Source organism: Carica papaya, chromosome 9 (genome assembly GCF_054855325.1).
Source record: "Carica papaya isolate Zhongbai chromosome 9, ASM5485532v1, whole genome shotgun sequence".
NCBI lineage: Eukaryota > Viridiplantae > Streptophyta > Magnoliopsida > Brassicales > Caricaceae > Carica > Carica papaya.
In genome coordinates this window covers 2,197,479-2,450,656 of record NC_142317.1, presented here as the reverse complement: position 1 = coordinate 2,450,656, position 253,178 = coordinate 2,197,479, and the positions used below count along the sequence as shown (strand labels likewise).

At 34.7% G+C, this 253,178-nt stretch overlaps 20 protein-coding genes, 2 long non-coding RNA genes, 1 other non-coding gene and 6 pseudogenes across 53 annotated transcripts; 16 read left to right on the top strand and 13 right to left on the bottom strand.

The window, feature by feature from the left end:
* Positions 1–3,768: 3,768 nt before the first annotated feature.
* On the bottom strand, positions 3,769–7,157 carry LOC110823260 (transcription factor MYB34-like). Its single transcript, XM_022053624.2, has 3 exons — positions 5,982–7,157; positions 5,605–5,734; positions 3,769–4,878 (listed from the first exon to the last, which is right to left on the bottom strand). Exons 1-3 carry the CDS (start codon positions 6,112–6,114, stop codon positions 3,990–3,992), a joined length of 1,152 nt encoding a protein of 383 aa, XP_021909316.1. The 5' UTR covers positions 6,115–7,157; the 3' UTR covers positions 3,769–3,989.
* A 32,808-nt stretch (positions 7,158–39,965) lies between these two features.
* LOC110823079 (UBQ, helicase-c and DEAD-like helicase domain-containing protein) lies at positions 39,966–57,148 on the bottom strand. Its single transcript, XM_088211309.1, has 31 exons — positions 56,821–57,148; positions 55,812–56,519; positions 55,018–55,129; positions 54,835–54,932; positions 53,432–53,587; positions 52,339–52,407; positions 51,989–52,111; positions 51,761–51,910; positions 51,444–51,575; positions 51,258–51,337; positions 51,045–51,139; positions 50,885–50,952; positions 50,142–50,243; positions 49,985–50,046; positions 49,772–49,879; positions 49,620–49,695; positions 47,957–48,093; positions 47,704–47,863; positions 47,442–47,621; positions 47,226–47,342; positions 46,888–47,043; positions 46,454–46,621; positions 46,221–46,330; positions 45,861–45,984; positions 45,470–45,565; positions 45,326–45,388; positions 44,777–44,787; positions 43,370–43,538; positions 41,943–42,176; positions 41,111–41,197; positions 39,966–40,695 (listed from the first exon to the last, which is right to left on the bottom strand). Exons 1-31 carry the CDS (start codon positions 56,998–57,000, stop codon positions 40,207–40,209), a joined length of 4,620 nt encoding a protein of 1,539 aa, XP_088067435.1. The 5' UTR covers positions 57,001–57,148; the 3' UTR covers positions 39,966–40,206.
* Positions 57,149–57,232: 84 nt separating this feature from the next.
* LOC110823080 (D-aminoacyl-tRNA deacylase-like) lies at positions 57,233–64,497 on the top strand. Of its 4 annotated transcripts, none has more exons than XM_022053369.2 (9): positions 57,233–57,489; positions 57,578–57,758; positions 57,851–57,993; positions 58,483–58,546; positions 58,733–58,785; positions 61,665–61,720; positions 62,442–62,516; positions 63,657–63,845; positions 64,154–64,497. In XM_022053369.2, exons 1-9 carry the CDS (start codon positions 57,388–57,390, stop codon positions 64,245–64,247), a joined length of 957 nt encoding a protein of 318 aa, XP_021909061.1. In that variant the 5' UTR covers positions 57,233–57,387; the 3' UTR covers positions 64,248–64,497. The 4 variants fall into 4 exon arrangements, with proteins under 4 accessions (XP_021909061.1, XP_021909059.1, XP_021909062.1 ...); XM_022053367.2 differs by having other exon boundaries at positions 63,624–63,845; XM_022053370.2 differs by having other exon boundaries at positions 63,624–63,845; positions 64,105–64,497.
* Positions 64,498–64,752: 255 nt separating this feature from the next.
* On the top strand, positions 64,753–66,129 carry LOC110823321 (small heat shock protein, chloroplastic-like). The gene is made up of 2 exons (XM_088211308.1): positions 64,753–65,383; positions 65,469–66,129. Exons 1-2 carry the CDS (start codon positions 65,110–65,112, stop codon positions 65,978–65,980), a joined length of 786 nt encoding a protein of 261 aa, XP_088067434.1. The 5' UTR covers positions 64,753–65,109; the 3' UTR covers positions 65,981–66,129.
* A 130-nt stretch (positions 66,130–66,259) lies between these two features.
* Positions 66,260–67,133, top strand: LOC110823484 (dirigent protein 23 pseudogene; annotated as a pseudogene).
* A 371-nt stretch (positions 67,134–67,504) lies between these two features.
* Positions 67,505–68,951, top strand: BASL (breaking of asymmetry in the stomatal lineage). The gene is made up of 5 exons (XM_088211307.1): positions 67,505–67,678; positions 67,880–68,214; positions 68,298–68,393; positions 68,516–68,676; positions 68,764–68,951. Exons 1-5 carry the CDS (start codon positions 67,591–67,593, stop codon positions 68,870–68,872), a joined length of 789 nt encoding a protein of 262 aa, XP_088067433.1. The 5' UTR covers positions 67,505–67,590; the 3' UTR covers positions 68,873–68,951.
* A 400-nt stretch (positions 68,952–69,351) lies between these two features.
* MPB2C (movement protein binding protein 2C) lies at positions 69,352–74,047 on the bottom strand. Its single transcript, XM_022053861.2, has 5 exons — positions 73,688–74,047; positions 73,228–73,311; positions 71,402–71,749; positions 70,438–70,656; positions 69,352–70,148 (listed from the first exon to the last, which is right to left on the bottom strand). The coding sequence occupies exons 1-5, from the start codon at positions 73,904–73,906 to the stop codon at positions 69,993–69,995; spliced, it is 1,026 nt and encodes a 341-aa protein (XP_021909553.2). The 5' UTR covers positions 73,907–74,047; the 3' UTR covers positions 69,352–69,992.
* A 908-nt stretch (positions 74,048–74,955) lies between these two features.
* Positions 74,956–78,338, top strand: LOC110823457 (uncharacterized). Of its 10 annotated transcripts, none has more exons than XM_088211065.1 (5): positions 74,956–75,285; positions 75,478–75,507; positions 76,646–77,304; positions 77,595–77,928; positions 78,137–78,338. In XM_088211065.1, exons 1-5 carry the CDS (start codon positions 75,282–75,284, stop codon positions 78,139–78,141), a joined length of 1,032 nt encoding a protein of 343 aa, XP_088067191.1. In that variant the 5' UTR covers positions 74,956–75,281; the 3' UTR covers positions 78,142–78,338. The 10 variants fall into 10 exon arrangements, with proteins under 10 accessions (XP_088067191.1, XP_088067182.1, XP_088067189.1 ...); XM_088211056.1 differs by having other exon boundaries at positions 74,959–75,285; positions 77,595–77,983; XM_088211063.1 differs by having other exon boundaries at positions 74,960–75,239; positions 75,479–75,507; positions 77,595–77,983.
* A 1,717-nt stretch (positions 78,339–80,055) lies between these two features.
* Positions 80,056–81,618, bottom strand: OBP4 (OBF binding protein 4). Its single transcript, XM_022053908.2, has one exon. The coding sequence runs from the start codon at positions 81,329–81,331 to the stop codon at positions 80,309–80,311; it is 1,023 nt and encodes a 340-aa protein (XP_021909600.1). The 5' UTR covers positions 81,332–81,618; the 3' UTR covers positions 80,056–80,308.
* An 8,981-nt stretch (positions 81,619–90,599) lies between these two features.
* On the bottom strand, positions 90,600–92,315 carry LOC110823085 (uncharacterized). The gene is made up of 2 exons (XM_022053375.2): positions 91,988–92,315; positions 90,600–91,718 (listed from the first exon to the last, which is right to left on the bottom strand). Exon 2 carries the CDS (start codon positions 91,679–91,681, stop codon positions 90,758–90,760), a length of 924 nt encoding a protein of 307 aa, XP_021909067.1. The 5' UTR covers positions 91,682–91,718; positions 91,988–92,315; the 3' UTR covers positions 90,600–90,757.
* Positions 92,316–93,082: 767 nt separating this feature from the next.
* Positions 93,083–98,163, top strand: LOC110823463 (uncharacterized). 2 transcript variants are annotated; one of them, XM_022053850.2, is made up of 6 exons: positions 93,085–93,621; positions 93,884–93,984; positions 95,123–95,220; positions 96,346–96,551; positions 96,994–97,049; positions 97,758–98,163. In XM_022053850.2, exons 1-6 carry the CDS (start codon positions 93,252–93,254, stop codon positions 97,779–97,781), a joined length of 855 nt encoding a protein of 284 aa, XP_021909542.1. In that variant the 5' UTR covers positions 93,085–93,251; the 3' UTR covers positions 97,782–98,163. The 2 variants fall into 2 exon arrangements, with proteins under 2 accessions (XP_021909541.1, XP_021909542.1); XM_022053849.2 differs by having other exon boundaries at positions 93,083–93,621; positions 96,994–98,163.
* Positions 98,164–104,422: 6,259 nt separating this feature from the next.
* Positions 104,423–108,869, top strand: LOC110823490 (rhamnogalacturonan I rhamnosyltransferase 1-like). The gene is made up of 8 exons (XM_088211233.1): positions 104,423–105,447; positions 106,114–106,181; positions 106,284–106,372; positions 106,498–106,663; positions 106,885–107,174; positions 107,265–107,469; positions 107,563–107,720; positions 108,114–108,869. Exons 1-8 carry the CDS (start codon positions 105,138–105,140, stop codon positions 108,370–108,372), a joined length of 1,545 nt encoding a protein of 514 aa, XP_088067359.1. The 5' UTR covers positions 104,423–105,137; the 3' UTR covers positions 108,373–108,869.
* A 6,514-nt stretch (positions 108,870–115,383) lies between these two features.
* On the bottom strand, positions 115,384–122,933 carry BIM1 (basic helix-loop-helix (bHLH) DNA-binding superfamily protein). The gene is made up of 12 exons (XM_088211232.1): positions 122,564–122,933; positions 121,959–122,387; positions 121,725–121,802; positions 119,960–120,337; positions 119,031–119,130; positions 118,814–118,941; positions 118,401–118,512; positions 118,143–118,212; positions 117,952–118,047; positions 117,392–117,846; positions 116,599–116,728; positions 115,384–116,048 (listed from the first exon to the last, which is right to left on the bottom strand). The coding sequence occupies exons 2-12, from the start codon at positions 121,993–121,995 to the stop codon at positions 115,944–115,946; spliced, it is 1,689 nt and encodes a 562-aa protein (XP_088067358.1). The 5' UTR covers positions 121,996–122,387; positions 122,564–122,933; the 3' UTR covers positions 115,384–115,943.
* Positions 122,934–131,197: 8,264 nt separating this feature from the next.
* On the top strand, positions 131,198–135,061 carry LOC110823319 (phosphatidylinositol 4-kinase gamma 7 pseudogene; annotated as a pseudogene). Of its 3 annotated transcripts, none has more exons than XR_015816339.1 (3): positions 131,198–131,416; positions 132,482–132,725; positions 132,851–135,061. The product of XR_015816339.1 is annotated as a phosphatidylinositol 4-kinase gamma 7 pseudogene, transcript variant X3 (transcript). The 3 variants fall into 3 exon arrangements; XR_015816338.1 differs by having other exon boundaries at positions 132,482–134,711; positions 134,870–135,061; XR_015816337.1 differs by having other exon boundaries at positions 132,482–135,061.
* Positions 135,062–136,023: 962 nt separating this feature from the next.
* Positions 136,024–141,808, bottom strand: LOC110823171 (uncharacterized; annotated as a pseudogene). Its single transcript, XR_015816295.1, has 5 exons — positions 141,624–141,808; positions 141,142–141,443; positions 139,210–140,155; positions 137,264–138,674; positions 136,024–136,517 (listed from the first exon to the last, which is right to left on the bottom strand). The product of XR_015816295.1 is annotated as an uncharacterized LOC110823171 (transcript).
* A 2,236-nt stretch (positions 141,809–144,044) lies between these two features.
* UGT89B1 (UDP-glucosyl transferase 89B1) lies at positions 144,045–146,243 on the top strand. Its single transcript, XM_022053948.2, has one exon. The coding sequence runs from the start codon at positions 144,204–144,206 to the stop codon at positions 145,641–145,643; it is 1,440 nt and encodes a 479-aa protein (XP_021909640.1). The 5' UTR covers positions 144,045–144,203; the 3' UTR covers positions 145,644–146,243.
* Positions 146,244–146,913: 670 nt separating this feature from the next.
* LOC148239720 (flavonol 3-O-glucosyltransferase UGT89B1 pseudogene) lies at positions 146,914–148,229 on the bottom strand (annotated as a pseudogene).
* A 1,935-nt stretch (positions 148,230–150,164) lies between these two features.
* LOC110823094 (flavonol 3-O-glucosyltransferase UGT89B1 pseudogene) lies at positions 150,165–151,653 on the bottom strand (annotated as a pseudogene).
* Positions 151,654–155,347: 3,694 nt separating this feature from the next.
* LOC110823317 (transducin family protein / WD-40 repeat family protein) lies at positions 155,348–161,216 on the top strand. Its single transcript, XM_088211720.1, has 12 exons — positions 155,348–155,766; positions 156,755–157,863; positions 158,018–158,194; positions 158,296–158,409; positions 158,836–158,940; positions 159,188–159,322; positions 159,404–159,459; positions 159,574–159,676; positions 159,760–159,876; positions 159,999–160,125; positions 160,216–160,346; positions 160,512–161,216. Exons 1-12 carry the CDS (start codon positions 155,487–155,489, stop codon positions 160,959–160,961), a joined length of 2,904 nt encoding a protein of 967 aa, XP_088067846.1. The 5' UTR covers positions 155,348–155,486; the 3' UTR covers positions 160,962–161,216.
* A 383-nt stretch (positions 161,217–161,599) lies between these two features.
* Positions 161,600–163,366, top strand: LOC110823438 (uncharacterized). The gene has a single exon (XM_022053814.2). It carries the CDS (start codon positions 161,646–161,648, stop codon positions 163,032–163,034), a length of 1,389 nt encoding a protein of 462 aa, XP_021909506.2. The 5' UTR covers positions 161,600–161,645; the 3' UTR covers positions 163,035–163,366.
* Positions 163,367–167,119: 3,753 nt separating this feature from the next.
* On the top strand, positions 167,120–168,167 carry LOC110823313 (basic leucine zipper 43-like). Its single transcript, XM_022053674.2, has one exon. The coding sequence runs from the start codon at positions 167,231–167,233 to the stop codon at positions 167,861–167,863; it is 633 nt and encodes a 210-aa protein (XP_021909366.2). The 5' UTR covers positions 167,120–167,230; the 3' UTR covers positions 167,864–168,167.
* Positions 168,168–168,740: 573 nt separating this feature from the next.
* Positions 168,741–171,257, bottom strand: LOC148239719 (uncharacterized). Its single transcript, XM_088211500.1, has 6 exons — positions 171,140–171,257; positions 170,858–171,053; positions 170,679–170,749; positions 169,383–169,486; positions 169,225–169,279; positions 168,741–169,138 (listed from the first exon to the last, which is right to left on the bottom strand). The coding sequence occupies exons 2-6, from the start codon at positions 170,951–170,953 to the stop codon at positions 169,006–169,008; spliced, it is 459 nt and encodes a 152-aa protein (XP_088067626.1). The 5' UTR covers positions 170,954–171,053; positions 171,140–171,257; the 3' UTR covers positions 168,741–169,005.
* Positions 171,258–171,407: 150 nt separating this feature from the next.
* Positions 171,408–174,560, bottom strand: LOC110823273 (Pentatricopeptide repeat (PPR) superfamily protein). Its single transcript, XM_022053637.2, has one exon. The coding sequence runs from the start codon at positions 174,516–174,518 to the stop codon at positions 171,573–171,575; it is 2,946 nt and encodes a 981-aa protein (XP_021909329.2). The 5' UTR covers positions 174,519–174,560; the 3' UTR covers positions 171,408–171,572.
* Positions 174,561–191,931: 17,371 nt separating this feature from the next.
* Positions 191,932–192,834, top strand: LOC148239718 (secreted RxLR effector protein 161 pseudogene; annotated as a pseudogene).
* A 9,198-nt stretch (positions 192,835–202,032) lies between these two features.
* SPPA (signal peptide peptidase) lies at positions 202,033–211,853 on the bottom strand. 6 transcript variants are annotated; one of them, XM_022053502.2, is made up of 13 exons: positions 211,317–211,852; positions 210,844–211,027; positions 210,029–210,166; positions 209,145–209,315; positions 208,969–209,072; positions 208,604–208,671; positions 206,823–206,989; positions 206,189–206,258; positions 205,339–205,493; positions 203,783–203,888; positions 203,432–203,519; positions 203,186–203,329; positions 202,033–202,473 (listed from the first exon to the last, which is right to left on the bottom strand). In XM_022053502.2, the coding sequence occupies exons 1-13, from the start codon at positions 211,800–211,802 to the stop codon at positions 202,243–202,245; spliced, it is 2,112 nt and encodes a 703-aa protein (XP_021909194.1). In that variant the 5' UTR covers positions 211,803–211,852; the 3' UTR covers positions 202,033–202,242. The 6 variants fall into 6 exon arrangements, with proteins under 6 accessions (XP_021909194.1, XP_021909193.1, XP_021909195.1 ...); XM_022053503.2 differs by lacking the exon at positions 202,033–202,473 and adding an exon at positions 202,761–203,091 and having other exon boundaries at positions 211,317–211,853; XM_022053501.2 differs by having other exon boundaries at positions 208,969–209,315; positions 211,317–211,853.
* A 1,502-nt stretch (positions 211,854–213,355) lies between these two features.
* Positions 213,356–214,572, bottom strand: SOB5 (suppressor of phytochrome b 5). Its single transcript, XM_022053658.2, has one exon. It carries the CDS (start codon positions 214,150–214,152, stop codon positions 213,640–213,642), a length of 513 nt encoding a protein of 170 aa, XP_021909350.2. The 5' UTR covers positions 214,153–214,572; the 3' UTR covers positions 213,356–213,639.
* A 16,709-nt stretch (positions 214,573–231,281) lies between these two features.
* Positions 231,282–234,570, top strand: LOC110814162 (uncharacterized). 2 transcript variants are annotated; one of them, XR_002539630.2, is made up of 2 exons: positions 231,282–231,570; positions 234,142–234,570. It is a non-coding gene; the product is annotated as an uncharacterized LOC110814162 (long non-coding RNA). The 2 variants fall into 2 exon arrangements; XR_015816472.1 differs by having other exon boundaries at positions 231,282–231,661.
* LOC148239717 (small nucleolar RNA U3) lies at positions 234,124–234,342 on the top strand. The gene has a single exon (XR_015816623.1). It is a non-coding gene; the product is annotated as a small nucleolar RNA U3 (small nucleolar RNA).
* Positions 234,571–241,438: 6,868 nt separating the features above from the next.
* On the top strand, positions 241,439–253,112 carry LOC110823496 (uncharacterized). Of its 8 annotated transcripts, none has more exons than XR_015816205.1 (5): positions 241,440–242,435; positions 250,111–250,852; positions 252,091–252,219; positions 252,541–252,641; positions 252,709–253,112. It is a non-coding gene; the product is annotated as an uncharacterized LOC110823496 (long non-coding RNA). The 8 variants fall into 8 exon arrangements; XR_015816208.1 differs by lacking the exon at positions 252,091–252,219 and having other exon boundaries at positions 241,443–241,681; positions 241,793–242,435; XR_015816204.1 differs by lacking the exon at positions 252,091–252,219 and having other exon boundaries at positions 241,439–242,435; positions 250,111–251,096.
* The last annotated feature ends 66 nt before the right edge of the window (positions 253,113–253,178 follow it).

Below are 253,178 nucleotides of genomic sequence, written 5' to 3'. Positions count from 1 at the left end.
AGCTTGAAGCATGTGTCTTTTATGTGCCCTGTGTTTCTACAATAAGTGTATGTCCTGTTGTCTTTTTCTCTTTTTTGGTTTGGAAATTTTAGATTGTCTTTTAGGTTGGTGTAAAATGCAGCGGGTGTCCCTTCAGGTGAGTTGATATTATGTATTTCTCTTTGTTTTTCAACACTAATCACCATGGAATAAGCTATATTCACACCGGGTAAGAGCTCCATGATCAATATTTAGTTTCTGATATGGTCTTATGAGTCATTAAGACCCATTAGAAATTGGATCAGGTTGTCGGTATTGTCTATTTCACTGTGTTGTGTTGCAGCATGGCAAGTGCAAGCAGGTGAGGGCCTTAGGTGAGTTAACTCATCCCATAGTTTTTTGAGTTTTGTATAATAGGTTATGACAAAAAGCTTAGATTGCGTGATGGAACTTATTTAACGTTTTAATTGATACAACAGAGGCCCGTTGCTTTCATCATACCTCTCTTTTATTTCATCCCACAGGTTTTTTGCTGATATGGTGAACAGCAAGGCGCTAGTGAGCTCTTTGTTCATCGAGTTTAAGATCCAGGATGCCACCATACTGCCTGTTTTATGCCATTGTTCATATTCTGCTGCATCATGTTTGGGCTTTTTGAATTTGCTATCAACAAGAGCAAGCTTGTCCTTGGCTCTCAACACAATCACCATGGCTCGACTCCAAGACAAGTAGTTGGAGCCATCAAGGGTGGTTGTGACAAGTTGCATTCCAGGCTGATCCGAGTTTAGGAGTGTCAACACATATGTATTAGGGTTTTTCATTGAATAGTAGAGTAATAGTGTCGTGTAGAAATTAGAGAAATCAGTACTTATCACAGGCACTGCTATGATACCATGTAAAAAAAACCCAACCGGGTGAATATGGAGTATTTTAATGCTCTTTAACATCTCAACAACCACTAATGTCGTGTACATGCCACCCCTACACACGAGGAACCGTACAACACAACTTGCTCTTACACAACTCTCGGCCAGCCCCTGGCTATTGAACACCCAACCTGCCACCACAGCCATTGGGTCACACACACTCACACACGCTCCATATCACTTAAACTCACCTACTCCGTCCTTACCATGCTCGGGCAATGTCTGTCACCCACGCACATACCAGATGCCACACTGAAATGCTCATATACACCGTCACACTCGGCCTGTAATGGTCACACATGCACGCCGACCACGTTACAGCTCTTCCGAAGCCACACACACACCAAACCACCTACACTCAATAACTTAATACTTACAATCCTCGGTCAGGGTCTGCCACACACGCACACACCAAACCGCGTTACGATTTTTTCCTCCCTCTAGAGCACCCACTCCGCTTCTTCTACTCGGATCCTAGGACCTGGCCTTGGCCTACACCACTTCCGCCCAACCTATACTCTCACCCGATAGCTTCTACTCTATCTACACTAAACCTCCTCCCAATAGAGGTTTCTACATCCACACTCGTCTTAATCACCTCATCCGCACCACTCCTCCCTCACTCCCGATCACCTCATTCGACCAATTTCTAAAAAATGAGAAAATACATATATAATTGATCTTGTTTTAACCTACCGAATCAGAAATCCTAAATTCCCTTACCTCTTGCCTTCGTTTCCTCTCCCTCAGCCACAACTCACTCAACTCCTCCAGTCCTCTAAATTCTCCCTGTGATTTCCCTCTCCCTTGTCATCTCCTTTACTTCTCCACTGTATCTCCTTCGGATGTTCTCCTCTCATCTTCCTCTCTTTTTCTTTCCTTTTTCTCCCTCTTTTTTTCTATTTTCTCAATCTACTTATGCTTACCTTGAGGCTCATCCCAGTCATCCCTTTCTTTTCTCCTAATCTAATCTACACTCTCCATTTCACTACTCTCTCTCTCTTTTATTTTATTTATTTATTTGTTTCTTTATATATTTATATATCTTTCTCTCTTTCTCAATTATTACATGTCCCCAACAGTAACCAATTTTAAAATAGAAAAAATATTGACCATTCATTTTAGGGTTTTGATCTGTGTGGTCTACCTGTCCATTTTCTTTTAGCCTTTTTCCCTTTTTTTACACTTAATTCTTTTCAAACGTGGTGAAATTTGACATGACCATGCACATATATATATATATATTATACTTTTGGGAAAAAAAGATCTAAATGTGAGGTAGGTAATCACCTTGTTGTCGTAAGCTAGCTGCAAAGAACTCTCTCTATCACCTATTCTTGTCAATATATACGTACTACTTTGAGATATAATTATAATTATATTCCTTCAGCCTTATTAATTGCACATACTTGAAATGTAACATTCATTTCATAGTGCTTAAATTGATTAACAATAATAACTCATATCATAATAATTAAATATACATACATGCACATATTGAATATTAAATTAACTAATTGTAAACTCAATAATAATAATAATAATATCACATGGAATTTATTGGGATCATTACTCGTTAAGATACTACAAATCCGTTATAGAAATATTTAAAAATATTATGTTTTTTACATACGAAAATACAATGAGGGACATTTGTTCTTATGTTAAGAACTTGGCCGAATTTTTGGGGTATTTTTTTTCTCCTTAAGAAACTGAAAAAGGTGTGTTACAAAAGATTGTTAAAATGTATAGTTTAAAGAATATCAGTAATCTTGAAATCAACAAAAAAAATATATATATATATTCAGACATATTAATGGTTATTTTAACGATGCATATTCTAGAAAAGCTAGAAGGTGAAATTAAGAAAGTAATTGATATTGATACGGTTAAACATCTTAATTCCATTATTTAGGACAAATTTAAAGGTTTGAGCTTTATAATCATATACATTTTTCAGTACCATACCTCATTGTAAGCAATAATCATGTACATTAGTTTAAAACTTATACATATACAAATCTTTCTCATCTTCTAACCATTTAAATGATTGAAATAAATGAAGACTTTATGTATGCTAATTAAGTTATAAATATGCTGATTAGATAAATATAATATTAATTGATATATTATGTGCATGCCATGTTCTTGTGGATCCAAAGCTCCGAGTTAATTCAAATGAGAGTTACTTGGTAAAGGTTTATTATTTTTTGAATCTTCGTAAACTCAAAAGATTTTAATGATGATTGAGTTACTTGTCCTGATTCAAAATTCTCTGTCACGCGAACCTGACCTTATGAATAATGAATGAAATTATGTATATATATATATATATATAAATCTGTATATATATTTTTCTGGAGGTTTTTCATCTCGTACATACACGTGAATCTCACCTGGTAAATGATGGATGAAATTATGCATATATATATAGTTGTATAGTATCTTCTCAGTACTCTGATTAGTCTCGTTCTTTCTCATGACTTGTTATCCAGTACTAGAGGGAAACAAACGGTTAGGGCAATACATTTTAATCTTGCTAATTACTTTTCATTGCAGTGTTGAAGGTGACAATGGAAGTGTGTAGTTCTGGTATTTGGAAGAGAGAAAATAAATTTATGGATCATAATTCCTGGTCTGAATTTTTTCACTTCTATCATCAGTTGATGGATTGTCAGCTTTAATCATGCTTATCTATTTACTTCAATATAAAACTAATAAACATACTATTTAAAAATATTACTAATCTTGCATATAACACATAGCTTATCTTATAAGTATATATATATATATATATATATATATATATGACATAAGATAATCTACATGGTACAATTAGTTTTATTTTTTTTTCCCAAGAAAGTAAACAAACCAAGTCCGATTATTTAGCAAGAGAATGTTCTGAGACCTGCAAATCAACCTTAATTGATTCGCTTTATTGCTCTTCCTGGTTCTCAACAAGAGAAGCCATTTTCATAAAACTCCAGCTTTCCCATGAACCTAAACGAAGTCGTACTCAATCAAGTACTTGACTCCTTTAACCTTATCTACCTAGCTACTTGAAGATGATGATGATCCAGATGATCAGAACACCTGTGCATTCGGAGATCCATAATTAAAATCCAGGAACCCATCATAAATTTCTTCCAATTCCAAATCCTCGTTCCAATAATTTGCAGTTGTAATCTCTTCAACTCCCCCACCTTCGTTACTACTTTCTGATCCTCCATTAACGAAAGTCTGATCTGATCCAGTACTACCGCTAATGTCGGAATCATCAAGAAGAAAGTCTCTCAAAGAGTCAATATCAAAGCTAGACTCATCAACGTTGTTAACGGTAGCTCCATGGTCGTCTTCTGCAAGAACCATGTTGACGAAATCTTCTTCTTCGTTCATCACCTTAGCTGTATCATGATCAACGCAGTACGTTAATGGCGAAAACGGGACGCTACCTCCGACTAATCCATTACTAACCGAAGGACTTGATGCAGGTGTTGAAGACGACAAGATTGATTGTAACATGTTAGGCCTGGTGGCCACTTTGTTGAGCAGCCGAGAAGTAATGGAATTACTCCTGGAAAATCTGGATTCAGTGGGAGACTCCATTAATGATCGTTCACGAACATCGTTAACATTGTTAATCGTGTTACCGCCATTTTTTATTATTTCTGAGAGAGCGTTGTGGTTGTCTGAGATGACGAGCTTGGTGGCAACTCTGTTGAGGAGCTTGGCGGAGAGAGAGACAGGGCGAGATGGGCGTGAGGGTAGATCGTCATCAGGGTTAGATGAGGTTGTCTGGTTTTGGGTAGGGTTTATTTGATCATGTTGAGGAGAGGGAGCTCCGCCATTGATGAGCTTGTGAGTTGCAGGGTCAATTCCTTTCTGGACTAAGCGTTTCTTAAGATGTGTATTCCAATGGTTCTTAATATCATTATCTGTTCGTCCTGGTAAACGCCTCGCTATGGCTGACCACCTACACCAAATATATATTATATAATTATTATAAACTAATTTTTCTAAAAAAATATTTTTGGTTATATATATATATATGTATATGTATATATTCTTTCATACTTCTTCGACATAATATTCAAAAAAATTTTGGCCAAATATAGCTATATTTTCGTTGACTATCAAACTTTCCTAAAATGTAAAATAACATGTTTACTATACTTTACTATTTAAATATATTAATCATATTTATAGACTAGAGAAATTCATATACGTTTTCTTAGCAATATTAAACAATTTTTTTAATATTTTTATTTTTAAAATTCATAAATTTTAATAATCATTCAATAATTATACGACATTAATTTTGTAAAAAAAAATAATATAACTAAGAAAATAATATATTGTAATAATAAATGTACTATAACTTTCTGCACCAATACATTATAATAATATATGTACAACAATCCTGCCAAATAATATGGGGAAACGTGTACATACATGTGCATGAATATGTACTATATGTATATTAGATAAATTAAAATTTTAGTTTATATTTGTCATACACTCCTTTGTATACAAATATACTTATTATATTCATTTTGATTTATATAATATATTTTTCTAAAAGGCAAAAAGAAAGAAGATGATGAAGAAGGAATATTTATGTTAATTATATATTGCTTTTATGCATTTTGATTTCGATAGTATATATTTTTTTCACAGAAAAAAGAAGATGAAGACATACTTGTTGCCCCGAATAGCATGAAGGCGAATGATATTATCTTCTTCCTCTGCACTGAACTCTCCTCTTTTAATATCAGGTCTCAGATAATTAGCCCATCTCAGTCTGCAACTCTTTCCACATCTCTGTAAACCTATATATAATTTAATCACCAACACTATTGTTAATTATAAGCTTTATATACATACATGTATGCACACACATATGCATTTATGAATATATGTGTATATATATATGTCAGTACACAAGAAAACCATTCTATTGAAATAATAATAATTAGATTGCCATTAAAACTCTTTCAGACGAAATTAATTTCATATGCGATACATACGACGCCATAAGATATATATATATATATGTGTGTGTGTGAAAAAAGATACCGGCTTTCTGGGGCAAAGTACGCCAGCCACCTTCGCCGTGTTCTTGAATATAAGCAATGAGCTTCTGATCTTCTTCGGCCGTCCACGCGCCTTTCTTCAACCCTTCGGCACTGCAGCACGGAGTCCTTCCCATCTCGATCTGATCACTTACAGTCTCAGTACTCTTTCCTAAATCTAAACGAATCAAAAACTAAGAATAATCCGACGGCGGAGAGGTCGATGGAGTTCACATCCATGGGGTCACACCCATGGATTGCGTACGTTAAAGGAAGTAAAAGATGAAGACGGGTTCGATCAGACCCATCTCAACTAAGGAAAAAAAAAAGTTAGGAATGATCTCGAGACGACAAAAAAATGTGGAAATATGTTAATCAATTTCAGTACTGAAGGAAATAAATGGATCTCCTGATCAAGACCCGTATGCACTGAAAAACAAGCCTAATAGATATTCGATTTGCACGGTTAATGCAACCAGCTTTTCTCATTTCCTACTTTATCTCTCACTCTCTCTCTGTATTTTCTTGCTTATATTCTTTGAATAATTAGAAGTATTGCTGGACGAGAATCAGCGGCAGAAAGAGATAGTGAAGTAAAGAGAAGAACAAGAAGAAGACATAACCCAGAGCATGAACAGAGAACGAGACTGCCGGCTCCCGCACGCACAAACAGCGAGAGGCATCGCATGAAAAGAGATCACAACCTGCAAATGATTTAACTTTATTATATCTGAATATGAGATCGACCAGGTATCCTTGGAGAGGCCACGTGTAGATTTGGGCTTGTAATTATGCGAAGTGGGATTAAGTGAATAATGGAAAAGGGAGAGAGGAGTGGAGACGGTAAGTCGAAAAAGGAAATGATTACATCAAATTCTCAAAATCATGGGGATATGATCAAAGAGACATGATTGAGGGAGGAAGAGGTAAGAATGATACTTGAAGTTTTTGGAATAGTAACTTCAGTAGACATTTATAAGAGGGAAAAAGGGAAAGGAGAGATGGGTGAGAATATCGGGTGAAGGATAAACATAAAATGAAGAGAGATGAAGAAATAAGGAAATGAAAGATGAATGGAATTGGCAAGTCAACATCCATAAATAGAGAGAGAGAGAGAGAGAGAGAGAGGGAGCAAACTCCAAAATCTTATGCTGGAGGTGTCAATGACATATTAGGGCGAAGGAGTGATTCAATTAAGAAAAATCTAGCCTCTCAAAGTTCATTCATGGATCTTTTCACAGACCAGATCCACTCCGTTTTAAAACAAATTCATTTGAGGATAACTTAATATTCTTTGACTCTATAGTCCATTAAACAATTATTTTTTAGCATGAGTCGATTTGAGTAATTTTAATGAGATTATATTTAATAATTTAAAAAAAAAAAAACACGAGCAACAACCATTTTGCAATAGTATAAGAGTGTAGTTTAGGTGAGCTTGGTTATATTGGGCATAATTTTACATGGAAATATTTAAGAGAGATTTGATCATTTTATTGCCACGACGAATTGGTAAGAACCATTTCCTGATTATAACGTGCATCGCTTGTTGAATCATGAGTAAGATCATGTGCCAATAATTTTAAATTTGGTCGAATATCAAGTTAACGTAAGATAAAAAATCTTTAAATTTGAAATTATGTGGCTAAAAGAGCCAACTTGTTATGATATCATTTTAGATGTTTGTTGTCATAATGAAAGGGATTTAGTAATGAAAAATAAAGGGTATGTTGATAATTTTAAAAAAGTTATGAATGTGGTTCAAAATATCAAAATTAAAATCTAATTGGTGAAATTAGAAATATATGACCTTTAGGTAAACGCGAAAGAAAGGGCAACATAGAGAGGATAAAAACAAAGGAAGGAGAACTTGATGAGTTATTTAAAAAAGAAGAAGTTTTATGGTTAGATACCAAGAGTGGATTGGCTAAAATGTGGGCATCAAAATACAAATTCTTTTCATCCTAAGGATTCTGAAAGAAAAAGAAATTAATAAAATAGCTTAAAATGAAAATAAAAAAGGTGAATAGGTCATTAATCCTAACAAATTTGAATAATCCTCGTGTTATTACTTTATAAAAATATTTGATGACAGTCAAGCCACAAAAAATAAATATTGTTTTAGTATGGGCAAAACTAAGGGTCACGTAATACATAAATATTCAGTACTTAATGTTATTTATTGAAATAGAAGTTTATGATGTTATAAAATAGATGTAACTCACAAAAGCCCCGGAACTTGATAGTATGCCTCACTTATTCTTTCAAAAATTATGGTCTCTTGTAAAAAATAGGTTATTTCTTATGTTGAATGTGCTAAAGAATATAATATTTTTAAATCAAATGAATCATACTTATTTGATACTAATTCTAAAATTGAGATAACAAATTTCGTCTTACTATCATCTTAAGTGTTTATGCAATGTAGTGGTAAAAATGATCGCGAAGTGTATTCTAAATTGTTTGAAAGTGTTTTTGATTATATTAGTTACCTGCCTTATTTAGTGTTTCTTCTAAATCGCGAAATGGAATGTGACCCTCATAAAATCTTTTCCTTATTAAATAGGTTGTGTTTTATTTAAACCTATCTTAAGTTATTTTTTATCAAATATTCATGCGAACACTTAAATAAGTAGTGTTTGATCTCGTATCACATGACAACGAATTTTTAACTTGTATATAAATAGTCATAAATGTATCAAACTTATTTAATACATATGTGCTTGCATATAAATAGTGTGTGTGTGTGTGTGTGTGTGTGTGTATGTTCTTACATAGTTGATACAAAATTACATTATCTAAAGAAAGACTTTTCAAATCAAATTATACAATTATCAAATAATCTTTTAAGGAGTTATAAAGTGTAGTAATTTGAACTACTTGAATCAATTTCTTGTAAAGTAAAGTTGTACAGTATCATGCCCTAATTTCCACAAGCAAATAATGTCTTATTATCTGTTTGTATGGTAAACTTTGAATATATATACGCATATAAATATGTATACACTGACACAGACACAAACTGTGTGTATACTTGTGGGCGTGTATTTAGATTTTTTATAACACTTATTTTTTTAAGTGGAAGTTGATGTTTCCAAGTTATTTTCTTATTAATTATTAAGCATTACGTATGTGTGTATGTATATATATATATATATATATAGTTTATCCCTCCAACAGGAATCTTTTTTTCCCCAGGAAATACTACAAATGTGTTAATTTTGTAAATTTAACTTCTTTTAAAAAATAATAATAAATAAAAGTGACAAGATACCACCAACCAATAAAATAATTCATAATATTAATTCTTTATGCGAAGTGGATCCCAATTGCGCGTGGAGTGCACGATCTGTCAGTATTCAACAATCGCCGGAAATGCGAGTGGGTATTGACGACCGACTGCACTTGTAGGACCAAAATCATTCTCACATTTGGTCAAATGCCAATTTTATTGGAGGAAATCATGTTGTTCGTAGACATTATGATTATACTGAGTAAATTTCAATAACAGAATTAATGATTTTTTCCATAATTATCCAAATAATAATTTCAAAGATAATTTTTAATTTCAATTCTTACCAGTAATATCAATATATACTACGATATACATGAAAGTAAATGTATTAGAGATATATATATATATATATATATATCAATTTTAAAAGTCGATATATTCTCTAAATAAAATTTTATAATATTTATATATACTTAATTTTATATGCTCTTACATATATATATATATATATATACACACACATATATATGTTATAATAATAAAATGGAATATTAATTTTATATGCTCTTACAATTATTAATCATGAATTAATTGTAACACTCGAATCCAAAATTTAATTTCGGAATAATTAAATTATAATAATAAGATAAATTTAAAAAAAATTAGTTTTAATTTTTAATTGAATTTTTAAAGAAAATTGTGTTTTGGATGTATTTAAAAATATTTTCAAAAATCATAAATAAAATAGAAATAAGGGAGGACTTATTTGAAAGAAATATGAAAAATTAGGATAAAAGTGAAAATAACAAAAATTTGGCCACGTGGACCGCCACATCAGCAGCACGGACGGTCGCCGTGCGTCGTGTGGTAGACATACATCCATGCCGGAAGCCACACAAGCAATCTGCGTGTAGTGGATCCAACGACCCAAATCCCCTCCTGCACATATGGACAGTCTAGATCCGTTTTCTCTTCATGCGCAATCGAACGGCTATATTTAATTCAATCGTGCGACCTAGATTAATTTCTCAAATAACAACAATATGACGATTAGAGGTGGGCCACGTGTCCCTGCACAGAAGGCTCAGATCGACGCGAAGATGGTATATAAGTATCGCTCCCAGAAATTCTAACCCCTAGCCGCACCTGACCCCGCCATAGAAGAAGAAGAATGATGACCAGAAGGAAACCAACCGCCGTCATCGCTGCACTGGAGCCGCCGCCGACACCGGGGAGATGAGTTTTTTTTTTCCTTTCGCTTCAAAATTTAATTTTAAACCTCCTCACACCCATATCGAAGCCAAAAAACCAAAAGGGAAGCCGAAAATTGAGAGCAGAACTCGGTTAAGCCATCACGGCCGCAACGAAAAATTGTTTTGATGAGCCTGATTCACTTCCCGTTCCCTTCAATCTTTTGACTATTGAATTTCTAACACATTTCTGGTGTAGGTCGACCGAAGGAAATCTTCGGCCGCGAGAGAGGAATTGCGGAGCCGCCGCACCAAAAAATTTCTCCTTCGATAAGTTTCGGTTTTTCCTTTTTTTCTGCCAACAGAGACCACCTATGTAACACCCCGTTTTTTTTTTCCTTCTAATGGTATAAGATAAAGCACTCATACGACTCAACACACAAATCCCATATCATTCCAACTATGCATAAGAGAAACTTGTTCACATTCATTACTCCAAATCAATTGTACATACATCTCCACCTCTACATCACATAGTAACACATTATCAAACATTTCCAGAAGTTCAATACCCAAACAAAGACACCTTTTTCAAACTACTTTAACTCACAAACAAAACTTATGCCCTATGGCACTACCGACGGGGCTCCGTTACCAGCCGCTCGGATCCCGACTCCGTTCTTACTCCACCTGTGAATGATGAGAAGTGAGTTCACATACTCAATACAATAAAAATCAAGTTGTAGGTGCAGTATACAGTGACAAGAATTTTCAGAAATGTCTACATGCAGTTATCCTACCCAACCCAAAACAACTCATAACCCCCTCCCTACACTAATCATCAAGGTCCTACCCCAAGGAAACAGTACGACCAAGCAACCGCACACACACAACAACCATCCATTAGCTCACGTCACCAACATCGGCGACTCATACTCTCTCCCCCATCACCCGACCTCATGAGGCCACACACACACACAAGCACCTTCATTCCACGTCACCAATATCGGCGACTCACATCCACTCCTCCACCTCTCGACCTAAAGAGGCCACGCACACACACCAGCACCTTCATTCCACGTCACCAATATCGGCGACTCATATCCACTCCTCCACCTCTCGACCTAAATAGGCCACGCACACACACAAGTACCATCATCTCGCGTCACCAACATCGGCAACTCATACTCACTCCTCCAACTCTCGACCTCGTTGGGCCACGCACACACACAGGTACCATCATCTCTCGTCACCAACATCGGCGACTCATACTCACTCCTCCAACTCTCGACCTCGTTGGACCACACACACACACAAGCATTATCACCTCCCGTCACCAACACCGGTGACTCATACACTCTCCTCCACCTCTCGACCTTGTTAGGCCACACACACACACGTATCACCTCCTCACGCCACCAACATCGGCGGCTCACACTACACCCCACCAACGTGCTCCAAATCTCCCATCCTAAACCGCACGCTACCATCTACCCTTACGCCATGCTAATCCCAAGTGCTCTACACTCTTCGCCCCCCCTCTCTAACTTACTAACCCCTACTGTTATATTACCCCTCTTCCCTCATCCGAACCCCATCAATTCCTGGTTCCTATACCTAGTCCCCTCTATCGTACCATCCAGTCCTCTTCCCTCTCCTACCGCCCCTTACGCACCACTTCCCCTATCCTTCTGCCTCCTCCCGTTTCCTCTACACTTTTGCCTACCTAGGATGGTTAAACCTCTCGGCTTGCACCGTCTCACTCCATACACACGCCCTTACCACCGTGCACTCGGGGAATACGTCGTCTTCTATTCGCGACTCCCTCCGCGCCTCCACCCACGCACACAACTCTTTCTGTCATCTCGGGTTTTTCTCCCACTCGCACTCCCTATATTGCCCTCTCACTCTTCCTCCCTCTGTTCTACCCTCACAACCTCTATTTTTCCCCCACGGCTCCCCGTACGCCCCCAAACATCGCCATACTTTCGTTCCCCCCCCCCCCCCCGTTCTCCTCTGCGAACGTGCGGAATAACCCCAGACTTTCCTGCCTTCCTCCACCGCTCAACTCTGTCGCGCCACTACAGACTCCGCAACCTGCAAACAAAATTCACAACACACACCACACCAAAACAACTCAAATTTCCACCGTACCTCCCGTTTCCATCTTCCTTCTTTCTGCCGGTAGCGTCGTCCGTCCACGGCCTCCTTCCCTCTCCCTTCTCGCTCCCCTCCGCTCCGACCCTCTCCTCTCTCCTTCTGGAACTTTCCTTCCCTTCTTCTTCTCTGATCTCTTCTTTCCCTCCTTTTCTCTCTTTTTTTTCCTTTCCCTTCTCCCTTTCCCGACCTCCCTTTATACCCTACTAGCCTACCCAAAACGACGTCGTTTTCCTTCATCCCAAAACGACGTCGTTTTCCTTCATCCCAAAACGACGTCGTTTTTCTCCTTTCAAAACGACGTCGTTTTTCCCCTCTTTAAAACGGCGTCGTTTCCTACCTATTATAAATATATTTTTTTTCTTTTCTTTTTGTTTCTAGTCATTACAACCTAACCTTGAATTTTGTAGGTTTTCGTACAAAACTGGTCGAAATCGACCAGACCGAGAAGAGACGCCACTGTGCTGGAACCCTAAACCGGTCGAAAAATTTTAAAAATCTTATTTTGGCATTTTGGGGTATTTCGAAATATGTGATGTGTATTTTTGGTTCTCACAGAAAAAACCTAAGAAATTCAGAAACATCCAGGAAGTGCAATGGAAAAGACAGTATTTCAAACACCGACCGGGGATAAAAATCTCTCACCTTTGTCTCTCATTGTGGTTAATTAAAGTTTAATAAATAATAACAATGTAGTTTGTAAATATTAAAAATTCCTGATTAATTAAATACAGGTAACCAGTAGAGCCGGTAACTCGTCAGTGTATAATTATCTTAACTTATCTATGTGGCCTATTTATTGTTATACTACTTTATTTGCTTACCGTTACTTTGTGTACTTTAATTTATTAGTTTTAATTATTTTCTTGTTCATTAGTTTACTTAACCATTTTTATCCCTATATGTTGATTGATTTGCAATAAATGCCTTGATTATGTCTCCCTTAGTTGTTAATCTATTTATTTATACTGTCTGTGTAATTATCGCTCTATTATTTTATAAATATGGAATGAGATGGTTGTGTGTAAGTTGTGGCTGATTGATGATGTGAACATGTGTATAAAAAGCTTACCGGATATCATGAGAAAGGGTGTACGGACCCAGTACATAGAGCGTACCTTATCGTGGACATTACCTCAATTGAACAGGGCTGAAATGTTCTATACCGAAAGAGATTAGAAAGTATTTATTTACTCTCATACCAGACGAGGTATTGAGATGGTGATACGTTTGGTGCTTATTATCGGACGGGGTATGGGGATGACCCATTAATTAATAAATTGGATAATGAGTCCACGTGTAGGGAAAACTCCTATGGACCTCCAGAGGTACCGGTAGGTAGGTAAAAAGATAAAGTTGGTTATTATTGTTATTTGAAATATATTATAAATTGTTATCTTGATTATTATCTTCACAAGTTGAATTTGAGAACTTAAAAGATGAGTATGAAACTTACATTTTTTTATTTAAATGAATTTACTTAAAAATAAAAGATGGTTCTATTAGTTATTTTATGATTTTTACCAACCTTTGATTTTTTGTATTGGTGTTAAATATTGACATTCTTAGTAGGGTAGTGTATAACGACTCGTTTTCTCTGGAGAGAAATGAGTTTTGCCTCACACATAAACCTGATAAATTTTGTGTAATATTACGCTAATCTCTATAAATCAACAATACATCGCTTGTACAGAGTTATAATTCATGAGACTCACAATAATATTTCAAAATTACATCATAATAATACATTCTGATCTACTTTACAATAACGTTTTAAAGTAGCTAAAGATTCTTTGAAATCTGGTCAGTGTATAATTGTCTTAACTTATCTATGTGGCCTATTTATTGTTATACTACTTTATTTGCTTACCGTTACTTCGTGTACTTTAATTTATTAGTTTTAATTATTTTCTTATTCATTAGTTTACTTAACCGTTTTTATCCCTATATGTTGATTGATTTGCAGTAAATGCCTTGATTATGTCTCCCTTAGTTGTTAATCTATTTATTTATACTGTCTGTGTAATTATCACTCTATTGTTCTATAAATATGGAATGAGATGGTTGTGTATAATTTGTGGCTGATTGATGATGTGAACATGTGTATAAAAAGCTTACCGGATATCATGAGAAATGGTGTACGGACCCGGTACATAGAGCGTACCTTATCGTGGACATTACCTCAATTGAACAGGGTTGAAATGTTCTATACCGAAAGGGGTTAGAAAGTATTTGTTTACTCTCATACCAGATGAGGTATTGAGATGGTGGTACGTTTGGTGCCTATTATCGGACGGGGTATGGGGATGACCCATTAATTAATAAATTGGATATTGAGTCCACGTGTAGGGGAAACTCCTATGGACCTCTAGAGGTACCGGTAGGTAGGTAAAAAGAAAAAGTTGGTTATTATTGTTATTTGAAATATATTATGAATTGTTATCTTGATTATTATCTTCACAAGTTGAATTTGAGAACTTAAAAGATGAGTATGAAACTTACATTTTTTTATTTAAATGAATTTACTTAAAAATAAAAGACGGTTCTATTAGTTGTTTTATGATTTATACCAACATTTGATTTTTCGTATTGGTGTTAAGTATTGACATTCTTAGTAGGGCAGTGTATAACGACTCATTTTCTCTGGAGAGAAATGAGTTTTGCCTCACACATAAATCTGATAAATTTTGTGTAACATTACACTAATCTCTATAAATCGACAATACATCGCTTGTACAAAGTTATAATTCATGAGACTCACAAAAATATTTCAAAATTACATCATAATAATACATTCTGATCTATTTTACAATAACGTTTTAAAGTAGCTAAAGATTCTTTGAAATCTTATTTTGATCTTGAACTCATTCATGACCTAAACTAATTTGCGCTGGGGTTGTGAATTGGGGTGAACTTTATGGACTCAGTAAGAATCGAGTAAGTTCAAAACAGAGATGTGCAAATGCACATTCATACAAGTTTAATAAAATAAATGAAAATTTTATATTTATAGAAATCCAATTTGCACGACAACCATACTCATCATCACTTTCACAAAGCATAACAAAAGAAACAATCAAGAACCACATACCTTTTCATTACTCATTCTAACATATTCATATCTAGGTATCGTAAATATCATTCTCATTCATAAATATCATCATATCATATTAAATTCATATTCATATAATTTTGTTTCATTCACAAATACCATCAACCACCTCAGATACGTCTCCAGATCACTTCCATTTTCATTACATATTTTCATTTCCATCACCGGTATTACTGGGGGCTCATAGGGATTCCCGCTATATGTGGATGTACAAAATATTTTTTTTACAATTCATCGCTCGTCCTCATACCCCATCTGGTAATGGGGGCCATAATTATAAACTGTCTCAATACCCCGCCCAGTAATGAACACTACAATTATAAATCGTCTCAATACCCCATATGGTATGAGCATAATTAAACTAATTCCCAACCTCGTCCAATATGGGACTTCCCAGCCCTATAGATTGAAAACACATCCACGGTGAGGTTCACTCTATGTATCAAGTCTGTACACTATTTTTCATGATATACGGTAAGCTTTTTCCTCTTCATTTTAAAATTCCGGAGCCGTTACATAGGTGCTCAAAAAAGATGGAGGTCATTATCCGATGCTGGCCTTCATTGGTACTCCAATTACTGTCTCCATCCTTATACATACTAATTTTATCCTTTTTTTCTTTCAGATATGCTATGTCTTTATATTCAAATGGTTTATCATATTTATAATTATTAAATATATATTAAATTATTTGAGTTTAACACGGTAATTAAGGACGTCATGTTAACACAACTTTTTTATTTTTTTGTCTAAATCTTTATTTTAATAATTTAAATAAAAGTATTATTAGACCTACATTTATTTAATATAGGTGACCAGACCACTATAAAATTAATCTATGTACTAAAAGAATCAACAGATAATTATAATGGATTAAAGATTTGAGTATATATATGTGTTATATTATATGAATGGTTAGTAATTAGTAATATGTACAGACAATTTCTTATTGTCTTATTAAATTAAATAATTTTTTTTATATACGCCTAGAACACCATAGTTGATCCTCCACAAACATTTTGTGATTATATATGTGTATATATATATATATATATATATTTTTTTTAATTAACTGTAGGGCATAAGATGGGTGGTAGCTAATGCTAATAGAATCAAAATGGTATAACCCAGCATCGAGATTAATTAATTATATTAGGTAGACCTAGGCACTGTCCCAAATGGTCATGGCTCTCAGATGAGTAATTACATTAAGAAAATATTAATTAATTGATTAATTATTTAATTATATTATACTTTCTTGTATTATGATAGCATTAATCATATTTTATTAGCTAATAATTAATCAGCTACGCCTAGCCTTAGGCCTTAATTAGGCTCTAGCACACACGTTTGGTCGATTAATGTCATCAGATTTGTCTTTAATTAAATTAATTACTGACCCGTTGCTTACATGTAGGGCTAAAGTAAATCAAATCAAATAAAATAATCAAATGCATAATAAAGTTTAAAATAAATTATCAATTTATTACCTCAATCATGAATTACATTATAATTAAATTTTATTTTTACGATAATTTAATTTCAAAAAATATAAATACACTTACGTTAGAATATTTTATATATTTAAATAAAATAATTAAATTTTATGTTAATTTTATTAAAAGTAATTTAAATCATTAGAAATCGATATAAGAAAATAGAAAAAAAAAATTTAATTATTATTTTGGTGGGATGGTTTAGTTCGCCAACATGTGCGCTGTGGGTTTCTTTTTGAAGCTGCATGTGCCATGATTGATATATATATATATATATATATATATATAAGCAGTTAATATATGTTAATTAATTAATTAAGTTGGGTAATTAAGACAGAATTGAAGTAATTAATTGAGTGGTCGTGGTCATCATGTGCATCGGACATATATTCAACTGTGAATCTCTTTTCGATCCAATAATGATAAATTAATTAAATAATTATAATATTTATTTCCAAATCACACTTTAATAAACATTTTTTAAATAAATTTATACACACTAATCATAATTTAACACAAATAATTAAAAAAAAAACATATAATAAAGTATAATGCAACTTAAATTCATAATATTATATATATATATAAACTATTAAATTAAATTAAGTATTTTGAAATTACAATATTGAATCAAGGAAGAATATTTTGGTCAATAAATTATATGGGCATTAAATTGATTGAACTAATTTAGTGTGGGTCAGTGTATGAATGTGTGGGTATGTATACATACACATATATTAATTAGGGAACATTTGAAAAACACTGTTTTTATTTTTTTATTTAATAAAGAATGTAACCATGTTAGCAATTATATATATATATATATATATATTCCTGCTTGTTTGGTTGTACAGGCATCTGAAAATTTTAAAGAAGAATAATTAACATAAAAAATAAAGTATATGTAAATTTATAATATATTATTATATGGAATCCTTTGTGGCTAGTAAGATTTTATAATCTTAGTGTTAGGAGAGGTCTGAGGAATCAAAAGCCTTATGGAATTTACAGATACACTGGATGTAACTCTCTCTCTCTCTCTCTATATATATATATATACACACACACACACACACATACATACATTTATATGTATATATAATATACACACACACACACACAAAAAAATTTCAAGAGTTCTTTGAAAATATGTTTTATATTTTGATCTTTATAAGATATTAGATTAGTTATTTAAAAAAAAAACATATATTGTATTTTTAAAAGTTTTAAATAATTAATTTTTTTAAAAAATTTAGTATTTATTACAATTTATTTTTTTTAATATTTTTTCATTACAATTAGTATTTGCAATTAAAAAATATAATATTTTAAGTGGGTAATCAAGTTTAAAATAATTGCAATTGAAATTTCCAAATTAATAAATAAATAAATAATAGTTAAATCCCCTCCAAATGTCTACAGCAGAGATAATTAGTCAAGTAATGATGATGGGTTTTTATTAATTAAATAAATATAATTTCCATTTAATTTGTTAGTAATATTTTGTTTTATACCACAACCCAAAAGATTCCACAGTTCAAAAATCTACCTCCTTCGATCTCCTTCCACAAATATGTCAATTCATGCTTCCATCAAATTATTAATCCCGTGACCAAAAAATTATTGTAAGTACCATTAAAATCCACTTCAGATTTTGAGGGTACAATTTATAAGATGAAATAACACAGTATTGTACTTTATATTTTAAGGAATAGTATATTTTATTTTTTTTAAAAATTAATGTTGTACTTTTATTTTTTAAAAATTTATTAAATTAATATTTTTATATAAAATTAAAATCATTAACAATACTTTTTATAAAAAAAAATACAATTATTAATGAGTGTATAAAAATATGTTACTATTATTTCTGTTAAGTTGAGTTAAATTATAAATAAATTTTAATTTTTAAATGTAAAAATAATTTAAAACTTTAATAATATATAATAGAAAAAAATAAAAATTGCAGACTGAAAACAAACATATTGTCTTATTATTTTTGCATTTAAATTAATTATAATTTTTTAACAAATATAAAATTATTTTTTATTGATGGATTGAAAGTGACCGTCAACGAATTCAAAAGTTTATAGACCGAAATGTAGAAAAGAAAATATTCGTGTGAACACCCAAAAAAAGGCAAAAAGCAGTTTTCATTTTATTTAATTAGAAAATCAAATAAAATATTAATTATTAAGATATTTAAGCACGTTTTCTCTCCCTATAGTGAACGACTAGCTCCACCTTCTTCCTTTCTCTCGCCATTAACTAAAGTAGCCAATACATTTTTGACAATATATAAATGGATGTATATGTATGTATACACCATTGATATCAATATATATACATATATATATATATATGTATGTATTATATATAAACATGCTATGGGAATAGTAGTTCTTTTTTTTCTCTGTGTACTGTTTTTTTAACCTTAATGATTAGTAAAGAAATTTTATTTTATTAATATATTAATGAATTTAGGATTAATTTTATTAAATTATATTAATATTTTATAATATATTTAAAAAATAATTTAATGATAATTAATATCTGACAAAATTATATTATTTGTTATAAATCACAAAAACTTGATTGAGATCTCATTATAAAAATGTCCAAAATCTATAAATTTTTTTTTTTGTAATTTATCCTAAAAATGTATTAATCAATTAGTCAATTATAAAGGGTACTCAGCTTGACTTAATTAATTTCCTGATAATATATTTTATTATATTATATAAATTTTTTACTACTTAATTTAACCTCTCTTGTACCACCCAACATTTCATTATTTTTATTTTTATTAATTATTATTATTATTATTTATATAAATATAATTATTATTTATATGATTTCAATCTAATTCATTTAATTTAATAAAAATAATAATAAAAAAGAGTAAAAAAATTAGTTAGGAATTTAATTTAAAACAATTTTGAGAAAAAAATGGTGAAATTTTGGGTTCTGTAGGTATTTTTGAAAGAAAAATGCGAAATCGAATGTCAAAACGTAATTTTAAAAAGTTACGCTACATCAGCTGCCCCGACCAATCAGGACGCGCCAAGTAACAGAGACGCTGACGCGGGAGGCCACGCGAGAGGAGCCACGTGCGCGCGATCGAACGGCTGAGATCCGTTCCCGCGCGCATAGACGGCCCAAATTGCATCGCACATGGACGGCCCAGATTGAATCACGCACAGATGGCCCAGATTGAATCGCGATAAACGATCCAGATTCACTCCCTATTTAATCGCGATCGGACGGTCCAGATTAAAAGTGATTGACGACCTAGATAAAAAATAGATGGGTATAAATAACCCCATCCGCACCCAAACCCTAACCCTAGCCGTTAGAGCCCCTTGCTGGAGAAGACAGCCCAGCCGCTGGGGAGCCGACCGCCGTCACACGCCGCCGTACTGGAGCAATTTCTGACCGCCAAACGAGGTAAAAAATTTTCCTTTTGCACGAAATTCAATTTTAAACCCACCCACGACCAAATCAGAGTGAAAGAACCGGTCGATTGGCCGAAAAATACTGCCGAAACTCGGCAGCGCCGCCGCAGGGTGTTTCAAAAAATGCCTCCGATGAGGCCATTCCCAATTTCCGTTCGATGTGATTTTTTTACCGTTGTGACTACCGTTTCCTTCTCTACAGGTTGACCGAAGCAAAATATCTAACTGCAACGTTAGCCGGAGGAGCTGTCGCACCGGAAAGTCCCACCGCTGGTGAGTTTTGGTTTTCTGCTTTTTTTCGACCCACCGAGGGCCCTAAGTGTGTTTTCTCGCAGGAACCGGTGCAAGTTCAGCCGAAAACAGCCAACCCGAGGCGGATCGCTGTCGTGCCAGAATTCTGAAATTGGCCGAGTAAGCATTAGATCTTATTTTTTTGGGTAATTTGGGATACTTGTAGGTACCGTAAGCGCATTTTAGTTCTCGAATAAAAATTCGACGTCGAATCAAGTAAGGACCCCTCACCATATTTCCTATCATGGAATTGAAGTTTGAATAAATGATAATACTGTATTTTGTACAAATTAAATAGATATACATAATTAATTACGATTGCTAATGGAGCCCGAACCAGACATTATTCTCTGTCGATTCCTGTTTGATTTATTTTACAGTTTAGATGCATTATGGTATTTGGTTTATCTATTCTATGGTTTTAAACATATGTATCACTGCTTACTTCACTACTGTTTGATTTTGGGAATCTAATATATAATTGCATTGTTGGATGCACGTTACTTATTTATGTATTTATGTTTAATTTGGTGAGGGAGGCTAAGGACAAATATGAATGGGATGTGATATAATAAATAGATAAGATAACAGTCTCACTAGATATCCTGGAAGATGGTGGACGGACCGGGTTCATAGGGAATCCTACCCTGAACGTTGTCTTATATCGGACGGAGTATGGAGACTTGGTCATTTAGCGTTCATACCGGACGGGATATGGGGACGGCCCTGGAATTAAGATTGTTAATGAAAAGGGTTCACGTGTAGTGGGGACACCCCTATGAATCTCCATGGAAACTAGTAGGCCAGTGAAATGATAAACTGTGATGATTATTATTGTTAATGAATATGAATTTATGATACGTTCTATGTTACTGATTGTGCATGAAGTTGTGATTTTTATGATGTTATTGTCTTTATAAGTTATTTTTACAGGTTCTCCAAGGGTATAAAAAATGAAAAATGATTTTAATTTTAATGAATGTATTGGTTTAAAATTTGTGCTTTATTGGTTGTTTTTGGTTTTCTACCAACCTTTACTTATGTGACGGCGATATATTGTGATGTACTTAATAGAGTAGTATAGCTCATCCCTTATTTAACCATTTCAGATCAGGATGACCCGGTTTCCGAGTTCAATCCGCAAGAAGGTTACGAGTAGATGCTAGATATTTTATAGTTTTCTTTATTTTTTTATTTTTCGTATTTTTTTTAGAGAATTTGTTCCGTGATGTTTGTTAGTACTTTTGAGTTATTGTGTAAGGGATGTTAACTTTAACCTTTATTTTATTTCCACACTCAAATTATTATATGCATTTCTTTTTAAATTTCCGGGGTTGTTATATATCTAATAATAAAAATTTAATTATTATATTTTAATACATATATATCAATCATAATATAATAAAAATATATTTAAAACTAAGACACAACGAAAAAAATCATAATATAATGTATAATAGGTAATCACTAACGAAGTGCTTTTGGTGATTAATTATTAGTTAATCACAATGGTTAATGACTAATCACAATGGTTAGTGACCTATAGAAGGCTTTTGCGTCAAAGCATAAATGTAAATATGTGTTTTTAATTTTTTTACATATTACAAAATTTTTAAGCCTTTTTGAACCTAAAAATATTAAAAAAATATATTTAAAAAGGTGGCGGAGTGAAGAACATTATCATGGTGGGCGCTTTACTTTTCTATTTATTTTTATACCCCCATGCACACTGGCATAACAATATATATATATATATACAAAAATACTTTCTATTTATTAGGGTATGTTTCACTTATAAAAATACTTGTACTTTTTATTTTTTAAAAATTTATGAGTATTTTATCTTTTTTAAAAAAGAAAAATTAGTAATAACTACTTTAAAAATAACAAAAAAAAGGTAGGTTTTGAAAGTTTAAAAGCTTTTTGTAAAATACATATTAATTTATGATTTCATATTCCAAAAGGAGGTTTAATTTTAGTATGGTACGAAAAATATATATGTGATTGATCATAATTAGAAATTATTTTCGAACATAAATTGTTATTAAGGAGGTAATTATGATAATTACTCATATAAATATATTTATATATATATATAATATGGTTTAGACAAACCCTGATTAATAATTTTTGGAGATGCCAAATTGATCATGAACCACGAGATTAGCATCTTAATCAACCCTTAATATAAAATTAAGTCCCTAACATTCTTAATGTTTCACATAATTTTCCCACTAACCACATATATTTTTCTGCATTTAGAAAAATTTCTACTGCACTTTTTGGTCAGAGGATTACTCCACTATCGGCAAATTTTTTTTTAAAAAATGTTTGAAAAAGTAAATTGTAGTTCTGATTAAAAGAAATAAAAATGGATATTCACCATTAACATTTTAATTATTTAAATAATTTTTTAAAAAAAAATTAAATCCAGTTCATTATCCCAAATTAGAAAATGAATTTAAGGAAATAATTTTAGAATCTTAATGATAAATTAATTTCGCATTAATCATGTGCAATAACATATTTTGTTATTTTAATTAAAACTTTAATTACTTTAATTGAGCTTGTGTGTTTCATTTGATTTATTATTTTATAAAAACTACCAATCTATGGATTTTTTTTTAAAAAAAAATCTCAAAATCATATATATATATTCTTTGTGATTGTATATTTATTTATTATTTTAGGTGCCAAAATAATAGCAACAAATATAATACCGAGTCCGAAATTTGATTCATAATCAATTTTGACATATTAAAAAAAAAATTATTTTCAAATTAATTTAATTTTATTAAATTATTAAAGAAAATAGGTTGGGGATGTGATCGAAAACAATTTTAAGAAAAAAAGACAAAAATTTGAAATTAAAGGCTGTTTTTTTTAAAAAAATTAAAAACATGGATCAAAGTGAAAAAAGAAAAAATTCAACCACGTAGAACGGCGCAGTCAGCAGCCTCAACAAACTAGAGCATGCCGCATGGTAAGACACATTTACGTCAACCCCACGCGGGAGGCCACACAAGCGATCTGCGTGCCCAGCGATCGGACGGACTAAGATCGATCCTGCACGCGTGGATGGCTCAGATTTGTTTTGTCCTTAAGCGCGATCGAACGGATGAGATCAATTGCGTTGAATGGTTCAGATTCGTTTTCTCCTTAAACATTATCAAACGGACAGATCAATCCCGATGAACGGTCTAGATCGACACAATATGGATATAAATACTTCGTGTTGCATGAAAACCCAAACTCTAGCCGCCAGCCCTTACTGGAGAAGAAGGTCGACTGCCACCACCAGCTGGCAAAAAAAGTAAAAATTCCTCTTACCCGCTCAGAATTTGATTCAGAGCATCTCTATGGCCAAATCGGAGCAAGAGGGACGGCGGGTGAGCTGGAAACTGCGGGTAAAGCCCCGCAGAGCCACCGCGGCCAATATCTAAAAATCCCTCTGATAAGCCCTTTCCCGCTTCCTGTTTCACCCAATTTTTTGGTCATTGTGTTCACCGTTCTTTTATGTACAGGTTAGCCGAAGAAAGAATCCCAGTCGCGAAGGAGGACCGGCGGAGCCGCTGTACCCGGAGGGCCCTCCCACCCTGCCCCTCGATAGGTTTGGTTTTTATAATTTTCTGGCCAACTGAGACCCCTAACGTATTTTTTTATAGGGATACGTGTAAAACTGGCCAAAATCGGCCAAAACAGACCAAACCAAGGTGAACCATCGCCGTGTCGGAACTCCAAAATTGGTTCGAAAGAGTTTTGGACACTGATTTTGGGATATAATTTTTTATATTTTTGAATTTTAAATTAATGTAAAAAAAAAGAAAAATAGGTGAAGGATGAAATTGAAAATAATTTTGAAAAAAATGGGTGAAATTTTGGGTTCTAAGATTATTTTTAAAAGAAAAATAGAAAATCGAGAGTCAAAACATAATTTAGAAAAGTTGTGCCACGTAGGATGCCCAGTCAGTAGTCCCGACGAACCAGAACATGCCGCGTGGCAACGGACGCTAACGCAGCGTCATGTAGGAGGCCACGCGGGCGATCCGCATGCCCGCGATTGGATGGCCCGGATCCGCTCCCGTGCGCATGGACGGCCCGGATGCATCCCCTCTCGAGATGCGATCAGTTGGTCAGATTTAAACGTGATCAACGATCCAGATCCATTTCTTATTTAACCGCGATCGGACGATTTAGATCAAACGCGATGGACGGTCCAGATTAAAAGGGGATATATATAAATAATCCTCTTCAAATCAAATCCTAACCCTAGCCGCCAGACACCCTCGCCGGAGAAAAAGACCCAACCGCCGGGATGGGAAGCCGCAGTCACTCGCTGCTGCGCCGGAGCCACTTCCGATCGCTAAAAGATGTAAAAAAAATTTCATTTCATTGGAATTCAATTTTAAACACCCCCATGCCCAAATCGAAACCAAAAGACTGGTGAATTTGTCGAAAATCGCGGGTAAAGCTCTGTGGCACCGCCGCAGAAAATTTTAAAAATTGCATCCGATGAGCTCATTCCTGATTCTTGTGCTACGTAATGCTTTCACCATTGTAACTAACGTTTCCTCTTCTACAAGTTGACCGAAGTAAAACAATTAACCGCAAGGGTGAATCGAGAGAGTCGTCGCACTGGAGAACCCCGCCGGCGGTGAGTTTTAATTTTTATAAAAATCGATGCCCCTTAACGTGTTTTTTTCACAAAGATTGATGCAAAACCGGTTGGATTCGGCCAAAAATGGTCAAAAACAGCCAACTCGAGGTAAACCGCTGCTGTGGGCAGCGGCACCATCGCTGGAGCACGGCAGAGCCACTGTGCTAGAATTTTAGAATTGGCCAAAAAAAAAGGTCCTGACACCGATTTTGAGTTTTTGGATATTTTTAGGTACTTATAGTGCGTTTTAATCACCGAAAAAAATTTCAAGAAACTTGGGCACCGCCGGTAGGCGCAGTCAATAAGTTTAGCTTTTCGGACATCAATTTAAGTAAGAATTCCTTACCCTATTCTCTGTTATGGATTGAAGTTAAATTAACAATAAATACAGTGTTCTGTGTAATTTAAAAAATATCCATAATTAATTACGGGTTACTAATGGAGGTAGAACTGTAAATTATTTACTGTTGATTTATTTTACAGTTTAAATGCATGATAGTATCTGATTGATCGATTTTATAGTTTTGAATGCATGTATTATTTATTTTATGTGATTACGGTTGAATTAGAAAATTGAAAATTAAAGGTAAATGGAGAACTATGTGATTAAGTGAATGGATGAAACGACAATCTTACTGGATATCCTAAAAGATTGTGGACGGACCAGGTACATAGGGAACCTTACCGTGAACGTTACCTCATACCAGACGGGGTATCGAGACTTAGTAATTTGGCACTCATACCGGACGGGGTATGAGGACGGTCCGTTTCACCCTCATACCGGACGGGGTATTGAGATTTTGTAATTTGGCACTCATACCAGACAAGGTATGGGGACGGCCCGTTAATTGAAAATATTAAATGAAATTGTTCACGCGTTGTGGGGACATCCCTATGGATCCCCGTGGATACCAGTAGGCTGATAAAAGAGAAAAATTATCTTTCCAACCGATTGCATATGAAATCATGATATGTATTATGTTATTGACTCTACAGGTTGTTTTTGTAAATCTCGCTATGGTAAGTAGACGACAAACGATTTTGTTATGATAAATGAATTTACTTAATTAAGAGTACCATTAGTTGTTTTATGATTTCTACCAACATTCATTTCTGTGTCGGTGAGTAGCGTGATATTTTTACTAGACTAGTGTAGCTCATTCTTTTATTAATCATTTCAGATTAAGAGAATCAAGATCCATAACCCGATCTACAAGAGGGTTGTGAGTAGGATGTCAGTTTTATTTATTTTCTGTTTATTTCCTTAATTTTTTGTATTTTCTTCAAAGGGGTAATTCACATAACACTATTTGGTACTTTAAGTTATTATGTAAGAAATATAAACCCTAACTAATTATTTCACTTATGCACTTAATTTATGATTTATTTCTTTTAGAATTTCTGAAGTCGTTACAGTTGTTAAAATTAAAACTTTATTTACTTTAATTAAGCTCGCGTGTTTCATTTGATTTATTATTTGATAAAACAACCAATCTATCGATTTTTTTTTAAATCTCAAAATCATATATATATATATATATATTCCCTTTGTAAATGTATATTTATTTATTATTTTAGGTGCCAAAATAATAGTAACAAATGTAATATTCAGACCAGAAATTTGGTCCAGTATCAATTTTGACATTTTAAAAATAAAAAAAAAACTATTTCCAAATTAATTTAATTTAATTTTGTTAAATTATTAAAAAAAATAGGTTAGAGATGTAATCGAAAATAATTTTGAGAAAAAAAGGGGTGAAAATTTAAATTTGAATGCTATTTTTGAAAGAAAAATTAGAAATATGGGTCAAAGTTCAAAAAAAAAGAAATTCGGCCGCGTAGCACGATCCAGTCAACAGTCCCGACGAAGCAGAGCATGTCGAATGGCAAGACACACTTATGTTAGTGCCACGCGGGAGGCCACGTAGACGATTTGCGTGCTTAGCGATCAGACGGACCAGGATTGATCCCACGCACGTAGGCGGCTCAGATTCGTTCCCTCCTTAGGCTCGATCGGGCGGACGAGATCAATTGTGATGAACGGTCCAGATCGACGTAATATGGGTATAAATACTTCATGTCACATGGAAACCCAAAATCTAGCCACCAACCCCTGTCGGAGAAGAAGAATAAGATGTCGGAGAAGAAAGTCGACTGCCGTCGTACTAGAGCCACCACCGGCCGAAAAAAAAAAGTAAAAATTCCTCTTACCCGCTCAGAATTTGATTCCGAGCATCCTTGTGGCCAAATTGGAGCAAGAGGGATGACGGGTGAGCCAGAAAATATGGGTAAACCCCAGCAGAGCTGCCGCGACCCAAACCCAAAAATTCCTCCGATGAGCCCCTTTCTGCTTCCCGTTTTACATAATTTTTCGATCATTGTATTCACTATCATTTTTTATGCAGGTTAGCCGAAGAAGGAATCCCAGCCACGAAGGAGGACCGGTGGAGCTACTGCACCCAGAGGGCCCCCCGCCGGTAGGTTTGGTTTTTATGATTTTTTGGCTAATCGAGCCCCCTAACGTGTTTTTCTGCAGGGATACGTGTAAAACTAGCTATAATCGGATAAAATCGGCCAAGACTGACCAAACCAAGGAGAATTGACACCGTGGGCGGTGGAGCCGGTGTCAGAGCACAGCGGCGCCACTGTGTCATAACCCAAAAATTGGCCAAAAAGAGTTTTGGACACCGATTTTAGATTTTTAGGGTATTTTTAGGTATGTGACGAGTATTTTAGATTCTACAAGCCCGGAACCTTAAAGAAAATGAAGTTATAATTTAAATGCAGAAGTGATTAATAGAGTTTAGATTTATGTTCCTTATATAATAATTTAGAATACGCAATAGGATTACGAGAATACCTCTATTAAAAGATAAATTGTAATTAAAGAAATAAAAAGAAGAAAAATAGATAAGCCTCCTATGACAATTTTCACTAGTACTTAAAGGGAGTTCGGGTGGTGACCTACTCACAACCCTCTTGTTGATCAGGATCTGGATCTTAGTCTTCTTGATTTAAAATGGTTAATGAAAGGGTGAACTACACTATCTCAGTAAGAATATCATACTAGTTACAGATATAGAAAACTGAATATTGTTAAAAATCATAAAACAACTAATGGAGCCCTTAATTTGAGTAAATTTATTTAATATAAAGAAAATTGTTTATTCTGTACTTACCGTAAAGAGTTTTCTAAAAATAATTTTTGAAGACCCATATTCATACCACTTTTTATTTTCATGCATAAGAGAACAAAAGACAATAACTTTCCTTTCTTATCTGTTTATTGGTACCCTTGGGGGTCCATAGGGATATCCTCCTACTCGTGAACCCAATATCTAATTTAAATAATTAACTGGTCGTCCCCATACCTTATTCCGTAATGGGCACCAAATATTTCATCGCCTTGATATCCCATTCGGCATGAAGGTGAACCATATCTCTTAAACTTTTATGATAAGAGATTTCTCAACCGTTCAACTGAGGTAACATTCACGGTAGGGTTCCCTATGTACCGGGCTCATTCACTCTTTTTCTGGGTACTCGGTAAATCTTTTATATAGAGATACCCATCAACAAAATAACCAACCACACAAACCACTATATCATATCACATTTATAGATCAATTAAACTACATTTATGCTGACAATATATAACCGAATAAACCAGATAAACCGATAAGCCTATAAAAAATATAAATTTAGAATATGCACCATATAATAACAAATAAATATAGCGGTACAAGAAAATAAACATGAAATTGAGACATCGTGAACTAATCGATTCCTGCTCCACTAGTGACCTGTAATTATTTTTAGGGTTCTCTAATTTTTCATAAAAATACGAAATTATATAATGTTAAACCTTAATTTACCGTAACAGAGAATTAGGTGAGAGATCCTTACCCGGATCGGTGTTTTGAGATGTCGAGCTGTCTACTACGGCTCTTGACAAGTACTAGGTTTTCTGAATTTTTCTGTAAAATGCAAAACACTCGTCACATACCTAAAAATATCACAAAAATTTAAAATCAGTGTCCAAAACTCTTTATGGCCAATTTTGGGATTCTGGCATGGCAATGCTGTCGTGGTCCAATGTCGACTCATGGGCAGTTGTTCGCCTCTATTGATCCTCCTACGTGGTTGGGATTCTTTCTTCAGCTAATTTGTACAAAAAAAGATGGTGAACACAATGACCAAAAAATTGCGTGAAACGAGAAGCGGGAAGGAGCTCATCAGAAGAATTTTTGGGTTTTGGCTGCGGCGGCTCTTCTAGGCTTTGCCCGCGGTTTCTGATTCACCCACCATACCTCTTGCTCCGATTAGGCTACAGGGATGCTCAAAATTAAATTCTGAGCGGGTAGAAAGAATTTTTACCTTTTTTTTGCGTCTGGTGATGGCTCCGATGCAGCGACGGTTGGCGGTCAGCCTCCTTCTCCAGCACTAGGTTCTTCTCTGGCAGGGGCTGACGGTTAGGGTATGGGTTCTCATGCGATGCAAAGTATTTATATCCATCTTATGTCGATATGGGTTGTTCATCACGATTGATCTCGTCTGTCCGATCGCACCTAAAGAGGGAACGAACATAAGTCGTCCACGCATGCGGGATTGATCCTGGACCATCCAATCATTGGACATGTGAATTGCCCACGTGGCCTCCCTTGTGGCGCTGACGTCAGTGTGTCTTGCCACACAACATGCTCCGGTTCATCGGAGCTGTTGACTGGGTCGTCCTACATTGATGATTTTTTCTTTTTTGTATTTTAACTCATGTTTTTAATTTTTCTTTCAAAAACACACTCTGAACCGCTCCCCCTCCCCAAAATTTTTACACAATTAAGGATACTGGGCTTTGAAGTATGATTCTACCTCCCATGTGGCTTCTTTTTATATGTGATTATGTCATAGGAGTAAAGTACTCTGCTTTTTCGGTCTACAATGCCCAATGGTACCTCCTCATAGAATAGATCCTTCGGAAGTGAAGGGGGTTCGTGGGGCAGGATGTGTGAGAGGTTTGGGTTGTACTTGCGCAGCATGGATACGTGGAACGCATTATGAACCCTATATAGCTTTAGAGGTAGTGTCAGTCTGTAGGCGGTCGTACCAATCTGGTCTAAGATCTCAAATGACCCGATGAACCGGGGATTTAATTTTTTACTATTGCCAAACTTACTGATCCTTTTGAAGGGGGTGACCTTAAGAATTACTCGATCACCTTTCTCAAATTCAAATCCCTCCTCCAGGTGTCTGCATAACTTTTATGTCTGCTTTGAGCTGTTTGGATGCTCTTTCTGATCTTAACTATCTTGACTGTAGTCTCCTCCACAAGATCTGGGCCGAATAATTTTCTAGCACTTATCTCTTCCTAACAAATCGACATCTGCATGGGCGACTATATAATGCCTCATACGGAGCTATGTTGATACTTGCTTGGTAGCTGTTATTGTAGGTGAAATCTATCAAAAGTATGTGATCATCCCAATGGCCCCTGAAATCTAGAACACAAGCTCGAAATCTATCCTCCAGTGTGCAAATTGCCATGTCTAATTGTTCATCGATTTGAGGGTAGAATGTGGTACTAAGGGACAGTTTTATTCCCATAACTTACTGAAAATTAGACCAAAACTAAGAAGTGAACCTAGGGCTTCTGTCGGATTCTATTGACACTGTAATTCCATATAACCTGACTATCTCTCATATATACATTCTTGCTAACTTGTTCAAGGGGTTGGTCATTTTGATAGCCAAGAAGTGAGAAGACTTGGTGAGTCAGTCGACAATTATCCAAATGACATCATGTCCTAAGCGTGCCTTAGACAACCCTGTCATGAAATTCATTGTGATATGTTCTCACTTTTACTCCAGGATCAATAATGGCTGAAGTAGCCTCTCTAGGCATTGATACTTTATCTTAACCTGTTGACATACTAGACACTTAGAAGCAAAGTCGACTACCTCTCTTTTCATCCCGCTCTACTAAAATTGGGGTCGCATACTTTGATACATTTTAGTACTTTCGGGATGCATAGCGAACCTTGAGCTATAAACCTCTGTCATGATTTCCCTTTTCAGTTTACTATCACCCGGAATACACACCCTATCTTGAAATCTGCACAACCCGTTGACAGAGATTCAAAATTTTGAATTTACTCTCTGTTCTGCATCCTTCCTGAGAGCTACTAGGATGGAATTAGTGGATTGGACTTCTTTTATTCTCTAGATCAATTCGGGTTGGACAGTCAAGTGGGACAAGCATGCAACTCTCTTCAAGTCCTAAAGTTGTATATGTTATGTGGCCCCTATTACCCTATATTCGGAAACCATTATGTTAGCTAACATACATGTACTTTTTTTGCTAATGCATTAACTACCACATTGCTCTTACCCAGGTGATACAAAATATTACAATCATAGTTTTTGAAAAGCTCTATCCAACGCCTCTTACGCATGTTGAGATCATTCTGAATGAATTTGTACTTCAAGCTCTTATGGTCAGTATAAATCTCAAAAATCTCCCTACATAGGTAGTGGCATCAGGTCTTCAAAATGTGGATAATGGTGGCAAGTTCTAAATCGTGGGTAGGGTAATTTTTTTCATGACTCTTCAAATGCATGGACCCATAAGTTATAACTTTGTCATGCTGCATCAGAACACAACCCAACCCCAGTTCATGCCTATCCTAAACTATCAAAATCTCAAAGGCCTTGTTGATGGCAGTGAATTGGCACCGCCGAAATTGTTAGTCACTGGTGAACCTCCCACCACCACTGTCAATCCTGTGTATCTTGCATGATTTCGGAAAGATCAAATGCTCCTTTCGTGGCTTCTATCCTCCTTATCAGAGGAAATTTTTTCATACATTATTGGTCTCACTTCTTCGTTCTCTATCTAGAATGCCTTAGCAACTGTATTCGGCTCTGTATCTCAAAACCGTCAACTTCAATGACATATTGAGCTGCAGGACCTAAAGTGAAATGATGTATCGCTATGAACTGTATATCCACCTGTTCCACTTAGTGAAGCCAACACAGGTGCAGTAGTCAAGCGCTTCTTGAGTTCTGTAAAACTTATTTCGTAATTCTCATTCCAATCAAACCTAACGTTCTTCTTTGTGAGTTAGGTTAAAGGAGCAGTTAGGCTAAAAAATCATTCCACAAACTTGCAATAATAACTTATCATTCTTAGAAAGCTACGAATCTCCTTGACCGATATCAATTTCTTCCAACCAAGCACTGCCTCAATTTTTTCGGAGTTCACTGATACTGTATCACTTGATATGATGTGCCATAGGAAAGTAGTTTGCTTGAAACAAAACCCACACTCAATTTGGCATACAATTTTTCTCCCTAAGAACCTGTAAAACCTAAGTCAGGTGGTGAGCGTGTTTCTCTTTACTCTTTGAAAAGACTAGGATATTAATCATACACACAATGATGAACTGATGTAGGAATTGTCTAAAAACCCTGTTTAACAAGTTTATAAAAATGACTAGTGCATTGGTTAGTTTAAATGGCATGGCCAGGAATTTATAATGTCCATACCTGGTTCTGAAGGCTTTCTTGAGAATGTCCTCTGTCTTGATCTTTACCTAATGGTAACCCGAATGCAAGTCGATTTTGGAGAAAACCAAAAGCACAAAGCAACTAGTAAAAAAGATCATCAATTATGGGGAGGGAGTACTTGCTCGCGATCATGATCCTATTCAATCCCCTGTAGTCAATACATAATCTTAACGTCTCATCTCATTTCCTTGCAAATGTGACTCCGGTATCCCAAGAAGACACATTATGTCAGACGAATCCACTGTTCTGCAACTCATTGATATATTTTCTCAGTTCTTCCATATCAACATAGCTCATGTAGTAAGGGGCAACCGGGATAGGCTGGGTGTCAGGATAAAAGTTTATGGTGAATTCAACTTTCTTATCCACTGGCAGTCCAGGTAGTTTATCAGGAAACACATTTGGGAAGTCCTGGACTACCAGGATCTCTTGAATACAAAATTCTTTCTTAGATTTGCCTAATATAGAAAAAATAACCGAGTTAAAGCACTATATAATAAGAAAATTGCTATGAGGAAATAACATTTAGAATTTTTATTAACTTGTAAATGGCTCTTTGTTATGAGAGTTGAATATAAGTTTCTTATGAAAATAATCTACGGTGCCGTGATAGCGGCTAACCAGTTCATTCATAGGATTACATCAAAGTTCCTTGTGTTAATCTCTATCAGATCCACACTCAAATTTCTATCTACTATGTTTATGATACAAGTTTTGTATATAACCTCCCCTAGTAGTGTCCTACTTCTAGGAGTAGACACAAATAATATAGAATCAAGTCTTTTCAATAATGCATTTAAGTTTTGTGTAAAAGCATGTGAGACAAATGAATGTGAAGCACCAGTATCAATTAAAAAATGTGCAAGATGATTACAAATAGTATATGTACCATGTATCACATCTGAGTTGGTTTTAGTATCCTAATGAGTGTAGTTGTAAACTCTGCCTTGAATAGGAGGTCTGACATGGTTCTGATTTTGCAGGCACACTCTTGCATAGTGTTGGACACTCCCACATATGCGACATGTATTATTGAGATGATAGCATGGTCGGTCCTTATGATTCTTGCCACAGTGCTCACAAATCCTAGTGTGTCTTGTTATTGGAGCCTAAGGAGGAACCTGAGTCACTGGTCTAACCCTATACCGGCCCAACTCTAGGAATTTTCGGGTATATTCTGACATAATCATATCATCCTATATTAGGTGTGCAAACTCTATTTTCTTCAAATGTCGGAGGTGCTCTGAAAGGTACTTTGCATTAAAAGCCAACAGGAACTGTTCCTAAATGACTGAAACGGCAGGATGGCCTACTTGAGCTATCACCAGTGACCTGCCTCTCCCACAAGTATATAAGTGGCAAGTACAACTTTCTGTTCGGGAACCATCCCAAGAGTCGCGAAGGCCTTCTCTGTCTCAGTTAACCAATACTCGACCTTTTCAAAAGAAGATGCCCCTACAAAGGTAGATAGGTTTAGTCTTTTGTACCTTTCAATGTAACTTGGCTCTGATACCAATTGTAGAGGCCTGGAACCTTAAAGGAAATGAAGTTATAATTTAAATGCGGAAGCGATTAATAGAGTTAAGGTTTACATTTCTTACACAATAATTTAGAATGCCAATAAGACTACAGAAATATTCCGACTAAAAGAAAAATGGTAATTAAAGAAATAAAAAGAAGAACGAATAAATAAGCCTCCTATGACAACTTTTATTAGCACTTAAAGGGAGTTCGGGTAGTGAACTATTCACAACCTTCTTGTTGATCGAGATTTGGATTTGAATTTTGATTTTCTTGATTTGAAATAGTTAATGAAAGGGTGAGTTATAATAACCTAGTAAGAATATCATATTAATCACATATGTGAAAAACTGAAGATTTGTAAAAATCATAAAACAATTAATGAAACTCTTAATTTGAGTAAATTTATTTAATGTAAAGAAAACTGTTTATTTTGTACTAATCGTAACGAGTTTTTCAAAAAAAAAAAACTTATGAAAACCCATATTCATACTACTTTTTATTTTAATGCATAAGAGAATAAGAGACGATAACTTTCCTTTCTTACCTACTTACTGGTACCCTTGGAGGTTCCTAGGAATGTCCCCTACTCATGAACTAAATATCCAATTTAAACAATTAACCAGCAATCCTCATACCCCGTCCGATAATAGACGCCAAACATTTTATCGTCTCGATACCCCGTCCAGTATGAGAGTGAAGTATATCTCCTAAACCTTCTCGGTAAGGGACTTTTCAATCCCGTTTAACTGAGGTATAGGGACAACTAACAAACATATACCAATATCTCATATTATATTTACAGATTAATTAGAGTATATTTATGCAGATGATATATTTATCATAACAAGGGATTGACTAACTAGATAACTAAATAAAACAGATAAATCGATAAGACCACTTAAACTATAAATTAAAAACATGTACAATATGATAACAAGTAGGACAGTTAAAGAAAATAAACTAAAAAACAAGATAATTGTGAACTAGCCGGTTCCGACTCCACTTGTGACCTGTAATTATTTTTAGAATTTTTAAAAATTTTACAAAATACAAAATTATACATTGTTAAGTCTCAATTTATTGTAACGGAGAATAGCGTGAGGGATCCTTACCCAAATCGGTGTTTCGAGACGTCGGCTGGCTACTACGCCTCTTAACAGGTATCGAGTTTGCTGAATTTTTCCTATGGAATCTATGTAATAAAAATTTGGTACGTGATCAATTTTGACAATTTAAAAATAAATAAAAAGTTATTTATAAATTAATTTAATTTTATTTTATTAAATTATAAAAAAAATAGGTTAGGGATGTAATCGAAAATAATTTTGGGAAAAAAGGTAAAAATTTGGGTTCATGAGGGTGTTTTTGAAAAAAAAAATTAGAAACAAGGGATTGAAATGCAAAAAGAAAAAATTCAACTACGTAGGACGACCCAGTCAGCAACCTCGACAAATTGGTGCCGCATGGCAAGACACGCTGATGTTGATGCCACGCGAGCGATCTGCGTGCCCAGTGATCGGATGACCCAGGATCAATCCTGCGCGCGTGGACCACTCAAATTCATTCCCTCCTTAGGCACGATCAGACGAACGAGATCAATTGCGATGAACGGTCCAGATTTGTTTCTTCCTTAAGGGTGATCAGACGGACGAGATCAATCACGATGAAAGGTCTAGATCGATGGGAGATGAGTATAAATATTTTGCGTTGCATGAGAACCCAAACCCTAGTCGGCAAACTGCCAACCCCCGCCGCACTAGAGTCACTGTCAGCCGCAAAAAAATGTAAAAATTCATTTTACCTGCTCAAAATTTGATTTCGAGCTCCTGTGGCCAAATTAGAGCAAGAGGGACGACGGGTGAGCCAGAAATCGTGGCAAAGTTCGGTGGAGCCGTTGCGGCCAAAACCCAAAAATCTCTCTGATGAGTCCCTTTTCGCTTCCCATTTCACGGGATTTTCTGGTCATCGTGTTCACGTCCTTTTATGTGCAGGTTAGCCGAAGAAAGAACCCGAGCAACGAAGGAGAACTGGCAGACCCGCCGCACCTAGAGGTCTCCCTCCCGCCGATTGGTTTGGTTTTCGTGATTTTTCAGTCAACCGGCCCACCCAACATATTTTTTAGCAAGGATACGTGCAAAACTGGCTAGGCCAAAGCGAACTACCACCGTGGGTGGCGGAGTTGGCACTATACCGGAACTCTAAAATTAGCTGGAAAGAGTTTTGGACACCGATTTTAGATTTTTAGGGTATTTTTAGGTATATGACGAATGTTTTGGATTCCATAAAAAAATTCAAAAAATTTAGTACCCGTTAGTAGATGTAGTAGACAACTCGATATCTCGAAATACTAATCCGGGTAAGGATCCCTCATCCTATTCTTCATTATAATAAATTGAGGCTTAACGTTGTATAATTTCGTATTTTTATGAAAAATTAGAAAATCTTAAAAATAATTACAAATCATTAGTGGAGCTGAAATCGGTTAGTTCAGGATTGTCCCGATTTCCTATTTATTTTCTTATACTGCTTTATTTGCTTATTATTATATGGTGCATGTTCTAAATTTTTATTTTCTATAGCCTTATCGGTTTATCTAGTTTATTCAGTTATATACTATCAGCATGAATGTAGTTTAATTGATCTATAAATATGATATGAGATAATGGTTTGCATGGTTGATTGTTTTGTTGATGAAAAACTCTATGTGAAAGACTTATTGGGTATCTCGGGAAAGGGTGGACAAGTCCGGTACATAGAAAACCCCACCATGAACGTCACCTCAATCAGACGGGGCTAGGAAGTTACATACCGAAAATGTTTGGGAGATATGGTTCACCCTCATAGGATATGGGGTATTGAGGCGATGAAATATTTGGTGTCCATTACCGAACAGGATATGGGAACGACTGGTTAATTGTTAAAATTGGATATTGGGTTCACAAATAGAGAAACATCTCTATGGACCCCTAGAGGGTACCAGTAAGCAAGTAAGAAAGAAAATTGTCGTCTCTTGTTCACTTGTGTGTGAAAATAAAAAGTGGTATGGATGAGTTTTCATAGGTTGTTTTTAAAAAAATTTGTAACGGTATGTATCAAACAAACGTCTTTAATTAAATGTGTTTAATTAAAGTAATGGCTTCATCCGTTGTTTTTCTGATTTTTAGCAATATTCAGTTTTACGTATTTGTGATTAGTGTAATATTTTTACTGAGATAGTGTAGTTCATATTTTTATTAACCATTTCAGATCAAGAAGACCAAGATCTAAATCCCGATTAGTAAGAGGGTTGTGAGTAGTTCACTACCCGAACTCCTTTCAAGTACTAGTGACAGTTGTTTTAGTATGTTTATTTATTTATTTTTTTAATATTTTTTAATTAGTGTTTGTATTTTAAAAGAGAGATTCTCGTAATTTTATTGGACATTTTAAATTATTGTGTAAGGAATGTAAATCATAACTCTTATGCATTTAAATTATAAATTTATTTTCTTTAAGATTACGTGTCTTTACAATAAAAATAAAAATATATATAATTTCTTATATTTTGAAAATTTATTTACTATGTATTATATCTTATTTTATTATTTATGGACACGGAATTAAATACAAAAAAACCAAAAAAATAAAAGAATCTAATAGTGCGGATACCCAATTGATTTTATTTATTAATAATTTATCATGTTGAAGAAATGACAAATTAATAATTTAATTTAATATTTAAAATATTATTTATTAAATAGTTGAAAAGTCATTTTCAAATTAAATAATTAATTATAAAAAAAAGCAGCTCTAAAAAATATTATCATGACGTTGCCCATAATTTATTTTTTAATCATATCCCTTCAGGATCCACCACAAAAAGATCTCAATCATTAATCTGCATATGAGGTCAGGGTTGTACACCACGAGTCACCGCTTATAAACAGATATATATATATGTATATCTATCTGTTTACAAGCCATATATCTATACATATATATATATTTAAAAAAAATTAAAAATCAAGAAACATACTTGTTTTTATTTCTATTTGGGGCAAGGAAAAGGAAGAAACATGGGAAAATGTTTCTTAAAAAAATTAAAAGTACCATAAATAAAAGGGTTTATAAATTAAAGCATATATGTATGTATGTATGTATGTGTGTGTGAGTGTGTGTATATATATATATGTATGTATTGGGTAAAGAAAAAATAAAGTTGATGAGAAAGGCAGACAACAAGACCGTGTTTGTCAGCTTCGGATTTGGCAGAGCACACTGCTTATCTCTCATCTATCTCATTATTCTCCCAACCAATGTTATAATTTATTATAATTTTTGTCAGAGAATTTCCTCATTTCCATGTTTGTGTTTATTTATTTATAAAATTATCAAATTTATTGTCGAAAAGTATTAAATTTAATTAAAAAATTCAAAAAATATATATAATTTTAAAGAGTATTTGGTACATGATATATTCTATTATAAATTATGAATGTACAACGTTAACAAATATTTATTAATAAAAATTTTATTAATTTAAATATATTTAAAAATAAATTGATAAAAACGATATCACTATTTTAAATTTATACCTTTTTATTTACGCCTATTATATATTGGGTTAATTATACACTTTTACATCTCATCTATTAATTTTTTTTTAATACCAAATTTTTAATCTTGATCTAAAAATATAAGTTATTTGAATTATTAATAGTTTACAAAATAAACTTATAAGTCTAGGTTTCAGCTCTCTAAGTGAAATTAATAACTTTTTTAGTCACAATCAGATAAAGTTAAAATTTATCCGTAAATAGTATATTGAATTTAAATCAAATTTTGGATTTATCTATGTCGATTTATCGATTGATGTTGCTAAGCAAATGAAAAGGAGAAATTCAAAGTTGTAATAGTGCAAAAAGGAGAAATTTTATGTGAAATTTAAACATTAAATTCAGTGGGATGAACCTGAAATTTAACCCTTTTTCTTCCATAAAAAATATTTTTATAAACTAGTAAAATACACATATTATATAGATATTTAAAATATAAAATCATGAATCAATTTAAATATTTAAAAAATGTACTTTTATATATTGAATAAAACCCAGATCCACTTTTCCATTTTCCTATTTTTTTTTTTAAGGGTGAGTGAGCCCAACTTTGGGGGGGGGGGGAGAATTCCTCAAAGCCCAATTTCGCAAAAACCCAAGTTCTAAGCACTGGAATTTCTTCAACCTCCAAAGCTTTCAGCATTCCAGAAAGCCTTCAGATTAATCTTAAAAAGTGAACATATACCAGGGATAATTAATCTTTACCTAAGAAATAAAAAACGTGGACTTACCCATATACGTATATGTACATAAAAACATATGAATATTTGAAATGTGTAAACCTCATCCACAAGTTCCCTAGAAACAAACAAGCTAGATGTAAGTCTCATCTTCAACCACCATAATAGAAGGCATGAATAGAAATACACAAGATACGCCAAAAATTTTAATGCAAATACTATTGAGTCTAAGATTAAAATACATTATGGTAATGTATAATGCTTACTCGGATCATTAATTTTTCACAGAAGGCCATATTGCTATTTCTGAATATCCATCTTCTGTAGCACAGGCTCGAAACATACCTGTTGTATTGAAAGGCATGGTGACTTCTCCAGTCGCAGACACAGCAACCAACCCACAGGTGCCTTTGGGAACACGGTCATCCACAACATAGGATGCTGCTTCCTTGAGAGAAAGGCCTCTGAACTCCATAAGAGCAGCTACATCTCTTGCAACAGTGCCACGGATTATTGATTCTCCTTTGCCGGTAGCAGAGACTGCACAGAGATGGTTGGCATAAGTTCCAGCACCTATGATAGGTGTGTCTCCAATCCTACCCACCATTTTGTTGACTAATCCACCAGTAGAAGTTGCAGAGGCTAAATTTCCGCAACTGTCAACAGCCACACAGCCAACTGTTCCAATTTGGCTATCACCGTTAGCGTCAGCAGCTGTAGTTTCCTTATTTGAATTAGCAGTAATAGGTTGGGTATAATCAATCTGTGGATTCATTACAAAGTTCAAGTCAGGTGACAGATCTTGTCCCATCTCTTTAAGTTAAAAGCTCTTCCCATACCAGTGAAATAGAATTCAATCTCAGGTCCTAGCTAACATTTCCACAAGATTTGTACAAGCTAAGATATCGAGATAATCAAAATCTTGAAGAAGTAACAAACTTGTAACGAGAATCTTATGTTAAAGTTCCTGTTAATATGAGATTCTTCACAGCAAATCTAAAGAAATAAGCAGTAAAAAAGACTTTGTCAAACAATGTTCTCTCAGCATATTTGGCAGCTGAGCTTTCTTGATGGTGGCTGGAGTTGCCATACAGAGCTGATGATTGAGATGATGCAATGCTGGAAGCAATCTACTGACATATTCAAAGCATTAAAATGATAGTAGATAAGAAGGGTACCTGGACCCTATTGGCTTCTTTTGCCTGATGTAGCCTCTCGATATTTTCAGAAGTAATAAAATGACTCGAATCTATAGTCTCAACACCCTGAAATTTTTAAGATAGTCAGGTGAATAAAGAGCTGATAAAGACAGTCAACATCCAACTATAGGAGTTTTTCCAGGAAGAGTGAGTCTAAGTAAGGGAATGAAAAGGGATAATTTGATCCCCATGACAAAATATTAGTTTTCTTCATGAAATCACTCGCGTTCTGTCCATCCTTCATTATATTTTATTGTAAGGACAAAATAATCTCTTTCCTTTCCTTCCTTCCCTCCTCTTCCCTCTTCCCAACAGAGGTTGATGAAATTCATCCACACTAAAAGTAAAGTGCAATGAACAATGAAATTAGAAAATAGTAGTTCATGAAACAAGGAGTTAAATGGGATTAGTCAAGACAGCATCTCTCCAATTCTCAAGCAAAGAATAAAGAAAGAGCTAAATCATGATTTTGGTATCATGCCATGCTCGTAATTACACTGACTTGGAGTAAAACCTTAAAAGTGATACCTATATTTAAGAGCCAGCATTTAGATTCCAAACCAACAAAAAGAAAATTCTTAAGAAGGAAACTAATGTAACCTGTAACAGGAACCAAAAACGTAAGCCAAAGAGCCAGTGAGCTCAACAAATGAAGGTTCATACTAAAAATGATTAAATTAATTAAATCACTATGCAAAGATTTCAGAGATGACAGGAAGTGCCAATGGAGAACATGCACTTCTGAGACGACCTTTAATATTCAATAGGGGGAATATAAGGGTAGTAAAGCATGATTTGATATATAACTGACTTGTTCTCTTGCAAAAGCCTCTGCTCCATCAAATGCAAGATATATATGAGGAGTCTTCTCCATAACCAATCGTGCCAAAGATATGGCATTGACAACAGTTGTGAGGCCAGAAACAGCTCCGCACTTCATTGTATTACCATCCATGATACAGGCTTCCATTTCAATTGTGCCTGCAGTTGTTAAGACAGATCCTTTACCCGCATTAAAGTTTGGGTGATTTTCTAGTTCGCGAACCTGTAGAGGTGAAAAGCAGCTTTAGCAAGTTAAAAGGGAATACTCATCAAATCTACATTCACAATCATTCACCCATAAGCGAATTACTAATGCCCACAATTGATCCAGACTACTAATGTTTCAGTTTGCTTGCAACAAATAATTTCTTAACCAAGTTTCCATGCAATTTTTAACTGACTCATATAGATTACAGCATGCTTCCCCATTATTGCACTCAACTATAAGTCATCATAATACTAACTGATCATGATTTCTCAACAAGCAAAATAACGCACACTGCAATCTATTGTCTTTGCATGCTCTAACACGACTCCTCATACACCAACCCACTAGATATGAATGCGAGATCTTCGGTAAAAATGAAATAATAAGTTGAGATGATTATCTCAAAATTTTAAACTAATCGGGAAGGTTATAATCAATTATTTATAGTTTAACAAACATTTTTCTAGAAATTTTGTAGTACTAACAAGATTTCTACAATTATTTAGTAACTCTGAGGAGCAATAAGTAATTATCCCACAATATTATCCGATTACTACCGTGTTACTATCAAATGCTAACAACTGAGCAGGTGACTTCAAGGCATAATGTCTCTGGAGGCACCAAGGAGTTTTCCCACTTCAGGCCATCGTTGCAACCACTCCGAGATTTCAAAATGCAGGAACACCAAATCTCACCATTAAGAGCCCCTTTGGCCAACTTTTAGTTGTAGGTTTTGCGAGTTCAAAATTTCTTTTACAATGTTTGACTTTTATTAAAAATTTACACTTAAAATTTGAAAATTCAATTTCTCCAAGCAGGAAACCTCTTTTTTTGAAAAAAAAAAAAAAATTTATAGCACTTTCTATACTTATTTCCACTAATAACTATTGAGTTTTAACAAAAATGCAGACTCACAGCACAAGCTCCCATGCACCCAAAGGCCTGTTAAAAATGAAGTTGATGGCTTATTGAATCAGGAGAATGAGACAATTAAACTAATAACTATGCGCTTGCGGCTCATTAATAAGCAAAAGGCAGGATTATCGGCTCTAATAATTTCTTGAAGACCATGTCCATTTCAACACAAATCAAACCTACGTAAACCTTTCAATGGCTCCCAAGTCTCAATTTACAGGGGAAAAAGGAAGTTGAACAACTAATCAAAGCAACAAAGAAAAGCTTAGAGAGAGAGAGAGAGAGAGGCATACGACGAGCTCGACAACGTCAAGGGCATTTTTGTTGGCTTTGAGAGCGGCGACACCGACGTTAAGGCAGTGTTTCAGAGCAGCTTCGCGTGGCAGGCGGCGTTCCGCCGGCAAATTCAACGGGATGTCTCCGGCGCCGCCGTGCAAAGCTATTGCCCACCCCATTAATTGTCTCTCTCTCCTCTCTCGGGAGTGCACCAATACGTTTAATATAGCAGAGAGAGAGAGAGAGAGAGAGAGAGTGCATCTGCCGGACTGCCCCGAGATCGCTGCTGACTTCCATTGTCAACTTGTCAATTGTTAATGCAAAATACAAAAACTGCCACGTGCGGGATTTCTTTTTATCTTTTGTTTTGTTTTATTATTTTTAATGTAATTAGTATTTTTAAAAAGTTTAATGTTGTAAATAAAATTCATATTTATTAAAGAATTTATTGAATTTAATTGAATAACCGCAATTAAAAGAAACTTAGAATAAATTTTAATTTCCTTTTATTTGTTCACAAAAAAAATTATTATATGAAATTTATTTTTAAATAAATTCATGTACTTTGAAGATGCTAATTAAAATAATTCAATTTGTTATAAATTTTATTTTTTTAAAATATAATGTACAAATGGTAATGATGAATGCCATTTTATTTATATATTAATTATTTTGTACATTTAATATAGACTTATATAATATTGTACTTTATCAATGAATTAAAAAATAATTCACTAATAAAATTAATAAAAAATATTTTTATTAAATTATACAATAATTTATTTACTATGCTCGTGTTACAATAAAATCAAAACTCAATAAAATTTAAGCATCAATAGAAAATTTACAAATTGGCACGTTTTTTTATATTAATTTCTTAATTCTAAGATAAACTTGTTTTAAACTATATTAATCAAATAAAAATTATAAATTATTTTATTTATATTATAAAATAAATCGAAGAAAAATAAATTTACGATAAAATAACATATAATTTGAGACTGCTTGTTAGTAAAAAATAACGAATTTTAGGGTATGGATTCAGAAAATTTCAAGTGTGGAAACAAGTTTGTGAAGGATCCAAAATATTAGGATTTCAAAAATTATATATTTGTTCATACGTTTCATCAGTTGATTATATAATATTATGCCTTGTAAAAATAAAATATGTAAAGATGTATATATAATTTCTGATATTCATCGAAGACAACAGTCTCCATGAAGGTTGCATGGGAAAAGCTGCGTGTCCCTGGAGATCTCCCCCATCATCAATACACCAAACTTGCGTGTACAGATCCAATTCCAATGCCATTCTTTATATTTGATATAAATATACTTGTCCAAAAAATTGCTAAAATACCAAATAATTACCATTCTAAAACTTAAATTCCTGCACTTTTTCATGAGATTGAAGACTGAAGAACAGAAAATAAAACTGTATTTTATGTCTGATATAATTATACAGTTATATACGGAAACAAAGTGCTTTCATCTACTAAGAAGAACCTCTAATTATATTTATCAGGGGCCAATCCAAACTAATATCTCTGTACATATGTAATGGAGAAATACAAGATGCATGAGAAGGGATATTTCGAGGGAGGACAGACTTTCTACCCAGTAAGGAGGAGGAAGAAAAAGGGAGATGGGTGAGTCACCAAAATTCTCCATCTCCAGTGTCTTAACACTAGTAATTGCATAGCATATTTTAATAATATTAACCATTACTGTACAATGTAATTTGATTATCAGAGCTATTCCACAATGTTAGTAAATTAAGTCAACATTCACCCACCTTGTAGAAGTTTCAAACTCGAATCGTTTGGCCGTTCAATTGTTTGGGAGCTCACGGAAGTATGATCTCTCTGACTCCAAAACACCCTAAATCAACAATATCGATTCCCTGCTGAGACTTTTTGTTTTAAAATGAAAACACAGTCAACTATTTAAATGTATGATTTTGAAAGCAAAACCTGTATAATCACAATGGCTGCATCCTTGTCTATGAGCTCATTATACTCGTGACAAGCCAGACTCTGCGACATATGAAATCCACAAAATTAGTTGTTACTGTGAGCAAGACAAATAGAGAAAATGATTTAAGATTCGAGAAAAACCTGAACACAATTTGGGCAACCTGTTTCCCCCGAGCAATGGCAAGATGTGAGAAGTTCCAGTGCAGCCTCTAAAAGCTCCGTAAAATAAGGTTGAATCTACAAGTCATCCACGCATTTCAAGTTAGTAGTAAGCAAACATTAAAATTCCGTAAGTCAATCTTAAGCTTTCACTATCAAAATGATTATCTAATGTCCAATAGCTACTATACAGGTGATCAATTTCCCTAGAAAAGAGATCATCACATTCTCCAAGTTGGAGTCATTTCAGAAGGTGGATGTGTAGAAAGTGAAAAAACTAAATCCCATTCAACATAAGATCTTACTTTTTACCTAAAATATAAAACTCCATAAATAAATAAAACTAATGTGCTATAATTTCTTGTCATATCACCTGTATTGAGACGCCAGTTCCTCCAGGATGCTGATCATACAATAGAATTCTTGCAGGAAAAAACCGCGTTTCGTGAGGGTTCGGGCACTCTGGAGACAAGTCAGAATAATTGCATCTTATATATCTACATTTAGAGGATATAGAGGAGTCAGAGGGACAACCAATTATGAACATACAGGAAACAAAAGATGACAACTTCATGGACAAGAACACACTGAACAGAAACTAAAACATTGGAACAGTCATTAGTTAAATGTTGTAAATGTAATAAATATATCTCTAAAACAGGCAGGCTCCAGTTGATTTATATTCCAACGGCTGAAGGCAAAAGATCAGATAGGCAGCAGCTTAAAAACTTACAATGGTACTACATGGAGAAGAGCATGAGATGCTGCATGCAATCCGGAGCGGAATGAAAAGTTTTTCTCCACTGCAGTTTTGATTGATTGTGAAACTTGAATCCAAACTGCCTATGCATGTGCAGAACAAATATATTTAAACAAGGTCAATGCATATCACAAGATCAGGGACAAAAACAGCCATTAAAGAACAATGAAAACTAACAGGTGTGTTAACAATGTGCACATGAGCACCTGTGATTCATATGAATATTTAGGCAGTGACAGTTCAATGGTATCAAAGATCTCATTGCTTCCTTTCCGTATACGGTGAAAGCCAAACCAAGTCGTGGTTACGTTGCATGTCTGTGCTTGGGCTGTTGTTCTTGAGAGTGGGTTTTTTGAAAGCTTTAATGGATAAGCCTAACCATAAACATGAAAAACATGCATGAATTAAAAGCATCAATGCACTTAAAGAAACCATAACACTGTCTCTCTTGTCCATTCAACACTGCTTTTTAACTCTTTCGTTACTCAAACTCAAGAAAAGCTGGACTTGAACTCGTTAACAATTTATCAAAACCCTCAGATGAACCTCAATGCAGAGTAAAAATATGCATAACACTTGTTTATGTAAGCCATAAAAAGGACAACCAGACATAATTTAGGTATAAAAGAGCCTGACATACAATATTACCACCAACGACATGAATATCTGTGTAATCACGAGTCTTAGTGTAATATTCCATGTTAGCTCTTTGGCACAAAGCAATCTTTCCTTTTGTGTCCAAGTCCTTGACCAGGTAAGTCTTCCCTTGATGCATGTAAACAGCACCTTCATAAACCTGAATCAAACGATTATTGATGATGAGAAGATGAAAATGAATCAAATGGTTTTTAATATGTTCAATATGTAAAAGATAATCATGGAACGAGCAAATTTGTGGACAAACTGGTACTACAATGTCCACCGTACTAGTTTCAAGTGAAAAATCATAATGCATATGAGAATTTGTAACTTTACTACCTGGAAAAAAGCTTTGCTTTCCTCAATCTCTTCAAGGACGTCATCCTTATGGATATCTATTACCTTATATCTCACAGCTTCTATTGCTCGAATGCTAACTGCGTGTGAAGGCATTTTCTTCGAAAAAGGAAAAGGGAAAATGCGATTCAGGGAGGAACATATACTGCATTAGCATAAGTTTTTTGAATGAAAACAGAGATCTGGGAATAGTAGTACCTCTTGTCCAATGTAACTCCATATTCTAGCAGAAGAATCACGTGATGGATCGCAATTCACATATCCCCTTTTTGTAAGATTCATAATGGCACTGTTTAAACCAGGCCCAAAATATTTCTCATCGTACTGCAAACTCAGCGGATGCTCAAGAGCAGCACAGACCAAATGCTGTTCAACCACCTAGAAAGAATGCAGCATCTAAATAGGTAAGTGTAAGTGTGACGAATTCAAAATTAATGAGTCTATCACAGAAAAGTCCAACCTGTTGGTTTTGAGCATCAATATGACAACATTCAATTGGGCTGCTAAAAAGTTTTCTAGGACATCTCATAAAATATTGATCGAGTGGCCCTCCGAATGCAACATACACAGCAAGAGATGGCTTTTCTCGCCTACCGGACCTCCCAGCTTGTTGCCAAAAGCTAAATACAGAACAAAATTACCCATTCATTTCTACAACTAGTTTCTTTATGTACATATATAAAAGAAAGAAAAGAATTGATCAAGTATTTTACCTGGCAATACTACCAGGAAAGCCTAAATGCAAGGTCACATCAATATGACCAACATCAATACCCAATTCAAGGGCATTTGTTGCAGCAATACCACAAAGCTTTCCTCCAAATAAATCACTCTCTATTCTCCTCCGGTCCTGCTCTAACAGTTGGCTAAAATCAGCTGATATTTGCAAATAAAACAAAAAACAACCACAAAGATCAAAGCACATTTAAATTTTAACATGTTTGTTTAAATCATGTAACATCTTCAGAAATCAAATGTCCCACAGATACAGAGCAGCAGAAGTTTGTGTGGTGAAAAGTACAAATACATGGCATTTAATTTAAAACACTATTAAAACAAGATATGTACAAGTTAATATTCTAGGAATAAAGGAAAATTCAAATTTAGGCTAACAAATGCCACAAACTTTGGATTAAAAAGCTTCAGACTCTAAGTTACCAAATGAGGCTCATGATTTCCAGCCATCATACAGACTTTGTTTTTCAGCCCAAACAAGATCTCAAGACTAAAATGTAGGGGGAGACAAAAGTTAAGCTAAGAAATATTTTGTTCAAAGAATATTCTCTAATGTGGTATCCGCTTCTACTACTACTGGAAATAAAAATTTGAGTGACCACTTACAAGTCCACTAATAATAATGAAAGGATATGCCACATAAACATATAGCTATTACACAAAATCAGCCATTGGTAACTAAGTCGATAGGATGAGATATGCTCCAGCAAATTGAAAGGAACAAAGTAAAGACAATGCCATCAAGACAAGATAGATCCCAATCTTTTTGCAATGTGAACAAAGACTTCCCTACAGAACTCATGGGCCTAAGAGAAGCAATGAACACCACTCCATCACAAAGTACTAACTGACAGAGACCATTCTTGAAAACTTAGCATTCATCACTTTTGAAGGATCCATTATGTGGGGGTAGTATCTTTTAAGCAAATAGTTCTTCATGTCACCATTAACCTAACACTACAAAAGTTAGCATGGAGATTAGGCAAAGGTAAAATATCATCTAGAAATTAAGTGATTATGCTTTCATGCACTAAACCATACCATCCATGAAATGATAACTTGACTGTAGGCATCTGTCTATTAAAGAATTTGATCTAGGCGTTTATTTGATTGTTTCCTAATAGTATCCGACCACCACTGGGATTTGAAACTATAGTCAATGCTTTTGCCAACTTTTAGATAGATCAGCAAAATGAAAGTAAAAAAACAAGCAGAGACTTTAAGTACTGCTAAAGGTTGATTAGAAAAGAAGGACAAGTAACAAAAATACGCAAGAGTATTCAATAATGCACCAGGTCTACGCAATAATTGGAACCTATTATGAAATGCCTTCGACGCTAAGTAGCAAGGCATTCATTTAGGTGCTCCAGGTTCAACCACTACATGGATTAGAGTTGAGTTTAGGGATTTGTTTTGAAGGTGGAAAACGAGCCTAGAGAATCAACTTTTAACATCTTTAATAAAAGTAATTAGTACAAAGTGCCAAAGAGAAAAGTGTTCTTTAACATTTTGAAGGTGCTCCAGGTTCATGTAGCGGTAGAGTTTACAATTTATTTTGAAGGTGAAAAATGGGCCTAGAGACTCAACCTTAACATCTATACTAAAAGTAATTAGTAAAATGTGCCCAACAGAAAAGCAGACCTCAGCAACATAGCCACCACGGTATGCACTTATAGAGTCCACGAGGTGAGGAGCTGTCTTCTCAAGAATCTCACGCCTATCAAAAAAATGTACTTTAGACTAGATCCCGTTACTATGCAAAAAGTTGACAAAAGTTATCGAACATGACATACGCATAACATAACACCAGCTCACAGAGTTTACGCGATCTACAAAAAGCAATGCAGCGAAGACCATGCTGAACCATTTCTGCAAAGAGGTATGAAACTTCTGAAATAGGACTGAAAAGAGATAAACATAGTAAGGCATTATCTCCAGTTGATGAACAAGATAAACTTAATTAAATAAAACTGAAAAATTTATAACTAGAATTCCACTAATAATACCTTGAATTTCTACATGCAGCAGTATCACTAGCATCCATGTCATTCTGAGTTCCGTCCCACACCTGTAATCTAGTAGGTTTAGCAAAAAGGGGGACATACAATATCTGCTCATATAATTGTAACTTACAGAAAACCATGAAATCTGCCAAACACCTACACTTTTCAAACATGAAAAAGGGTTCCAAAGAACAAAAAGCTTTTGTGAAGAAGGACTTCCATCATTTTCAATCAGTTCAAGCTCTGATAGATTTGCAAGTTCCTGAAGAATCACAAAATAAAGTCTCAATCCATAAAGACAATGATTTTATCATCAAGTGCCACCACGCATACATGATTACCATACATGATTAGAAAAATTACTATGTAACACCTTTGCAAGTGTCAAATTCTGTTTCCTGCTTAGTGCTTTACAAGGCTGTTTCACCAAAGAGCCAGGAGATATAGGTGAACCAACCCACAAAACAAAGAAAAAGCAAAGACCCTAACTAAGGAACTCTACCAGTAAAAATTAACCCTAAGTTTCTCAGGTTAGAGACAATGGAAGTGACACGAGAAAGGATGAAATCTAATTTAGAACATGCACCAAGCAGGTGCCATTATTTAAGGTAAAATAACACCTGCAGCAAGCCCAGTTTTATGTTTTGTTAGGCACTTGTTTGGAAATTTGTAGTTACCAGGTGCACAACCTCTCTCTTTTCATTCAGCATAAGGAACCACAGCTTATATATAACAAAGAGACATGGATCCAAAGATAACTATACAATCTGTTATTCTATGAAAATGAAAGAAGAGGAACAAAAGTGCAGAAAAGCAGCATCATAAGATGTTTGAGGATAAGACATCTCCATTATGCTAGTACGAACAATATTATTAATGTCAATCGGCCTCTTGAAAGCTTACCATGCAATGTTCACGGGGATTAGCAGAAGTTGCAGTGCAAAAGATGAAAGAAGGATCACTACCATAAACTGCAGAGTTCAGCTTTATCCATGTCAAGGTTACACCAAAAAGAATAATTAATAAAGAGCCTAATCTTCTGCGACCATGTAATAAATTATACCATGAGAGCAGAGTCGGCGAAATCTTCTTAGGATTAGAGCAGTATGGCACCCAAATGCTCCCTTATAAGCATGAGCTTCGTCAATCACTAAGTACCTAGATATAATAATGAAGATAACCTTTAATTGCACAGTAAAGCAGACTTTGAATCCAAAACAAACAAATAAGAAATTTTCCTTAGGTAAAAAGATTACACTAGTCCAAGTGATAGTACCTAATATTTGATAAAATTCGGCTAAATTGTCCATGAAAAGGCAAGATTGACATGTGCAGCATATCTGGATTTGTGATCAACTGCACATAGGATGAAAAAATTTTAAAAATAAAATTGAATAAGGAGTCCAACTGAATTTTGAGAAATATAGGATATTTATTCAAGACAATTAAATTGCAAAAGTACCACTCTAGCATTATCACGTAGCCACATCCTGTCTCTATAAGAAGTATCGCCATCATATACTCCAATATTTATGCTTGAATCAAATTGTTTCGTCATAGCTAGCAAAGCTCTTAGTTGGTCTTGAGCTAAGGCCTACATTCAATTCATGAGTAATTGGTACTACATGATGATAGTCAAGAATTGTAAAAGGAAAAATCTACATGTAGAGATGCCAAACTCCAAGAAGGCATTTGCACAAAAGAAAAAAGACGAAAGAATTGACACCAAAGATAATGAAATTTAAACAAACGGAAGCCTAACCCCTGCCAAAGCATAACCTTTGTTGGAAACAAGTAAAGAGCACATGATGACAAGTTCTGCGACAATTCTTCCAGGACTGGCACATTGTAGCAAAGAGATTTCCCACTAGACGTCATAGTTGCAACGACAACATTCTTCCCAGCAAGGGATGCCATTATTGACTCTGTCTGGAACATAACAATAGTTCCAACCAATTAAAAATATTCTTGGCTTCAAATGGATATGGCATAACAAGACACCCTTACCTGGTGGATATAGAATTTATCAATTCCAACATTTTTCAGTACGGATTTTGTCTTATCTGAGAGTCTCTCTGGCATCTCTTTGTAAATAGCTTTTCTGGCATCAATATCTTCAACATGCACCATCTGCATCAAACAAACTTCCATGACTCAGGACATTTATTTAAGTAATGATAAAAGAAAATTCAATACTAGAGACATCTATACAACTATGGTGCCGAATGTCATTATATTGTATACAGAAATATGTAGGTGTTTATAAAACATTTTAGTATAGTCACCACCTCCAGAGAAATCTATTTCATAGTAATAATATATTCTATTGAAACCAATGTGGAAAACAAAGAAGTAACCTGTCCTTTGGATCCAGTGCCATTCCTGAGATGCTCTATCATCTCCAGTGGTTGCAGTTCATCTGTCCGCTGCAAAATTGAAGAAATATTATAATGATACAGTCTAAAGTTTCATATAGCCTGATAAATATCTTAGACTTTAAAGTGGTATATTACAGAGAAAAGGTTTCAATCAGAATGAAAATAAAGAAAGAAAATATTCAATTGATCCTTTTGCTTGGAGAGTATTTCAAAGTGCCTTTGCACAAACCACTCGAAAGAGCAGTACTAGAATTATCAGAATTACAGCAAAAGGGGGACAAATTTCTTGCAGATCACTACTCTATAGGAGAGCCAATGAGATGGACACCTTTATTCTAGGGCTTTCAATTCTAAATGTAATCCCTAGTCAGAACATAATAAGCATGTACAAGCATACGCATAGCCATATTCCCAAAGACATCATAATAGCAGAAAAAGTTTGATATTGACATTTAAATCATGTGGAATATGACAAGCAATGCAATGGAACCTTACAAGGCACCAAAACCACATAACTAGTAGAGTTACAATCTGCACCATATTATAAATGTCGGAGAAAGAACTTTGGTCAACCGGTGTTTCCTCTGCAAATGCAACACTGAAAGCTGCAACGATATTCTGTTATGGTGCCCTTCTCTACAGATTTATGGAATATGATCTATAGATTGATGCGTATTAACTCGATAATGACAGGCTCTATTCATAAAGAACTTTTGGCTTGGGAAAGTCTACTTTCTTACAACAAACCTGCTTGCCTTATCCCCCTCTCTATTTTTTGGATTTTGTGGAAAGAGAGGAACAACTGTGCTTTTGAGGGCATTTAAAATACTCTTGTAAATATTAGAGATAGATAGTTACACTATTTTGGCTCTTTACTCTTGGGTCACAATTTACTATCTTTAGAAGATATTGGAGCAGTTGTTGATCTGCTATTTGACATATAACATCCTTTTATATATTGGGCGGTACTCCCTTGGTACCTTTTAATTCGAATCTTCTTTTATTTTAAAAAATAAATAAATAAATAAATGTTAAAGTCACTGAACAAGAGAATATGAAAGCAAATGCCTACATGACATCGGTATTGAACTGAACGAGAACTCGATCTAGAAAACTTGCTACCCCTTGCTCGTTTAGCTTCATTTCCTCTGATGACTGTACCACCTTCCTTCACAAAATTGAGCAGATCCTCCAAGCAAAATATTATGGTCCTCCCATTTTTGCTTTTCTGCATCAGACACATTCCACGTATCCATCAATCATCTATACACATCTGAGATTTGTCAGATGTGGAACCATCATTTCTTTTTTCTTTCAGTTTTTTAATTTTCTCTTTAAAATTACTCTTTTTGTAATTTCAGTATGCCTCACAAATAAAAGAAAATGAGACGTTGCAATGGAGATAACTAAGTGCGTCAAGATATCAAAACACTTTTTTTTTTCAGTTTCATACTCCATGTAATATGCAAACTTCTTGAAGATGTAAATATTAAGACATCCAAAAGTTCATGATAACAAATTTTAGTATAAACCTATTCTTTGATATAAGAATCCACTTTACAAGTTGTCATTTACTGTAATGACTTGTATCCTTGAATGACAGAAAGTGACTAGATTCTCTCTTGCGTTACTTGGATATAAAGTTGAATACCATGCACAAAATTGTCAGGATCAGGAACTTATATTGGATACTTTAACCTCCCTAGGAGAAATGGAAGGATCACAAAGTACATGATGAAGATAAGATATCTTTATGCCAGAGAACAGAAAAAAAAAGAAGGAACAAAGAGGACATAGAAGAAGCATTAATAGACAGTAGTGTCCAATCCTTTTGCTAAGTGGATAATAAGGACACTTCTCTGAAGAAACCATTGGCTTGGTGCAAAAAGAAGAACTCCAAAGGAACCTGAATTGACTAGCATTGTCCTAAGATAGCCCACCCATAGTACAATATGCTCCTTAAATCTCCCAAAGCCATGCAACGATACAAAAACATCTCCGACTCAGGACACCTTCATATCCCAAATATGGAAAACAACCTCATATAAATCCTTCAAATCATCAGAAATTACAAAACAGGGGATTATTAAATTTGGAATAATTCTAACCGCACAAAGTGGTATCTAGAGACAACTTTGTGAGGCTTGCAAGCTTGAAGCAAATCGTCGTTGTTAATCTTGTTCGGGTGTATGATCCAAACAAAAGTTTTAACCTTATAGAGAGCTTTCACTTTCCATGAAGAGGGAAATAAGACAAAATAATGACTAAGAGGACAATGTGTAAGAAAGGATTTAGAAGAAAGAACCAAGGTAAACCAGATATTGTTCCTTGTGCAAAAACTAAAAGAAAGAAACCTACAACTAAGAAAAATATGCGAGTTTGAAACTTGCAGTATTGCCAGAGGTGAGAAAAGAACTAAAGAAAACCTACACGAATTCCATCCAAGAAAAAGAAGCCTGAAAAGATTAAACATACCGTTAATAATTTAACGGCCTCCCATAAATTAGTCTTGAATGAACTTTCTCGTTTCTTCATTGCACTAAATATCTTTGTTAATGACATGCCTTTTTGACCTATGAATCAGAGGGGAAAACCAGTAAGGATCTTAGCCTTGAAGCTAGGACACTGTTAAGAAAGCATACACAGCATTGAAGATACCCTTTCTAGAATGCTCTTCAACTTCATCTTTCTCTTTTTCTGAAGAATCAATTATAACAATGGCCTCAGAAAAGCCCATATTTGCTGTATCGTTGTTAGCAAAGCGTACAACCTGCAGAAGATGAAAAAAATATATAATTAGGTCAAGAAAATAAAATAATGAATCTAAACATAGTCATCATAATAGAACATTTTGAGAAATAAGGGGAAAGAAAAGCTGAAATATTATATATCTATATATATTAGATCTCAGAAAGTACAATTTTGTCATGTGAGATCAAAATATTGAAAGAGAAAAGGCGGTTCTTTTCTGGATATGCACTAACTAATAGTAATTATAACATTTTATGGCTATATAGTATAAGCAAGTGGAGTCAAATGTGCATGAGACTTTCAAAATGACAAAACAATATTCCTCAGTCCTAACTTGAGCTCCTTAAACAACACCAGCTGAGATATCTAAATAACAAAATCCACGTATACGATGTCCTCAATCATGGTTGGGTTTGCATGAGTTATCTCAAATGCATTTCCAAATCTCATGAAACAGAAATTTGGCCTACCCAGATTCTACAAAAAATAAAAACAGCCATGAATAAAAATGTAAAACTATATAGTGCAGAATAATGGCAACTCCTAGAATAATGACCTAAGTGAAAAATGTAAATTTTTCGCCACTATACTCTATAATATTTACCATGTCAAAAGTTGGAAATAGCATCTCAATATATGAAATACTCTAAAACTTCAGTAGGAAGTTACTGAATAGCAACTTCAAAAAGCCAACCATCTACCTTAGGACAAATAAGCGCAAGATGCTCTACGTCCTTAATGCCAACTTGAACTCCAAATTCTCCTAGTTGGTTCAGGACTCCATTCAAACGAGACAAGGTGATTTTTTTGCTCCCCAGTTGAAGAAACCCATTAAAAAGGCTTAGGAAAGTGAATGCTTCCATAATTTTTTTCAACCATACTGGACATGAGCATGGATTGCCAGTGTCTCTCTGCAGTGCCCCATCACCACAATGCATATTTGCTTCTCTTAACAGGCATCGCCCAGATTGCGGAGATGACAAACAACTAACAGATTCTAAAACCTCAACAATCTTTTGAGAGTTTTGGCCCCCAAATGCATCCTTCTCAGGAGATATGAATACACTCCACAAAAACTCATATGGGCCTCCCACTTGATTGCCACAATCATCAACCCGTTTGCGCTTCTTCTCTACAGAATGAGAAAATGATCTCTCCTTATCAACCCCCTTATCACTATCCTTACCGCCATCCTCGGTTAAAGATTGAAATTCTTGCATCATATCAGAATATGCTGAATCAGCAAAGCTTGAGATTGAGGTTTGTTTGCGTAAGTTCTGGGGTCTCTCTGTGAAATTAGGTTTCTGGGTCTCAGGACGTTCTTTCTTAGTGAATGGAACCATAACAAAGAATTCACCATCCTCAATTGAGAGACAACTTATCGTACTCCGCAAGTCCAATTTAGCACCCTAATGCAGCAATTTCACCATAACAATTATCATAATGTCAGTACCTTAAAAAATCTGACAATGCATGTACATACATATATGTGTCTCTGTGTGCGTGTATGTGTGTGTGTGTGTGTATATATGCATGCATGTGTATGTTTATATACGGATATAAACGTGGGGGGAATATAATAGAAGCACAAGAGCACAGAAGAACCAGAATAAGACCTTAGACTGTGAAATAAAACACAGGGAATGAAATTCTTTCAGACAAAACAAAGCAGAGGAAGTGAAATTAAAGTTGGAAATTCGAAAACTGTACCTTGAAAAAGAGGTGGAAACTGGGGGAGGAGGAGGCGGGAGGGAAAGAGAGCTTCAAGAGAAGCTTAAGTTCGTGAATAGTTTTGTTGGGGGAAATGCGAATGGCGGTGGATTCACCCGTAAGTGTACGGACGTGAATCTCCATGTCTGTGTTGCTACTGCTACTACTCGCACTTTCCATTTCATTTCCTTCTCTCTCTACCCTCTGCTGGCTCTGCTACAGCAACCGGACAGACAGGAAGCAGGGGATCGTTTCGGTGTTCCTTGGCTTTGGCACCGAACTGGAACTGAAACGCGGGCAATAAAACTAGTGAATACATTTCAATTAGGCCGGCTTGAACAGGGCAGTTTGAACCGGGTTGGATACGAACAGATTGAAGTCCCGGCCCGTTGCAGGCCGAGCTGATCCAGCCAAGTCAAATCGGGACGGTCGGTTTGATTGAAGCCAAGCCAGCCCGTGAAGCGTCCTAGTACTCGTAGCTTTTTCACCATTTGAATCGATGCAATTTATCAGCCAAGCCAAATAACTGAATCGTGGTGTTTGAGGCAGAGAGTAGAGACCGCAGACATGGTGACGTTGGTGGTAGCAACCACTACAGACCCTGCCTCCATAGGTCCAGCCTCTGCTCTATTAGCCATGCCTGGTTGGCATCCAGGTCCGCCTCTCCAGGTCGGTCTCCCTCTCCCCTTACCTTCACAAACAATTCAAAATTTTCAAATTTTATCTCACTTATTCTGCAACCATGGTTGTTGATTAGGATGCAACGAGCTTCGTGAACGGGGAGGTGAGGTTATTGAAGCTCGAAAGCCGCCTCGTCAACCAGAACCACCTGGACAAGCGTTGGGAGGAGGAAACCGGCGAGTCCGTTTACGACGTCGTATTCCTCAGCAGGCACGTTGCGTCCTCTGAACGCCCTGCTCTCACCATTCACCCTATTGGTGATAGAAATAAACTCTATTCTTGTTGTGGAGTTCATTCAAATGATGAATGCAGTAAAAATGCGTGATACATTTTGCAATTTGATGGGCAGGAACGCCGCATTTGAGTGAAGGTGAGGCTCTTCCTGCCGGCGGGAAGCCTGGGTGGGCGGCACCTCCGAACCCGAGGATAGGGCCGTGGTTGAGGCTTTTGAGAACCATCACTCAGTCGCATAACTTAACGCCTGAATTTGAGGTATCGCTGAGTTTTTGATTGTTAGAAAAGGGGCTTCACTGATTGCTGCTATTTGGCTTTATAATTATAGTGATACTTGTGAATGCTGTTATCCATTTGTATGCTACCAGTAAATTCTGTGAAGCACATTAACAAGCATTAGATGTAATGTAAGTATAGGCAATCTCCTATACTAACCTTGGAGAATCTAAGCTATCCAGTTGACCTATATATGTTGCCATTATTTATTTCCTTTGGATTATCTTTAAACCACTTATTCTCCGTTGTATACATCTCACAGCTCTTTTTCGCCGATATTTATTTGTTCCCCATGCACATATGATAACCCTTTTTGGATACTGGAATATCCAAAACATCTATCCATAATCTGAAGTTTGCTTCAGAAATGTGTTTTCTTGTGACATTTGATCTTTATTTTTGCTTTCTGATGTGCAATGTCTATAAAATGCTTGTAAACAATCCCTGCTCCTCGGTTTTCTCATGTTTTAGGTCACACTGGAAGCAACTCATCATGGACCTGAAATAAATTCACCAACCATGTTTGTTGAAATTGGTAATTTTCTAACGACTACTTATTTCATCTCATCATTCCAGGATGACATTTTTGTTTACTATTGGCTGATCTCACTACAACATAATATGTTGCTATTGAGTAGCAGTATATTCTGTTGAATTGATGTTTCATTTCACCCGTCATATAACTTGCTTAATATTTTACAAACTGTCTTATTTTCTCAAGGTAGCACTGAGGAGTACTGGAAGAGGCAGGATGCTGCCCAAGCTATTGCTTTAGTGGGTATTATTTGTGAACTTGGACTCATTTGTCTTCACCTCTCTGTTTAAACACCTACTCTTTGTTTGTGGTCTGTGGTTTTCTCCTTAATCTCTCAGTATGTGTAGTTTGACACAAATCATTTCTTATGGTCGTTGAGTAAGGCAACAATGAAATTTTTATTGTTTGTCCAGAAGGGTGAATATACATTTACTGATGCAGCCTTGGCTACTCCCGAGTAATTTCTCAATACTGCCTGTGCCCTTTTTTTGGGGTATTAGTAAAATTTTTAAAGTATAACTGATTGAAATACTTGTAATAGCGAATTTCAGAGACTTCTCGATAAATATTCGTATTGTGGGTCATTGATTCCTAACCACATAATATGTAACACCCAAATTTAATTTTAATGTAATTTAAAATTAATTTATAAATATAATTTTTTATTTTTTATTTTTAATTTAGTGTAAAAATGAAGAAAATTTGATAGAGGATGAAATTGAAAACAATTTTGAAAAAAATAGGTGAAAATTTAGGTTTTGGGGATATTTTTGAAAGAAAAATTGAAAAGTAGAGGTGAAAATGTAATTTAAGGAAGTTGTGCTACATGGGATGCCCGGTCAGCAACCCCGACAAATCAGGACGCGTTGCGTGGCAACAGACGTTGACGCGGTGCCACGCGGACGATGCACGTGCCCGCGATCGAACAGTCCAGATTCACCCCCGCGCGCACGAACGACTCGAATGTGTTCTCTCCCCAAACACGATCAAACGGTCAGATTTAAACGCGATGGACAACTCAGATTCGTTCCCTATTTAAACGCGATCGAACGATCTAGATTAGATTGCGATGGACGGTACAGATTCACTCTCTATAACCCTAGCCGCCAGACCCCCCTCGCCGGAAAAGAAGACCCAGCTGCCAGGAAGGAGGTTGCCGCCACCCCCTGCCGCGCCGGAGCCCTTTCCGACTGCCAAAAGAGGTAAAAAAAAATTTTTACTCAGAATTCAATTTTAAACATTCCCATGGACAAATCGAAACAAAAGGACCGACGGATTGGTCAGAAACCGCGGATAAAGCTCAGCGGCACCGCCATGGGGAATTGCAAAAACAGCCTCCGATTTTTCTACCATTATGATCACCGTTTCCTTCTCTATAGGTTGACCGGAGCAAAACACTCAACTGCAAAGTGAGCCGACGGAGCCACCACACCGGAGAGCCCTGTCGATGGCGAGTTTCGGTTTTCCATTTTTTTGGCCAATTGAGCCTCCTTAACGTGTGTTTTCTCGCAGGGATTGATACAAAATCGGTCAAAAACAGCCGATCTGAGGCGGATCGCCGGTGCACGGCAGAGCCACCGTGCCGGAATTGGCCAAAAATGGGTCCTGAGACTGATTTTGGATTTTTTGGAACATTTATAGGTACTTATAGCGCGTTTTAATTTCCGAAGAAAAATTTAGAGAACCGAGAACCGCCAGTAAGCGCAATCAACAGTTTAGCTTTTCGAGTATCAAATTGAGTAAGAATCACTTACTTTATTCTCTGTTATAGAATTGAAATCAAATTAAAATCAATACAGTGTTTTGTGCAATATAGAAAATATTCATAATTAATTACGGGTTACTAATGAAGTCAGAACTGGAAATTATCTACTGTTGTTTTTGTTAATTGTTTTTAGGGTTTGAATGCATGATAGTATTTGATTGATTGATTTTATAGTTTTGCATGCATGTATTGTTTGTTTTATATGATTACGGTTGAATTGGGGAATTGGAGGCGAAGGGTAGACGGAAAATTTTGTGATTAAGTGAATAGATGAAAACGACAGCCTTACTGGATATTTTGGGAGCTGGTGAACGGATTGAATACATAGGAAACTCTACCGTGAACATTGTCTCATACCGGACGGGGTATTGAGACTTGATAATTTGACGCTCATACCGGATGGGGTATGAGGACGGCTCATTTCATCCTTATACCGGACGGAATATTGAGGTTTAGTAATTTAGCGCTCATATCGGACGGGATATGGAGACGGTCCGCTAATTGAGAATATTAAAGAAAATGGTTCACGCATAGTGGGGACATCTCTATGAACCCGCATGGATGCCAGCAGGTTGATGAAAATGAGCAGTTGTTGTTTTGATTAATTGAATATAAAATTATAATATATGCATGTTACCGATTGCATATGAATCATGATAAATGTTATATTATTATTTTTATAGGTTGTTTTCGTAAATTTCACTACGGTAAGTGGATGGTAAATGATTTTATTATTAGTAAATGAATTTGTTTAATTAAGTGCTCCATTAGTTGTTTTAATTTTTCTACCAACCTTCATTTTTTTGTCGGTAAATAACGTGATATTCTTAATAGGTTAGTATAACTCATTTTTTATTTAACAATTTCATATCAAAAGAATCAAGATGCAGAGTCTGATCTACAAAAGAGTTGCGAGTAGAATGTTAGTTTTATTTATTTTGCGCTTATTTTCTTATTTTTTATATTTTTTTTAAAATGGTAATTCTTATAACACTATTCGGTACTTTAAATTATTGTGTAAAAAATGTAAATCTTAACTATTTATTTCGCTTCTCCGAGATCGTTACATACTAGTTAACTACCATATATACTTGTTGACTCAAATAGGGACACCTACAATATATTTGCATCAATAGCTAGGGTTCACCACGTTACAATTCTTAATTCTTCGAAGTTGTGAGGAGCACATTATTGTGGAGTTGCATGTTGTTAAGTCCTTGCTTAAGTCATTTTTAATTTACCTTGAGTTCAAATTAGCATTGACATTTATGGTTAGGGTGTTGGTCCTTATTGCTTTTCACTGTTTTAAGTAATTTATGGTCATACATTAAAAGGATGTTTTTGGTGATGCAGCTTGTATGGGAAGGGCTGGGTATTGGAGGACGGGTTCCAATAGGGACTTGGACCAGGTATTATCAGCTATAATTTGTATTTCAAATTCCATTGTTATGCTTTTCGATACCACTTCTACAAGGAGTGAATTAAGGCTGATGACTCATAAGGTTCTTGCTTGTTAAGTATGGTCCATGTGGTTTGTGTTTCTTACATCTATGAAAATGCAACAATTTCCAATACCTTCTTAATATAGCAATTACCTAGTAATATGGATTGCCAATCTCCCTGATTTTGCTTTTATGGTTCTGATTATTTTCCCAGCCCGTAAGTTTATCACTGGCACTCCATTCATTTTGAAGCAGTTTATGTTGCTTTAGACTATATTCAATGGAAATCACTTTGGTTGTGGAATTCATTTTAAAATCTATTCGTACTTTAATTATGTGGGTGAGAAAAATGATAAAAATTGTCTAGGAGCTCAAAGTTTATCATCTTGGGAGCATAAGCATTTGGTTTAATAAATTAGATTTTCAATTAAATTTCTATCAAGTTATTTATTATGCTAAACATAGCCCCATTTTTTTTTTCATTTAGGACAAATATGCTGTTAGACAAGAAACTATTGTGCTATTGTTAAAGACAGTTGAACTGGATGCTACATGCTAAAATAATCGTTGCTCTCAGTTATCATAAATGTAACATCTGGACCACCTTAATATTAATAAGCTTAAGGTACTTGGTCCAAATTTGTTTTCCTTGCCTTCCCTCTAATCCTCCTAATTCTTGGTGATGCAGTGAAAATAGTAGATCCAGAATCCTTCTTGGTATAGGTGGCGGTCATTATGTACCCCGACATATGGATGTTGTACTGTAAGTTAACTGTCTTTAAAGCTTCTCGCTACCTGGCTTGTCATAACTATTTATAAGCTTGCACCTTGCCTGTTTCGATCAGTTTGGAAATGGTTTCACAGACTCAATTTTTTTTTATAGTTGATGAAATAGTTTCCATGTGCGTGTTAACACTGGAAACGGTTCTGTTTATGTATTCTCTTGCTATGATAACATGTGAAGTAGAGACTTGAGAAAAGACTTAGAGAAACAATGTTTAAAAAAGCTATAGCTATAGCTGTCTTCTGCCAGGAGTAAGAAGGCCTCTTCTTTCTTTTAAGAAAAATGATATTTCTAATTATGTATGATGATACAAGGAAGAAGCAAGAGTATGAAGGAGCTAAATAACTTTTGTTAGTTAGAACAACTGAAATTTGTTGTAGCAACAGTTGAAAGTGATTGGATCTTGAATATCTAACAGAACTAGAAGGGCAAAGCTGTTGATAGCTGCTAGCTGAGTAAAGATGCAAGCTTGATGGAATAACAAATCAGCTTCTTTGTTCTGAATATTCTTTTTCTCTGTTTGAGATCACCTGCACTGTCAAGATTACAACTCAGTTTTATCATATGATTATGATGCTCAGCAAATAGGGCAGTATATACTTACAGAGCCCCAAGATTAATCCTAAAATGGAAGAAACTAAAAGATTTCTAGTTTAATAAGCTGTGCTTGTATTCTGTCACAAGTTTTATTTCATAAGTCAAATGGAAAGTCCAAACTTAAAATATATAACAACAATAATATGTGAAAGTAGCATAAAAATCCTAGTCTAAGTTGATAAACTGCGTTTGGTTCCGTTCTCATTTAATTTCTAGACAATCTCTAGTTATAATTTTTACGCAAGTGTTATGGATAATTAGAAGATTTTTTATCAGTCTCATATTGAATTCTCACTATCAAAGAATTCAAGGTGGGATTTTGACAATTTAAGTACAACAAATTATGCATGAGAAGACTAATATGAAAATTTAAATGAGGAATTGACTTGGAACTGAATAGGAATTGACCGAAAGCACAATCTTAAATAAATTTAAGGGTAAGAAAACCTTGATACTTTTGGAAGTCCTCAAACTTTGCTCTTGCTTCAGTTTGATACCAAACGTTCATTCAAATATCACCAGGAGAGACGGCGTTTGGGTTGGCCATATGCTTTCAGGATATTCATTGATTATGGAAGGTTCTGGCAAATCAAATGCGAAAGTGAATGGAGAGGATGTGGGTGGAAATTGGAGAGAAGCGATTAAAGTTGCATTTGTGACTACCAAAGCAGCCTTTCCGAGGGGAGAAGTTCTAGCACATATTGATAACAAGTGAGTCAAACATTAACCTTTTCTCACTCATCTAACATTTGTATCATCATGTTCAAAACATTGTTCTCATTTTTAATTTCTCCGCGTGTTTTTATGCTTGAGACAATTATAAATATAGAAAATTAAAATTAAAATTTTTTTCATATACTAAATGGAGCCTGACATTCTTGAGTATCATGTTTGGTAGCATATATTTTTGCAAGAAACTCTAGTATGTGAATTTTCTGTTGGAATTTCTTGGTACATTGGCGTTCAAAAGAGCGTAATCTTGTCAATGTTATTGCTGGTGATCTTTCTGGTAAACGTAGGAGTTTCAAGAGCTGGCAGAGAAATGCTGTAACAGAGTTCTTAGCAGAACAGAACATAAAGATAGGGAAGCCGGGTGACTTCGCGCCCTGCTAGAAGTAACTCTTGCTTGCTTCCGGTCAGTGATTTCGTTCTGCATGGCTCTACCTGCAACAATTTAGTTTTTATGATCATGGCAATATCAGCTCTTTTTAGTTTGATCTGGTTTTCTAGCTCTTTTTAACTTGTTGGTACTGTTAGCACATTGTATCTACAGATACCATCAATACTTACTTTGTTTAATGACTTTTCGTTGCAATTCACTGTAGTGTCTAATTTATGATTCGATTGATATTTACATTATACATTGATGTGGCGTGGTAATTGTTGTTGATTCAAAAAATACAAATTCAACTTTAAATTAAAATTCTTACCCTTATAAAAAAATTTAGGTTATGAAATTAAATTAATTAACCATATGGAGTTACAAAAATATTAAATTAAATTTAGAATTATGCTAACTATTAAGAAAAAATATAATATTTTTTGTATTAAAAAAGCTATATTAGTTGAAATGTTTCTTTTATTTAAAAGCAAAAGAGGGTTTAATTATTGTAATTTTATAAATCTATTAAATATATAATAAATTCTACGTTATTAATAATTTTTTAAAAAAAAATAACCTATTTAACAATTTTGTTTTTTTGTTTTTTTTATTAAGCGATCTAAATTGGTTTTTTATATAGTTTTAAGTTAATATCATATCCAATCTTATCCACTAAAAGTTGAAAACTTCTCTCCTTCCTTCTGGAGAAGTCCAGAAATGGAGTCCCAAGAACCGACACCCCTCATCTCTCTCTCTCTCTGTCCTTCCAGAAATTTCTTCTCTTTCCTTTAAATCATCAGCCTTTCTTTCGTTCATTACAGTATCCCCAGTCTTGTAACCTTACATAAACATCATCCAAGATTTATAAAGACAATGTATCATGCTATTTACCATCTGAACCTCCCTCTTCCTCCATCATCATCATCTTCAAACAACACCAGTTCTTCTGGTTTTCTGACTTCTCCAACTCCTATCCGTTCAAGAATCTTGTTCTCACCAAGCGCACAGAAGCATGGCAGAGTACTCCTCAGGGCCATGGCGGCTGGAGAGAACAGAGACAGCCTTGATCACTTGCAGAGGGCCAGCGGCAAGCACCGCCAACCTCCTCCTCAGCCCCAGAAAAGGGTAGCCCCTGTTGCGCCTATAGGTAATAGCACAACAACCTGATCAAAACCCATCCATGGAATTTTTTCTTTTTTTCTTCTTCCACTGATTATTTGAGCTTGTTGCAGGACTGTGGGACAGGTTCCCGACGGCTAGGACAGTGCAACAGATGATGGAGACAATGGAGAGAATGATGGAAGATCCATTTCTGTATTCTTCGGGAGGATGGGCATCGCCGGTGCCAAGCGAGACTGGTGGAGGGTATAGCAGAGGGAGGACGCCATGGGAGATAAAAGAAGGAGAAGGAGATTATAAGATGAGATTTGACATGCCGGGGATGACTAAGGAGGATGTGAAGGTATGGGTGGAGGAGAAGATGTTGGTTGTGAAAGCAGAAAAAGTACCCAAGAAGAAGAAGAAAGAGGGAAGTGGGGAAGTCATTAATGGACGTCAAGGAGAAGAAGAGGACGAAGAAGAAGAATGGTCAGCGAAGAGTTATGGAAGATACAAGAGCAGGATTGCTTTACCGGAGAATGTTCAGTTTGAGAAGATAACTGCAGAGGTTAGAGATGGAGTGTTGTATATAACTATTCCCAAAGTTAATTCTACTGGTAGAATTTTGGACATTAATGTTCAATGAGAGCTCATTTAGTAGTTTGTTTTTCTTTTTCTTTTTCTTTTTTTTCACTTAATGAATTTTGAAAATGTATGGGGTTTATACTTTTACTCTGTAATTTTTCATAAAATTAGAATTTTTAAATAATAGATTCTGAAAATTTGATTCCCCCATTACATATGTCCATTAAATCCGCAAGGTCGTCGTTTTAGTTGACTCATACAAACAGAACTCTGTTCTCTATACGTTTTGATTCCGTAAATGAAGCTTCTTCTCCATGTATTCATTCAAATGAAAGGGTAGACTTTTGAAACTTCCATGAAAGCTTCGTGGTCATGTCGTTTCCTTTCCTTTACCTAATCCCATCCCATGTTAGAAAATTCTTGAATGCAAACCATTGAGAGCCAGACAAGTTTCATTATATTAATTTCAACCCCCATGGAGTCAACCTAATAGAATTCTAAATGCCGTGCTTCTTGGTATAACCAAGTTTTTCTCTTTACTTCTTTGAAAGTAGAAGCCTGCAGACTACAAACATATACATATGTACGTGCATATATATATATATACGTGTGGTTAACTTTCTTCTTCTTCAACATCTATAGCCATGGCTGCTCTAACCTGCAAGTCTCTCCTTTTGCTTTTAGCATCTCTCGTTTTAGCTACCTCCACTCCCACCGCCACCGCCTTGAAACCCAAGGTGACCCAAATCCAGTTCTACATGCACGACATCGTGGGCGGTTCGAATCCGACAGCCATCCAGGTTGCCGGCAGGTCAAACTTCACGAGTCCAGACCCGATTGCAGACACTTTCGGGTCGGTTTTCGTTATAGATAATCCACTTACCGTCACACCCGACCCGAATTCAACTGTGGTCGGACGTGCTCAAGGGATATATGCAATGGCGTCGAAGGAAAACGAGTTGAGCCTCCTCATGAGTCTGACTTGTTCCTTCACCGGCGGAGCTTATAATGGAAGCTCTTTCAGTGTTTTGGGCCGGAATCCGGTGATGAACGAAGAGAGAGAAATGCCGGTGGTCGGAGGGACGGGGATTTTCCGGCTTGCACGTGGGTATTGTTTAGCAAGAACGTCTTCGATCGATCAAATTGTTGCAGTGATCGGATATAATGTCACCTTGATACACTACTAGACGACTATTAACTTCACGTTCTCTATATATATATACACACTTATATTACATGTATACACACACACACACATATATATATATATGAATAAATTTAATTGAATTTATTATATTTTTAAAGTAGGCGAAAGAAATTGTGTAACAGTTATAATTTTTTTCAACGATTACAAATTGGATTATTTTAAAGTTTATTTTGGCAATTATGATTTTAATTTAATTTAATTACCTTAATGATAATTCAAAAAGCTGTTGGCAACTATTAAACTCCACAAATTTCTCTTTTTTAAAAAAAAAAATGTATAAAATCATACTGTAACTCCCATTAGCAATCATGGGTTCACACTGTAACTCCCATTTTCTTGCATTTTATCTCCTTTCAAATTTAAATCCTATTTTCCATCTCCCTCACTCATAAACTGTCACAGAACTGTAAGAAAAAGAAAAAAAATAAGAACAAGAACTGCATTCCAAGAGTAAAAAGAGAATCATGTGTACTCCATGGACAATTCCAAGACTGGTAAGATGGCGGGTGAGAGACTGGGCTTCCTGCTTCTTGGCATGCAGGTTTCCTTTAGGTATAATTATAAAACTCTAAATAATAGATATATATATATATATATATAAATCACTAGTTAAGCTTTCACTGTAAATTTCCATGAAATGAATTACCAGACATCAAGTTAATAGCTTTCTTCTTCTTCTTCTTCTTCTTCTTCTTCTTCTTTTTCTTCTTCTTCTTCTTCTTCTTCTTCTTCTTCTTTTTCTTCTTATTGTAGATGAGGAACCTGATACTAACCGCTCTGGTTCGCCTCAGTTGCCAATCAGAAACGTGGCGTTAAACATGAAAGATAGCAAGAAGATCGCTGAGAACTTATATCGGCGCCGAACGGGGAAGTCGAGTCGGACACGAGTCAGAAACAAAAATGTGAGGGAAGAAACAGGGAGTGATAACTCGAGCAGCTGGCCGCATTTTTCAGATGATGATTACATTGTCTTTTGCTTTGGGGAAGATGGAGCTTTTGATGTTTTAAAAGACGGAAAATCAACAGAGACATCATCTGTTCGCTACCCAAGTCGTACCAGTAGGAATTCAAGGCGTACCAATCGAAAGGTTACCTGCTTATATAGAAACATACATGAATACGTAAATACATAATATGTACAAATAATATGAGCTCTGTTTTGTTCTTACAGCTTAATTTTGGTGAAGGAGAAGTGGTAATTAGCAGGAGGTCTCATGGTTTTAGCTTCAGTAATCAGCAGGCAGAAGAGATTATCCCCGTTAACGAGGTACAATCAATCAATATTAATAAGAGATTAATTTGGAGAATTATTGTATTGTTAACAATAAAAAAAGGGTACTAATGATTGTGACAAATTACTGAAAGTTCTTGATTATTTTCCTATTTAAGGTTGAAGAAGAAGAAGAAGAAGAAGAAAGAATAGTGTACTTGGATACAGGTGGGAGAAGAAGATATGAGGTTGAAGAAGATGGAAAAGGTACGAGGGTATCAGAGGAATCAAGCGACTCTAATCAATCAGATGGAAGTACAGGCTCCTTTGCCTTTCCCATGTATGTTCAATTTCTTTAACTTCAATATATATATATATATATATATATTATGAGTGTTTGAATACTTACTTGATGAAACATATACAGATTAGGATGGGAATGGATGGGCAGCCCTGCAAAAATGCCAAAAGCAGAAAGCCTGCTCTTAAGGAAGGAGAAGCTTCGCTCTTTAAGTTTTCACTGCTGTAGACCCTGAAATTTGGCTCTCCATCTTAATATTTTCCTTTTTAATTCTTCTGGTCAGGAAATTTCCCAAGAGATTATTTATTTGACAAGTTATTTGTTACAAAGTAATATTTACAAATTTCTTTTTAATAATAAATTAGGATATAAAATTTCAAAACCTTCTTTTTATTTTGATTCCCTAAAATCAAAATCAAGAAATTTATGCAAATAGTACTCTATGATTCCCTGAAAAGAATATGTAGTTGTAGCTTATGAGAGTGAATGGAAGCAAAGGTTTATTTTAAAAAACTTGTGAAACTGCAAAATCTCTGAAGCGGGTTAAGAAATCGCATGATTATGTTTTTGACTCGTAAAATGGGAATCCAACGAGGCTAAGATATACAAATCTAAAAGGACCTGATGTTTCGTCGTTGATTCAAAAGCAGAATCGATACAGCCACCAAGTTGCCGAAACGGGCACTTGGTTTAAACAAGCAGCATTAACCTCAATTTGTTAAACTACTGAACAAGATACTATTTATCATTTCTCGGCAAACACAATCTGCATGCATTTACATATCAAAGTATATCCAAAGACAAAAAATTGTAAGAAGAACAAACCCATAAACCATGGGATAAAAGGACATCGGAGTTGATTCACATACAATTACAAGAACCTTGAAGGAAGAAATATAAGAATAAGTTACAGTAGGTTTTGCAGTGTATAGATTTTGTATCAACAGATGAAGGAACTAGAGAATTAAGGCTATGTTTGAAACAAATTAACAAACTTTACAAAATTCATTTCAAAATGCACAATTAGTTCAATATGAGGGATGAAAATTCTATTAGAAGATAATATAATTGGTACTTTAGGGAATTCCTAGTGAAATTGAAATACTGCATTCAAAAATTCTTCAAATCTGATAGAATTTGAAATTTATTGCTCAAATTTCACCTGGGATTTTCAGGAAAATCAACTTTTATCATTTTAGATAGAATTTCACCCCCCTTATAATTGAACTAATAGTGAATTTCAAAAAGAATTCTTCAAAAATTTTCATTTGTTTCAAATTAGTCTAGATGCCTAATTCTACCAAAGGAGCTCATCAAATCCCAAACTGTAAAAGCCCATGCCTGGTGTTAATATACTAGGATCTGAAGACAAGTGACTGGAGATACAACCTTGCACTTGCTGCAGCAGCCAAAGATTCTTCATCTAGCCTTTCTCTTGCAGCAGCAAGAGCAGCAATATAGGCTTCTCTGGCTTCTTCCATTTTCCGCATCCCCTTTTCATCCAAATCATCCTGTTCAATCGATATGAATTGTTCAGAAATTAGGAGAACAAACAAGTAGCAGAAATTTGCAGACACAAAGCAAATGATTAACAGTTGAGAATTGTGATGTCCATTATGGCCTAAAACTAGAAGTAGTTCCACATGTACATATATCCAATGGACATCTATGCAATAGGTAAAATTGTTTGACTACTCCTCTCCTACTTGTCTAACAAGCAATGCTTCAAAAAGAAAGATAGAGTGCTAAAGAAAACACACATGTGGATATAAGTTTGGAGGTTTCAGTGTTTGAGCTTACAAGATAAGGAAGATGATCAAAACGGTAAGGCGTCACATCATAATTTTCAGAATATTTAGTTGAATTGTTCTTCATCAACCCTTCAAACAGCTGCATATACGAGGAAATGTCTCCTTGCATGGAGTTTAGCTCTTCCTGGAGCTTCTCTGCTTTCCTACGGGATGTCATTGCCTCCCACTGCATCTTCTCAAGTGCAGCTTGCTTGTCTGCAAGTTTAATCTGCAAAAAAAAAAGAAGACAAAAAAAAAGACAACAAAGGAAAACTACTTCAAATAATATCACAATATAATTGCAAAATAGAGCTCTCACTCCATAATGTATATGTTTATATACGCCTTGAAAATCGTATATAAGCTTGGATGTGAATGCATTTGCTTGTTCCTGTAGGTGCCTCGGTGTAAGGATGATTTGAGTGGGAAGGAAATACAGAGTCATGTAATCAGTGGACAGTTGTCCTTTAAGGTTGAAAGTAAGGCTAAGACATTTTATGTTTCCAAAACATGATTTTAACCATAAATGAAAACAGAGAAGAATCAAAATTCATTTCGACAAGGCAACTTAAGATTCCAAATTTGAGATTTTAACAACTTATTTTTTTGGAGGTTAGCTAGTTAATATTCTACAGAAGTATAACATAAAAATTGTGTGTACTATTTTTTTTCTTTATATTAGCCAAACAATAAAATCTCATCACAAATCTAAACAAGCAACTTTGCGCCACATTAACTTCTCTGTTTGAATTAAAATAAGTAAACCTTCTGCCACATTCTAGGAATCCACATAAATTAAGCACGTCAAAAGTATTCTATAAATAGGAATTTATATAAATTAAAGAAATGATACCGAAACAATTCCACGAATCCAAGGATATCTTCGATGTAAGAATGAACGATATGCTGCATCCATGGTATAAAAGAAAAAGTTTTAACTCACTAAAACAGCATAAAGCATACAGAAAAGGTACCTTTGCATCAGAGAGTTGACACTGTGTAGACCTAATCAAAGCGTCCTTTTCTGCCACTCGGTGTCTCAGTTCATCAAGCTTTGCATGGACACTATCCATCTGAACCTTTGAGATTTCTGCTAATCTCAGTAGTTCATCTTTCTCCACTAATTTCCTCCGCAGATCTTCCACTTGCTCCCTTAATGCAATTAACTCCTCCCTTTCAGCTGCCAAAGCCCTTGGTGAAATAGTTAACGGATCGCCATCTTGGTTGGTGCTGCCATTCTTACCTTGATCTTTATCTCCATGGTCCCTTTTCTTTTTTGCAAGAGTAGATTGAGCTGCACTCTTGCCCCTTGGATCATTAACCTTCAAGGTACAAGAGAGCATAATCAGCTGTTCTGGGATATACTCCATCAATAGAAGAACTCATGGATTAGGAAAAATGCAAAAATCAAAGAAAACCAGGATAGAATCTATGAAACAGAATAGTTATCATAATGACTTCTCTAATTCACAGGTAAGAGGAAACTACAAAAGATTAAAGAAAATACCATAACTGAATTCTTTGGTAGCCATGGGCTTTCTCCCCAATTTGAGAATCCCACTCTACAGGAACCAATTGTTTAAATAATATTAATTTGCATTAACATAGAGGTCCTCGTGCAACTTTGCAACACAGTAAACCACTATTATTTTATTGGTTACAAGAAGACTTAAACCACCCAAAAACCATATCTAAAGATACTACTAAGTGTTTACTTAAGCATTAAGAGCTTTCTATTTGGCACTTGACCATAGAACCAAAAATGCCGAATTCAATCATGCTTCTAAAGCATGAGCCGAAATTTCATCATGCTTAAACGACCAAGACTAACATGTACATCTATTTTCATATAATAATTTCTAAGTATATTAAGCATCCTAAGTTGTAAACCGAAAAGGAAGAACTCATCAGAAAAGAAAATTTGCTAAATCAGTGTCATGAAGACCTTTTAAAAGTCAAACCAAATAATAACATTGCAAGCAAATCTTCTTATCATCAACATCTATTAACACTAACTTAATGAACAGCTTAAAATTGTAAAAATATATAGAGATAATTGGTATCAAGTGTTGCTACAATGAGGATTTGCAAGCTCAATAACAATTCAGCAACTCGGAGTGATGAATTGCAGCAACTTTGCCAGGATGGATACCAAGTGAGTGATTTAAAATTTAGTTGTACCTACAGGACAATTGAGGTAGTGAAGCCTCGTGGCTATATGGTGCAAGGAAAACATAGCAACTCTAATTTCAACACACATTAATCCCCATATATTCATAGAACATGCAGAATCAGATAAATGATTGGACCAGAGGCAGGCCTATCTGCAGCCATCATTCTTTTAATAGAATAACCCTCTAATATGTAAACTATAATTTTATCATCAGAACTAGTAAAACCTATGTTCATTTTTCAAGTAAAGATTACATGTTTATATCCCATTTTCCATTGTAATTCATTTATGCTGTCTGAGAATTGGTATAAAATGCCTTGTCTGCATGCCAAAAGTCCTTGACTCCCAACATTGCCTAGAAACTTGATTGCCTAACATGAATTGACTTGGATGTTGTTTTCTTGGAGAATACTACTAATTACAGATCAACTTGTATCATGCAACACTAAAATAGAAATGGTACAAAATCCAGCCTCATCAGTACCACTTAATTGCAAATCCATAAAAGAGATATTTTCATTAAGTTACAATCATATAACGTCCATATCCAACATAATCAAACAAGTCTAACATTATCAAACTGAAAATAACATATAGATTCAGAATTTCAAGGTTAAAGTCTCTCACTTTTCGGGACAAAGATTCTCTTGAAGGAGTCTTGGTGTAAGACATGGAACCCCGCCTTGTAAATGAACTGCTTGCTTTCCGATGCTAACCAAATTAGAATCAGTTTATTAATAAAAAATTAATCAAAGAAGTTCGAAAAGATAAAGGAAATTGTCTGGTTAATTAACAAAGTCCTGCAAGAAAAAAACTTCAATCGGACAGACCTAAGTACCACCATTTCTTATGTTAAAAAAGAGTACCACCATTTCTAACTGGTTTCATTAATCAAATTGCGGATATAAAAGTAAACTTATTTCGAACCATTTTCCCAGTAACCAAATTCAAAATCAAACCACTGAGAAGGAAAATTGGAAAGAAAAAACATAAACTAAATAATTCAGCTCCTTCCTTTCTCTAATTTCCCACACCTCAAACAAGAAATGACAAGAAATTTCGCGAGAAAGAGAAAGAGAGTAAGTACGATGAGGGACTCGACGAGAGGGACTATCTCGACTAGGTCATTGAAGAGGACGCGATCCACGTTTCCGTTACCGGAAGAGTGAGAGTCAGCCGCATTAGCGAGCAAGGACTGAAGGCTACTGTGAGTCGGGGACGAGCTGTCGTCGCCGGAGAGCCAGGATTTCGGGTCCCCGAAACCCGAATTATCTTGTAAATCGACGAAATGCTGGGGATCGTACATTGCTCTTTCGAGTGAAGATCTAGCAAAATTCTTTGACTATTTCTCAAGGGATTTCAATTTTCCTTTTTTTGCAGAGAAAAAGTTGGTGTTACAGTGAAGCAGAAGACTTTTGATTTTTGAAACTGGTTCTTGGTTCTTTTCTCCGGACATGGATTATCAACGTCTGTAATTTGGAGGAATTATGTCGTAATTACCAACATACCCTTAACTTTTTCTTTTATTATTTTTTTGGGTTAAAAAATATTAATTTTTTTTTCTTAAAAAAAATAATTTTTGAACTAAAAATTAGAAGATTAAATAATTTATTTTTGACTTAATTTATGAATAAAACCAAATCAAATACGAAAATCCACTCAAACTAAATCAATAAATTAATCTAATCATGAATTGATTTAAGGATAAATTATAATCCACCATAATAATTAACACAATTGATAAAGAATTTCGTTTTAATTTTAATTAAACGATTTAATTATTTTAAATAATAAGCTAAAATATGGTTAAGAATTATTTACAACTTTATGCCAAATTTAAATTTATTTTTTATGTTTTATAAACTTACATAAAAATATAACATTAACTTATCATAATCTTTTATAAATTATTTACAACCATTTTTATTTTAGAATTAGTTATAATAATTGAAAATTTGGATAAAATAATTAAATTAAAAACAATTTAAAATATTGGAATAATTTGTATAAAATTTTATATTACTTAAATATGTGTGACAGTTAATTTTTCATTGTGTAATATTTTATTACATATATATATATACAATAATCTTTATGCTAAATAGGTAAATATTATTCCAATTGAATGACAGGCCGGGCTTAGATTAGGCCCATTGGGCTTAATGAACGCAGCTAATATTTAACTTATTAATATTTCAATTATCTTTTATTTTTTTATCGTTTTATAATTAATTTATTATTATTTTTTTATGAATATTACTATTATTTATTGCTCATCATTAAATTTTCTAATTTTATCATTAAACGGTGGTATAATAATATATATGAACTTGGTGAAATATTAATTGATGGATTCATCACTTGTATTATATTTTCTGGCTTTTGCATGACTTTGAAATGTTTTTTTTTTTTTTTTTCCCAATTTAAGTCACGATAGAGAGAAATATGGTAACCAGTCAAATCTCCATTGAAGAAGAAAATAACAACGAATGAATTCTACTTGTGGGTATTAATAGTTCTGTATTTTGGACTCGTTTTGGAAATTTCAGTATCTTTTTCCCTTTTCCCCACACTTTCTCGGAAACCAAACAATGCATTTCTCTGTAGGTTATATTTACATGGAAATAACTGAGAGAGGATAAGAACATATAACGCCTGTATCGAGGATCAGTTTTTATTTTATGGGTATTTAATATTTAGAACTGTATATTTATTAGATTACCTTTTTTTTAATTTTCAATTTAAATTAATTAAACACCTTCAAGCTGCACCGGTTTCTAGTTTCTTGTAGTAAATTCCTCCTTTCTGGGTTTGATGTTTACATCAGTTTGCGTTTAAATATTTGAATCTTTTTCTTTTTATTTCTGAAAATTTCAGAGCTTGAATCTGGACCATCACTTGCTAAAGGTAAGATTATCTGCTATTTATTTTGTTGGATTTATTTGTTGATTCGTCTATGTTTTGATTTTTGTTGTTCATTAGGGTTGAGATTGAGGTCAGGTTGTTAGCATGTCATATGGGCTTGCCCTTTCTTTCTTTTGAAGCTTAACTCTGGAATGAGGGCATGCTTCTTTTCCCTCTGAATCCTCTGTTTGGTTGCCAAGAAAATGAGATGAAGTTGTGAAGGTAAAAGAAAAAACGCATTAAAGTTTCATTACCCAATAATTGATTTGGTTCTTTTAGCCTAAAGAACCTCTAAGTGAATTCATTTCCTGAAGTATTTCAATTCCGGATTCACTGAGATCTTTGGGTAGAAAAGTTTCTTCTCAGTTGATGGCATAAAGTTCAGTTTAAACTTCATTTGGGAATTTTACCACTACATATCAGTTTGCTATTTGTTGGTTGATAGAAAGTCCTCGATATGAAATCTTACGTGAAGCTTTTAAGAAAATCGGTTTTACTCTTACCATTTAGCATGATACAAAAAAACATTTTAGTATTCAATATTCTATCTGCTGCCCCATTTCTATTAATTAAGTTTAGCAGAAGATAAGATCAGTTTGTACTTAGATTCGCACTTTCAATCTAATGAACTTTGTCTTGATTATATCGGTTTCCTTAACATTTTCAAATACCTCTATGTTATCTCACCAAACCATTTACTTATACCTTGGTACAAGTTCTAATTCTAATATGTACTTATTGTTACAAGACCAGAAAACATGACAGCACAGGTTGGTATCAAAAGTCCAATGAATCTGAATTGCACTTTCTGATTTTGGGAAAAAAAGTGATAAAGTGTGTCAATACTTATCGAAACATTTTCCGTCTGTCTCAGATGAATGTGTTGGTTTCATCGAATTGGAACTAAACCAATCAAATTTGCTTTCAATACGAAAAGTGGGCAGTTCTTTTTTAGACAGATACCAACTCAGTTTTCAATCAAACTGCAGCTTTTACTTCTTTAAATCTATTAGGGATGTTCATGTGCTTATGCATTTACATTGAGGTTTCATCACAAGCTGACAAAACCTCTTGGATGTATGCTTTTGTAAGCTTTTTCTTGCTTTTACCAATCTTGAATTGATGTATGCTCATCAGCCAGATAGTGGATCCAGTTGCAGTCATCTGTCAATGGCTGATAAGCCTGACTACAATTCTTTCAAATTCATTGACAACTCGAAGGAGATAAGCCAGCAGAAAGCATATCACGATAATAAGATCACAGAAAAAAAGCAGAAGAAAGGGATTGGAATAAGAAGGAACCGAAATTGGGCTAATACTAATTCTGTTGCCCAGAATGATCCAAGATTCGAAAGAAAACCTGCTGGTGAAGAAGATGGAGTTAAAGAAAGAACGAAGATTAGAACTGAAATCTCAGTAGTGGACTCACACAGACCTGACCTGGCAGTGTTCTTACAAGACAGCAACTATCAGTTTGTTAAGGAAATTTTCATGGACAGCCGAGTGCCTTCACAGTCCAGGATATGGGATGAAACATTTATGCTGGATCATAGAAGTTTATCACGTGTGATTTGCTCGAATGAGGAAAGTGATAGCGAATCGACAGGAGGAACTCTGGAGACAGTTTCATCCTGTTCAAGCGAGTCTGAACATGTTGAGGAATATAATGATTGTAGAAGGGAAGCAATCAAGCATTGTGTTTCTGATGAGAGATTGGTAGAAAGTGAAGAAGAATTTGATGAGAGTTCGATCAGTCAATCTGCTGGGAAAATTGTGACCGGATTGAAGCCGGTTAGAGAGGTAAGAATTTTCGTCTCCAGTATGTTATACTTCAATGGTTTGAATATGATGCCTTCATTTTAACCGCTTGACTAAGAAGGTAAAAGTTATAATTAAGATTTAATTTTACTGAATTTAACAGTTAAAAGAATGGATTTGGGTCGGATGAGCATTATTATTATTAGCTTATCTGCTACCTACGAGCTTATATTATTTCAATACATATCAGCTAATAATACCTACATGTATAAATAAGAGCTCTCGTGAGAAAAAATTTTCTTTTGTTTTTGGTTCTTGATCTTCTTTCAAAGGTTCCAATCGAGAGTGCAGAGTTGGCAAATTCCGTGCATATGGCAACATCTAAATCCAAAACAACAGACGATAATGGTTGTACAATTGTTGAAATTGAGATAGAGAGTGGAACCACTGGAAATGGCATGGAAGAACTGCAAGAAACTATTGGAGATTGTCCAAAGACTGTAGTTGAAACCAGAAGCAATCTTAAAGTTGAAGATTCGATGTCAAGAGAAAGCCCAACAGGATCAAGCCAAATCTCTGGCAAGAATCCTGAACATGGAAATGAAGAATCCGGTCCACTTGTTTTTGGTCCTTTTCTCGGTCGGATAGGGACAATGCCTTATTCCGGTAGCTCCTCTCTCCGGTCTACTAGCAGCACTTCTAGCTCCTTTGCTTTTCCTATGTAATTTTCGCTGCTCTTGTTATATTTATCATTTATCTTAGTATTAGAATCGAGGTTCTTAATCGTAGTATTACTTGTGAATTACTGTAAAAAAGAATTCTTTTTTTAAGTGAATAATATCACACGTCTCACAATTGATTTATATTTGAACAGACTAGCCTCGGAATGGAATGGCAGCCCGGTGAGAATGGTGGAAGCCGACAGAAAACAACTGAGAAGACAGCAGCAAAGTTGGAGGATATGTTGTTTCCTCTGTTGTAAATTCTGATATTCTTCCTCTGCACCATACATGCATGTATATACACATGTATTCTTTCTGCTCATATTTATTTTTACGTGTATTGGGTTTGCTGTTTCTGGGTTCTGGTATGATGCTGATGATATGGGAATTGTTTTGCTGCAGGAGGATGGGGAATTAAATACATTCATTGTTTATATATGTTTCTTTCTTCTTTTAATAATACACGGGGATATAAACACAATAATAATAAAATATATGATTAAGAAAAGACATTAGGGAAATCTGTGGTTTAATTATATTATAAGGGAGGGAGGGTTGGGTGGAAGGCCCCCTAAGTAGGGAAATATTATAATGGCGGCAATTGCGCCCGTCAAAATCATTGACACAAATTGTTAAGGCAAGACCCACGCCAAGGACCACCACCATGTGCCTAAAATTCTAAGTCTCCATCCATGCCACCCTCTCACTCCACCTTGCCAAACCCATAATACTCTTCCCATTCTTCATTTTTAAGCAACACTGCTCATAAATAGATACACACACATATATAGTTTATATACATATACACAATTTTTACATAACCCGGGAACATACCCTAAATTCCAAATTCATGGTCAGTCCAGATTACATATATAGCAGGACAAGGACCACAATTGACAACATGGAAGAACTTTCACCCAGCTTGCAAAATCTTTCAAGATTTTAAGTTTACTGCCTTGTTAGGTCACTGTCCTACAACCCAATGGACACTGTCCCTTGCCATTATTCTTTACATTTCTCACTGGGATTCAACGAACCTGATTAAGTTGGTACAATCGTGGGGTTCCCAAATAAAAATCTACTAATTATAACCTACCCAATATTGGTGGGTTCTCTCTGACACTCCCATATAATAACTAAGAATTCTATGTTGATATACCCATCATTTTTATATATGTGCCTATGTGCGTGATCATGATAGTTCAAATAGTAAAATGCAATATAAGAGCTTACCCATTTCAACTTGTATACACACACACATATATATATATATATGACACCATCCAATCCATGGATGTTATTGAACTAGACATTGCTGTATGGGGAACTCATACACATGCTTACTTACCAAGATATGGCCATACATACAATCATGGATGATAAGATGAGACGATGATCATCACCCCCACAGATGAGTGTGGTCTCATGTGGAAGACCACTTCTGCACATGTTATGGGCCCCACCTTTCCCCCTCACACCATTTCTCAAAGTAACTGCCCACCCACCTAATGTGCACTCCTCCCTTCCTTCCCGCCTCCACGTCATCATCATCCCGCACTCTTCTTCTCTCCTTTTTCACATTTCAAATCCTAATTCCTAAGGACAAAACGACCACGTTCTAGGGCTAACCCTATAATAGATGCCCACGTGTCCCCTTGCGCGTTAAAGCTATTGTCTAGCCACCGCCACGTGGAGTCATAATCACGCATGAGACTGCTCATGAGCACGTAGGCCACCACCACCCTACAGCACCTACATAATTTGTACACTATCGCGCTACAGCTCCGTACACAAAAGATCAAACCAAAACCAACTGTTTATTTATCACCGCCATTATCCTACCCTTGCTGACGTGGCACATTCTTAATAACTGATTGGATGATTTTCATCAAATAAAAAAAATAAATAAACAAACAACGGAATTTTTTTTCTAATATATTTTGATTAATTTAATTAATTCAAAATACATTAGTAAAAAAATAATAATAATTTTGAAATTAAAAAAAAAAAAAAAAAAAAAAGAGGAGAAGAAAAACCTAACATGAGAGTTAGTTGCAGATAGAAAGGAAAATATCACACTGAAACACCTTCTTCCGATTAATCACCAAAATAAATTCGATCCCCTCGGAAGAAAAAAAAAAAGAAAATTAAATATATAAAAAATTTACAGACAGGAACAACATAATTATATTTTCATATTCTTAACTCCCTTGATTTCTTTACGTTGATTTGTTTTGATTTTTTTTTCGTGAGAGTTTTTGTTTTTTTCGTCTTTTTTTTTGGTAGTCAAAAAAATAAATTAAGAAAAAAAAAGAGTAAGGAATTTAGGGGAGATAAAGGCTAGGCTGATCTTGATCAGTCCACTGACCCTGACTCCAGTAAGCCTGATCAACGGCGTTAGGAAGATCAAACAAACCTTGATCTCCGCCCGCTTGCCAATCCAACGATCCGAATCCACCATTCCCCGATCTACCCTGCAGCGCCGACAACTCCAGCTGTACCGTTTGATCGAGCAATCCTCCGCCGGTGATCTCCTGCATCTTCAATTCCTCTCCTCCACTGCCCATATTCACCATCTTCTGTTGTTCCTGATTTTGCCACTGCTCGGGGTTCTGGTCCAGGCCCTGCGCTTGGCTTAACATGTTGCCGAACCCAAACGACATCGTTTCGTTCGACGATGAAGTTATCAGGCTCGTGAAACTCCCAATCTCCGAGAATATCCCGCAGTCCGAACCTTGCTCAGGAAGCAACGTCCCTGACTCGAACCCGCAGTTGGCGTTTGCATGTCCGTAGAACTTCGTGTCATTGACGTTGAGCAAATTGGAAACAGAGCCAGAAGAATGCCCCGACACCTCAGCCGTAGCAGCAGCACTGGTGAGAGCAACGGCACCGGCTTTCGTAGAAGCTGTGGCGACAATCGCGTTGGAATTAGCAGCGGTTAAACTGGAGCTCTCGCTGCTAGAGTGAGAACTGGCTTTGCGGTCTCGGTGTTGCTGGCTCGACGTCATTGTCGTTGTAGCGGCGGTGACAGTGGCCGCGGCCGCGGCTGAAGAGTCAGGATTAGACGGCTTGGATTTGGCGCGCTTGGCCTTACGACAGCCACCGCCGACGGGGACGTTGCGGAGCACGCCGCCTTTAGTCCAGTAACGTCGGCAGCTCTTACAGAAGTGTCGTGGCTGGGAAAGGTTGTAGTTGTTGTAGTAACAGAACTTGGTGTTGAGAGAGTCGCAGCGCGGGCACTTAAGCGCCTGGTGATTCTGGTGATGGCTGTGCGGCCTCAGCCGCCTGTCTCCTCCTCCGCCACCAAACAACCGCCCTCCGCCTCCTATCGCGTGGATGTCTTGCATTTTTGACGAGCAAAACCAACTCGGTAATTCCCTAACTCGCTACAACCTCTGCGTACTTCTTTTCTATTACTTTTCCTTGCTCCTCGGGAAAAAAAAAAAAAAAAAAAAAAAAAAAAGACGAAAAACGAAAAACCTCTGCGGTTTCGCTGATCAAATTTGCAGTTGCAGAGAAAAATCAGCAGACAATAAACAGAAATGGTTTATTGTAGCAGCGTCATGTGGAGCGGCAAGTCTCTGTCCGAGACGTATAGCAGGAGAAGAAGAAGAGGTTCAGTTTTGAAGATCTGACAAATATCCTCTCACATATCTTCCTACTATAACAATACTCCTTATAAAGTTACCAAATTACCCCTACAATTCCCCGCACTTCTCCCCGACCCCACTAACAAAATTACATCCTTACCCCTCAGGTGATTTAACAAACAAAGGGTAAAAATGGACTTTTAGTGAAAAGAAATGCTTGACCGTTTGGGGGGATTTGACGAGACACGTTGGGGAAGAATCACCGTACTATGGACGGGATGAGGTGAGTAAGAGGGGGATGGATCAGGACCGTGGGAGGTGGGACACGTGGACGGTGGAGAAGGTGGGAGAGTTGATGTCCAGAAAATCAGGTTGTCGACTTGTCGGCCATCCCGATTTATCTGTTGTGCTCCATCGGTCTTCCGAACAAATGGTTCACTGCCTGCCACGTTTCCTATTCGGATTGGTCCACTCTCCTTAATTATTTTTTATTTAATTTAAACAGTTAGTCTAACAGTGGGTCTGCCTACAGTGAAATAGATTACCCCCTAATACGGCACTTGCTGCCGTGCGTTTTGAATCTTGATTGCGATTGTGTATAGGCATTATTTAATATCCGTTGGATGTATGCATACAATATCAAATTAAAAAAAAAAAAAAAAAAAAATTAAATATATATAGTGAAATAAAATACCCGTCTCTACATACATATATACAATATGGATATTTTGCTTACTATTATTATTGTACATTGATAAATATTTAAGCGTACTATATTTACTAAAGTTTAATTTAAAGATATTTATTTGGGTATGTGATATTTTATGATGAAAAATAATGGGCATGAACCAAAGGTTGGAGATAATGAAGAGGTAGGAAGAATTAATTCCTTGACAAAACCAGTGTGGGCAGTTGGGTCAAGTAGGTGCCCCAACCACAATGGGCGTGTAGCTCCACAAGGTTGAGTCAATTGGGACATGTGTCCTATAAGCTCTAACGGATTGGGACGCTTGCTTGCACAATCACCCGGTACTTATTATTAGTCAACCAAATCGGCTTTGATCTTCTCTCCATCCCATTAATTGCTCTCAAATTTTCCTCCTCTTCGAATTGTTGTTTGAATTTATAATTAAAAACAAATTAAATCGTTAATTACGGATGTAATTGTTTTTAATACCTTAAGCAACAAGCTTTTTCAAAAGTTTAGATTGATGGGTTTAATCAAACAACAAAATTAAGCCAACCAAAAAAGTTTTGGTACAAAATTGAATTGATTAATTCATGTTAGGCAGCAGCTTAGAGCCAACTAATTTGGTGCGCGGTGTGCAAAAGTTCATTATTATCGCCATTATGTTCTTGGGATTTTCATCAGACGATACTTACAACCACTACTAACCCCCTTTAGCCTAATCCTCATAATTAATCTCATTAGTTTTTTAATGTTATAATTAAATTCATCATTAATTTGCCACGTATACATGGAAATCAATTAATTATAATTGCTAATATAAATCAAAACTAAACTTACAAGTTATAATCATTACCCTTTTCTTAAATAACACATGAAATTCAAATTCGATTTTTTAACAACATATACCATGCACAAATATACTATATATCGAATCATAATACGTGTGTGTGTGTATATGAAATCTCAAATCAGAGTGAACACCTGGGATCAAATTCACATTGCAGACTAAGGGCAGGGCTAGTATATATGTACATTATCCACAATTTCACACACAAGTCGACCTCCGTAATGTCACGTACAAATAATTGTAGGGCTTATTTGTCTTTATAAGGACAAGCAATGTTCATCGTGGCCCCCCATCAACAGAGCATACTAGCCGTCCATCAACTGTTGATCAACTTCAATTATCAACAAAGTGGACCCCAACAAAAGTTCCAATCCTTGCAAATCAAACCGTCCATCAAGACTACTCTGGTCATCATCACTGTTTCGTACCATTGTATACATGTGAATGTACCACCAAATTTTTTCTGTCCGTAGTAGCAAAAATTGTGTAGTAGTAGTAGTGACAGTGATAGTAGTAGTAACGTTCACGAGATATTAAATTATGTTGAATCTTAGAGTCGCAAGTGAAGACAATTCGCGTATCAAATTTGCCCCTCTACGAAGGGCTTATGCATCTTCGCATCTTCTTTTGTATGTCCCTTGCTTATCCCTGCAAAATTTATTTATTTATTTATTTATTTATATATATATTAAAATAACATAAAATTTAATTTTTTTATATTAAAATTGGTAAGCTTTTAAATAAAATTTAATGATTTTTTTTTAAAGAAAATTATGTTAAAAATGTTGCTTGCATCCTAATATTTTTTGTGGGTATGTGGTAAAATAATTTATTTTAAATTAAGATGAAATTTTTAATTATTTTAAATTAATTAATTTGGATTTTAGTTCAAATAATAAATTTAAATTAAGATAAAAATAAATGAAGGAGAAATAAAAAGTTTGGTATGCGGGTGTGGGGGAGCGAACAGGTAAAATTGATGGGAACATGTTCACAGCGCACATGGGCCTGTGGGGACACTCCTAAATTAGGCCTTCCGGTACTTGTCTACGTCTCTTTCTCTCTCAGAAATTTCAAAGCTCTTACCTATTATACACCCATGATGATGATGATATTAATATTCATGTATGTCTATGTGTATGTACATGTGCATGTGCATGTATGTCTATGTGTATGTGTATGTGTATGTGTACATGCACATATTAATATAATGTGCATACCTTATTCCGTATTTAGACGGTCTAAATCAAAGTGGGTAGAAAACGAAAATTGACTAAGAATTGGGGGTGTGGTTGAATGAAATTCGCAAGTTGGGAAAAAAAAAATGCTTTTGTTGGTATATTAAAATAAGACCATTTCACTAGTTTCGTTGATAGGATTTTGACAGGGTCATGGACCCACCACCCCCCCCAATAGCCCGATTGATGATAAAACAATTTCAACAAAATAATATTTTACCAAAAATTGACACTTCGTTTACATACATACATATATATATATATAGATATATATATAGAGTTGTATGCAAAATTCTTTTATGCATTATTTTACTTGTGATTATATATACATTTTTTTTAATCCAATATGCATTATTATTATATATAGTAATATAAAATATAAAGGGAATTAGAAAAGTGTTTGATTATTATTTTAAATTAAGTTATGTTATTTTAATTATAACATATATAAGAAAATAAATTTATATTAGGTGGTCCTCAATTGGGTCCTTTATTTTTTTTGTGTACATGGGGGGGAGGGGGTGATCAGATTAGAAACTTTTGGAATTCAATATTTTGGACCCACCATTGTTTTGTTTGTTTACTATTAAAAATATTAATTTGGAAAGGGCAAAATAAAATATTTGACCAATTTCCTTTTTAGTATATCATATGTTGAAATTTTTTTTTTTAAGTAAAAATTAGTAAAAAAATGAATAAAATAAAAAATACCCACAACAATAAAATTGTTAGATATGATCTAATGTTATTATATATATATATATATATATGTATTTAATATACAAAATTATTACATGTACTTTTGAGATTAAGCCGACATGAAATTATACTTGTCAACTAAATTCTCATTACATCCTTAACCCATAAGTTCTCCTTTAATTTTATTTATTTTTTATAATTTATTGTTTTAAATGCTAATCATCTAGAGATTAATCATACAAACCAACAGAAAATGTGACATATAATAATGTCTCACAACTAAATTTTAATTAAATAATTAAATTGTGTATCACTTAATTTCGGGACCCAATTGTATTATCTATCAACTAAACCAATAATGCACCCTTAATCCAACGATGGATCTCTTTACACGTGCACAATCATAATTAATCCATTCATGATTTGATTCATCAAACTCTTAACTCACCATCCATAACTTCATTAATAAGCTTGCATGAATGAGTATTATGGGTAAAATTGGTTGTACAAGTTTTACATGCACCAATATACATATACATGCATATAAATTCAATAAAAAAAATTAAATAAAATCATCAATGTGGTGTTAGAAAAATTTAAAAAAAAAATTAAATCAGATCTAATAAATCTAACTTTCGAATCAACATATTGTCTTAAAAATTATTTTTCTTTAATTATAAAATTTTAAAAAATAAAATGACGCGTGTATAATTCGAAAATCATAACTACTTATTTATATTTTAAAAATCACACGTTATAAAAAAAAAAAAAAAAAAATTGCTAGTGATGTTTTGTTATTTAGCTTTTGTTGGTAATAAAGAATTGATGTTAACGGAAGATGAACTCCAAGATCTCCATGTCACATCCATTTGATCTTTTCTTCTTTTGTTTTTTTTTGGATGAATTTTATAGTCCATCCAAACGCGTCCCAACAAGAATCATTTCTCTCATGCTATGAAACGAACAAAACCAGTGTCGTTTTCGTTTGAATGTAACATGCATATGGAATGTAGGTTTAGTTTAGTTGAACAACAATACTGATCTTGATTAGTAATATAAATTCATAATTACCCACTAGAGGTAGAGGTATTATGTCAAGATTACTCATGATTACTCTCTGTTTAATCATAGTTGGCTTCATCATGGCTTCTTTGATTCTTCCTCAAGAGACCAAATAAAAGGTTTGACAAGTAAAATATCTCTACTATATATACGTACGTACGTGATGTTATTATTAGTTACACTTATCATATATATACATATATATATATATAGTGAGAGAGAGAGAGAGAGAGATTATTATTCAACTTTCTACCAACTTAGAATTAATTTTTAACATTTCGATGCATCCAATTCTCTGTTTTTATACCCATATGAAAGTTGATTCATATTTTGTAGCCATAATTAAATCAATCGAAACCCACATGTTAAAAAGAATTGATCCATCAAATGATGGTAAATTTGCATGCGCATGCATGCATGTCCATACATGTATGTAGACGTGTGTGTTTGTGTGTGTGTGTGTATGTATATATGTAACTTGCTTTTCTATTTTGGTGAATAATAAAATTGAAGAATTCATAGATCTCAAGTAGTGGGTGTTGAAAATAGAACGTAGAAAGTGAATAGATATAGACGTTGGGAGTTGACCATATTGTTTAAGCAAAGTGAAAGTCTCAAGAGGAAATCAATCAAAGTGGGCGTTGATATTATGAGTATCACAGCCTACTCATCAATTAATACTGTTGACCCAATCAAAAAATTAAACTGTACAAATATATCATCTTCTTAGAGTGTGTGTGTGTGTGTGTGTAGGTATATATGTATGTATATAGGTACATATGTATGTTGGGGAGGTGCCGGGTTAAAAAAGTCTCTAACAAGCCTTGACTATGAATTTCAATTCGTCAATTTCATGTCTCTTAATTGATTCCATTTGATTTTCGTATACTTCCAAAATGGTCTGTTCATGTATATGTTTATATATAAATATAAATATGAGGTTTCTGGATAGCTAGGTAAACCAGGAATCATCTTTTTGGTTCCATGTTTATTACACTAAGTTCTCTACGTATACATATATGTTTATATATGATTTGTTATATATATAAAATTTTCAATAATCAAATCACTAACAACTCAAACCCCAAGCTACCGTTTTCTTCTTGTAATTCATGTCTTAATGCTTTTGCCTTTTCATCAATCTCTCTTTACATGATACCCTTCTTTTATCATATATATATATATATATATATATATATTATATAGGCAGGCTATACATGGTTTAATTGATTCTTCCTTTTTTGCAGTTCAACTGTCCCTAAACTTCTTTGATTAGGTAAAGATTTTTCATAATAGTTGAAAAGAAATATCATTTGAGGTTATGGAAAAAAGGGGAGTTGTACCCTATCATACTAAATATAGATATATTTTATCACTATATATACATCTATACATTGAATGATTGTAACATTGTTCAAAGATCCTGCACTGCGTACAGAGGGAGCTTGAATATTCAATTTGAACACAAATTTTAAATTTTGATTGCATTAAATGAAATGAAATATAGAGGGACCAGATTTAGTAGATCATGAAATCAAGATCCCACATTGAATAGCAGTGAGATCCATATCTTCAAACTGTTCTTTGAGGCAGTCAGCCAAATTTTTGGACTTCGTCAACTTCCACAAATAAAATCTTGTGATGATAAGATTTCTTCCCAGCATCATACAATTACTAAATGCAATACAATCAATAGAACAAGTCAAGTATTCTTTTGGATTGTCACAGAATATCTAACGCGGGTTTACAAATGAATTCTACGAAATTCCTAAATCTGTTTCTACGAGTAAAAGTCGGAGTACTCCAGTCTCTGCACTCACAAAATTCAGCCACATCTACGCAAAATGAGCATTTAACATAAAAAAAAATCCTAGTTTCCAAAATTCAACAGACATTCAAGCAACTCTGGTTTACCCTTTCTGCGTTTGAGAATTTTTCAGACAAAACCGACGAAAAAACAAGATAATTTCAATAACCAGCGGGGTTGCAAGCAAATCAGCTGAACAAACTGTTCTCCGGAGATATTAAGAAGCACTTGTACGACTCATGCTCTTGCTTACAGAGCAGAATCCAGAATAGGATGTGATTTATAAGGGGTAAATTCTCAAGAATGCGAGATTCAAAATACATATATATATATATATATATATTGAGATAAAGATTCAAAATACATATTACAAAACCCACCTCACTCTGGCAGCTAAAGAGAGTTAAATGAAAGCTACTCCTGCCCAAGTACGAAACTAGAAATCCTGTATCCTGACTATCGGATAAAACTAAACAACTAGGTTATTGATCAAATAGAAACCCTGTACAAAGCATAGAAACTTTACAAGGCATGCAGGAAACCTGAAATCTGTATAGAATCAATAAGAATTGAGACCTCCCAGCATACGAATATTATTTTACACAAACCTGCTCAAATACCAAATTAAAACTTGATTTGGCCAGGAAGGAAATAATTAACCGACATATAAAAGATTCTAACAAATAAATAGGCTGAATCTGGAAAGGAAATAATTAATCAGACATATAAAAGATTCCAACGAATAAATAGGTTGAATTTGGAAAGGAAATAATTAATATCTTTCTTGATCTACTAATATCTTTCTTTTCCTTTTCATTTTCGTTCTGAGATTCTAGACTCCAGAAGTTTGTTTATGATTTCTTCCTCCAAGAAAAAAAAAAGTTCATGATATCAAGAAACTAAAGACCATTAGAGATGGAATTGTAGCTTGCTTCTCTAAATTCTAAATTTTATGTAGTTTGGAGTATATACTCGGAATAGAAAAAGACTCCTCTCAGACAATGCAATGACATAAACGTGGTTACCGTTACTGAGCTCAAGGGCAATGCTTTTCAATTTTCTAAACCTTTGACAGCATAAACTACATAAATAGAAGTCCAAAGAAAGAAATCTCAAAAATCAGGAAATCGTGCTCGGCCCCAGCTCAAGTAAAGCCATTTGAACTTCACAATTACTGAAATCTATTAAATATGAAATCAAAATAGGAAGACACGAGAAAAATGAGAACAGACATCCCCTAACCACCTTTGTTTCCGTGTTTGGAAGGAATTGGCATTCTGCCTTTAGTTTTTCTTGGTTATTAATGGGCAACGAGTGAATCTATTTAAAATGAGTTGCAACCATGGGATTATATCCACAACCCGAAAAAAACAAGAAGAAGCTTGTAGCCCTTATCCTTGCACCATTTTCCATCATATACAGAGACAAAGGGATAGAAGGGCGGCATTTTATCTAATATTGCAAACAATAGAGATCATTGGTTTCAAACCTTAAGTATCCCGTTTAAAGGTCATTTTATCCTTAATAGGGAATGTCATTGGGAGCTCTTTAACTTTTTGGTTGAGACCCTTATCTAACTTCTTGCTTCTTTTGTTTTCTATAGCTTTTGCAGATGGGTTGAACCCCTTTGTTGCCAGACAAAAAAAGGTCATTCTATCCTGATATAAAGCTTTTCTAAACTTTATGTTTTTTCTCTCAAAGAGAAATAAGAAAACCATGAAACACTAATTAGAATAAGTTCTAGTGGCTCATAGGTAATAAACCTTCCAATCCTATATCAGGACGGACATAAGAAAGCCACCGAGGACAGGGATTTAATCAAGATATCATCCATCTAATCAGAAAATACATACCATGATGCTGTATAACGTTCAAGACGTTCATGATGTCAATCTTAAGGTTATGTTTGGAATAAACCTAAAAGTTTTGTAGAGATTCTTTGTAAATCTATTTAATTCAACTAGCTGATTGTGAAAATCATCTCTAAAGAAAAAAAATTAAATTGATCTTGTATGGAATTCCAAATGGATTGAAACAGCGAATTCCAGGTTCCATCAATTGCACATGAAACTCCACATGAAATTAATTTTTTTGTCATCCTAATATATAATAACCAATCAATTTGGGTAAGAGTTTGGGTAACAACTAAGGTAAGGTTCCCTATTTCTAGACACTAAGCATAAACTAAATAATAAAATTTTTATGTCTACCTAAAAAATAACCTAAACATTCGTACAAAACAAGCAAGTAATATTTACTAAATAAGCTAAATATCCGTAATAATAATAGTATATGAACATTAATAATTACATAAATATCTCTTAATAGTGTAATATGTCAAATTTAAGATCTGCCAGTTCTGTATGACGTACTGTTTTCAGTATTCTAGTGAAGATGGCATATCATATTAGTGCCTTCTGCTGAAATGTATGAGAAAGTAGCTACAAAGAACCATGTTCCAATGCGCTGGAAGCGTTATCTGGTAGGTTCTAAACTTTTAAACTAAAGAAGAAAACATGACATAACGGCAGATTTAACAGAAACCGTATGAGAAAGATAAAGCATTGCTTTTATTTCCAGCAGCATTTGTCATTCAGCGGCAAAATTTGAGATATCCAAACCTTTGAGTAAGATGAAATAAAACACAAGAAAAACAAAACCGTCTGAAACGTACAAAGGGGTACGATGCAAGTATTGATCTCATTGACAAACAAGGTAAAACAAAAAAGATCATGTTAGAGAAATTCCAAAAAAGTTACATACATGTCTGTGACTTTTCCAGCACAAAACAGCTTCTAGAAGCAAGAACAAAAAGATACCAGCATTATCGATTAACTTTTCAAGCAGAGGTTTCTTCTCTTTTCAGTTGCTGTATTGCAGAGTACAACTTCCTCCGAGGTCCAACAGCATATACACCAATTTCTTTGAGATCTTCCAGTGTAAGCAGAGGCAACGCTTCCTCATCCACTTCATGCATCTCAAATATGCCAGCGTACTTGCCAAAACCTTGGTCCTTCAACCATCTCCTAACGTTATTTACATCACTACCTTCGGATCTTGTTTCCTCTGATCCTTGTCCATATTTAAGAAGCTTATTGTTTGCTTCATAACAAAATTTTTCCTTCCAACAATTACTGGCATAACCCTGTTGCCAGACATCATAACCAGTTTCATCCACATCATATTCACAAGCCTCTTTACTCGTAGCTGGTGTTTCATGATCTGATAATTCCTTAAATCCATTATCACCAAATCCGTCCAATGTGAATCCAGCAAATTCTTTATCACCACTTGCTTTCCCATCTTCACTGCTGAATCGAGGGCTAACTTTAGAACTCCATGCGCCACCAAACACACTATTGCTCACAGAACTCCGACCCTTCCGCCTCATGACCCTGCTCTTCCGGGTTATCGTCCCAAAATTCAAATTGGAGTTAGTCATATCATCTGAACCAACAAAATCAGAACCCTGTTTCAATGAATTCGGATTCTTATTCTCTCTGTTCTGTTGCAAATCAGCTGAAGCCCTTGGAGACACACCCGGATCAGAAACTAAAAACTCAGAGGATTTTTGTCTAGATGAACCTATATCAAGCTCATTTTCAATAGGGTATGTAAAATTAGGTTTCCACCTCTTATGCCCCAAATCACCCGCAGTTTTCTGAGAAACCCCACATGCAAAAGCTGCAGAAACATCTCCTATCTCTCCCAATCTAACATTTGGGCGCCTCTGTCTTTTCGAATTCATGTTTAGCACCAACATTCTACCAATAACACAGACCCTAAAAAGTAATCAAACCCTAAAAACAAACCCAAAAATAGAACTTCAGAATCAGTATCAAAACGTTCACAGACACAAATACTACTCACAAAAGATAAAAACCCAGACAATAATATCTGAAGACAACGGCTAATCTTGATGGGATGCAGAAAAATAACTCAAAATCAGGATAAAATTCATTTAACGAATATAATTCAGAGCTAAACACTTACACTCAAAAACCTAACCAATAATACCCATTACTCGTAATCAGATAAAGTGGAAAAAACTTAATAGAAAATAATTGACCTTGTGATATGCCACCAAATTTTGAAGCTTTCCATGTTTCGTAAATTTGAATTTACTGATAATTCCTGAAGACGGGTTTTTTCTTTCCTCCAAAAGAACTGACGGGATTATACGTAACGGTGAAGTATATATTGATTTTTAGTCTGGTTTCATGAGAAAAACAAGAGATTAAAAGGCAGCAAAAACCAGAGCCAAAGTCTGGACTTTGTCTGTCAGGGAACATAGATTTAGATTATATCTGGACATGGACGGAGACATTTGTTCGAATTGATAATTCTCCCTATAGTTTATATTAATAAATAATATTTAATGCATTTAATCAAATACTAATATAAGAGACTCAGAGTTGAGTGCTTTCATTCAGATAGTGAAGTCAATGAGCAAAGATCGAGTGAATCGTCACGCTAATAGAGGATCGGTGTTCTGCTCCCAGTTGGAGGACACGTGTCCATTTCCAATTATTACACCACGTGGCATGATGAGAACGGAGCAGAGTGTGCATTTGCTTTTTGGAATCCTCAACTTTAAACGGTGCGCAGAGGGTATGAGGTGCTTTTCTTCTTTGCATCTGTGGGTCCCACTTTTCTCCACCCCACCCTCCCTCTGCATAAAATTTTAAGATTTAATTATAAATTTAAAAAATTGAAAATTGGTAGTATTTGAGAGAAGATTCTTATTGCTTGAACTAAAAGAGAAGTCGGTCCAATGAATTTGATAAATTAGGAATTTGCCATATTACTATTATATTTTTTTTATATTTATTTAAAAAATATATTAATTTACCATACTAATAAATGTAATGCTAAAAAATATATTTTATATATATTATTTTAATTCTATAAAAAAAAATTTATTATAAAGAATAACAATTAAGAGAAAAAATTTAAAAAAAAAAGTCACCTTTAAATATTAAACATTTTAAATCAGGAGATTTATGAGATAGTTCGCATCTCAATTTTCTGCATGATATAAATGTTGTATCTTTTAACGGTCCAAATCTATAAATTCTTTAATTACAGTAAAGGACTCTGTTGACTTTGAAAATTCAAAATCTGATCAATCAACGGTTATAATCAAGCGCGCACAAATGGGCCGTGTGTCAGCAGTCAGTATCTAAACATTTCTCCTGTTCATCGTCAATTCGTCGTCATCGTTACAGATTCATCAACAGAATCCAACAGCAGGGAACCACTTCAAAGGAAAAAGTTTCAATCGAGAGAGAGAGTGAGAGGAATTGGAAGAAGATAGGGCGAAGTTGAATGCAATGGATTTGTGGCACAAAGCGCGAAGCTTCGCGGTAGAGGCTGCGAAGCGTTCACAGGAGCTGACCAAAGAGGCTGCCAAGCTCTCGTCCGAGTTGGCCACCGGCTCCTCCAATCTCTCCGAGATCGTTTCCGAGACGGAGAGATGGTCCAAGACGATTGCCGCCGAGGCTTCCAAGCGCGCTGACGTGATCCGAGTTGAAGCCGCCAAGCGAGCTGACCAAATCAAGTCCCTCGCCGAGGGAATTACTCCCTTTGAGCTTAAGGTGTGGCCGCAGGATAAGGATCTGGAGAGGTTTGGCATTACTCAAGAGCTGAGGGAATTCGTCATGGGGATCACTGTAATCACCTTTGAAGATTTCCCTTTGCCCGGTAAAAATGCTATTTTTCATCCTACTGAGTTGTTTTGATTGCCGAGAAATTGCGGCAAAATTAAATGCAAATTGCCGGGTTTTGAAACTTTTCAGTAGGAAAAAGAATAATTACTATATAAAAGATCACAATTCGCAGAAAGAGAAAGAAGGCCAACTTGAAAAATTGCATTAATTTAATGGAAGAAAGTATAAGCTTGAACTCTATTCAAAAGCAAAACCGCTATTGGTTTCCTGACTCGTTTGAGTTTGTTAATGCACAGATGATTCACCAATCTCTGATACTCCCAGCCTCTCAAACGTTAGCCAGGATCTTACAGAATGGCAAGAAAAACATGCCAATCTTGTTCTCTCAACAGTCAAGGTATTTCTACTCTCATTACTCGCACCACAGTGGTTAATCTAAATGGCAGTAACTATAAACAAATTTCTCAGTGCATCAATTGGGTGAATTCATGCTAACCGGTCGCTAGGTGACGGAGTAAATGATAAAAAAGTTCATTAGTGACAAGTGGGACGGGATTATGTTAGACTGTTTCTAGACATGAGCATATCTTTCTCATTGTGATGTTGAAGTGGTTATTGGAAAATTTAACCGTTCCTTAAGTAGGATGCTTCATTTGGAACAACTTAAGTAGGATGCTTCATTATTGAAGATAGAAATAGAAGTCTTTGATATTTACAGTTCTACGGTTTTCTTTCCTAAGTTTTATCCCTGAAGTTATACTGCAGCTATGTACTTAGGGTCAGCCAATATCAAGTCTGACATGCTTAGTGCTGGAGTCCTCCATCACTATGTCTGTAGATTTCTATTGATTTGCAGTATGCAGGAACCATATCATACCAGTCCTATGTTCTTTTGATACAGATTCTTTACTTTAAACTTACAGTCCAGGTAAGATAACTGTTTTAGATAAAAATTACAGTTCACTTTGAATAGATAATTTTTACAGTTCACTTTGAAGGCCCAGCATCTACCGATCAATTTTCATGTCATATTTCCTTGACATAATTGAGCCATTAGCATTGTTTCATGACATGGTTGTTATGTATATTTCAATTTTATTTCTTGCAGTTTTTTAAATCAAATTTTTAATTGCATGCTTTTATTATATGCATTGATCTACATAAGATGCAAACTTTATATTCTTATTTTATAATGGTCTGTCATTTTCCAAAGCAAAAAATCATCAAGTGGGACTGCCCTTTCAATAACATTTTATATGGTGTTAAGATGAAAGTTTAGACATTAGTCTTAGTTTCATTTCATGGCTCTTAATTCCAGTAGCTTCCTTTTATTTGTGGGAAAGTCCTTTATGACTAGTAGTTTGGTTAAAGTACTTAGTTACTATATCATGATTTTTTGGATTATCACGGCTTGCCTCATGAAATTCTCTACTTCCTATTTACTTGTGGTCCATCTATGTAAATTTTATTTTTTGCACTCTTTTTACTCACTGGTATGCTCAATGATCTTCTCTGTTTCATACTTTCTGTTACAGGAAATTTCAGAGTTACGATATCAGTTGTGTCCACGTGTTATGCGAGAGAGGAAGTTTTGGAGGATTTATTTCATGATTGTCAACAATCATGTTGCACCGTAAGCAACCAATCTTTTCGATTTAAATCCCACTGTTGACTTATAGAATTCAGATTCGTTATTGCCTTTTCTATTGAAATTCATTTTTACGGAATCTATTTCATATTTTATTATTAGGACATACATGTGATCCAATAGGTAGTGCATAATGTTGATTATTAAGAAATAGTTGAAAGAAATATTTAGATCCACAAGGAACAATGGTGTGATCAGTCGTCTCATGTGATCTCATGCACACATAACAATATTTGCATATATATTGATATATACGCATATAGAAAGCATGTGAGAAGAAATGGATAACAAAATAGGAGAGTATAAGAAAATCCAGGCATAGAAAGCTTTTCAATCCCAGATGAAAAGAGAAAAAGAAACTTGCTCTTCACACCGTTGCGACAATAAAACTGAAGTGATCAATGTGCACATAATAAATAAAACAATTATTCAGAATGCTTTGGTACTCTAACAACTAGATAAATGATGCTGTTTTTCCGCTAAATTATATCCTTGTAATGCTCTCCAGGAAGTTGAATTTAGAGCACTAGAAACATCATATATTACCAGCTGGGACTACGAGACACATCAAATAAAATTTATTTTAGTTTAATCTGTTCAAGTCAGGTTTCTTTTTTCCTGAAATTAATTATCTTAACAAACACTCCTTTCCTTACCAAAAGAATACGTCAGACTATATAGGTGCATAAACATATAGCTGAGATGTTCATGCTTGTCACGAATCTCTAGATGAATGCGAAGGTATTTCTTGAATTCCCTCATTTTAATGAAGTTTAACTGTTTTACTTTTCAGCTTTTTTCTAGGTCTTGGATATTGTTATCTTAATCCATAAAGGGGTACACTAAAGAAATAAACTATTTACATTAATAAACTATAACAATCAAGAGAAGCCAACAAAATGGATAAACTAATCATAAGATTGACGACATAACAACTTACCAAAATACAGTCAATCGGCCAGGAATAGTCAAGCCTGTAAATATCCAAGTTACCAACAAAATAGTACCACATGATTCTTCAGCCAGCTAAAATGTTTTAATATGCAACATAGAGAGATTTTCATGTGAATCCATTTACTCTATATAACTGATTTCTAACTTTGCTTCTAGATATGAAAAGCGATATATGGAGGAATTGAAGCTTAAATCTGCAGATCAGGTAAAGGATGACAGAGTGATGGAATCTCCAAAAGTTGAAACGATTTCAAAACCGGAAGTCAAGGAACAAACACAGCAGAGTAAAACTTCTAAGCTGTCACCTAGCAATCAAGACTTGGATATATTTCTTTTGGGTGGAGACAGTGATGACGATCCAGGTAAATCTAAAGCTTCTATTGAGTCACTCACGCACCTTCAGTTTTCCTTGGATAGTTAAATCACCAAAACACCTACTACTGCAGTCTTGTTTGGATGATATGGTTGCATTTGGATAAATAGATCGGTCAGTCCTACCATGCAGTCAAGGCTGTGTTCAGTCCTTAAAAACATTGTTGATTGTCTTAAACAATTCACATGGAAGCAGATAGACTAATTCTCTGAAAATAACCTTAGTTTTTGTTCAAGACTTTTAAGTTGCTCCCTCTTGATTGTGCAAAATGTAATTAAGTTGCTCCACCTCAGCCTCATTTATTTGCAACAGAATTATTATTTTTGCCCCCTAACCCCAAAAAGATAAAAAGAAAAACTAAATTTTTAGTTCTGCCACTGAGTTACTAGTCCTGTGCCTTTTAAAATGTTCTTGCCTTCTATTGATTCCAGGTGATGATGATGATGGAAACTTCGATTATGATTTGGACAAGATGGTGGATAGTTCAGTAAGTAAACATTTACTCTCTATTCTCCCTTATACGTTGTCGCTATTATATATGCACTTTCTATATTATTTCATGTTTTTGTGTGTATATCAATTCAAATCTGACAAAGTAAACTGAGACTCAGTTCACATCTCAGCCATATTGTTTCCAGAAAAGGAGGCTTGTCCTTGTGGCCATTGGGAAATCAATATTAATGCATTTTACTACTTGAAATGAAAAATGAAGAGAGCATTCTGTTTTTGGATTCCCACAATATAATCAACACGATCTTGAACTTTCTTTTTTTCAGTGTGGCCTGACTTACTATTTCGAAATAGTACATAGGTAAAGGAACCAGAGTTTCTTTTTTTTTTTTCTTTCTTTCTTTTTTCTTCTAAGGAAATAAAGGAGCTAATCAAGCATAATGCAGCACATATAAGTCCAAGTTCTGATTCTCCAAGACAAATTCAACATACAAAAGATGCAATTTCATAAATGTTACTTGTCTTGGCATGCTTAAACTTTCTATGTATGCCTTGATGCGTTGAGTTTCCATTAATAGGGATCGAAGAATTTGAATGGAGTTGAAACCCTCTTCTATTTCAATATAACTCTCGGGGATTAGCCATTGTCCTAATTTCTTATGTTCTTAGGTTGTGTTAGACTTGTTTTGATGGAATTGAATCTGCAATTATTTTCTATTTGTTGTAAACTAACTGGAATCTGCAGGATGATGAGAAAGAGGGAGTATGAGACAGTGTGTACTGAACTCGAACAGATTCTATGGCCAAGAAACTATAACAGTAATGAACAAGTAAGCTGTTTCTTCATCATCGTTATCCATCTTCATTTGCCAGCCTCCTAACCCTAATAATTCTTTCATTTTCCCTTCTTGTTTTCCCCATTTTTTTTGTTGTCATAATTTTCTGCTTGAAGATTGGATTTTTAAATGTAGTCATGACTCGGATCATTCAGTGCCTCCTCCTAGATTGTCTAGGACAAGGCACCCATTTTTCCTTGAATCTTTTTCTCTATACAAATTAGGCATATATGTGTATATAGTCTTGACGGATATTCGAAGGGAACAACATGGTGTTTGTAGTTAATTAACACGTAAAGATAGAGAGCTTGATCATCCTTGGCCTCACAAATATTGATAGCTTCAAGAATTTGAAATCCTTTTTTTTTTAGAAGCATTTAGGTGTTTTGAAAACATCAATACATTATAAATATGATATTTACTTTGAATATTTGTACCCTATTTGATCTGTAAGTATCTGCAAGAACTTCAATATAGAATTAGATATGATCATTTTAATGGTATTACAATTAATGTCTGTGTATTATTTATTATGAATATATATATATATATATATTCATACTTTACAAAAAAAGTATTCACACTTAAAATTTTCTAAATTATTTTAATTAAACTGCTCTCTAATTGGCATTAATAACCTAAGTGAAAATTTAACATGTCAATGCTACAATATGATGGCAATTCTGAAGTTCACTACATATATATATATGTGTGTTTATTATACATACATATATATATATATATATGTGTGTGTGTGTACATAACTTTTTCAAGAATAAGGTACCTCGTGTAATCAATGTTTGGAAATTCTTGACGCATATGCATGCATGTCCCAGTACGACCGCGCACCAATTGTCTTGTAATCACCTTTATTAAATATATCAAAATGAAATAGACAATATTTACATATATACATATATATATATATGAATTCATTATATATAATAAATCTCTGAAGTCTGGAATGGATCTAGGTAGCATGCAGTAGTCTTTAATCTTTAGGAAAAACACATGGATCAAGCTGCTTATAACTTGATGAATAAGCAAATCAAAATCCTCTTCAACTCATTAATTGTAGGACACTCGTCAAACTCCCGAGATAAATACGCAGTATGTATGTATGTATGTATGTATGTATATATATATTATATATATATATACGCACCCACGTTTACCTTTTCATTTTGGCGCTTTTTTTATTTTTATTAAACGTGATAACGGCATGTGAATACATAAGAGATTCGATTGCGTTTACTTTTGCTCTCTTCTACGTTTGCAGTAAGTCTGCATGATTCTTGGGTGTCATGTTTGATTATGTGTAATTACTTTTGGTATCTTCAAATCTTCTGACTTTTTTTAAAAAAAAATCTATTTTTAGTTTGGTTCTTGATCTGGGTGGCTACCAATACTTCGATATAATATATATATATATATATATATGTGTGTGTGTATGTTTGTATGCATATGACACCGGTTGATTGTGTCTTGAAATCTTCTAATTTTTTTAAAAAAACTATTTTCAGTTTGATTCTTGATCTGGATAGATAGCAATATTTGAATATATTCTGTGTGTGTGTGTTTGTGTGTGTGTGTATATTTACGTATGCATATATATATATATATATATATATATATGTATATGAAGTTTGATTATTGTCACCTCCTAGACATGTATGTAGACATTATCTTGTAGTACTTTATTTCTGAAACCATATATATATATATATATATATATATATATATTTGATTTCGTAATCCAAATATCAGTTTGGTATAGAAAGAAACATGCCAACAGAATAAAAAAAAAGAGATATACATATAATCTATACTTGATTTTCATGGCTGGAAATTATTTTCTTGAAATGAAGAAATAAAATATCCCTTAAAAAACTTATTAAAATATAATATATATATATATGGTGATGTCGTGTCTCTATATTTAATGAATTATAAGACATGATATTAATATAAAATGAACTTCATTTATTCTTTTTATAAAATGCGACCGACATCTAACAAATCAATAAACACCACCAAAATTCATCAAAAATTAAAATATTCAAAAATTAAAATCACATTGATTTTTAACTACAAAGATATTTTGATAATAATTAAATTCAAATGTTTTTTAAGAAATAATATATTTAAATATAGAGTACTACCATATATATATATATATATAGTAATTGTTATTATTAATAATAAATTTTTATGTAGTATAAACTAATGATCGTAGATTTACACACACCTTTTTATATAACTAAATGAATAAAAATATGATAATGTGGTTCAATGTGACAATATAAACCTTGAACTTTATGTGTGTGTATATATATATGTTCGTGAAACCCTTTTTGTCTCTAGTAAATTGCTGTTAATTACTAAAACGCTTATGTAGTTTATTATTGCATATATATATATATATATATTCTTATTCCATTCTAAAACATTTAAAAGGAATGTGGGAGAAATAAACGTGTGTTTATGATGGTAGGATTATCACTAATGACATGATTAAGCCATTAATAATGACATGTTACCTTATTCGAAATGACATGATTAAGTCATTAATAATGACATGTCATTTTTCTTCTTTGTATTATATGTACTGCCCTTATATAATTAATTAAAACAAAACAAAAAAATAGTTCAATATTTATAACTATCTTTTTCTCATATTTTGAAATTTTCAAAGTAGATTTTTAGTTCCCCTCCTCCTCATTCTTCCAATAAAAATTTGATATTTTATTTTACGTTTAGTTCAAATATTAAAATTATTACACAATTAAATTTATTTGTATCGGAAATCACCAATATGGTATTAGATTACTGTGTTTTATTTAAAGATTATGAATTCAAATTTTAATGAAAGCATAAAATTTTTTATTATTTCAATGTAGTACGTAGTGATTTATTTATAATACTTAATGTAATATAATAAAAAAAATTTACTTTATTAATATATTAGTAAGATTATAATTGATTTATAATATTTGATGCAGTATAATAAATAATTTAATTTATTGATATATTAGTGAGAGTGTACTTTTTTTTTATAATAGTACATACAGTATAATCAAAAGTTTAATTTATTACTATATTGATGGAGCTGATCATTATGCTTTATTTAAAAATCGTGAATTTAAAGAATAAGAAATATAATGTTAAGATTTAGGAAAGAGAAATTAAAACTTTATGTTCGTTTAAACGTTGTATTATATCTATGAAATTAAAATTCATAAATTAATTTGTTAGATATCCAAATATTATTCTAAGTTTTATTGTATTTTTATTGAGGATCTTATTGAAGACGACTAATCATCATCATTTAAAATTTGACAATTTAAAAAAAAATAGTACAAGTTATTGAATAATTTTATAATTGTCTTCTCAACTTTTTTAATTTCATATACTTAAAAAATAATGATGAACAAAAGCATTATCTTATATTTGAATTTGAAAAAAATATATATAAATTTTATTTTATTTTATATTTCGTAAACAATAAAAAAGAGTTAAAAATTTATATTCTAAAATAAAATAAAAGATATTTGATGCCATATTTATTCATTTGGTCATGGGTGTGACCAGTAGTTAGTAGGTCATATCGTTAATTAAAAATATATATATATATATATATATATAAAGACGTTACTATTTTAAAAAATAAAAAATATATTATTTAAAATCTCCAATTGGTAGCTTTTAATGCTAAAGATTGATACTCAATATTTATCACTATAAACTAAATAAAAATTCTAAAAAAGTCAAATATTGAATTAAATTAGTTTTAATTTAAACTACTAGATTTTACATAAATAATTAATTAATTAATTGTCTTCAAATCTTACTTGATAACTACGATTTAATTATTTTATTATCATAATATATATAAATATTTTATGGTCAAATTTTATATTTATAAATGCCGATTATTAATATTCAATAATTATTACATTATTTTATATATTATTTATTATGTAATTCATTAATATATTTATTTTTTAATAAAATTATTAAATCAAATAAATGCAAATTTCTCGTTGATTAGATGATTCACCAATTTTTATTTTTCGTCTAGAGCGTAGAGACCTAAGGGGGCTTAGTCCCGATTCGCCAATTCGTACTCGTGTTAAATTCACTTCCATCCATCCCAACCGCACTTCAAGGGTGCGTGGACTTCATCGGCCAATAATTTTCCAACACCAGGCGCGCATGAATATCACGTGCACGAAATCAGCAAATCAACTTTGGTCTCTCGTGGGACAAACTAATCTAGTGAACTGGACTATGCGCGTAACAGGTCGGCTAAGGGAGAAGGGACCCACCATTCTGGTGTCGAGTATTGTTGTCGTGCCATAAGATTTCGACACGTTGCATTCTTACGATCGTGCGGTGTAGATCAGTCGACCGTTCTGACAGTAACCCGAGCCGTCTTAACGGAAGAACGAATGATATGACGGAGAATCACGGCGAGTCACACAGGATGGAACCGTACAAAAGATTAAGCCAGTCGGCACAGTCTTCTCGCCAATACACCGTCGCTTTCATTTTATTTTCTCCTTTGGATTCTCAGCCCTGAAAAAGTAAAATAAAATGAATGGCTAAGAATACTATGTTAAATATTTATTTTTTTAATTTTAATAATTAATTATGATTTTTTTATTTTTAATTTTAATGTTGAAATAATTAACTATGATACTAATTAATTATTATTACAAATTATTTACAATACTATTTTTTTTATTACAAAAATATTGTTCATCTAGTAATTTCTTATAATTAGGCAAATCTTGTATCTTAGATTATCATTTATTATTGTTGAATTTCATATAATTTTAATCAAAATTATTATTTAAAAAATATAGAAATAAAAAATTAATTTATTGATATTGCAAGATTCAAAGGATTCGAATATATCATTTTTAAGTCGAATAAAAATTAACATATCTATGTTGTATTCAAAAATTCGAATTGTAATATCTATTTTTATGAAATTATAAGTAAAAAATGAGATGTAATTTTTAAAAATATAATTTCTTATTTTTTAAATATAATAAATTATGCATTTTTTGGATATTTCTTTACCAATTAAACTTTTAATTGAATTTTGATGCATATAATAATATTCATTTATGGAATTAAATCAGCATTATAGATACAAACTTTTACCGATTTTATATATTTTTACAACAAGTAAAAACTTTATACTAAAACGTGATTATTAATTAATGTGCTATATTTTTTTATTGGATACTTGTCACACGTAATTGGTTGGAGTTAGATTTGACTTAAGTATTAATTACTTCGATATAATTGAATATTAAACCCCAAATAAAGATTAATGATTGCAAAATTATTTATAGTAGCCGATTTCTAAATTCTAATACCTAAGGGACATATTAAAAAATAAAAATACAATGCTATATTAAATTACACTAATTTATATGGTTTTTTCTTTGTTAATAAATTAATTAATAATTTATTAAGTTTAATTGTTAAAATGTAACATTTTTATTTATGGTACGATCATTGAATACATAATAATTAGTAAGATCATAACATAAATATTATTAAAATTTATTTAATTTGATCTATAACACAATATATATATTTTTTAATATTTCTTTCCCTTTTTAGTATGAATTTTATTAATAAGATTATATGTGGTCTAATTATAAGATATTTTAACTTTTTATGTAAGCTTTAGATAAAGTTTTTAATATTAAATAAATTGAATTATACATTTTTTATAACAATTTGATTTAAATTAAAATCCACTAATTTTAATAATTAAATAAAGAATTAAAATCATATTTAAACGAGCACCAACCCCAAATTCAACCATATAATGTGGGAGTAATTATGAAACAACTAGCAATTTTAATTGACTGTTTCTATCACAACTGTCACACAATAATAAAAATAAAATTATTTTTTTAAAATATTTATTTTTTATTTAGTGGAAAACTCAAAAAATATTTATTAATTATGGGTATTTTTATTTTTTTAATTTACCAAAAAATTAGAGGAAAAAAAATGTTAAGGGGGGGGGGGGGGGGGGGACAAAAGTTCAATCACGAACAGTGTAAATTTGTCACTGAGTTGTGCATGTTTGTCACATACAAGACAATAAGTGCAATTAGTATTAATTATATATTTTTCACGTAATTAGAGTCAAGATTAACTTCTAATTATGTAATTATCTCGTCCGCTTAATTTAATAATAAAAAATTGTAAAATACAAAAAAAAAAAAAAAAAAAAATTATATTTTATTATTTATCGGCATGATCGGGGCTTCTCGCGAGAAATTGTCGGCGTATCAAACACGGGAATCAAAAATGGGAACGGGCCCACGTCTTAAACAGGGAGTCCACATCCGGCAGGCAATCAGATGGAAGCACGTATAAAGAATCTACGGTTGTGATGTACGCCACGTGTAATCACATAATACTTCCAGTGGGGCTGACCGGATCTCAACCTAGCTGGCCGTCATTTATTGGCTGGTTCGGCCTAACCACCTCAAGCCAAAAACAGAGAGACCTTACCCATGGTTAACAAGCAGTGACGGATCTGTGTACGGGCCGCGATCATCTTTTTATTTCTCTCTCCCTCTCTCAAGAGTATTGGGTTAGTTAATACATAACCCATCACCCTTTCCTCATATCCTCTCTATATCTGTGGCACATTTTGGCTCGGCTTTATTTTTATTGGGTTTGATTTGGGTACTAGCGCTCCTGTGCTCGCTGGCGGGGTTTTCCGGCGAAGGTGGGAGCTGAACTACGGGAGAATTTAGGAGGTTTTTTTGGGTTTAAGGATTTGTTCGTCTGAATGTTAGATAGAGTGAGGAGAGGAAGGTGATTTGTTGATTTGTTTTGTTTTTTTTGTCTGGTTTTGTTTTTGTTTTGTTTTGCATTTTTTTAATACTGTGATCGGTGCGGTATAGGGTTTGGATAGAGGTGAGAAATTGGATGGGTGTAATGTGAGAGGGAGATTTGGGGTTTTTTTTTCTTTGTTTGATGCTATTTTTGGGGTGAGATTCAGTGAATTCGATCGCGTTGTTTTGTGCTGTTTGTGGAAGTTTTGGGATCTCGTTCTATTTTTGGAACTTCTGGATCTTAGGAGATTCCGCGTGGGTGAAGAAGGAAACAATAATCATAGCCAGGACTGTGAGTTTCAAGTGTCTTTTGTTCCATTATTTGGATTCTACATTGATCGAAAAGCGGAAGTAGGTGAAGCAATATTCGTTTTTGTAGCACCGGGCGAGTCTGGAATGAGCTGTGAGTAAATGTGCAGGGTAGAGAGAAGTGAGAGAAAGAGTGAGTACAGAGACAGAGATAGAGAGATGGGTTTATTGAAAGGAGGAGAGAGTAGATTGGAGAAGCTGAAGGGTTCGCGAATGAAGATGTGGATGATACGGGCAACCACGTCGGTGTTACTCTGGACTTGTATCGTTCAGTTAACGGCGATCGGAGAGATGTGGGGACCTCGTGTCTTGAAGGGCTGGCCTTCTTGTTTCTCCCACGAGTCAGGAGTCGTCATGGATGCTTTGCAGGATAATGTTCCCGCGGTTTCAGCTCGGGTTCTTCCTCCCAAAAGTGAGTCACTCTGCCTGAGGATTTTAAGATTTCTTCTTTTCTTCTTTTTTTCCTTCCTTTTTTTTTTTTGCTTGTGGGAGATGGAGATGGATAGAATGGGCACCGTATGTTGGGGAGAGGTTGCGTTTTCATCTGAAGTTTTTCCCTTTAAAGTGTGAGGTCTGGTCTGTTTGTTCAACGGGAAACCTATAAATGTTGGGAAAGTTAAAATGATTTCGACAGTTTTGGAGATTTTTCTTGCTTTTGGTTCTCTTTTTTTTTTTTTTTAATGAACTCTTTTAATTGGAGACTTGCTTGGTTTTTTTTATTTTGTCATTTCTTGTTTAAGGTAGCTATACTAATAAATTTACATAACATTTCCGTGAATCAGCATATAATCATTATAGTATTTTAGTCCAGCCTGAAAGATGATCATAAAAGAGTAATTCAATTTCTTTTAGGTAGATAGAATTCAGGCTATAAGTTTTCTAACACATGATGAGCAATATTTGGGGTAAGACATGGTTGGAACCCTTCCTGAAGCTTTATTGCATCTCATAAATTCCTTTAAGTTCTTTTCATGAGATTGCATTGTGTGTATACTTTTATTTTGATGCCCCTTTATGTGTCTAGGTTGGTGGATTAATATTGACATTTTCTATTTGATGCTTTTCTTGTTGTCATTAGGAATTTATAGAAACAACGGTTACTTGATGGTCTCATGCAATGGAGGTCTCAATCAAATGAGGGCAGCGGTGAGTGGTTACAATGCGCTCGTGGCTTCTCTGACCTAAGTATTTTCCAGAATGTTTATATTTCTTCAGTTACTAATTTTGAGTTTCTGGAATGTCTTACAGATTTGTGATATGGTTGCTATTGCAAGATACCTAAATGTTACACTTATTGTCCCTGAGCTGGATAAAACATCCTTCTGGGCTGATCCTAGGTGTGTAGACTTCTATAATTTGCGCTGCTACCGAACCCTGAAAGTTACATTATGTTCTTTTCTTTAAAATCAAATAATGAACTTGAATTGACTTTGTACATTTTTGGTGCTTCTATAAATGGCAGTAATTTTGAGGACATATTTGATGTTGATCATTTCATTACATCATTGAGAGATGAGGTCCGGATACTGAAACAGTTGCCGCCTAGGCTTAAGAAGAGAGTGGAAGCAGGAATGTTTTATACGATGCCACCAATCAGTTGGTCTGATATATCTTACTATCGTAATCAGGTCAGTTCCTTTCATGTTCTATTTCTTGTTAGTTTAGGGTATACAAATCTCGTAAATTAAAATAAGCACATGCTAAAAATCTCAATCAGTTTGAAGAATCAACTATATATCAGAAGTTAGGCTTTTTAGATAGTAACAAAGCACAATTCTTCATTCTATAATTTTCTCCTCTTCCTTTCACTTTTTCATACTAGCTTTTGCTTTCATTTGCCTTATGCCAGATCCTTCCTTTGATACGAAAGTACAAAGTTCTACACCTCAACAGAACTGATACTAGACTTGCCAATAATGGGCAACCATTAGAAATTCAGAAGCTGCGCTGCCGTGTAAATTTTAGTGCTCTGAGATTTACACCTCAAATAGAGGAGTTGGGTAGAACAGTTATCAAGCTTCTAAGGGAAAATGGGCGTTTCCTTGTTCTCCATCTTAGATATGAAATGGACATGTTGGCATTTTCTGGCTGCACTCAAGGTTGTAATGATGAAGAGGTGGAGGAATTGACAAGAATGAGGTTAGTATATATTTTTGCATGATGGTTAAGTTGAACTAAGGCACATTAACTATTTAATTATTCGATTCTACAATTATCATGCTTTGTCAGATATGCTTATCCATGGTGGAAAGAGAAAATAATAAATTCAGATTTGAAGAGGAAAGATGGATTGTGTCCTTTGACACCTGAGGAAACTGCCCTCACATTGAGGGCGCTCGATATTGATCCTGACATCCAAATTTATATTGCTGCTGGTGAAATATATGGTGGAGAAAAGAGAATGGCAGGCCTAGCAGCATCTTATCCAAAATTGGTTGGTGAAAGCTGAAAGACTTTCTTGAATTCAAGGCAATGGTTACTGTCTGAATTCCTGTCATAATGGTTGATTATTGTTTTCTTGTAACAGGTCAGGAAAGAGACACTCTTAGAACCATCAGATCTTAGATTTTTTCAGAATCACTCTTCCCAGATGGCAGCTTTAGATTACCTTGTTTCACTGGAGAGTGATATTTTTGTTCCTACATATGATGGAAACATGGCCAAAGTTGTCGAAGGCCATCGCAGGTACCTGCTATTGCTGATGCTAGTTTGTTTATCATAAAAGGTTCTTCCATTCTCAACTGATCTATTAGTTGCAAGGGTGTAAATGGTTCTTTAGTATAAAAGAATTCAGCGGTTCTTTCCACCCAAGGAAAAGATTAAGATTTTTAGAAGTTAAGTTCCCAAGCTACATCTGATCTTTTTAGATGTCCCCTAAAACCCGATATAGGTTGGTAATCTGTCTTGTGTGTAACAACTTGTTAATTATATAGTAATTCTTGTATGTTTTAGAACCTTTTTGGCTAGCAGTTTAGTGCAGTCTTTCTAGAAGCTTTTCTTAGTGTAGGTAATGATTGTAGTGCACTATTTAGAGCCTTTTCTGAGAATACAAAATTTCTTAACTGTTGTTTCCTTCAGATTTCTTGGATTCAAGGAGACAATTTTATTGAATAGAGGGATTCTGGTTGATCTAATAGACCGGTACAACAACAAGTCTCTCAGTTGGAAAGAGTTTTCAAATGCTGTAAAGGAGGCTCATGCAGATCGAATGGGAAACCCAATTAGAAGATTGGTAATCCCAGACAGACCTAAGGAAGAAGATTACTTCTATGCCAACCCAGAAGAGTGTTTGCCACCATTAGATCATCTATCGAGTCATCTATTGAGTAGTACGTGATCTCTGTTTTAGACGAGATTGCTGACGTTAATAGAGTTCTCCTAGGTTGCTTCCTATACTACCACAGATCCACTACGCGGATGTGCAGCAATAACGACAATTTCCTGATGCAGTAATATAAAGTTTTTTTGTGGTTGGTAGACTTAAAAATGAAGCTCGAGACAAGACTCTGCTACTGAAACTGGAGGACTCAAAAGATCTCAAAAATATGCCTACTAATAATCATGTATAGAAAGCTGCCCTGTCATTACAGGGTCGTATCAGACCGAAGCGCTGGATTTGTACACAGAGGTACGCCAATATAATTTTTTTTTTTTTTCCTTTTAGGTGAACAGGAGGGTTCCAAGGGTAATCACCCTTGTCCTTCCATTCTATATTTTTTGAATTTTCTCTTCTCTTATGGATCGTTGAGTGAACTGGTATTTTGCAACTTCCTAGCATATATATAACAGTTATCTTCTCAAAATAACAAAATCTAGATTGATGACTTCGTCTTACTTGCTCCTTTTTAAAGCTCATTACTTTCCATTGATGGAGCTCTTAAGGGTCAGTTTTCAAGTTGTTTATTTGTCCATTTCCTATTTCTCTGCAAATTTTTTGGTTCTAACCAAAAACACAAAAATTCGACCCTGCACTTTTTATACTTTTTGCAATTTGGGTATGCATTAAATTATCCATGATAGACATATATAAAATAATATTTGGTAGATAAGACTTTAAATTTGGTTGGTGCCTGGTGGTCCATTAATTTCAATGGAGATTCCTTGCCAAATGCAAATGGATGACAAAATTTTAACCTTTTTCGTTTTAGATGTATCGAATTTTATGTGTCATGTTATATATCATACATAAAAAAAAAAAAAAAACTGGTGTGAATTTTAGCAGTGGCAAAATGAGCTTTTCTCATTTTCTTCTTGAGGACAGAAAATTGAAGTATTGATAGCAGAAAAATACAGAAGCTGTATACAGTTGCAGATAAAAAAGCTGTATACAGAACCTTTTAATGTTACAGCATGAACAAAAAATGAAAATATAACTAGCTTTACAAAGATTATTGTTATTTTCAACAACAGACTTAAAAGACTTTTATGATTATACTGTATCTCATTGTGGGTAATTAATTATACACTAAACATATAATTATTGCATTATCATATCCATAAAGTATTCATTATCTTAAACATGTAGTAATGGGTAATTATAGTTTTCAATGAGGGAAAAAGGAAAAGAAAAAACGTATGTATCCTTTTTACTCAAATTTATTTATCCTCAAAAATTCAAATCTTTAAAATCACTACACTGTTTGTTTCTTCATAGTTCATAATTTCCCTTTTTCTTTTTTCTTTTTTCTTTTTCAAGTCATGAAATAAAACGATGATGATTCAGGACTTGAAGTAGAAGGAAGAGAGGATTACAGCGAATCACCGCTTTGGTTATATCTTAACCAGCAGCATCTCCGCAATTGATTCCAATCTAAACAAAGTAATTATTGGCAGCTAAAAAGAGTCAGATCTGAGAGGGAAATCTTGAAAAATAAAAAATATATATATATATATATATAAATTTTAATTGACTGTGATTTCAAAGTTTTAAGATTTTGACGGATCAACTCTGGTACGATTGGATAAGTAATTAAGAAATTTTTAGGTTTAATTAGTAAGAAATTTGATTAAAAACTTTTAATTTAATTTGAAATTTTCAATACACGTAAGCTACTTGTGTTGTATTAGAAGTCACGCATATCTCGAAAAAATCACAAAATTATACCATCTAAATTTGTTTTAAAAACGTATTTAGCTCCTTTTAAGTCTTAAGAACAAGTAAATATTATTTGAAATACAACATACGTAAGATTTGAATTCGAAAATTTAATTCGGAATAAAAATATATTTTTAAATAATTTTTTCGTATTTTATTTTAATTTTTTAAAATTTTTGAGAAAAATAGAATCAATAATAAAATTGAAAAATTTTTTGGAGAAAATAAATAAAATTTTGAATAAGGGGGTATTTTTGAAAAGAAATTTGAAAATATGAGGCAAAATCGTAAAAAGAGAAAGTTCGATTATGTGGGACGACCCAGTCAGCAGCCACGACGAGTGTGCCGCATGGCGGACACGCTGACATCCGACGGCCCAGATAGCATCTCGCGCGCATGAACGACCCAAATGCATTCCCTCTTCAGACGTGATCGGACGGGTAGGATTGATCGCGATAGACAACCCCCTTAAATTCGTCCACACAATCGACCTAAACCGAAAATCATTGCACGAATCTCCTCACTCCATGTCGACTCGAATGGGCGGCTGAGATCGGATGGAGAGGGGTATTTAAACTCTCTTCGCAGGGAATCGTAACCCTAGCCAATAGAAGAGCGACCGAAGAAGAATAAGAAAGGTGGTCGGGGAAAGAACCAGACGCTGGAGAAGGAAAATGGTCACCGTCATCGCCGCACCGGAGCCACTGCTGATACTAAAATATGTATTTTTTTTCTCTTCCCGCTCGGAATTCAATCCCGAACCTCCTTATACCCCCCATATTGGAGCTAAAGGACCAACGAATGAGCTGAAAACAACGGGTAAAGCTCAACTGAGCTGCTGCGGTCAAAACCCATATCCTTCTCGGATGATCCCCTTTCCATTTCTGTTTCGTGATTTTTTTACTATTGTGTTCACCATTTTTTTCTGGTGCAGGTTAGCCAAAAGGGAGCTTCGGCCGCGGAGGACTAACGGAGCCATCGCACCCGGAGATCTTTTGTAGGTAGGGTTTCAGTGTTTATGCCTTTTTCGATTAATCGAGGTCTCCTAACTTGGTCTTTCACAGGTTTACATGCAAAACTGATCAAAACTGGCCAGCCCGAGATGAACCGTCACTGCGGGCGCCGGAGCTGACGCTGGAGTACAGTAGCACCACCATGATGGAATCCTAAAATTGGCCGGAAAGGTTTTAAAACGCCTATTTTGGCCTTTTGGAGTATTTTTAGATACTTGATTGGCGTTTTAATTTTCGCATGAAAAATTCAGAAAATTCAAGGACTATTAGGAGGCGCAGTAGAAAGTATGGTGTTTCGGATACCGGTATGGGATAAGAATATCTCACTTTTTTTCCTATTACGGTAAATTGAAACTTAATAATCACTAATGCTATGTTTTGTGAAAATTAGAAAACTCTAACGTTAATTACAGATCACTAGTGGAGCTAGAATCGGTCAGTGTATATTTGTCATAGTTTACTGCTTATTTTCTCATATACTGCTTGAAATACTTACTATTATATTGTGTTGGTTAAATTACTAGTTTTAATTATTTTCTCAGTTATTTAGTTTATCTACTACATAGTCTTCATTTGTTAGTTCGTTTTGCAATAAATGTCCCAATTATGTCTTCTTGATTTATATATCATCTCTTTGCATGATTTATTGTTGATTTGTAAATATGAAATATTAGTATATAATTGGTGATTGGTTGATAATGTAAATTTATGCATGAAAAGCTTACATGATACCCTGAGAAATGGTAGATGGACCTGGTACATAGGAAAAATTCTACCGTGGACATTACCTCAGCTGGACGGGGGCTGAGGAGTCCGATACCAGAAGAGTTAGGAGATATGGTTCACCCTCATACTAGACGGGGTATCGAGACGATGGTAGATTTGGCACCCATTAACGGACAGGATATGGAGATGATCGGTTAATTGACAAATTTAGATATTGGGTTCACGCGTAGGAGGACATCTCTATAGGCCCCCAAGGGTACCAGTAAGCAGGTAAAAAAATAAGTTGTCATTCTTGCTCACTTGGATATGAGATCACAAAATTATTTGAGTTATTATCTTTGTAAGTCAATTTTGAGAACTCATAACGGTAAGTATGGAATAAACGGTTTTTATGTTAAATGAATGTATTTAAATTAATGGCTTAATTAGTTATTTTCTAATTTTTACCAACCTTCGATTTTTCGTACCAGTGATTAGTGTGATACTCTTACTAAGTTAGTATAGTTCATATCTCTATTTAATCATTTTAGATTAAAAAGACCAAAATTCAGATTTTGAACAATAGGAGGGTTGCGAGTAAAAGTTATCTCCTAGACCTCATCAGAGTTACCAGTGGAGATTAACCCTATAGGATTTTAGTTTCATTTTTGTTTTTATTATTTTAACTATTTTTAGGGATATTTCCATAACTCTATTGGACGCTTTAATTTACTGTGTAAGGAATATAAATTTTAATTATTATTTGCTTTCGCTATTTTAATATAACGACTCCGAAACTCCAAATTAGACAAATTATAAATTTAGTGCGGAAGTGAAATAAATAGTTAGAGTTTACATTCCTTACACAATAACTGAAAGTACTAAATAGGGCTTATGAGAATAACTCTTCTAAAAGAACAACTAATAACCAAATAAATAAATGAAAAGTAAACAAACTGAATGTCCTACTCACAACCTTCTTGTAGATCGAGCTCTGAATTCTGATCATCTTAATTTGAAATAGTTAATAAGAGAATAAGCTATACTAGCCTAGTAAGAATATCACGCTACTCACCGACACAGAAATAAAAGTTGATAGAAATAATAAAAACAAGTAATAGAGCTCTTAATTAAGCAAATTCGTTTATCATAAAAAAAAAAATCATTTATCGCCTACTTACTGTAGCGAGATTTACAAAAATAACCTATAAAGTCAATAACATAATACATATCATAATTTCATATGCAATCAGTTGGAATAATAATTTTCTCTTTTATCAGTCTACTGGTATCCATAGGGATCCATAGGGATGTCACCACTACACGTGAACCGCTTTTTTTTTAACATTTTCAATTAACGGATTCCCCTATAATTCGTCCGGTATGAACGTCAAATTACCAAATCTCGATATCCCGTCCGGTATATAGGTAAAACGGGTTGTCCCCACACTCCGTCTTATGAGCGAGAAATTACCAAGCCTTAATACCCCGTCCGGTATGAGACAACGTTTACGGTAAGGTTCCCTATGTACCCAGTTTGTCTACCATCTCGTAGGATATCTAGTAAGATTGCGGTTTCATCCATTCACTTAATCAAATAATTTCTCGTTTACATTTAATTTTCAGTTTTCTAATTCAACTGTAATTACATAAAACAAGCAAAACATGCATCAAAGGAATACAATCGCATATATCAATTTCAGTATATTATCATGCATTCAAAAACTGTAAAATCAGGCAATCTGTTAAACATGACAAACAATAGTAAATAACCGATTCCGACTCTATTAGTAACCCATAATTAATTATGAATATTTTTTAAATTTTACGAAATACCATATTATTTAAATTAAACTTCAATTCCATAATAGAGAATAAGGTTAGAGATTCTTACTCAAATTGATGTCTGAAATGCTAAACTTTTGATTGCGTCTATTGGCAATCTCCGGGTTCCCTGAATTTTCCTTCAGGAATTAAAACGCGCTTGAAGTACCTAGAAATATCCTAAAAAATCCAAAATCAGTGTTAGGAACCCTTTTTGGCTAATTTTAGAATTCTGACACGGTGCTCCGCCATGCCCAGCAACGGCACCACCGCCCGCGGCAGTTTTTTGCCTCGGGTTGGTTGTTTTCGGTTGGTTTTGTATCAATCCATGCAAGAAAACACGTTAAGGGGCATTAGTTGGCCGAAAAAAGTCGAAAAATCGAAACTTACCAGCGGCGGGGTTCTCTAGTGCAACAGCTCTGCTGATTCACCTTTACGGTTGTGTGTTTTGCTTCAATCAAGCTATAGAGAAAGGAATGGTGATTACAATGGTGAAAAAATTACATGAAATGGGAATCGAAAAGGGCATCATCGGATGCGATTTTTGCTTTTTCCCAGGCCGGTACCGCTGGGCTTTGCCCGCGATTTTCGGCCAACCCACTAGTCATTTTACTCCGATTTGGCCATAGGGGTATTTAAAATAGAATTTCGAGTAAAGTAAATTTTTTTTACCTGTTTTGGCAGTTGGAAGTGGCTCTGGCGCAGCGGTCGGCTCCCTTCCCGACGACTGGGTCTTCTTCTCCAGGGGGGGGGGGGGGGGATCTGGCGGGTAGGGTTAGAGTTTTGTGTGAATAGGGTTATTTATACCCAACGTGATTTGATCTGAACCGTCCATTGCGTTTGATTTGAACCGTTTAATCGCGTTTAAATAGGAAGTGAATCTGGATAGTTCATCGCGATTTGATCTACGCTGTCTGATCACGTTTAAATAGAAAGTGTAACTCAACCGTTCATCGTGTTTAAATCTGAACATCTGATTGCGTTTGAGGAAACGGATCCGGATCGTCTGTGTGCGTGGGAACAAATCTAGACCTTTCGATCGCGGACATGCAGATCGCCAGTGTGGCCTCCTGTGGCACCGCGTCAACGTCCCCTGCCACGTGGCATGCTCCTATTCGTCGTGGCTGCTGATTGTGCGTATTACGTGACACAATTTTTTAAAATTACGTTTTGATTCCCAATTTTCTAATTTTCTTTCAAAAATACCCTCAAAACCCGAATTTTTACATATTTTTTCTAAAATTATTTTCAATTTCATTTTCTATTTAATTTTCTTCATTTTTATATTAAATAAGAATTAAAAAATTAAAAAACTATATTTATACACTAATTTTAATTACATTAAAATTAATTAATCAGAATATTACATTTAATATATACATGTTTTTTTTTTAATTTCGATTCTTTACAATATATATATATATATATATATAGATAAATTTATGTTCTTCAGCTTCCAGTGGTCCAAAAATACAAGTATAAAAGTAGAGATTACACATACCAGCATGTTTACGTTTCTTTTGACTTTTAAAGAAAAAGGATTTTATAGAATTTTTGTGTCGTATATAACTATTTTTTGAGTCGGAGATTTTAAATTTAATAATTAAAAATCTTTTAACTAAAATATTTAAATATTCTCTTTTTCTTTTTTTTTTTAATCTTAATTATCATTTATTTTTATTCAAAGCCACCCCCCAACAACAAAAAAATCTCAACAAAAACATACGCAATTTATTTCATGAGAAAATGTGCTTCAAATTGATTTACAAACTATTAATATTTTTCTACTCGTCTTTTTTCCACAAACAATTGGAAACTGATCACCTCTTCAGACTCCATAAAAATAAAGTTTGTACATTCAAATGCGAATGATAAATTTGAGCCGAATAGGGTATTAGCATCGACAGATAAATTAGGTTCAATAGGAACAATTTCAGAAAGATTATGGTAACAGTTTTAAGGAAAACTTCACATGAAGGAAGGCTTGTATGAATATGCAGCTCCTCAACATTAGCAGGAAGCCTCTGTGGTGATGAATATTAGAATTCTTTAAGAAAGAAAAACAAAAAATGTAGAAGATCAAAGTTATATGGTACATAGGAATTTCGTTAGGATTTCTATGGATCCAAACGAACTGTAAGCCATCACATGTACAATATAGGATTTCTCACCTCTCTCCTTGAATAACTTATGTGAACTAGGCCAACTACCCAAAAAAATGAATCAATAAAATTTTATAAAATAATAATAATATACTGAAGTTGTTGTAACTTAGCTTTTGCTTGTTTTTGCCTTCTTTAGGGGTTGATCAGAGCCTTCACCACCTGCAACTCTAGGACGAATGGTTCCTTGATTGCCAGGGGTAATTTCATTATCCTGCAGTAAAAATGCAGAAAAACAATTATGTGAATCCGATTAATATCCGGTTTATATGAATGTCTGTGTCTATTTGCTTCAAAACTGCAGCTAGGAATACTGATGTTGTTTTCCCTAATAAATGGTATTACTCCACCATTTTTATGTATAAAAGGGACTCATTTTTTGTGGGGCAATTGCCTACTTATTCATTCAAACTCTTGTAATTGCGCAGAATCAACTAAACATGAGTAGAAATACCACAACCGAGAGAATCTAGAATTCACAAAATTTTCGATTCGATACCTTCCTAACATCTCAGCACCTCTTATGTATTACTTTGCTAATGCTACTCACTGTTTGTACGTTTTCTTGAGACAGCAAGGTTAATTATTCTTCTTCCTAGTTTTACTAACTACTTGTGTGATTCTCCGGTACTTTTGAAAGCGTATGCCAAATACACCGGATGCATAATATTATTAGATTGACCTACTATTTTGTATGAAGTGCGAGTAGAGTTTGTTACCAAAGTCAACAAGCAAGGAATTTTGGAAATGGAGGGGAAATAAACCTTAGACATGGACATTAGTGGAGTTGTTTGAATCCTCGCTCGCTTCCCAAGTTCAATCTGCACCGAGATGCTGGCCTGTGACAAATCCACTCCAGAACCTTGCAGCGCTTGTGTCAAAGTGTTTAACAACCTGTCAACGCCATTTATGCCATCAACTAAAGCACAGTGAAGCTACTACTAATTTTTTTAAACTTCAACAGAGGACACTAACATATAACATGTGCTACAGGGGCAATATTTGCCTTAAAGATGGAGCTAAAGGAAGTGTCCTCTTCTTGCATTACATTAGCATCCGGTGATTTTACTGATTTAATCGTAGGATGTGGATTGTATATATTGATACATTTACATTCTGAAACCAAGAAAATACGAACATCCAAAATATTCTAGAGTTGGTTTTTTATAAGGAAACACTTTTAATTTCTTAAATGTATATATGGATTTTGTACATAAAAACATTGGTCAACCATGAAAAGTTTATTAGTAGAACCGAGGATGTTGTTTAAAAATTATAACATGATGTTTTTAAAATTTTTTGAAAAAAACAGTTCTTGTTTATTCTTGACTAGTTCACAAACTCGCATTTGGTAGATAATTTAATAAATAAATGCATGTCTAAACACGTAAAATTATAAAATAAAATTTGTAAAATGATTTAATGTTCTAAATGGAGCCTACAGTTGGAAAAAATTATTCTGAATTTTTTGTTTTCTGTACTTGTTATTTCATTTTATACATACACACACACACACATATATAAACAGACCCTTGACAATAAGCTTAAAAAACTTACCCTCGAGAATATATAGTTGAGATACTAATTGTGCCGCCTTCAATTGTTAGGCCCTGTTCTTTAAGCTTATCACTAGCCACAGCAACCCCATTATTGCATGACCTGCTGTGACTTGAAAATGTCTGAGACTGAGATGCAGTATTCTCTGCATCCGAAGCCATTCTACTCGGGAGAGCGACCGATACACCACCTTGTACAGGAGAGAAACATGGCTGTAGGAACATTGGAGAAGGCACTGGTTTGTTTATCATTACAGGGTGGTGATCCATTGCTTTCAATGTAGTAGCTGTGCTTATATCTGTTTCAATAGGATTCTGCATACTTAGAGGAACGGTTGGAGAAACTACAACATTCTTCTCATCAAATTTGGAAGCAAACACTACTGCAGGGGCCGACCCACTTTTTATACCCCGAGACTGATCGACGTAACCTTCGGCTGCACGCTGATTATTTTTCTGTTTCAAGGAAAATTGTCACAGTCGGTTACTAGCTGGTGATTGCTAAAGAAACTATGCCCATACATATCTACATAGAAATTAATAGGGAAGAATCCGATGTACCCATGGAATTAGTTTCGCTGGTTCATGGTTCCATCCCTGATACGACCCCTCATATTTCTGAACTTTTTCCTGTAAAAACTGAATGTACTCTATGACCTACATGCAAGAGCCAGCAATTCAATCTTCCAACAATTAGAAAACAGAAAATTTATGAAGAAGGGAAAATAAATCATCACAGGACAAATATGCACCTCCAACAAGAAAGATGCCTTATCTCTCTTCTGGTCACTATGTGGGATAAGCTCCCTCAACATCTGGAATCTGCACGATAGCTATTCAACTTCAGTGAATTGCGAAAATCAATCTTGTTTTTAGGTGTCAAAATGAATAGGAGCAATCAGTTATCTACGGTATCCCACGACACCATGTTCTCTAGCTGCATATTCTAGAACAAAGGAAACAGAGTAGTTTGGATTAACAACTCGGGAACGCGGTTTCTTCGGACTTGCCTATCATTTATTTTGCTTCTTCTACGCTGCTCCGTCGCAGAATGCTTTGAACGTGGTGTGTTGGGCTTCTGATCACCAGTGTTCTTCCCGTCCACTTTCACCCTCAATTCTCCTTTAACATAAACAAAGACTCAAACTTTTTGGAAAATCCAAAATCAAGGATAAGTAAAATGAGATCCGTTTGAAAGCAAAACAAAAAATGCAGGAACTTTTTTAATTAACGGGGTAAAAGTTTTTAAATAATTGTTTATTATTCCAAAAATTTAAGCCAATGAGAAAGAACCTACTATTTATTTATATATTAACGTAAGGAAATTAAAATATCTTTTGCAAAAGAGTCTAAAAAGAGAAAGTCAGGACATTTATGCAGAGCGTACATCAACAACAAGAGCCTGTTTTTGTCTGTAATATACCTTTCTGGGTTGTGGATATTTCCTTTTTGAGAACGAACTCTTCATCATCGTCTAAATCTTCCTCCTGGGTGCTTCCTTTGGCAGATTTTATCATTTCCATGAAGCTCTGGCTCTTCTGCGCTGATGACCTGTTTGACAGAATCACCCGTCAATCCTATCATAATGAACATGAACAAAATACTAACCTTCAAAGAAGAAAAAAGAGAAAACGTCTTACCGAGACGAAGAGAGAGAGCTGAAGCTGTTTCGATGATTATTACTCGACGACTGTGACGGCCGCTCCGACGTCGTCCACTGCGCTACCTTCCCCGCCGCTTCTGTTAACCGCCAAAAAAATGAAAAAGTAAGCTATATTTTTTTCTTTTAATTGCTTTTTAACTCGTAAATATTTTTCCTTTTTGCTTTTCACATTCTTTGCGTTTCACTACCAGTGCCTATAGGAATTGGGCTTCAGGCACTGGCTCTGAAATCTATAATTGGGCTGGAATATTGAAGAACCGGCCCATGTAACGGACACACTTCCAAAAAACTGGGCCGCTGCAGAGGCCATTAATAATTGAAAGTTTAAAATTTCCTTTGTAACGCTTATAGTATATGTTGATTACACGTCGTCGTGTTAATATGGATGATTCCATAAATTAAAAAATATCACGAGAAGTTCAGAACCCAGAGTCAATTAAGTGTACGCATTAATTGAAGTACACTTCAAGGATTTTACAATTTTTTTAGCACCACCCTGTAAGCTACCACACCATAAACTACTCCAAAAATTATTGTAGGCAACCTGCTATAATATGCCCTATGTTTCCTGACTTCTTGTTTCGCCGAAATCTACAAACTAGTAAATAATCTGTCGGTGTTACTTGGCTTTTCACGCACGTTAGTACACAAGCCTCAATATATATTATCTGTACTAAAGACACGATCTTACAAATTCGTAAATGAGGTCACTCAACGCTACTTTCTTCACATGGGTGACTTTCTGGTGTGATGCTTTTGCATGCACATGCAAGAGGAATGAATGATAACCGAATCTTGGAATTTTCCAGCGGAAGTACGTATAATGCTCATGCATTAATATTTCAAGACAAATGCTAACCATGCTGCATAAAGCAAAAAAGTTAAAACAGCAAAACAAAAATTTACCTCTCAAAATGGGTCTCTCTCCCGCATTCTCCTTCCCTGTCTTTCCCTTCTTCAAAGTAGATTCTTCCCAAAGAGTGAAACCACTTCCCGTGTAAGAACTGCAATTCGAGTTCTCATCATTTCTCTCATTACTACTTGCCTGCGCTGCCGGGAATGCTGTCCCTTCGGGCTTCGGAACCCTTTGATTGAAATAAGAAATGTGGTTTATACTGTAGGTTCCAATTCCACCAGGGAGAATGTGCTCCATTGGAGGAGGTGGGGCCGGCGGCGGCGGTTTTTCAGAAGTTGATATCTCAGAGCCGGTTTCTTCCTTGGTATTTGTGTTCCCTACCTGTTCCAGTGGTTGTAGAAAATCATGTGTTTTCAGGTAGTTAGCACCTGTGTTCCAGACACGAAGAAAACAGAAAACCTTGTTCAGTGGTAGCTAGACCGTATGGTACTCTTTGAGAAGAGAAATAATATCAATTACCATGTCTTCATCCCTTGGGCTTTAGAAATCTAAGCTTAATTCTTTTTCACGATACTAAACACTCTCTAGTTGGACAAGATCTTTGAATTAATTGAGCCATGCACGTATCATATAAATTACGAAATAAATGGCATATATAATTACTATAAGAGGGTGTTATTGGATTTTATATATATATATATATACACACACACACATATATATATATATAGAGAGAGAGAGAGCGAGAGAGAGAGATTATTTAGATCTAAACGTGCTAGGTAGACTTGGTAGAAGTGAACGTGACTATGAATTAAATATGATTTTGTCTATGCCATCATGATTAATCAGAGCACCATAAAGTTGTGGAGGGCAAAGATTAATGAATATAAGTCGATATTATGATTGTAGAAACAAAGGTCAGTAGTGGATAGGGTTGGGCTATATCTGGCATTAACTTTCTCAAGCAAAAAAGAATATTGAAAAAAGCAATGAACCAAATCATGCACATCGGGAAAATTTACTTCGCGACAGTTTCCTCTCTCTTTCACTGCATCAGTTGTTTAACTTGTAATACTAAAAATGTAATTAAAAAAGCGTCTAACATTAGGGCCACAGTACAGTTTAACATAAATGGAAAGCAATTAATAAGAATTGCAGAGGATGTTATGTTTCCTTTTCAACTTTTCTGGTTTTTGCAATTCCCATAAAAAGGATGCACGGGTGAACAGTTCAATTCAATCGACTTTTATAACTACGATTGGCCCAATTTGGGCAAGTAAGCGTCCCCTACAATTCTAGCGTTCTGGGTTTATGATTATCATCATATGTTCACAAGTAGGTGACGCGCGTGCGTATTACAAGATCAACTGCCTAAAGCCTGATGTTAATCATGTGACTCGTCAAATCAATGTCTAACTCTCCTCCCGGGTCCCATCAAAACCAATCCGATGGTACCGATTGCGGAACTCTAAACCCCTTTCCTTTTCGGATTTGGCAGCCTACTTTCATTATGGCCCATCGAAATTCATGGTCCAGATCCATGATTCATATTGCTAGTCACGTGCACACACAAACAGTGATCCCTTAATTTAAGATTTTTTTTTTTTCCATTATTTACTTCTTCCCTTTCTTCTTCCTTCCGCTCATCATCGACTTATAAGATGACAGTTTACAGAATTTTAGGGGAAAATATACATCTTAACTCTTCAGATAAATTATAGCAGTAATTTTGAATAAAAAAAAATACACACACAGAAAAGAAGAAACCAGCTTTTTTGGGATCTTAAATGAGAGAAAACGAATGAGTTGATTTACCTTGAGAAGGTGGCCTTGGATCTTGCTGGACAGTTGAATGACTGTACAGTGATAGAAAGTCATGCGTCGGTTTCCTCCCTGTAGAAAAAGCTTATAATTAAAGTTTTTTTCTTGGAAACACTCACTCCCTCACAGCATTAACAGCATGTTTTTGTTGCTTTGTTTCGCCAATCAAGTTTTTGTAACACGTAAAAAAAACAAGTAAATAAATCAATTTCTCCAAAATATTATTACCTTCGACTTCAAAAGGACGGGATTGAGGAAGCTCCATCTCCAGCTGCGAATTTTTCTTTTGGACCCAAATAAAAGAATTCTGTGAAAATTCAGTGATTAACTCCCGAATTAGTGGATTCTCAGAATTTCACAGAGAAGGCAAATTGCAGAATTGGATGTCCAGTTCCTCCTCAGATCTGCTTCCTATAGAGAGAGCAAACTCCGTTATCTTTACAGATACTGCGCCTCCGGCTGAGATCGGAGGCGCATTCACTTCCTCGATAACAATTCAGCTGGAAAAAAGCCGACGGAAGAGAAAACCTCGAAAAACTGATTTCCTTGACAAACTTTCCGTAAATTGACTTTCCCGAAAAATTTCTTAAACCACTGAATTCGGCTTCCCGAGGTAAATCAACTGTCTAGACCTTGAAATCGCAGATTTGAAGCAATCTAACAACGGAATTACCAAAAAAAAATAATAAAACGTGCTGTTAATCCATAATTCACCGTTTTAAGTCAAAACAAGGTACCAAAAAGATTCAGAACAGTTAGTCCAGCTGAATTCAAATCGACTGTAAAACTAGAATAAAAAATTTAAAAACAAATGAACCTGCGATCCGAATTACCAGAATATCACGTATAGAAACAGTTCCTGAATCCTTCAACCGACAGAAAGATAATTCTGAAAAGATACAGACTAGAGAAACTCTCTGGTGAGATCAAATTCCGCAGAGGTAGACATACAGAAAGAGAGAGAGTAGAAAAATGTGTTGGAAGTCTGATTGGAAAATAGACCAAAAATATCTTTCTTCTCTCCTCCTCCTCTTTCTCCTTCCTTTCTCTGTGTTGAAGCCGCTTAGTGTCTTTTATATTATTCTTTCTCGTGAAACAAGAACCATGGTTATGGGTCTGAGAAAAACTCTTGGCTCTCTCGCTCTACCTCTCTCTAATGTGTTGCTTAGCTTAGATCTTTTAAACAGCTATTGGCTTTCTGTTTAACAAATTTCAATGCTTTGCTTCCGTTATATCATTAAACGACATTTCTCTAACGACGTTGCGGCGGGAACGGACGGAATCTGATGTCACATTAACGGCACGTTTGATGGCACCGTCCGCCAATCGCATTGCATTATCTATGACTATGATGTATGTTATCTATTGTTTTCTTTAAAAATTATGCTTAATTATTTTTTATTTTTATTAATTTTACTATGATTGGTTAATGAAAAATAATTATCATTTTTATTATTAACAATATATATTGCATGTGATAATATTATTATTACAAAAAAATTAAAATAGATAATAACTAAAACTAATAATTCTAAAATTTATTTTATTAAACAAATATGAAATATAATTTTATTTTTTATTATTAAATATTTTATTGTTAATAAAATATGGTAGATATTTCTGTTGGGATATTTTATTTATTTGTTAAACAAGGAAAATAATATATTTAAAATTTCATTAAGCAGATGTTAAATTTTATATAAAATCAAATTTTACAATTTTATGTACCACTAAATTCGATAAAATATTATATTTTTTTATAAACTTAGTCTAACAATTTCAAAGAAAATTAATTTTTAATAAACTTATCCAATATTTTGAACCCAAATTAATTGTTTGTAATTAGCTAAAAATAAAATATATAATTAATTGAATTTAGGGGGGAAGGAAAATGTTGACAGACTGGTCACGTGAGAGGCATGCAGTGCAGGTGTGAAACTGAGGGTTGACCTGACACAGTTTCCCGTTGACCAGAAAGGATAATAACTTCATTTAACACACAAAAACCATAATTACAAATAAATAATATAAAATAATAATGACTTACAGCTGATGATTAGAGCACAGATCCCGATTATTATCCAAATCAAACCTTAATTGCTTACTGTTTTTCATTTTTTATTACTTTAAAATAATACATACACACACACACACACCCTATATATATATATGTGTGTACGTTTGTGTAACAGTTGAGAGAGAGAGAGAGAGGGAGTCACTGAGCTGGTCTGTAAGATGGAGAGAGTTCAGTGCAGGGGATGTTGGGGGTAAAGGAAGAAAAGACACGTGCGAAAGCCGTGCTAGTGAAAGTGTAAGGCGCGGGTAGTTTTAGAAGTGCCGCGAAACGCGGGACTTTATTTTAGTTTTATTATAACGTATATCGTGCTCATAAACAGTATTGTGTGCCCGAGCTCTTAGTCGTTAGATTAAAAATATTTTAATCACTTTTTGATCTAATGGTTAGAAAGTGGTGTTCGCACTAGTTGTGTATGAACTCGAGTGTAGTATATTTCGTAGCTTTAATTTATTCCTTTCGATTGTGGGCCCACACCCCATGTGTCCTTTGATTCCCCCGCCGGGTTTGAGTATTTTTGCTCATGATAATAATTTATTTATATTATTAAAATGTATAAAGAAAATCGTGAGTGTTTAATTTAATTTTAGTTAATTAAGCATTATTAAAAAATAATATTTCGTGAAATATTTTTTTTTGTCGTGGGATAAAATTTAAAAAATGTATTTTCAAAACATTTTTATAATATTGTTTTAAATTTTATTTAAAACAATATTTCAAACATAATTTGGAAAATTGGGTTCCAAGTAAAAAACTTCATTCGCCATTTTACATTTTCTCTTTTATTTACCCAAAATCTTCGTATAATCCTCATAAAAATTGGTTCTGATTTAATACGTTATATTTTATAAGATAATTCTCAATTAAAAACTTAATTAACTTAATTAATCAACAAAGCATGCTAAAAAAAAGCATTATATTTCTTTAAATCCGACAATCATTGCGGCCATTCACTTACCTATGTGCATAGATACAATGAAGGAACAGCTTGGCGTGACAGTATCTTTTTGATCAATTAATTAATTAGTATTAATTATTTAATTAATTATTTGCATCTTCTTAATTATATATAAGTATATTGCGAAGAACATGGCTCTCCAATTTGTAAATCACATTTTCTCAATTTAATTTATCAATTATATCACCTTTTTCCACTCTACCTATGTAGCTATGTTATATATATATATATATGTAGGTGTGTGTAAATGGCACCGCTACTTCTTTGCCTTTAAAAACCATATAATATTAAAAGCAAATATATAGAATAAACCCTTTATGTATAAATATATTAATGTATTAATTTGAGCCACTAATTCTTGATTTAAATTGGATATTATTGATAGGAGTTAAGGGAACATACATATATGCTTTTTTGGTTATTAGATGCAAACCACCTCTCCATACTTTATGCACGTCCATTACTTATTTTTTCTCTCATTAAATATTGTTTTAGTAATAACTAACGCGTATATATATATATATATATTACGTTTTATAATTTTCATACCCTATAGAATGTTAAAAAATAAAAATAAATTATTTTTTAAAATAATTATTGTTTATGTAAAAATAAAATAGAAGTATATAATAATAATAAAAGGCCAAAATTCAAGATAATTAAATTAATTTTAGTTAAAAAATTATTAGCCAATTATAATATATATATATATGTATGACTAATGATTCGATAATTAAAATAATTTACTATTTATTTCTTTAAGGGTTAAAGTATCGTATTAATTATTCTAAAACTATGTTATTAATTGGACTTCCTTTTGCTTTTGGTACTTGCATGTGAGAGGTTCAATGAATATGCGTTTGATAAACGTAGACTTAATCACATTCTCCTCTATATGTATATATATATTATATTATGTTATATTGAATAATTAAGCTTTGAAAGTCTCAAGTTTCATTTATTTTTCTTGTGGGCATTAGGTGATATTCTTTTTCATTCTTCAACCGTCAAAAGGATTAAACCATTTAATATCAAAGTTTTCACCTTACACGTAAAGTAAAAAAAAAAAAACAATAATAATAATAATAATAATAAAATATTTTTTCCATTATATATTATTCAAAAAAATGTAATTTTTACTATTTACTTTTACAAATGTAAAAAATATATATATACATATATATTTACTTGATACCGTAAAACAGTAATAATAATAATGGTGTATAGTGGTTGTTTTGTTGTGTGTTGGTAAAGTTTGAATTGTACCGGAAGTCACGTGACTGACTGCAATAGAGGGTGAGAGAGAGAGTAACGTGAAAAGCGATGTGAGGTCATTTTCACGGTTGTCGTCACGGATGTAGCTGGTGGGCCACGTGAGTTGACCCAGCAACTCACGTGCAATTTTCACAAAAGGACGACTTACATTCACTATTTAGGATTTTGGCCCAACCTAACTCTCTCCTCGTCCCCATCCACAAACTTTAACTCATACTCCCCTTAAGTGCAAGGTAAATATATAATTAGTTAAAATTTAAATAATCTAATTATAATTCATGGGTAAGTGCTTGTTTGGGTTTAATTAAATTATCAAGTTGGGTGGGTTGTTTGACATTTGTATTTATTCATTAAATAATTATACTCCAACAACCGTAATTAGCCTATAAATAAATGTACTTATCCATAATCTCCATTATTGAGTATTAATTAAGACATTAACGAACGAAATACTAATATAACATATATAAACTTTAAAAAATATATTTTTATTTTTTTATATATTTTTTAAAAAGGTGGTAACAGAGTTTCCCGGTAACATGGACATTCTCTTGTTAAGGGGAATCCGTTTAGGGATCAGTTAACAATCTATTCTTTTTCGCGTGTCTTAGGATAATACGCTTTTATTTATTATTTAATTAAATTAAAATTACCTTTAATTATTATTCAAATTTACAGGTGTCAGTTTCCCCGCGGAATCCGCATCGCATCACGTGATTAAAAATGTCTGCCCACCACATCCTCAGCCTCCCATATCACGTGGCCAACTCACCGTTCTATAATTGCGGGTCCCACAAATATTACACGATCCCGTTTTCCTCTCCCTTTTTCTATTCTAAAAAAGATAATGAATTACCACCTTCTTTTTTGAAAAAAAAATATATCTATATTTTTTTTATTTTCTTTATAATAATTATATATTCGAAATTACGTATGTAATTGCATTTATTTAAAAAATAAGTATAATTAGTAATTATAAAAATTCATTTATAAATAAATAATTCGCCATGTGATATGCATACCAATACAACATTACGTGACGTGACCGTAGAGAGAGGTGGTGAGGGGATGACTGGTGACTTGTTCAAATACGTGGGCGTACGTAGAGCACGTGAGAGGGGAGCAGCAAGTCACGTGCGCCCATTCCCTGCCGTTGATCTGCCACACTGCCTGCCGGCTCGCGTGCGGTGGGATCCACCTTCTCCCATCACCTCGTCTGACGCCCGTCAAGTCCCTCGCTTTATCCTCGTTGACGTCGTTATTATTTCTGTCAACGGTTTTACGGTTACTTGGCGTCCGTTTTCTTCCGTTTGTTACGTGCAACAATTGCCATGTTCCCCTTGTTTTGATTTGTCATGTTAATAGCTTTTTCACAGGACAAAATAAAAAAATTATTATTGAAGAATTTTAAGCACGTGAGTCTTGTATTGTTTTTATATATATAAACAAAATAGGAAATTTTGAATATACCAATATCGATATGGGAAAGTAAATCCAAAAATCTTGAATATATCAACATCGAAATTCAAAAATGAAATTATGGTAAGGTTTTTTAACCCAATTCGTCAGTAATAATTCAATATTTATTATTAAATATGTAAAATTATGAGTTTGCAATTAAAAATATAATAATATCATTAATTATGAATAAATAAAAAATAGAGAAAATAATTATTAAAAGATTAATGCATTTATGTAAAATAACAAAAGAAACAAATCACACCGTCTGCGTTTCGATTAAACTCAAGTCTTGCCCGGCCCATCCACACCTTTTCTCCTTCCTCTCAATGAATGCTGCATAAAAAGCTTCCAAAGGAAGTACTTATATATATATGTATATACACACACACACAATATTATATTTGTATATATACCCCACCGCCTTTCTAATATATACACCTTATGTATACACATCGAAGGTACATATATATATATACACAGTTTAGGGAGGTAGTTAGATATTATATATATATATATAACATATTTACAACGTCTAAATACATATGTACTTTCAGATATACACATACAGCTTATATGTATAGTAATTAGAGGCGGCATTTTGAGTTAGTTTTTTAAATATTAATTATATAATTCTGTAATTTTAATTAAAAATTTATTTTAATCTAAATTATAACTGATAATTAATAATTTAATGTTAACGTATTAAACAAAATATAATTAAATAATGCTGATCACAAATGCACGCGCAGAATTGGAATAAAAAGGAAAAGTAGGGGCAGAATTGGAACGAAGCATGATATAAGACCAACACGAAACGGTGCGTGATAGCACGTGTTGGAAGACGAAGCGGTGCGTTTTTTTCTCTGTCTCGTGACGGTGTCACGTTGGGGAAGCAAAAGTGGACCCCACAAATTATAGCCAATTGGACAATAAATAATAATTAAAAAAAAAATTTAAGGAAAAAGTGAAAGGTTGGGCCCATAAATAAAACCCACTTAGTGGGGGCATGTGCTCTCTTCGTTACCCCCGAGTGACCTATCGTTTCTGGGTCACTTAGTGGGGCCCCTTGATGACATGGCATCGTCACGTGCTTCCGTCACGTGAACTATTGCATTGTTTTTTAAATCCCTAAATATTCTATTATTTACCGATATGCCCCTTAAATTATCGGTATTTTGCTTCTATGAATAGAGACGGGGCCTTTTATGGACAAATGGGTCCAAATGTTTTGGGGTGGATTTTGATTTTGAGATTTTGGAAATACTTTTACTATTAGGCCCATTAGATTTTATTTTTCTTGCTTTTGGCCCATAAACTAATTTAGAATTTCAAAATCATCCTCCTTGTTATATATATAATAATATTTAGTAATTAAATAAATATAATATATTTTATTTATTTATTTATTTATATAAATATATATAGCAGATATTTATAAAACCAAATCCAACCCATTTGAAACATTACCAAATATCAACAAATCGACATTAAAATAATCATAATAAATTAAAGGGTAGAAATTAATTGAGACTATGTATAGAAAAAAAAAAAATTAAAATTTATTTATTTTTAAATCTATATTAAGTTAAGATATCAAAGTTTTTAGTAGGGAAATAAATTATTTATTGTACCGATAAAATAAATGAAACTTGGAAACATTGAGAAATTAATTTATAAATTGACTTGTCACTAAATCGTGTTTGGTCAGCTGATTCAATTATCCCGGATTTGTTGCTGCTTGTCCGGTCACCGGATAGCAAGTGTTGCCTCTTGTTTGACGGTGACTTTCCTACCTACTTCTCCAATCATATTCCTCCATGTCATCACCTACATGATTCTCCGTACAATTCTCAAACATTTCCTCGCTGATCATCATGATTTCTCCTGCTCTTTTTGATCCGACGGTTGTCGTTCGAGGTTCCAGATTTTTCTGATGTGCTGTTCGCTACATTACCCATCAGCGCCTCTTTTTATTGTCTTATTACTGTTACCCCAAAATCAGGACAAGGACATATTTATTTTTCAAACTGACCTTTATGCCCTTTATATATAAATATTAATTTTTTATTCTTATAATTTTTTAGAAATTAAGTTAAAATAACTAATTAATTTCCAAATATACAAAATTAATTATCTTGTAATTATATTTTTATTTTTTATATGTGTTATGTGCTGTTGTATATATGTCATATAATACTCTTAAATGTCTTTAATTTTTTTAAAAAGTAAAAATTAAATAAATATTGTACCATAAAATACAAATAAATTTAGGCTGAAATTTTAATTTAGTGCTTATTATATTTTAAAATATTTAAATTATTTCATGTTATTTTTATTATTTTAACTAATGTACTTTCGAAAAAAATTTATTTAAGTTCTTAATCGTTAGCAATATAAGTTAAAATATCACGTGAATTTATATTACACGTTCGATATAGTTAAATTATACTGTTAATGACATTGTTTGATGATGTAATATTTAATATGACATTTTTAATTCTTACAATAAAAACCATATAGTACAAAAAGAAACCATACCATACCCCTAATTAAGATCTTTAAAACCTAAATTTTTAAATCCGCCATATGATTATTTCTTTTTGTACTCCCATACGACTCTCGTTTGTGATCTTACTCGTTAATGTTTCTCCTCCGTCAATTTCATTTTCTCCCTCATCATATTTTTATTTATTGATAACTACTTCTCTATTTTATTTAATCTAGTATTTTTATCTCGAAATAGTGACAACAAATATATTATTTATTTCAATATATTATTATATGTTAAATAGAGATTGACATAAGCAAACAAAAGTGAATTTATATAGAAAATAACAACATTTTAAGGTCGCATATCTTATTGTTTCTAACGTCAGCAAACAAACATGCATTATGATGAGATTATTACGAAAAAATCGCAGGGGATCACGTGAAAAGATAAAGAAATTCCTAAAATTAATTCATTTTGTAATCAATATATTTTTTTATAATTACTTTTTTCATGTAATGATCGTAAAATTTAATAGCAAATTTTATTTATTTAATCTATTAAAAGTTAAAATAAATAATTATTTATTAGTTAGTAAATATATACTTCTAAAAATATGTATATACAATCTAAAAACTAGATATAAATAAATAATTAAATCAATAAACATATAAGGTATGGAGAAAAAAACGATCCAGTTTGAACAATAAATGTACTTTACATTATTTAATCGATTACCAAAATAATCATTACTGGTGCTACTATAATTAATAATTTTTTTTATATTTTATAATTTATTTCTATAATGTGTTTGAGGTCAAACTTTATTAAATATTTAAATAAAAATAAGTGGTAACAAAAACTATATTTTTATATAATTATATTTAAAATGTGAACTACATCGCTGATTAAAGTAAAAAAAAAAAAATTTTATTTGTTAAATGCACTAAAATTTACTTATGATTTTCATGCAATAATTTTGTAGTTTGTCTTTTTATTATCATAATATTATATTTAAAATAAAAAATGGTTATTGTAATTTGAAGTCAAATTAAAATTTTCTTTTTATTTTGTATTTTAATTTATTTATTTATTATAAATATGTCAAACGTAAAAGAGTCAAAAGAAGTCAACCTCGGGTCATTCTGGTAATTGGTGAGCAAACCGCCCTGTTACTCTACCTTTATCCTCATTGTATAAAAGGACACTTACAGCACAAGGGTATACTCGAGAGAGAACGAGAGGTTTTAGGGTCATGGTTGACAGGATATGCTGGTCTATGCGTAGCCGTCGATCCTTTCTTCATCTCCCGGTTTCAGCCGTCGATCTTCCATACTTTTCATCTCGTCGCTGACGGCCTTGATCCTCTCTCCCCGTCTCCTCCTCCCTTTCTCTGCCTGTGATCCTTGCTCGAGATTCTCCGATAATCGGTTAGGTTTTTGTTCTTTGATTCTTTTTGTTGATCCTAGTTTAATGTCAGATTTTTGGTCCTAACGAAGGTGTTAGGGGGCTTAAGTTTGGTTGATACGTCTCGTGTATTTCGTTTGTGAAGGTTTACTGGAGTTTATAGTTTGGATGTTTATGAAAGTAATGAGAGAAATTACTTTCTTTCGTTTTCTGAATCTTGTTTGCATTTTCTTTTATCGAGTCTACTTTTCTTTGAAGTATGTGGGTTCTTTACTAGAAATGTTGTTTTAATCTTAATAAAATGTGATATTCTTTATGTATTGTTCGTCAATGTGTTGATCGGAGGATCCTGGATTGTTCTGTTTTCTGTCGATTGCTGAGAAAATGCTGGAAATGAAAAGGAAGAGAACGGCCAAGCTTGTAAAGATACCTTTGGCGGTTTCGTGTTAAATGGAACGACGCAAGTTTTTAAACTCTGCGTGCTGTGTCGGTTTATGTGGATAAAACTAAAATTTTGTTATTTTCTAGTTTATTCGTTGTTATTTCTTTTGTCATCCAAACAAGACTTGTTTATTATTTGATTTCGGTCAATCTTATCGAGAAAAATTCTGTTACCAGCGAAGACAAACTGTTGTCAAATGGTTCTACGCGAAGGGAGATCTCGTGATTAGATATTCTTTACATGTGCAACAAGAACAATTCTTTTTTTTCCTTGAATTCATATGTTTCTTTTGCTGTAGTTGTTATCTCTTTCTTTCTGGTTGTTTGATGCTTTGTTGTAGATTATTATATAAATTAATAAATCTTTATGTATGGATACTTACAGCCACTTCTAAAACGAAAGATGTTTATTTTTTTCAGAAGTCCTGATGGAAATTCCACATGGAACTTCACAAGTCATAACTGTAGTTGTATTGTACTGTTTGATGCGTATATGATCAACCCACTAATTGGATACATCTACGTCTGTGGTCTTGAAGTTGTCTATGACTTCAAACTATATCTTAGACAAAGTTTTAAACCTTGCATATCATGATACCTAACTCTCCGCCTTCTTTTGCTGATGTTGGTTCTCCGTACTAGTGCAGATCTCTCACATGGATTCACTACAGATGTAGCTATTCTTCCGTCTTTGTCCATATCTGCCTCTTTGTTTCTGATGTGAACCACCATAAGGGGCAGTAAGACAGAGTGAAGCTCGATTGATGGTTGTTTGAGTCCAAAGAATTTCCGTTGTTTGATTGGTCTCAGTTGTTGGAGTTTGGCACCTAGTTGGCTGGTCGATAGAGGAAGAATCTCTTTGCAGCCATCATTTTTGTTGCCTCTAACCTGGTATTTCCTCACAAACTTCATGTCTCATAAGTTTGATAGTCCTGTTCAAACCCAGATGGCTGTGGGAGTTTTCAGTGGTTCATGCAATGGAGAGTTTAATAAAAAATTGGTGGATAAACCTTCAGGAAGGAGGCGTGTGTTTGTTCAGACTGAGACTGGCTGTGTGTTGGGAATGGAGCTTGACCGAAATGACAATGCCCATACTGTGAAAAGGAGGATGCAACTTGCCCTTAACGTACCAACTGAAGAGAGTTCTTTGACATTTGGCGACCTTACATTAAACAATGATCTTAGTGCCGTTCCAAGTGATTCTCCACTTCTTCTGACTAGAAATGGCTTGCATAGGAGCTCATCAACTCCATGTCTCACCCCTACTGCGAAGATGCCTCAACAAGGAGATCAGAGTGGTGCCATTGAGATACTGGGGCATTCAAGTCGTTTTGCCAAAGCAAAAGAAGTAGTTGAGGACATTGTGAAAGCGATCAAGAACGGTGTTGATCCTATCCCCATTCACAGTGGCCTTGGTGGAGCCTATTTTTTTAGGAACAGCGAAGGGGAGAATGCTGCCATTGTGAAGCCGACAGATGAGGAGCCATTTGCCCCAAACAACCCCAAAGGTTTTGTAGGTAAGGCCCTTGGATATCCAGGCTTGAAACCTTCAATTCGAGTTGGTGAAACAGGATTTCGAGAAGTAGCTGCCTATCTTTTAGACTACAATCACTTTGCCAATGTGCCCCCAACTGCTCTTATAAAAGTTACTCACTCTGTCTTTAATGTGAATGATAGTGTAAATGGAAACTGGTTTGAGGATGGGATGAAGGTTAGCAAGATTGCATCTCTGCAGCAGTTTATTCCTCATAATTATGATGCTAGTGACTATGGAACTTCAAGCTTTCCAGTTGCAGCTATACATAGGATAGGAATATTGGATATTAGGATCTTTAACACTGACAGGCATGCTGGTAACCTTTTAGTTAGGAAGCTTGATGGACTAGGGCGGTTTGGCCAAGTGGAGCTCATCCCTATTGATCATGGCCTTTGCTTGCCTGAGCACCTGGAAGACCCATACTTTGAGTGGATCCATTGGCCTCAGGCTTCTATTCCTTTCTCTGAGGATGAGCTTGACTACATAAAAAAGCTAGACCCTTTTCATGATTCTGAGATGCTACGGAATGAGCTGCCCATGATCCGAGAGGCATGTCTTCGAGTATTGGTCCTTTGCACCATATTCCTGCAAGAAGCGGCTGCATTTGGGCTGTGTCTTGCTGAGATCGGTGAGATGATGAGCAGGGAGTTCCATGGGCAAGAGGAGGAACCAAGTGAACTTGAGATTATATGCCTTGAAGCAAAAAGAATCTTTGCTGAGAGAGAGATTACATTCCCTGAGATCGATGAAGGTCATGAAGAATTTCAATTTGACATTGATTGTGAGGATTTAGAGATCGAAGGGTCATCTCAGGACAGTTCCTGGAGGGCAAATGGTCTGTCACTGCTATCCAAACTAGACGAGGAACCCAATGACAATGAAACTGAGACAGGAAAAGAGCCAGCCAAAGCAGAAAAAAGAATTGTCAAGCAAAATGGGAACTGGTTTGAAACTGCTTCGAGGCTGTCCCTGTCCTTAAATAAAATTAACTTAGCTGAGAGAAGCCAGCAGTACTTTGGGAAGGCAGATAGCAAATATAGTTTGGGTTCCTCGTCTATGAACAGAAGAAGTGCAAATGAGAAGCTACCTGCAACTACCAGCTTTGTCAAGGTAGCTGATATGGAGGAGCAGGAATGGATTGTCTTTATTGAACAATTCAAGGAGCTTCTTAACCCTGCTTTTGTCAAGCGCCGGGAAGCGACCATCAGGCAGAAACAGAGACAGAGGCAGAGGCTTGGGACATCGTGCCAGTTTTGAGATAGATTGGTGGCATGTTGATTGAGCTCAAAGGATTTAGTAATAGAGATTTAGAGATTGTGGAGGCAGCGGATTATATACAGGTTCTTACATTCTCTACTTAACTATTTTCCTTGGAGGAGATTATCATAATAGGTAACTGTAGGTTTTATATGTAAATATTGTTGAAACTAGATATGAGATGAGAAAAAGGTGAAAATGACATTTGATTTGTTCCTTTTTGTTCTACCTTCCTTTTCAGGTTTTCTCTTTTGGCAATCTTCTCCCTTAGAAGGAAGAAATGTAGGACGAGAATTATGTTTAAACAAATGCAATAAAATAGAATCGCCTGTTACTGTCTATAGTTGGCTTGAAAAATGTGATCTTTGTTTTCTCATTTACAAATTGGACAATTTGATAATTACACCCCTGTATTCATAAGGGGTTTGTTCTTTGGTCTGGTTCTTTTGGTAGTTTGGTATTTCTTTCGTTTACCCACCATGCACCCTCTGATTATCTCCTAGCATGTTGGTAATGCAAGATAAACCTCGATCGTTCTTTGCTTGATGTTGAGATAATTTGATTTAACACAACAAATTTGTATTTATGTTCTGAAAATAAACATGTTAAGATCAAATTTAAAATCGTGTTATACGATCGAGTCTCAAAACAAGTTTTTGAAAAGCTGTGTTTATTCAAAATTATTGTCGATCGTACTAGAAAAAATATATATCCTACTGAAAATAATACAAATTAAATTTAGAATCTATCATTCTAATCTTATATCTTTTCTTTCTTTGGTCGATTAAATTTTATTTTTTATTTATCTAGTTAAGATTAATGTAATTTTTAAAATATTTCTTTCCTTAATTGCGATTGCTCTAGATACATCATTATCCAAATTGCTTGTACTACAAGATTCAGCAAAAATTGGCTAGTGGTAATTAACAAATTGGAATTCATTTATAATTAGCTTCTTCTTTCTTCCATTTGAACCGAACGAATCGGATTATTCTATTTCATGCAAATTCTAAATTTTTCATAAACAAATGAAACGAAAAATAGTATTCTGAATGCAATATTCCTACATAAAGGGTGTCATTGTCTGAGAACTAGTACAAAGCAGTTCCGGTTACAATTCAAGCGTCCATCATCAGAGACAAACAGCATTGTGATTGCCAAATGAAATATAGGTGGTCTTAAGAAAAGACTGATAATGCTAAACAAACCGATGCTTTCCAATCTCAACTAGCATAATACCCCGTGGTGTTCCAAATTTTGGATTCACTTCAATCCATATTATAACCAAGTAAAAGGGCTCATAATAATATCATAATAACTACCAAAATACTGGGTGCTACGTACATTAGGCTATATACCAATCAAAACCAAAATACAATCTGCATTCACTCCTAATTACTAAAAGGGCATTAGCCATCAATAAAAAATATTGCATTGTTAGCGTATTACGGGAGTTTACAGCCAAATATACAAGGTCAAAGCTTTAAACCCATCGTAGCACGCCACAGGCCTTCAGAGTTATCCAAAGACAAAAAGATACGGACGCTCAAGAGCTAAAGGAAAACAAAAGACATAGGAAAAAATAAAGCAATCTTCCCTTAACTTTCCACCTCGCAAAACCCTATGTACTTGACCTTAACGTTATCTAAGGTTGCCAACTTTACCAATCATAAATGAACTTACAACATCCTTTACAAATACATAAAAGCATCCTCGACAAGAATTAGGCATAAGAGTAGATCTATGCAGCTGATGAATTTGGTCAGTATGGCTACATATTGGACTTGGACTTTGGGAGTTGCGAATCCGAGGCTTTGGATGTTCTAAACCACATGCAGCTAAGATTGTGTGTGTGGCAAGCCAAGCAACTTCTTTGAATGCTTCGACTCCTGCACAATCAATGAGATAATCATTCAGATCAATCTGAGTGTCAGATCGGCCTAAAGCAAGACATAAGACATTCTCTTTGGGTGTTCAAGTACCAGTAGATTATACATTAAGCTCTGCTTTGGGAGCTGCAGCTTTTCACATTAACTGAATGCAAAAGAACAAGTCTATGACAATAATTGACATAATGATCTGTCACTCATACTGCATAGTACGATATACCTGAGATAAAGTTTTCCAAGAAATATAGGACGCTCCCATAAACAATAATAGAAACTAGAAAATACTAGCATGAAAAGAAATAGAAGGAAAATAAACATTCCGCATGAAATATTTGGGCAACTTTTTCACCAAATAAATGTTGATACAATTTCCTTAATATTTTTTAAGGAAAAATGCATCATCAATTGCAGATTATTCATGAGCAATACCATCTTAATGGACGCAAAGATGCAAAAAGAATAGGAAAATATTGCATAGATTGTTTTAAGAATTTTAGAGAACGCAAGTAGAGAACTGTCTGTAATTGTTTCCACAAAAATGTATGTTATATTAAATCTCAATAACAATAAAAAAGAATATGCACGAATCTATTTTCTTGCAGAACAACAGAAACCAATCACGAATGGTTACTCAAACATTTGTGATTACCATTTGGAAGTAAAAAAAATGCCTTCCAAAATGAATCAGACAGTATCTTCCCATCAGTGAGGATGATGATTATTTCGTGGAGGTTCGATGATCATACCTAATCGTTTCTCTCCACTAAGCAGTTTCAAGTTAAGCTTGACAAGAGATTGAATCTCATTTTTGGCATCACCAACTTGTCTTTTCTTGGTCTCTGTGCCATCCTTTCTCCTTACAACTTTTTCTTCAGAATAATCTACCAAAGAAGAGGACGCCACTCTCAGCTCCACTTTAGATTCCAATGTATCAAAACCTCCTGGCCTAGGCTCAGCTAAAGTTTTTAACGAGCAATGTCCACTTTCTTTGGATACTTGATGTGAATTTTTCACAAATGAATTAGTGGCAGTTACATCATTTCCAGTCTGGACCTTCCTAGATGATGTAGATTTGTAATTTCCTGATGAATACTTACCAGGAGGAAATCCTCCACTTGATTCTCCATTCATGAACCAACTCTGCTTTTGATTGTCCAACTTACAAGATCTATGGCTCTGTGTTTCTGTGTTTTTGGAATAAGATATCCATTGCTTCTTCATTCCATTACCTCCCAGATTCCCAGTTCTGAGTCCTGGGTCTTTTGATAGGCAAAGACTTGAGTTTGTGGTAGATGATTGTTTGGAAACATCTCCTTTATTGGCAAGAGTTTTTGATGTCCGATGGACACTGCTGGAGCTTCCACAATTCAATCTTATTGACCTGGCAATATCCATCATTTTCCATGCCTTGTCAACGTCATGTGATTTTCTCTTGTGTCCGGTGCAGCCAGGAGTACCATCCTGAGATGTTTGTTTTCTCACAGAAGATGGACAATTCAGTTGATCAGACCTATCATGAGGCACTGCAGCAGTGTCACCCTTTTTACCACTAATTCCACAAGGCTCAGCTGGATTAGAGGAGAATCTCAAGGATCCATTTCGCAGTGCTTCCCAATTCTCACGTAGAACTAGTATTCGACTGTGCACATTGCGACGAAGAAACAAAGTTCTCGCACATGATTCAGCTGCTTCCCCAGCAGTATTCTGATGTGCTCTTCTACCTTCCCTATTTTCTCCATGTTCAACACTACTTTCCTCTTCAAGAATGACAGGAAGTGAAAAATGGTTCACGGAGGAACCGACTCTTGGAAGAGGTCTCTCAAAGGTAGAATCATTTGATCCTTGTATGATACTGAAGATGGAAACAGGACTTTCAGCCGTTGGTATTACCACACAGTTTACAGATATATGCTGATCAGTGTCAGCATCTATCTCACTCTGCTCATGTTCAGCCCTAGAAACAGCGCAATCATGACAAAACCAATCACCTTCGGGCACAGTACAACCCAACCCAACACAATAAGTATGACCTGCCGAATCACAGAGATCACAAAGCAACATAAGATTTTCATCTGCCATACTATGGCAGATACAACATTTGGTATCCGCAAAAGGATCAGAAGGCCCAGTTGTTGCATTTCCAAGCAAATGATAAACCTGCAAGGTTAATATAAAACAGGTACCAATATTAGTCCGATACGTTAGATTTAGTAGGACAATCAGCATTTCCAAAACTGAACCCTAAATAGGAAACTGCTAACTTCACTCTCATCTCTGCTGGGGCTGAAAGGCTCCAATTACATTAAAGTTTACACTAACTTGTGAGTATGTCCTGTCCTTTTTTCTTTTGCTTAGACTTTATTGCTTACATTTCTGATTCAGCTTTTACATGGTATATAGCATGTAAAACATGCCATATTGAAACTAATGCACATGAGAATGATGCAAATATGGGCCTCATTCAGTTTTTATCCATTACCAATTTATTTTGTTTGAGATAATCAGCAGACAATTGCCTTAGCACCATTGCCCTTGGGAAAGATCAATTTTGTTGAAGTCGAGGTTGACACATTGAAGGAGAGAGTAATGCAACCTTATGCACACAAAGCAGACAAGGATGAAAGCAAAAAAACAAGTGAAAGTAAATGCATTGCTAAATAGCCCAATTTTTTAGCCTTGCCATATCAGCTACCTTGACAAAGCTGGTAGTTGCAGGCAGCTTCTCATTTGCACTTCTTCTGTTCATAGACGAGGAACCCGAACTATATTTGCTTTCTGCCTTCCCAAAGTACTGCTGGCTTCTCTCAGCTAAGTTAATTTTATTTAAGGACAGGGACAGCCTCGAAGCAGTTTCAAACCAGTTCCCATTTTGCTTGACAATTCTTTTTTCTGCTTTGGCTGGCTCTTTTCCTGTCTCAATTTCATTGTCATTGGGTTCCTCGTCTAGTTTGGATAGCAGTGACAGACCATTTGCCCTCCAGGAACTGTCCTGAGATGACCCTTCGATCTCTAAATCCTCACAATCAATGTCAAATTGAAATTCTTCATGACCTTCATCGATCTCAGGGAATGTAATCTCTCTCTCAGCAAAGATTCTTTTTGCTTCAAGGCATATAATCTCAAGTTCACTTGGTTCCTCCTCCAGCCCATGGAAATCCCTGCTCATCATCTCACCAATCTCAGCAAGACAGCCCAAATGCAGCCGCTTCTTGCAGGAATATGGTGCAAAGGACCAATACTCGAAGACATGCCTCTCGGATCATGGGCAGCTCATTTCGTAGCATCTCAGAATCATGAAAAGGGTCTAGCTTTTTTATGTAGTCAAGCTCATCCTCAGAGAAAGGAATAGAAGCCTGAGGTCAATGGATCCACTAAAAGTATGGGTCTTCCAGGTTCTCAGGCATGCAAAGGCCATGATCAATAGGGATGAGCTCCACGTGGCCAAACCTCCCAAGTCCATCAAGCTTCCTAACTAAAAGGTTACCAGCATGCCTGTCAGTGTTAAAGATCCTAATATCTAATATTCCTATTCTATGTGTAGCTCCAACTAGAAAGCTTGAAGTTCCATAGTCACTAGCATCATAATTATGAGGAACAAACTGCCGCAAAGATGCAATCTTGCTAACCTTCTTCCTGTTCTGAAAACTTAAAAACTTTAACCTGGAGTTCCAAAAAGATCCCATCAATAATCTCAAGGCATTCAAAGAAAGCTATAATATTGATAATGACCGGTCCTATGAACCTGAAAAATCAACTAAAGATCCCTAAAAACACCAATGTATTCCGCATCAATTTTTTTTTTTTAAAGGAAAAAACTGGGACATCAAGATAGTATTCTGCATCAGTTTATATAAACAAAAAATACATGAGAAGAGATCTGCTACCACTGCTTCCAACCCCAGAACTAATCCCCAGTCATAATCTTCCAGAAAATGGCTTTCATCCTACTATTGGCTGAAAGCTATATATTCCATTATCAGATGGCTAAAACAGGAAACACTCACACCAAGATAATTTGCTTCATATCAATCATATTTCCGGAAGAAACCAAGAGTCAAGCTTAAAATTAACTAGTCTCTTCATTCGTTGTTTTGCAAGAGCATCAGCTATATAATTTTGTTCCGGGAAAATGTGAGTAAACCTCACATTACCGTTTTTTTCCTTTCATCCGCTAGATAAGAGTCTATTATTCAATCTCCAACCTTCTTTTCACATTAGCCTAAAAGAGAACACCATCTGAATCACTCTCAAACCTCTCCCAAATATACATATATATATATATATATATCTAAAGGATTTGATTTTATAAATTTATGGTCAAGGCTCATTTCAAAGAGACTCTTAAAGCAAACAAAAAAAAAAACTACTAAATGACCTTATGCTGCACCTACAAAAATTGCATTTCTTTATTTAGGAAATAAAACATGTAACAGCTTATCAATTTCCACATAAAGAACACCCACTTTAAAAAATGACTTTTCTATCTTGATTTCCTCGAGTTAAACCATAAATGGCCCACGATTTAATCCTATGAAACAGAACCATGCAACTGACTAGTTCTAACTGTAATTTAATTTTTTTGAAAAAAAAGACAAAGAAAAACATGTTGAAACTTGTACTTTACTTGATCACGTTGAGGTACGTTGACAACTCGTTCGCGGGTGAAGACACCGTGCTTTGGCGGCCGGCGAATGGTGGTGAACCTGCACTTGCACATGGGGCACCGGGACTCGACCCTAGCCCACTCCATGATGCAAACGAAACAAAAGTAATGATCGCAGCTGTCAATAAAGCCCCTGATCAATTTTCCTCCATCGGATAAGCATATTCCGCATGTCAGGGTACTCGATTTATCCATCGATTGCCGCTGTTCCTGGGATTCCTGCCGGAGACTCATAGTCGAGCATCGGATTCCGCGCGGATGTGCTGTATGGAAAATTCAAAATACGAAATCAGAATAGGAAAGTGTAACAAGAAGTAATTAACTAATAGATACTTAGATAGGACTATTGTCTAAATTCTATATAAATAGCTGATAATCGAAAAGCACTCTGGATGAATTCTCTTGAGAGTAATCTTTCGTCTCTGTGTTGTCTCCCTTCTCACCTATAATCCCCTTCTTTGATGTCCCAATTCCCTAACCCTAATCCAGATTTGCTTTTAACACGAATTCCGTCCGTTTCACATTCAAGAGGATGTTAGGGATCTGAGGCGTTTGTCGGATAGCCGGTTGGGGACAACGTCGACTTAACAGGTCAGTCACCCGCCATTATTAACTGAGTTGGTTATCTTATGTTAAAAATATAGAAAATAAATTAAAATATTAATAAAATAGTTAAAATATTAAATCAGATAATTAAAATTACATAATTTCTAATTATTTGTAATTATTTATTTTAAAAATGTAGATAAACATGGATGCCTTCTGAAAGTATATGCAAAAATGCCAATACGTGTAATGAAACTGCGTAGATGCATGCATTGATTTGTAAACATATAAGTATATTCTATGGGTGTACGTCGTAGTATATATATATATGTATATATGGGATAGAATAAGTACACAATTAGAGTAATAATATAGTTTAGTGAAAAATTATTTTGGAAATGAAATAAAAGTGGATTGTCAAGATACAATATATATATTAGGAAAAAAATCGGTACGTGAATTATTTGGTAAATCAAGTTTTTTAAGGCCTGTCAAACTATATAATTTACAACATCTTTCTATAAAAATAATGAACATCATTAAATAAGACATTATTGGAATATCATAATTTATAATATATCATACTTAGACTTGTCTTCTTTTTTGCTTTGTTGTGCTTGCCTTTTCCTCTTGTAATAAAAAATAAATAATTAAAAAGTTATAAATAAAAAGAAAATGAGGAATGAATGAATATGAATAATACGTAAAGAAACAGAAAATCAAGATAATGAAACTTATAATATTATCAATAATTATAAACAACGTAAATAAAATAATAAAGAAACATGACTATAAATAAATAAGATAATTGAGAATTTAAAACAAAATAAATATAGGAAAAAAAATAAAGAAAATAATAAATGAAAAATTTTAGGAATAACCATAATTAAATATGTAAATAATTATATAGGATGAGAAAATATGTTTAACATGTATCAAAGAGACGTAACTTATGCGTTAAAAGTTTTGACTTAATAATTATGGTGAAATCTAACGTAGATATGACATCAATCAGCGTGGAAAGTCCTACCAGAATGGTGGTTAGAAATTTGATTACTGGTACCCATTACCTTACGTAGAATTAAGATTTGATTTATGATTATGGTATCTAAATATTTATGTAGTAACAGAGATTTACATCACACGATTAAACTTTAAAATAAATATAAATATCCAAATAAATTAAAATAAATTATGGAAATGGAAAGTATTCGTGTGTACGAATTGTATTCGTATTAATAAGTACAATGTGAATATGAGGTCTATATATGTGATGAATGAAATAAATAGTAAGGAAAAGAATAATTGAAATAATATACAATGCATGTGAATAAAATAATAAATATTAGTTAAGAAAATGATAAAGATACAATAAAAGAAAAAAAATTAAAAAACTAAATTAGTTTGATAATAATGATAATAATAATAATAATAATAAATAAATAAATAAAAATAAAACTATAGAAAAATATGAAGAGAAAGAATTTGAAAGATAATAAATTTTCTAGCAATTTACTATGTAGTTTTCTTGAAAATTTTTATATATGTCGTTAGTTTTCATTTTTTTATAAAATTTTAAATAGATTATTATATAAAATGATAATATTTACGTCTTTATTGAACAATTAAAACTTATCTAACTTTTATATGATTTTTTTATTATTATTATGATAATCGAGATCAAACTTCTAATACATAAGATTTATACTAATGGAATTTGCTCATATATAAATAATTTTAAAGTTAATATCTTAAATTATGATATCATAACTCTGATAATAGGTATACATCACAATGATTGTATATTTTGGACACATATACAAGAAATGTAATATAAAATATTTATTTTAAATACGGTATTAATTCAACTAATAAATATTAATATGAATACATTCAATACTTTAAGAAGAGTCGTGACGTTACATAGACAAATATTTTATCAAATAAAATTTAAAAGTGGTATAACATATACCTTATATACATTCTCATTAATTCTCAAATGATATACGTATTTAACTAAAAATATAAGTAATTCAATATTTTAAACTTTTATTAATAACTTAAAGGGAAAGAGTTAAAAAGGAAATAATGTTAAGGAAAAAATAAATTAAAGTACTAAAAACGAAATAAATCTGTTAAAAAGTATAAATTAGAGTTTTAAATAAGAAATAAATCATATTATTAAAAATGGAATAAATCACGAGATAAACGTAAATTACATTATTTATAATTAATTATATTTAATAAAATATTCATAAATAGACTAAATATTTATTAGCATTCTGACTGGTAATTTATAGTGGATCCATTGACTTCTCTCTCCATTGCTGCGCAGACATATACACACACACACACACATACGTATACATCCGTGTCCTCTCCCAATTCTCCTCCTGAAATTCAGATTTATAAGAAGATAAGCAAGCCCTCCTTTTCCATTCTTCTTTTTGACTCAACCTGCAACGCAGACTTCAAACATGGGAAAACCAGTCAACGATAAACACGTGCTGGTCATTCCGTTCCCGGCGCAAGGCCACATGATACCACTCCTAGACCTCACACAACAACTCGCCATCTCCGGTCTCACCATAACCATACTGGTTACCCCCAAAAACCTCCCTATCTTATCCCCACTCCTTGCTTCTCATTCTTCCATCCAAACCCTTCTTCTCCCTTTCCCTTCTCATCCTTCCATCCCCGCCGGAGCAGAGAACACCAAGGATATGCCGGCGACGAGCTTTTTTACCATGATGCCCGTGTTAGGCCAACTTCACGACCCTCTGGTTCACTGGTTCAACACCCATCCTTCTCCTCCTTGTGCCGTCATATCTGACATATTCTTGGGGTGGACTCACCGTTTGGCTACCGAGCTTGGTGTCCGCCGCTTCGTTTTCTCCCCCTCCGGTGCGTTTGCGCTGTCGATCATATATTCTCTCTGGCGAGAAATGCCTAAGCGGACGAATCACGATAATCAAACGGAAGTCATTTCGTTCCCCAAGTTGCCTAATGCCCCGAAATTTAATTGGCGCTCTGTTTCAACTATTTATCAGTCTTACGTCGAAGGAGACCCTGATTCGGAGTTCGTCAAGCAAGGATTTTGGGATGACATGGCGAGTTGGGGACTCGTTATCAATACATTCACTGAGTTGGAGAAGGTATATTTGGATCACTTGAGAGCCGAATTGGGGCACGATCGGATTTGGGGGGTCGGTCCATTGCACCTTCTTGCTGATGAAAGTTCATCTGAGCCGAAGCAGAGAGGTGGGGCGAGCTCAGTTTCAGTGCCCGAGTTAATGACATGGCTCGACTCGTGCGAAGATCGCAAAGTGGTGTACATTTGCTTTGGGAGTCAAGCTGTGTTGACGAACTCTCAAATGGCGGCGCTCGCTTCTGCTTTGGAGAAGAGTAGGGTCCGGTTCGTTTGGTCTGTGAAGAATCCGACAAGAGGAACCGGAAACAGCGATAAAGACGGCGTGATTCCGGTTGGGTTCGAAAATCGGGTTGAAGACAGAGGACGCGTGATCAAAGGATGGGCTCCGCAAGTTTCGATACTGAATCACCGAGCCGTGGGAGCGTTTCTGACTCACTGCGGGTGGAACTCCGTGTTCGAAGCGGTGGTGGCTGGGGTTCCGATGCTCGCGTGGCCCATGAGGGCTGATCAGTTTTCCAACGCGACCTTACTGGTGGACTACTTTAAGGTGGCGACAAAGGTCTGCGAAGGTCCCCAAACCGTGCCGGACTCTACCGAGTTGGCACGACATTTTGTAGAATTACTGAGTGAGAATCGAGTTGAAAGAGAGAAGGCCATGGAATTACGTAATGCTGCGGTTAAGGCAATCAAGGATGGTGGTAGCTCGGCTCGTGATCTGGAAAAGCTGGTTCAGCAAATTGAGGAGCTGGAAATTCAGAGCAATTAAAATTTTTTTAATATAAAATTTATGTTTTAAAATTAAAAAATAAAAAATAAAAGTTCTATAGATAATATTAATATAACTTATATATTAAAATAAATTTATAATAGATGGATGAATTATGTTATGATAGTGAAAATGGTTCTCGACTCGCAACATGCGGGGCCCACGTTTGATCAATAAGCCCACCCGCTTCTCGAAACCCTTCGGGCATGGCTCCGTCGCCGTCGGGCTGTTGTAGGCCAATGCAGCAGATGAAGTAAACCCAACTCTTATCTAGCGCCGGAGCCAGCTCTTCAACCTGCTTGCTCCTGATAAGAAACCAAACAAGCAAGAGCACTGGAAGGCGAGAACACAAGGCGTGGCACGCCGAGTTTAGCAGCGAGCTCTGGGTCCATCCGAGGAAGAAATCGGAACCAATCGAGAAGGAAAAGGGTAGTGAAGATCGCGCAAGATTCGTCGTATGGGAATGAGGCCGTCAGCTGGTGAGGGTTCAGGTGGTGGGAGAAGCAGTGGGTGCAGCAAAGCTCGGTCTCTGAGGTGACAAAAAACGGTGACGTTTATAGCCGTGGGCGAGTAATAATAAGACGTCGAGAGAAGGCAAAATTGAACGTGGGAAGACGGATTGAGTATTGACACGTGGAGTTGTTAATTATAACGATAAGATTTGATTGAAAAACAATAATAAGATTACATTTTTTGTAAGATCAAAATCAGTTTATGAATGCTTTAATCTACAACCTAATTTAAAATCATAAGAACCAAAATAATAATGAGACTGACTTGTTACTGATTGTAAAATTAATTAACTTTTAACCAAGGATTAATCGAGCCTAATTACTTTAATTAATTAAAACCTGCCATGTATGTGACCCAGTTCCGAGATAAACAATGTTACTGCAATTATTAAATATTAACACACAAAATACAGAAGCCAAATATGATAATTTCAATATGACTTTCGAACATGAATTATATAACGTTCTTCGGATAGTTGATTACTAAAATATAATTTGATTAACAACTTTTTCAAACTCGTTTGAGTTATTAATAAGGTTGAGTAGTAGAGAGAATTGAAACAAATTTAAGTGCACAGCCGACATACTATATACATATATATATATAGAAAAATTACATGCAATAATAATGGTGAATTAATAAAACAGTCAATGTGAAAGTTATATTATTATCATATATATATAAGTAGTTTATGTTATTATCATTATATATGATAGAATTTAGTGTGAACTTAAAAATGGATTGTGAAATTTAAACAAAACTTGAATATGAAATTTGATTATTGTTTTAATACTAAATGATAAATTTTAGTATTTTAACCCCTAAATTCTTTAGTTCTTGCAACTCATTTATCTTTTTAACGAATTGACTCAATTCATCATGCGAAGCTTTTCTGACTCGTGTCTTCTCTAGCCTGGTGCCGTCTGACGACTCGGTCAATATCCGAGCCAACTCGTTCGATTCTTTAATAGTCTGAGTTACCTCACCAACTCGGATTGCCACCCCCAACTCATCCACTGGCAAGTTCTGCATTCGTGAACTGGTCCGCACCCATTGGCCACGTCAGCATCACCACTCAAGCGGATATTCCTTCCAGCGTGGAATTCCACCCGCAGTGAGTTAAAAAAACACCTGCCGCCCGGTGTCTCAGTATTGCCGGCTGCGAGGACCACCCTTTGATTAGTAAGCCTTTTCCCGCCACCCGCCCCTCGAAACCCTCTGGCATGGCTCCGTCGCCGTCGGGCGGTTGTAGGCCGACGCACCAGATGAAGTGAACCTGGCTCTTCTCAAGCGCGTCAGCCAGCACTCTAACCTGTTTGCTTGTGAGCACGGTGAGGCTCCCGAAGCATATATAGATTACGGAGTTATCGCTACGCTCGTCGAGCCACGTGAGAACCTTGTTGAAGGCGGCGGAGCTGGAACCACTGCGGTTGGTGGGTGCGACGCTGTTGAGATTGGGAGGGAAAAGTGGACCAATAACCCAAACCCTGTCATGACCTGTTTTTTCTTTTAAGTGATCTAAATAAATCCTCTCTAGCTCACTGAATGAGTTAAACACGTATCCCCAACTCAAGAAGTTACTCTTCATGTCCTCCCTGTAGAATTCCCATTCAAAGTATCCTATTTTAAAATCTCCATATATATGAAATATTTGGTACCAATGATATTCGGGTGAATTCGGGATGCCCGGAAGCGAGACCTGAGAGTGTTCATCCTTCGAGGGTTGGTCGTGCCACAATGCGCGAAAAACCAAACAAGCAAGAGCACTAGAAGGCGAAAAGACAAGACATGGCATGCCGAGTTTGGAAGCCAGCTCCTGGGTCCATCCAAGGAAGAAATCGGAAACAATAGCGACAGAAGGCGAAGGGTGGGACTGGAATCAATCGAGAAGAAAATGGTAGTGAAGATTGCGTGAGGTTTGTATCATGGAAATGAGCCCCTTGGCTGGTGAAAAGAAGGGTGAGTTTTCAGGTGGTGGGAAAAGTAGTGGGTGGAGGGAGGAGGAAGATAAGTGGGTAGAGAGTAATGGGTCGAGCAAAACTCGGTCCTTGTGAAGAATGTTGCTCTGTTATGTGATTGCCACCATCAGCAACCTAAAGCAACAAAGCGTGCAAATTTGTCAAGATCAGCAAACTATCCTAGTCAACCATCCAACTCAGCACTCATCTTTAAGACAAAGAACGCATGGCCGACAACTGCATAAAGGAAAATCGTGATCGTCGCTTCTTCCTTGATTTTCTCTGCATTGCCTTTTTACTTTATGCACTTTCCATTTTAATTTTCTATAAAGTTGTCTTCTTTGTTTGTTTCCCCTTTAGTGACGATCTACTTTATTTAAAAGAGCAGCTCATGCTCTGTAAATTTGTAATCCCCTGTTATCAAAATACATAGAAAACAAAGCTATGAAGTGTCCCGCTTGATTTTCACTTGAAAAACTCTAAAAATAAATCTTTTACTTCTCTTAACTGTCCTTAGAGGTGACGAAAACGGTGACGTTTAAGTCGTGGGTAAGTAAACGGTCAACGAGATCTACGAGTGGGATGACGTGGGCGGAGGAAGGGAAAGGATAAAGCGAGATGTGTGCTCCGGCGTTCGACATGTGTGTGTTTTTGTTTTCTTTGTAATATCGAGAAAAGACAAAATGAATTTGTGAAGGAAAATTACTGAGTGTTGAAATTAGTTTTATAAAGGAAGATGTAAGAAAAATGCATTGACTATTGACACGTGAGATTTGATTGAAAAATAATAATAAGCTAAAATTTTCGGTCAGACCATAAATACCCATTTGAGTTTATACTTTCGATTATCGTAACTCACAACCTAATCTAAAATTATAAGCACGAAACTAATTATAAAACCGATTTGTTACTAATTATAAATTAATTAACTTTTACCCAATAATCATTCAATTTAAGCGAGTCTAATTGTTTAAGTTAATTAAAACATGTCATGTATGCGACCCAATTACGAGGCAAACAAATGTTGCTACAATTATTAATATTAATAGACAATATGCAACGCTCTTCCAACAAGAGCCGTATGATTTTGTTGGGACGCCAAATTAGACAAAATGATTTTGATGGAACACAAAAAATGAGCATGGTAATTTCAATATGACTCCTCGAGTATGAATTATTATACTATAACTATATAGTTACTTCAATTATAAGCTTCTCATTAGTGGGTCGGATTATCAATTTTTTAAAGCTTGTTTCGATACGGTTTTCAAATGATTTAGTAGTAGATAGAATTGAGTAAATGTCTATTATCAAATATTATATGTACATATATTAAAACATTTTATGCAATAATAATTGACCATTAGATAATAAAGTAGTCCATGTGAACATTATGTTATTGTTATATAGTTATATATAACTTGTTTATATTATTATTATATGTGATAAAATTTAGTATAAGTTTAAAAATATATGATTAAATTTGAATATGAAATTTGATCATATTTTAATATTAAATGATAAATTTTAATATTTTAACATTTAATTTATTGGTTCGATATTGTTTCGCAAGATTAATAATAATCAAGAATATATTTTCTTCTAAGATATATATAAAAAAAAAATAAGTTGTGCACATAAATATTTGGATTGAAAAATATAAGAGATTTCAGTAATTAAAATAATATTATTTTTATTTATTATTTTTTACATAAGCTAACTTCATTAATTAATTAGTTAAAAACAGGATTATTGTGCTGAAATTTTATTACATGATTAAGAATTGTTAGTCATTGATTAATAACTACTTAATGTTAACCGTGGTAGAATAGTAATAACTTAATCATTTAGTAGTTATATTTTAACTATACAATAATTATTTTCTTAATTTTAGTAATTAAGAATTAGTGAGGTAGTAATTTTTTTAATAGATTAATTATTTGTTTATATATTTTTTAATAGGTAAATTCAGTTTAATTTTTTATTACTATATTTTTACATATTGATAATTATAATGATATATTTTTTTAATGTAAATTAAATCCATTAATTAATTAATTAAGAAAATAATCCACTAAAATATAATATGTCGACAAGAATACAAATAATTTAATTGCAGTGTGTGGAAGGCAATCTGGCAACCAGTCAATTATCCTTTAGCTACGCGCAACTCATTTATCTTTTTAACGAATTGACTCAGTTCATTCTCCGAACTTCCTCCGTTAACCGCACGAACCGCCGTATTCCGAAGCTTTTCGACTCGTATCTTCTCTGTCCTGTTCCTATCTAACGACTCGGTCAATACCCGAGCCAACTCATTCGACTCTGCAATAATCTGAGTTGACTCACCAACTCGAATAGCCACCTCCAACTCATCTGCTAGCAGGTTCGCGTTCGTGAACTGGTCGGCACCCATTGGCCACGTCAGCATCACTACTCCAGCAGAAATTCCTTCCAGCGTGGAATTCCACCCGCAGTGAGTTAGAAAAGAACCCACCGCTCTGTGTCTCAGAATGGCCACCTGCGGGGCCCACCCTTTGATTAGTAATCCTTTCCCCGCCAACCGCTGCTCGAAACCCTCAGGCATGGCTCCGTCGCCGTCGGCCGGTTGTAGGGCGACGCACCAGATGAAGTGAACCTGGCTCTTCTCCAGCGCGGCGGCCAGCACTTCAACCTGCTTGCTTGTCAGCACGGTGCGGCTCCCGAAGCAGATGTAGATTACGGTGTTATCACCACGCTCGTCGAGCCATGTCAGAACTGTGTCGACTGCGACTGAACTGGTCCCACCACGGTTGGTCGGTGCGATGTTGACATCGGATGGGAGAAGTGGACCAACAGCCCAGACTCTGTCATGACCCATTTTTTGTTTCAAGTGATCCAAATAGACTCGTTCTATCTCACTGAACGAGTTGAACACGTACCCCCAACTCAACAAGTTAAACTTCGTGTTCTCCTTGCTGAATTCCCAGTCAGGGTCTCCTCTTGTTAAATCTCTGTACGTGTGAGAGATTTGATACCAATAATATTTGGGTGAATTCGGGATCCCTGGAAAGGATATCTGAGAATGTTCATCAATTGAAGGTTGGTCGTGCCAAAGTGCCTGATAAACCGAAGCAGCAAGAGCACCGGAAGGCGAGAACACGATGCGTCGCACGCCGAGTTTAGCAGCCAGCTCCTGGGTCCAGCCGAGGAAGAAATCTGAAACAATTGCGACGGGGGGCGAAGGGTGGGATTGGAACCAATCGAGAAGTAAAGGGTAGTGAAGATCGCGCAAGGTTCGTAGCATGGAAACAAGCCTTTTAGCCGGTGAGAAGGAGGGCGAGATTTCTGGAGATGGGAGAAGCAGTGGGTGGAGGGAGGGGGAAGATGAGTGGGCGGAGAGTAGTGGATCGAGTAAAGCACGGTTCTTGGGGGTGATAAAAACGGTGACGTTTAAACCATGGGTGAGTAAGCGGTCGGCGAGGTCCAGGAGTGGGATGATGTGGCCGGAGGTGGGGAACGGATAGAGCGAGATGTGAGCTCCGGCGTTCGACATTGGTAAAAACCATTATTGTAATAGTAGATTGGATTGGGGTTGATATAGGTGAGAAGATGTAAGCTGACGTCATGGCTTACGCGCAGGAGTAATCGGTGATGTTGACTATATTTGAGAAAAGGCATTGACTTCTAATTCATTACAGTAAGAATAATAATAGTAAGTTTTTTTGATGGGGACGGCAAACAGGAAAAGAAGAGTTTGATGGGAGATAAAGAATTTCAAAGGCAAATTTAATACGATTTCTGATTATTAATTAATATTGTAAATTTACTTAATTAATTAATTAGTTAATACGATTACACAAATTATTGCAGTCAAATAGTGATTTGTTAATGATTTAATTAAAATCCGGACTGAATTACAATTAAATTAAGTTATAAAGAGAAAATTTTAATTTGGATAAACCATACTTTAAACGTTAACAATTATTAACTCGGGCTTATATCAGTTCCAGCCCAAGATTATTTGTATGAATTTTAATTAGATTTATTGATATTATAATTTAAATAAATAATTAAATTATTTCATAATAATTTAAAATTTTAAGATAATCAGTTTAATTAATTATTTAATTTAATATTGAATAAATATATGGAACCAAACTCAAAATCTCACACACACGATTCATACACGAAATGACCCATTAAGAATATGTTACAAATAATTTAATTTTCTGATATCAAGAAATTAGTATAAGGTTTAAAAAAAAAATTATAATTTTATATGACCTGAGTACATAGAGCTAAATTAGAAACGTTTTTAATTATTAAAAAAAAAAACAAATTTATTATTATTAGTTTATAATTTATAAGAATTAATTAATAATTTATTTTACAAAACCGACAAAAATAAGTGGGTCAAAAGCTAAGCTAGACTCACACATTGCTATGTAATAAATAAAATAATATGAACATGATATATAATGGTCTGTTGAAATGTCAGCATTGTATATGGCTTTTTTTCGTTTTTTAAGGATGATATTATATATATGTATATGTATATATAGGTAAACTGAAGAGCCTGCACGTGACGTTGTACTTTTTTATATTAAAATAAATAATATAGTGTGTGTGTATATATATATATATATAATATGTGTATATTTAGAATCTCCAAATCCATGATGTTCATCTTCTTTTCTCGTACAAATGGGTGAGTACAAACTATAAAAACACAAGAACAAAAATCATGTTTCTGTATATATATATATTCTTTTGGTTTCTGAAAAACATCCTTATAACAGCTACACTTTTTTTGATTGAATATTTTCATGACTGTTATTATCAGTTCATATATATTCATTCAAAAGAGAATCAAGAACATGGGAAAAAAATAAAAACAAAAAAAAGCTCAATGAGAACAGACTATATACATACATCACATATATATATATACATGTATGTGAATATGAATGAGAACAGACCGCTATTAAATGAATCAACATGAAAGTTTACCACCGAAAAGAAAGTCTTCTAGTCGCATGCATGGCGGCAGACAAGCACTGAACACCAATATCTTCTCTACAGCACGCCATCTGAAAAAGTTTAATCTCAACACTTCGAGATGCAACCCTACCTACTTGCTTCCCAATTTATATATATATATATATATTTCAACTTTCAGGTTCAAGCTTTGAACTATATACATATAAATATATAGTTAGACTCCCTATAAGCTGATTATATATTAACATCTCATTGAGAGAAAAGACGCAAAGTAATTAGTGTTGAAACCCTAGGTCTGACTTAGGTTTGACTGTCTTACATTTAATAATCATATATACATATATATATATATTAAGACCCCGGTCTCTCCCACCCTCTCTTTCCGTTGCTGAATACACACACATACACATATACACACACAAATATACACATAAGAACATACCCAGAAAGAAGAAAATGGTCTACTTCGTAAATACGTCTACCAGCTTTCTAGTACTACTGCTTCTCATTTTTCTACACCTAAGACACTCTGCTGCCGTGGAGAAGGTACAATCATATCCATATGATTGCTTTATCCTATATTTATATATTTATCTGTGTGTGTACATATAATTGTTGAACTTGTTATGATTAATTATATGTAATATAACTGTGCTTGTATATATATATGCGCGTGTATATATGGTTCAGGAATCCCATTATAATCACACAGTTGGCACAGACGGAGTTAGGAAAGCCGTGCGGCTTGCAGGGGGAAGAATGATGATGGTGAAGATGACGACGAGTAGAATAGCGTTGAAGGTAGACTGTAAACTGAGAAGTGGTAAATTATACAGTCAACCAGGTGGGAGGAAGGTGAAAAGTAAAGGAGAATTTACAGCTTTCAGTGCTGATTATCATGTCCCAAAATCTCATCAACCCAGAAATAACTGAGTACTGGGTAGCTAGTAATTTTTTTTTTTTTGTTAATTATGAAACTCTCTCATCAACTGAGAAGAGTTTCCAATTTTGTGAACTCTTGTTTCCTTTTTTAAATTAGGGTTAGCTAGGAGATTTATTCTGTATGTATGCATGTTACAGAAGTTAATTTGTATCATTTATGTTTTTTTTTAATTAAAATATTTTTTCACTTAATCGCTTTATTTTTTTTTTAAATTATTATTTGTAGTTTTCTTTAATTGTAATTAAATTTATAAAGTTAATAAATTAATATGAAAAATCACGATAAACAATAAAAATATAAAAAAAAAAAAAACCTTAAAATGCATCAGTTCAGGTGCATCATCCATAGTTCTAGGTGAGAGCTAGCAGCTAGCTTTATATACATTTATGGCCGCTAGCTGGCTATCATATATATATATATGTACACACACACATATGAATATTTGAGTACTGTCAATTTACTCTCTTTCGCTCTCTATTTGTAATATATATATATATATATATACACACACATGTACATCCTCCATTTAGTGTTTAGAAGATTACAGTAATAATTCCATTTGGTATCTTAAATGATTGAACAGTGAGAAAGTGCAATTTTTGCAGCTTTAATAATCTTCAAAGGTATCTAAGTTCAGTCTTTGACCTATAGAGACGGCAGCTGCAAGTGTGTGTGTATATATATATATATATATATATATAATAGTCACTAATTACTAATTGTTCAAACATAATGGACAACAAATGCTTTTTTTTTTCTTGAAAAGAAGGGTAAAAAACTTATCTAGAGAACTTGTTTCCTAGAAAAAGGAAAGACATACATAACATATGATGTTTATGAATGTGTGTGTATCTATATATATATATAGTGTATATATGCTTATAATTTTATCATTTTTTACGTATATTTTAGTGAAAAATAAATTTTACAAGTTTTATGGGTACGAGACTTTGTTATAATTTATATATATACATGTAATATATAATTATCAAAATGTATTGAATTTTATAAACAAAATAATATACCGTTTATAATAAATACGAAATTGAGGTAAATGTAACTTGCAATTTTAATTTTTTAATTTATATTACAATTTTAGATTTATAGATATATATTTTTTTTAATAAATTACAAAGTTTTCCCACTTCAAATAATGCGCCAAACTTGGGCTACAAGTTGATAGCTGGAAATTAAAATTTCCTCGGCCCAAAACTCTTAATGGGCCGAGTCCCAAGGCCCAAAACTCAAAGCAGCAAGGCTCTTGCTCCTAATCATTTGGCGAAAACCCGCGAAATCTGAAAACCCCTTGAGTTTCCCGCCAACAATCATCGAAGAACGGAAAAAATTAAAGGATCAGAAATGGCGAAGCCAAACCAGTCCCACAAAGAACCCTAACCACGGAGATCAACCTCATATTTCCAAAATCTTAAAACCCCATAATTCGCCATGAAAGTGAGAGCTTTAAAGTTGAGGGAAGCTCACAAAGCTGCGGCGAATGGTGGCGCCTCTTTCTGTTCAGTCTTGTGGGATCAGAAAGCTGAGCACCTGGTCACGGCCTCCTCATCGGACCCCGGCATCTCAATCCACGACCATCTTCTTCCTTCCAATGCGCCCAAGATCCTCCGCCATCACCGTGACGGCGTCACGGCCTTGGCTCTCAGCCCCAATTCCACATGCCTTGCCTCTGGCTCCGTCGACCACTCCGTCAAGCTCTACAAGTTTCCAAGTATTGTTCGTTTCAATTGTCCACTGATTTTCCTAGTTGTTGCTGTCTTCGCCTTACTTCAGGCGTTTTAATCTTGTTGGGTCGGTTTCTTCGGCTAGGAACTAAATGGGTATTTGATTTTGAGGTGTGAAATGTTGAAATGTTGTTGTATTTGGAATGAACATTGTATGGTTAATTTCCTTGTCCCCTGGGCGAGAGGACGGCAAGAGTAATTTGGAACCTCCAATTTGGATTTTGCCTTTCTTGCGGTTTGCATCTTTTCTATTTTGATGGTGTCAATCTGATTTTGATTAAAAATTTAATCAGGGATGATAGTTTACTTCAGGGTCTCTGTTTTCAAATCTCTTAGATGATAGTTTTGAACTGTATAAATCATACTGTTCAGAATATTTGTATGATTTCTTTTGTCTAATCTCATGTGTTTTACTCTTTCGACTTCTCAGTCTGAACTAGCTTCCGTACATGCATTTTCAGCATATTTTTCCAAGCTGCTTGCATTTCTGTGTTTTTCAAGATGCATGGCATATGGGTTGAGCAATTTAATTTGTTGACTTGCTCATTGATGTTATGAGTCTCAGTTTATGGACTTTTGTTATTGTTTTTTCTGGTTACTTATTTTGCTCTTCCCTCCTTTGTACATGTAATATCATATGTGTTAATTAATTCATGATTTTCTCTAGAAATTATTGCAAGTGTGCCATTCTGAAAGCTATAAACTTGAGTGTGGAATTTGGGTGCTAAATTGTAATATATATAGCCCAAACTTTGAGGTAGTCAACTACTTGGAACAGCAAAAAGGAAGCTTGCTATTTCCTGGCTAAAATTACTTTGATTCATAAGTCCATCTATCTGCTTATCTTTTTATTTATGAAATTCCTAAGAATTTATCCATATGATTCAGTCTCATGCAATGTCTGTGTTGGTCTTGGTCTGTTGCAGTTTTAGCATTGTAGTTTGATTGACATTTAACACTTTCTTTTTGCATCAGGTGGAGAGTTTCAGACAAATATAACCCGATTCACCCTGCCAATACGTGTGGTTGCATTTAATAAATCAGGGAGCATGTTGGCAGCTGCTGGTGATGATGAAGGGATTAAACTTATTAATTCTATTGATGGTTCAATTGCAAGGGTTCTGAAAGGACACAGGGGGCCTGTGACTGGCTTGGATTTTGACCCTAATGGTGAATATTTGGCATCAATTGATTCAGTTGGGACTGTGATTTATTGGGAACTCCAGTCTGGAATAATGTTACATACACTTAAAGGTGTAGCTCCAGACACTGGTTTTGATACTGCCATCACAAACATAGTAAGCTGGAGCCCTGATGGTGAAACCTTAGCTGTCCCTGGTTTGAAAAATGATTTAGTGATGTATGATAGAGATACGGCTGAGAAGCTGTTCTCTCTGAGGGGTGATCATGCACAGCCTATCTGTTTCTTCTCTTGGTCACCTAATGGCAAGTACATGGCCACTTCTAGTTTGGATAGACAGGTTTTGATCTGGAATGTTGGTAAGAAGCAGGATATTGACAGGCAGAAATTTGATGATCGAATATGTTGTATGGCATGGAAGCCAATTGGAAATGCACTGGCTCTTATTGATGTTATGGGAAGGTATGGAATTTGGGAATCAGTTGTTCCATCATCAATGACATCGCCTACAGAAGGTATTCCGAGCTCACGTTTAAAAAACAGCAATGGGCTTCTTCTGTTTGATGAGGAGGATCCTGAGCCTAGTGGTTCTGGCAGCTTAAGCGAACATGGTGAAGATAGCCTTGGTGAATCTGAGCCACCAAGCAGAAAAAGATTGCGTAAACAATCTGTACTAGATGAAGACCTAGACATGGATGTTGATGATGAGGAAAGCTGGCCTTCAAAGACTAAATCCCAGAAAAAGACACATCATTTGCAAAAGGAAAATCCAGCTAGGAGAAATGATGAGGTAAGGAGCACAATCGCATCTACCAAGCCAAAGATGCAGGAACCTTTTCAGTCAGGTGCTACTCCATCACAAGCTGGAAAAAGGCGCTTCTTGTGCTACAATATGCTTGGATCAATAACTACAACAGAACATGATGGTTTTTCGCATATAGAGGTACTTTCTGTGCTGTTTAATTTATTCCTTTTAGTTCATCTGATTAGTTCTTTATCTTTCTCATTTTTTATTGTGAGGTCATCCACTTTTATTAGCCATGATAGAATAGTTTTGCTTGTATTATGTGCTGATAATGCTTTGTATCTTTATGCAGATAGATTTTCATGATACTAGCAGAGGTCCCCGAGTTCCATCAATGAGTGATTACTTTGGCTTCACAATGGCTTCACTGAATGAAAATGGAAGTGTTTTTGCAAATCCATGCAAGGGTGAGAATAGTATGAGTACTCTCATGTACCACCCATTCAGCAGCTGGGCAAATAAGAGTGAGGTTAGGGCTTTTGCATCTCGAAACTACTTTTACATTTTATTTTGATGTGGTGATTTAGACATGTGTCATCCACTGACTTTTGATCTACAACATGAACTCAGTGGTCAATGCGATTTGAAGGAGAAGAAGTGAAGGCTGTTGCTCTTGGTAGTGGTTGGGTGGCTGCAGTGACAAGTCTTAATTTTCTCCGTATATTCACAGAGGGTGGTTTGCAGGTATTTTACATAATTTTACATCTTTTTTGTCAGTTTCTATTTTGGGCTCTTCAGTTCTTTTCTTAGTCATGCATATTTCGATACACTTTGACATCCTTTTTATATAACTCTGGTAATTTCTCTCACAAAGTTGAATTATTTTCATAAAGCTGAAAACCTTGTTCTTCAGCTGTTAGATTAAGGGATCAGGACCTTTTCAATTTGTGAGGCCACTTAGGCAATATCATCCATGACATGCTTTGGGTCTTGAGAAGTGATGGAACAATAAGATTGTTGTGTACAACAAATAGCATGCGGAGAAAAAGCATAAGATGTCTGATTTGTCATTTAGTTCTTTCTTATGCATCAAAAAGTAAATGGACAGTGAAAGAGAGAGGTGCACAAAATTCCTGAATCGTTTAGTTTTATGAATTTACTTATTTGCAGAAACATGTTCTTTCACTTGATGGGCCAGTGGTGACTGCTTCAGGCTTCAAAGATGAGCTTGCTGTTGTTACTCATGTTTCTGATTGCCTTCCATCAAATGAGCAGGTATAATTGCTGCTGATCCAGATGATGTTTTCTTTATTTATCAGAAAGGCTAAATTAGCTTGCCGGATACCAACTTATTGTGTACATTGATTTTGTCAAATTCTTAACAATCCACAAGCATGTGTTACCAATACAACTTCCAGAATGAAAATGTTAGTTTCTTTCTACAAGGTTTTTATCCTGGAAGCAAAGCAAGCTTTAATGATTTCAGTTCTTTACCTTGTGTTGTTTTGTTTGTAACATTCAGATGCTTGAGTCAAGAGTATTCAATGTCTCTAATGGGACCCAGAGCTTGAGAAGTCGTCTTCCTTTAACTCCTGGTTCATATCTAACATGGTTTGGGTTTAGTGAAGAAGGTCAATTAAGTTCTTATGATTCTAAGGTAAGCTTTGCTCTTGTTCGCTTATCATTTTAATAATATACTGCTTGATACTGGATCTTAGCTCACGAGTAAAATTTGTAGGACGTGTTGAGAGTTTCTACAAGTCAATATGGTGGCAGTTGGCTCCCACTTTTCAGGTTAAAAGATTATTCTGTTTTAAACTATGGAACTGAGTATTTCAACTGGTATTTTCTATCATCACTGCCTAGTTCTGCACCTTGTGTATAATGAGGGTAAATTTTTTGTTACAGTGCCAGTAGAGGGAAGCAATCAGGAGAAAGCTATTGGGTTGTTGGCTTGAATTCCAGCAAATTGTTTTGTGTTGTTTGTAAAGACCCTGACTTGTACCCACAGGTAGTATGGCCAACTATCTCTGCTCTACTCTTATGTGCTTCATCTTTTCTAATGCGCTTGTATGCTTGGCTCTCTCCTTTCAGGTGATGCCAAAACCAATTCTCACGCTGCTAAACCTTTCTTTTCCTCTTGCATCTTCTGACCTTGGAGCAGACACACTTGAAAACGAGTTTATGTTGAAGAACATGCATCTATCAGAGGTTTGCCCCCATTTCCTTTTATGGCTTTTCAAGCAATGAGGCTTCTCAGTTAAGGCCTTCATTGCTTTTGATAGAGCTCTCTATGATTGAGGTAATACCTATTAGTTCCCTTAACTTTCCAGATTCAGAAAAGAATGGATGAACTGGCTGCTATTGGTTTAGACACCACTAAACTTGATGATGAAGCTTTTAATTTGGAAGTGGCTCTAGATCAATGCATATTGAAGCTTATTGGGTCATGCTGCAATGGTGAAATCCTTATTTCATGCTAATTTCATAATTATTTTTATTCTGTGATTGTTTTTGATACTAGGTTTGTAATCTAAACCTTTTTTTCAGGTGACAAACTTGTAAGGGCTACTGAGCTTGTGAAGCTTTTATCACTGGAAAAATCAGTGAGGGCTGCAATCAAGCTGGTCACAAAGCTGAAGCTTCCTAATTTGGCTGAAAGATTTAGCAGCATACTGGAGGTAACAAAAGTTTTGCAATTCTTCAGTAGATATTTTTAGGGAATAATTCATGTAAAATAATTGATTATAACTAGTTATTTCAAAAGAATCCAAAATATTATTCGTATCTTACCGGTTTACAGTTTCACTACGGGATATTGCTTACACATTTCTATCTATGAACAGGAAAGGTTGCTAAAAGAAAGCATGGAGACCTTAAATCCTCTTCCAAGCTCTAAATGTGATGTGGCCACGACCACTGGAGACGAAATTGCAGTCAGCAAGGTTGTAACCTCAACTGAAAGAAGCCAAATATCAGAACCTCTGATTACATCGCCTTCTCCATTACTATTAGCTGCTCCAATCTTTAAAAAGAAAACGAAACCTTCAGAGGGAATCAAGCTTGGGAAGGAAGAAAAAGCGCCGGAAAACCAGGATGAAAATGTGAAGAATGGAAAGATAAAGAAAGCAGAAGCGAAGGACGCTGAGGAGACGAAGAAGGTGCAGCCTCAGCGACCATCTAATCCATTTATTAAGTCATCAATCAATATGGAGAAAGTAAAGATTGGTGAAGAGAATCAAGATTTTCAGCTTCAGCGTCCATCTAATCCATTTCTCAAGTCAACTATGAAGTGATTTACTCTCCAGTTTTAGAAGAACCAAAGAATTAAAACTACACAGGGATTTGTTAAGAAAGGTTTTTAACATAATCTGCACAGATCCATTTCAGGGAGTTATTTTCCATGGAAGATAAAATTGCTGTAAATTATATAGGCCCTCAAAGGAAGAAGCTCTTTCTACTTTTGTAAGTGCATATGTATATATATGTATGTATGTATGTCAGGCTAATTACTTGATTAATTTTCAATTTATCTTTTTAATATTTTAAAATATTTTTGAAATTGGATAGGATCAGTTTTGAATATTTGGATTTTTTAAAATTATTTTCTCTACAGAAATTTGTCGAAGAGATAAATTATATTTTTTATTTATTTGTTAAGAAATTGTATTATGATTAATATATATATTATATTATTAATAAAATATATAATTTTTTATTAAAAAAAACTAAATAGTACAAATTTAATTTATTGGACAAACAAAATTTAAAAGAAAATTAGATGTTATATTAATATATTGCAAAATTAATTTAATATTTTAAGAAATATATAATAAAATTTGCCTAAAATGTCAATAAAATAAAAATGAAGGGCGTTTCTGTAATTCCAGAAGACCCAGTGCACGCTGATATCTCCAGTTTATCACCTTATTTATCACACAACGCAAGTTTTTCAACTTTTATTTTCAAGTAAAAATAAAATGGCGCAGGTCTCTTGCCGTCATCTCCGGGATCCAGACGACGATATTCCGCGCCATAGCCGCCGTAATCAAAACCAAACCCTAACCCTAAGTTTGGACTCCATCCCTTACTGGTCCCACCCCAACGACTTCGATCTTTACTCCTCCGACCCCGAGTTCCCTCCCACCGACGCGTCCGTCCCCGATTCGCTCCTTCCAGTCAACTGCCCCGATTTGCTCGACCGACACAACCAGGTTAACTTCGTCATGGATCTCTTTCACCAACGCGTTGAGCAATCTCAGGTAATCTCTCATAACAACAATAACGATAATACTGAGTTGGGATCCGACTCGTTAACCGAGTCGGGTTTCGGAGTCATAGAGGGGAATTGTGAAATCGGCATGGATAATTTGGAGATTGATTTGGGGATAGGGATAGGATTCGGTGCGCCGGATAGTACTAATTGTGGATTTTCAGTAGGAAACATCGAGGATAGTGATATTGATGTCAGCGTTGATGTTTATGGTAATGAAGATGATGATAATGATGATGATTTCTTTGTGGAGAGGAGGGTTTCTGGTTTGGAATCTGGTGGGTCGGCGGGGACAGGGGAGCCGTTTGGGAACGGTTTAGAGGTTATTGGGTTTGAATCAGATTCGGACGATAGAGATGAAAACGATAACGAGAGAGAGAGACTGACGATAGATTTGCACTCAGTGAATGAGGATGACGATGATGCAAGTTATAACAACCCTATTTTTTGGGATTCTTTTCAATTAGAGGATCATAGGGAAACTAATGAAGATTTGGAGTGGGAGGAAGTCGATGGTGGGCTTGAAGAGAGGGAGGTTATGAGCATGTATGTGGATGCTGATAATGATGATGAGAACTCCATCTCCCTTTCCATTTCACCTATTACTGTACCTGAGGATGTGGTTACTGTTGAAAGAGTAGGGGAGGTAGAGAATTTGGAGTGGCAAGTTTTGTTGAATTCTGATAATCTGGAAACAAACCCAGATTTGGATAGCTTTACCGAGCACTATTTTGGTGACCATGAAGATTATATTTATACTGCAGAATATGAAATGATGTTTGGACAGTTCACAGAGAATGAGAATGCATTGACCGGCAGGCCTCCGGCTTCGAAAATCGTTCTCAAACAACTTCCTTTGGTGGTCTTGACTCAAGAATATATCGAGAAGAATGATGCTTTTTGTGCAATTTGTAAGGATGAGATGAATGTTGGTGAGAAGGCTAAGCAGTTACCTTGTACCCATAGATACCATGGAGATTGCATTGTGCCTTGGCTGCGAATACGAAATACTTGTCCTGTTTGTCGTCATGAATTGCCCACAGACGATGCCGAGTATGAAAGGAGGAGGAACCAAAGAGGTGCTCGTGGGCGGTAAATTGTTATGGTAATTTATGGTCACTTCTAAGTTTTGAAGTATTCAACATGCATTAGGTTTGTTCGAATGGTAGGTACCTTGTTTGGAAGTGAGCGTACAAGGATAATTGTCTTCTTCATAATTTTGCCTGTGTTTGGAGTCGAAAAGTTTGGTAACGATCACGTTGTATTTTGGATTTTTTTTCGGTTCAAATAATTTCCAGTGACTTGTATGTTTATTAGGTATGTTTGATTTGGATGCATGTAGGTTAGTGATTTACTCTCGTTCATTGTTTCTGGTTTGATATAGTTCTCACCACATGGAATGCAAATCTTTTTTCCCTGTTTTCTTTATGGATAGGAATACGATTCTTCTATGGTCAGAATTTGTTGGTGTGATTTTATCTATGTGCTACATGAGTCCTATTATTTGTTTGGAAATAACAGGGGCAGTTTCATGATCGGTTGCTTTTCATTTTTATTTTGATGGTTGGTGGGGATTGTGGAGATAATTTGGTTGAGATGTTTCTAATATTATTCCTATGCTGTTGCCTAACTTTCTATCATATCTAAAATGTAAATTGAAGAATTGATTCAGAAAAACCTGCTGGTGGCTAAGAACGGTTTACAATATACTATAGCATAACCTATGATTTTCATGTTCTCGAGCTGGCTCAGGTTAGTTTTGCTTACCAAACTCTGGATAGGCTAAGGTATTTGCCTTCTTACCCTACCTTACCCAGGGAAACAAATGTGATCTTAGGAATTTAGGATAGCGCCAAACATTTTTCTTTCTTCCCGGCTTTGGAAAGTAAGTTTCAACAAGTTTACCCTTTCTTATAAATTGAAGACTGGTGTATCGATTTCTAAAAAAATCTTCACTATTATTTGGTCTGCATCTCCATGTTAAGCTTATTTCAGTCTCACTCTAATATGAACAACAATACTATGGCTGATATGTTTGTGTCCTATAAAGTGATTGGAGACAAAATGCTCTCCCCTTATCTCCCTCTCTCTCTCTCTCTATCTTGAATGTTAATGGATATGAATTTTACCTTTTGGATGATCTCAATTTCTGGGTGAATATATCGTCTACTTTCTAGGATGCTGCAGCAATCCCAGCCTTTTTTTTTTTTTTCTTTTATTTGGTGGGTTTTCTTTATTAATGGGGAATGAAGTTGGCTTTAACAGTTTATCTACCTTTATGCATTTGATTGGCATAAAGTGGAACTCGCCTGTATCCACCACTTTTTCCAGCCATGGACATATTCTCAATGAAACCTTAAAAGGTGACCATGATCTTTTGAGTTCTCTCGATGTTGTGAAAAGCTTCATACTAAGTTTTGGACTCGTCAACTTGGTTAAACTTATGGATTCTTCATGTTCATGACGCTTTTGTAACCTTCTTTTTCATCATTTAGTAATAATGATTCTGAGTAATTTTGTGTACGGTAGTTATAAAATTGTTAGAAGATTTATCTAGTATATAGTGTCTCAAATTACTTGCAGATTATTAATACAGTTAAATTATTTATTTTTCTTGGAACATCCTATTTTTTTTTTTATAGCAAAAATAAGAAAATATTTTTAATCATTTTAAATTCGTGAAAAGATTTTTGGTGGTCCATGATGGATCTTTCACTTTTAAATTATAGAAATTTAATGATAGAATGGGAAAAAAAAATTGAAATTAGGATGATTTTGAGGTTTGATGTTTTGTGTATAAATGAACTTCCCCCTCGTCACTAGTCACCCATATAAATATATATATATATATAAATTTCTAGTTGGTTTAATAAAATTTGTATTAACTGATAATTATATTTTAATTTTTCAATGGAGGTGAAGTAGGACACGAAATGTTCTTGTTTCCTTTATACTTAATGATGCCACCACGTGCAAATTTGTTGAATTAGCACGTGTCTGTGTCTGTGTCTGTGTCTATGTCTATGTTTGTAACAAATTAACTTTTTAGAAAATATAATTTAATTATCTTTAGTAAACAAAGGAAGAATGATTTTGAATTAAAATTTTTTTATTTGGGTATTTTATAAAAATATTAAAAAATTTATTTAACGTAATAAAAAAGATTTTATTTTATTTAAAAAAAAATTTAAAATTGAAAGCGAACACATATTTTCATGTATGTAAAAACAAATCATGAGAGGCAAGAGGATTTAGGATTGTCTTGAAATGATGGGAAGCTTAATTAAAAAGGAGTTTTTGGGTGTATTGTTGTTATGGATATAAAACAATTCCAAAAATGGAAATTTTGAGGATACAAAACACCCAAATTGTAACATACTATATATGGAAAGCTAGCTACTACTTAATTTATTATATGTATATGTATATGTATATGTATAGCCATGTCCAAAATGTATATAGTATAATTCCCTCCAAACAGGGTCTTAGTAAAACGCTCCTACTTTTCTTTTTGGGTTTGAAATTTAGTAGCCTTGTAGGCATAGTTTCCTTAAAAAGGAAATGTGAAATGACTCAAAACCAATTGCTTTGCTTCAATTCTAGAATTTTGGGGCCCTCTTAACTTCTTTTATTTTACATTTTCAGAAATTTAATTATCTAAAAAATTAATTTAAATAAATAAAAAAAATTTAACAAAGGTATTGTAATTATTTAAATATTTATCGGTTTAAAAAATATAATAAATTTAATTATTAAAATGAGAAAAAGTCTTAATTTTTATCATAGTTATTTAAAAATAATTGCACATTAATCAAAAGTTAAACGTCATCAATTACGTTAATTAAATTATTCTTCTTAAAAAAGTATCATCTTAGTTGTTCGATAACTATTACAAATTTAATAATTTAATTTAAATGTAGTATTAAAAAGGAAAAAATAAAAATTGAATTTTAGGTTTATATTAAGTTTCAACAACAATCATTTCAAAAAAAAATTTAATCAATTAACATTTTATTTCGCATATTAATTTATACATATATATGTTATATATCGAATTTTATCAATCTATTTATAAATATAAATGAAATAATTTATGATCTAAAAAAAATTGGATAACCAATATTTTTGAAGTACATGCAAATATTTAGACTCAAATTAATACGTTTCGTTGAATTAAATGTAAAAACATATATCGTATATATATATATATGTGTGTGTGTGTGTGTGTGTGTGTGTGTAAAGGGTGTATATATACTTCAAAAGTTAGTAAGTCTTTTTTTTTTTTTATTTTTTTGAAGTGAAAAAACTTAGTAGATGAGATAAATAGTGGAGTAGCCTCGTTTGGCCACCTTATTAAGCAAACCCTTGTAGTTTTGTTAATTAAAACTTTATTATAATTAGACAAAATGTTTATTATAAGAGGATAATTAAATGTATAAACGTGCAAGTTACCGTCACCGCCCACCAATGGATCCAATTTACAGACAGCTGGGTCTCGATTATATGTATATGTATGTATATGTATGTATGTATGTATAACGTATATATACGTATATGCATGTGGGTATTTGGTATTTTTTATTTATAAAAAAACCCTTTTTATTTTCTATTTGTTGAAGAGCACATAAATCCTCTCATTTTTTTTTTATTATTTATATTGTGTTTTATTATTTTCCATATACAGTATTATATACATTTAACATTTTTTTTTTGGAATATTATGAATTTTTATCAATTAAATAATTAGAATAATATTCTTTTCCTATTTAGGAAAAAAAATTATGAGAACATGTTTAGTTTAATTTTTTTTTTAAAAAATGAAAAATGAAAATGGAAAACATTTTACCAAACATATAATTAAGCGTGTGTGTGTGTGTATATATATATATATATATAGAGAGAGAGAGAGAGTCTATATATAGATTAAATATTTTATAACCCAGATTCCCTTTGGTTTAACCTAGTTAAGAAGGATTAATGAAACCATGTAAAAGTCTACCAAGTTGTTGTAAAATTACCTTATAAACGTATCCCATGTGCCGTGCAATCTACAGTAACTCGACATTAAATCAAATTATTTATCAAAGTAAATCGTAATTTAATCAATAATTAATTAAAATAATTTTACTCTTAATTTTAATTAAAATATTTAAATTTTTATGAATTATAATTATAGTTACAGTAAGATATAAACCAAGCGAGGAATCATTAGCTTTTCCTTCATAACTACATACCTCCATTTCCGATCACTTCTACTTCTCCCATCATCTCCGTTACTCTTTTCTCTCAACAATGGAGGCGCGTGAGATGAAGATACTCACTGCTCCGTCGCACGTCAGTTCACTTCCGAACTCTCTCCCTCTCTGCTCCACTCCACCACCATCTTCTCAACTCATCATAAACAAGCAGCCGTGCAGCCACGAATTCAGTCTCGATCATTCCAACACCTCCGCAGCTTTCTTCAACAGATTCTTGTCTCCTCTCCAGATATTCTCCCCCAACACGACGTCGTCTCTGAGCGCGGACTCGGCTTTAATCGACGGGAACAAGGAGCAACCCGCGAACATTATCGACGAGAGGCGGATCAGACGAATGGCGTCGAATCGGGAATCTGCTCGGAGATCGAGGATGAGGAAGAAGAGGCAGATTGAGGAGTTGCAGAGTCAGGTTGATCAGCTGTTGACGATGAATCACCAGCTGTCGGAGAAGGTGATTCGATTGCTGGAGAGTAATCATCAGGTGATGCAAGAGAACGGACAGCTGAAGGAGAAGGTTTCTTCGCTTCAACTGGTTCTGTCTGACATTTTAACACCTCTGAGAAGTAATGTCGAGCAGGAGATGAGCCGCGGGGTGAATCATATCAGAGGAGTTGAAGCTTCGAACCAGTCGGCTATTATGGATTTGGTGAGTAGAAAAGGTGCCTAGCTAGCTAGATTCAAAAGAGATCATATACACATATATACATATATATATATATATATTTTTATAGTAATCTAAAAAGAATTATATAGGTTAATTGCTGTTCTTAATAATTATTATCAAGGCTTTGTTAATCTTATGTGATTAAAACTAATATTACATATAATCTCCACGGATCATTAATATTAGAATTTGCAAAGGACACCTTTCACCAATACACGCATATAAATGTGTATATATGTATAAATTCAATTTTCCCGAGAAAATTCGACCTGATGAATTAAACTAACTTGATTCATCTCCATCTTCCTCCCTCAAATTAGGCTCAGGTAGGTCACATTTAATACAAAAATTGTTAAATTGATTAATTGTGTATTATAATTTTTAAATATTTTAAAATTATTGTTGGTCTTGAACATTTTAAATTCATTTTAAACGTTTTGATTAATCTGAAATAGACATTAATAGGAACGAGAAAATCATTTTTAATTTAAATCACTAATCTGAAATGACCCACTAAGAAAATATTTATAAGCAGCAAATTGATCTTAAAACAAAAAAAAAAAAAAAAAAAAACCCTCTGAATTACTGTAATAGATTAAAGAATTACCATGAGCAATGAGACACATGATAGTAATTCACTACTTGTAAACAGCAAATCAGTAATATCACACACACACACACTCTAAATTACTATAAAAGATCAAAGAATTAGTAAGGAGCAATAACACAGAATCGTACAATATAAGCAACTTGTATGAATCTGTATGTGTTTTTATACTTACCCCACTTGAAATCTTTTGCTATTTATTCCAGCTTTCAGTTTTGGAACTTCTATTTCAATACATAAGTGGGGTAAGTGAAAATGCATGTAGTTCATCCATTTTGTAAGTTAAAAGATTTGGAATATTAAAGCAATCTTCATCTGAATTCAGTAAATTATACAGATTCAGGTGATTGCTCAGACAAATAGCAAGAAAGCTATTCATGTGTCTGACACGGGTGACTAATGATCCTTGTTAGCACACAGTATCTTCACATCCATAGAGGCTTACCACAGGATGAGAAATTAGGGTTTAGGTTGATATATCCTACTTTATAAATATATTTACATGACAGCAATAGACGGGAGAGCATGTGAATGAGTTTCAGCCATTCTTCTTCGTTACATGCTTCCTGTTCGCGATATTACTCGGGGTGTCCGCTGCAGAAGTTGAACCATTGGTGCTTTGGTCCTCAAAGCTCTGGGCAGGATCTGCAAATGATCGAGTGGCAGGCCACCTAGAGACATTTGGAAGCACGGGTTAACTAATGAATCAGCATAAAGAAATTACGATTAATATGCACATGTTCGAAATTTATACTACCTGCTAGACATTATGGTTTCATTGTCTATTATTGTTTTATCCTCAAATATGTTCCCTGAAAAAAAAAAAAAAAGAAAAAAGAACAAGTTCAATGAATATGTCAATTGGAAGAACGTATGGGATAGTCATCGCAAGAATGAAACGAGAGTAACTATTACCTCCGTAAATATTCTTCTTAGAAAAGTACTTTGCCATCAAACGACGAGTGTAATCACTTTCATATTTTTGGTACTTCTCAACATAGTCCTCACTATCAAGAGCACTAATCAAAATGACAAGCAATCATGTTACTTCGGCCTTCTAGCATGCATGCGCAGTTCCAAGAGGAAAAATATTTAACTGTACTCGACAAGTTAATTAAGGGGATACCAACAGTTTTAATGGATAACATATAATCTGAATAAGCAGCTTTTTGCAGAAATAAACAAGCTTCATCATATCTTCAACAATTTGGAAATACAACTAAGCATGTTTTGAGTTAAAAACATAAATAACGGGAGAAGGCACACAAAGCCTCACAGGAAGAATGCCATGAGGTGCACTGAAGAGAAAGAAGACGGAGAAAAGATTGATGCCTAGTGACTGGAGATTTGAAGAAAAAATAAAGACACATCACCAAAAAACCATCATGATCCCACGTAAGGATTGCTCAATCCTCTCCAACTTCATAAGACAGATTTCAAAATTCATATTTCTTTCAACAAAATACAGGACACTGGACATGCATTTTTTTCCTTTTTCATTCTTTAGATGGTCCTGCCCCAAAAATATATCTATCTTATTCTAAAGGGCGCCATAGCAATCACCCATTATCGAGTCTGCTCAGAGTCTAATTATAAAGTAGAGAAGTGCCATGAGTCTAAATTTAGCCATTATCCAGCTGAAGTCTTAGAAAAATTCTCTTCTGCCTAGAAGGTCTATGAGACAGCAATTAGTAACGTGATGCTTCTTAAAACTTGAATGCTTACTTCTGTTCCATCTCTTATTTGCTACTCTGGGTTAATAACTAACTCAAAGTAAATGCAATCTTAAGCACAGAAATCCAAATTCCTCCTTATATGAATCATGTTTAAATGTATATATGTTGCACTTCAAGTCAATAGATTAAGGAAAAGCAGGAGGAAAGCAGATCAACACATTTCCCTCATCAGTCTTAGTATATCACTTTATGGATCTTTCCCTTCCTCTGTTATGTAGCAGGCTGGGAGGGATGTCAGTTGAACAGAATCCAAAGACACACAAGTCTTGAACTAGCCTAAGATACAAAAGATACCCACTCGAAGAATCAAGAAGCCCTAATTCCATTTTTTATGACCCAACTATTGTGACATAATCAAATTCCCAACTTTCAATTTTTGAACAATGAAACCTTGACTTAGCCTAAAAGGATTCGAACATGGCGAAATTCAAAGAAAATAACTGCAACGAAGATAAAAGGGAGGAAAAGAACTTACTCGAAATGGCTAGCTAAGTCAGGCTTTTCCTCGAACACATTATGTACTCCATTATTGCTAGGAATTTCAACCTTATAAATGCAAAGATTAAACTCATGTACATGTACACATATATGCATATAAACATGTTTGTATGTACATGTAAACAAATATAGCAGAGAGAGAAAGAAAGCGGAAACCTTAGGGGGCAATGGGGAGGTAGGTTGAGATGGGGAAGTTCCAGAATTTGAGGCAGACGGAGGTGATCGTGGTGCAGAGGGGGCGTTCGCTGCCATATGTATTAGAGCTTGCGATGTTGCAGAGAGGAAAGCTGTTTCCGATTCTTTCTTCCTGCTGTCTCGACTACAGTGATAAACGTACGACTGTAGCAACCGTCTCCCCAAAAAAAAAAAAGAAAAACTGTTGGAAAATTAAATTTGAATTAATTAATTAAATAAAGGAGGAAAAAACAAAGCGACTACAATAAAGAGTAGAAGACTAGACTGCAACTTTGCTGCTTATATATATATATATAATTTAGAGAGGGTGTGAGAAGAAAAAAGTATCCGGACGTGAAATGAAAAAATTGAGCGTCAGGGTTTTATGGTAGAAGAGTTAAAAAGGTTTGAACTTTAGGTTTCTGCAAGTTGTATATATTTAAATTAAAAATTCATGTATTTATGCATTAAATAAATAAAAATTATATATATATATATTATATTTTTATAATAACTTAGTGCATTTGAAATCTTATTGGAAAAGCAAATCACTTCGCTAACTTTATTGATCTAGATTTTACACAACGTTTAACAAGAAGATTTTAATTTCTAATATAAGAAAAATAAAAAATTTAAGAATTTACATAAAATATGAACAGAAGATGTTCCCCCTCCCCAATCCCATCTTCCATACCCTTCACCAGAAATCTCCACAAGAGCAAACCCCATCTCTGAAATGATGAAAACGCTTGTTGTCTCTTATAACTATCTCCCTCTCCACCACCTTTGATATCAACTTCATTGCATTATGACAGTCAAGGCAAATCCGCAGATTCTTGCAGATCCTCAATGTTTTACCTTTCGAACTTTTTAATAAACCAAAAGAAATTGCAAGTTTCTCACTATGCCCTCTCAATATTTCCACCTTCTCCTTCTCTCCTAATTCATGGAGCACAGAGCATGCGTTGGGTTTATATCCAATCTTACATATCTTTTCCTCCAAACTTCTCCATGTCTCTCGGATCTTGTCTGACTCCGGCAATGAATTATCACTGGCCATGAAGCTATAAATTTTCCCAGAAAGTTCAATCCAACTGCAGCCAGCATCCTTTTGCAGGCCAATCTGCTTCATCTTTTGCCGCACTCTTCTTACTTCATCCCATTTCCCTGATCCAGCAAATAAATTTGAGAGTAACACGTAATTTTCAGCTTTGTTTGGCTCCATTTCTATTAACTTTCTAGCAACTTTCTCCCCCATATCTAGTGCGCCATGAATTCTGCAGGAGCTGAGAAGTGAGCTCCAGATTCCAGCATCTGGTTCCTCAGACATCTGGTTTATAAGGCTTAAGGCATTGTCCAATTGTCCAGCACGACCCAACATGTCGATGACACATGCACAGTGCTCTAATTTTGGCTTCAATCCATGGGAATCCTGCATCTTATTGAAATATTTTAGCCCTTCTTCAACCAGCCCCGCATGGTTACATGCAATCAAAATACCAATAAATGTAAAGTAATCAGGCTTCTGGCCAAATGTCTGCATCTTCTCAAAGAGCTGTATGGCTACTCCCCCATGTCCATGAATCCCATATCCCAAAATTATAGCATTCCATGATGCTACATCTTTATTCTCTAATGTGTCAAAAACCTTCTGTGATTGTTCTATGCAGCCACATTTTGCGTACATATCTATGATTGAGCAACCAACAAATGTATCTTCAGTCAAGAGGGCTTTCATAGCATAACAATGTGTCTCTTTCCCCAGTCGTAAAGCTGATAGCTGTGAACAGGCCCCAAGTATGCTTATTATTGCAATCTCATAAGGTTGAATTTTATTGTAAAGCATTTGCCGAAATAGTTCCAAGGCTTTCTCCGGGAGTCCATTCTGTGAGTAACCAGTTATCATGGTGTTCCAAGACACCAAACTTCTGTCTTGCATGCCATTAAATAATGCTTGTGCAGATAATAATCTTCCACAATGTATATAAAGTGATAGCAATGAGATGTCAATAAATGAATCTGATTCAAATCCATTTCGAAGCACAAAACCATGTATCTCTTTGCCATAGGGTAGTGATTTCAGATTGGTGCAAGCTAAAAGTAGACTACCAATGCTATACCAATCTGGTTCAAATCCTGAAATTTTCATTTGACGATATAAATCTAACGCCATCCTAGGATCACCATTCTGAGCATATCCACCTATCAACGCATTCCAAGAGCTCACTGTCTTTCTCCTTATGCTACTAAATAAATCTTGCGCATAACTCAGTGACCCACATTTTGCATAGGCAGCAACCAAAGCATTGGCTACCAATTCATCATATTGAAACCCATGCCTGAATGAATAACCATGAAGTTCCTTCAACTTCAACAACTGAAGTTCCTCCACACAAACTGGCAAAACATTTAAAATGGTGATTTCATTTGCCTTCACTTCCTTTTCCATCTGCATTTTCCGCAGAACATCAAAAGTCCCATGAACATCTCCACATGTGGAGAAACCACCAATCATTGTATTCCAAGAAACCACATTCTTGCTGCCATTTTTATCAAACAAAAGTTGAGCTTCTAATAAGTAGCCGCATTTGGAATACATGTCAACTAGTGCATTATTCACTGTTGCTTCCTGATCTAACCCCAGTTTCACTGCCAAGCCATGAATGAAGATTCCCGTTTCTACCTCTCCTTCACCAGCACAAACAGGCAATACAGTAACCAGCGTTGCCGTGTCCGGTATTAAACATTTCTCACCCGCCACCATCTCCGAAAACAAACAGAAACCGTCTTGAGAATATCCATTGTCAGAGAACACAGAAATCATTGAATTCCATGAAACCAAGTTTCTCTCAGGCATAACCTCGAACACTTTCGCCGCATCAACAACATACCCACATTTACCATACATAGAAATCAAAGCGTTACCCACAAACACATCATCAATTAAACCCATCTTCACCACCATCCCATGAACCACCTGTCCTAACCGCACATCCAAAATCCCCCCACATGCCTTAATAACACAAGGCAAAGTAAAATTATCAGGTATAAACTCGGCATTCGAAAGCAATTCCAGAAACATCTTCAATGCATCATGATAAAGCTCATTTCGCGTGTACCCACTAACAATCGCATTCCACTGAAACAGATTCTTCCTCTGTAAACTATCAAAAACAGAGCGAGAATCCAAAGGAGAACCGCACATAGAATACATGGTGATAACGCGGGTATTAAGAACAAAGTCATTTCTAAACTGGGTCGAAGTCGACACCAATTTGTGAACTTGCCTTCCGACTTCGATGTCCGTTTGTTGGCCACAACCCCGTAACAACACGCCCAAAGCTTCTTTGACATGCAATGAATCCGAAGGTTCGCCACTGATGCTGTCTCGAAGAAGAGTCAAAGCTTGAGCTAGATTTCCCACTTGGCAAAGGCTCGTTATCTGATGGAAGAAAGGGAACTCATTCACTGAGTGCCTATGATGGGTTTGGAGGGATAGAGAAAGAGATGCATTTGGAATGAAGATTGAAGGAATAGAGCGTCTGCGTTCTGGCCATTGAGCACTGTTTATCCATATGGCGGGAGGTTGGAGATGATGGTGATGGTGGAGGTGGAGTGAAATGGGAGGCGTAAGTAGAGCCATGGGAGGTTGCTGGACAGCTGAAGTGTAACGGCCCGGAAGGGAAATGTATATATTAGAAAAATTTTAAGGAAGAGAAATAAAATTTTTGATTAATATTTCTTACACAATAATCCAAACGTACTAAACGTATGAAAGAATAAATTAAATAAATTAAATATTAGAGATGAATGTTATAAATAAAATTATGAAATTTTTAGACATCTACTTGCCGTCTTCCTGTTGAACGGGTTCGGGAACCAAGTCTTTCTGATATAAAATAGTTAAGTAAGGAATGAGCTACACTAACTCAGTAAAGATATCACACTATCTTACTATCACAGAAGTAGAGGTTGGTAGAAAATAAAAACGATCAATGGAGCATAATTTATAACAAACTCATTTATCAATAATAAAAATCTTTACTGTCCACTTATCTCGGTGAGATTCATGAAGACAACTTATGAAAAATAATAATATTATAAACATCATAAGATCATGCACACTCTGTAACATAACACATATTATACTTTTGTATTTCAATCATCAAGCAACAAATTTTCTCTTTTATCAGCCTACTAGTATCTATGGGGATCCATAGGGGGTCCCCGCTACATGTGAACTATTCACATTAATGACTTAATTCCAGAGCCGTCCCCATACCCCGTCTGGTATGGGCGCCAAAACTATAAACCTCAATACTCCGTCCAGTACGAGGGTGAAACGGGCCGTCCCCATACCCCGTCCGGTATGGGCGCCAAAACACATAAAGTCTCCATACTCCGTCCGATATGAGAGATCACGTTCCCGGTAGGGTTCCCTACAGACCCGGTCCGTCCACCATCTCCCAGGATATCTAGTTAGGCTGTTGACATTATCCATTTATCAATTCACATACATTTTTTTTATTTTTCTTAGTCTCAATTATCCAATCAAACATAAACACGTAAACCAGTAATGGACACCAAATAAGGCAACACAACATCGGATTCACAATAATTCAAAGCATAATAAATGAAACCGTGATTCATGCATACGAAACCATAGAATAAACACATCAGACACCATACTACATTTAAAACTGTAAAATAAATCAAACAATATCTGACCGAAAAATATATCAGATTCGGGCTCCATTAGCAACCTTAATTAATTATACATATCTATTAATTCATAATATACAATTTTATTATTTATTAGGCTTTAATGCCGTAATAGGAAATAAGGTGAGAGATCCTTACTTGTCTCGGAGTTTGAAATTGGGTTCTCACTGCGCCTACGGGCAGTCCCTAGATTTCCTGAATTTTTTTTTTCTGAAAATTGAAACACACTTCCGGTACCTGTGCATGTCCCCAAAAAACTCCAAATCAGACCCAGGGCCTATTCGGCCAATTTTGGAATTCCGGCACGGCGGCTCCGCCGTGCTCCGGTGACGGCACTGCCGCCCACGGCGGCGATCCGCCTCGGGTTGGCCGTTTCCGGCCGAATTCGGCCAAAGTTGCATTAGTTCCTATGATAAAACACTCATAGGGCCCTCGGTGGACCAAAAAATTCCAAAAAATCGAGATTTATCGGCGGCGAAGCTCTCGGGTGCGGCGGCTCCTCCGGCACGAGTTGCAATTTGGTGTTTTGCTCCGGTCAACCTGTAGAGAAAAGAACGGTGGTCACAGTGGTGTAAAAATTACATTGAATGGGAACCGGGAAGGGCCTCATCGGAGGCAAAAACTGAGGAAATCTGCGGCGGTGCCGCTGAACTTCGGCGGTATTTTTCGGCCAATTGGCCGGTGGTTTGGCTCTAATTTGGCCACATGGAGGTTCATCATCAAAAAACAAGCCAAGGGGAGAAATTTTACCTCGTTTAGCGGCCGAAAAATCCTCCGGTGCGGCAGCGGGTGGCGGCGGCCGGTTCCTCTGGTGGCTGGGTCGTCTTCTCCGGCGAGGGTTCTGGCGACTAGGGTTTGGGGTTGGGTGTGGATGCAATTATTTATAATCTTCCCATTTTAATATGAACTGTCCATCACAATTTAATCTGGACCGTCCAATCGCGATTAAATTAGAAATAAATCTGGGCCGTTTGTGCACGCGGAAACGGATCTGGGCTGTCCGATCGCGCGGATCACCCACGTGTCTCCATCCCGCGTGGCTTCCCGCGTCAACGTCCTTGCCACGCGGTGTGTCTTGGATGGCCGGGGCTGCTGATCGGGCTGCTGACGTGGCTGCTGACGTGACACTATTTTTCTAAATTGCGTTTTGACATCCGATTTTCGATTTTCTTTTCAAAAACACCCTAAGAACCTAAATTTTCACCCATTTTTCCCTAAATCAATTTCAATTAAATTCCAATATTAATTTTACCCAATTTTATTATTATTATTATTATTTTTATTAAATTAAATTAAAACCTTATAAATTAATTATTAAAATAAAATAAAATAAAACAAAATTCTAATAAAAATTAAAATAAAATAATAAAAAAAGTTTTGGGTGTTACAATTCTCTTCCCCTTAAAGAAATTTGGTCCCCCAAATTTGTCTCTTACTCTTGGTCGAACAAATGGGGATACTGGGCTCTAAAGTCTGATTCTATCTCCCATGTAGCCTCCCTTGGCGAGTGGTTCTGCCACACTACTTTTACAAATGATATTTCCCGATTGCGGAGTATTATGGTCTTTCGGTCCGTGATACCGACTGGTACTTCCTCATAAGATAAGTTCTCTCGAAGTGGAAGCGGTTCATGAGCCAAGACATGAGAGAGGTCTGGGTTGTACTTACGTAGCATGGATACATGGAACACATTGTGGACCTTTGAGAGTTCTGGAGACAGTGCCAGTCTGTAGGCGACAACACCATTCCTGTCTAATACTTTAAATAGTCCAATAAATTGGGGGTTCAGTTTTCCCCTCCTGCCAAACCTACTAATTCCCTTGAAAGGAGTGACCTTAAGGAACACCCGGTCGCCTTGTTTAAATGCTAAATCTCTCCTCCGGGTGTCCGCATAACTCTTCTGCCTGCTTTGAGCCGTCTGAATATTCTTTCTAATTTTAACTATTTTAGACATGGTCTCCTCCACCAACTCCGGACTGAACAATTTTTTGTCGCCCACTTCTTCTCAACAAATCGGCAATCTGCATGGGCGCCCATATAACGCCTCATACGGAGCCATACCAATGCTCGCTTAGTAGCTGTTGTTATAGGAAAATTCTATCAGGGGTAGATGGTCGTCCCAATGGCCCCCAGAGTCAAAGACACAAGCTCGGAGCATATCTTCAAGTGTACGGATTGTCCTTTCTGATTGTCCATCAGTTTGAGGATGGAAGGCAGTACTGAAAGACAGCTTTGTTCCCATGGCCTGCTGAAAGCTACTCCAAAATCGAGAAGTGAACCTGGGGTCCCTGTCGAATACCACTGTCACTGAAACTCCATGCAATCTGACTATTTCCCGGATATACATTCTTGCCAACTTGTCAAAGGGATCGGTTATCCTGATGGCTAGGAAGTGAGAAAACTTGGTAAGCCGGTCAATAATTACCCAGATAGTGTCATGTCCTGAACGTGCCTTGGGTAATCCCGTTATGAAGTCCATGGCGATATGTTCCTACTTTCACTCCGGGATCGGTAAAGGCTGAAGTAACTCGCCTGGGCGTTGATGCTCTGCCTTGACCTGCTGACATACCAAGCATTTAGATATAAAGTCAGTTATGTCCCTCTTCATCCCATTCCACCAAAATCGGGGTTGTATGCTTTGGTACATTTTGGTACTTATGGGATGCATGGTAAACTTTAAGTTGTGGGATTCTGTCATGATGTCTCTCTTTAATTCATTGTCGTCTGGAACACACACCCTATCCTGGAACTAGAGTAACCCATCGGCTGAGATTCGGAATTCTGAACTCACTCCCTGTTCTGCATCATTCTTGCGGGATACTAGGGCGGGGTCGACTGACTGGGCTTCCCTTATTCTCTATATTAACTCGGGCTGGACGGTTAAATAGCCCAAACATGCGACTCTCTTTCGGTCCTAAAGCCGAACTTGTTGTGTGGCCCCAATTTGCCTGCGTTCTGAAACCATTAAATGGGCTAAGATACCTGCACTTTTCCTGCTGAGGGCATCTGCCACCACGTTGCCCTTACCCGGATGATACAAGATATCACAATCATAGTCTTTAAGGAGTTCCATCCATATTCTCTGACGCATGTTGAGATCCTTTTGGGTGAATATGTGTTTCAAACTCTTATGATCGGTATATATCTGAAAGGTCTCTCCGTATAAATAATGACGCCAGGTTTTCAAGGCGTGTATGATTGCGGTCAGTTCCAAGTCATGGGTGGAGTAATTCTTCTCATGATTCTTTAACTGTGTGGACCCATAGGCTATGACCTTCCCATGCTGTATCAGAACACAACCCAGGCCTAGATAGGAGGCATCACTATAAACTGTATATCCCCCCGATCCACTCGGTAAAGTCAGTACTGGTGCAGTGGTCAGCCGCTCCTTTAATTTTGAAAAACTCCTCTCACAGTCTTCATTCCACTCAAACTTGGCATTCTTCTTTGTGAGCCAGTTTAGGGGAGCCGCTAGACTAGAGAATCATTCGACGAACCTGCGGTAATAACCTGCCATTCCCAGGAAGCTACGGATCTCCTTAATTGATGTCAACTTTTCCCATCCAAGTACTGCTTCAACCTTTTCAGGATTCACTGATACTCCTTCCTTCGATATGATGTATCCTAGGAAGGCAGTCTGCTCAAGCCAGAATCCACACTTACTCAACTTTGCATATAGCTTCTTTTTTCTGATGACCTGCAAAACTTGGGCTAGATGGTGAACATGCTCTTCTCTGCTTTTTGAGTATACCGAGATGTCATCGATGAATACAATAACAAATTGATTCAAGAATTCTCTAAAGACCCTATTCATCAGATCCATAAAGATGGCCGGGGCGTTGGTTAGCCCAAATGGCATGACCAGGAACTCATAGTATCCATACCTGGTTCGAAAGGTCGTTTTGGGGATGTCTTCTGTTCTTATTTTCACCTGATGGTAACTTGATCGCAGGTCTATTTTGGAGAAGACCTGCGCACCCTGCAGCTGATCAAAGAGGTCGTCAATTCTGAGAAGGGGATATTTATTCTTGATTGTGACCTTGTTTAATCCTCTGTAATCAATACACAGTCTCAACGTTCCATATCCCTTTCTAGCAAATGTGACTCCGGCACCCCAAGGAGATACACTGTGTCTAATAAAACCACTGTCTTGCAATTTAGTGATCTGTTTTCTCAGCTCTTCCATCTCAACGTGGCTCATGCGATAAGGAGCAACCGAAATGGGCTAAGTGCCTGGTAGTAGGTCTATAGTGAACTCAACTTTATTGTACACTGGTAGTTCGGGCAGTTCGTCCGGAAACACATCTGGAAAGTCTCAGACTACCAGAATCTCTTGGATACAAATTTCCTTCTTGGGCTTGCCTAGTTAGAGAAAATAGCAAGGTTAAAGTATTTGAAAATTAAGGAAACTTGCCATCAAGAAATAAGTATCAATGATTTTATTAATTTGTAAATGGCTCCTCATTAGGAGGATTAAATACAACCTTATTGTTAAAGCAATCTATGGTGGCGTGATACGCCGCTAGCTAATCCATCCCTAAAATTACATCAAAATTCTCCGTGTCTAACCCTATTAGGTCTACACTCAGTTTTCTATTTATTATCTCCACGGCACAAACCCTGTAGACAACTTCCCTTAATAGTGTTTCACTCATAGTAGTAGACACAAATAATATTGAATCAAGTTTATCAGGTGATACATTAAGTTTGGATGCAAAAACATGTGAAACAAATGAATGCAATGCACCAGTGTCAAATAAAACATGAGCAATATGGTCACAGATAGTGTACATACCATCTACCACGTCCGGGCCGGCATCGACATCCTGCTGTGTGAGGTTGTAAACCCTGCCCTGAAAAGGAGGTCTTCCTTAGTTCTGGTTCCTCAGGCACTCTCTCGCATAGTGCTGGGCACTACCACATATGCGACAGGTGTTGTTGAGACGAAAGCATGGTCGGTCCCCGTGATCTTTGCCGTAGTGCTGACAGATCTTGCCACGTGCTGCCCTTGGAGCCTGAGGGGGAACCTGGATCACCGGTCTGGGCCTCTTATTTTATTGGACATGCGCAATAGGTGCTGGTCTGCGGGGTGGAGCTGAGGGTCTGTGACTCCCTGCTGACTAAGAAAGGGTGTTGAAACTCCTCTCCACAATCTGCGCCTTTACTAGAACGGTTAATATGTCTTGAGCTTTAGTACCAATAAGTGCTGCTTGATCTCTGGGCAGAGGCCCCACTGGAACCTCCTAGCCTTCCTGCCCTCATCTATCAATGTCTTAGGGGAGTATCGGCCCAGCTCTAGGAACTTATGAGCATATTCCGATACTGTCATGTTTTCCTGGACCAGCTAGACAAACTCCATCTCTTTTAGATGTCGGATGTGCTCGGAGAGGTACTCCGCATGAAAGGCTGCTAAGAACTGCTTCCAAGTGACTGGTGTAGGCAGGGTAGTCTGCTTGAGCTCCCACCAACGACCTGCTTCCCCCACCAGCATGAAGGAAGCAAGGGTAGCCCTCTGCTCGGGAACCACTCATAATGTCTTGAAAGCCTTTTCTGTCTCCGCCAACCAGTACTGGGCATCTTCGAAAGAGGACTCCCTTGTAAAGGTGGAAGGGTTCAGTCTCCTGTACCTCTCTACGTAGCTCGGGTCAATCAGGAAAGGAGCTGGGTCCCATGGAAGAGGGACTGGACCGGGCTGAGGATAGACTGGGGGGCCTTGTGGTGGCACCTGTTGATATGATGGGGGCACTGGATTGTATTGTAGCTGTGCCGGGCAGTATTGTGGCTGGGGCACCGGATTATACTGTGGCGGTGGTGCCGGGTGGTACTGTGGATGAGCAGGCTCGTGGCGGGGTGGCTCGGGATCCGCTTGCTGTAGCGGTGGCTCAACTTGTGGTAGTGGGGGAGGGTTGGGTAACTCCCTTCTCTCCTCTCAGCCTTGCTGGGCAGCAATGATCCTTTCTATCATCTCAAATATTCTATCCACATTTTTTCGAAGTGAATCATCTTGGGCTGCTCGGTTTAGTGGGGGTCTTCCTCTCCTCATCTCTCTGCACCTGCATTTCACAAGGAAGGGTTGAGTAACGATTAATCGGTTGGTATTTCTCTAAATATTATTGTGTAAGGGGGTCTTCCTCTCTTCATCTCTCTGCACCTGCATTTCACAAGGAAGGGTTGAGTAACGATTAATCGGTCGGTATTTCTCTAAATATTATTGTGTAAGGGACGAGTCCGAGGAACACGGCTCTGATACCAACTGTAACAGCTTCGGAATTTTAAAGGAAAATGTATATATAAGAAAAATTCTAAGTGCGAAAGCGAAATAAAATTTTTGATTAATATCCCTTACACAATAATCCAAACGTACTAAATGTATGAAAGAATAAACTAAATAAAGTAAATACTAGAGATGAATATTATAAATAAAATTATGAAATCTTTAGACATCTACTCGCCGTCTTCTTGCAGGACGGGTTCGGAAACCAAGTCTTCCTGATCTGAAATGGTTAAGTAAGGAATGAGCTACACTAGCCCAGTAAAGACATCACACTATCTCACTATCACAGAAGTAAAGGTTGGTAGGAAACAAAAAATGACAAATGGAGTATAATTTATAACAAACTCATTTATCAATAATAAAAATCTTTACTGTCCACTTACCTCGGTGAGATTCATGAAAACAACTTATGAGAAACAATAACATTATAAACATCATAAGATCATGCACACTCTGTAACATAACATATATCATACTTTTGTATTTCAATCATCAGACAACAAATTTCCTCTTTTATCAGACCCAGGGCCTATTTGGCAAATTTTAGAATTCCGGCACAGTGTCTCTGCCGTGCTCCGGCGATGGCACCGCCGCCCACAGCGGCAATCCGCCTCGGATTGGCTGTTTTCGGCCGAATTCGACTAAACTTGCATTGGTTCCTGTGATAAAACACTCCTAGGGCTCTTGGTGGGCCAAAAAATTCCAGAAAACCGAGACTTACCGGCGGCGAAGCTCTCGGGTACGGCAGCTCCTCTAGCGCGAGTTGCGATTTGATGTTTTGCTCTGGTTAACTTGTAAAGAAAATAACGGTGGTCACAGTGATGTAAAAATTACATCGAACGAGAACCAGAAAGAGCCTCATCGGAAGTAAAAATCGAGGAAACCTGCGGCGGCACAACTGGACTTCGATTTTATTTTTAAAAACACACATAGAATCCAAAATTTCACATCTTTTTTTCAAAATCAATTTCAATTAAATTTTAATAATAATTTTACCTTATTTTATTATTATTATTTTTATTTCTATTAAATTAAATTAAAAATTTTATAAATTAATTATTAAAATAAAATAAAATAAAACAAAATTCTAATAAAAATTAAAATAAAATAATAAAAAAAAAAGTTTTGGGTGTTACACGAAGAATCAGCCGCCAAATTTAATTGATGGCAGATTTGTTTTGTGTTAAAACAATTTACTAATTACTGTAGTTTCACTAATTACAAATTTCCAGATTTTAATCCATTGCAAGAACGTGGACTTATAATTAATGGCAGATTGTAATCTGTTCCAAACAAAACTGTCTTACTCTTTTTTATCCAAAACTAAATCTTTTTTTTTTTTTTAAAGTTTTGGTTTTATTAATTCTTAATAAAAATTGATAAATTTTGTTAATTTAATAATATATACACAAGAAAAACATTAATTTAAATTTACAAAATTCTATAAAAATAATAAATTATTAGCTATTTAGCCATTTTTGGGTTATTTGATAGGCTCTTATTGTATTTATAAAAAATTGAAAGGAGGGGAAACAAGAAAAGCAAAGAAGACTTTGTAACCTTTTTTATACACGTAAATTGACTGAGACTAACTTGAGCCCGGCAACATGGGAAGCTTCCATGAACCTTACTTTCGGCATCTGCTCAACATCTCCCCATAAATCAAAGATATTCAGAGCGCTCGCCACAGCATATCAAAGTTAAAGGAGTCATGCCATTTGGGGGAGCCTGGTTTCTATATGCAAATCTGATGGAGGAAGCAACAAAGAGTTTTAAAGCATCGTTATCACTATTTTATCCCTCACTGAAAACTGATCAAGAATCGCAGCCACAGTTACCATCAAACGACGTCGTCATCGACCTTGAGTTCGCTGCTGCCGGAATATCTCCCCCAGACCCACCTTCACCACCCACGAGCAGTTTTAGTGGCTGGGAATTGAAGATTATGTTTGCGTTTTGTCTGAGTTCGTCTCTTGAAATAGCAGTCTTGTATGCACAGCTCGGCCACTCGGAGCTCCCTCTACTCTTCAACTTGCTGTCTCTGGCAATTGTTTTTGCATTTCTTTCTTTCTTCGTCGGCAAATCCATTGATCCTAAGTTCGTTTTGGCATCTCGAGTTCTCTGTTTAGCTGGCGCTTTGTTTGTTGTAATGGCTTTTTTCATCGCCATTACAATTCCATTTCCTCTCTGTCTAAAGTGCGTCTCTTGGGCTGCTTTCGCCATATCTTTGGCTGCTATTTTTGTCTCCAGGCAGTTCTAACTTCGCAGTGAAGACAAGAATAGATTGCGATTAATAAATCTGTTCATTTCATTAAAAAAAATGAAACCTGTTCAAATAAAATTCTGCGGATCTATACATACATTTTAAATACACATGGAGAATCTTCTATGTTTCTCTGTAGGCTGCAGTTTTTGTTACCTACATATATGTGCCATGTTGCTTATTGCATTATTCTTTTCCGCGGATAGCTAAAATCTCATCTTATCTCTCTCTCTCTATCCCTCGCTGGCTGACACAGAAACCATGCAATTATGTATAAATCCTGATCTGCAAATCCCAAGTCTTGTACATCAAATAATCCACCTGGCTGTGGTCACGATCAGTTGAAGCAAACGAGACTAAAAAGTTGTCTGCAATATGAAGATGTAGATATATAGACATACACAGACGTATGTATAGGACTAGGGTGATCCATGATATTACAGGACTATGGTCTTTTCTTGTGCCAAGTTTAAGTAAATCTCATAACAAGACCTACATAAGAAACTTTACCATGTGATTTCTCCACCGAGCTGAGTAAGGAAGTGCAGATGAGTGAATATGATTGAGATAGTTGATGAGGTAAACGAACAAGAAGGAAGAAGAAGAAGATGGATCATAGCTCACTGTATATACATATATATATATATATAGCTTAATGCACATATATGTTGATCAACAACCGAAACTAACTGAAGTATAAGTAACTAGCTATTGAGTACTTAAAGAAGATAAAGCGCAAAAGAAGAATAAACGTGCATCGACTTCAGCAACAATAGTACTATTGTCAAAAAGCAAAAACCAAACAGATCGTCTCCTAGGTTTCTTGTCTGTTTAATTATGTATGTATATATACAGGTGTATGTATAAGGCGAAGCCTAAAGATGAATACTGTTGTTAATTACCCACTCTAGCCTGATTCTGACGGAGCTGAAACCTGAAGAATCCTGAAACATGATGCTTTTTCTTGGCTTTCCCGATGGTAATTAAGCTTTGTTAATTGCTGTTCAGCTTTCTTGATTCATATGTTATAATTAATTTATTTGATTTCATTTGCTCCAAGGTTCTTGATTTTTGTTGCTCGATCGGTTTCGGTGTTTGATACAGTGGCAAGAATGCCAAGAAAACAATCTCAGAAGGGCAAAAGTCTCCGATCGCTGTTCATACACACACATGCCAGCATATAGATATATATATATATATACTGGGTAGACGACACCCAATCTACCCTTTTTTTTTTCTTATTAATAATTAGTTTTCTAAGGTGTTTTTAGGTACAGGCGTCATTAATAATCTGTTTTAGATACAGTATATATGTAATCTGTTTTAGATATATATATATATATGTATATATTCTTTTTCAATCTTCCTAATCAATAAAATCAACTAAGTCAAACTTGTCTGCGGCATAGCATTTGACAACCGAAAAACATACACCACATGTTATTAAGAACATTAAGCAATAAGTTTGTAAAACATACATTTATTAGATGAAAATCTTTTCCGGAAACAAAAATTATATAGATATATGTATATATATATATATGATTTAATTATAGCATAAAGAATTTCTTCCCCACGATTCAACACATCAAAATTCATAATAAACCAAAATTAGATTGATAATTTTTGTTAAGCACAGGTCGATTATATGATTAAATATATTAATATTTAATTATATACAAATTTTTGTTAAACAATTGGTATTATATATTATAAGTTTAAATTAAAAATTTTATTTCAATTACATAGTCATAAATTTGTAGTTACATCAATTAAAAAATGACATTTTGTGTTACTTTCTTCCTGTTATATTAAATTTACTTCACTTTTGTTAAACTACGTTTTGATTGACTCCAGAAGCCAAAATTTGCAGAAAATTTTTGAAGTTTATAAAGAATTTTTACAACCCTAAAGAGGTTTCTGTAATCCTTGACCTTCGTTGTCTTATTGGTAGAAACTTTTTAAGCAAGCGTGCAACTTTTAAATACACGTAGTAGACGCCGACCGACCAACTGTAGAAACTTGCTATCTCATGGAAACTTTGTAAGAAGCTTACTTTCTCTGACCAACGTCTTCCTATAAATTACAAAGATTCTGAGCAAGAGCACTGGACACAATAGATAAAAGTGCAACGAGGAGAAATTAATTCATCAATGGCATCTGGGAGAGGCAAATGGTTTCTATCTGTAACTCTAATGGACAAAGCAGCAAAGAGTTTTAAAGCATCATTATCACTATTTTATCCGCAATTGAAAACTCATCAAGAATCACAATCAACATCGCTGATGCAGTTATCATCAAACGATGGCTTCGTCGATCTTGAGTTGGCCGCCGCAGGAATTTCTCCCACAAACCCACCTTCACCACCCACGAGCAGTTATAGTGGCTGGGAATTGAAGATTATGTTTGCATTTTATCTGGGTTCGTCTGTTGAAATAGCTGTCTTGTATGCACAGCTCGGCCACTCGCAGCTCCCTCTCGTCTTCAACCTGCTGTCTCTAGCAATTGTTTCTGCCTTTCTTTCTCTCTTCGTCGGCAAATATATCGATCCCAAGTTCGTTTTGGCAACTCGAGTTCTCCACTCAACTGGCACTTTGTTTGTCGTCACGGCGTTTTTCATCGCCATTACTATTCCCTTTCCTCTCTGGCTTAAGTGTTTCTCTTGGGCTGCTTTGGTTATTTCCTTAGCTGTTATTTTAGTTTTCAGACAGTTCTAAGTTTCCACTCAAGACAAGAGTAGATGATAATCGTTAAGTGAAATCTGTTCAAATCATTAAAGCCATGCACCCAGATAATAATCATATACGTATAGAATCTTCTGTTTATGTTACTGTGTAAGCTTTGAGTTTTATTAATTGCCTATTTCCGCCTTTTTTTTTCTTGCATTATACTTTTTCCCAGAAAGCTAAAACCTTATCTTCTCTCTCTCTCTCTCTCTCTCTCTCTCTCTCCCCCGAACACAGACGTCATGAAATTACGTATAAATGCTGATATTCAAATCTCAAATCTTGTGCATTAGAGAATCCGGCTGGTTTATGGTCATTATCAGTTCAGGCAAACGAACTAAAAAGAAGTCTGCAGTATAGACATATACATATATACACATACGCACACGTCGTATACATAGGAGTAGGGTGATCCATGATATATAGGAAAAGGTTTTCTCTTGGGCAAAGTTTAAATAAATTAATCTCATAACAAGACCTACTTAAGAAACTTTACCACGTGATTTTTGCCACCGGGCGAAGTATGGAAGTGCGGTTTTAGTAAATATGATTGAGATGGTTGATTCGGTAAACAAAGAAGAAATAAGAAGAAGATGGATCGTTCACACACTATGTATAACTTAATACATAGACACACACACACACACACACATATAGACATTTACCAACAACCGAAACTAGTGGAAGTATAAAGACAAAAAAGTACTTAATCGTCTGTCAAGCTCGCCTTTTTCCAAGGGAGAAATTTCCATGGCAGAAAAGAAGAATCTCAAAATCTGACCCGCTGCTTTTCAGCTGTTCTTTTTCCTCCTTCTTTCCAGGTGGGTAGATCGGGTCGTTCTTGATCCATCTTGAGTGGAGTTGACAGAGAGATGATGCATGGAATGTAAGATTGCCATGCCATTTTTTTTTGAAAAAAAAGAGAAGTAACAATAACGCGTAAGCGACGCTGAAGTGGAGTACTTTTTTTTATGTAAAAAATTGTTAATTGTAACTTTGAGAAGTTCTTAATTTTTATATTTAAAAAGCAGGAATAATTTTAAAAATCTAAATTTAGCACATAATTATTATATAAATATATAATAATAACAATTTTTCAATATATAATTAAAAACATTAGTCTTATTTGAAGTTAGTGCGCGACCGTTTACTTCTACAGCCTTACTTTTCTCTCCATTCGTGTGAAACTGACGGCTAGAAGAAGAAAGCCAAAATTTTCTCACCATAACAAGAAAGTCTGCAGAAACTAATACAAAGATTTTCCTGCGCTTTCTGCTTCCCCAAACAAGTTTTCTCCATCAGTCACCTATAAAACTAAAAATGTCGGCTCTAACGAAAGGCTGCCTTTATCTACTCATCCAAGAGTTTAAACTCGGCCGACAATTTATCCGACCCGTCGAATATCATCATCACAGACGCAACTGTCGCCGAGCTGGAAGATATAGATATAAAGACATACACAGACGTATGTGTTGTTAGATCGGATAAGTTACAGCTTCAAAGGAAGCTGAAATGATGAGCAAATTTAGAGAGAGAGGACAGCAAAAACAGGGAATAAGGCTGCAAAAGCCTCTGTTTTTCAGATTGCAGAAAGATGATGATTTTTGGAGAGGAAAAAGGATAATTTTCATTGATTTGCACGATTACATTTATAAGCACAGAGTTGTGCTTGATTACAACCAAAAAATAAACGATAAGATTAAACTCAGAAATCCATGCATACACGCTGCATGGCAGCTACGTAGGCTGCGGTGAAACATTTTCTTCACAGCTTTATTTGAATTTGAGTTTGAATAAGTAAATGGATAAAATCATTAAAATCAACAGTATGTATAGGACTAGGGTGATCCATGATATTACAAGACTATGGTATTTTCTTGTGCCAAGTTAAGTAAATCTCATAACAAGACCTACATAAGAAACTTTTCCACGTGATTTCTCCACCGAGCTGAGTAAGGAAGTGCAGATGAGTGAATATGATTGAGATGGTTGATGAGGTAAACGAACAAGAAGGAAGAAGAAGATGGATCATAACTCACTGTGTATATATATATAGCTTAATAAACATATATGTTGGTCAACAACCGAAACTAACCGAAGTATAAGTAACTAGCTATTGAGTACTTAAAGAAGATAAAACGCAATGTTAAAAATGAGTGCATCTTACTTTTAAATCTACCATGTAAACAAATCAGTTTTTATTTTGTAGAACATGAAGTCAGATTATGGAGTGTCAGTTTTAGATTTAGTTGAAAGTTTTTTATATAGCAGTTGCAAATTGTTTAGTTGGAAGTTTTCTTGTCGTGGTTGTAGATTTTAAGTACTAGAGAATGTGTATGGAAGCCTATCTTCAAGGTCAAGGCCTGTGGGAACTTCTTGTTGGTGTTGAAGCAGCAATTCCTGATGATACTCCAGAAAATGTTGAACAACGGAGGAAATGGAAGATTAAAATGCTCTTTTTGCTTTGAGGACATCAATCAGCAAAGAGTTTATTGACCATGTTCGTGACGTTAATTCACCAAGAGAAGTTTGGGAGACACTAGAAAAGTTGTTTTCCCAAAAGAATATAGCAAGGTTACAATTGTTGGAAAACGAATTAGCAACGCTAACACAATGAGGTATGTCTATTTCTGAATATTTCTTACGAGTTAAAAGTATTTGTGCTGAAATTTCAGAATTAGACCCGGATGAGAAAATCAGAGAAGCAAGACTATGACGTTTTCTTATTCGAGGATTGAAGAAAGAGTACACACCTTTCGTTACCTCCATCCAGGGATGGGTTAAGCAACCTTCAGTTGAAGAGTTAGCAAATTTGATTTCCAACCAAGAGGCTTTAGCAAAGCAAATAGCAAAAAATTTTGATTCAGATGTTGTTCTCTTATCAAAGGGAAATCAGAACAAGAAAAATTCAGCAGCTGGAAACAAGAACAATGAAAAATGGTCAAGTATTGAACAATCTACTGGTGGCAACTCACAAAATCGCAAATCTGTCAAGTGTTACAAATGTGGAAAACTTGGACATATTAAGAAGAATTGTAGGGTGAGGCTTTCCAAAGCAAACATCGCAAGTGAAGATGATGAATCACTTAATTGGGAGCAATGCTTCACCATTGAACTAGTTGAAGGGAAAGAAACTGTTGTTGTGGAACCACACCCAGTTCAAGCTCTTTTTAACCATGAAAGCTGCCAAGCAAGAGTGGATTATTGATTTTGGCTGCTCACATCATGACACCGGAAATGATTTGCTGCTTTCGAAGCTGCATCAACATGATGGAGAGAGAGTTATTGTTACAGCTGACAACTCTACTTATCCAGTAGTGAATGAAGGAGTTGTGAAGTTTGGTATTGGTGATACAAACATCAAACTAAATGATGTTTATCATGTTCTAGGTTTGAAGAAAAATTTAGTTTCAGTCTCTCAAATTACAAATTCTGGAAAGTATGTCTTATTTGGGCCAAATGATGTGAAGGTGCTTGATAATATAAAAAATATTTCTGCTGATGTTATTTTAACTGGTGAAAAGAAAGGGCTCATTGTTTGTTATGTCAGCAGGTGAAGCTTATGTGAAGAAAACTAGTCAATAATGCTGCAATTTGGCATGCCCGGTTGGGTCATATTTTGTTATCGAATGTTGCAGCAAATTTCTTCAAAAAAAATTGATAAATGGCATGCCACCCTTGAATAATATACATGAAAATGTGATTTGTCAAGGCTGTCAATATGGAAAATCACATCGTCTTCCTTTCAAAAATTCATCTTACCGTAGATCAGCTCCATTTGAGTTGGTGCACACTGACTTGATGGGACCAACAAAAACAGCAAGTTGCAGCAGCTAACAATATGCAATGATAATAGTTGATGATTTTTCCAGATTCACTTGGGTGTATTTTCTGAAGGAGAAAAATGAAGCACTTTCCAAATTTATTCAGTTCCACGGCAATATAGAGAAAGAATTTGATCACAAAATAAAGTGTCTGAGGAGTGACAATGGTAGTGAATTTATGTCAGCAGATTTCTTTCAATTTTGTGAGAATAATGGCATTCAAAGACAAATGACATGTCCCAATACCCCTCAGCAAACTGGGGTTGCAGAAAGGAAGTTGGCACATATCACTTCAACAAGTCTTGCATGGTTACATGACAAAAATCTCCCTCGAGAGCTTTGGGCTGAAGCTTTTCAATGTGCATGCCATGTAATAAATCGTTTACCTCTATGGCCAGGTAAAGAAAACTCTCCTTTTCAGATCTGTACAATATAAAGCCAAATGTAAATTACTTTCAGGTATTTGGTTCAATTTGTTATGTTCGTATTCCAAAATCTAATCGAACTAAACTTGACTCGAAAGCAAAAAAGTGTATTTTTGTTGGCTATGATTCATGTAAGAAAGGATGGAGGTGTATGGATCCAGAAACCAAGAAATTTGTTACTTCTAGAGATGTTGTGTTTGATGAGATATCATCCCATTATTCAGCCAAAAAATCTTCAGCTCAAGAAGCCATTCTTGATGATCTAGAAATTCACAGCTTGTTCCTGACAGTAATTTAAACACTGATGAGTCTTCTACTCAAAGCAATATAAATGGTGGTGAAAGACAAGCTGAAAGGAGATCCACAAGGGAGAAAAGACAACCAAATTACCTCAAAGATTATGACGTTCAGCTTAATCATTGCACTGTTGCTTCCTACTTCTTTGAGGAGGATTTGATGAAGAGCCAACAAATTATGAGGAAGCCAAAGAAGATCCAAAGTGGCAAGCAGCCATGCAAGAAGAAATTGAAGCTTTAAACAAAAATCAGACATGGGATTTGGTGCCAAAACCAGAAAATTGTAATCTTATCACCTACAAATAGGTTTATAAGTTGAAGAAAAATTCAGATGGGGCTGTTGAAAAATTTAAAACTCGACTTGTTGCACGTGGCTTCTCTCAAAGCTATGGACTGGATTATGAGGAGACATTCAGTTCGGTTGCACAAATGATAACAATAAGAACCATTTTTTCTCTTGCAGCATTCAAAAGTTGGAAATTATGGCAACTTGATATAAAGAATGCATTTCTTTATGGAGAATTAGATGGTGAAGTATTTATGGAGCAGCCCAAAGGATATGTTTCGAAGCAGTATCCTCACCATGTTTGTCGGCTTAAGAAGGCCTTATATGGCCTTAAGCAAGCACCACGTGCTTGGTATGGTAAAGTTACCTAATACTTTATCTTTTGTGGCTTTAAAGTTTCAGCTACAGATTCTAGTTTATTTATTAAATTAGAATTAAATATGCACTTGATGGCCTTATTGTATGTGGATGATATGATAATTAATGGAAATAATGAAGCAGAAATTTTCAGACTGAAAAATGAACTTTCTGTTCTATTTGAGACGAAAAATTTTGGGGCAGGCAAGCTGTTTTCTAGGTCTGGAAATTGAAGAATCAGATCAAAGGTATTTTGTTTCTCAAAAAAGTTATGCAGGAAAGCTTCCACAACGTTTTGGCATGGGGGAGTCAAAAGAGAAAGCTACTCCAATGGAGCCACATCTCAAATTGGTAAAAGATGAAGGAGAGTCATTGAAGGATGTTAGAAAATTTCAACAACTTGTTGGTAGTTTAATCTATTTAACTATCACAAAACCTGAGATTTCTTATTCTGTTGGTGTAGTTTCCCAATTCATGCAGTGTCCAAGAAGCCCTCACTTAGCAGCAGCCAAAAGAATTCTTCGTTATGTAAAGGGCACACTTGATTACGGTCTTATGTACAAAAAGCATGAAAATTTCTTGTTAAGTAGATTTACTGATGCAGACTGGGCTGGAGATGCAGATGATAGACATTCAACTTCAGGCTATTGTTTCAGTACTGGATCAACAATGATATCCTGGTGCAGCAAGAAGCAATTGGTGGTCGCTTTATCCAGCACTGAAGCTGAATATGTAGCAGCAACTATGGCTGCACAGGAATATGTGGTTGAAGAGATTAATAAGTGACATGGTATCTAAACTCGATTATGCTTTCCAAATTAAATGTGATAATAAAAGGGCTATTAGGCTTGCATCAAATTCAATTTTTCATGGGCAGACAAAGCATATTGAAGTACGTCACCATTACATTGGAGAGAAAGTGCTGGACCAAGAAATTGAGCTAAAAGGAATTTCTACAATTGATCAGGTTGCAGACATATTTAGAAAGGCTTTGGTAAAGCCTAAGTTTGAAAGTTTCAGAGTTACACTTGGAGTTCTTGATCATATGCATGTACTATGGGGGGTATTAAGAATTAATGCATCTTACTTTGAAATTTACCATGTAAACAAATCAGTTTCTATTTTGTAAAACATGAAGTCAGATCATGAAGTGTTAGTTTTAGATTTAGTTAGAAGTTTTTTATATAAGAGTTGCAAATTGTTTAGTTGAAAATTTTTTTGTAGTGATTGCAGATTTTTAGGGAGGTTTAATTTTAGTATTTTACTTATATATTCAGTTTGTATCCGAAGTATGTCAAGGGATTAATTTTCCAAAAGGGCACGAGTCTATGATCGCTGTTCATACTCTCACAGAGGCATATATATATATATATATGTATACAGGGTAGACGACATCCAATCTATCCTTTTCTTTCTTGCTTATTAATAGTTAGTTTTATAGGGTTAAAATTTTATGGTACAGCGTAATAATGTGGTGGGGTTACTCAGGCAATCTGTTTTGTCGTCTAAGCCTCACCTTTTTAATTATCTTTCCCAAAAAAACTAAAGGATTTTTAGATACAGTATATATGTAATTATATACCAAGGTACATTGTCAATGGACTCGCGACTAAGTTTCCTAACTTAGCTCTATATATATATATATATATACATATATATATTCTTTTTCAATCTCCATCATCAATGAAATAAAAAAAGTCTTACTTGGTAATAAATTTTGCAGAAACATAAATTTATTGGATGAAGGTCTTTTGCATCAACTTGCGAAACAAAAGTTATATATATACAATCTTCAACTTCGATTCATGCGATCGTCTTCTTCTCTCAGTCGAACCGTAAGAAGGTTAAGATAAGGCCGGAGGAGAATCACTCTTCGTTTCCTGATGAACAACAGAGGATGGAGGAAGCGATTGCGGAAGGAGAGATGGAAACGGAAGAGGCGTCATCCGACCTGAAAGCAAGCCGCTTAAGGTGGAACGATGTGACCCAATCTGGGGCTGACTATCTCACGTTGATGGCAGACGAACAGGGTCTGGCTACAATGCCGATGGAAGGAGCTTCGAAAACAGGGACGGTGGAACCCTGTTCTAGTGTGACCTGACCTGCGTTCCCGAGCGCAACCCAGTCGAGCGCGATTCAGGTGGTGGTTGCGAAAGGACGAGCCGATGATGAAGGCAACGCAAGTTGAAGGTAAGCCGACAATAGAGGCGGCTTTCCCGTGTTCTGGTGCGACCCGACCGGCGCCCCAGACCTTGCTCCGGTCTGGTGTGAAGAAGTTGGATGTTGAAGATGAAACTATGGTGAACCTTACGCAAATTACAGGCGAGAGATCGCAAATCACACACCTTGGGAAATCTCCTCCTCCGCAGGGAATACCGAATGTAAAATCCTCTGATAAACTCATCAATAGTCATCAGGATGCTAATAGTCCAGATGAAATTGAGATTAGGAATGGGAATGTTAAGTTTAACATAGAGAATGGAATACTAATAACGTGCATAACCTCCTAGCATAAAATATAAAACTGATAGTGATTGTTTGACTGCTTGAGAAATCGATTGGGTATAAAGCACTTTGAACAAAACTTCATAACCTGTGGAAGCCTAATGATTGAGTACACCTGATTGACCTAGATAATGATTACTACATGGTCAAGTTTCACACAACAGAGGACTACCTACACGTTCTTACGGATGGCACGTGGGTTATATATGGCCATTATCGCATAGTGTAATTCTGGTCCCCTAGTTTCTCTACTGTAAATCCGAATGTCACTAATGTGGTGGCCTGGGTGCAGTTTTCTAGTCTCCCCATCTATTATTACCATAAAAGTGTGCTTAGAGCTATCTCCAGGGCGATGGTGATGGTGTTCTGCATTGACTATAATATTGAATCCACTGAATGGGGTAAGTTTGTTTGATTAGCAGTTGGAATTAATCTGACCAAACCACTCATCTCTAAGTTCATGTTAGATGAGCGCCTACAGAGAGTGGAATATGAGGGATTGCTTACTATATGCTTCGACTGTGGAGTATATTGACACCTTAAAGATCAGTGCAAGAAAAATGCCGAGACAAAGATTGAGTCAGTCAAGAGTGGAACCACAGGTCCCGATGAACAAGATAATGTGGCAGTGCTAAATAAAAATTATGGTTCTTGGATGCAAGTCCAATGCAAGAGGAGGAAAGTTGAAAAGAATTGCCCTATTTTACCAAGTAAAAGCTCAGATATTCTAAGAGAGAATAATATGAATGAATCAAAGATTTAATATGATTGCGGATATGGAGGTGGCTTTAGAAGGACCAAATTGGCTGGTGGTGAAAACCCCTAAACAAGTGGGGGTCTCAAATGAGAGACAACCCCAAGGAACAAAGGAAAAGCATCGTTGGTGTGATCTGAAGACGATGGATGCCCTCCCTGAAATCATGGGTTCTACCATGCTGGCCAATACTAAGCCCACCATTGGACGTGTGATGTTAATGACTAATATGGTTGAAGAAACTAGTAGGACAAAGGGACACATCAACCCTTATGGCGCAGAAAACTAGGGTACTACTACGTTGGAACCTTCAAAGAATACAATTGTAATAATTAAAGATTGGGGAGACTAAGATCACGCTCTATGTCACCAATGTTCTCTTTAAGAGATCACTTCAGATCAATTGTCAAACCGTCGGATAGACTTGGGATCAATAAAGGCATAAAAATCAATAAGATTTTTAAAAAACAAGTCAATGCAAAAAAAAAAAAGATGAGATACCTACATCCACTATTTCCGCTACGATCAACCCCCTTATGTCTAAAATTAAAAGCTTGTCAGCAAGTATGTAAGTCTCGTTTCGAGTATTATTGATGCCCTTTAGACGGAGTAAACATAGTATTTTTTTTTTAGCGTCAACTCCTCTTTTCTCTTATCCTTACGCTATGGATTACTCATTTTTTATGTGGAATTGTCAAGGTGCAGCAAAAGCTGGTCTCCAGTGCGCCCTTAAGTCCTTTGTCAATATCCACAACTATGTCTTGGTTGCGTTGTTGGAGCCTAGGATGACAGGCGAGAAAGCAGATAAAATGATCAAGAACTTGGGATTTGACTACTCTTACAGAGTTGAGATAGTTGAATTTTCAGGAGACATTTGGATGATGTGGAAATAGTCTATCCAAGTTAATGTAGATTATAATTACCGTTAGTTTATTCATTTCAAGATTAGCATGAATGATGGTGAGGAGGATTTTTCCCTCTCTGTTATCTATGGGAGCCCAAATCCTCATAAACGTAAAGGCCTTTGAGAGGAGCTCACCATTACCAGACATCACATAGATCGCCCTTGGCTCTTTGTTGGGGATTTCAATGCCATCTTGGATGCAGACGACCTAAGAGAGGGGGCGGCTAAACGGTCTAAAGGTTGCGCTCTCTTTAACCACTTCATTGATGTCAATTCTTTGTAACAGTTTGATTATGTAAAATCAAACTTTACATAGAGATGTGAGACTCTTTTTCAACGGCTTGATATAGCTATTTGTAACCAGAGATGGTTCAACCAATTCTCAGAGGCCATCATTCACCACCTTCCAAAAGTGTAATATGATAACAGGGAACAGTTACTTGTTGGGATTAACAAGACCCTTATTACCCTCATCCCTAAAATTGCAAGACCAGAGACTATTAAAGAATTTTGTCAAATCACTTTATTAATGATTTTATATAAAATCGTTACTAAACTTATCATCAATAGACTCGAAAACCTAATGCCTTTATTGGTTGGCCCTACCCAAGCTACCTTTGTAGTCGGTAAGAATATCACAGATAATATTATTATTACCTAATAAGTGGTCCACTCTATATGGTATTTGCAGAGGAAAAACAAGTGGATGACCATTAAAGTGGACTTAGAAAAAGTTTATGCTCGCATCCATTAGGAATATGTGAAGGACATTTTGTTTGATGTTGGTCTCCCTCCTAACCTTATTAGAGTCATCATGCATTGTATCTCCTCTTGCTCCATGAAATTATGATGGAATGGTTGTCTCAACCAAGAGTTCTGGCCTACTAGAGGCATTCGACAAGGAGATTTGCTTTCACCCTACATATTTATGATATGCATGGAACGACTATCCCATTGCATCAACACTTTAGTAAGAAATGATATGTGGAAGTCGATCTGTCTTGGTAAAAAGGGTCCTGCCCTCTCACATCTTTTTTTTGCAAATGACCTGGTAATCCTTGAGATAGCCACTGATGACCAGACTCGATTATAAAGAAAGTCTTAGAGAAATTCTGTGTGAGCTCTGGTCATAAAGTGAGTGCAACTAAAACACTTACTTTCTTTTCTCACAATGTTACCACAGGTGAAACTAGTCGTATTATTAAGATGTTTGGTTTTCAAGTCTTTAATAATCTTAGTAAGTATTTGAGAGTTCTGTTGTTACATGATAGAGTCAATAAAGATACTTTTTATTATATCTTTGAGAAGATTAACCAAAATTTATTTGGTTGGAATGCTAACTTTCTTTCATTTGCAAAGCGTTTAACTTTGGTTAAGTCCATTCTCATGACTATCCCTGCTTATGCTATGTAGACCACGGTTTTGCCTAAATCCCTATGTCATCATATTGAAATGGTGGTCAGGAAGTTTCTCTAGGGCCAGGAGAATGACAATCGAAAAATCAAATTTGTCGGTTGGGATGATATGTGCATGCCTTATGACGCTGGGGGAAACGACCTTCGGTCTATCCATAAACAAAACCAAACTTTCTTGATGAAATTGGGATTTGCTATAGTTGCAAAGCCCGACCTCCTATGGGTACAGGTCCTCACCCACAAGTACAAATGACTTGGTTTATCGCAGAATTACAAGTCGAAGGTAACGATCTCTCATCTTTGGCACAACCTTAACCATCTATGGACGAATCTTGGAGTTAGCATCAAATGATCCATTGGTTCAAGGAGAAATGTTAGGTTTTGGGAAGACTGCTGGTTAGGGGACCTGGGGCCGCTTAAGCTTTTAGCTTTTGCACCTATTGATGAGTAGGATCTCCACATATATGTTAGGGACTACGTGATGTTGTCTGGCCAATGGGATTGGGAGGCCCTGTATCGGGTGTTGCCAATGGGTACGTTGCTTTAGATGGTAACAGTACTGACTCATAAAGATGATAATATTCCGGACTCCTGCTTTTGGGGTATGACGAGCTCTGGGTGCTTCACGGTTAGCTCAGTTTACGCCCTCCTGGAGAGCGATCATGGGCACCCAGATGATAGGAATTTGAGAGACATTTGGCGTTAGTCAGGTGCTCAACGGTTGCGTATATTCCTTTAGTTGGCTGCTAAAGGAAAGCTTTTGACGAATTGAGAGAGATACCAACATCACATGTCCTCTACTGTAGAATGCAGTAGGTATGGAAACCCTATTGAGGATGTGGATCATATTCTCCATAATTGCAGCATGGCCAAGCTACTGTGGTTGAAAATCATATCTACTGAAGCTCAATCAACTTTCTTCAGTTGTATTATGGATGAATGGTTTGTGCTGAACCTCAAAAACAATTGTCCCTAGTGCAAGACATTTCAAGATTAGAGAGTGATCTTTGGTCTTACTTGTTGGAGCTTGTGGAATCATAAAAATAAATTTATTTTTTAAGAGAGTGAGAGTCGTATCGATGAGCTTGCTAAAGATGTGTTCTTCATGACTGATTATACTTTTATGGCTAATAATATGAATCTTTGTTTTCTTTCAGGTATGGTGCACAGATTGGAAGAACTTGTAACTTAGCAGAAACCACTCAAGGATTAGTTGAAGGTGAACACTGATGGTGCTTATCATGTTACAACTAATCTCGCCTGCTATGGCGGACTTATTAGAGCTGAGGATGGTGCTTGCTTGAGAAGTTTCGATAGAAAAATTAGCAAATGCTCTGTTCTTCAGGCCGAGATTTAGGCTGTCTTCGATGGTTTTTAACTTGTTTGAAATGTCGAATTTTGTAGTATTATTTTGAAAATAGATAGTGCTCTGTCAGTGCCGTTACTCACTATGGAGGATTACGGTACTAATGCGCATGCTGCTATCATTCGTAAGATCAAACACTTACTACTGTAAAATTAACGAGTTCGAATCCAACATGTCTATCGCGAAGGAAATAAATGCGCCGACCGGTTAGCAAATACTAACTTTTTTCTATCGATGAGCCTACATTCTCATGTTTAAATGCTGAATGATCTCTAACAGCTCCTCATTGACGATATCATGTGCGTCTCTTAACCCCGGATTTACATGACGATTTCTTAATTTTCTTTTAGTCTTTGTCTCTTCTTGTACAAAAAAAAAGTTACATATATACATATAATATATATATATATATATGATTTAATTGTAGCACAAAATTTTTTTCAGTGATTCAATTCATCAAAACTCTCAATAAATCAAAATTAGATTTATAGTTTTTGTTAAGCACAGACCGGTTATATGATTAAATTAACATTAATGTAAATTTTTTAATCAAACAGTTAGTATATATATTGTTAATTTTTAATAAAAAATTATTTCAATTATATAGTTATAAATTGTAGTTAAATCAGTCAAAAAAAAAAGTTGGTCTCTGATCTTATAATATATCTAGATAAATATCATTTAAAGTGGGGTAAATTGTGATTGATATATGTGTATCAAGTAATTAATCAATCTATCAAAGTTTATAATCAATTTTTCAATTGTCTCACTCAAAAACAATATATATATATATATATGTATTGACATATTTTTTTATTATTACTGGAAAAAAAAATAGACTAATTAGGGCATAAATTTGTAATTAATATAAAAGAATATTATTTTTATTTAAATTTTTGTGAATTATATTGTAGTTACAGTAAGATATAAACCAAGCTTTTCTTTCTAACTAGTTTCTCAAACTACAAACCTCCATTTTTGATCACTTCAACTTCACCGATCATCTCCATTACTCTTTTCTCTCAACAATGGAGGCCCGTGAGATGAAGATACTAGCTGCTCCACCCCGCGTCAACCCACTTCCAAACACACTCTCTCTCTGTTCCACTCCATCATCAGCGTCTCAACTCATCATAAACAAGCAGCCCTGCAGCCATGAATTCAGTCTTGACCATTCCACCACCTCCACAGCTTTCTTCAATAGATTCTTTAACCAAAGGAGTTTGGTAGTTAAGATTAGTTCAATTAATTACAAATTAATTAACTAATCATTTCCTTAATCACTTCCTATAAAAGCCACAAACCCGAAACCTCTCTCTTTCTCTCTTTCAAACGTTTCCCATCTTCAGTCAGTCTTTTCTTGATTCCATATCTTGCAATTTCTATTGCAAGTCGAGTGGAGGGAGCAATGAAGAGCTTTAAAGAAACATTATCCATGTTCTATCCACGAGTGACAAATGATCATTCACGGTCACCATCATTCATGGACTTTGAGTTGGGTGCTGACGAGATATCTCTGCCAAACCCAACTTCATCTTATGACGAAGAACTGGAGATAATGTTCGCCTTTTGTCTTAGCTCTTCTATCGAACTAGTTGCATTGGATGCTTAGCTGGGCGACTCCTACACCTTTCCTGTTGGTCGACCTCCTTTCTCTGGTTCCAACTTTGCTGCGGCAGTCATTATCTCTCTAAATATATTATTATTTCTTCATGAAAAAAGTCCCCTCATCAATATTTATATCACTTATATAGATAATCAGTAAATATATATTATATAATTATAATAGTATAATCAGTAATTGTTTGCTTATCCTTCTTTTTTGTTCTTCTTGTGACTTCCTCAAACAACTAGATGTAACAAAGCTTAATTACCATCAGGAAAGCCAAGAAAAAGCATCATGCTTCAGGATTCTTTCTCCGTTAGAATCAATAACAATTACATATGTGCATTAAGTTATACATGTAAATATATATAAATATATATAGGATGCGATAATCTATCTTCATCTTCTTTTATTATTATCTATTTTAGTATGAACTGAAAAAGTGCCTGGAGCGTCCAATAATGATTAAAGAAATGACAGAAGCAGCTTAAGACAAGCACTTAAGCCAGAAAGGAAAAAGAACTGAAATGGCGATTAAAAATGCCATGACAAGAAAGCTGCCAAAGCAAACCTGAAATGAATATATTTCCCAATTCAAGGCGGGAATGATGGTGAGTGTGGCCGTGAATGATCACTTCTCGGTCGTGGATAAAACATAGATAATGTTGCCTGAAAACTCCTCATCGCTCCTTCCACTCGAGTTGCAGTAGAAATTCACAAGAAATCAAAAGAAACGGAATCAAGAAAATACTGTGATTGAAGGTGGCAAACGTTTGAAAGAGAGAGAGGGAGGGAGATTTCGGGTTTGTGGCTTTTATAAAAAGCAATCAAGGAAATGGTTAGTCAATTAATTTGTACTTAACCAAACTAATCTTAACCACCGACTGTTCTAGTCAAAGAATCTGTTGAATAAAGCTGTAGAGGTGGTGGAATGGTTTATGATGAGTTGAGACACCGATGATGATGAAAGCTGCAAAATCCACCCAGATTATTGAACATCATGAATCCGAATATATACGGTGTGACATATAGACATATTTAGAAAAAGAAAGTATAGATGAAAACAGACCAAGAAACATTTCACCAAATGATCCACTGCCGATCTTGCAGCCAAGCTTGTATTTACCACCAACGATGCATTCCATGTCCGTGATTAACTAATCGGATCAAATCATGCAAAAAGACCTAGGATTTTCAGGGTTTTCACTGTTTATCTCACGAACAATTTTTTTAATTATTATTGAGGACGATTATTTACTCGTGGTTAAATTATATATCAAAATTATCTTAAGATTTTAAACAAATTATTTTACTTCATTTATTTATAATTTTTCTCAGTTAAAAATAATCATAATGAATTATATACTACTTTTTGAAAGAAAAAAAAAAAAACATAAACATTATGTATATAACTTTTAATATTAAAACAAAAAATTTCCAGAAAAAGGAAATGGGAAGCTTTCACTTCTGATTTCAACTTGGATTTTGTAATGTACACTGCTATATGCTTGTACCAGTGCCTAGACTGTAAAAAAATTGAAACCTTTCCTTGACTTCGATTGTTGACCATACTAGGAGATCAATGGATGCTCCCATCACAGAAATAGTCTTAGCAAAATCAATTGAGACACCAACAATTTAATGCTATAGAGAGCTAAGATAGTCCTTTATCAAACTGAAGGCAGGGTTGGTATAAGGAGCTCCCTCCAATTTCTGAAACATAATCCCGTCCATCCGGGCTTGAACTCCCTCCGAAAATGTCAATTCTTGTAGCAATTCTTTCAATGTTCTGTCAACTCCGATTACAGAGTTTCCAATGCCACTTAATATCTCTGGAAGTGTAGGAGAAGGTCTCGAAATTTCAACAATAGTGACCTAGATTGTAGCACAAACATCAAACCGGTTTTAGTTAATTCAGAAACTACCACATCTAACATCTTCCATCATTATCAAAAGCAAATGCAAATAAGTTTTCAAAAAGAGAAAAAATAACATAGAAACTTGCCCAAGCGCTCACATGCTAACCTAAGGCAAAACAGTTGCTTGTCTTTCCGCAATATATCCTGCCAAGTCTTTCTCTCTCCTTTCCACTGAAGCAGGTTACTTTTTCTCTTGGTTGGAAGTGGAATAACGAACAAAACATAAATCACTACCACCACTCCTTGGTTAAAAGATTGCTTTAACCATGTCTATTGAGCTTCTCCTAATTTAAATAATACTAGCCTCAACAAACACAACCACTTCTCTAAATAGTCTTAATATTTTTATCACGAGATATTCATGAATAAGAAGTCACATAAATTCAGCAGAAAATAAACAGTACCCTGAAACCTTTGAGCTTAAAGAGTGCCCAACTGTTCAATTTTTTTAAAGCCAGCTCATGGATTATTATAATTAAGTGGGCACCATTTGTTGATAAGAGCATCTGCTCCAAAAAGCACTCCTCTCCTTTAGGTGAGGGCCTCTTCACCAAAAAAGAACCCGGCTCCATTTCTTAATTACACAAGTTACAGCACCAATAAATAAGTTGTCTAACCTAAAATATAAATAAATAAATAAATAAAAACTGATAAAACAAATTACCAACCTGACGGTCATGAGGTATATTTGCCTTTTGTTTTGCTATAGCTATTGCACGAGAAAACCCACCAATAGCATCAACTAAACCTCGTGAAGCTGCATCTTTACCAGTCCAGACTCTGCCTTGTGCAACCTCTTCAATTTTATCTACCTGAAAATGGATAAGAAAACTCAGAGTGATTCATATTCACCCTTCTGTAGAGCATCAAAAAAGATTCTAACGTCCAAAATAACATTAATTTTACCAACATACAGGCATGGATCTTGAAAAAGCGGCTTTATCTCGAAATAGCTTATATGCATTCTCTGCAGATTTAGCAAAAAGCTCTGCCTCATCTGGTCTGAGAAACTAAATCTGGTTATTTTCCAGCAGTACTAGAGCATGTGAAGAGAGAAGCAAAGAAGAAAAGCATCCATCTTGGATCAGCCCAGTGGAAAGTAGAAAAAAGTTGCATCAAAAGGCATCAAGAATGATGGCTAAATGGAAATTAAGAAAAAGAGGGAGAGAGACTGAGACAGAAGCGAATTGCAGGAATGGATGATATACTATGCTGGTTTGAACATGATGAACTAAAAATATAAACAATGCAATATTGCCACCAACCTAAAAGATCGCTGTTCAGCAGCCAGAAGCTCAGCAAATCTTCCTCTTGATATTGTCTCCTTATTAAAGCCAATCTTGTCATATAGTTTTCCCAAGTTAAATTTTGCTGAAAAAAAAATCTGGCATTAGCATCCATTAGATTATAAAAATTCAAAAAGTCATGCTTATGAAGGGAAAAGTGAACCTCCATTTTGTGTCATTGCTAAAAATCAGACAGTTCACTGTAGCAACTCTAAGCATATATAGCACATGTGCAATCAAGCTTGGAAGAAACATTACAACATTTTACTAATCCTTTTTTTAAATAAAAAAACAGGTAACATTTTACTAATCCTATGTTTGGTTCAAACCTATTTTATTTTGAGGCCCTATTTGGTTGTGCTTAAAGGCTTTGAATTTTATGCTTCAAAAGCATTTTTGTAACCAAACAAATAAAATTCAAAGTGCTTCTGAAAAAAGGCAAAGATAAAATCTACTTTTAACACGTTTAAATACAAAAACTACAATGTGTTACCTTAAAAAATGGCTTCAACTTTTATCAAAACTTTACACTTGACATCTTAAAAGTCAATTTTACCAAACACAGTTCCTATTTTTCAAAATGACAACATTTTCCGTAGTTATTTCTACCAAACATTAAATAACTTTTGAATGAAAGCTATTTTAGTGAATAAGTATTTTAATAACACCTTTAAAACTCACAACATAAGTTACAACTACCCCAAAGCTCACTCATTCAATTCTTAGATCTTAGTCTTTGACATGTAGAAATTAATATAGCTTACACACTTGATACATAACAAATCAAACTTTGCTTATATCTTCAGTCCCACAACCTAGATTTGTATTCTCATGTTTCAAGAAAACTTTAACTGAACTTGAAATAAACATGGAAATAAATTCAAGTTAGAATGCTATTTTCATTCAAATTTTAATACTATTTGTTTGTATTCTCATTCTTATTCCATAAAATTTAAACTTGAACCAACCTCAACATAAGAAGAAATAAAAAATGGTTGAGAAATGTTAACGAAATAGAAGAAATGCACCAAATATTCCTTATGATTATGCATAGATGAAAAGGTTTTGAGTTAAGATATAGTAGTATGAACTCATTCTTTCTTTATTTAATTATTCTCTATTATAATTTATTCCAATTAATTAGTTTATTTCCCTATTTAGTAGGATTCTTAGATGAATATTCTAACTTTGTACACTGATACTTATAAATAGAATATTCTAACTTTGTTATTTTGTATACTATTCATACGATTACTATACAAATATTGAATTATTGAATTGATTATTGAGATTTCAGATCTTCAATTTTGGGTCTTAATAATTTTTTCTAAGTATGACACTCAATCTTTCTTTATTCTACATCAGATAATTTTATTGACATAAAAGGAAGAGAAGAATAATTGATACATTAAATTTTCTGATGTAACTTTGAGATAATGTTGGTGTTCTCCAATCAAAATTAATTTTCTCTATTAAAAAATCCTAACAATTTCATATATACAAGGTCTCAGAAAAGGATAAGTACTCATATTTACCAGTAACAACTCCAATGGAACCGGTCAACGTTAAATTTTCAGCCAGAATAACCCCTGCACCCATTGCCATATAGTACCCTCCACTGGCAGCCACATCAGCCATTGATGCAATGACAGGCTTTACTGCAGCCAGAAGTCTGATTTCCCTCCACATTCTGTGTATGATAACTCAAGGTTAATTAGGTGAAATAGTGGATCTTTTTTCCTGAGGGAGAAGCAAAAGTAGAATTTTTATTTTTAATAAAAGAAGACTAAATTTCGTTCAAGAGAAAGATAATGTAGAAAATTATACTTTACACTTCTTCAAACCCCCTGCTCATGCATGCACACTAAGATACATTTCTTCTTAACAAGATCATTTCTTCTCAATAGCATAAAAATTGCCCAATAATATAAAATTAGTGGCAACATATGATAGAATGCCTCTTTCATGTAACGTTTGTTAATGGATAAATAGAATGCCTAATACAATTGGAGATGCTATGAACAATGAAAATGAAAGTATCTGCATCTTCCGGTATCACTATTGTGCTTTCTATATTATGCATAACACGGAGATACCTATATTTAGGTTAAGGAGTTTAATCTCTTCATCGCATGCCAAACATCTTACCAAAAAGTTTAAGCTCTTAAAAGAGTGTATAAGCTTCCTTTGATGAAAAAACTAAAGGTAAGTCAAACACTCTTAAAATGTCTTGGGAACTAACTAATTGTAAAACTGACTGCCTAACAGATGAACTTCAGTTAACTAATCGAGAAATAAACAGAGGTTGATACTGAAAATATAACTTAAGTAAATACAGCTAGCAAATCCAACAGAAAAGCACCGTACATAAGTAGCAGTACTTACAAATCAGAAGCAAGGGCATCACCTCCTGGGCTATCAATGCGGAGGATAGCTGCTTTAAATTTTTTGGATTCTAAGGAAAAATAAATAAATTTTAAGCAGTTAGTGGGAAAGAAATTATAGTCCAAGAGGATGCAAAGAAGCAGTAGTCAATCAGGATGCAAAAGAATATAATGCAGGGATTAAAATGAAAAAGCTACAAGGAAAAATAGCCAGGAAAAAGGAAAGGAAAAGCACTCATAATACAAATCCCTTCAAAATTTTCAGTTACTTTTTTTTGAAATTTAAGCCAAAAAACAAAATCTCAGTTACTTCGTACCATATCCTGAAGGAGAATATACATGTATTTCCACTTTCTAAAGCTACTTATCATAAAAATTCTAGAAAGCACTATTAGTGGAAGCAAATAAAACCAGCATGTCCCCTTCTCATACAATGGGATATCAACTTTTTTGAAAAATTTCAGTTCACCCTCCAGAAATCAGTTAACTAAGGAACAGATTTACAAGGATGGCCTTGTGCATATCTTCTATTTCCTTACTAAAAAAAACCAGGGGCATCTAGCACAGATCTTCTCAGTGGAGGTGGACTCAAAGAATCTACCATACCTCTTTTTTAAATAGAGAATCCAGCATACCTCTTATAGTGCGAATCTTCTCAATGAACTGCTCCCCTATTACACCTGAACTAGGCACACTTAAGGGACTCCGAACACGACTGATGCTTCCAGAGGCTCTGATAACCGCAATTAGGTCCTTACCCCCTGTTAAACCAAGAGTCCATTTTCTAACTCTAGAGTACTTGCTGCAGTATACCGGGAGGACAAGTGTTAATATTTTCAATTTAAAAGTAGCACGATACCTAGCAAGCTATTATAATCATAAGAAATTATATAAAGAAAAAAGAGAGCTATGATATGCATATAAGAAGTTAATGAGATCAGGAAAAGAGAGTTAAGATTTCTAGATAATTAATCTTTTCACAAGTGTAAAAAATGACTCATGTAACACCAAGAGGTGTTGATATGCCCATTGGTATTAAAAGCATATCATTCTTTTCAGTTCTTGCGACCAGGCATTCTCATATATGCCCATTGGGATCAAATTTGCTGTAATACCTCTGATAGCACTTAAATGACAAAAAAATATATGCACGAAGATAGAAGAGAAGAGGTGGCACAGAGAGAGAGAAACAGATGAGAAACAAACTGGGTTTTCTTTTATCGGATGCCAATTACTCATTGATCAGGTACTTATACCTGATTCCTTTAGTTACATCACATAACTGTTTCTGTTATTAGTTATACTTCTGTTTTATTCTCTTTCCTTAATCAACATTTAAAATTCCTAATTCCCATAGCACAATGAAACCCTAATTTCTCAACTATATACATATCACTTGGCGTCTAGAGATTCACCCTTTCAAGAGAGGAATCCAAGATCTAAGGGTAATTGGCAAGTTCTTAATTTTAAACCATTAATATGAAAAGCTTAGGGAGGTCATTCATACTTTTCGACTTATCTCAGATTTTAGATCCTATCACTTGCTATTGCAACACTTGAAAGTTAGCACTCCTGGGGAAGACACATAAACTAATCCAAATTTTGGTACCTCATTTGGTTGGAAAAAGGTTTATATTTAATGAAAATTGTAAACCTAAGGAAGAAAATTTCTTTTCCCTAGATAGTAAAAGGGTATTTATGACTGTAACATCATTTTGCCAGGTTCCTGTTACTTGGATCGTAACTGATAGAAAAGGGAATCAAATTGAGAAGAAAAAGCCAGAAGATGGAGAAGACAACAGAGAACGCAAGAGAGAACTGAAAGGAAATTGCAGAAGCTGCAAGAATAACAATATTTCATTCACTTTTTACAATAGCAAGACTTAAAACATTCAGCTAACGTGCTTCCTGTTAAACAAAACCAATGACAAGGCTAATTGCTTGCCAAAATTCAGGAATGGAAGCATTAATGACAAAACAAACTAAATTATCAAAGAATTTGCCAATGTTAATATCTGCTTAAGGAACAACCATGCAGCACAATTAATTCCATACTAGTAAACAGGATCAACTCAGCAACTCCATCTAAGCAAATAGTTCTTAACACGCTACCTCTATATGAGGGTTTGCCCAATACATAATGGGCGAGAGTAAGTGAAGCAGCATGGGGTAGACCAGGTAAGGCCCTTATCCTACAAGAACAAATTTTTCCTATGATATTCCCAGGAAAAGGAAGTCATTGAGACTGAGAACTATGATGCTATAAATGTGATCACACAATCAGAAAATGGATATCACTCCTTGAACTTCATAAAGTAATTAAACCATAATTAACTTGCAGTCCCAAAGCATAACAACCCAACAATCCAAACATTGATACATGCAGTTCCTTAAGCTGCAGTAAGAAATACACTACCTGTAATCAACCCGGGGAAGACTTTTATCTTTTTGAACTCCAAGTCTCTCTTTCAACATATAGATAATCTGAAGGGATTCAGAATGAAAAAAGAAAAATACAAAATCATTTCTGAATTTCAGAGGCTAGATTTAACCAACATGATGGCTAATTTTACTCTATCAAAGAATCTCTGCTTTAGAACTTTCTCCTAGGCAAACACTTTTGAGTTGCTCCTGAATATGTATAATTAATTAGTAGACCTGACACCAAATGGAAGTGCAATGCCACCGCACAGGTATCTCAAAATTGTCAGTCAGGAAACAATTAGAAAATGCTGATTCTTTCTCCTATTTTCTAATGCAAACTAAGGAAAGGTTATATACCTCATCCTCATAGCGTATGTCTGTTATCAGGCCATTTTCTTTCATCATTTCTACTTTGTAAACACCCTCATTAATGAAGTTCTCAATATCCTCTCGCTTTTTCCCTGTGTAAATTTTACTGTAAATTTCATTTGATACATTAAAAGTGATCCAAAGCCATGAACAGAGTACGGCACCTTTTGTAGAAGAAACAATATCCAGCCAGTTCCCATAAATGTTATCAAGCAGTGCATTCAGCATCTCATAATTTTCTTGAGATATATTTTTCCTGGAAAGTTGGTCTCCAGCACTTTTGTATTTACCAATTCTTTGCACTTGTGGCTCAATTCCTACTTTCTCAAAAACACCTGCAATTTACACTTGCTAAAAGCTGTTAAAGGTAAATTAAAAGCCATAATTATGGCAGAGACACTCTCGAAAGTGGAAACCTCAGAAAAAGAATTTTTGTATGCAACTTATAAAATTAATCTGTTTAAGTGTATCCACAAAAACGAATTGGCTTAACATGAACATTTAGAATGCCTGCCTTCCAGCTTCATATTTCACATTAATTGAGTCAATCCAATAATATTCATGCTCCAACAATTAGCTAAGTAAACAAACAACCGCAACAGGAAAATATGTTGCATCTCCATTAGAAAGGAGACTAAAACTGCTCCACTGGCCAATGGTTAAAGGTGTAAGAAGACGTTCCTACATGACATGAGTAAATTACTGACTCACACCCTCCAATTAGAGCTAACATGGATTTATTTTCTCAGAAAATAATATTTACGAGAAGGTTAGATTGGCCATATATCTAGCCAGAAACAACGACTTTACTTTCTTTCAATCTCTCAAGTATTAACAATGGAACTAGTATGCTATTATTGTCTAATGAGCTATGAGAGTAGCAGGCAAGAAATATGGTAGTAGCAGGCAAGAATCAGAAAGAACAAATGTCCTATTGATTGCAAGACACAATGCAAACAAAACGGTAAAACCAAATACCATCACATCCTAACAGACATAGTCCTTTTAAAAGTTTGGAAAAGGAAAAGATGAACAGTTCTCAACTAACCTCCAAGGAAAGATGCTTGAACGGTCAAACCATACAAAAAAAAATAAGCACTTGGAGGTGCATATAGCTCGTCACATGCACAAGCAAGATAATACTCTTTTTCTCCACAAACAGGAAGATAGCTGACGATGAATTTACCTGCACATTTCATAATGTTTTAAGAAACTACAATGCTATTCATTTAGTGCATAACACAAAATAACATCTAATGCCACCCGCAGACTCGCGAGCATAACAGAATGAAATAGAGACATTTCAGATTCTTATAAGATAAAATGAAAGGAGCCTCACAATTCCAAATGATATAACTTCAGTAAAATTGGTAAAAGAAGACGATAAATGACACGCTCTATGCATGTTGCCAAGCAAAACATATGGTTTTAAGTCAATTTTCTTTGATGCTCATATATTTAACTATTTTATACACAATTTAACTATTTTATATATTTGATGCTCATATATTTAATTTCATAATAATATATGTCTTTCCACGAAAGCACTATCTCTAGTCATACATAATTAAATCGACTCTTAATAATTCAATTGCACAATAATATATTTATATTGCTACTTGTTGGTCAGGAATCACAAACAGTCTAAATTAAGTTAGACATAAAATTTACTTAAAATTAAAATATTATTTTGTTCAGATTCTATCTCCTTTATATTTTTTTAATGTCCCATTTTATAAAATTGAATTTAAGCGAACTCAACTTAAAACCCAAAATTATTAGGAAAATCCCATATTGTTCTGCCATACATTTTGATAGTTTCCAAGTACCGTTGAAGCAAAACGTCATGCTTTAAAAAGATACCTGACTTCTTGAAATCTAACACGTGTCTTCGAATTTCTTCAACTTTTCCCCACCCACAATTCAGGGGTTCAATGTGAAGATAGATACCAGCAACACGAGGATCATAAGCGGCTTTTATGAAATTTTCACAAATTTGAGGAAGAGACAGTCCTGAAGAGAAACGGCTCTTTAGCTGATCAGATATCTGAGCATAAAAGAAGAGGAGAAGAAGCCTCAAGTCCAACATAAAATCTAACATATAATATATTCAAGTCACAATAGAACCATATTAACATAGATTTTTAATAAATTATACGCGTTTCTTTCACCAAATTGAAGGCACAAACCAAGCAATTTTATCTACAATGCAGGATGATTTGAGCAAGAACTTTTCAAAAACAGGAATTCTTGGCATATTCTGAACAACTTCTTTAAGAAATTCAAGAGCGATCAAAGAAATGAAAAGAAGAAAAAAAAAAGATGAAGAGCAGAACCTGGCCACGAAGTTTCATGGTCAAGACACTGCCCTTGCGAACGCGTTCCCAGGGGAAGGCAATCAGCATACGAAGCTTCACTATAAAACTCTTCCAAGCATTCATTTTCTCGTACACAAACTCTCCACTTGGAAAATCCTCAGGTTTCCCCATCAAAACCTCTCTTTCTTCTTCTTCTTTTACTTTTTCATTTTCTGCTTCTTGTTGTTGTGGTTGTCGTCTGGTATCTGATGGAGAGGAGGAATCATCGAAAGCTCGAGCGGAGAAGCTCCTCCTTTGGTAATGAGACGAAGAGGAAGAAAGGGAATGGGGGAGGAGGAGGGAAGAGGGAGGATTGGAGAGGAAAGCAAGGGGATAGTATCGAAGAGGAGAAATAGAAGAAGTGAGGCTAGGTCGAGAGGAGAAGACGGAGATGGCGGCGAATGTTGTATACTGATGAATTCTTGGAGTAACGTGAGGAGATTGGAGGAGCAGAAGCTTAGACATTTGAACTGGCGGAGAGCCTCTTGAGCTTTGTAGAAGAAGAAGAAAAAGAAAATGAAAGCCGATAAAAAAGGGCAGAGAGAATGATGACAGGATGAATTTGCCTCCACGTTGACACTTTTTCGAGCGTGACACGTCGCCGTTTCATGGATATTTTACCTTCACGTGAATTATCATTCGTCAGAATAGCCGCTAGATAATAATTCAATAATAATTTTGTCTAAATAAATTAAATTTCGGGTAATCCGGAATTAATTATAATGATGAGATAATTAATTATAATATAATTAAGTTATAATAATTAAAAAAGAAACCAACACCTACTACGCGGACTCTCAATTAAAGCCCAGTGGGGAAACAGGCCCGCACAAACTATTGCAACGGATCGGGTACCGACGGCCCGTTTTTTAAGAATTTTTCAAATTATAATAAAAGAAAATGTTTTAAGGGATGTAATTAATGTTAAAGAATTTTCAGTTCCCTGGATTGTTGTGAACATTTATGTTGGTTCCAAACAGGGAACATGGGAGTTAGTTCACATATCACAGTTGAATTAGGCATTGTGGTGAAGACATTTAAATCCATTCTTGAGTACGTACATGTTGCATGTGCCATGGTTTCGTGCAAATATGTGTATCCAATTAATCCACAGCGGATCCCTAGTGTCCCGTTTTGTTCCATAAACAACTCGCAATTTGGTGGGTTCCGACTAAATTTCCAAACCCATTGTCGGGAAGCTCTCTGATCTCGAAAGCCGTCGTCCCGACGTATACCCTAATTTTATTTTTGTCGTTGGATTTGAACCCACAATTTTGTAATTTGAATGTTGTATAAGGTGTATGTATATGGGTGAGGGACGTATAGAATATATTTATGTAGGGAGAGAAAGGGGGGTTGAAATAAGCAGGAGGGGGATGAAAGCAACATACTATTTGCAGCCTGTAATGGGAAGAAGGCTTAAAGCAGGAGGCCATTATTGTTATGTTGTGGAATTGTCAAAATCTTTGGCTAAATTACTCGCATCCTTATTTCACCCCACGTTCACGACAATCGGACCCGCGCAGATCCATCCCCCCCCTGTCTCCCACCTTTGCCTCTCCCACACATACGTATAATATAATATAATATATTCATTTCTCATTATAAATCCCAAAAAAATATTTTAATTTTCTCGTATGAGTTTAATTTTTGTATGAGAAATTACGGGTTTAAAAATCATAAAATTATATTTGTAGATACATAATTGTTGATAATTCAAATTAAATGCGGTCAAATAATAAGTTAAAGCTTTCTTTTTTAATTAATGGAGTCAAAACTATATAGGACAAGAAGCTTTGAGCTTAAATGTACCGTACTCTATATAAAATATATTTATATTTACGAGTGTACATAAATTACGTATCTATGTAAGCAAATACTTAATCATTAATTAAATGCAGATGAGCCGCAATGTAATTACTTCTCTTTCCATATAGTTCCCACGTGCGTACGTATAGATAGATATCTGTATTAAATATATACAGCTCTAAATACATGTATGGATTTATTCAAATATATACGAGTATAAACATGTTTGGATCCATTTTTAACTATATCAACATAACATATACAGACATGTATATGTATATGTAATCATCAACGCATGCATACATGTAGGTGAAAATTAAAGAAGATAAAGAATTTGCTGATGATTTTTTTTTTTTTTTTAATTTCAACCCTGGAAGTACATATATATATATATATATAGTATTGCAGCGACAATGGTGGTGATCATTTTGAAATTACAATGCTGCAAATCCGCAAAACCCAGACTATATGTATATATATATATATATATGTCCTACTTACTCTTGCTTGTCCAGATGGTTTTGGAAGCAGTACTATGAGCAGGACCACAAGCATCCGTCGTCGCCACGAACACCACCACCTCTTCCTCCTTCATCCTCCTTCCACCACCGTTCTGCTTCTTCTCCATCTTCCCGGATTCGATTTTCTCAAAACGGCACCGTCTGCTACTTTCATGAAACTTTCGTCGACTGGTACCCATAACATCTGTGTTAACAAATGGATAGGCACTTGGACCTGAAGAAGCATCAGAAGCCATGGAATCATCACTGTCGGCCTCTTCACGGTCACCAAGATCATCATCATCCTCCCCACCGTCATGGCGATCACCATCATCTTCATAGTCTCCGTCATCGTCATCGTCATCGTCATCGTCATCGTCATCTTCCTGGTCATGATGATAATCACCATTTATAGGGGAGCCAATATACATTGTCCACCCAGATTCACTGCTGCGACATTCTTCTCCAAAGATTTGGGAAGCTGACTCCATCTCTCCTTCATACATATATATATATATATGTGTGTGTGTGGATATTAAAAAAGATGGAGAGAAGAAGGAGGTTGAGCGGTCTTATATAGGAAAGAAGCTAATTAAGGAGGGTGTTTGGCACCTGAGAAAACCACTATGCTCTGACCACAGACAGCTTTGTACACGAAGAAAAGAGAAATAGTGAAGTACCCATCTGTATTTTTCTTCTTTTTTTAATTTCCGAAAGCAACCCAGAACAAAAAATAAAAGAACTCAATAAGTTTTAGTGGTTAGCTGGAATAAATTTCTACCGTCTGGAAATCTAGATACACATTTAATTTTCCTTCAGCAGAAAAACCAGAGAAGACAGCTAGAAGAAGTTGTCAAAAGAAAGCGATTAATAATAATATGAAGGAAAGTTTCTTGAATTTGAAAGGACAAGAGGGAGGTTTGGTAATTATTCATCTGTAATTTCCAATTCACTTGTGTGTGCAGTGAGTGGATCATAAATAAAAAAGGATGATCTTAAATGCAAAAGCCAATTTGGCTCAGTCTACAAAACAAGAAAGAATGTAAGACCCATGTCTTAAATATGCTTGATAGGACCTCTTCAATCCCTCTTTTAGCCTATCATTCGACCTACATAAATCTGTAATCCAATTTTGGTCGTAAATAATTTTATTTATTTTTTTTAGTAATTAACTATATCATAACATAATTTGATTATTATAAATTAAAATCTATACATATACCAACGGATTATTTATAATAATTATAAAAATTATTTACAAATTCAAATAATTATGTTAAAATTTTGGAAGTCTGGTTTTAAGGGTATCGGAGAGGGTGTTGCCAAAATATCTTTTTGCTTCTTCCTCTGATTTGCTGGCGCCTGTTTCCTCAGAAAGCAATGTTGTTTTGGAATTCGCCGCTCTATTATAAATTTCCAGTAAATCAAATTTTATCCACCGGTAAAATTACATTTTACCTCTCTGTCATTTCAGGTTCACTGGAAGAAATTAATTAAACATTATGATATAATCTTCACACTGTTAAATTTACCATTGTAAATAAATAAACTAACTGCGTTTTTTCTTCTGAAATTAATATTTAATTTTCAAAGGAGTACTGAAAACTGATGAGTGAAATAATATGATCGGACAGATAACTTCCAGACTTTATTTCTGTATTTACTTTTGAAGTGACTTAATTTTATTTTTATTTTTTTTCTTTTACAAATTTAAAAGAAATTCTGAGACGACATTATGTTTTGCGTGTTGATGTTAACATTCTTTTTTTTTTTTTTTCTATTCTTATTATTAATTTATTAATTTTCTCACATCTTTAACACTATGTTTAATCGGCCTAATATATATATATTACCCATTAGGTCAGTCATTATTTTCTTCACAAAAAAAAAAAAAAAAAAAAAACCCTTGTCATATATATATAAATATATATGTATAATTATAATAATATAGTTTATCTTTTTAAAATATAATATGGGGTTCGAAAATTAATAATTTTTGTTATGTTCAATTTTGAAAATAAAATCGTATTGGACTTTAAATTTTTTTTTTTTTTTTTAAATGGTACTTCAATTTTCCTTTATGGTAAAAAGTACTTTTTTAACTTTTTCTAATTAACTTGGTAAGAAGCACATTATTTACCACTTTGGTCTTGTTGACGATAATATATATTTTAAATGTGTTATGATCCAATTGTTTAAGTTATTATATTTTATTTAAAAAATTATAAATTTTTAAATTTATTAAAAATATAAAAAAAATTATTAAATATTTATAATTTATTATTTTATAAATATATATTAGACGACCGGTAGTAAATTTATAATATATAATTTATTAAAATAAAAAACTTAATTTAATGTTTGTGGATTTTCATTTTAGACAACAAAAAAATTCTATTGTGATGATTATATTTTTTTAATTTGAAAACTTTCAACATATTTTTGGATATTCATTGTAAAATATATAATTTATTATTTTGAGAATATATTATAAATTAGCAGTGACCAATTTATACTGTTTGATTAAATATAATCAATAACTTAATATATTATCAGTATATTTGTGAGTCTAAAATGATCAAATCAGATAAAGCTCAATAATTCTATTTTGTTTTTTAACGAAATAAATTTTTTATTGTAACGATCATATTTCTTTATTTAAAATAATCATAACGAGTTAAAATTTTAACAAAATATTTTTACTTTTAAACAAAAAAAAAAAGACAAAAGTAAAAAATTGCAAATGCACGTTGCCTCTTTCACTTTACTTAGTCCGTACAACACGGTTATATAATATGTATCGTAATATAGATATACTACTTTAGCTTAATATATAAAGTTGAGCTCGGATGACAGATTAACATTATAGTTTGAGATAGATTAAGATATCTATATAACTTACTATCACATATGTTAAAATACATATTAATCTTCATTAATTATTTGTCCAAAGTAGTTTTACCATTTCTTGAATGTCAAATATTGGTTAACTCGATTTAAGAACATGAGATTAAGTTCTTAAATTTTTATTTCGGGTCAAATAATCTCACACAATCCTATACTAATTATGTCGAGTTTGAATTTGTTGTGATTATCCTAATTAAGAGAATTGAAATATTTTTTGACATAATAAATTCGTTAAAATTAATATATTATAATAATATGTTTTTATAGTGATATACACATATAAATACACTTTGACAAATCAAAGTGACTGTGGGCCCAGTCAATATGTAAAGGGAAAGGCAAATGGAAGTTAGAAGAAGTCTCACAAGCATAAGCTTTGGCAGTTTCCCAGTTATTATTATTATTATTATTAAATTTAAATTCTCTCTACCATAAACCTTCATTATATCAGACATCCATGGCCCCATCCATTAATCTTGCTGCATGTCCATCTCTTCATCTCCCTATCTCCTTGCCCCCACTTTATCATGACTTAGCTATCATAATATTATAATACATACATATATATATATATATATATATATACACATTACTTTATATTGCTTTTCTAAATTTATCAATTCGAATCTCACATGTGCCAATTTTTTTATTTTAATTTTTTGATTTGATTAGAAATAATAATTGTTATGATTGTTAAACTAATCTTTTTTTTTTTTTGAATGATTCCCGTTAGTATAAGTACATGTATATATATATATATATATACGTTTGCATTATTAATTATTATTTTTTAATAATTGGATTCGGTGGAACAATAATCAAATCTTCTATTTTTAATATCATTAAAGTTAGAGAATATTTGATTCCATATATTAATATTTAATATATATATATATATATGTACATGCATGGTTGCATTAAAAACGTTTTTATGACAATTTATAACAAGGATGTGTTATATTATATGTAAAAATACAATATAATAATAATTTTTATAAGGTCATAAACCAATAAAAATGCAGAAAAAAAAAATATTATAAACTAAATTGATGAGAGAAAAAAAAAAGAAAAGAAAATTGCAAGCAAAAATCTTATACGGTGCGTTTTGTATAAAATGGAATGGAACGTGCGTCGCACAAGCCCATAGAATAGGTCATAGTTGTCACTCAAATAATATATATTCCCACTACACATAAAATGTGTATACACACACACATATATATATATATATTTGTATTTTTGTGTGTATTTATATCCACATAAGTCAGAAAATCAAGATTTTGGGTATTCGAGATAAGTATAAATTGTTTTTTTTTGCCAAAAAAATGAGCTTATAATTAATACCCAATTAATTCAAGGGAAATATTATAATTAATATATATGTTTTGAATCATTTTATGTAATAAAATAATTCTTAAAATTTTTGATAGATTTTATACTAATATATGAAAAAATGGAGTTTTTTTTTTTAAAATGAAATTCTATCAATTCTGTAAAAAAATAATTTATATATAATTGATATTTTCTCACAAATAAAAATAATTTATTTTGAGATTAAATTATTTTCATAACATGTGGATTCCAAGCTTTTAAGTTATTTTATATTTCAAATAATGTATTTGAAATTTGAAATTTTTTGGGTAGTGAATTTTTTATTGTGATAAACTCAAATATATTTAAATAAATAATATATTCAAACAAAACTTATTATTGACTTATATATGTAGACATTCAAATAATAATCACATCAAACTTATCTTATAATTAAAGTTACCATATACAATGTATATATTAATGATTATAAGTTTGAGGAAATTATGTTCTTTCACATAAACTAAAAGATTATTTAGTACAATCATTATTTTAGTTATTATTAAATATGATTATATATACGCATGCATGTATGTACGGAAAATAATAAATTTAAATTCACATTATATATATATATATATATGAATGAAAATATCAAATAATTTAAGCAAATAAATTTGAATATACTTTTTCTTATATAAATAACTAAGAACGGCGTGAATTTAGAAATTGTTAATAATACTACATGTATGTACATATACATATATATATGTTGACATTAATCAATATCGTTATATGTATATGTCTGGGTACGCGCAGGAATATCTGTTCCCATACGCAGAACTCGGCAAATCTATCCATGAAAATACAGAAGTAGAATTTAATTCTTCAGATCCACATAATTATTCAACCAAAAAAAAAAAAAAAAAACCACACAAAAAATAGCATTTTTACAAATGAATCAATCAGATTCCAAAAACAATCTTCATCAATTGATTCAATTCTGCGACCTGATGACTTGGGGAATCTCCATCTTCATTTTCAATAATCCCTTCAATAAAAACAGAAGGGACCGGTATATCTAACATTATTCAACATATCAACCTCAACTTCTAGTTCTACTACTAGTACAAGGCTTGGCGATCAAGGTAGGTTGCTCATCTCCGGCCAAGATCACAACTATTTCTGGTGCTACGGCAGCTGGTATGTCTACGCTGTCCATGGATTTCTCTTCCTTTTCTCTCGAAACCTCCTGTGCTGACACACGGTAGTAGCAAGCGAGGAAGAGCAAGGCGATGGCAATGATTACGGAAAAGATTACAAGACCTCCGAAAATGGTTACCAAGATGGGAGTTTTCCACCTTGTGGTTCCAGCTGATCGAGACAGTGAGTCACTTGCAGGGCTCACTATAGTAGCCTCCATTACAAGTCTTTTTTTTTTTTTTTTGCCTAGATGAAAGAAACTATCTTTCTTGGTTGAAATAATCGAAGGGTGAGGTTCTATTTATATGGGAAACACAAGAAAGTTGGATGCTACTGTAATGACTTTTTCTTTTGGTTAAATTGAGTAGATATATGTAATATTTATGTGTACATATATATCTTGGTTACTGGAATGACCCTTTTAACAAGATAAAAAGTGACATGCTTTTTTTCATGTGATTTAATTCTTGAACTTCATGTATATAAAAATGTAGATTCTGTGCATATATATAAATAATTAGGTAGGTTGAGGATTGATGAACTTTTAGCACGTGTGAAAAGAAAAAGCTTAGACAGGTAGAACTTATTACCAAAGCTAGATTATGTCCACGGAGGAGATTGGAATAATATATGTGGAGAATAGAAGAGGGAGGGAAACAAGGAAATTGCAGAACACATGGAAAAGCAAGAGGTAGTACTAATTCCTTTTCCAGTTGCTTGATGTAGCAGAGAATCTTTTGACTTGATTGTATAATCATGTCTGAAAATCCATTCACAACGTTAGTTTAATATTTCATGTGATGAAGAAAGAAGAATGAAAAATTCAAATAAGATGATGAGAACTGGAAGAACAATGGAGAAATGAGAGTTCCTTAAAGTTTCTTTCCCCAGAACAAAACCCTTTTAATGGCCTACATGATTATTCTATTCCCGAAGCACCTCCTGTTATCTTTATTTCATGGAAGGACATATAAAATTTGAGCAAATTTATTTTCTAAATTCACAATTGTCTATTTTAAAAGATAAAGAGAATACTGGCTCAAATAATAAAGATAATTGAAAGGTTTGATTAGAAAAAAAAAGTCCAAAAAGGCTAGTTTCGTCTATTTGTAGTTCTCAATGAGAAATTTTTTGTACTTAATTATTTATTGTCTCTGTAATATTCAACGATTCTCTCCAAACCAGAGAGCAAAGGTTGAATTACTGAGGATTTAAGATATCGAGTTCAGCGATTCAATTGCAGGCTCCACGCGTTGATTTTGATCGGGCCAGGGAGAAAAGCAGAGATTTCAGATTGAAATGGACTAGGCGGTGGGCGATACACTTGGTGGTACATGAGAATATCGATGATCGCTTTCAAAGATCTCATCATTAGCTGCCGTGAGAATTTCAGATTGAAATTGATTCGGGACCGACGGTACACTTGGTGTTGAAAGAGCTTGTTGACGAGCATGCCTTGAAGGATTTTGTCAGTAGCTGTTGTGACAGGTTGAGATGTTTGCAGGACAGATGTTCGTGTTATGTCCTCAGAGAACAAATCGTATTGCTGATGCCAGGGCAAGGATGGGCTGGCTGATGGCGCTGATGCAGGAATCTGGCTCCAAACATCAGGTGACATTAGGAGCATTATGGGCGCCGAGTGAAATGATTCCTCCAAGGAGTTAAGTCTGTTTCTTCTTTGTTCCTCTGTCCTTGAATTCAAAAGAAAAAAAGTCAAATACAGTGAAAGAATCTGTACTCTGTAGGCAGCACCTAGAAAGTTGTCTTTTAGAAAAATCTAATTCTTTGATGAGAAGCACAGCTAGGAGTTGAGTGCTTGTGGAGGCTGTAAGAGACCAGACAAGAATAAATATCTCCAAAATTTTAGTTGAAGAGAAAAGAAAACAATATAAAGTTGTCATTAGATATAAGATCCGGCACTCTTGAACGATTTTAGTTTACTTTGTGTTTCTAATTGTGATTATGTCTCACCTTAAACTTTTGATTATCCCCTAATATATTTCATATAATTGTTGGGACAAAGGTCAAGGTCCTAGAAAAGGATCCAGTGACAGTCTAGTCTAGTCCAGTCTGCTAGACGTAAAGCTTTCAGATTATTATTGACAGTCTCGTTCCAAGCCTTTTTATATTCTATACCAGGATGAATAAAGACAATGAAGAAGACTCCTTCAAATCCTGTGTAAGAGCCATCAATTTTCTATTTCCCTGAACAGAGTGACCAAATGGGTCTTTTGGTGATCCTCTAGTTTGATCAACTTGGGATCGGATTCATGCTCGGAGTTCAAATATTTTGTGGCCTTTTCATGTTTGATCAACTTGTCACAAGTTTTCCTTGCAGTTAGGTTTTTTTAGACAGATATATCTTGGAGGTAGTATTTCCCATTATTCAATTATGTGGGGAACTCATTTGTAGGATTTCAATTATGTGGGGAACTCATGTTTTTTATTCTATTATCAGAAATTTGTCTATTTACTGACTATTGTATCCATTGACTTCTGAATTATTGATCATACCGGATGGGTAGACTGAAAAGTTTACTAGAAACAGGGGCTACTGTCAGTGAAATGTTTGTTTGTTTTCTTCTGGGTGTGTCTTCTTTCTTAGGACATGCTTGATTCAATGGTTAATCCCCTTTCCAATTGATTCTGACGTTGTGAGGAGGTACCATTAAGTTTGAGTCTTACTATTATTCGTTTCTTATAACTGCAAAGAGTATTTCTAAGAAAGAATATGATAGTCAAGCAGGATTAGGTTAAGAATCCATTCTTACGATAAGTTTGATTATTTCTAGTGTTTTTATGATCTTTTATGGGTCTTTTTTCTAATACTAGAGATTGACTTAAAACCAGAATTTCTTGGCATTAGTATGCTTCGAGGTAAATCTTAATAACTGACATTTGACAACCTGTTCTCTAATCATGGTTGTCTGATTGCTTACCATAAATGTCCAGCACAGAACTGCTATGGTTAAATTTAAAGTTCTCTCTGGTATTATGTGAATGTAGAGGAAAGGAAATTTTTTTAGAAGATATATTTTCTTGAGAATTCAGAAATTCTGGGTTCTTTGTAGATCATACCTTTCCTCAAGTATAGCTTAAATCCAAAATTTGTAACTGTCTTGTCTTAAATAAGATTGTGTAAGGAAGCTGCTTAAAATGTACCAAAAGAAAAAGGGTAAAGTGGTAAAATAGGCATAAGGAAAGAGGGAAAAATATTTTATTGCAGTTGCGAATTGGTTCAGATGTTATTTCCTGTTATTTTTCCGTTACAACTAAAGAGAATGCCTCCAGTTAGTATTAATGTAGATAATTAGAGGGAAGTGAATAAGCCGAAAATCAAATTTCTCTCACCATTTCCTTTTTTCTCTGTTTCCTTATATCTTGAGAAATTGGTATCAGAGCAGTTGGAATCTGATGAAACCCATGCTTCTGTGGCATCGAGGACCCCATCAAAAGGGAACACATTTATTATGGAACAACAAAAAGATGCAACAAGTGGAAGACTCTGTGCAAGAAGTATACCAACAATTTGTGGAATTCATAACCAAGATGCATGAATCACAGTGTCAAACCAAATAACAATTTGATCAAATTGTTGAAATGTTGCATGGCAGTTCATGATCCATGGAGTCGAACAACCAGGCCAGTCACAAATCAGATGTTGTTACGACTGCCAAAGGAATACTCCCCACTTTGGTCACGTGCGACACTGAGGATATCCCTTATCCTGTGTACACCAGAATCAAGGGGAACCATTTAATGATATTAACCAAGGTAGAGATTCCTCTGTTTGAAGGGGTGAACTTAAGGGATTGATTCCAGCAGTATGATAAGTATTTCCTGGTTCATGGCATCCCGAATGAGAAGAAGGTAGAGATTGCTTCTGTCTTCCTAGAAGAAGTAGCGCAAATGTGGCATCAGGGGTGGTTGCAAAGAATGAGACTGGGAATGGGAAGCATTTGTCGAGGAGCTTTTTTGAAGGTTCAAAGGGGCCAATAGGAAAGGTTTTATTGAGGAATTCAACAAGCTTGTGCATATCGGAGCTTTCCTGGAATATTAGGAGCAGTTTGAGCATTTTAGGGCATTGGTGACTGCAGATAACCTGACTTCCTCAGAAAGGTTCTTCATCTCAAACTTCATCAGTGGATTAAAGCCGGAAGTGCAGCCAAACGGCTACTAGATATGTAGTCTCTCAACCAAGCTTTTGAGCAAAATCTCTTACTGGAGCAGTTAATTATTAAGATGTCTCAGAATGCTTACTTTGTGGGACATAATCCCTGTTATTTGACGCTAATGGAAACCAGGGAGCCCATGGGACCTGGAAATTGGAGCATTTGCAGGACTTGGCCCTAAAACACCCACAATAGGAGAATGAAGTTAGAAGAGCAGCTGCCTACTGTTATAAGTGCGGTGGTCAACATTGTTGACCCGCCGTTGCAAATCAAAATTGTGATGGCAGCAGAGGAGTTAGTTACCAGTTAGGGAGAGGATGAACCATAATCGGAGGAACTGATATCTGGTGAGGAGGATAACATAGGTATGATTTCTATTTAGGTTAGTGAAGGAATATTTGCAGGTAAACACTTCAAAAATTAGGGCATTGTTAGAAGGGCATGATGTACATGTCCTTTTGGATAGTGGTTGCTCACTATCATTTCTTCACGAGAATGTCGTGAAATTGATAAAAAATAAGGTGATAGGGAAAAAGACACTGACAGTGATGGTGGCCAATGCATAAAAATTTCTAGAAAAATTGAGTGCTCTAATGTCTCATAGATGATGCAGGGTGACAAATTCTGCTAAAGCTTTAAAGTCATCATGTTGGGCGGTTACAATATGATGTTTAGGGTTTGACTAGATGAAGCAATTAAACTCCATAGTTTTCAAATTTTTATCTATAATTAAATTCCATTAAGGTAATATGCTAATATTAATCGGGAGGGAGAAAAAAAGCTTAATTTGACAAGTCTAACTGGCACCATAACCCAGAAACTGTTGAAGCAGAAACAACACATCAAAGATGGAGCCATCTTCTTAGTAGTGATAAGTGAGACCAAGACACCAAAGCAACAGAGAAGCAGAATGAATCTTTGGAAACCCTGCTGGAAAAATACAGGGACGTCTTTGATGAATCCTGAGACCTGCCTCCTCTTACGGCCTTTGATCATGCAATCTCCCTGGCTCAAGGAGGAGTTTAAGTGAATATACGCCCCTACAGGCACTCTTACTATCAGAAGAATGAGATTGGAGAGACAAATTCAAAAGATGCTAGAAGGTCCCTTAATACAGTCGCTCTTACTATCTTTTAAAGTGTACAATGAAATGTTTGTTTTCTTCTTGGTGTGTTTACTTTCTTAAGGCATGCATGATTCAATGGTTAATCCTCTTTCCAAAGGATTCTGAGGTTGTGAGGAGTAACTGTTAAGTTTGAGTCTTGCTACTATTTGTTTCTTTTTATTTTCTTTGAAAGCTTATAATTCGTTTTCTTATAATTGCAAAGAGCATTTCTAAGAAAGAAGATGATAGTGAATCTGGATTATGGTTGATAATCCATTCTTAAGATAAGTTTATTTTAGTTATTTCTAGCGTTCTCATTCTGTCACGGTAATGCTAGAGATCAACTTAGTATTAGAACTTCTTGGCATTAGTATGGTTCTCAAGGTAAATTTTAATAACTGACATTTGACAACCTGTTCCCAAGTCATTGTTGTTTGACTGCTTACTATAAATGTCCAGCAAAGGACAGCTATGGTTAAATTTAAAGTTCTCTCTGGTTATTATGTGAATGTAGAGGAAAGAAATTTTGTTTTAGAAGATAGCTATTCTCAGCATTCAGAAATTCTGGGATCTTTGTAGGTATACCTTTCCTTAAGTAAAACTTAACTCAAATATGTAATTCTGTCTTAAACAAGGTTGGCTAAGGAAGCTGCTAAAAGTGTAACAGAGGAAAAAGGGTACAGTGGTAAAATAGGCATAAGCAGAAAGGGAAAATATTGTCTTGCAATTGAGAATTGATTCAAGTGTTATTTCCTGTTATTTTTCCGTCATAACTAAAGGGAGCGTCTCTCTTTAGTATATAAATAGCTAATTGGGGGGAGATGAATAAGCAGAAAATCAAATTTTTAATTTCTAATTCAAATTTCTGTCACCATGTATCTCTTTTCTCTGTTTCCCGTCTATCTTTCTCCCTGATTACCTAGTCGACACTGTAAGTTCAAGAGCCAATGAACAAGACTCTTGACAGGTTGCTTGTTTGTAGATGCTAGATAAACAAAATAATTAGTGAATATTAGATATCTTTTTATGTTAAAATACAAATAATAAATTGGATCATTTTCTGTTAGTTATAAAGTCTTGAGATATTTGACCATTCAATCAATTACTTAACATGGCATTAATGTTAGAACTGTTTCAGTCTGGTCTTGGCCCTGATAGAGCATACTAGAGAGTAATTTTTATCAGCTCGAGCTATTAGATATTATACAATCAATTATTTAACAATTAATAAGATGTTTACATGCACAATAGATCTTCTTGCATCGTCAGACGACCTGTCAAAAAATTAAGCATGCAAACTTCTTTAAATCGTCAGGACTATTGACTGGGCTGTTGACTGGTTATCACATTCTAAGTGATGCACAGCCATCAGGACTGTTGACTGGGCCTCCAGTTGATGCTATGATTAAGATTGAAGAGTTTGTACATGCATTGCTGGATTTTACACATATTCTGCATCTGCCTTGGTTTTTTGGGAAACAAGGTGCTTAGGCTTTTGGTTATCCACGGTCATTAATTCTCATCACTTTGTTTTTCCCACTTTTCCGTTTGGGATTTAAAAAGCTTGAGATAAAACTTCAAAATCATAGCTTTTTATGATGCAGGATGTAAGTGTAAAGATCTCCTTTCCCATGTCCCCATAGTCCCTCTCAGATCCTAAACAAAATTTAATGAGTTCCAAGAATAAGATAGATCAAAGGAGAATTTGACATTCCTCTTCTAGTTATGGAAAGATGTAATTATTTATTCTCAACATTTTTCTTCAAAAAATGTCTCTTCCTAGCTCTTAATAGCTTAGAGAAGTGAATTTCTAGATAAGTTGTAGGCATACTCTTTTGAGAGCTTAAATTTGTAGCAAGTTTTTTAAGAGCCTATCAAAAGCTCCTCAATTCAGTCCAAATAGTTTAAATTTTTATTTAACTTACACAAAGTTTAACCATTACCATTTATTAATATCTACTCTTTTCAAGTTCAATTATTACCATTTATATAGTTGCTTGATTACCATTTATGATAATCTACTCTTTAAAATTTATTTTTGTTTTTTAAACGACTTTTTAAGTTTAACTATTACCATTTAGATAATCATTTAATTACCATTTATCACTAAGCTACTCGTCATTTATTACCCCCGGGAAAGTATAAGTTTCCTCTTAGTTGCAAGTTATAGTATGGAGAAGAATTCTAAATTTCTCATACATACAATATAGTCATACGCACTCAAATCATGCAATACTTTATTTAGATACTTATGTATCTTTTTCTGGTTTGATTTTTGTAAATAGCACTCTAAAGGATAAAATTTTGACTGTACAAATTGATACAAGGGAGTTTGCCTTCAAAAAACCGGAGATATATGATGATGCCTTCAGCATGATCTTGTGGGTGAGGATTAATGATGTCCTAGACCTTCAAACTAATCAATCCATCTCTTGTTTCCTTATAAATTTGCCCTTCACTCGAGGTCGAATTTGTGCATAACAAGACTTTCTTGATTGACATCTCATGTTCTTGTCCTTCAACTTCCTTGCTTTTATTTTCTCTCTGAATCTCTGGACCTTTGCTTTCCTGTTCATCTCAATAAACTGGGGCGGTAGTACTGAGAGGGAAGAGCTAGAGAAGATCAGTTTAATTCTTGCGTCTGGAGATTTGGCATTGATGATCTGTCGTGTATTGTCGATTGTTTTGTCTGGTGATATACTCGCATAACATAAATCCACAGGGGCCTGATCGTGAAATGAGATGTAAATTGCTATAGCTAGTGATAATCAGAGAATACTTAGTAGATAAGAGACTACATAGACACTTATTTTTATTATTATTTAATTTAACAATTAGGATATATTTGGGCCAACTTTGCTTACTGAGATTAAGCCTTACTCTGATTGCCTTAAAGATAGACTATCTATATACTTAATTTTTTTTAACAAAAACAGTAAAAAATCATTGCAGTCTCATTCCAAGAAATCGAACATTAATAATAATCATTCATCTCACTCAACCATACTTTTGATTCAAGTATGAAGGAAATTTGGTTTTAGGTCTTTGTATAATATAGTAACTTAGTTATAATTTTAAGTCTATAGGTAAGTTATTGACAGTCATTACAAATGATGCCAGTAGCATGACTAGAATTTAGACAGAGACTAAGCAGGGTATTGTTTGGTCAGTATGTTTGTGTAAAAGACATCTTATCAGTTCTAACCGATGTTAGGCATATAACTTTTTCCTACGCCAACATACAGACCCAGAGAATGAATTTTTTAAGAGAAATAAATTTGCGGATGGTGATTATTGGTGTATAGGATCTTACAGTACCACTTGGGGGTGTGTTGGTGAAAGCAACCTCGGAAGCCCCATAAAATGGGTCCGGCTGCAGTTGTTCCTGTTGCTGTTCTGTGACCTGGAAAGATTGAGCTGCTGCGACGCCATCACTTTCATTCCCAAAAGAATGGAAATTACTGGGAATTTGGTGCTGATGGCTGCATGAACTATTGTCATTATCAACAAGATTATTTGTATAATGACGACTAACCTCCTGATCATTACACACGAAGCTGCCACTGCACCAAGCCTGCAGGTTCTCATTTTCATTATCAGGCTCAAGCAACAGCCAAGTTTCGAGTTTGTCTTCTTTGTTTGTTCTCTGCTTAGGTATATTATTACCACTGCTCATGGTTTCCTTCTCTGCACTAATTGTGTTAAAGGCAGTTCCTGAGCTAGAGACAGGAAATAATACTGGATCCTGCTGGGTTCCTGCCAGTGGGTTGGATGAGTACAATATATCTGATAACGCGTGACAGTTGGTGCATAGCCAGGACCCATTAACCTTGAACTTAATGGCTGCCTGGGAATATTGACATAGTTCACAGAGCAGGTGACCTCGGACACGGCTATGATCATCACTAAGGTGGCAGTCTGTGTGAGAATAGAGAGAGCAACCCATTACCCTGCACACATCACAGGTATGATCATTAATATACAGCCCACCTTCATCACTGCTTTGCAACGCTGTTTTATATTTTCTTTTGGTTTCTTGGAATGATGGTTTGGGCATTTGGCAGGGAAGGTGTGAAAAACTAGGACGGTAGAAGATGCTGTAATAGATATTTCCAGGAATGTCTATTATTCATTACTTTGATATGGGGTATCTTGGGTTTATAGCTATTTTTTATTTTTTATATAAATTTATATATGCACAAAAAAATAATTAATTTTATAGAAAAAATAATAGATTATTTACTTAAAAATTTATATTAAATATAAGTAACATGTCTTTTCTCATATAAATTGTATACATACGAAATCAAGTTTAGAAATATATATTAGATACGTTAAACTCATAACTTATAATATGTGAATATTATGTTAAATAACTATCAATCTATCAAAAACAAACATTTATACTGAATTTTCGTATATAAAACTAAAAATTCTAAAAAAATTTAACATTTTTAATTAGTGTAAATCTGTAGCGGAATTGGCTGGCATGCATAATATTGGCTGATTTAACAGGTATCTAACTCGATTAGCAAATTTTTACCTATGCTGCATCGTTATTGGCTACACTGTTCTGTGCTTCTCCCCTCCTGGACCAATTAAAATGCTGCGGAGACATCTTGGCATTTTCCGGCCCTTCAGTGCACTGAAAAGCCCTCTGGTAAGTTGCCTTCCGGGTATATCTTCCATGCATGCATCAACTTTTTGGTCCCACATTGTCACTGCAAGTTTTAGTCTTTTTTCCTTTTTTCTTCCTGTCATCCAGTTCTTTTACATGTGATGTTCTATTTATGCAGCAAAATGTTGGAAGTTTGGTACTTATTGAGCTTATTTGCAGACATATTGCACCCATTTAAGTATTATCTTAAAAACCGGAATGCCATGAGGGTATGCTAATTAATGTTGATGATAAGTGGTCACATGAAAAATAAGTCAGATATTTTAGCATGCGGATGCAGAGGGGAAATAGACACCTTTGATTTTGAGAGGGCTGTAACTGATATTGACATATACTTTATTATAATGCAACAAATGAACTTTGAGAGAGTTGAATTTGGAATCTATGTATAAAATTTTACACTTTTTGGGCACGAAGGCTTATCATTGGGACTGGAAGTAGCCACTTAGAGTTTAGATTTGGCATTAAAGTAGCTAATCTGCAGCTCTTGTTGCTGGAGGAGGTAATTACAATTTTGTTGCTGCTGCAACCAAGGTTCAAGTTCGTCTTCTTCATTTAACCTCTGCTCGGGCAAAATACAGCTCAGAATGGTTTTACTCTCTAGGGGGCTGATCATACTAATAATAATACCCTGACTAGAGATAGAAAATAATATTGGACCCTGTCCAGTTTGTACTGGTGCATCGGACAAGTGCAATGTATCAGATAACTCGTGATAATTGATTCAGAACTATGACTCATCAGCCCTGAAACTAATGACTTCTCAACGCATACCGACATAAGTCACAGACCGGGCGCTGATAGACATGCTCATGGGGGGCAAAGCCGGTTCCACTCGAGCTATATTGCTACATTTATGACCCATGATGGAGACTGCAGCCAATATGAGTCATTACGCCGCATATATAACAGGTATAAACCCAATTGCTAGAATAATTATTCTCTTAGTAATCACTGAACGTATGACCAATGTAACCTCCCCGCGTTCATCATACTTCATGTGGGTTATGGCAGGAAAAGTGTGAAGAAGAGATGAGAGAAGAGGTTGGTTGACTAAACAAGGAAAAGAAAGAGAGAATCCCAAAAGTAGGAAGGGAATATTTGTCGCCCGAGCGCGCTGGCACACACATGCAAGTATACTCCGTGCGGTCACAGACACCCACTCGCACACACACAGAGAGACACTGAACAAAAAATTCCAAATTTTTTTTTCTATTCATATTTCATCGTACACCAAGATTTTAATGTAGCTTGATATGATTCTGTGTTACGTTGAAAAAATAATTCAATAACTCCGTTAGGTTGGGAAGATAATCATGATTTATTGGGATGTAATTGATGGTCAACTTCTTGTTTCAGTGATTATATAGTGCAATTGATGCTAAATATATAAAGACACGGCTGAGCTATAAAGCCAGGTGCGGACCTGGCAGGTCACGATCAAGAGAGGGGGAATCAGAATTGGCTTTGAGGAGGAGCATAATTTTATATCACTATCTTATATGTGTATTGGTGCCTGAAAGTTGCTGAAAACGACACCGTCACAGCCGTACACGGTTCTTGTCGCCCAGCTGCATGGGCGATCCCCGTGGTAGAAGTTCAGTTCAAAGCTTACAAAGTTATACTTCTCAAGAGTATAAAATCTAACAAAACATTTTATGTGAAATTTATTTGTAATTAATTATTTATATTATTTGACTAAAAATACGATAAAGATCTCACTAAAACTTGATTTTCTTATGTTTTATTTTATTTTTTTAATACTTTATAGTAATTTATTAATTTTATATGATAATTTTGTACTATTGTATTGTCATTGAAAACATTAGATTATTATTTTGGAATGATACTTTTTTGGCAAAGTTAGTCCACCATGATGTGATTGATTGAAATTTTTATTTCTTTTTAATTTTTTTTTTTGGTTTTGTTTTAATGAATTGGAGTGCATGAATCAACCATGTCATAAAATGTTTGGAATTCGAACAATACAAATTTGATGTATACCTAAATAATTAATATTTTGCATCTCTGTAACAAAATTAAAGTCTATCATTTTCTTTCTAGACAGAAAAGAAAGTTAAAAGTATATATTAATTAATTAAAATTTTAATTTTATTAAATTAAATCTTATAAATTAATAAATTAAATTCAATTATCGCAGTTTTACTATTAAAAATCAAATTAATAACGTATTTATTAAATAGCAAATTGTATATTTATAGTATGATTTGAACTTAAATTATCTTGGAATAAGATAAAAGATTTTTAAATTATTAAAGGTTGTTTCCAAGTTTGTGGTTTCTTTCTTCTCCTGTGTCGCTTTCCAATTTACAGCCTTTTCAACTTCGCAACTCCCGATTTCCAAATTGCAGACCCGAATGAATAAAGAGAAAAGAAGCCTTTTCTCACTTCCCAATTTCACACCGCAATGTTAATAGAAAACGCAACAGACGACCAATGTTTTCCTCAGAGGGAGATCCACCGTTTTATCCTTGTCTTAACGGGAGAGATCAAGTGGTTCTGCTCCGATCCCCGGCTTTAATCAGTTGTGAGTCTGAGTTTGATTTCGTGGTCCTTCCCTTGTTTGTTCTCTTCTACCCCTCCCCGCACTCAGGCTTCTAATAGACATCCGTTTTAAGGTATTGCTTTATTTACTAATGTTTTTCAGTTCGATCATACTATCGTGTTGCTAATTTCTAGGTTTTCCATCTTTTTGTTTTTGGTTGCTTGTTGTGATCATAATTTGCGTTGGATTTCTGTGTTTGAACTGTATTATCGGGCTTTTGAACCTATTGATCATATAAAATGGGGAGAAGTAAACATTACCGAACAGGTGTTTGTCAGTCAACTGTTAGGGTTGTTTGCTTCTGCCTTTGTTTAATTTATTAGGTTATGTTGATTCTAGTATTAAACTCCTTTTCAATGGATTGTAAAACTCGTAGGGAGGTTCCATTAAGTTTGTAAAGAGTGTTACTATTTGTGGTTTCTTGTGATCCTTAAAGAGTATTTCTGACAAAAGAGTTTGATAGTGAATATGGACTTGAGTGATCTATGTCAATGATCTTGTATAATTATGATAAATTTACTTTGATTACTTCCCATGTTTGTATACTCATTTTCAGACATTTCTTCAATACTGGAGATTAGTGTTAAAATTAGAACTTGTTAGCATTAGGCAAATACTAGAGGTTGTCGTTAAAAGTAGAAATCTTAGCATTATGTTTTCTTTATGAGTCTTAGGAATTGATATTTGACAACATGTTGTGGAAATCTTGATTGTTTGATTGCTGACTGTAACTGGCCAGGAAAGAGACTACTATGGTTAAATTTAAGTCCTCTCTGGCAATTATGTGGAAGTAGCACAAAGAACAAAGTCTGAAAAAAAAAAAAGAATATATGTATGCTTCAGCATAATAACTACTGTGTCCTTTATAAACCATGCCTTTCCTCAAGTAAATGTGGGGGATATATTTCTCACTTATAATGGTAGAAATTGAATTCCCACTATAACTAAAACAGAAGTATTTTGTTGTAAACAAGATTATTTCAAAAAAAAAAAAAAGAAGAAATTATACTTACCAAGAGAAATGAAAATTAGAATTCAAAATGAGCAAACCTTTTCCAGCCGCTGATTTTGTCTGTGCCAGTGAGTTCATTGTTAGCATGTATTGGAAGCGGAGTGAGGGAGAGGCGAGTAAAGGAAAGACTTCTTTTTGATCTTTTATGATTGAAGCATGGGGTGAGAAAATTTTCAAGTAAATTGGGCCTATCCCCTTGAGCAACAACCAAATTATTTTGTGTACAATAGCATTTGAGAAACCACCTCTTACAATGGTTCACCAACAGGTCAGTTTTCCGTATGACAAAATAATTTGATAATGTTTGAAGCCTTAAATGCATGTAAAAGTTTGCTGGAATAGTTGCATCTCGAGATCCATTCCGTAAAATCATCCGGGTTTTGTTGGAATAAGACATTATTGTGCAACAAATTCATTTGTTCACTCTGTTTAACCCTTTCCAGAAGCCTGAGAGTGAACAGGCATATCACAAGATAGGAAATGGATATTTTAATATCTAATTATTCTGAATAGCTTTCGGACAAATTATGATGAAACAATCATAGACTGTCAGAGAAAAATTTATTGTAATTGACATTTCTCTTTTCGTTTGTGAACATCAATCTGACTCTGGAAATAATTGTAATAGACACTTTCAGGAATGCCTTTCATCTTTACTTCATCTGGTATGGAACATGGAACTGCCCATGTATGTTTCTTATGCAGATGTAAAACTTGAAACCTTTATTAAATGTCGATGTAAAGTCCATGGACTTTTTTAATTTTTATGGTGAATCAAGATTATGAATGCAAATAATGGTTATGAAGTATATCCAAGTTATATGTGTGACTGTCTTTTCTATGATATTGAATCTATCTACATATTTGGTTGTTGAGGAAGAAAAACTAATCTCTGTGTGCGCTTCAGTGAAGGTTTTATGCTAGTCTGTCAACTTCACGAAGTACTCTTCTTCTCTCCTGGATAATCACTTTAGATAAACTTCATGAAGTATTCGTTGGAAATAATTTCTTAGTCTGTATGGTTTTTATAAAATAATGAACAATGCAAAACTAAAAAAATTGTTATCAGGCTTACCAACTAAAAAAGAGAAAAACTTAATACTAATTATGCTCCTGCATCAGAATCTTATAAGTGACTTTAGGAAAGGGTACTACCATGACATTAAGACAACCTATTTTGCTCATCCTTAATTTTTTAATATTATGATGATATACAACTGTTCTTTTCTCCTATGTTATAAGGTACATATGCGATAATATTATTTGCTTCATGACATTGGCAAAAAGCATCCTTCAAGAGGAAAACTAAGTTCTTCCTTGCTGGTGCCATTTAGGATATAAATCTTGTGATAGAGTGAAGGGAATACAGAATTACATTCAGTTTCATCTTAGTTAATATAGTATAGTTTTATTTTTTTGGCTAATAAAATTAATCTAGTTTATTGTATGAAACATATTCTGTAGAGTTGCTGAACACAAGTTATGAACTTGTTAGGTAGTTCATGGATTTGCCTCTCTCAAATAGTTTTTTACTTGAACAGGATCTGTTCTAGAGGTTCGTACTTCTATGTCCTTGAGTTCTATGGAGACAGGATCTCAAGTCTTCTGGATGAATTGGGAACATGTGATGATCAGAACGTGATTAATGACAGAGACGGTTCTTGAACTATTGATGTTGTAGATGATCGTTCTCAGTTGGGTTTGATCTTGACTTGGGTGGTCACTCAATTACCTGACAGACTTCCTTATTTTTTATTAAAAAAAAAAAATTTAGTTTTTCAGTAGTGTATAAGTATCAAGTTATTTACCTGATTCTGAATATATTTAAAGTTTTTATGCCGGATTTTTCAAAGACTTTTTCTGTTTTTAGTTTTTATTTATTATTTTTTCCTTTATGCGAAAAAGTAACCAACCTGTAACAGACTTGGTTTTTGCTTACCATTGAAGTTGATAAAAACAAATTAACTGAACTGTTGAGATTTGGATTTAGAAGCTCAGGAATGAGAAATAGTTACAATCTACTGTTGTTCTGCCTGACATGTGCACGAGCATACATGAGGAAGTTCTTCCTGGCATGCACACGAGCATACATGAGGAAGTTTTATCATTTCAATTGGAATCATGGCATGGCATTAATGCAAATTGGTGTAGTTCTCTGAGACTACACAATCCTCTGACATAGTTGATTTCCACGTATATATGTATCAAGTGCAACTTTAGACCTTGTATAGATAAATTTATTGATGGATAATTAATGTATGATAATATCAGTGATTGAATGATAATGATATATGATAAGAATGACAAATTTTTTTTTATATTTGAATGATTGTGTATTAATGCATGTTAATTACAACTATTTTATTTGGACGGTAGAATGATATGATTGTATTCTCAATTAAATTATTAATTTACATCTGTCATATTATATGTAATAATAAGTAGTATATAAGAAGTATGTAATGAGAAAAAAATAAATTATATGATAATATAATTAAATTTGTATTTAAATAAATAATTATAATAAATAATTAAATAAAATATTTATATTTGATAAAATAAATAATTATTATTTATATTATTATATTAATTTAATCTTAATAAAAATAAAATTGTTTATATATTGAAAATAAATGTTTGTAATTATATATTATTATATTAAATTTAAAATTATTTTAAGAAAAAAAATTAAAATGTGTTTGAAATAATAATTTATTTAGGAGGGTATAATGGAAATTAAATATATTTTGTGATGGTATAATGAGAAATATAATTATTTGTCAATCACATACTATCGATTCGATAGTTTTTAAAATTCATTCAAAATGTGCTAGTTAGATATCGTTTGTTATCATTTTATCAGATTGGAAGTTGAAACAAATATGATTTTATCATACCCGTGGAGTACTATGCATTAATTGACTATTATTTATCATTATCCAAACATGGCGTTAAAGGCCACGAAGATTGATGCCTACATGATGACTTTATGGGAAGGTATCATCCCTATTCATTACAACTTTATCTTGTTGTTCATTATCAGTTTTATGTTTGTATTATGCAGCAAAATAATAGAATTATGATAGTTAGTTTCACTATCTAAATGAATCATATGAAAAAGATGAATGTGAAGATAATTGGATGCACAAAAAAGTTAAAGGCTATATAAGTTATAGTAGAAAAGTAGTCATAATAAGAATAAGAATTATATCTTTTAATGTGAGGATGTATCAATTATAATAGAAAAGTAGTCACAATAAGAATAAGAATTCTATTTTTTAATGTGGGGATGCATCAGTTATAGCAGAGAAATAGTCACAATAAGAATAAGAATCCTATCATTTAATGTGGGGATAATCAGTTATAATAGAAAAATAGTTACAATAAGAATAAGAATCTATTTTTTAACTGGGATGCAATATAAACAAGCATCTTTTCGTGCAGTCAATATTTTGATATAGAATTCTAATTTATGATATTAGTTAATTATTTCAAAACTTTAAATGAATATTATTTATATATTTAACAACTGTGAGAGTCTTTAGAATAAACTAAATTTCTGTCTCGTTTACTCACGAGTTATAACTTTAAAAATTAATTATACAGTGCATAAATGGTAGATAATTAAGAATTCAATTTTCTTTTTATATGTTAACTACTTTTGTATTTAAAAATTACTGAATGTATAATTTGTAGTCAGCTAAATTAACTTCTATTTTTTATATTTTAAAAATTCAAATAGATAATTATTAGATATCTTTTTCATATTAATTTTATATTTTAAAATTTGAGTGAATAATATCTAAGATTTTATGTTTGTATAATATATAATTTGTAATTAAAATTAACATAGTATTTGTCTTTATTATTTCAAAAAATGTGGTGTTTATATATACAAATAATGGTATTGACCTACCGATTTTAGTTTTTGACTAAAGAATGAAGTTCAATTTCAAGATTAAAATTCTGAAGTGCTTATAACTCCTCCATATGAAGTTTTTAATAATTATCATAATTCTTTTTATTTTTAAATTTTTGGATAAATTTCTTAATTGATTAACCATTAAAAAATGATGGAATTCTTTTTTTGAAATAAAATATTATAGAACTGACACGTGTCAATTTTTGGTATTCCTTTTATATATCTATTAATATATTGATTTGTTAGTAAATATAAAACGTCATTGTAAATTCTTTTCTTGGTTTGGGACTATTACACAAGGTGCAGATGTAAGAATATTATATATACGCAATATTAAATATATATAATTTGAAACCATTGGTACATAGCTGAAAAATACTGTAGTGGATAAAGTGCAAGAGTATACTTTTAAACTCTTTTTTAAAAATAAAAAAGTGGAGTTAGTATTGATATTAGAGTGAGAAGGGGACACAATCCATTTCCAATGTATTTACAAGTCGATTAAACTATTGACAACAAAATCAAAATCATCAAGACAATCGATGTTATGTCTCAAAATAATGAAACCAAAACAGTGAAACCAACAATAAATGAGTTTGTTAAAATCAAGTTTTATTCCTTCAAAAATACGATTGTTTCTCTCTTTCTAAAGGACCCATATTATGGTGAGTGGAATTAATCTTAACATTTTTTTTCCGCTGCTGATGCCTTTCCATGCTAGGAGTTCAACATGAATGTTGTTGTTCATGACCCAAGACAACCCCATAAAACTAATAATGGTGTTCCATAGGTGCTATGAAACCGAACAGCCTAAAAGCAGGTGGTTACAGGTTTCAAAATTATTTTTACATAGGAAACATCTATTGGCAATCGTAAAATCTCTTTTCATTAGGTTATCAAGGGAAAGAATGCGGCCTTTTATAACTTCCCAAGCAAAAAATGAAATTCTTGGAGCTGCACCCAATTTCTATATTATGTTGGAAGGGAAGCTAATATTGTTTTGATTAAGATTGCTCGCCAAGTGGTTGTAGAGAGATTTGACAATAAAAGTACTATTTTTGGAGAGTAGCCATTTTAAATTATTCTCTTTGTCATAAACTTGAGTTAAAGACAGAGTCTGTAGCGATGATAAATATTCTTCTAACTTCCATTATTGTAAATTTTTGAATATTGACACCTGTTAAAAGTCCTGATTGTCAAGAATCGCAGCATTTTTAACCAAAATATTTTTGTCTTTGGTAATAGCATAAATAAGAGAGGATCTTATTTGAAGAGTAGACTTGTCATGCCATATGTCAGACTAAAATCTCATTTTGTTGCCCTTCCCAATAACCCAACTAGAGTGTTGTAGAAAGATATTGTTTAATTTCTAAATATTCTTCTAAAGGATCGAACCAAATGTGTTATTTTTAATTCTAGATTGATCATGATATTCACCGTTGAACCATTTGCACAACATGATTGATTTCCATAGACTATTACCTTCGTTCCAGAATCTCCAAATCCATTTATCAAAAAGGGCCTTGTTAAGTGTAGTTATAGATCTCAAGCCCAAACCACCATCTTTAATTGGTTTTTTGATTTCTTTCCAGTTTACAAAGTGAATTTTTCTATTGTTACTATTATCATCTCCCCATAGAAAGTTGTACTGGATGGATTCCAAAGTGTTGGCAACACAAGTTGGAATGTTGAACACTGAAATGAGATAAATAGGCAGATTACATAGGGTGCTTTTAATGAGAGTTAATTGTCCCACATTTAATAGGAATTTTCTCTTCCAGTTGGCAAGTCGGTTTTGAAACATATCAATGATCGGATCCCAACATTTTTCGTCTTTGCATTTGGTCCCAAGGGGGGCACCAAGTACAAGATGGGTAATTGAGAAACTTTGCAACCTAGAATTTGTGTAAGAGATTCACTAGATTGAGAACCCATCACCACCAATTCAGATTTGTGAATATTGATTTTTAAACCAGAAACCGCTTGGAAACATAATAAAGTGCATTTCAAAAAAATTAGTGAGTCAGGATGACAGAAAATGAAGGCGTCATTCGCGAAAAATAGATGTGTTAATTCAATTTGATTGTCCTTGTGTCCCATAGAAAGCCCTTGAAGTAGTTTAAGTTCTTTGGCCCTATCAAGTAATTTTTTCAAAGCCTCCATAACAATAATGAAAAAGAGAGGAGATAGTGGGTCACTTTGCCTTAAACCTCTTGAACCAGTGAAAAAGTTAGAAGGGCCTCTATTCACAATGACTGCAAAGCTAGTAGTAGTGATATATGTTCTAATCCAACATCTCCATTTTGTATTGAAACTACATCTTTCCAACATATAATCAATGAAGTCCCAACTTACATGATCAAAGACTTTCTCAATATCAAGTTTGATCAAAACACCTTGTTTGTTGTTCCTAATGACCTCATCCACCGTTTCATTTGCGATAAGAATAACATCTGAAATTTGTTTACCATGAACAAAAGCATTTTGTGAGTCACCAATTATCTTGTGAAGAACTATAGATAATCTTTTAACTAGAATCTTAGATAATAATTTGTAGATGCACCCAATTCGACTAATAGGTCGAAAGTCTCTAATTTTCTTCGAATTAGTTTTCTTCGAAATTATAATAAGAAAAGTAGAATTGAGTGATGTTACAAAGAAACCATGATTATGAAAAACATTAAAGAAATTCATGATATTTTGCTTAATGATATCTCAGAAAGATTGAATCAATTTGAGATTGAAACCATCTGACCCAGGGGCTTTATCGCCATCATAATCCCAAAGGCAGTCATAAATTTTCATCTTAGTGAATTTCCTTTCCAGTAGATTTCGGTCACCATTAATATTATTAAAATGAAGATCGTCAAGACGGGGTGGGAGGAAAAATTCTCATTATATAACTTATGAAAGTACTTACTTGTCCCATCTCTCAATTCATTATTGCATTTGAGAATGTGCCCGTCAATGTTGAGTTCATCAATGAAGTTGATCCTTCTCCGATGATTGGCCAGCATGTGAAAATATTTTGTGTTCTTATCCCCATCTTTGAGCCATTTTTTCCTAGATCTTTGCTTTCAAAAAATTGCTTCTAGATGAAGTTTATGTGCCAGAATAATTTTCAGATTGCTTCGTTTCTCTTTGTCTTGAGGGGATAAGTGGTTTTCAGCCTCCAACCTGTCAAGATTGTCAGTTTCATCAATAATACCTGAAAAGTCCTCTTCTTCTTGCTTAGCAATGACTTTGGCCCAATTTTTAATTTCTGCCTTTAAGATCTTTAGCTTCTGAGCTCTGTAGCTAGCAGTACCCCTAACAAGAGTGTTTCTCCCTGTGTCAGTCACTAATGATTTGAATTTTTCATGCTTGAGCCATTTATTGTCAAGATGAAAAGGGACTGGTCCCCATTTGATACCATCTGGAACAAGCATGATGGGAAAATGATCCAAGATGGGTCTTGGCATGAGTTTTTGATTTATGTTCGGAACAGATGATAAGAGATCAGCTGAAAGGAGGAATCTGTCAATTCTGGAGAATGATGGCTGATCTCTCAAGTTGTTCCAGGTCCATTTCCCACCAGCTAGTGGTAAATTAATTAAGTCCATATTGTTGATGATAGAGAGAAAGTCTTCAATTTCAACATCTGGTATTTAATTTCTGGATCTCTCCACTTCTTAGAATCATATTAAAGTCATCACCAATGATTCCTTCACACCCTCAAGAGGATTTAATTTTTTCCAATTCTACAATCAGTAGGTTTCGTTTAGAGGAGTTGCCTCTGCAATAAACACCAAAGAAATACCAGTTGTCTCCGTTAGGCAAATTAGAGAAAAAGACAAGAAAGAGATACATCACCAACCATGACAGAATGACATAGGATTTTGTCTTTTCTCCACATAATAATGATACCACCAGCAGCTCCCTTAGGAGGCAGAGAGCACCAACCAGTATCTTTAAAGCTCCAGATACTTTTGATTATCTTCTCGTTGACCTCACTCAACCTTGATTCTTGAAGACATATCATGGATGGTTTCCATATGTTAAGGCAACCCCTTATGACTTCTCTTTTGCGGGCGTGATTTAATTCTCTAACATTCCAAGATAGAATTTTGTCAAATATCATGAAAGAGTTGAATTCCCCCGCTACCCTTGCTCTTGTTGTTCCTTCCCTCATAGTTTATAGTTGTCTGTAGTCTCTTAAGTTCTCTTGAGCCACCCTCTTTCTGTTTCTTTTTATTTCCACATGTTAGTAGCCTGCCCTTACATTGATCAATAATATGTTCTTCCAAGTCAGTAAAATATGGTTGTATTCCATTATCAATATCAAGGTAGGAGACACCTAGAGAGGTGCCGATTCAGTGCATATTATCTAAAATCCAATTGGAGAGTATTTGAATGTCATAAGATTGCTTTCCTTTGAGTATTCTGTCAAGAGAGCTGATAACTTCTGCTAAGTTGTCAACTTTAAAGAATTGTAAAGGAGGGAGAGAAGACTCTTAATGAACTGGAACCAATTTCATACATGACAGTGGGAGGTTTCTCATTTTCCAGGCTGATTACCAATTTGTCATTGGAGAAAGTTTCTGCTGACCACACATTTGAGTAATTACCGTTGCTGCCAGATCTTCATTTCGTTGCCTGGCACAGAAAGAAAACGAAGAAGACATGGTCTCGGGTGGGAGTGATTGCACAGCCGGGGGGGGTGTTTTCTCTTTTTTACCCTCCATTCCCATTTCACTTTTTTCATCTTCTTTTTTGGACTGAGATGTGTCAAAGTGGGCTTACTTGGTTCAGCTTGTTTTGGCCATTTTTCTTTCTAAACCCAAAACAACCTGGGCTTCATTAGTTTTTCGTTTTGCTGAAGGGCCCATTCAAGATTTTCTTTTTCTGCTTCTTTGATCAACGGGACAAGAAGCGTTGGTTGCAGCTTTCAGTGATGGCAGAGGATGTACTTGTGTCAGAACCATTTTGAATTTACAACTTTTCGGAGCAAGCTTTCAGGGCAGGTGGAACCGTCGTGACCAGAGGAGGACCCAAGTTGGAAGACAGTAACACCGTCGCAAAAGATTTTTTCTCAGTCACTGCTACGGGGATTTGGAAGCTGCATTTGCAAATCGGGCAGCCAATACTGAGTGCGGAGGGTTCTGAGGGTTTCGGAACAGGTTAAGAATTTATGTTGTTTTTCTCTGTCTTCTTCTTGTAAGGGTTAACCAGAGATACCTCAGCCAACTCGAATATTGATCTCATGATCTCATGTACTTGTGTCGGAACAGCCAACCATCCTCCGGCTTTATAACCATCTGGAATGAATATCTTTTTTGTATGGTTTTCCATTTCCTCCGAAAGCACCAGAACTCTGACACGCCGGTTCTATAACATGACGAAATACAGGTGGTGATGCCGATTTTTGAGGTTCTTACCCCAAGAGGGCCCTCCCTTGTTCTAAAAAAAGTCATTCAAAGCGTCCATTATCCATGCGACTTCAGTTTTGTTGAGGGAGATGGATACCCGATTTCATCTTCCGTTTTCGCTGATCCTTAGACCATCGAGTTTATTGCCTTCACAAACGACGTCAAAGGATTTTCTTCCAATGAGTATGAATCGTCTGGAGTTTACCGAGTTCATATTTAGTTAATCGCGGGAAAGACAGAGGCCGACCCGTTTTCTCAGTGGGTCTGTTTGTGATGTCAGGTTTTGGGAAGAAGAGGAGAAGAAATTTCTGGGTTAGAGATGAAAGGTGTTTGCTTGAACGGGTCGAGGGGAAGAGAGCGTTTTAGAGAGAGATGTATACTTTTAAACTCTTGACTAGGATGTATTGAGGCAATCGCATAGAGCTATAAAACTCTTGGCTGGTATGCACCGAGACAACTGCATGGGGCACATAGGCAAAGACTGGACAGGAATAAAAGAGGCAAGGTAAAAAAAGTCTTCCAATATATACATACTGTTTTTTCATTATGGTAAAATATTCATACTCCAAAAGATTGACGTCCTACCCAATTGGAAATTATGACGTCATAGCCAGTTGGCTCAATTGGCATCAAATCCTCCTATGTGAGCCTAGATCACGTGGACCAATCTCTTTTATCATACATGAGCAGCAAGATCAAATGTTTTAAACTGTGAATAATTGATTGGGGGATTTTTTGTTCTACAAGTTATAAAAAAAAAAAAAATGGTGTAATTTATTAGTTATACTTTTTAATATGTTATTGTATGAAATTGTGAGAAATTTAGAAGTTGACTGTGTTAGGATAGCAAGTTTTAGTAACTCAATTGTGTTGTTGATTGGAAAATTGTCCTATGATTAATATAGAAATGCTGGCGATGGTGATTGGTGGAAAGCACTCAAGGGTGATAAATTGATTTTATAAGAGAGAAGGAATTAACACCATATTTATTATTTGAAAAATTGCTACTACAGAAACAAATTAACTATTCCTACTATAAAATTTAATGAGTTCCAAGAATAAGATAGATCAAAGGAGAATTTGTCATTCCTCTTCTAGTTATGGAAAGATTTAATCATTTCTTCTCAACATTTTTCTTCAAAAAAATGTTTAGGCATACTCTTTTGTGAGCTTAAATTTTTATGCAAGTTTTTTTAAGAGCCTATCAGAAGTTCCTCAAAATTTGGTCCAAATTTTTAGAATTTTTATTTGAACTTACACAGAGTTTAACCATTACCATTTATGAATATCTACTATTTTCAAGTTTAGTTATCATTATTTACATGATCACTTAATTAGAATTGATGATAATCTGCATACTCTTTTGTGAGCTTAAATTTTTATGCAAGTTCTTTTAAGAGCCTATCAGAAGTTCCTCAAAATTTGGTCCAAATTTTTAGAATTTTTATTTGAACTTACACAGAGTTTAACCATTACCATTTATGAATATCTACTATTTTCAAGTTTAGTTATCATTATTTACATGATCACTTAATTAGAATTGATGATAATCTACTGTTTTTTAAGTTTATTTTAGTTTTTTAAGCGACTTTTTAAGTTTAACTATAACCATTTATATAATCACTATAATTACCATTTATCACTAAGCTACTCATCATCTATTACCCCTGAGAAAGTATAAGTTTTCTCTTAGTTGCAAGTTATAATATGAAGAAGAATTCTAAATTTCTAATATATACACTATAGTCGTACGCACTCAAATGATAGCAATACTTTATTTAGATGTTTATGTATCTTTTTCTGATTTGATTTTTGTAAATGGCCCTCAAAGATAAAATTTTGACTGTACCAATTGATACAAGGGAATGTCCCTCTAGAAACAGGAGACACATGATGATGCCTTTAGCATGATCTTTTGGGTGACGATTGATGATGTCTTAGATCTTTAAACTGATCAATCCATGTCTTGTTTCCTTATAAATTTTCCCTTCACTCGAGGTCAAATTTGTGCAACACTAGACTTTCTTGATTGACATCTCATGTTCTTGTTCTGCAACTTCCTTGCTTTTATTTTCTCTCTGAATCTTTGGACCTTTGATTCCTCTTTGTCTCAATAAACTGGGGTGGTTTTTCTGAAAAAGTTGAAACGATATGACTTATAATACCGGATCCAGGCACTAAACACCATTTCTTCCTGTTGCCTATTATCAAGATTAATCTTTGTTGAGGAGTGACAAACTCTCCAAAGAAGAAGATGTCAGATATCAGACTCACAAAAGACAAGTGAAAAGTCTCTCGAGGTTTCTCTAATAGGCCCCTAGCCTATGAGCTTAGCCAGTAAAGGCGTCCTTGGTAGAGAGAAAAAGGCAGAGAAGAAGATGTCATTCGCGCAAGTTTTTTTGCTTCCTGCGCCCTTACTATTAAAGGTGCTTTTCGACGAAAGAGACATTCTAGTAGGAAGGCTGAAATGTTTGCTTCAACCGCTGTTTCACCTCCCAAAAAAGCAAAGTTGGCTTGACGAGCGCAGATGTGAGGAAGTGAGTGAAAGCCAGGTGCTAACTAGGTGTGCTCTGTCCCCTGCCGTCGTGCCGTGCTGAAGAACATGCACGTGATAAGAGACACTTGAGATTCGCCCGGTACTTACGTGGCACAGGTACTTTCACAATCTTCGGGGAAGTTTGGCACCCCCCTTAAGAGATCACAATTTCATCAATAAGGTGTGGAAGTAGTACTGAAAAGGAAGAGCTAGAGAAGATCAGTTTAATTCTTGCATCTGGAGATCTAGTGTTGACGATCTATCGCATATTGTCGATTGTTTTCTCTGGTGATATACTCGCATAACTTAAGTCCACAAGGACCTAATCGTGAAATGATATGTAAATTACTATAGCTAGTGATAATTGGAGAATTCTTAGTGATAAGAGACTATATAGGCACTTATTTTAATTATTATTTAATTTAACAGTTAGGATATATTTGGTTTAACTTTTGCTTACTGAGATTAAGCTTTACTCTGATTGCCTTAAAGATAGGTTATCTATATAATTAAAACTTTTTAATCCAAAAGAAATATTCATTACAGTCTCGTTCCAAGAAATCGAACATTAGTAATAATCATTCGTCTCACTTAACCATACTTTTGATTTAAGTATGAGGAAAATTTGATTTTAGGTCTTTTTATGATATAGTAACTTAGTTATAAGTTTAAGTGATAACCTCTATCTAGCAAAAAACTAGTTAATATGGACAAATTTCTATCGAGTCCGATTAAGTATTGCCAGGCTAGAGGCTTTGGTATGTAGAATGATTTCTCTTTTCCTTTTTTTTTTGGATATGCACTTAAATAGTTTCTGATTATGAATTTATTTAGTCAATATAACGTCTTAGACTACAAGTCTATAGATAAGTTATTGACAATCATTATTAATGATGCCAATAAACATGACTAGAATTCAGACAGAGACTAAGCATGGTATTGTTTGGTGAGTATGTTTGTGTAAAAGACACGTCTTTTTCAGTTCTAACTGATGTTAGTGTTAGAGATAGGAGGAAGAGGTTAGAGAGACTAATGAGAAGACTCAAGATTTTCTATTGTAGATCTTGCAAAAAAACTTCAAGTACATGCTTATTTATAGATACTATTACAACTATTATAATTAATTATAACCACCAACAAACATAATAAATCTAATTTATGACTCACAACTTCTACCAAACCAAAAGATATATAGAGACTCTAATTTATTAAGTTCAACCATTAACAAACTAATTTATTATATTATAATTTGTAAATTAATTTTTAACACTTCTCCTTAATTTACAAATTTCATTTTCAATCCAAGATTAGTGCGTGTCTTTTGAAAGACTTCAAACTTGAGCGGTTTGGTGAAAATATCCGCCACTTGAATCTTCATTCTTTACGTGCTTGAGTTCCACTTCTTTTTTAGTAATGCAATTTCTAATAAAATGATATCTTGTGCTTATGTATTTGCTTCGTTCATGGAATACCGAATTCTTAGCTAGTGTTTATGCAGATTTATTGTCAATAAAAGTTTTAATAGCTTCGTCATATGTTAAATGAAGTTCTTTCAATAATCTTCTAAACCATATGCCATGACAAGTACAAGAGGTTGATGCCATATATTCAGACTGACAAGTTGATAGTGTAATAATGACTTACTTCTTAGAACTCCATGTAATTGCACAATCATCCATAAAGAATACAAAACTAGTTATACTTTTTCTATCATCAATATCTCCAGCGAAATCACTATCACAAAATCCCACAAGGTTGAAATCATTAGAAAATGAATAAAATAATCCAAAATCAATAGTATTTTTAAGGTAACGTAGAACTCTTTTAGTAACATTTATGTGGGAGATAGTAGGAGCTTTTATAAAATGACTTATTAGTGCAACTGCAAAAAGAATATCAGACCTTGTAAATGTCAAGTATCTCAAACTTCCCATAAAACTTTTAAAGAGAATGGGATATATTTTTTTCCCATTATCAAATTTTGATAACTTGGCTTCACATTCTATAGGCGTATTCACAGGATTGCAATTAAACATTTTGAATTTCTCTAAGACTTTTCTTCCATAGCCTTCTTGAGAAATAAAAATATCATCTTCCATTTGCTTCACCTCAAGGCCCAAATAATAAGACATGAGCCCAATATCAGTCATTTCAAATTCAAGTAACATGTTTTTCTTGAATTTTTCAAATAAACTTGGATTATTGTTCGTGAAGATAAGATCATCCACATATAGACACAAATAGAATATCACCATTATAATGATACTTCACATAAAGAATATATTCATGAAGGCAACAAACAAATCCATTATCTTCAAAATACTTGTTTATACGGCTATTCCATGCTCTTAGCGCTTGCTTTAGCCCATACAAAGTTTTTTTCAATTTCAACACTTTACCTTCATGCCCTTCAACCACGAAACCCAATAGTTGTTTTACATAAATCTCTTCATTAAGATAGCCATTGAGAAATGCCGATTTTACATCAAGTTGAAAAATTTTCCACTTCATTTGAGCTGAAATAGCTAAGAGCAAACAAATAGTCTCCATGTGAGCAATTGGTGCAAAAATCTCATCATAATCAATCTCATATTTTTGCTTATATCCTTTAGTTACAAGTCTTGCCTTATACCTTTTCACATTTTCTTGAGAATTATTTTTAGCTTTATAGACCCATTTGACACCAATAGCTTTATGTCCCTTAGGAAAAGTGGATAGTTCCCATGTGTTGTTATTTTCTATGGGTTTGATCTCTTCCTCCATGGCTTGTCTCCATCTTGCATCTTTGATGGCTTCATCAAAATTCATTAGTTCACTATCAAGAAAAAACCAAAACAAATCATTTATATCAAAATTAGTGATCTCCTCATTTTTATCATAAAGATCTTGAATACTGTTCAACTTTCGTGGCCTTTCACTTGAACTTTTTTGAGAAATGGATAGTGCAACATGAGTTGGAGAATGAGGTGGAGTTGCCTCTTACAAAGGTACTATGGTCTCTTCGTTGTTCTCTTCAAAGTATAGAAAGAAATCATAAGCATTTCCTTCTTTCTTCTGCCAATTCCAAGTTGTTTTTTCAATAAATTCAACATTTCTACTTACCATGATCTTGCCATTGCTTGGATTATATAATTTATAATCTTTTGAGTTTGCATCATACCCAATGAAAATATGTTTGACACTTCGATCATCGAGTTTAGATCTCTCTTGTTGTGGAACATGAGAATATGCAATACTTCCAAAAATTCGCAAATGGTTGACATTAGGTTTCATTCCGCTCCATGCTTCTTGGGGAGTCATGTCTTTCAAACTTGATGTTGAAAATCTATTAGATAAATACACTGTACAAGAAATCGCTTCGGCCCAAAATTCCTTGGGCATTGTTTTTGCTTTCAACATGCATCTAGCCATATTAAGAATAGTTCTATTCTTTCTTTCCGCAACTCCATTTTGTTGTGGTGATCTTAGAACCGTTAAAAGGCGACGAATTCCATTAGATTCACAGAAATCATGGAATTCTTTGAAAGTAAATTCACCTCCTCTATCTGTTCTTAAGGACTTTATTTTACAATCACAATATTTTTTTACAAGAGTTTTGTAATTTTTAAAAGTAATAAAAGCATATAATTTTTGCTTTAAAAAATATACCAAAGTCTTCTTATTAAAATCATCAATAAATAGTAGAAAATATTTGTTTTTACCAAATGAGAGTGGATTGATTGGCCCACACACATCGGCATGCACAAGTTGAAGTAGCTTGGTTGCTCTTGTAGTAGCTTCTTTTGGGAAACTCCTTCTTGAATGCTTTCCAAGTAGACATGCTTCGCATAATTGATTAGGATGGTTGATTAATGACATCCCTTTCACCATTTTTTCTTCTCCCATCGCCTTTAGTGCGCCAAAGTTCAAATGACCAAATCTCATATGCCAACATCATGTTTCATCTTCCATACTAGCCTTCAAACATCTTGTTTTAATAGTTTTGAGATTCAAGATAAACATTCTATTTTTTGACATGTGCACCTTAGCAATCAAATTAGCACTTTGATCTTTAACCCAAAGACAGTAATCTTTCATGTGAATTTCATATCTATTTTCAATAAGTTGGCCCAAACTCAAAATATTATTTCTTAACTTTGGCACATAGTAAATATTAGTAATAAGTACATGCTCACCATTTTTTGAAGAGATTAGAATTGTATATTTCTTTTGAATTTGAACTTTTGAAGAGTCTCCAAAAGAAATATTATCATTAATCTTCTCATCAAGCTCCACAAATTTTTCTTTATTGCCGCACATATGATTGCTTGTTCCATTATCCAAGTACCATGAATTATGTGTATCACTATCTCCCTCTTTACATGCTAGCAACAAAGTTGTTTCTTCCTCATCTTGTTTATCATTGACAAAATTAGCTTGTTCCTCCTTCTCGTTTAAAGTGTTACGACATTCCCAAACATAATGTCCATATTTATGACAATTGTAATATTCAATATTTGATTTGTTAAAATTTTTATAGTTACCTCTTCCTCTTTCACGGGCTCTATTTGATGGTTGACTTTTGTCTTCATTATCGGCATCATTTTGAATTTTATTTCTTTTAAATACTTGACCACGACCACGACCACGACCTCTACCTCTTCCTCGTCCTCTTTGCTTTCCACCATCATTCAAAGATGCCTTTCATTTGAGAACTTGTTCTAAAGACTCTTCTTGTCTTCTCTTTATTTTTTTCTTCATGAGTTTGTTGAGATCCCTCTAATTGTTTAAATGTCAAAATTTCTAAATCCTTTGATTTTTCAATGGCACAAACCACATAGTCGAATTTTGGTGGCAACGATCGAAGAACTTTTTGCACCACACAAACATCTTCCATCATCTCACCAAATCACCTCATTTGGCTTATTATAGACTTTACCCTTGAGCAAAAATCTGAAATGGATTCAACATCCTTCATTTGCAAAGCTTTAAACTCGCATCGTAAAGTTTGGAGTCGTACCTTCTTCACCTTGTTAACTCCTTGGAGGAAATTTTTCAAAATCTCCAAAGCTTGCTATGCATTGGTAGCATCGGCCATCTTTAGAAACATAGATTCATCCAAACCTTGATGGATGAATGCAAGAGCGTGTTGATCATTCTTCTTTGTTCTTACAAGAGCATCATTCTCATTTTGAATTAAGGATCCCTCATATTCAAGTGGAGTAAAGTCTCTTTCTACAATATCCCACACATCTTATGAGCAAAGTATGGCTTTCATATTAAAACACCAATTCTCATAGTTTTCTTTTGTAAGACGAGGAAATTAGAAAAAAAATAGATTATTGGTAGCCATCTCTAGAACTTTAACAAAAAATCAAACTCTGATACCACTTTGTTAGAGATAGAAGGAAGAGATTAGAGAGACTAATGAGAAAACTTAAGATTTTCTATTGTGGTTCTTGCAAAAAAACTTCAAATATATGCCTATTTATCGGCACTATTACAACTATTAGAATTAATTATAACCACCAACAAATATAATAAATTTAATTTATGACTCACAACTTTTACTAAATCAAAAGATACATAGAGACTTTAATTTATGAAGTTCAACAATTAACAAATTAATTAATTATATTTTAATTTGTAAATTAATTTTTAACAGTTAGGCATATAACTTTTTCCTACGTCAACAAACAGACCTAGAGGATGAATTTTTAAGAGAAATAAATTTGCGGATAATGCATATTGGTGTATAGAATCTTACAGTACAACTTGGGGGTATATCAGTGAAAGCAGCCTCGGAAGCCCCATAAAATGGGTCCAGCTGCTGTTGTTCCATGACCTGAAAAGATTGAGCTGCTGCGACACCATCACTTTCATTCCCAGAAGGATGGAAATTACTGGGAATTTGGTGCTGATGGCTGCATGAACTATTGTCATCATCAACAGGATTATTTGTATAATGATCACTAACCTCCTGATCCCTACGCATGAAGCTGCCACTGCAACAAGCCTGCAGGTTCTCATTTTCATTATCAGGCTCAAGCAACAGCCAAGTTTTGAGTTTGTCTTTTCTATTTGTTCCCTGCTTTGGTACGTCACTACCACTGCTCATGGTTTCATTCTCTGCACCAATCATGTTAATGGCAGTACCCCAGCTAGAGACAGGAAATAATACTGGATCCTGCTGGGTTCCTGTCAATGGGCTGGATGAGTACAATATCTCTGATAACGCGTGACAGTTGGTGCAGAGCCAGGACCCATCAACCTTGAAATGAATGGCTGCATTGGCATAATGACACAGTTCACAGAGCAGGTGCCCTCGACCACGATTATGATCGTCACTAAGGCGGCAGCCTGTGTGAGAATAGAGAGAGCAACCCATTTCCCAGCACACATCGCAGGTATGATAATTACCATAAGAATTATCATCAGTAATATACAACCCACCTTCATTATAGCTCATATGTGCATGTGCATGTGCATGTGCATGTGCATGTATTTAAACTGCTTTACAACGTTGTTTTATATCTTTTTAGAGAGGTTAATATTGGTTTGGGCGTTTGGCAAGGGGGGTGTGAAAAACTGGGAGGGTAGAAGATGCTGCTTAAATAAGCAAAAGTAAGAGAGAAGGAGAATCCTTAAAAGGTGGAAAAGTGAATATCCATTTGGTGAAATGATTTAATTGGTTATATTATTCTAGAGATACAAAGGAATATTGTTGCACTGCATTGCATTGCATTGCATCATACCTAACGTCAAGATGTTCACTATGATGTGTGATCTTGTGCGGACTGTTGTTATTAGCTTTCTCGTGGATATCATGCAATGCACCAACGCGCAAGAGGAAGAGTCGTCGGGATTGTTTGCAGAAATTTTTTTTGTCTCATTTATGGCCTACTTGATTTCAATTAAAATTGAAATTAATGATGGATTCTTACTATTTAAAGTGTAGAAAGAAAAAAGTTAAATTGAACTTTTTCAAAAAAAAAAACATTGTTAGTCTCGATTTTGACTCAGAAACTCAATTTGAACTTTATTTTAAGGTTGGAATTCAAGTTATTTAAGAATGTTGATAAGTAAAGTTTGATTTGAAATTTTTTTCAAACACTGTTAGGTTCAATAGACGTTAAAAAAATTTGATAATAAATCGGTCATAAGCATTCTTTATAATTTAGTGCAACAGGTCAGGACCAAACATATTGAGATTGATAAGTATTTGGTCAAAGAAAAAAAGAATGTATTTATTAAAAGTCTGAATAATCCAACATTTTAAATTATCATTGACAAGTTGAGGGGAAATGTTAAAGAGAGCGTATAATTAGGTTAAGCACATTAGAGTAAAGTACAGTATACATAATTAATTTAATTAATTATTTATTTTTTTCTTTTCTAGAAAATTTGTCTACATAGACTTTGAATCATTCTTCGCACAGAATAAAGTGAGTATAAATAGATTATAAGTGTTTCTTTTGTTGTAATTCGGTCTTTTCCTGAACTATTTTTTCTGATCATCTGGAGTATAAGGTGAATTTTTAGAACTCTTTTTCTGGCAGTTACTAACATGTATTATACTTGTATCACCTGTTACTAATTTATAATTATCATCTTGCTTGGACCCTTTATTGTATTTCTTTCCTAGAAAGAAGAATTCATGTAGGAGTTTTTACAATGAGAAACTGCAAGCACTACTACTAGTCCATGAAAAGTTATGCATTTTTTAATGTCTACTACCTGGCCAGTTTGAAACAACCAAGGCAGGAAGCTAGAGGTACTTTTTGAGAATTATTGCTACGTGCAAACTATGTTAATTAACATAATTTGTCATCAAATTCTCTAGCCTGCTTTTTTTTTTTTAGTCTCAGTGGATGAGTGATGGTAAAAGCAAAAAAAATATATATATAATAATTATAAGCAAAAAATTCTATGCCCAAATTTCACTTATGTTTTTCTTTATAGAATTAATCAGACTGAAAGAATCATCAGAGATTTTCTCAGACATTTCAAGAGCCTTTTGTTCTTGTAAATATTAGTTTCAGCTTTGTTTCTTTCATCTAAATCTTACACAGTTCTCATTCACCATCTCCTCCAGGCTCCAGATGCATCAGTATTTGCCATTAAACCTCGAAATTGGTTATGTTGAGCAACCATTTCAATGCAGTTATCATGTGAACAACTCAACCACTTCAAAAGGTCCTTTTTTCTTTTTGGTTTTTTAACTCTTCATTCTTAGATCTGAGTTTTGTCATTTCTCGTGCAGATGAATCTTGAAGAAAGCTTACTTCTTTTACATCTATGGATACATTTTATATTTGATCAATGCAGATGATAACCAACAGTAATGGATGGGAGAAGCTTGTCGACACTAATTCTGACATAGATCAGGAGGGTAAACAGGCGTGTAGGATGTCTCCTTCAATGGGGACAGTTCATGGCAACTTCTTTTCAACTTCCCTTATCTGCACCGAAGAAATTATTGTGACACACATTTCTACCACACAAATAAATTTCGTAATGCCTTTTTGATTTTGTTATCTTGATATTCTTCACTTGGGATCTTATATTTTCTTTTATGCAAATGTCATACGTTAAGGAGGTATGTAAAGTCTGTAATTTTTTTTTAAATGGAAGTGGTATGACTTAGGCCTAGAGATTGAACTGGAATTTGGTTGTGTCGTTATTACTCTCAGTTGTTGCTCGGAATCCATTTTTCCCAAAATAAAAATAAAC

Coding starts and splice junctions, on each gene's coding strand:
- LOC110823260 (XM_022053624.2), bottom strand. CDS start 6,114: ATGGGAAGGACTCCGTGCTGCAGTGCCGAAGGGTTGAAGAAAGGCGCG. Junction 5,735..5,981: donor TACTTTGCCCCAGAAAGCCG/GTATCTTTTTTC, acceptor AATTATATATAG/GTTTACAGAGATGTGGAAAG. Junction 4,879..5,604: donor CATGCTATTCGGGGCAACAA/GTATGTCTTCAT, acceptor TATTTGGTGTAG/GTGGTCAGCCATAGCGAGGC.
- LOC110823079 (XM_088211309.1), bottom strand. CDS start 57,000: ATGGAAAGTGCGAGTAGTAGCAGTAGCAACACAGACATGGAGATTCAC. Junction 51,911..51,988: donor ATAAATTCTATATCCACCAG/GTAAGGGTGTCT, acceptor GTTATGTTCCAG/ACAGAGTCAATAATGGCATC. Junction 51,338..51,443: donor TACGTGATAATGCTAGAGTG/GTACTTTTGCAA, acceptor TCCTATGTGCAG/TTGATCACAAATCCAGATAT.
- LOC110823080 (XM_022053367.2), top strand. CDS start 57,388: ATGGTGACGTTGGTGGTAGCAACCACTACAGACCCTGCCTCCATAGGT. Junction 57,490..57,577: donor ATCCAGGTCCGCCTCTCCAG/GTCGGTCTCCCT, acceptor GTTGTTGATTAG/GATGCAACGAGCTTCGTGAA. Junction 58,786..61,664: donor CTGCCCAAGCTATTGCTTTA/GTGGGTATTATT, acceptor TTGGTGATGCAG/CTTGTATGGGAAGGGCTGGG.
- LOC110823321 (XM_088211308.1), top strand. CDS start 65,110: ATGTATCATGCTATTTACCATCTGAACCTCCCTCTTCCTCCATCATCA. Junction 65,384..65,468: donor AGCCCCTGTTGCGCCTATAG/GTAATAGCACAA, acceptor AGCTTGTTGCAG/GACTGTGGGACAGGTTCCCG.
- BASL (XM_088211307.1), top strand. CDS start 67,591: ATGTGTACTCCATGGACAATTCCAAGACTGGTAAGATGGCGGGTGAGA. Junction 68,394..68,515: donor AGATTATCCCCGTTAACGAG/GTACAATCAATC, acceptor TTCCTATTTAAG/GTTGAAGAAGAAGAAGAAGA. Junction 68,677..68,763: donor GGCTCCTTTGCCTTTCCCAT/GTATGTTCAATT, acceptor AAACATATACAG/ATTAGGATGGGAATGGATGG.
- MPB2C (XM_022053861.2), bottom strand. CDS start 73,906: ATGTACGATCCCCAGCATTTCGTCGATTTACAAGATAATTCGGGTTTC. Junction 71,750..73,227: donor GAGAATCTTTGTCCCGAAAA/GTGAGAGACTTT, acceptor TGTACCTTGAAG/GTTAATGATCCAAGGGGCAA. Junction 70,657..71,401: donor GTCAACTCTCTGATGCAAAG/GTACCTTTTCTG, acceptor TTTTTTTTGCAG/ATTAAACTTGCAGACAAGCA.
- LOC110823457 (XM_088211056.1), top strand. Junction 75,508..76,645: donor TGGACCATCACTTGCTAAAG/GTAAGATTATCT, acceptor CTCATCAGCCAG/ATAGTGGATCCAGTTGCAGT. Junction 77,305..77,594: donor GATTGAAGCCGGTTAGAGAG/GTAAGAATTTTC, acceptor CTTCTTTCAAAG/GTTCCAATCGAGAGTGCAGA.
- OBP4 (XM_022053908.2), bottom strand. CDS start 81,331: ATGCAAGACATCCACGCGATAGGAGGCGGAGGGCGGTTGTTTGGTGGC.
- LOC110823085 (XM_022053375.2), bottom strand. CDS start 91,681: ATGTTGGTGCTAAACATGAATTCGAAAAGACAGAGGCGCCCAAATGTT.
- LOC110823463 (XM_022053849.2), top strand. CDS start 93,252: ATGGATTTGTGGCACAAAGCGCGAAGCTTCGCGGTAGAGGCTGCGAAG. Junction 95,221..96,345: donor GTCAACAATCATGTTGCACC/GTAAGCAACCAA, acceptor CTTTGCTTCTAG/ATATGAAAAGCGATATATGG. Junction 96,552..96,993: donor AGACAGTGATGACGATCCAG/GTAAATCTAAAG, acceptor TATTGATTCCAG/GTGATGATGATGATGGAAAC.
- LOC110823490 (XM_088211233.1), top strand. CDS start 105,138: ATGTGCAGGGTAGAGAGAAGTGAGAGAAAGAGTGAGTACAGAGACAGA. Junction 105,448..106,113: donor TCGGGTTCTTCCTCCCAAAA/GTGAGTCACTCT, acceptor TGTTGTCATTAG/GAATTTATAGAAACAACGGT. Junction 106,664..106,884: donor TATCTTACTATCGTAATCAG/GTCAGTTCCTTT, acceptor GCCTTATGCCAG/ATCCTTCCTTTGATACGAAA.
- BIM1 (XM_088211232.1), bottom strand. CDS start 121,995: ATGGAGCTTCCTCAATCCCGTCCTTTTGAAGTCGAAG. Junction 119,131..119,959: donor AGAGAGACCCATTTTGAGAG/GTAAATTTTTGT, acceptor GGCGGTTAACAG/AAGCGGCGGGGAAGGTAGCG. Junction 118,213..118,400: donor AGAAGCAAAATAAATGATAG/GCAAGTCCGAAG, acceptor GCTATCGTGCAG/ATTCCAGATGTTGAGGGAGC.
- UGT89B1 (XM_022053948.2), top strand. CDS start 144,204: ATGGGAAAACCAGTCAACGATAAACACGTGCTGGTCATTCCGTTCCCG.
- LOC110823317 (XM_088211720.1), top strand. CDS start 155,487: ATGAAAGTGAGAGCTTTAAAGTTGAGGGAAGCTCACAAAGCTGCGGCG. Junction 158,195..158,295: donor GCTGGGCAAATAAGAGTGAG/GTTAGGGCTTTT, acceptor ACATGAACTCAG/TGGTCAATGCGATTTGAAGG. Junction 159,323..159,403: donor TAAGTTCTTATGATTCTAAG/GTAAGCTTTGCT, acceptor TAAAATTTGTAG/GACGTGTTGAGAGTTTCTAC.
- LOC110823438 (XM_022053814.2), top strand. CDS start 161,646: ATGGCGCAGGTCTCTTGCCGTCATCTCCGGGATCCAGACGACGATATT.
- LOC110823313 (XM_022053674.2), top strand. CDS start 167,231: ATGGAGGCGCGTGAGATGAAGATACTCACTGCTCCGTCGCACGTCAGT.
- LOC148239719 (XM_088211500.1), bottom strand. CDS start 170,953: ATGGCAGCGAACGCCCCCTCTGCACCACGATCACCTCCGTCTGCCTCA. Junction 169,280..169,382: donor TAAGAAGAATATTTACGGAG/GTAATAGTTACT, acceptor TTTTTTTTTCAG/GGAACATATTTGAGGATAAA. Junction 169,139..169,224: donor GAAACCATAATGTCTAGCAG/GTAGTATAAATT, acceptor AAATGTCTCTAG/GTGGCCTGCCACTCGATCAT.
- LOC110823273 (XM_022053637.2), bottom strand. CDS start 174,518: ATGGCTCTACTTACGCCTCCCATTTCACTCCACCTCCACCATCACCAT.
- SPPA (XM_022053501.2), bottom strand. CDS start 211,802: ATGTCTAAGCTTCTGCTCCTCCAATCTCCTCACGTTACTCCAAGAATT. Junction 208,672..208,968: donor ACATACGCTATGAGGATGAG/GTATATAACCTT, acceptor GAATCCCTTCAG/ATTATCTATATGTTGAAAGA. Junction 203,889..205,338: donor TTCCATTGGAGTTGTTACTG/GTAAATATGAGT, acceptor TTTTTTTTTCAG/CAAAATTTAACTTGGGAAAA.
- SOB5 (XM_022053658.2), bottom strand. CDS start 214,152: ATGTATGAAGGAGAGATGGAGTCAGCTTCCCAAATCTTTGGAGAAGAA.